Genomic DNA, 279,700 nt, shown 5'->3' on the forward strand with positions numbered 1-279,700 from the left:
TCCGGCCGCAATGATCTGCTTCAATTCTAATTACTGTGAAGGGCACTCCCTTTTTCACCAACATTAACAACCCCTGGCATAACATGAGTAGGAGGACGACGCTCTCACACTCGCCCAGCGCATACCTATTCTGTTAGCCGACTCTTTGGTCAAATGAGTTTCTTGTAGAAGGGCGACATGCACTCCCATAAGGTCCAGACATGCAAACATCATCCTAATCTTTTTTGGCGTGTTAAGGCAGCGTATATTCCAAGTGAGAAATTTAATAACGTTACTCATTAAGTAAAATCAGCATGGGTAGATACCGGACAAGGGATTGTGAACTGAATAAGAACAGGAGATTTCCAGAAACATTCCGCCATCCCCCCCACCACTTCAGCACCCCAACGCCCTACCCAGCCCCCCCGCCCCCACACCCTGAAACAACAAAACAGAGATTTGGGGTACACCTATATGCTTGGAGCAAGGAGAGGCAACCCTTCCAGAGTAGGAGTTGACCGAGCAAAACAATGTTCAAGCAATGCATACAATAACCATTAGTTCATCAGTACACTGGAACAGAACTTACTGTGATCTAGGGGAAACCGACAGTGATAGGTATTGCAATACAAAGGTCCAAGAGTCATACAAAATGGGCAAAAACCTGCATAAAGAGCTCACACAGCTTGCAATATGGCAGCAGATCCAACATAAAAGCAAAGAGGCTGCAGAGCTAGTTAGAAGGCAACAGCTATGCTGAACATTGGCATTCCTCAGGAGAATAGCCATAAGTGTAGGCAGTAAATGGGCATGAGGTCCATGAGACAATGAGGACATAACAGTAAGCAAAAAACCATGTCATTATACATTTGGCAGGTAACATAGTGCACCACTACTCTTCATCCTAAAGTGCAGCTGTAGAGTCATGTTTCCTACGTTTCAGCTGTTTGGCATGTTCCATTACAGGACGTGGGGAGGGGGGGGGGGGGGGGGGCGGGACCGGCCGCGTAGCTAAGGAGTGATGGGCACACTCCACTATGAACATGCTGGACAGTTGCTCTGTGCCAAAGATATCAGAGATAAGGAGCTCAACAAAAGTCTCCATCTTTCCCACATTTGTTGATTCTGGCAGCCCAGTAATACGTAGGTTATTGCACCGGGACTGCGCTTCCAAGTCCTCGTTCTTTGCTTGGATAAGAGCCAAGACTTTTTCCATATTTAAAGTTTAGTCAGAGACCGTGGTCAAGCCATCTTCAGTCGTAGAGACCCTTTGTTCCACCTCCCCCATGCGAGCATTTTGTGTCTCAAGTTGAGATGAAGTGGTCAAGCCGATGGTTAACCGCTGCCATCGCGCCCTCAATAGATTGCGAAGTGCGTTGCATAGCTACCAATGTGAGTTCTAGCGTGGGGGAGGGGGGGCGTCCATGTGAGCATCAGCCTCAGAGTCAAAAGCAGCCTTCTGCGGGGTCTTAAGGGCCCTTCATGACTCGAAGGTAAGACGTGGCTGAGACTGATCAGTCCACCCCATAGTTGTGAATGACGTCACAGTGCAATATATGGGAATGGATGTGGGAAGAACCAAGAGCAAATATGATGCACGAGCTAAACCAAAAGCCCCACAGTAGAGCCAAGTGATTGGTGGCTGTCAGGGGCGCTAGAGGGCGCACGAGCTAATGGCCGCACTTACGTGTGGCTCTGGCTGCCTGGCCAGAAACATCCTAAAATTATCCTTTTAACCTGCGTGTGGACGCCTGAAACCAACAGCGTCTGTGGACTTCTATGCCCTGCAGCTCCGGTCCGATTTTGGGGACGATCCGATGCCTGAACTGGCTGCTTGAGAGCTTCGCCCGGGGAGCATTGCCGCGGAGCGTTGCTGTGGTGACCTGGGAGCCGGGCCACGCGAGGCCGAGGCTTGCCACGAGGGAGATAGGCCTCGGAGTTGCGGAGATCGGCCCGCTGCGTGAGTGGACAGCTGGAGGCTTCACAGGCGGCGGAGGTGAGTCTCTCCCCCTCTATGGCCATTGCGGAGTGTGGAGATACCGTACGTTGATCCTTTGATCTGTTGGGGGAAACGGACGAGACCAGTGGCATCCGCCTGGGCCTAGAGAGGGGTTGGACTTATCCCCGGCCTTGATCCTAGTATTGACGCCGTTGCCCCGGATCCCTCCGTGAGCCTGCTGCATCTGGGGGCGCGAGGCTGAGGAGCGACAAGAGGCCGCCGGAGGACAGTGGCAGTGACCGTGCTGCAGGTATCGCTGCCCGCTGGTGGCGCGTTGGGCCTCCCCTCACCCCGTCACCCGCCACCCCCCGGCGCTCCTTGGGCCCAGGCCTTCCCAGCTCCACACCGGCGCACCGCCGCCCGCCGTCCATCGCGGGCGCTGCCGGCTAGCTTCCGTCACTGAGGCCGGAGCGCGGAGTGGCATGGGGATCACTTTGACGCTGCTGGCCTGTTCCTCGCGTGGACGGAGCCGCCTCAGGAGTGACCACTGCTCGGGGGCTGCTGATGCGAGTGGAATTATCTGGGTGCAGGGAGCGCAGCACCACTTGCCACTCACCGAGCGCCTCAGGAGCCCACAGGCAGAGCACAATGGGCAAGAACGATAACAAACAGCCCAAGCTGTCTTTTGAACCTGCGGCCACAAAGAAAATTGCGTACTGCGACCAGAGCTGGCGGTGCCCCAGGACCGTCGAGCACTGAGCCCCCCACTACACCAATGGCTCCAGAGCTAAGAGTGCTGATGGAGGAGATGCGGCAGGGCTTCGCCACGATAGTGGATAAGGTGGATCGCTTGTCCTCCAGGATGGATGGTGTCGTGCAGAAATTGGAGGTCCACGAGGAACGCTTGACGGAGGCGGAGCGACGCATCTCCACATCGGAGGGCATGTCAACAACCCACGAAGCGCGCCTAACCAGAATGGACAATATCCTGAGAGTAATAGCGGCAAAGAATGAGGAGTTGGAGGCGAGAAGTAGACGCAATAACATTCGCGTCACGGGTGTTCCGGAGTCCACCAACACTGGCCGTATGGAGGACTATGTAGAGCGAATACTTCTCACTGCAGTGGGTAAGGAGGCCTTCTCTAGTCAATTTATTGTCGAAAGGGCACACCGCTCTCTGGGTCCGGTTCCCAAGCCGGGGGCGCAGCCGCGGCCTATCATCGCCCGGTTGCTTAACTACCGAGACCGCGACGCGGCGCTGCGAGCAGCCCGAACTAATCGGAACCTGGCTTGTGATGGAGTGCAGTTTTCCTTGTACCCGGATTTTACACCCATGGTGCAAGACCAGTGGAGAAAATTCTTGGAGGTGAAGAGGAAACAGAGACATGCAGGTGGATTACGCACTTCTGTACCCGGCCCGACTCAGGGTGATCCATCAGGGCAAACAACATTTTTTTACGAATCCGCAGCAAGCTGAGGACTATGTTAAGAAGCTCCGCACTGCCAGGAGGGGTAGGCGAAACGAGGAGGATGGTGAGGCAGGCGAGGACCCAGCCGAGCAGGACGAGTCCTGAATGTGCCTTTTTTTTGGATACTTGTTTGCTGACTCCCTGTAGTTGTACTGATGCTGAGTTCGGATTCTGATGCCAACTCCCGCCGTGGCAGCGCTGTCTTGCCTTTGGAGACATGGATGACTGCGTCATCGCTTTGTAGACTTGCTGTGGAGTGGCGTGTGCACTCAAACGCCTTGCCTCGCTGATGGGATAGTTATTGGACTGAGCAGGCTGGTGGCAGTACAGGAGACGGCGTGGGCAGCGGCTGATACATGGCCGATTCACTTGGAATAATTGGTAGCCTCTCCGAATGGGGGGATGGCAGCGAGAGACGCTGGTTTGGTGTACGGGCTTAAGCCTGCAGGGGTAATGTACGCCAGGCACCACCCCCTCCTTCTCTGTCTGACCCCGTATGATAAGTGCGGGGCGGGAGGGGAGAGATGGGGTGTATTGGTGCGTACCTCTGTTGCCCCCAGGAGGGGATTCCCCACATGGTTTTTCTATGGTTTTTTTGTATTGGGTCTGGGGCGGGGGAGGGGTCACGGTACTGGCAAGTTTGGGTTGCTTCAGTGGGTGGGAGGGGGGGGGGACTTGTTGTGTGGGGGTTGGGTTGCTGTGCATGGGGGGAGGGGGGGTGTTTGAATGTTGGGGTATGCGTTGCTGCAAATAGAGGTATTCTGGCAAGAGACGTTCATGGCATGTATGCGGTGACTGAAGTTAGTGTGAGTATACGCATGGATGGTCGGGTGAGACGACTGTTCCGGACAGCTGAGAGACTGGTACTTGGTGCGTTCCGACTGAGGGCTGGAACATGGGCCATGGGCCTATTTCAGGAATGTGGTGTTAAGCATGGGTGATACCGCTTTGGCTAACGTTTCCATAATGTCCTGGAATGTCCGAGGCCTTAATGACCCCCGGAAATGCAGAAATGTACTTGCATATTTAGATAGGCATCATGTGCAGATAGCGATGCTCCAGGAAACCCACCTAAACCCACGTAGTGTTCCTAAGTTTGCTAGCAGGTGGGCGACTGAGGGAGTTTTCCTCCTATTCCACTTACTCGAGGGGGACGGTTATTTTGATCAATAAAGTGCTGCCGTTCCAAAAGTTGGGAGTGAGGTTGGACAATGAAGGGAGGTATGTGATCCTTTGGGGCAGGTTGGGCACTGATGTGATCATGCTGGTAAATTGTTATGCACCTAATATTGACACACCCGGTTTTTTCTTGACATTATGGGGCCATGTATTGGAGACCGACGCCACGCACATAATCTGGGGGGGGGGGGGGGGGACTTCAACTACATCCTGGGGCGGATAGATCAGATGGTAGTGGACAATACAACACGAAAGCTCGCGATACGCTCCAGGGCATACTGGCGGAGGCAGGCCTATTGGATAGCTGGAGACACTCACACCCGGTGGCTAGGGAAGGCACACATTTCACGGCACACGCGCGCTCATGGGCAAGGATGGACTACTCCTTTATCTCACGGGGCCTAGCTGGAGGTGTCGTTCAGGTGAAACATCTATCTGGTACTTACTCGGACCACTGCCCTGTACTGGCCGTGCTAGAGATGACTGGATATGCTAGAGTGCGTCCGCCATGGCGGCTATTCCCCTCTGCCCTGCTGGACCCTGTCTTTAAACATGAACTTGGTGAGGAGATAGAAGCCTTCTTCCCTAGAAACAAAGGGTCAGTTGAAAAGGTGGAAACAATTTAGGAAGCTTTCAAAGTGACTGTGAGGGGGGTCACGATTTCTAAGAGCTGTGGTATACTCAGGGAAATAGTGCGCAAGTTGACTAAACTTGAATCGGAGCTTAAGGCGCTAGAGGCAGAGATGGTCAGGAATCCTTGCCCTGACCTTGCTGTGGAATTCAGGGCCAAACTATCGTCCTATGAGGAGGAAGCTGCCAGAGAGGTGAAATTCCAGGGCAAATACTGGACGGCTAGGCGCTATTGTGAGGGGGATCGGCCGGGTAAGGTGCTAGCGGCGCTCACGAGGCACCAGCGCTTCACCGCCCATGTCTTAGAAATCTCCGATGGCGCAGGCGGGACCTACCAGGATACTAAAAGAATCCAGGAGACCTTTCTGCAGCACTACAAATGGTTATATACCACACAGCAGTAAGGCGAGGTGGACTTTGGGAACTTCCTAGATGATATTGCACTATGCTGGCTCAGTGATGGCGACAGGGCGTTCCTGGGTTGCCCTTTCGAGCTGGATGAGATTAGGGAAGCAATCATGTCCCTCAGCAACGGCAAAGCTGCAGGGTTGGACGGCCTGCCAGCCGAATTCTATAAGTGCTACATTGACATCATGGCACCGGTGCTGAAGGAGGTCTTTGAGGAGTCGCTAGAGGTGGGGGTGCTGCCGGGCTCCATGAGGGAGGTGGCGATCACTTCCCTTCTGAAGCCAGGGAAAAACCCAGTGGATACCGATGCCTATAGGCCCCTCTCGCTGCTAAATTGCGATGCGAAGATTCTTGCCAAAGTGCTCGCGACTAGGCTGTCCCTGCTTATGAACACCCTGGTGCTGCCGGATCAATCTGGATTTGTCCCAGGGAGAGCCACGTCCCATAACCTCCGTACGCTGTTCTCCCTTATCCCTACCATTGCACCTGACCTGCCTGTCGCTGCTGTGTTCCTGGACACCACCAAAGCGTTCGATTCTGTAGAGTGGGGTTATCTGATGGCTATCTTGAGCAGAATGGGGTTCCCCCGGATATTTATCGCTTGGGTGACACTGCTCTACACTTCTCCAGTCGCTAGGGTCATCGTTAATGGTGTGCTCTCGGCACAGATGCCGATCACGAGAGGGACCAGGCAAGGATGCCCCCTGTCGCACCTGCTGTTCGCCCTGGCGATCGAACCACTGGCTTGCAGGATCCGGCAATTGCATAAGGCCAGCGCCTTTAACTGTAATCAAAGGCAGATTGGGATTTCCCTTTATGCGGACGACGTCACACTATGTGCAGAACCCACAAGACCACCTCAACCCGCTTCTGAGAGAATTTATAGTTTTTGGCGGCATATCCGGAGTGCACATCAACTGGAAGAAGTCGCAATTCTTCCCCCTCACGGCCTCGGTTACCCATTTTCCACTAGACTACCCCTTGGAATGGTGCAGCTCTGATTTGAGATACTTGGGCATTGCAGTGTCGCTCAATAAGGACGACACTATCCGGCTGAATCATGGAGTGGCTATCTCGCGATTGACTGACAACGTGACCCGCTGGCTGGCCCTCCCACTTTCGATGGCAGGCAGTGCCTCCCTGATAAAAATGGTCATCCTCCCACGTTTCTTATATCTATTCCAAAACATACCCTACTACCCGGGTGCCTATTTTTTCTAAAAGACTTCGAACTGAGTTGCTTCGCCTCTTTTGGGGCGGTAAGCAACCGCGCCTTAGCTGGAATGTTTTGACGCAACCATATGACAGGGGCGGATTTGATGTACCCGATCTGGAAGTATATTACCTCAGTGCTCAGGCTCAGCACGCCTATCACTGGGTTAGTCCCGCTCCCTTTATGCCGCAGGTTGCTGCTGAGGATTGGATCGTGCATCCACTCCCACTCAGGGGCATGCTGATGGGACAGGTTGGAGATGTCGAGACGCCTGCTACCACTGTTACCTGTACTATTGACTCTTGGAGGAGATTGACTAAACTGCTAGGAGCCCCCATGCTGTATTCGCCGGCAATGCCCCTTGCGTACCACCCGAAATTATCGCTTCTACCGGAGAATGGATTTCGATCCATGTGCAAACGCGTACATCTTAATACATGGGGTGACTTGTTTCAGGATGGGTTGTTCCGTACCAAAGATCAGATATTTCGGACTGCTCCCCCGACACCGATGGAGGTGTTTTATTATATTAGACTCCGTCAGGGTATGCGGGACATACTCCCTAGCTTTCCGGAGGAACCGGGGACAGTACTGCCCTTGCATGTCATGCTCGTGTCGGATGGTAGGCACTTGGTGTCAAAGCTGTATGCTGCCGTTCGTGAGCACCGACCACCGGTTCTGTCTAAAGCGCAAATTGATTGGAGCTCTGAACTAAATGCTGAACTCACTGATGAGCAGTGGAGGTATTGCTGCTCGGCCACGGCTAACGACTCTTCCAGCTGTCGATTGAAAATCATCCACTACAAGTTCGTACAGAGATATTATTACACTCCAGTCAGGAAGCTGCGCTTTCGCCTCTCGGAGGATGATAGATGCGCTCGTTGCCGTGCGGAAGGCGTGGGTTTCCTACATTTGGCCTGGGAGTGCGGAGCGATACAGGCATACTGGGAGCAGGTGCATGCTGCGCTCCAGGTCATGATTGCTGGTCCTCTTCCTCTGGATCCGGTGGTGATGCTGCTGGGATATACCAAGGATGTACCCAAGTCAGACCGTAGATTTGTCGATATCGCGTTGCTGCTCGCTAAGAGGAGGATTACTTGCAGATGGGGGAGGGGTAGGGCACCAAAATTTAAGGAATGGCTGGATGACCTCACATACTGCCAGGACCAGCATTGGGTTTATGCGGAACTGCTACCCACCGCTGTAAACCCAGTGACTTTTGGTCCCCCTTACAGGTCTACTGGATGTCTCAGGCGACTCACAGTGACTCCTCTGGAGATGACGAGCCGTTGCCAGGCCCATGAGCGTATAGGTGCTCTACACCACACTCGCCATATTACATTTCACACGAGGGGTGGGATCTTAGCCCGCCTCCATTGGGTGGGGTGTAAGTTCCCTGAGGGAGTGATGTTGAGGGGTCTGGGGTACTCGTGGAGAGTGTGATACTTGTAGGTCATGTGCTGTCACTTCTGGGACGGGTCTTCCTGATCCTCCCGATATTCTGACACAATGGGCCAGTAGGGGCAGACATATACACTAGATCCTGCGAATGCACGTCGGTGGAGATGGCATTTGCATTACTGAGCACTATGCACCGCTTTAAGCTGCACTGCATACTGATTGCCCTTACACTGAACATACGCTGAAGTGACGGGCTGTGCCATGCTCTTCTGACACACATATGACATATTACTGCATGCGGTGACACCTCTGGCTGACTGGTGGGGACTGAGACAGACGTAGGTCGGGGGGTTCTGAGATACCTTTCCTCCGCGCTATGCACTACACCTGTGTGCGAAGGTATGTTGGTCGCCCCACCCCTTGCTCCCCTGGCTATGCAGGGGGAGTATTCCCGATTAGTTGTCCTCCTATTACATGAAATTGAGAAATCTGTGATTCTAGGCCGGCCTACATGCAATGTACTAGCCCTCGTGAAATTGATGCTTCTCCACTGAATGTACCAAAAGTATTGCTCTTCTGAATTGTCGATGCTGTTACTGTCATGAATCTCTGTTGAATGCAACTAATAAAGGTTTTAAAAAAAAAAAGTTATTGGTGGCTGTCAACCCAATAGGCCTCAGGAGGTGTGGATGTGAGGCCTCAATCAGTTCTAAAGGTTTCCTGCCAGTGGAGTCCCCAGCTACGCAATCACCACTCTGTGAAATCAAGCAAACAGGCTATTTATAATATAGAATAGCGTGGCAGGGTAGAGCCGGATATATACTGTTCAGGGGGCCTAATAGGGCAGGATTAACTGCAAGGCATTCTGTTGCTAAGGACCAATGTTCACTCAAATCTAGGCCAGGGATTTGCAGCCGGTCACCAATGCGACATTAAGGAGACCCGGGAGCTGTAATGCACACGTGGCAATAAAGACTTCACCGCCAGGATTTAATGCTTGTGACTCCAGTCAGTTCTCGTTAAGCAGGCACCTCAGTGATATCCCCGCCGGGCAGTGCACCGTTGTAAGGCCCGCACCAGTCGCGGCTCGCAGGGCGCGACCCAACACAAGGTCCGATCCCGCCGCCGCAGCTTAGGCCTCCGACGGGCCCCGACCCCACTTACGCCACCGGCTCCGAAAGGGCGCACAGAGACTCCGGCAGTCGGTACGCTTCCTCCCAGGTGTGTCACCCCAATTTCTGAGGTCCGCCGTCCTTTCTCCTCCCGGGCACCACCGCCTGCCGCCTCACCGTAGCAGGTCTGCCCTCGTCCGACACACATACATGGGCCGTTCTCAAGTTGCACCAGTGTCGGGGATAGTCTCTGCAACAAGGAGCACACCAGTCGCCGCAGGTCTCAGCTCTCCGATGGGCAATGGGAGCACAGCAGGGAGCAGTGTGCGGAGGCCTCACACATCAGAGAGGCCTACCATAGTCTGACGGCCGCCATCTTCCGCGGCCAGCAGCCGAATGAACCAGGCACGTTCAGCCGGCAAGAGGGGTCCTGCAAATCTACAAACTGCAGGATCGAAGGAAGGAAGCAAGAAGAAGGTCACTTCGTCCGCCAGTGAGCGACAGGTACCCTGGATGTGGCAGATATTAGGCGGATAGTGGCTCGGTCAGGCAGCGCCTCACAGCGGTGCGGCCTTCTTGCCGTGTGCCCTCCACCAAATAAAGTTTAAGTGGACCTGTAAAGATTTTTTTACTCATCACCCTGATCACTCTTTCAATGCACTCTGCCCCTCACTCGCGTCTTTCCACCGCATATCTCTGAGAAAACACCTCAGCTCCTCCCCTTTGGGGAGTCGTAGCCCAATACCTTGTATTATTTCAGTCTAGGTGCGAAGAGAGAACCCATATGATGAAGCAGGTCACATAACTGTGAGTGAGGGTTCTTGTCCTGAACGGATTTCTCCCTCCCCCTTCTCTGTTGTGATAAGCCTTCATCTGCTTTTCCTATGGTCACGTGTACAAGGTTTGATATTGCCATTTTCGGGGGGGGGGGGGGGTATCAGTACACTTCTGGCTTCATATATCTCTTTAGGTCCTGTTTGTGAATATTATTGTAGAACTGCCTGGCCCACGGCTGCATGAGCACGCCGTCGACTCCAGGCAGTAGCGCTGCATGAACGTATGTGTCGTTTTCTAGGTCACAGCTCTGCAAATTTTTTCCAGTGGAACCCAAGCAAACAGGGCACCCGATTAGAGACTGCTCTTGTGTAGGGCGCTTTCACCGTTCTTGCCAAAGGTTTGCCTGCAAAACTGAATTGTGGCTGCTATCCATCTTGCGATGGTAGCTTTAGAAACCGCAGTGCCCGGACGAGCTTGTCCATAGGCGATGAACAATTATGTCTTGCAGATAGAGTCTTTTGCAGGTATAATTTATGACCCCTCTTGATGTCTAGACTGTATAATGTTCGTTCCGCAGGTGTAGAAGGATCCGGAAAGAAAGTCTTGAGAATTACAGGTTCATGTAGGTGAAACGGCAAAGGAACCTTCGGGATGAATTTGGGATTCGTCCTGAGGATAACCATTTCATCTGTTAAACGAAGGAAAGGATGTTTTATGGTGAAAGCTTGCATTTCGCTATCCCTTGTAGTTGATGTTTGGGCAAGCAAGAGAGCTACTTTCCTCGTTAGGTACTTGATATCCGCACTATGGATGGGCTCAAAGGGTTGCTGCATCAATTGTGAGAAGACTACCGTTAAGTGCCACGCAGGTGGTGGGGCTTGAACAGGTGGATAAGTACTAAATAGGCCTTTCATGAATTGTTCTTCAACTCTCAGAGCAGAGAGAGACATTTGGGAAGGGTCTATATCACGGGTACTCGTAGTACGGGCCGGCAGCGGCCCGGCAAGCCTTACGTGGCAGCCCGCGGACCATATGACATAGTACCTGTGTTTACAAAGACTGTCTGCAAACATTCTGCTGCTCAGTGGGGGCCGGGCAATTTATTTCGGCAAAGCCAGAGTAGAGCTGCAGGGCGCCAAGAGGGTGTGAAATACAGCAATGGCCCATTCACATGCAAATGGTCTTTCTGAAGACCTGTGAAATGCTCGGGTGGGGCTGTGTGTCTGTGCGCGCTGGGGAAGCGGTCTCAGCCCGGGTGACACAGGCAGGGTGGGGTGACAGAGGGAGGTAGAGGGACAGAGACAGCGGGAGGCACAGTGAGGGAAGGGGAGTGAGAGTGAGGGAAGGGGAGTGAGGGAGTGAGGGAAGGGGAGTGAGGGAAGGGGAGTGAGGGAAGGGGAGTGAGGGAGTGAGGGAAGGGGAGTGAGGGAAGGGGAGTGAGGGAGGGAAGGGGAGTGAGGGAAGGAGTGAGGGAAGGGGAGTGAGGGAAGGAGTGAGGGAAGGAGTGAGGGAAGGAGTGAGGGAAGGAGTGAGGGAAGGAGTGAGGGAAGGAGTGAGGGAAGGAGTGAGGGAAGGAGTGAGGGAAGGAGTGAGGGAAGGAGTGAGGGAAGGAGTGAGGGAAGGAGTGAGGGAAGGAGTGAGGGAAGGAGTGAGGGAAGGAGTGAGGGAAGGAGAGCGATATATATCGGGTCTGGTAGCTCAGTGGACGAAGGAGTCTGCTACAGGGACCTGTGTTCAACCTCATGGTCACAATTTTTTTTGTTGCTCTACCCCCCCCCCCGACCAAACCACACTGTAAATTTGGCCGATGAGAGAAAGTTTGTGAGTACCCATGGTCTATATCAAGAGGTAGCTGCAAGGTGAACCTTAATTGAGGAGTATATCAATGCAGTTTGAGCCAAAGCCAGTAAGCATGGTCGGATTTGCTCTGGAGCAGAGAGGTACGGATGTACTTTGCAGACACCAAAGGCAGAACCATTTCCATTTCAATCTTTACAGCTTGTTGGTGCTATCCGCATGAGATCTGGCAATAAGGACTCTTGCGCAATTGTCAAATCGTTAAATTCAAAGAATTCAGGAGACACATGCAATCGAAGAGATGCTGGTTAAGGGTGACACATCTGACCTTGGTTCCTGGTCAACAGGTTTGGTGTCAGTTGCAGACGGATGGACTGGGCTCCCGAGAGAAGGAGATGCTCTGTGAACCAGTGCTGCCTGGGCCATCTGGGGGCTATCAGAAGAAGGCAGCAGTGTTCCATTTTTCAGGACCATGAATATCTGTGGAATGGGAGGAAAGGCGCAAGCATATTTTCCTGACCAACACATTGAAAGGCATTCCCTCAAGAGTTTGGGAGAAGAAATCTTCTGGCGAAGAACTGCGATTTGGAGTTTGTGTGCGTCGCAAACGGGTCCAGTGCTGGTTTACCCCAATGAGAACAAAACCTGTTCAGTTGGTCTTGTTCGAGCTCCCACTCGTGACAGTTTTCTTTGGTTCTGCTGAGGGTGTCGGCAAGAATATGCTGAGGCCCTAGAACATGCTCCTCTTTTAGGGATATCCTGTGAAATGAAAGCCAGCTCCATAGTTGCTGGGTGTCCCGAGAGTCAGAGATTTGGTTCCTCTTGGTCTGTTGATATAAAATATGCTTGTGGTGTTGTCCGTACGGACCAACACAAAAGAACCTTTTAACAGAGGGAGGAAAGCTTGCAGGGAGAGGAAAATGGCCTTCAACTTGAGCCTGTTGATATGCATTTGACGCTGGGACGAGGACCATTTTCCACGAATCTGAAGGTCTTGGAGATGACCTGCCCAACCTTCCATGGTCGCATCGTGGTTATTTTGAATTTTGAGATCAAAGGTAGAAAGGAGAGTCCCTGTGAAATGTGACTTCAAAGCCCACCATCTGAAAGCCTCTCACTTGCTTGGAGTGATAGTTATCACACAGTCAAAGGATCCCGTAGTTTGAATCCATTGACATTGTAGCTCCGCTTGCAAAGACCTCATGTAAAGACAAGCCAATGGCACTAGATTGATTGCTGAGGAGAGCATGCCCAGTAGTGATTTGTATGTCCTCACAGAGGTGCACTTTCTTTTTGATAGTCAGATAGCCAAGGTTTGCAACCGTTCCTGCCTTTCTTGCGAAATGAAATCTTTGTTCTGATTGGTCTCCAAGTCAGCCCCTCTAGGAACGTCATTGTCGGACTTGGAAAAACCGATGATTTCTGTTGGTTTATGGAAAGGTCTAATTACCAGAACCGATCTATGCAAACTTTTGTAGCTGCAGCTGCTAGACAAGCCGATGAAGCTTTGAGGAGCCAATCATCCAAATATGGAAATACTTGGTGACCCTGGTTTCGCTAAGCGGCTGCTACTGGGGCCAGAAACGTGGTGAAGATTCGCAGAGCTGATTTGAGGCCGAAAGGTAGGACTCTGAACTGATAGTGGGTACCAGGCACTGTGAATCGGAGAAACTTTGTGTTTAGGGAGTATAGGAACATGGAAATAAGCATCTTCTAAATCCAGCGCTGTTGGGGCACCGAAGGATGTCGGAAGTGTGACCATTTCAAAGGCCAGATTTTTGTGGAATTTATTCAGTCTTCGGAGGTCTAAAATAGGTCTCGACTCCGTTTCTTGTGTATCAGGAAGAAGCGGGAATAAAAGCCTTCTCTTTATGCTATTGGAACCCTCTCTATTACCCCTTTCAGTAGCATAAGCTTTGCTTCATGTTTGAGTAAGTGAAGACGAGGGGGCGCGATCCCCTGGGTGGAGTGTTTGGTGGGCGCTGGATGAATTCTAGAGTGTCTATAAGATAGGAGATTCAATACTCATCTGTCCATTGTAATATTGCGCCATTGATGGATATGACTGGAAACATTCGCATTGGTTGGGCGAAGGGAAGTAGTAAGTGGTGATGTGGTCACATGCTGATGTTGGTTTCCTACATGAGCCTTGCCTGGATAAACAAGCGGTCATTGGCTGTTGGTCGGATTGCTGTGGGCCACCATGATATTGCGGCTGAAAGGATTGATAGTTTTGGATATGCTTTAAAGTAGTTCTATAGCTTGCTGATCCACATCCTCGTGCATCCTGTAAGGGCACTTTGCGATACTGTAGGGTACCTAAGGTTGTGGCTGTGTCTATCAGTTTTGATGGCTAGTAGAGCTTTGTCTAGGTTTTCCAAATAGACTGTCGCCATTGTATGCCATGTCTAATATTTTTGATTGCACTTCTGGATGGAAGGACGTTGCCCTAAGCCATCCTTGGCGTCTTAACACAGTCGCACCAGCTAGTTGACGAACACCTGTTGAGGCTATATCCATGGCATTCTATAATTTCAGCAGCTATGCGCTCTCCCTCAGCCAGGACCTTACAAAATTCTTGTTTATTTTCCTCTGGTATAATCCCCAGCATAGCTCCAATATCAGACCACATTTGCTGGTCGTAGCAGCCCAGAACGGCTAGTGTTTTAGCAGCCCTGACAGACTGCAGATATGGATGAGAATCTCTTCCCAATGGAATCCAAACTGCGTCCTTCATAGTCCGGTGGAGACGTGATGGGGGTGGAAGGGTTTTTTGATCTTCTCTGAGCCGCTTGGGAAATCACAGAGTCCGGTTTAGGATGTCCCATAAGGAATGCGGGGGAATCCTCGGGCACCCTATATTGTTTTATCTAGTCTTGGCAATATCGGCACTACAGTGGCCGGTGAACTCATTACTTTTAAGTCTTTCCTGCCAGATATAGTCTATAATGGGTCTAGATTTTACCGATTTTCTTGATTGTTCTTTAAAGTCAAAGGAAACAATCTGTTTGCTTGACTATAGTGGGCAGATGAAAAAGTGGACGTAACCCTGTCCATTAAATTATGAAAATCTCCAATGTCCTCTGGAGGAGAGTCTGAAGGACGACAAGGAGGAGGAGATGGTGTAGGTATAATATAGTTATCCCATTCAGCTGTGGGTAGAGGAGGATCGTGAATTTCAGGGCTGTTTTTACCTGCTGGCAAGGGTAGAAGTATTGCAGCGGCCATCTTAGGTAGGGCGAGCCTTCCTTAGGGGCGAGAGTCACCGCTATAAAGAGGAAAGAAGGACTTTGGCTTACCATTACTGCTAATTTCGCCTGAGGCTTGAGCCGGGCGGTCATTCTTTCTCTCTTGCTATCTTTTTAAAATACATTTGTTCATTGCATTTTACTTGCCCTTTGTGTCCTCTCCCCCCTGCACCAGCGCGCTGAATTAGCGCGACGCTGTGGTGTTTCGGCCGATTTTCGGGCAGAAACATTATTTTAAAACTCTGACCTTCTAAATTGATTGGGTGCACTCTTCCTGCAGAGCGCTGCCTCCCCCAGACACTTCAGCCGATTTCAGGGCTGTTTTTACCTGCTGGCAAGGGTAGAAGTATTGCAGCGGCCATCTTAGGTAGGGCGAGCCTTCCTTAGGGGCGAGAGTCACCGCTATAAAGAGGAAAGAAGGACTTTGGCTTACCATTACTGCTAATTTCGCCTGAGGCTTGAGCCGGGCGGTCATTCTTTCTCTCTTGCTATCTTTTTAAAATACATTTGTTCATTGCATTTTACTTGCCCTTTGTGTCCTCTCCCCCCTGCACCAGCGCGCTGAATTAGCGCGACGCTGTGGTGTTTCGGCCGATTTTCGGGCAGAAACATTATTTTAAAACTCTGACCTTCTAAATTGATTGGGTGCACTCTTCCTGCAGAGCGCTGCCTCCCCCAGACACTTCAGCCGATTTCAGGGCTGTTTTTACCTGCTGGCAAGGGTAGAAGTATTGCGGCGGCCATCTTAGGTAGGGCGAGCCTTCCTTAGGGGCGAGAGTCACCGCTATAAAAATAGACAGCCATGACTTCGCGCAGCGGACGCGCCGGACTCGCGCCGGAGTCAAGCCAGAGTCCTGCCCGTCTGCGCCCGTCCGCGCACGGGCCGGGCACAGGGCTAAGGACTCTGCTGGGATCAGTAAAGACACCTACAGCAGGCAACAACTATTAACCCTACAACCAGACCACGACTGTGACTACCACAACCTAGACCCTTCGGACTGGATAGGTCCGGTGAGCTGCCATAAATGCCATTTCGCATTATCATGGTCTCAGGTATCCGCCCTTACAACACATACCCCCCCCACCCATTCCTTAAAAGCGGGCTTAATAAACGCTAGATCTTTACCAAGACACGCCCAGCACATATATGACCTCCTCATAGACGACAACCTAGATTGTCTTTTTATTACAGAGACTTGGCTCAAACCCTGGTGCACTCCTGATCTGGTACATGCCCTACCTTTAGGGTATGGTATCCAGAGGGTTGACAGAGGCAACGAGCAACGGGGAGGGGGAGTGGCTATCATACACAGAGATATCTTTGGGTGTGTCATGACGGAACTCCATGATTTAAAAGGGGCGGAAGGGATGGCCTTTAGTATTAAAATTCACGACAACTTCTCTTTCTCTGGGGCATTAATTTATCGCCCTCCCGGTACTAGCACTGACTTTTTAGGAAGTGTGGGAGAAGCGCTAAGCCCACTGATACTCAGATATTCAAACTTCACCTTGTTGGGGGATGTGAATATTCATCTTGAGTCTATAATTGAGGCACCTACTGCCTCCTTCAGAGAAACCTTGGAAGTATTGGGTCTTAAAATACGTGATACTCCAGCCACTCACGAGGCGGGACACACGATTGATTGTATTGCTACCAACTTAGACACCTTAACAATAGACCAGCTGAAACCCCAAATATGGACTGATCATGTATTAATGCCTTTTTCGATTACACCAGAGACTAATGCCAACAAAAAGAATACTTGCAAAAGCAACCAGGCCAGACACGAGGATTGGAAGGCCACTATGAAGCATCCAGAATTAATACCAATAGCCAGAGAGTGTAGAACTAAGGTACCCGGACCCCCAAACCTAAATACCTTTAGGGAATGGATGACAGAACTAAAAAATATGACCGGACAGGGAAGACGCAAGCTCAAACCCGGGAATAAGAAGAGATCTGCCCCTTGGTTTGACCTAGAGCTCAAAAATAAACAGGGGGAACTAAGACGGGCTGAACGTAGATGGCGTAAGAACTACCTCAGCACAGAACGCAGCAAATACAAAAAGACCAAGAAAGCGTATCATGCCTTAATCAAACAGGCCAAAACAAAGTATTTCACGTCAGCCATAGCAACAGCCAATTGTAAACAGAAGGCGATTTTTAATATTGTTAAAGATTTTAGTAAACCCAAATGTCTAACACAGGACATCCCCCCCTCTCAAATGCTTTGCAACTCCATCGCAGACTTTTTTGAGGAAAAGGTTAAGGGTCTGACGAAAGACTTTGAGGCTCCCAGCTTTGATCAAATATGTGAGGACGAAACTACTAGGCAGGAAGTCACCCAGCTTACAGTTTTCCGCACAATCAGCCTGGAAGAGACAAAAAAGGCCATCCTGGCAACCAAATCAGGATCACCATTTGATCCATGTCCCATAGCACTCCTACATCTTATTGCGGATATTGTCAACCCAGACATAAATGTTATCGTTAACAACTCTCTGTCCACCGCCTATGTCCCCCCCGAGTGGAAACTGGCAGCTGTAAAACCCTTACAAAAAAAACAACTTCCTGACCCCTCCACACTATCCAATCTACGTCCGATTTCATTACTTCCAGCTCTGTGTAAAATCACTGAGTCCACAGTTAACAAACAGCTGACACTTTTCTTGGAAAATAATGAAGTATGGCACCCCAATCAGGCTGGCTTCAGAACTCAGCATTCCACCGAATCGGCTCTCCTGTTCACTACGGAAACTATCCGCTCAGCTCTAGATCAAGGCAAGAAGGCCGTCCTGATATTATTAGATCTGTCGGCGGCCTTCGACACGGTCTCACATGCTATCTTAATAGACCGGCTAATAACATCTGGCATTAAAGGTATTGCCTTAGAGTGGATAAAAAACTTTCTTAGTGACAGGAGACAAGTGGTGACTCTGGGGGAATTCCGTTCCAGCGAGAAGCCACTGTCAACGGGAGTACCTCAGGGCTCCAGTCTGAGTCCGACATTGTTTAATGTTTACACTGCACCCCTGATTCAGCTGATATCGTCCTACGGCATAGATGTAATAGCATATGCCGACGATACCCAACTAATCCTGGTCATGGACAAAGACAACCAGGCCTGGGAGGAAAAGCTTAAGTGCTGCTTAACGGCCACCTTTGAGTGGATGCGGAAAAACCACCTAAAATGTAACACAGGAAAGACCGAGATCATGCCCATAGGCTCAAATAATGATTTCATCCCCAGACTGTGGTGGCCTGAGAAGGCAGAAATTCCACCCCACACTACCTCCTCGGCTCGCAACCTTGGGGTACAGTTTGACGCCGATCTATCCTTCAAACATCAAGCGTCAAAAGTGGCAGGCACTTGTTTCGGGGTAATAAAAATGCTTAGAAAGTTCTTCGACTTGCTGCCCCTCGAAGCAAGGAAAACTGTTACGATTGCATTAGTCACCTCCCGCATTGACTATTGCAATAGCCTGTACGCTGGCACCAATAAGATGGTTACTCATAAACTCCAGATGGTGCAGCATGCAGCTGCAAGGCTGGTTCTGAAATGGCCAAGAAGATCCTCAGCAACCAAAGCCCTCAATGCACTACACTGGCTGCCTATAACAAAAAGGGTCCTCCACAAAGTTTTAACTATTACCTTTCGCGCTGTACATAATTCAGGCCCCACTTACCTAAGAAATAAATTTGTAAAATACTGTCCAAATCGCGCACTAAGATCCTCCAATGCCAATCTTTTGACCATCCCTAGATTCAGACTCAAAACCCGCGGGGGCAAATCCCTAGCGGTGTTGGGTGCCAAAGCATGGAATGCCCTACCCCCTCTATTAAGAGCACTGGACAAGGAGTCTGAGTTCCGCAAGCAATTGAAAACCTGGATTTACAATCTTCCAGACCCAATGGCCAGAGCGCTAGTGTGATCCCGGTTATGGTCTCCTTAGCAGTAAGGCAACCTTTTCATCTGGTTGTCCTCATATTGGCGCCGAGATGCTCCTTGGAGCGATTGCTAGCGCGTTACAAATGGACTCTACATCTACATCTACAATTTCTCCCTCTTTAGGCTCTTCTTCAGAAGAGGAGGATGGATCCTCTCTAGGAGGAACAGGGTTGATAAGTCGTGGCGTCCTCCTAGAAATAGCAGGAGCAGGCAGTACTGGTGTAAGGGGTGCTACAAGTGGTGCTGATAGAGGCGGCGGCAGTCAAGTGTTCCTCTTGGGGCTGGAACCTTTTTCTGTAGTCCGTGAGCATGGCCTGTAAGTCTTGTATTAAAGAAGAGGGTCATTGAGCAGGTTCTTGCCTTGGTGGACCAACAGAATATCTAAAATACTGATATTGTGTAGAAGGAACTGGATAGTGTTGGTATTACTGTTCCTAGTCATAATAATCCTCATCCTCCTCTTGGCACTTGACATTAAGTTCAGAAGGACTATGAGCAGCCCCAAATGGACCATCATAATCCGTTTCCTCTGTGTCTAGAAAGTGAGTTGGAAGTAAAGGCAAAATCTTGGCGATTGAAATCCATGCCGTAGCGAAGTTCTAGACAATCCGGATGGTGTGGACTGCATTTGAAGTGACTTCGTTAATGGGAGAATAGTCGACGGAAGGAACTGTTGGCGACCCTGATTTTCTTGTCAACTGCAAAATAGTCGATATTGTTGACGCAGCAATTGCCAGTGTGCTCGTTGACGGCGGAGCCGTTGTCAAAGGTAGAGTAGTCATTAACTGTAGAGCCGTTGTTGATGGTAGTGGTGCCATCGCCGCCGGTTTGCGATGATCGCAACTTCGTCGCTGAGGTCTTAGTCAACGATCAGGATAGTGTCGACGATATTGGGATGTTAATGCTTGCCGTCGCAGTCATAGGCAACAAGAGAGTAGTCTGTGTTGCTGAAGAGACGGGCATCGACGGTGAAAAAGACGCAGGCTGTGGCTGGATTTATGCCTGGAAGGTCCTGTAGATTCTAATGTTGCCTTAGAAGTTCCAGAATGATGCGGCAGGACTAGCTCTGAGGAGACTTCAAATTCTTTCTACTTTTTTTGAGCTTCTTTGGTCAGATGAGAGGTTTTAGTGCGTTTCTTGACCTCCTCAGGTGATCTGGGCCTCTTATGAGATTTAAAGGCAGTGTCACGCTCCTCCTCAGAAGACGCTCATTGTGTCTTCTTTAACCACAACAAAAGTTTGCCCTATCTTTAAGAGTCTTAGTTGAAAAGGTGCAGTAGATTTTACATTGCTTTGTCTCATCGTGGGGATAGAGGCAATAGATGCAATTCTTATGGGCATCATCAATATGAACCCTTTTTTCCCCACAGGATTTACAAGGGCGAAATAGTCCTTTCCTGTCCGACATTGTCCAGAAAGAAAAATAGGACTTATCTGAGAGAAATGTTGAAGAACCGAGCAGAGCTCAGTGAGCCTCCCTTCACACATGACATGGTGAAAATCTGAGGCACTCAGCCTTTCTTTGAGAAGGTTCTAGAGGTGCTGGTTACTGATTGGTTGTATTTAAGTTTGGTCGTTTTTTAGAAAAGGAGGTAGATAGGCTATTAAATGTATGGTTGTCTTCATGATAGCCTATGAAAGATCTTGAATTAATGCTTTATTTATGCTACCATGGGACTCAGACGATGGGTAATGAATCAAGCATGTGAATCTATGAAAGATATCCCAATACAGGATAAATGACCTTCCTCTGATCTTTCTCCTTCTTCCTTTTTGCATTTATTAGGCTTTTAGTTTCTTGCTTTCCTAGCAACAGGCCTCTCCAGCTGGAACAGATGTAGCGCTCTACAAATCACATCATTTATTCATCAAACCCCTAAAGTAGGCTCCACTTGCTTTGGTGTTTTGAGATGGTTAAGAAAAATTATCTGGGGACTACTCACCTCATCTCAAAGAAATGTAAAACTGACAATGATCATTACTAGGTTGGATTATGCTAACATTCTTTATCTGAACCCCCTCCACCACTCCCCCAGCCTCACTTAAGCTGCTCCATGTAGTCCAGAATGCAGCTGGCAGACTATCATTCTACCTTGCCAAGCATGCTTCTACTTCCACTGTACTGTAAGATCTTCATTAGCTTCCGATTGAAAGGCATGACTTCAGCAAAACATATCATATGTATGTGTAAATATAAAAATACATGTTCTAAACCACTATAGGAGCCAAACCACACTACAGTGAACAGGTACACCCCCTCCACCTAAGCAGACTTGAATCCTAATGAAGATCTTACAAATTACCAGAACCAAGGATTGAAATGCATGCACTGTCAATGAGGGAAATCAACAAATACTACCCTGAGAAGGCTTATTCTACTCGAACACTTGAAAAACCGTTTCATTCAACAGTGTAGGGTAGCGTACTTCCCTTCAATTGGTGTTATCTGTCCATGCTGACATAATGGAGCACAGTACAACAATAGGAGTGTGCCATCTCTTATGTAATGGACTTGAGACAATATTGCATACTTGTTTTGGAATTTCACTTATTTGGGCACTTTTGATGGTGATGGAAATTGCATACAACTAAGAACATCACTTACCTGATTTAAAAATGGTCTGTCCACTCGACACTCGAGCTCGGGGGGGGGGGGGGGGGGGGGGGAATTATTTACAATAATCTTATATAAAACAATTTTTCACATCAAATGCTCACAGTATAATAAAATTTTTCAAGGTAACGGTCTAGAGAGTTTTGAGAATTGAACCGTTTTAGGTGACTTTTACTAGACATGTACGCTCACAAGAGTTCAGAGTCTGTTGAGAATTTGAGTGGGGGCTCTATTATTAACTGTGTAAATGTGCCAGCTCACCCACACCAGTTTGTAAAGGGCTCCACCCAGCCTTACTTAAGCAGTGTGTCATGCAGAACACGATCAGCCGGTGCCTGCTTTTCTGTCAACAGTATAAGGTTGTCTGGGACGTATAGCTTTTATTTCAACACAGTAAAAACGTAAAAATCCCAGCACAGGGAAAAGGATAAGCGTACCTGCAGGGGTCACATGCCAGCAGGCCCAACAGTAGGAGACGATGGTCCGTGAAAAATGTGAGAGGTCTTACAAAATACACACAAAGAACACACAGGGTAAAAAATGAAGTTCATCAGCAATCCCCTTTAATAACCTGACATTAAACAGCAGTACAGCAAATTATCTAAAGTGGCTTTCTTTTTATGAAAAAGGGAACTTATCAGAGAAATTAAGATCTGGCTCAGGTTCTGTTTGGGATTCTTGCCTAAGTGCACAGAACTTAAAAACAAAGAAAATAAATGTACTACAAAGGTCTCACAATTTCAGTTCACTTCGATTTATTTTTTAATAATTAGTTTTTGTTTTAAAACCAAACAAATAAATGTAATCTAAAACTGGGGGTGGGGAGGAGGAGGCTCCCCCAGTGAGATTGCGATGGGTTTCCATATTAGCCATGTGGCGTACAGGTGCCAAGAGGGGGGAAAGAAGAGGGCTGCTGACTGGCATAACCACCAGCAGAAGGCAGGCTACCCCCTTCACTGTAGGGAATAAACAACACGAGTACTATCGCCACATCAACTGCTCGAAGCACAGAAACGTTGAGAAATGGTTCGGCAGAGCCACCCATTTATCCTAGTGTTCTTTTCAAGCACCTGACACACCTGACTGAACCCAGTCAAAAGAAAATAACAGTTTTGTTACGTCATGATCCCTCAATAAGAGTGACTAATTGACTGCAATGGGTCGAAATGTAGAAATGCATACTCAATTACATGAATGCACCTAGGAGTCTCAAATTCCATGACACAATTCAAGTTGAGCCGTCTGAAAATTGAATGGTGATATCATTTAACCATACTGAACTCCAAAATGTTTACAAGGAATTACAAATATGTGCAGCTTCTTTCAAGTAGGAGCTTTGCCTGTGCCCGTTTCAAAACAAGGTTAAACCATAAGAACTGCAATTGAAGCCTTACTTGTTACATGCAGTGGTGGTACTAAACAAAAGGGTGTGGCGTGGCTGGGGGTTTCATCTGAGGATCAAGTGCTTGAAAAACTAACACCACCTCTCTTGTTATCCACTGTAAATGTGGTGCATCGAGTATCTCAAAAGCAATCCCAACATTTTATCCAAACTACTGCCATGACTGTTTTGTCTTGCCAAATGTTACAGCTGGAAAAGGTTTTTACTCATCTTAGGACATCTACTATGAGACAAAGCTCAGTTTACTTATCAACTGAAACATTCTATTTTGGATGGCACTCTGTGGGCAACAGAGGCTGAATAATCAAGGCATTACAGATTGAGAGTTTATACAGGATGAAGACACTTTTATCAAAGTGCCAATATTTCCACAAAAGTATCCAGAGCCACACATTTTGCTTCACTATCAAACAAATGATGAAACTGAATTTTATGCACATAGAAAATGCTTAGCACCATCTGAGCAGTTTTAGTAAATATTTAGCATCAGAGGAGCTATATGTGCACGTTCTTTGAATGGTTCCAAGCAGCTCCTTTTGTGCAAAAATCAGTTTTAAGCAGGCATTGGTTCTGCACTACAGAATCAACCTTTCAAGTTTCTCTTTTATAAATGAAAAGGGGTTGCTTGCAGGCCCAGCACCTAGACAGGAGTAACAGCATCTCTTCCCCTTCTCCTAAGGCTTTGGCTGGGGTCAGGCTCAGAGATGGCTCGCTGAAGGTAATCCATGGCTGATGACGAATTAGGGTCGGCCAGTTAAGGTTTTGCTAGGCTGATCCAGCCACGGATTGGCTTAGGTTTCCGTTCCTGCCTTTGGCAAAGCTGAATGTTACATGGTTTGCATACAAAAAAGGGGACGGGAGAGAAAAAGTTACCCCAACCCTCCCCCACAACAAAATAGCAAAATAAAAATCCAACAGTTTAAACAGCAGGAGCTTGTGCCCACTCTTAAGAAAGGTGACCTATGAAGAGACGCCTCAGTTGGGGAAATCCCGGCATGCGTAGGAGCTCGATGGCTGACAAAAAGCCCCATCCCCACTGACTGCGAGCTGGTGAATGGCATCCTGCGAAGAGCTGTGGAGCCACCCTGCCAAGGCAGCCCTGGGCGCTCATCTCTGGCAGTCAAAATGGTATCAGTCTGGTCGAGGGTCTAAGGATCTGGAGTGGGAGGAGGTGGGCTGGCGGATGGGCTTTGCACTGTGATGGGGTCAGTTCTATTTCAGGCAGCGTTCAAAGTAAGTGGATCCGATATAACCTCCACGCATGGAGCGCTGCACGTTTTGCTCAAAGAGGCGTCTGTTATTCTGAAGGACTTCAGCAGCCTCTTTATTCAATGGGTCTTCTGGATTAGGCTCCTGAAAGAAAGAAATAAGACAATCATGAGCTTTAAATACTATAGGAGGAGCCCAGAAGAAAAAACACTTAATAAAAAGACCCTTCTTACCGAACTATTGATCTCTCCCCTGTACTTAGTCACTCCCCTTTGCTTTTTTACTTAAGTCAAAGATATCAGTTTTTTCACGTACCGCAAGTCATAGTGAGCAGTGGAGTACTGAGGAGCATTATGTTTTGCAACATGTCCATATGAAAATTGTGAATAACAGCATAAACAGCTTTGTTACAGACAATGGGCCAGAACTTCTGCCAGGTAATGTGAAGGGCTGAAACCGTTTTATGATGCATATATATATATATATATATATATATATATATATATATATATATATATATATATATATATATATATATATATATATATATATATATATATATTTTCCCCCAACACTTGGTCACCATTCACCCTGGACCAATTCAAACAGAGAGCACTCCAAGCCATATTACGTAGTCCATAAAGCCGTATTTATTTTTCGTGCTGCAGTTTCAAGTTTAAAGTTAACAAACGCGTTTCGGCGATGGCTCCTTGGTCATTGTTAACGTGATACTGATGTACGTGAGTTTAAATAAAGTGCTCTGCAAACAATGTGTGCATAGAAAGTGACGATGTGTTTCGTGAACATAAACGGAATCAAAATACCCTACATTGTGGCGGCCATCTTAGCACAGTTAAATCAACCATCACAAACTATACTATTTTCTCATGAACATTTACACATGTCTTGTTTCATTAGAATTATCTGTAAGTTAATTCACTACGGTATTAATTCTTAAATAACATCGTTATCTAGGTTATCTTGATATTTACAATATTTTTTCTATTTTTCAATTCTTCGATGGCCCCCAGTGTATGATTCCAATATACATCAAATTAATCTATTTATCTTGCCCTGAATGGGCGTATGTTTAAACAGATATCCTATACATTTGTATGTAATTTTAAAATCTGACCTGGGAGAGAAAGATAAATGAATAGGAATGAGAGAGAATATGAAAGATACAGTTTTAAGGGAGACCATTATGGAAAGGAAGGGGGAACTCTTTATGTCTCATTGATAGTAAAGGATCATCATTGGCTTTGGTTATCTTATTGTGGTGTTCAGCCTACATGAACCCACATCTCTTCCTCATTATTCAGCCCTCTCGGGGTTTTAGTTTGGAGCTCGATGATATACTTGGATTCTAACGTGCGGAGCCTTTTGACCCAATCTCCTCCTCTTTCAGATTTAACAACCTGATCCAGGATGAAAAATCTGATTAAGTTGCTGTTCTTTTTCAAAGTGGCGAGCCACCGGATAGGTATGATCTTTATTGTTGATGGCTCTCAAATGCTCCAAAATTCTATTTTTAGTTGGCTTAATTAATTGTGCTCCCCACATATTGTTTTTCGCACGGGCACACCAAACAGTAGACTGTGTAGTCAGAATTACAATTGAGTAATTTTGAGATGGGGCTTTTGGTCTTTTTTCCAGGTATGGAATACTCTTTCACTTTGTGGCTGTTTTTGCAAGCTTTGCATTTCATACAGGGATAAAATCCCAGAATGGGAGCCACTTTTTTTCTGTTTGGACTCATAAGGACCATTCACTAGATGATCCTTTAATGAGTTTCCCTTCCTATATGTTACCAAGGGGTTTTCTGATAGGAGTTTCCCAACTACAGTATCAGCTTTGAGAATGTTCCATTTCTTTTCAGAATTTGAAAAACTTCTGAGGACTTTTCTGTATAGTTGGTTATCAATCTTATTTTATGATCTTGGATCTTAGGTTTATCTAGTAGAAGTTGATTTCTTGTAATGGTATTACATTGGATTTGTCCGCAAGATTGTTTAAATTGTAGGAAAGGATCTTGAATCGAGAATGCCTGCAGCTCACCCACCCTCCTTACAGAGGGGAGCACAAGAAGGAGAGCTGTCTTCCAAGAAAAGTATTTCAGGTCAGCCTTGTGCACTGGCTCAAAGGGATGTTTCATGAGTTGATTAAGGAGTATATTTAGGTGCCAGGTAGGTAGCAACATTTTCACCGGAGGGAAGGTCCTGTACAATCCTTTTAAAAACTGTTTGATTAGTCTATGAGACCAGGACCCGCTGAAGATCTCTTGAAGCAGGATATTGCAGCCAAGTGGACCCTGATGGAGGAGTGAGCAAAGCCCGACTTTGCCAAGTGTAAAAGATAAGGTAAAATCTGCTCTGGAGAGGGAGAAAGGGTGTATTCCTCGATCTCTACACCATATACAAAACCTCTTCCATTTCAGAGAGTATGTTTTGTTGGTGCTATCCGCTCGAGCTAGGATTGCTCTATAGTCAGCTGAAATATTCAAATTTTGAAGCTCTTGGACCTCAGGAGCCAGGCGGCTAACCTGAGAGATGGTAGATTCTGATGTTGGACTTGTCGGTTGCTCATTGTAGAGACGGACACTGTTTCAACCGGATCTGTGGCTCCAGAGATAGGCGGTGGAGTTCTGTGAACCAATGCCGCCGTGGCAAAATTAGGGCTATTAAAATGTCGACGTAGATACTGTTGTCGATGTAGAGACACAAGAAGCTGTAAACACGGTCTTCCTCGACGATGAAGGAGTCGTCGACGATGTTAAAACTGGCTTCTTGAAGATGTGAACTTCCTTCCCAGAAGTTGATTTAGCCAGAACCTCTGAAGACTTCTTAGCTGTCTTCTTCTGAAGAGGAGCCATTGGGCTAGGAGAGGCCACCCTTGGTATCTTCAGAGATAATTTTGAGGAGACTGAAGAACCTTCACTCTCCTCAGAGGAATCCAGGTTCTCTGTCCTTCAGCCTCTGGAGCCAAATTAAGAGGCGTCCCTCACGGTCTTTAAGGGTTTTAGTCAAAAAAGTACGACATACCTTGTAGTCTTTCGCTGAATGATCTGGATACAGGCAATACAGGCAGTCCTTATGCTGATCATCAATGTGCAGCCTTTTCTTTCCACAAAAACCACAAGACCTAAAGAGACTCTTTTTAGGTGCGTCAGCCATAATACACCCTAATCAGGTTCTAGAGGGAGGTGACAGCTGATTGGCTCTCTTCTAGAGTTTGGTCCTTTTTACAAAAGGACATGGATATGTTACTAATGTAAGGCCTGTAGGACTATTTCTCTATAGGTCTATAGGACATTATATTTATGTACCTGGGACTCCCGTCCCGACTACGGGGAATGATTAAGACATGTGAATCTATGAAAGACACCTATAATACTGGATAACACTGACCTTTTGAGCATCAAAACGCTCAACAAACATCCCAGAGACTCAGCGCCACACTACAAAGTTTGATCTGTCTTTTTCTCACCATTATAAAAGGTCCATTGTGTGACTAACACTCAATACCCACATGACCTGCTTCAGGAGAAACTCTACATGGAGCATATACATGAAAGTGCCATCTTTATACCATTTAAACAGACATTGAATTAAAAAATCTGTTAGCTCAAATGAATCTTTATTATGAGACTCATTTCCAATTAGGGATGTGTTGCAACTGGTAAATTAGTTCTCTAAATACAACCAGGTCCAATTACAGACAGTTTGTGCTTTCTTTCTCACAATTTTTATTTAAATTTGCATTTTTTATATATGAAGCTCCTTAACGAAGTTTAGAAGTTAAGACTGAAAACTCCTATCAGTCCTTTTAACCATTCAGCGCCATCTTGTGGAAATCAGATGATCAGAATGCATAAAAAATACAATATTTTCAATAGTTCAGCGAAAGAAATATTCCCTTTGGGCAAAGTATCAGTTCTCTTTCCACTTGTTGAATATTTTCAGAAATATGTTAAACTTCGGGGATTATGTTACTAGCTGGTAAGGATCTGTTGGTCGTATGCACTGCTGTAGATTCACATGCACTTCCATCTAGTGTAGGGCTCAGACCTTTGCAACAGCCCCCACCCCCTTTATTGCAAATGTAAGTAGCAGCAAATTATGTCCTGTACCGTAGTTGTGGAAGAGGATAAACAGTTTGGGGTACAGTAGTGAAAAACATTTTCAATTTAGCATCATAGCAGATGCGTGTGATAGGCCTACAGGCTTCGTTTAGTGTATCCATGCACTCTTAAGTTGTATTTTGAGCTACCCATAATCTGGGATCTCAGGAGCAAAATTGCTAGACTGAGCTGCTGTGATTCTGTGAGAGAAGGTCCAGCCAGTTGGGGGAGCCCCATCATTTCCACTGTGGGGCAATAGACATTTCTAGAAGGGATGAGAATCATGGCTGCCTGGCCCACATGGGAGCCACTAGAATGAGGGAAAGGGACGTTTATAGCAATGTCCTCACCATTTACAGTAGAGGTGGGAGAGGAGGAAAAGAGTATGCAAAAATACCGGACCATTTTATCCACAAAGCACTCCGCATGGACTGGGGATGTGAAATCATGAAGGCCAAGTTTGGGCATTTTGCTTTTTCACAAGTAGCGAAAAGGGTGTTGTCAGGGGCACCCCACTTGTGGATTTGTTACTGTGTCTGCAAAGTTGTTGTCCACTGGTAGAAGATGTGCTTGATGGATCGTCCAATGCCAAATTAGCTGCACTAGTACTGACAATCCAGGATTGTGTGTTCTGTCTTGCTTTTGTGGGTAAAATTTGGCGGTCATATAGGCAGACCGCACCACGATGGCCTTGCAACTCATGTATGAGAACATCTTTCAGGGCTAGATGTATGACTAAAAGTTCCAGATGACTCATTTGGGGACCCCGCTGATGAAGTGGCCACAGACCTTGGACTGTTAAGTCATTGAGATGGGGTCTTAGAGCACCACTCCCTACTCTCAGACTTTCTCATCTTCTGGCTCAGAGGAATCCGATGATCTTGGGCCTGGGTTGATGGACCGGCATGCCAGGGGTACTCTCAAAACTCTAAACAATCGAAACAGGTGGTGGACCCACAACAGTCTGTCTCTCCACTACCGAAGAGTCTATTTGCTCCTGAAGGCCAAACAGGACTTGCAGCAGGTGTCATCATACTCTAGGAAGAGGCACAGGTTACCTACAGTGTGGAGATCGCCACAGGGGCATTTTGAGTGGCACTGATGGTATCCTTACCATCACCTTGTGGTTGTTTTCATTTTCCGACGTCAACAGGGAAGATGTGGGGTCTCGAAGGTTGGGGGCGGATAGAGAGGAGAGTAGATGAAGGACTGGCGTAAAGACTATTCTCTATAACAGGAAGGGAAGAGAACAGAAAAGCGTTTAGGTTCGATACTAGGATCAGCTTTGATAAACGTCCGAACCAGAGGGTGGAGAAAAGGATAATGTTATTTACCCAGTAAACATCTGTTCTTGGCATGTACAGCTGTAGATTCACATGCTTTGCATACTCCTGTTGGGTCCGTATGTTTGCAAGTTGTTTTTCTTAGAAGAAGTCTATTCCAGGCACGAGATAGGAGACTCCTCTTTTCGTTGATCGTACACATGGGCATCAGCTTCGCTGTTAGATTGTTTTCCCGCAGAGGGTGAGAATGGAGTAAGTAAAGAATAGAAATGTCCATGCGTATGTATGTAGAATAAGATAGAGAACTGCAACAGTTACAGGTACCTGGGTGGGCACATGTGAATCTACAGCTGAACATGCCAAGAATAGATGTTTACTGGGTAAGTAACATCATCTGTTAGAGGCATGTGAGCTGTAGATCACATGCTTTGCATAGATGTTACGTAGTTCTATTCAAACAAGGGAACCTTCTAGGTGGTTAAGGACCTGGGGTAGTAATTTATAAAACAACAAAGGTCCTTAACGTATTTGTTGACCAATTTGTAATGAAATATAGACCACAATGTGTACTATATAGCAAAAAAAGTGTCCAGCCAGACAAATTTTTAATCAAACAATATAAATGGATTTCCGTTGTGCGGCAATAGAGTATCGAGCGGATACATTCATTCCTGTTCACGCTATTGTGCCTGGCAGTTGTAGAGCATCCACCTTCTATCATCACAGCATCGCCCCCCTTTTGACCGAAACCGACGTGGATTATTTTTCCCACGGTCCCGTTTTACAAACCCTCCCCCCCCCCCCCGACGGCATCCACCGGAAAGGTTCTCTGTCGCACAGAGGATTAGTAAACAGTCTGCCTTTATCCAAAACCGCAGTATCAGCTCGATACTCTATTGCTGCACAACGGAAATCGGCACCTCCCTAAGGCCTCTGGCGTACCGCACACCTTATCTGAGGCTTGCATTGAATATTCAGGCATACATACTTTAGTCCTGATGATGATCCCATTAATTGTTTGTTAGGGATCGAAACGCCGTCGACCGGTAACTTAGTAACACACATACTTTCCAATGTGTCACATCCATGTGTTAACTATGTATGGATAGCTCAGTTATGTTGTACCACTGATTACTAGCATCCTCTCTTTTTTGCTTTTGCTTAAAATACTAACCTCGTTTTTATGTTCACTTCCATTTGTAATTGTCCATGAAGTATTGGATACAGGAGTGTATCCCACTGTATTTTTGTGCTTACATAATCCATTTATATTGTTTATTGATTAAAATGTGTGTTCGGCTGGACACTTTCTTTGCTATATAGTACACATTGTGGTCTATATTTCATTACAAATTGGTTAACAAATACGTTAAGGACCATTGTTGTTTTATAAATTGCATAGATTATACAGCAGTATTCACCCAAGGCAGTGGCTAACCTTCAACTGTTGGAGTTGTCTAAAACAGTGCTGTAAGTACTGCCTGCCCACATTAGCTTTTTGTCTCTCACACATCGACACAATAGTGCTTGGTAAATGTGGGCGATGTAGAGCATGTTGCAGCTTTACAAAATGTTAATTAAGGGGATGTTTCCTAAGAAAGCCATAGTAGCCCCTATTTTACGAATAGAATGCACACTAGGGGGTATAATTAAAGTTTTTTGCTTTTGCATAACAAGTTTGAATGCATTTATCAATCCACCTGGCAATACCGGACTGCCCTTATGTGGTGGTACAAAAGCAACAAAAAGTTGATTGGTTTTACGAAATGATTTTGTCATTTCAATGTAATATAAAAAGGCTCTTCTGACATCCAAGGTGTGTAGAGCTCGTTCTGCCACTGAATCAGGTTGAGGAAAGAATACTGGTAATTCAACCAACTGATTGATATGAAAGGCAGAAATTACCTTAGGTAGAAATTTGAGGTTAGAACGAAGAACCACTTTTTCTATGAAGTTTTAAAAAAAGGTTCTTTTATGGTTAGTGCCTGTACTTGACCCACTCTCCTCAGTGTAGTGATTGAAATAAGGAAAGCAGTCTTCCAGGAGAGAAACTGTGGCTCAAATTTATGCATGGGTTCAAAAGGTGGACCCATTAATCTCGTGAGGACTATGATAAGATTCCACACCTGGGCAGGTGGAAATCTTGGTGGTATAACTCTTTTAAATCCTTCCATTAAAGCTTTGATTACTGGCACTCTGAAAAGCGATAAAAGTTGCCTATTTTGTAAATACGCAGCTATAGCAACGAGATGTAGTCGGATAGAAGTGTAAGCTAATCCAGACTGCTGCAAGTGTAACAGATAACAAATGAAATTTTGCATTGAAGCATCAAGAGGATTAACGTGTTATTGCAATAGAGAACAAAACGTTTCCATTTAGCTGCATAACAGGCTCTTGTAGTAGGCCTTCTGGCCTCTCTAATTATGTTCATACAGTCTGATTGGAGATTTAGATAACCAAACTATGATTTCAGGAGCCAGATCGCGAATTTCAGTTGTTTGGGATCCGAGTGTTTGATTTCTCCATGGGGCTGTGTGAGGAGACTCGATGTGAGGTGTAGCTTTTGATGTGGAACTAGGGACAGCTCCTACAGGGTCGTGAACCAAGGTTGACGGGCCCTTGTGTGAGCTACTAGGATCAGTGTGAGATGTTTGAGTTCCTGAACCACTAATGAGATGAGTGGGAAAGGCGGAAAAGCGTAGGCAAATATCCCTAACCAGTTCATCCATAGTACATTGCCTTTGGAGAGCGAGTGTGGGTACCTGGAGGCGATGTTCTGGCATTTTGGGTTTTGGTGTGTGGCAAAAAGATCTATTTTAGGGACTCTCCAACTTTGAAAGTATGGGAGGAGATCTTGAGGGTGAAGTTTCCCCTCGTGTTTTTGCTGTCTCCGTCTGCTGAGAAGATCGGCAATCTTATTGTTCACTCCTAAGAGGTGTTCCGCTAGGAGACAGATTTTGCGGTGAATGGTCCACTTCCAAATGTCTAGGGCCAAGTGCGACAGTTGGAGAGTGTGTGTGTGTGTGTATATCCCTCCCCTCCCCCCTGTTTTTGTATGCAATTCATAGCTTTCATGTTGTCTGTACGCACTAGGACAGCTTTGCCGGCCAGATGCGTCTGAAATGCTTTGAGCGCTAGAAAGACTGCTAGCAGCTCTAGATGGTTATTGTGGAGAGTTTTTTTGCTGTTGACTCCACAGGTCTTGCACTGTGTGCTGTTGAAGATGAGCCTCCCCCAACCAGCGAGGGACGCGTCTGCTGTTCGCATTCTCTGTGGAACTGGGTCTATTCTTTTGATAAATTTTGTGTGTTCCACCACTGCATAGAGCGAGGAGTATAGCCGCTTACGAACACTAGATTGTTTAACAGACCCTGCAATTGGTTCCACTGACTTGGTAAGCATTCCTGTAAGGGGCGCATGTGGCGCCTTGCATGCGGAACGATCATGATGAAAAATGACATCATTCACAGTAGTTGTGTAATGTTAGAGCTGGAAGCGAGTGATTGGACTAAACCTGGAGAACTAGAGCCTGAATGTATCGAATTCTGGCTGCAGTGGGAAAGGCTAGAGCCTTTTGAGTATTTAAAGTGGCTCCTAGGTAATTTTGAGTGTTGGAAGGTTGTAGATGCGATTTCAACACATTGACTGTGAATCTAAGTTGGTGCAGTAACTGTAGTGTCATGTGAGCATGTTGGAGACACTTTGGATACGTACTGGCTTAGATGAGCCAGTCCTCCAAGGAGAGGAAGACTTGAATGTGTGGTCTTCTCAGATGAGCAGCGACCAATGCCAGACACTGTAAAAACTCGGAGTGTAGTGGTGACTCTGAAGGGGAGTACTTTGAACTGATAATGTTGGCCCGCTATCACAAATCTGAGAACTTTGCGATGAGCGGGTTGTATTGGAAATGGAATTAGGCGTCCTTTAAGTCTAGAGTAGACAGAAAGTCACACTGTTGCAGGAGTGGGAGCACTAGTTGAAGTGTTACCATGTGAAAATGGTCAGATTATGTAAAGTTTTAATTCTCTGAGGTCCAAGATTGGCCTGAGAGAACAGTCCTTTTTGGGTATGAGAAAATAAAAAGGAGAACGGGCTCTTTAGCTCCTTTTAAAAGGAGAGACTGAATCTCTTGTTTGAGGAGGTGTAAGTGATCCGGTGACAATTTGTGTGAACGGGGAGGAATGTTTGGAGGATTGTTAATAAACTCCAGGCAATAACCAGGACGGATAATTTCTAGTACCCATTTGTCTGTAGTTCTAGACTGCCAGACCGGATGGAAATGTGAAAGCCCCCCCTGAAAGGCATTAAATGGTTAGGGGGTGGGGGCGGGAGTGTAGGCAAGTCCCTGTTTGCTACTGGAGGGGTAGGTGCGTGTGTTGGAACCTCTACCCTTGCCATTGTTGCCTCTGTAACCCACTCTGAAGAAACACCTAGAGGGTGAGGGTTGATTGTTGCCTTTATAGGTGGTAGAGGCAGTGTCTAATTAGGTATTTTTGGACCATCCGCGATAGGAGACACGAAAGGAACCACGTCCTGCAGTTAATCGGAGGGCTCCCATAGATTTAGCAACCTCTGTGTACTTCATTTTTTCTAATGATGAATCTACCACAGTGCCAAAAAGGTGTTCCTTATCAAATGGTGTGTTCAGGATAGAAGTTTGAACCTCTGGTTTAAAAACTGACATGCGTAACCTGGCATGCCTTCTTAAAAGAAAGCTGGTGTTGACAGCTCTGGCTGCTGTGTCACCAGCATCTAGGGCGCACCGGATTGAATGATTGATGTGAGCTGTCCCTCCAGCACTAGGACTTGAACTTTGGACTTGTGCTAATCTGGTAGAAACTGGAGCAACTGCTCCATTCCATCCCAATGTGCCCTGTCGTACCTAGCTAAAAGTGCTTGGGTATTGGAGAGGCACCCAAAGTTTGCAGCCTGGGAGATTACTCTTTTCCCCGAAGCGTCTAGTAACTCAGATTCTTTGTCTGGGGGTGGGGCAACTCCTGTGGTTTGGGAATTGGCCCTTTTACGTGCGTTGGAAACTACCAATGAATCCAATAGTAACTGCCCCCTTATGTATGCTGGATCTGATGGTGGCTGTGTATATTTCTTGTCTCCACTAAGTGTGAGAATACATGCTCTGACCGGATCATTAAAAAGGTAATCCACGTGTCTAATCATACCCTTGAACAAGGGGAGTGTCTGTGTGAGGATTTTTGGGTACTACTGAGTGTTTCGAAAAAAAAAAAATCTTCTAGGAATTCTGTATGGACCTGAACCCCATGGTGGGTAGCACCTCTACCCAACTGTTCTATGTATCCTACACTGTTGTCCGTTGGAGAAGGCTTGGTAGGGTACATATCAGGATCATTCCCTGTGGGCGAATTGGTGTTGTAATCTGTCCAGGGGTGTGTAGGTGTTAGCCCATTGTCCCCCATTACCATCATCCTGATCATCAGGTGTATGTGGTGGTGAGGTCTTGGGTGAAATTAGTAAGGGTTGAAACTGAGAAGGAGGTAATGGAAGAGGGGGAGAAGGGTTAGTACCCACATTTTTCTTTTTTAAAGGAATGTGGTAGGCCTCTTCAGTCTCAGGTTCGCGTTTTATTGTTAACTTGGTGGCAATATTTCCAGTTGTTGGATGCATAAAGAGCTCACGTTGTTTAGGATCCGGTTTGGAGGGCGGAACATCTAAATGGTGCTCTTTTGGTGGAATCAGCACATCAGTTTGTTTCGGTGCAGAAGGCTTGGGTGCCAGTGTTTTGGGTGCAGGGGTTTTGGATGCGGAGGATTTCGGATCCAAAGGAGTTTTTGGCTTCGAAAGGGGTTAGGCAAAGCCTGCCTGACTGCCACCCCGAAGGTTTCGGCTCCGTGTCCGTTTTAAAATTTCTCTGTTCGGAGCCGGAAGGGTTTGGGGTATGTTTCGGTGCCGAGTCGGAAGCTGGGGTGTCGGAACCATGGTCTCGGTGCTTACCGTGGCAAGAGGCAGGGATTGGACTGGAGCCTTCTTGGGCTGAGGTGGACTTTGGGGCAAGCGAGGATCTGCACTCACGGTACGCTGTACTTGCCCCTTTGTCCCTGTTGGAACCGTAGTCCGAGATGGAGATCTGGTCTTGTTCTTCCTCTGCTCCCATAGCGTCTCCGGTCTCTTGTTTTGAATCTTCTCCGAGAGCTCCCGAATAGTACCAGTGTGTTGGCTATGCATGTCGCAATGTCGAGCCTGACAGTCGCAAAGTGTTTTTTTCGATCGGAAAGCCATAAATGCGTCACCGTCCTGTACTCCGGAGACAAGCACAGGTTGCACACTTCGTGTGAGTCGGTGCGCTGAAACTTCACGTGGCACCGATGGCAGAATTTAAATGGAGTACGTTCAATCTACTGTGAGGCGGACCAACACAGGTAGGCCCGAAGTCCTTCCACGAGCTACCCAACCGAAAGAGGGATTTTTCAGTAAATATGATTCGCGGAGAATGGAATTACACAATCGAAAACAATACCTTCGAGGATGAGTGTATTGGGCACCGAGGGGAACCAGAGAAACTGTCAGACCGGAGGGCAGCAATTTGCGTCCAAACCCGATGGCGGAAAAGATCAATCTAACAATGGAGCTGATGCCCATGTGCACGATCAACAAAAGGAGTCACCTACCCCGTGACTGGAAAAGACTTCTTCGAAGAAAAACAACTTGCAAAAATCAGGACCCAACACTACTTGGAAGGAGTTTGCAAAGCATGTGATCTACAGCTCATATGCCTCAAACACAATGTAACAATGGAGTAAGTGTCCATGTGTGTTCACTACCAGGGGCGGAGTCAACAACACCTTGTGACTTGAAAGACTACTTCAAAGAAAATGAAAGTTGCAATAGGCTGAGCACAACAACAGAAGGAAAGATTATGTTGAGCAAGTGTTTCAACATGCTACTAACACTTCATTCCATTTAGAGCTCCTTTATATTTCAGACATTTTTTCACTAAAGCATCAAGATTGAGCAAAACAAAATCGGAATGTCCTAGCTGTAATGTGCAAATGGTAACTATTTGCTGAAACCCAATTTTACAAATCATCATTGGGTCATGGGGCGGAGCTTAAAGCCCGTTGGTGGCTCCTGAGACAGCTCCGCCGGACGGGAGACTGCTGTGACTGATAGCGGGCTGCCAATGACCCTAAAACGGACGGACTTTGCTACATAGGTCGTCGGAACATGTCGGGACCTCCCGGCGGGTGTTTCCGAGGTCTGGAACTGCCTGAATAAGCAAAAACGGAGGTGGACGGAGCGGACCTCGGACGACCTCCCAAAATGGCGGTGACCGCGTTATGAAGTAACGGACCAAACGAGCACCCCATGGGCAATATCTGCGCCCTCTGGTCATCAGGGAGGATACAAGAGGTGTCCGCCAATAATGTGGCGCGGAAAATCGTGTGCAGACCTAACCAGACAACGGACCGTGAGTAAATTGCGATATGCGTTCCACGGAGCGCAAGATGGCGGCCAGCGTGAAACGCACAAAAGTAAAGAGCTCCATGGCAATGTACGGACATTAAATGTGTGGCTCTCTTGCACTAAACTAGCGACAACGATGATCTGCAACTGCCGGCAAGCCCAGCACCCGGGTCAAACCTTTCTCTGGGGCGCCTGCGACTATCAACTGTGTTTGCCCACAAGGAACCACGGAGTACGGCGGCGGCTTACTCAGGCACGCATGCTAGAGACACAAGAGACATTGCGGTGCTGCTGTGGAGCGAACTGAGGGTTAGCAGCCATTAGGGACGTGATCGAGCAGTGTCAGTGTGGCGATGTTGGACAATGCGCGGGGAAGGTCGGGACGACAGTAACATCGGTCGTATCCCCCTGTGCGTGGTAGCAATATGCGACCGTGGGCTGCCATAGGAGGTGAACCAATATTGGCATAGCAACCAACGCGCATCCAGCGGGCTGCCCACGCCATCCAACAGGGTTCTGTATGTACGGCGAAAACCATGCTCGGTGGAAGTTAGCATAGAGCCTCTGCAAACAGGCAAAGCAATATTCTGGGAGACAGCCCCTACTTCTCCCCAGCCTCCTGCCTATCCTGCGGCCCTCTCTCAGGCTGTCGGGCCTGCCTCCCGTCCGGCTGCCGCTTTGGGGGCCTCTGCCACTTCCGTTTTGCCCTGTGGTCCTGCAACATGCCGGATCTCCTGGATCACCAGCTGCCGTGTGTTGTGTGTAGCCCCCGATCGGCAACAATCGCCCGACTCCAATATGGCGTCCATTGTTGAAAACTGCCGACGGAGCCGATCCTGGATATCTGGGGGTGTACAGCACCATCGGGACAGAGGTGAGCAACGGACCACGCGCTTCCAGGGACAAACCTAAAGGGATTTTCTCTCTCTGCAGCAAGGACATAATTAACACAAGAGGGTAATCACCCAACCGTTGCTTTGGACTGCCTTTCTCCCCCCGGACTTGCAGCACTCTTCCTGGACTTTCAGACTTGGACCTCTGTGTTCCCCGCCATTTTCTCTCTATGACTCACTTCTTCTTCTACCTTTCTACTCCGCCTTTTTAGCGATCTCTCACCTCCCCCTCTCTGTCCTAGTGACCTCTCTATTGTCTCTCCTGATGCCTACTTGTGACTATCTGCTTCCCTCTCTGGTTTGTCTCACTTTCCTGCCATTCTCTGTCCCTCCCTTGGTGATGTGACTTTAAAACCAGTCTTATCCCCTCCCTATGTATATAGAGATAACTCTAATCACTAGTATATACAGTAGATGTGACTTTTAGAGTATATCCATGTGTATCCGTCATGACTTCAAACAAATTAGTTGTAAAGGGGCAGCTGAAATTCCAGGAGCCTAGTCCCGACAGCTCGACGACTTCGGAGGGCTGGAAGTGGTCCCCCGCTACACGGCGGAGGAGGGCACTGGACATCGAATGCTGTCTTATGTAAAGCGCTTTGATAACCTAATCGGTTCAAGATCCTGAAATGTGCAACGTAACTGATTCTATGTAAACTGCTGTGATAACATGTAACGGAACTGGTGCTATGTAAAGCGCTCTGATAACCTAATCGGTTCAAGTTCGCGCTATAGAAAACTCTAAAAATAAATAAATAAATCATTTGATTCATCAGTAAATCTGCATGCTGGTGGGAACGTTCATGGCCATTTCAATGGAAAATGTCAGTTTGTAAATGACAGTGTGCTACCACATCATGCATTAGTAATACATTTATTAAAGCAGAATTTGAAATCTGAACTGAGAAACATTCCTGCCCCCACCCCGGTTCACATTTCTATTAGTGAACTAAGAGGCAAGTCAATGTCATGTGTACCCTATATGTGGGCTAGATTTTAATACATGGAGCAAATGTTAATTAAAAAATAAAGTTTTTTTGTGCTGCAGACATGCTGAACTCACATATTTGATGGTGCGCTCAAATGTGATAATATAGAAAAAAACGAGTAGTTGAAACAATATATGCCTAGGATCACACACCTTTAGAGGAGTTTATCGGTCACACACATTAGTTATGTTGATTAAAATATTAAAGTAATTAGACCTGCAGGTGTGGTAACACTTCTTTTTTTTCTAAGGCCCAATTAGACAAGAGCAAGAAATTTACAGAGCATATGAAGAAAGTAGAAAAGGGATGCAGTGATTGCAATTTGTTTCTCATAACAATCAGTCTACAAGCTTTTTCGCATATTCTGCAAGAATAGGAGCTATTCCCAATACCTACAGCAATAACTAAGTTCCTCCATGTGATAACTGCATGCTACATGTAAGAAAATGTTTCCCGGCTGCAGCATGTGTTACCAAAGATCACATGCTGTGCACGGACTAAAAAGCAAGACTATGTATTCTTAAAACTGACGCTTGAACGAAAAATGAAATTAGTAGAAAAAAATTGTAAAACCGTTTTATCCACACAGTGTTATGTTAGAGATTACACCCACATTAACTTTACACTGCGAAAATAGTCTCACTCCTCTGGCACTTCTCAGCATACCCCTCCAAGATTAAACCAAGCATTCCATCCATCACTTTTGTAAACTTTAGTATGTTGCCCTAAGTCGGACGGGTATGCCCAGACTTGGGTCGTGTGCACACAGTGTCACAAGAAACAAGCTATATCTGGCTGATGAGCCCATATCAAGGGCAACTGTGGGCCTGAACTGCTTGTGGGCTATGATAGAGGTGTTTACTATCCACTATAACATCGATAAGTCAGTTAAGAGTTGGTACAGATGGTATAGCGGGGCTAAAAATCTTTTTTCAAAGTATTCCACAAAAATTATAAACATTCCCACAAATGTGGGGATGGTAAATATTCCTACCCATATAAATAAAGGAAGATTTAATGCGAGATAATACAGTGGCAAAAGAAAGCAGGCTTGAGAGGAAAACACAACAAAACATGTACAGTGAATGCAAATTAGACTACTCTGCTTTAGGCTGGTAAAACATACATGATGGAGTACAGCATTTTTCATCTGCTTTTTCCATCCTTGACCCAGCCCTCTCTCTGATCCAGTTCTACCCTTGCAGTGTCACCAGAAGATTTAACATTGGTGATATGCCCCACATGTCTGTGTCTTAGGATGACAGACCCCTCCACAGACCCTAGAGCCTTTGGAATGAATGAATGAATTGTGCTTTATTGTCCAATAAAAATTGGAATCATGGAAACAATAAAAACGAATATCACACAAAGTCGAAAAACACTCACCAAGAACAGATACTGCAAACCATAAATAATAGAGTTTATCGTTAGTACAGGTTTCCAGTCCTCTCTGTGGAGCAAAACAGGAAGAAGAAAGGTTAGACGACAAAAGGAGAGCACCATTCCATGCTTCTATAGTTTTTACGAACACACCTATGAAAAGTTACCTTCTTCACCCTTAAGCAGTTGGTGTCATAGTTAACAGTTGGATTCCTCAAATCCCAGTTCAATAGTGTGAGAAGTTGGCCCGATATGCAACGTTCGCTATTCTAGCGACCGCTATGTATCGTTCCAACGACCCTTATGGTGTTTGGTTGTAAGTCAACCTATAGACCAGCTATCCTAGTAGCGTGGATACGAGCAGTCTAAGGCTAAAGACTCGAGAGGGCGCGTTAAGCCAGCTGTTTACCACACATGTACCCCTTGAACACCCAGTGAAAGGACACCACACAAGTGTTATGAAAATAAACAGTATATTTATTAAGAATCACAACAGCCCTGTACTCTTTATGAGGACAGGGTACTAAGCACAAACCAAATCTCTTTAGTAAATACTTCAAGTGCACAGTTTAAAACAAGTGTCCGGGGACACGGAAAGGTTCAGGCAAGTCGGAAGCGAGGGACTCGGGACCCTAGAGTAAGGAGGCTATGCAGGCACTGAAATGCCGAGTTACCTAGCCACGAGGGCTGCGGCTGCAAGTCTTACAGGCGTCGGGGTCTTCGCTGACGAGCCAGGAGCCGGAAGAAAAGGAGTTGCTGGCCGGCGACCAGTGATGAATAGTTCGTAGGGATCCAAGCCTGGATCGGAGATTGATGAAAACCTGAAAGCAGAGGGGACCAAGTTCGTACTACTAGCCAGTAGTCAGAGGGTACCAGGAAGGCACCAGTTGGCCGTCACCTCGACCAGGTGAGTGGGCGACGCTAGGCTCTGCAGTCTCACGGACCAGGAGGCGTTGTCGGCGACCACGGTGGAGGTGCGAGCTGTCCCACGACGGATGTCGCTGTCGGCGTCTTGAGTGGACCAGGAGGGTCCGGAGTGCTTCTCGAAAAGATGGAAGCAAGGGCCAGTCTGGAGCAACCAGACCGGCAGTGTTGATTTTCGGATGTCGTCACAGAAGGACACGAGCCAGCGGCTAGTGACCAGACAACGTGCTGAGCAGCGAGCAGAAGGGCCCCACGCAGATCGTGGAGATGCTGGGAGACTGTACTTCGGTGCTGGAGCGGCTCAGGGTCGGGGCTTCTCGGACCCCAGAGCACTCACCAGAGAGTTACCTCGATGGTCGTGCTGGTTTTTAAGAGCGTGCAGGTTCTGATGATGGCCGGTCCCTCGAGGTCTCGTCGCACCCACAGATCACAGCTGAGCTGATGACGTGGGTAGAGGTCAGAGGTGCCAGGGAAGCCGGTTCTCGTCGAGCTGGGCCGTCGGATTCCTTGAGGAAGGACTTACAGCAAACCGCAGAGTTCTTAGATGGTGCCCGCTGATGCAGGGTGACTACTCCTTAGCCACAAGGGAGAAATCTTGAGAAGAGTCTTGAAGTCCTTTCGTAGAAAGTATTCTTGATTCAAAGATGATCTAATTTGGAAGGGTCCCCGCTCCGGCCTTTATCCTAAAGAAAGGGGTGGGTACATGACTAGGTCCTGCCCTAAGGGTGGGACCAGGAAGGGGGGTAGTTACGCCCCTCTCCCCTGCCGGACTTTCCCCAGGCCAGGGCTGTCGCCCCTGGAACTGGTTCTAACCGGCAGATGCGTAGTGAGCACCGGGGTGCCACTCCGCAGTCACCTTCTCGCAAAAGCCCTACCTACCCAGAATACACAAACCCTGTCTGGGACGGTGCGAACACCGCCCTTGACAGGAAACCCTTTGTCCAAGCGCTCCTCGCTGGAAGGACTCCCAGCAGCAGGAGGTCAGACTCGTGTCTGTGGTGGCAGCATCCATTTTGTGGAGCTGAGGCTTTCGTTAACTTTAACCGGGGTTCACAGTTACGTACATGTCGTGTCCCTCTAGAAGGGCGGAATGCTAACCTCGTCGCCAGAGTTGGTGAGAGGGCAGCATCCCGATTCGTATGACACCTTACTAGACATGTCTTGATAACGCGACACCGAAGTTACCGATGTGGCACGCGTTATCATGGAACAGCCATTGGGTCTTTTCTCCGCAAGCTGCAACCGGCTCGGCTCGGGCCAGAACACAGTTCACACGAGCCCATGCACTCTGCCTTCAGGATTGTCAATGCCTGCCATAGGAGTGACTGATAGGGACTCGGGTGTCCATTGGAGGGTTAGATATAGAGCTACTATATCTAAAGCAAAGGGTGATTACACGACTTCGCCCCAGCTGTCATGCAGCCAGTTGTGTCAAATTTAGGAGGCCAGCCAGGGGTGGCACAATACATGCTGCAGCCCCTGGTGGCCCTGGGTACACCTATGCCCTGCGTTACGGGGTCTGATAAGGTGGCCCAGTACCAATTGGTAAATGCACCTAGGGTACATCTCGTAGTTTAGAAAGAGAACAGCCAGGCTGTGGGTCTGATTGGCAGGCCCACAGCCAGAGAAAGTCGTAAACCAGTGAAACAAAAGCAAAAAATCTGGGTGATCATGGGATTGCAGACCCTACTCTCCTACAAATAGCAACTTAAGATCATAATGTGAACATTCCCTTACAATAATCAATACCAATATGAGGTAGATACCAGATGCATGTGAGAATACCAGGGTTCACACAGCTCAAAGCTACAACTTGAGTAAAGGCAGGTAAGCGCCACACAAAACACACACAAGGGCTACCATCCTCCAACTGACACATCCAGTGCCCTCAGAAGCGACCTGAATACATACATTAAACACTTAAATATCACCACTCCAATTTACCCATTCATACTGGATACCACACACTGCTCCGTCTTTAATATCAGAAAACTGAAATATTGAAGTTACATAAGCCCTAACTTTTCTTTACCCTACCTGCCTGAGGAGTTTGCTGCCGTTCCTGCGCAGCCAGGACCAGAGAACCGGGAGAAGCGGGAGCCTGACACCGAGTCCCCCCCGCCGCCGCCTTCCTACACCAGAGCGGCCGCTGAGCGGGGGGACAACAACCCCCAAGAGCCATAGCGGGGGCGCTCCCTGTGACGTCTGCAAAGGCGCCCGGAGGCGCTTAAAACATCAACGCCCCCTCCGCGTAGCGGGACCAAGCGCGGGGCTAAGCCCGGGCACAGGGCGGGCCCTCTGTGGCCCTCAGAGGCCTGAGGAGCCTGGCCTGGGCCACTCACGCTGCCAGTTGGTCAGTTGGTCATCAGCCCCCGGGCCCACGGGCCTCTAAACAACTAAGTCTGCCAATTGTTAATGTTTCTATTTTATACGGGACTGACATATCAGATTGACTTTTGTGCTCGACCAGCGTAATTGCTGAAACCTACCACTGCTATATCATCAGGGTCTGTTATGAACTGCCGAGAGACCAGAAGTATGGTAGCTGCAGGAGCAAAAAAACTGACTGGTACCCTTGATGATTTTATTGTTCGGACTCATGCTTTAATAGATGAAGGGATTATTTTAATGGATAGAAGGGTGTCCCAAGACTTGGCTATGGCCAAGCGATCCTCCTTAGGCCTTATAGCTCAAGCTTGTACCCCACATGCTGCAACAGGTCCAAACACTCTTGCTATCGTACATAATGAGGGGGGTTATGATGTCTTAAGCTCTCAAGATGGTTTGGAGGCTACCCCTAATCTCACTTTGTTAGTAGACAGAGGTCCAGTTGAAAATGAGTCTGAAAATTTCCCCATGGCTAACGCACTACACCAAAGGGGCATGAAAGAGGGGGCAATTCCAAAACAAAAGACATGGGGGAGTGCACCAAGCCAATGTTGGCCTACCCCTAAGCCTACCAGATGATACTGTTGTAGACAGCAGTCTAGAGGAAATCCTGGAATTAAGTGGGGCGGTAGACAATCATGTCAGAAGCAGCGAGGATAGAAGTAGCCTAAGTATGGTAAATAATAACATCTTTGAAATGTTAAAAATTCTCCTGGAACCCATCGAAGTTAGGCTACGCTGCCTAGAAACAAGTCTAAAAAAACATTCATAAAGACATAAGTGCCCCTAGCTTTAATTTGAACAATAAGGTACCACACGCAAAAACTGCAATGAATAAGCCATCTTTAGTTGATAAAAGTGTCCCCAACACCAAAAAAAATGTGCCCAGCAATACTGGTAACACCATCAATCCAGGAGGCACTACCTTAAAGACCCCTGACCCAAAACAAACTCTGAACCCAGCTAAACCCAAGGTTATCCCTCAAGTCAAATTTAAAGACCCCACAACCTCGACCCCTAAACTGGACCAGGCCCCAAAAGACAAGAGAGAGTCTCAGATAAATATCCATCTTCCCCCGGATGCATGTTCTTATGTTGTGATCCTGACCGGGGTTACTGAACTTGCACCAACTGAAGTAGAATCTTACCAGGCTCTAAAAAATAAAGTATGTCATTGGTTGTCTAAAAACCACCCATTACCACCCGGCATGCCTAGTAACATCTTAATGGTGGAGAGAACTCCTTGGGTTGGCGGTAATAGGAAAAATCTACAAGGTGACTGCATTGTGGTTACCTTTGAGAACCCACAGGTGGCAAATTACATCTGTGCCGGCACTCCGCGCTATCAGGCAAGCACGGTTACTGCCAGGCCTCTCTACTTCTACGCACAGGGGAATCAACTAGACAAAAGATGGAGCTGGTTAAGGGGCCCACAGGATCATAAAAACAGACAGAGGTTCAACCCCCCATGGGAGGCGCATCCCCGTGGCTGGGAGGAGGGTGGCGAGGATGGATGGAACCTGGTCAGGAGAAGAAGGGCTAGACCTTTCCAGGGAGGGTTTGCTGCAGGGCCCCAAAATAGCTACCCGCATTATGACCACCACTTTGTGAACGGGCAAGAAAACTACTTTAACGTTCCAACGTTTAATCATTACGAGTGCCCGTCATTTATGGAGTGGGTAGATTGACAAAAACTGGGCTCACCCACCAAACAGTTGCAAAACACCCCTTCCATCTCCCCACAGGGCAGTCAGCCCGCACAAGAGTCAAACACTGAGATAAATACTGACCCTGTGTCAACCATAGGTCAGGGTACTGAGGGAGGGACAGCATTTTGTGCGAAAGACGAAAATGAAAAGGGCAGGCGGGGGATTACATTGGCCACATGGAACATTGCGGGCCTTAGGAGTAAAATTGATGACCCCTATTGGAGAGACCTTATAGGCACCACGGACATAATAGCCATGCAGGAAACATGGGCCACCGACAACATACTCACAGTGGATGGCTTTACTACTTTTTTTCTCCCAGCAGTAAATTCAAAGCGAGGGCGGGCCAGAGGCGGTCTGGTTACATTGATATCCGCCAAAATTCCGGGCATTTATAAAGAAATTCCTACTGGTAGCCCTTACTGCCTCGCAGTCTTAATTACACACAGGGGCTCTAACACAGTACTGTTGGTGAACTTTTACAACTCCTTTGACAGGGAACATCAAGTTGACAATTTGCTGAGGTTAAACTCTTTCTTAGTTAACTTCAAGGAGTCTATAGAGACTGAATGTATTGTTATTTTACTGGGAGATTTTAATGTCCATGGTTGCCAGGATAAATGTCCCCCCAATGTTTTATTTGGCCCCCCGGAAGAAGAGAACATCCACTTCGAACATTCAGAACAGGGAACTTTTTTAGAATCCATGTTGGCTGAAAATGGGTTAATGTTGCCAACTGGGGGGGAAGAGGACATTCCCACCTTTACGGGTCACGGCAGTGGGTCCACAATTGACTATATTTTTTTGAGCAGTAGTCACGAGAGTCAAATCATTAGTTACTTTGTTGTAAGGTCCCATTACAGTGACCATAATCTGGTTGTATTAAAAGTCAAGAATGTATTTGATATCAAGGAAAGTAGCTTGAGTTTAGCGGATAAATGTGACATACGACCAACTGACCAGGCACGCAGAATTAAGTGGTGTAAGATAATTCCTGAGGACTTTTTTTGTAATCTGTGTATCAGTAGTCAGGAAGCCATAAAACTGTATGGATGATCAGGTGGAGGACAATGAGGTAATAGAGGCGTATAAAAGGGTCTGCGCCGATATTCTGTCCAACCTGACGCGACAGGGTAACAGGAAAACCCAAGGAAAGGAAGGCTGGTTTGACAACAAATGTTCTGCTGCTAATCATAAGTTAAAAGTAGCACTTAAATCTAAACCAGTAGATAGAACGCTTGTGGCCACCCTTAGGAAAGAATACAAGTCCACCATTGAAAAAAGGCGACGTGAGATCAGAGAGGACACTTGGGCCGACCTGACCTCAACTGATGTTTTGAAAAGTAGCGCCAAATTCTGGGTCGTGGTCAACCAACCCTTCTTCTCGGATTCAAGCAATAACGACCTGGATTGTGGTATTCAAGAAGACGAATAGCACTTGCACTTTAAATCTGTTTACGAACAGGAAGCCCCTGGGGTTGAAGACACGACCAGCTTTTTCCAACTCCCTTATAGCCTAACGGTAGATGAAGAAGAGGTGGCCGTGGCCATTGGGAAAATGACTAGCAATAAAGCTCCCGGGCCAGATGGGGTTCCCGCTGATCTTTTTAAAGTTGACATTTTATTCTGGTCTAAAATTTTAGCTAGAGTTTTCAACAGAATTTTTAAAGCAGGTATCCCAGAATCATGGACCCAATCAGTGATTGTCCCTATCTATAAAAAAGGGGACAGGGGGGATCCCGGAAATTATCGCCCTATATCCCTTATAGATTCTGCGGTCAAGGTCCTAGGGAGAGTGGTCCTAAGCAAACTTACTGAATGGTTAGAGGAGACTAACACCCTCTCCCCCCCTTCAGTATGGTTCTAGAAAAGGGCGTAGTACCATCGATCAAAGCCTAAACCTACAACTGATCATAGGGAAATACACACAAGTAATGCAAGGATCCCTGTATATTGCCTTCATGGATCTGTCCTCGGCTTTCGACCGAGTTAACAGATCCAAGTTGTGGGGACAGCTTCTTAGTACTGGAATTGACCCAAATGTTGTGTATTTTCTAGCAGACCTCCATAGGGACCTTACCGCCACGGTCCGTTACGACAGAAAAGGGAACTGTACAGGGAAAATCAGTATTACCAATGGTGTAAGGCAGGGTTGCATTCTTGCTCCCCTGCTCTTTACACTATATATCAATGATTTGGGTGGAATATTGAGTATAGCTTGTAAGGATATACCTAGGGCGGGGAAATACCTACTGCCCGCATTATTGTATGCGGACGATGCTGCTCTTATAGCTAGAACCACAGTGGGTTTACAAAGTCTGTTGAACTCTTTTTATATTTTTATGACAAAACTGGATTTAAGTATCAATTTTGGCAAATCCCACGTTATGGTGGTAGGCCACAATGCAAAGGCCAAAAAAAATGTTATGACACTGCACTGTAACGGCCACAAGCTATCAAGAGTTTCTAGATTCCCTTATCTGGGTGTTGTGTTTGATGACCGTTCTACATGGCACCCCCAAATGTTGGAGAAAAAAAAAAAAGGTTTTGGCACAATCCATATCTGCGGTCTGGGTTTTTCACGTAAACTAGGGGTGAAGCCCATAGAGGCAGTTTTAAAAGTGTATGCTGCTAAATGTATTGCCATCGCTATGTATGGTGCAGACCTGTGGGGCTTTAGGCCTATTAAATTTCTTCAAGTGATTGAAGATAATTTTTTAAAATCAATTCTTTCCTTGCCAAGATCCACTGCCAGCTTCATAGTCCATCAGGAATGCGGGGTGGATTTCTTGGAAGACCGAGTTTCTATGGCCCCCCTTTTAAAATGGATATCGGTGTGGCTCAACTCAGAGCTAGAAGTTCATCATGAAATCCTGAAGGACTGCTTAAAGCTAGATCGTTGGAACAAGATTCCCTGGCTGAAATATGTTGAACAGACGTGTGCAAAGCTGGGACGGCCTGAACTGTTTCACAATCCATCCGCCCTTGTGAAAGCTGATTTGAAGTGGGCAAAGAACACTTTTTTGAAGTACAGTGGAATGGACAGAGAAAGCAGGGAGCTGCTAAAGCCCTCTGTTAGGACCCACCAATTGATTGTTTCTTCAGACCATGATCTGGAACTCTTATCTGAAGGTTGTTAACAACTCAAACCACAGGTATCTTCTCACCAAGTTCCGATTGAACAAAGTCCATTTGTTAATCTCTGGCCGTCACGGCTGGACCAGGGATTTGGATTTGAATTTATGTAACTGTGATGGTTACTCAATCATGGACACTGCCCATTACTTATTTTTCTGTGCCCACTTTAAAGATATCAGGAAAAAATTCATTATACCCCTATTAAAGGGGAGAGGGTTCAGGCAGGTCAAACCAGCTTTATTGTATCTTCAACTGTTAACAGATATTTGGGAAATGTATAATGTGGCTAAATTTTTAACCATTGCAGTGAGATTGGGCAAAAAGATTAACTGGACATAGAACATCCACCACAAATATTGCCTACTGCAACTTAATTCAAGTTTTTTATCCTGTAAATTTTTAATTGTTGCACGTCTTCTTTTTAACTGTAGAATGATACTCTTTTTAAATGCTGTATTGGGATTCTTGGACCATTTTTTATGTGTGTCTTGTATTTTTATGGTTTTTGAAAATTGAACCGAATAAAGTATTTCTTGACCTTGAAGTTACATAAAAACCTGTCCATCATAGCCTCCTCAGTAATGCTACTCGCTACGGTTATTCGTGCCTCCATCCCCTACCCCTAACTTGGTGTACAGTAGTTTCCATCTGCCTGTTTCAAGGTGTTTTCATCCATACAACTGTCTCTTACCATTTTCCACACATGTAGCCCTTTGAATAGAGACTTAAGCCATGATTTCACACACATTTAAACCCTACTGATAAATACTTTTTGGATCTATGGACAAACTACCTTATTCAACCAGCCACATTCACTTTGATGGTACCGGTACATTTATTTGTATCCCACACATTTCTGTAAGATTTACTTTGGGCCTCTTCTCACACAATGGTCATCTTTCTCCTAGGTAAGGCTCTCAACATTAACTGTGGGCATCTCAAATTCTCCTTTCGTTACATCTTGAGCCTTTCCTTCCAGTCCAGGGGTGGATGACTGGATGAAATGGTATGATTTACAAAGTGTGTAAATAGGACATGGGTAAATTCTTAGGATTTTTAAGTACCAGAAGGAAAGCAGCTTCATTAATATAACTGGGCTATGAATCAGACAACATAATGGTGAACTACCAAGAATTACCAGGAATTAACAGTTGAAAAACTAGTGTTTTTGCATGGTAAGGCTTATTTAGGCCATCAAGAAATCACTAATTACAGCCTCTACTCATGTACATATAGTTTTCGGAAGAGCTGGGGACCTGTTCTAAATGGAGAAATTAGTGAATAGGAATGGAAGACATACACAGGAATGTCTTGATGACAACAAATCTGAGAAGTTAAGTAAACAATAAGGTCCTATATATATGTGGGTTGGCCCGGATATGGAGAGAATATGCAACACACCACTAAATTCTTACAGTGTGGGAAGATAAAGAATTTAACCTGGTGGCGTTACCTCAAATTGATACTATAATGCAATAGATTAAGATAACTTTTCCAGGAAACCACAGGAACAGATGTTCCAGATGATCTATATATTGTGCTGTTTGTAGGAACTGGTAAAAGGAAAATCTTACTTACCCAGTATGCATCTTATCTAGGAATATAGAGCTGTAGAGTCATATGCTGTGCGTAGATCGCCATCTAGCGTGGAGTCCCGATGTTTGCACTTTGTTTTTCTTCGAAGAAGTCTTTCCAATCACAAGGTAGATGACTCCTCCTTTCGGTGATAGTCTGCATGGGCATCGACTCCATTGTTAGATTGTTTTCCCGCAGAGGGTGATAATGGAGTTAGTAAGCGTAGTAAAAGGAGATGTCCATGAATGCATGTATTTAAGTAAGAGGTTACTGCAATAGGTATGGGTACCTCGGGTGGGCGCATGACTCATGATACAGCTCTATATGCCAAGAACAGATGCATACTGGGTAAGAAGCATTTTCCATTTGAGGCATATAAGCTGTAGATCATATGCTGTGCATAGACTATATAGCAGTTTCTCTCAAAGCGGTGGCTAACCTGTATCTGTTGCAGTGGTCTGAAATAGTGTACGTAAAACTGCCTGGCCCACTAGCTTGTTGTGTTGCGAACACATCTACACAATAGTGTTTTGTGAATGTGTGAGGTGTAGACCATGTTGCAGCTTTGCATAGGTCATCAATGGGTAGATTTCCAAAGAATTAAATAAAAGCCCCCAGTTTGCGTGTAGTGTGCTCTAGGGAGAACTGTTAACGTTTGTTTTGCTTTTGCATAGCGTATTTGAATGCACTTGACTATCCACCTTGCAATACCGGATTTTGATATGGGATTGCCTTTGTGTGGTGGAGCAAAGTTGATTTGTATTGCGGAAAGGTTTTGTCCTTTCTATGTAATAAAGCAATGCTCTCTTCATATCTAATGTGTGTAGTGCACGTTCTGCCACTGAATCTGGTTGAGGGAAGAACACGGGTAACAACTGATTGATTGATATGAAAAGCAGAAATGACTTTAGGAAGGAATTTATAATTAGTCTGAAGACCACTTTATTTTGGTGAATTTGTAAGACGGGTTCTTCTATAGTTAATGCCTAAAGCTAACCCACTCTTCTGAGTGATGTGATAGCAACGAGGAAAGCCGCTCTCCATGTGAGAAATTGCAGTTCACATTTGTGCAATGGCTTAAAGGGTGAACCCATTAGTCTGGTGAGAACAATGTTCAGTTTCCATACAGGAGCAGGTGGACGTCTCAGGGGAATTACTTTTGAGTCCCTCCATAAAGGTTTTGATAACAGGCTCAATTAAAAAGATAGATGTGGTCTATTCTGGAGGTATGCAGCTATTGCAGCCAGATGTAAGCGTATGGAAGTGTACGCTAAATTGGAACGTTGTAGATGTAACAAATAACAATGTTTTGTACAAAAGCATCAAGCGGGATGATGTGGTTATTAGAGTATACCAAAAACCGATTCCACTTTGCTGCATAGCAGGCTCTTTTGGTAGGAAGTCTAGCCTCTTTGATAATATTCATGCAGTCTGGCCGTAGATTAAGATAGACAAACTCTAAGACTTCAGGAGCCAGATCGCCGGATTGAGTTAACTGGGGGACTGGATGTCTTATGTCTCCATGGCTCTGTGTGAGAAGATTGGGTGTAAGATGTAGTTTTTGATGAGGAACTACTGAGAGTTCCAATAGGGTTGTGAACTAAGGTTGACGTGCCCGTATGGGAGCAAACAGGATTAGTGTCAGGGACGCTTGGTTGAGTTTCCGAACCACTAATGGAATGAGTGGGAGAGGCAGAAAAGTGTAAGCAAATATCCCGGACCAATTTATCCGTGGCCCGTTGTCTTTGGACAAAGGGTGTGGATACCTGGACGCGAAGTTTGGGAATTTTGCGTTTTAGTATATGGCGAACAGGTCTATGTGAGCGACTCCCCAAAGTTGAAAGTATAGAAGGAGGACCTGAGGGTGGAGTTCCCATTCGTGCATTTGCTTTTTCTGCCTGAGGAGATATGCAATCTGCTTGTCGACTCCTAGGAGGTGTTCCGCTAGGAGATTAAGTTTGTGGTAAATGGCCCACCTCCAGATGTCTTAAGCTAAATGGGAGAGTTGGAGAGAGTGCCCCCCACCCCCCCCCCCCCTCGCCCCAGTTTTTGTATGCAATACATGGCAGTCATGTTGTCTGTACGAATTAGGACAGCTTTGCCCTGTAGGTGAGTTTGTAACGCCTCGAGTGCTAGAAGTATTGCGAGCAGCTCTAGGTAGTTGATATGGAGCAACTTTTGTTGTTGGCTCCACAAGCCTTGCACTGTGTGCTGTTGTCAATGAGCTCCCCAGCCAGTGAGGGGCGCATCTGAGCAATGAGTACGGCCGCTTACCAACACTAGATCGTTCAACAGACCTTGTGACTGGTTCCCCTGGCTGACTAAGCATTCTTGAAGTCGAATCATGTGCAGTCCGGCATGGGGAACCATCATGATGCAGGATGATATAATTCCCAGTAGCTGCATCTAAGTTTGAGCTGGAATCCAATGGTTGGATTGAAACTAAAGCCTGAAGATTTCGAATTCTGGCTGCGCTGGGAAAAGTGAGAGTTTGAGTATCTATTGTGGCTCTTAGGGAGTCCTTTGTATTGGTTGTTTAGAGATGTGACCTTGGTACATTGATTGTGATACCTGGTTGATTAAGTAACCAAATTGTGCTAAAAGTGTGCTGCAGACATTGTTGGTACCTGTTGGCTTTGATGAGCCAGACGTCTAAGTGCGGGAAGACGTGGATGCTTTGTCTCCTTAGGTGAGCAGCTACTACGGCCAGACACTTTGTGAAGACTCTGGGGGTAGTAGTGACACCGAATAGGAGTACTCTGAACTGATAGTGCTGACCCGCTACCACAAACCTCAGGAATTTGCGATGAGCAGGGTGAATTGGTATATGAAAGTAGGCGTCTTTTTGATCAAGAGTAGATAGAAAGTTGCCTTTCTGTAGCAGAGGAAGTAACAGCTGAAGTGTCACCATGTGGAAATGGTATGACTGAATGTACCGGTTGAGTTCTCGAACATCTAAAATTGGTCTGAGAGAACCATCTTTTTGGGGAATTAGTCAATAAAAGGAGTATATACCCGACCCATGATGCTGGGGTGCGACATGCTCTATAGCCCCTTTTAGAGTTTGAGGAGGTATAGATGGTCTGGTGATAGTCTGTGGGGCTTTGGTGGAATATTTGGAGGAGTGTTGATAAATTCCAGGGAGTAACCAGAACGGATAATTTGGAGTACTCAATTGTCTGTTATTGATTGCCAGATTGTTAGACAATCTGACAGTCTTCCCCCGACAGGTGTTGAGTGGTCGGGGGGAAGTGAAGGCAAGTCACTGCTTTGTGTTGGCAGGGGAGTTGCATGTGTTTGAACCCAGGGCCCTGCCCTAACAATTGTTACCCCTGTAACCTCCCCTGTAAATAACCCCTAGATGGAGAGGGTTAGTTTTTGCCCTTATAGGTGGAGGTGGCTTCTGATGAGGGATTTTTGGAACCACCTCTAAAAAGAGCGTCAAAAGGAAGCACAACCATGTTTGGACTGAAGGGCTCCCATAGAGTTGGCTACTTCAGTATCTTTCTTAATTTTCTCAAGTGAAGAATCTACCACTGGGCCAAAGAGATGTTCCTTATCGAACAGGGTATTTAAAAAGGAGCTTTGAACTTCAGGTTTAAAACCAGATATACAGAGCCCCGCATGCCTTCTCAAAAGGACACTAGTATCTGTAGCTCTAGCAGCAGTGTCTGCAGCATCTAGAGAGCATCTTATTTGATTGTTAGCAATAAGTTGCCCTTCATGAACCAGACCTTGTGCTTTTGATTTGTGTTACGGGGGTAAATATTGGATCACAGTTGTTCCATTTCATCCCAGTGCGCACGGTCGTATCGCGCTAACAGTTCCTGAGTGTTGGAGACACGCCAGGAATTGGCTGCTTGAGAAGCTACCCTTTTCCCAGAGGGGTCAATAAGTTTTGATTCCTTATCAGGAGGTAGAGCCTATCCTGTTTTCTGGGAGTTGGCTCTTTTTCTTGCAATGGACACAACCAGGGAGTCTAGAGGCAATTGTCCCCTTATATATACACACTAGGTCTGATGGTGCTGGCTTGTACTTTTGGTCCACTCTATGGGTAAGAATACGAGCTCTGACTGGGTCATTAAAAATGTACATCTACATCCCTGACCATCCCTTTAAGCATGGGTAGTGTATGTGATGACTTCTGTGTGGGACTGAGGGTTTAATGGAGGAAATCATCTTCTTATGACTCCTTATGTAGCTGCACCCCATGCTAGCTGGCAGCTCTACCCATTAACAATGTAGCCTACACGATCATCTAATTGAGAGGGTTTGGTAGGGTACAGGTCGGGATCATTGCCCGTGGGCGAATTGGTGTTCTAATCATCCCATGTGTCTTGTAATGGCTGATCATCATCCCTATCCCGATCATCATCCCAATCATCCTGTTTGTCTGGTGTATGTGGTGGTGAATGTTCAGGTGAAATTGGTTAAAGTTGAGGGGGAAGGTGGTGATGAAGGAAGTATAGGTGGAGGAAGAGGAGGAGAAGGGTTAGTTCCAACAGATCTCTTCTTTAAAGCGATGTGATATTCTTCTTCTGCATCAGTCTTTCTTTTTAAAGTCACTTTAGTCTGTGGATGGATATACAAAAGCTTTTTTTTCCGACCCGGTTTGTCACTTGGGGCATCGAAACTGGGCTTTGTAGTTGTTTTCTGCACTTCTGTTTGTTTCGGCGCCAAAAGTTTCAGTGCCAGAGTTGAAACCGTGATGTCTTCGATCAGACGATTTCTTCGGGGCCAAATGGTGGGAGTCGGTGGCGGACTTGTGTATCCACCCCAAATGTCTGGGCTCCGAACTCTGTTTGGAGGGAGTCTTAAGGAGCCGAAAGGCTTTTTGGTAGGCTTCAGTACTGAGCAAGAGGTCAGGACGTCAGAAGCGTGATATCGGTGCCGACCGGAGCCTGAGGGCGCGGGTTGGACCGGAGCCTTCTTTTTGATTGTAATTGTTTCTTGGGATGACGGGGGAGGTGTACTCAAGGTATGTTGACCATGTGGGATGTCCTCCTCTTGGTCGGATTCCAATTCTGAGATATGACCGGCTCCTGCTCCTGCTGTTCCATGGCCTCACCGGCCTCTACGTCCGAAGATGTCCGGAATGGAGCTTGTATGCTGGCTCTGCATGGCGAGACGTTGAGCCAGACAGTCGGGAAGTGTTTTCTTGGAGCGGAAAGCCTGGCAAGCGTCGCTGTCTTGTTCTCGGTGTTCGGGGGACAAACACAGATTACACACTTAATGTGAGTTGGTGCGCGGGTATTTCGGGTGGTACAGAGGGCAGAATTTGAAGGGAGTTGGTTCCATCAACTGCAGGTCGACCCGACGCAGGTAGGCCCGACGGACATCCACAAACTTTGTTCGAAAGTGAGTAATTTGCGACTTGCTATGTTCTCCCCATCTGAATGCACCATCCCTTTAATTTGCCTCACCTTTTGAACATCTATATTGAAACTAGAACTCGTCTATTGGTCATACACTCAATAACACAGAACACCTTTAACCCTTTCGCTGCGGCGGCTATTCTGCCTCAGCGCTAACGGTCGCGGGGGGGGGGGGGGGGACGAGGCCGCGCGGGTGACAGAACCGTTCCGTCACGGCTCGCGGGTGAGATGTGCTCATGACGGAACGGTTCCGTCGCGGCCCCGCCCGCTCCATTAAAATGCCCCGCTCAGGCACGAAATCAGCACAGCGCAGGCGCGGCGGCCGGGCCGTGACAGAACCGTTCCGTCATGAGCACAGCTCACCCGGGAGCCGTGACGGAACGGTTCCGTCAATAGCCTCGAAGAGGTTTAATGGGATAAAAATAAAAGGTCCCTAATTGTTTAGTTTGCCAGATATCTGGGCATATGTGCAGGAACTCTGAATACTTTACAAGAGAAAATGTACCCATAGGTACGCTCATAAAAAAAAAGGAGCATTAATAGTTTCAAGCAGTTATATCTGGCTTTGCTGAGAGATAGTGCTTGTTGAGAAATAGATGAGTAGTGTGGGCTTATATGGATGGACAAGTCAGATTGGAGGAAGGGTTGAGTAGGTGGATAAATTGGAGCTTGTGAATGCATGCAAGTGATTCTGTTAATGCAAATTGGGTGGGCAATGTAAGATGAAATGCTTTAAGCACATGGCTAAATATAAGTGGGCATGTGGGTGAAGATAGGTGGAGAAAGATTGAAAGTGAGTGGGTGACTGAAGCACTTGTATGAATAAAGCTTGCTGTGCATGCTTAGCGTAAAGGTGTACACTTGTTTGTGCTTCTTATTCTGCAGACTAAATGCAGTATGGGTCACAAGTAAATCTTCAAACACTTACTGCCCAATTAAATACAATAGAACCCATTTTGTAATAAGTGAAGTGGAAGTTCCACTACGCAAATCTAGCAGGAGCAAGGACTTTTTTTGAGGTACAGGAAAGGCAAGTTCTTACATATAAACAATCTAAAGCACAAGTTAGTCAGCCAGACAGCCTAAGACCCCTTAAAACACTTACAAAATTGAAAAAGGTAACATTGTACTAGTGTAGGTTTTATTGGGATTCGGAGGGTTGAAAGCTTTTATTTTCCAATATGGAAAGAATATTGTTTCTAGCGTCCAATGGCTGAATATGTGACTCCAACTTCCCCCTAAAAATCGGTTTTATTTTTCTACATAAGCTCTGGTAGACTGGAAAAGATACCTTTAAGCCAGAACTAAACAGCTAAATAGACAGTCACTTTCATTGTTTAAGATTATCAGGAGGATATTAAAAAGTGAATTCTTAGCCCGCTCTAGTTTCTAGAGGACTGAGATCGTCAATTCAATTAAGATTCCAAATAAGGATCTTTCCTTCTCTATCTTGACATTCATGAATAGAGAGTACATCTCTAAGCTCATCCAAAATAGTTTGAGCTGGGAAAGCAGAACAGCCCTAGGTAACCGTTTGAAGTGATACCAATGTTTTTTGGTAAATATTAATTACGTCCTACTAGATATGATTCTGTAGGCTATAGATTATTAGGAAAACTCCCATAATTAATAGGCAACTGCTGAGAATCGTGCCTAAAATCAATCCCCACTGGAATTACGCAATTCTGCTGCTGTGGTGTTTTTCACCTTATTATGGATTTGCCACAATCCCCCATCTAATGCATAATCTGCAGAATTTAAAAATAACTTTTTCATTTCTATCTCAAACGGATCAAAAGTTACTAAGTTTGCGGTTACCTGTTTAGCCACCCAGAGGAAAGCCATTTGTAAAGGTGACAGGTCATCTTTCAGTTGCTTATTATTGTATTTGTATGTTAAACTGGTACTATTTAGTTGAAACCTTTGACAGGCAGTGTTTACATGAGACAGAATGACAAAATTATGAAGTAATACTACCACAAAATGTGCTGCATTAAGCAGCATAATTTGCCTTTTCTTGCAGTACAATTTGGACCTTCCTTGGCACATAATTCCGGTGGCCCTGCCCAAAACCTGCGGGCCCTCTTTAAACAAAGCTGTGAAGAGAACTTTACGCTGGAGAAAGATGGCTTGAAAAACGAAGTAGATAGTGTGCCACATAAATCAAAGTGTATTGCCAACACTTTAACAAGCATTGGCATAGCTAATGGGTCTCGCACTGAGGGCCGCAAAGCATCTATACAAAGAAACCATCGGGAACAAACTTCTAACTGCAGGTAAACACCCTAACAGCTGGGACTTCTGGGGCATCATAAATGAGCTTAACCAAGGGGCAAAACTCGAACAAGAAGCCAGGGTTGATGCAGAAACCTGGACCAGACACGGGCAAACTTTATACAGCAGCACAGTGACAGGCCACGTCAACGGCTCAGGGGCAGTCAAGGATAACAGAGGAACTGAAATGTGTGAACTACAAGGAATACGGGGAATCAGAGTGGGAAAAACTCCAGAAGGGGCCAACAGACCCAGATGACCTAACCACCAAAAATGAACTTATGACGATAATTTTAAGATTAAAGTTAGAGGGCGCAGCAGGACCAAATTGGCTGCCAAACGCGATTTTTAAGCATGACCCTGACTTGTAGTCAGAGACCCTAACGCCCATGTTCAACCGAATATACAAACAAGCAGAGTTACCCGCCTCCTGGAAAGGCAGCATTATCCATCCCATATTAAAGCATGGCGATCACCGCAACCCCACAAATATCAGACTGATATCCTTAATCAACGTAGAGGCCAAATTCTACGCCTCCTGCATTTTAAGGGAATTACAAGCCTGGATATTAGAAACAAAGATCATGCCAAAATTTCAAACTGGATTCAGGCAAGGAATGGGAACAATAACAAAGCTCACTTGCCTGTCCATCCTAACGGACATAGCGGTAGCAAAGGGCATCCGCTTATATGCCTGTTTTATAGAGATCAAGTCTGCCTTTGATCGGGTGAATAGAGAGCGTTTGTGGAGAAAACTAGAGAGTTGGGGGTTGCCACATCAACTCTTAACAGATATCAAAGCCCTACACCACCACACCTGGGCAAGAGTGAAACTGGGAAATGGAGGCAATACAACCAAGAACATCCAAACGCACCAAGGCCTAAAACAAGGCTGCGTATTAGCCCCCACCCTCTTTAATCTTTTCGTCTGACCTCACAAGCGCGATCGAATCAGCAGATAGCCACTCTCCATTTTTGGCAAATAACCCAATACACTAGCTACAATACGCCGACGATATTGTACTGTTGAGTAAAACACCAATCGGACTACAAAGAGCCATCAACAAATTAACATCGTACTTCGAAAGGGAAAGCCTGGAATTAAACAAAGAAAAAACTAAAGTGGTCCGTCTAGTAGACCCGCAAAAGTTAAAGTACAAACGGATGGCCCAAGGGACAACAGTGAAAGAACAAGAGTACTATAAGTACTTGGGAATAACAATATCGAAAGGTGCAAACTACAAGGATCACAAAACAGCACTAAAAGCAAAAGCACAATCTTTCATTTTTGCGCACCGATCGTTAAAAGAAAAAATGGATTGACCTAACCAAAACCATCTATTAAAAGTAATGGCAGCGCAGATTATGCCCACTCCATCTTAAGGCCTAGCTACATGGTGTGGCAAGGAGGCCGACCTCTTAAACGAGCTACAAATTAGAATCTACAAAGCGGTCTTCAACTTGCCAAAATCCGCCTCTGCCTCACAAGTCAGGCTGGAATTTGGTCTGCAAAATCAGAAGTTCTGTGGCATGAGCGGCTTCGTGAAACTCTGCAATAAACTTCGCTCTGCAGACCCTGATACATTGGACTGGCTATGCTGGGAGGAAATTAAAAAACGGGGGGAATCAGACACCCCTAACATCTGGGGAAAGTATCTTAAACTCTGTGTGGAAAAGTTGGAGCTGGAATCAGTCTGGAAATCTGGGACAGACAAAGCAAGTCTAAGCAAACTAGCCAACTCAGCAGCAAAAGGTAAATCCTTTTTGGAGGATAAAGAGTCATTGGCAAAACGTCGGCATGGCTGGACTGTTAAGAACTCGTTTACAACTCCAAAACCACTTGCATATTTAGTAGCCCACTTAAGTGACCATCTCAAAAAATCCTTTATAGCCTATCTGATGGGGATGTACGTCTCTAAGGACCTCTCACCGTCCTGGAAACCGTCCCACCAGACGAAAGAATGTCGCCTCTGTGGGTACAAAAATGAAACCCTCGCCCACCTTTTCTGTATATGTCCGGCCCTGATAATTCAGAGACAACTCATATTGAAACCCATTCTTAACGCATTAAACATCCGTTCTTGCAGACATGCAGTTACAAGCTGGCTCGGAGGCTCCTCCATAATTCTGGCTTGCCGCAGAGTTAAATTTATGGCAGAAGCAAGAAAACGCCTGGAACTAACTGAACAGGAGGTCCACCCGTTGGTGGACTATTAGGGACACCCTAACTTTTAGATCTTCATGCATCTGTCCCCAACAAAACCGCGGCTGAGAGACAATAGTTTTAGTATTTTAATACATTTTGAACTTATTTTATTAGGAGAATTTTGTAACAATTTTAATTAATTATGCAAATAAAACTCCTTGACTTTGGGTCTCGCTTTTGGGACCTTATAAGTATTTAGTTATGCAGCACAATATCCTTGGTGAAACAACATCAACGGTTGCGTGGCTAAACACTTATAAGGTCCCAAAAGTGAGACATATTGCCTATGCCAGTGCTTGTTTACATAGTAACTGTTGAGTATCAGCTACATCCTACTCCCAAATAGACAGCTAGTATGTCAACCGACCAGAGCGAGAGAAAGATTGAGAGAGAGAGAGATTTAGATAGAGAGAGATTTAGAGAGATTTAAAGAGTGAGATTTAAAGAGTGAAATTTAGAGAGATTGAGAGATTCAGCGAGATATTTTGAGAGAGATTTAGAGAGATTGAAAGAGAATTAGAGAGATTTATATAGAGAAAAAGATTTAGAGAGAGAGAGGGATTGAGAGACTTCGAGAGAGAGTGAGAGAGATTCAGAGAGAAAGATTTAGAGAGAGAGAGACCTTGTGTAACCGACAGTGGCTGGTGTAAAAAAAAGTTTATATTACGACACAACCAGGCTACATTGTGGTGTACTAGTGTGCACAATGTAGCCTGGTTGTGTCGTAATATAAACAAAAGGTATCGTGATGTACCAGTAAACACAATTAACCCAAATTGGGGTATAAAATAAGAGTACTGTGATGCACTAGTGAGCACAATGCATCTGGATTTTGGTATATTTCGTACAAAGGAGATTTGATCTACTGGTGAGTTAAAGGTACCTTGTCTATATTGTTATGTAAACAAGGGCCTAATGATACAGCATGCAAAATACATCCTGTGTGTGGGTTATAATGAACAAAGGACCTGCGAGCGTACTTTTGTGCACAGTTTGAAGTCAAAGTCCTCTCTGTGCATATATCAAGTAATTGGTACCAATAGGCATACCTTTGTGCAAGACCCAGGCACACCGGTCTGCAAAACCCATTGTTACCATAATTAATATTAATCATGCCAACAATATGTTCTGCAGACAGCTCTGCTATCGAGCCAGACCTCAAAACATACTGCTCGCCTAAATATCCCACCTGACAGGTATCACACTTTTCGGATATTACTAAGCAAGTGTGATATTAGTGTGAATACCCTGATTAACCACTTTCATTGAGCAGTAATAAATTGTACTTCTGTAGTGGTCACTGCTAAATATTGGATGTTAGTAGTTCAAATAAAAATATGCCAACAGACAAATATGGGGCTAGAAGAGTTAAAGTCCGAGTCAGCAATGTTGGATGCACAACACATGAACTAGCATCAACATGCAACTTGGTACAATTGGTAGCAAGGTGCTGGGAACCTGATGGTATTTGCTACTTTACAGTATTAGGATACCTTACTTATAAGTGCTGCTCTGCACCAATCCGAAATGTGGAATAAAGGTGGGAGAATATAGAAGAAGAAAAATGAAGAAATGAAAGAAATACAAAGAGATGCATACTGAGAGGTAGAACAAAAAACACAGGGGTCAAGAAAGGGAGCAAGGGAAAGAGACAGACTAAAGAATAAACAAAAGAAAGACTGATTGGACATGAATAATGGAATGAGAAAGACGGTGAGTCTGTTCTTTGGTTTAGAAGAATATAGAAAGGGAGAGAGTTAGAAATAGACAGAGCTGATGAAATAGAACGTTTTTTTTGTCAAATACAAATTGAGAAAATTAAAAAGAAGCCAAGTGAAGAGATAGGGATATAGAAAATTAAGTGAATAACGAAAGAAAAACAAAATTAGGAGCAATAAATAGAACGAGGGTGGATGGCCGAGAGATAGAGGAAGGGAAGGCAGCAAGGGGGAATATTGAGAGAAATATTTAGAGCGAGAAACAGAGGGCGAAGGGGAGTGCGCACGCCAAAGTGCCATCTATTGCTGCACAGAGATGGTTCCTTGGATTGCTGCTCAGGAGCCGACGGATCCCAGGATGGAAGGGGCTGCTAGACAGAAGCTTTGGGCATGGCTGGAAGGGGCTGCTGCCTGCACCGAGCTGCTGCTGGAAGGGGCGGTGTAAGGCGCTACTGCTGGCAGCAGCACTGGTGGACACGACTGCTGGAGGCACCAGGAGGCGCTGGGCCTCACCTGCCTGAGATGCGAGGCCCTCGTCATCCATGCTGAGAGCGTGGAGAGATGGCCGGGGCTGGGCAGGAGCAGAGCCAGAGGCGGCAGGCCAGGGGTCCCGGGTTCTATATTGGCGGAGATGACACAGATGTACATATCTTTACAAGGGAGTGAACAATGTAATTCAAGCTTCTGGATATACTGAGTCAAAACAAACACAAAGAAATGCACTGAAATAAGCTCTATGGTGAGCAGAGGAAGTACAGGCAAACAGAGGAGAAAAAAGCACAGGGACAGCCATGGCAAATGAGTGGGGCTTCCAAGAAAGCAGGCATAGAGGGCATATAAAAAATTGGCGGCAAAGGGAAAAGTGAGGGAAGAAGTGGTAACAAAGCACCTCCGTGCAGTGCGAGCATATTACTTGAACTGTTCAAACTAGGGAACAAGGGCGCACAGAACAGCATCAGCACAGAGAACAATAGCACTGCACAAGGCAATGAAAACATTGTCACAGTAAGGTAAGCAGAAGAGATGGTCAAGTACTTGGGTGTGTCATAGAATAAAGCACTGCAAGCCTTGGGTTGCAGGGTCACCAGAGCCGAAGACAGGTCTTGGGACCAAGGCAGTTGTCTTCTGGCTTCTTCTGCAGGGTATCTTCTCTCTTCTTCGATCCTGGCAGAACTGAGGGCCAGCTCTAGGGGAGCCTCAAACTAGCAGTCCAATCCCTTGTTCTTTCTTGCATCGACTATGGCAATGCCATTCTCACCGGAATTCCCAAGATCCACCTAGCACCTCTTAAATCTGTGCTTTACCTTGCAGCTAGGCTTACCTCAGACTGCAAGCGATTCGAAAACATCTGCCCTGCCCTTAAAACCCTTAAATGGCTCCCCATTGAAGGTAGGTCCATTTACAAAACAGCCTGCATTACTCACAAAATTCTATGGCAGGACCGGAGGCTTCGGATTATGCCTTACTTTCTTCACTTTATTTCTCACAGCAGCAAGAACAACATGTAAAAAACTACTTTTCCCATGAACATCAGGGAAAAAACAGGAAACTGAACAGTAAGTCCTTTCTCAGTCTCTATGCACCGGCAGCAACCATCATGCCTTGCAACTACTTCCTCTTCCTCCGCTGCTCAGCAGCAAGTTAAGTGGTTTTTTCTCTCTTCTCCTGGGTTTTTGTGGGATTCTGTGGGCAACGCGTTGTTTGTGGTTGGCGCTGGTTTTTTGTGACCCCTACAGGTCCCCTTTGGCATCGCGGGACGCTCCTGCGCTCCTTACGCGATTTGCAGCCCCAGCAGAGTGCGGTGCGCTAGGAACGCCGCTAGGGGGCAGTGCTTTCTCTGCGTCAGGCGCGCTTGGTTCGCGTTTTTCTGCAGCTTTGGCGCTGTCCCTTGCTATCCAGTGTTGACACCCTCCGGGGTCGAAATTAGGTTTCCCTTCAACTCCGACGCCCCGAGTGGGTTGTATTTGGTTTATTGAACACCCTCACCGGGTTGTAATTGGCGCTGGTGCGCGGCGCTTGGGAACGCTTGCTGGGTAGCACCCTAGGAAGCAGAGGGCTGTGCGTTCCCTGGGCTAGTCCCGTAATTTGTGCCTTTGGGCCGCCACATCCTCTGGGTTGCCCAGATCCATATTGTGCCCTTAGGGGTCTTGTTATTGGCTGCGCTGTACCTCTCTCCTGTGGAGCCTAATTTAACTCATGCAGGGAGAGTCAGGCCGGTACCAGGAGGAAGACCCTCTCCCTTATGCCGCCTGGGATGAGGATTTCTACCAGGCGGTGGACGATTCCATTTATAAAGCGGTGGATCAGGCTATGGAACCGCTAGAGCAACGCCTGACGGCGTGTTTAGACGAGGCGTAAGCAAAGATTGCGGCCCTCATTCCGGCGCCGAATCCGAGCTCGGATCCCTCCCCGTCAACACTCCTCTCTTCTCCCCCTCCCCACCCCCCCCCACCGCCTAAAAAGGCTTGCGTTGAGGGGATCGATCCTGTCGCATTTGACAAGGTCCGGCACGCCTTCAAGGCGCTTGAGGAACCGCTACCTGTTCCCGCTCAGCCGGCGATTGTCGCTCCGGTTACTCCCCGTACCATGTCCCCAGAGCCAAGGCAGGATGACGACTCTCCGGATTCGGAGGAGGAGGAGGCCTGTTCCTCTAGATCGTGGCTGCCTTCCCAGCAGCCTTCTTCGTCCGCGGCCCCTTCAGACATGTTGGACCCGGACGAAATCGTTCACCCGCGCTCCTCCGAATGGGTGCCGGGTGACAAGGTGGCTGCGTATGTAGCGAACCGTCTCCGTAAGCCGGTGGACAAGGACGCTCGCAGCCGTCTTAGGGCGGAGTGTCCCAGACCTTCCCTAGAGGAGAAAGTGGCCATGACCCCAGATATAGACCCCAAGATGGCCACTTTTCTGGCGAAATTTGTAAAAGACCCCCGAAAGGGCATCGACCGGTCCTGGCGCACGTGCCAGGACAAGCTGCTTGACGCAGTGGGCCCCTTGACTAAAATTCTCGACATGGCGGAGGAGGCTAAGGTGTCGGGGGACGCCATTTCCCCAGAGGTGCTCTCAAACTGGGCGCAGCGGGCCATCGTGTTCCTCGGAAATGCTAACTGCGCACTCTCTACCGAGAGGAGGAGGTCGCTGCTAATCAAAATCGACCCCAAACTGGGTGACCTCGCTTCTTCGGAGGCGGGCGCCGTGGCGCAGGGCGGTTTATTCGGCGATCCTTTTATTAAGGAATTGGGCAAGTTCGTTGCGACGTTTACGTCTTTGGACCGGGCCCAGTCCAACATAAAGAAGGTGTTTGCCCCTCGGGTTTTCGAAGGGGCCGGACGAGGCAGGGGCCGCTCGTTCGGCCGGGGTGCTCCCTCCGACAGAGGCCAAGGCTCCGGACGTGGACATGGACAGGACCGTGGCTCCAAGTTCGATAACTTTTACCCCACCAGGGGTCAGAAGTTCAGAGGACGTGGTGTCTATCGAGGCCACCAGCAAGGTGGACGAGGTGAGTGTTCTGCCTTCTGCGATTTTACGGGTGGGAGGCCGCCTGGCGCAGTTCTTTCCTGCATGGCTTTCCCTTACCAAGGACGCCTGGGTACTACAGACTGTTCAGGGCTTTCAGCTGGAATTCCATGGCCGTCCCCAGCAGCCCCAGCGTCCGCGCCCCATTACCTTTTCGCAGCGCGATGCGGCTTTGGTGAGAGACGAGGTTTCCGCCCTCCTTCACAAAGGGGCGATTTGCCGCGCATGCGAACACCCGGACGGCTTCCTCAGCAATCTCTTCTCAGTCGACAAAGTAGATGGAGGCCGCCGTCCGGTTATCAATCTAAAAGAGTTCAACGAGTGGCTAATTTACCGCCATTTCAAGATGGAGGGAATCCACCTCCTGCGGGACGTGCTGCGGTCGCTTTGCGACGTGCTTTGCGGCAGTCCAATCCCTTGTTCTTTCTTGCATCGACTATGGCAATGCCATTCCCACCGGAATTCCCAAGATCCACCTAGCACCTCTTAAATCTGTGCTTTACCTTGCAGCTAGGCTTACCTCAGACTGCAAGCGATGCGAAAACATCTGCCCTGCCCTTAAAACCCTTAAATGGCTCCCCATTGAAGGTAGGTCCATTTACAAAACAGCCTGCATTACTCACAAAATTCTCCATCAGAACACACCGACCTACCTCGCTAACTAACTCACTAAAGCCGGTTGCTCCCATTCCCTGAGAAGTACTAACACCCTTCCTTCTTATCCCCCCCCCCCTTCTAAAAAAAAACACCCAGTCACGATCCTTTTCCGGCAACGCGCCTTGCATTTGGAATGCCCTTCCAACTGACCTTTGCTGCAACCCTTCCTACTCTAGCTTCAAAAAAGAACTCAAACTACATCTCCTCAATAAATACTGGGGAACCTAATCCCCATCTGTTCTCTCCCACTGGCCACATCTGTCCCCGACTCACCCTTCCTACTCGTCACGCCCCCCTCTCTGTTTACCACCTTCACTGCTCCTTACACCCCCCTCCCCCTGTCCACACTCAGCCCTCATCCGCTCCTCCACCCCCCACTTCTGCCACTCCCGCTCTCTTCCGGTCCAACTTAACGGACCACTAACCTCCCTATCCTGACACTGCAATTTTTCGGCTCTTTTCAATTTGTGCCTTATGATATTTTTGATTATCGTGTTTTCCACATTTTCGTGTGCTTATTTCCCATATTTATTATTGTGAAATGTCAGGCGGTGACTTTTTATGTTGTTTATATACATTGATGCTATGTATGTCCCCTGTATTATTGACCTTCCTGTCTCAAAAATGTAAAGCGCTCCGATACCCCTGGGTCCAGCCAGCGCTATATAATACCTCTAAAATAAATAAATGATCACCTTACCTGGGGTGATTACACCCTCTGTTATGCCACCCTCCTGTGGGAGGGGACATAAGCCTAGCCCTTATTGGATGTCCCCCCCCACCCCACCCCCATCTTCAAGATGGTGAGGACTGAAAGTTGTGCTACACCTCGCTTACCCAACCCTACAGGTGGGGTTGACAGAGGTGGGCACACCTATCTTATTTTTCTGCCCAAAGGACCAGGGTGCTGCCGTCTGCTGCTATAAGCAGAGACTTGGGGTCACATTACCAAGGTGGAAAGCCTTTGAAGCTTCTTTTTGATCACTGGCCCATCCTGGGGGTGGAATCATGATGCCTCTGCCCAGGGTGTGCATTATTTCTGGGACCAGAGGCTCTCTACCCAGGGATCCTGGTGATGGCTGGCTGCCCACAGCCGTTCAGACCACACCAGGGTTGGTAGGGATTCAGGGGGCACCTATGAGTTGTTGTCAGGGTACATGGTACAATAAATCCGCACTGACATCAGTATGGATTTATTGTAAGGAGTAGTTTGGTACCGAACACTGGTATATTCAGTAAAGCCATCATGGTGCTTTGGAACGAATAGTTTCTTACCTGTCGGTGTAGTTTTGCAGCTTGAAGATCTTTCTGGATTCACTATGCTGTGCATATTCCGCGGTCTTGTGGTTGGGTCCGGATTCGTAGTCTTTTCTTTGGTTTTTTTTTTTGTAGCCCTTGTGGGCGTCGGCGTCACACCTCCTCGGGTGCATTTCCGGTGACGTCGGCATGCTTCCTGCGGAAGCTCCCACTCTTGGGCGCCATCTTCAGATTCTTTTTTCCGCGGTCGGGTCTGGATCGTTCCTGTTGGGCTCCAGGCATTTTTGGAGAAAGTACTGAAAAGGTTTGAAGTTGGAGATGATATTGGAAGAAGAAGAAGACTAAAGAAGACTTCGCAGACCATTGACGAAGAGAAAAGAAGGAGAAAACCTCGAGAACTTCGACGATAGTAGACGTCCACGCAGTCAGGGAGGCCTGAACGCTCTAGGATGGACAACACGCCGTTCAAGTTCTGCCCGAACTGCAGACACAAGTACGCGCAGAAAGACCAGCATCCGGTTTGCAACCTTTGCCTACCGGTAGACCACAGAAGCGAGGATTGCAACGCCTGCTCCGTCTTCGCCCCGAAGACCCTTCGTGTGAGGAAGAGCCAGAGGGTAGCACACGCCACCCTCTAAGGAAAAGCCCCGACGCCATCGCTGTACGAGCTGGGGATGTCCTCGGAGGAAGAGGACAACGCTGCCGCCGAAGACGACAGCTACACGGTCGTAGAGACCGATTACAAGAAGACACCTGATAAGGTAGGAGACTCTACGTCCCACAAGAACACGAGAGACTATGAGTCTCGAAAGAACGAGGGCAAGACCCCGAAGGCGCAGACGCAGCGACATCTGCCGTCCGCGACCACACACAGGCCCAGCGGATCCTCGGAGAAGGAGTCCCTGGCACAGAGAGCTGTTGAACAGCAGAAGGCGTCGAAGATAGTCACCGAAAGGGACCGATCGACGTCGAGGGAGAAAGACCCTAAAGCCTCGACGCCGTCCAGGGACCCGAAACCCAGTTAGACGTCCAAATCATCGCCGCCGAGAATCTCGCCGCCGAGCCAGGCGACGAAGAGAAGGGCCGAACGTTCCGAAGCCGAAAACGCGGCCGAGATGGAAAGGAAAAAACGGCGGCTAGAAGCCGAAATGGCAAGCATCTTGCAGCGGAGGAAAGATTTAGACGCCGAGATGAGTGCCTTCACGATTCCACACAAGACCAAGCACGTCGTGCTAGATCTGGTCGAAGAGGAAGAAGAACACATCGACAGACATGGGCCTAGCGCCGAGATGGTCGACGACCAGGAAGGTGAAGAGAATCCCTACGAGGATTACAGCTATGAGGAGGAAGAGGGCAGTAGGTTGGACGCCGAGTCGGCCACCTCTGACCCACACGAGGAGGATTACCTAGATGTCGACACCGAGAGCCCGGAGGAGGCGGTCGACACATACCCCTCGAGGCCCTCGCCGCCGGACGACATCGGGGCATACAACTCGGCGATACAATCTGCCGCAGCTGCATTCAAGCTAAAGCTCGACGAAGAAAAGCAGAAAGCAGACTTCCTGCTAGAGGCTTTGCTCCCAACACAAACAAGGAGTCAGTTCCTTCCAATGCTCGACAGCGTCTTGGCTCAGGGAAAGGAAGCATTCAAAGAGCCCGCAACATGCAAGGCGGTAACTCCCAGAATAGAGAAAAAGTACAAACACTCCTCAAAGGACCCGGCCTACATTCGAGGCGAGGTCTCCGCAGACTCCATTATCACGGCCACAGCTAGGAAGAGGGCGAGCGTATCCACTACCTCTGGCCCACCACCAGATAAGGAGAGCAAGAGGATGGATCTGGTGGGCAGAAGGATCGAACGGAATGCCGCGACCCACTGGCGCATGGCTAATTCCAACGCCCTGATAAACAGGCACATGTACCAGATCATGGAGGGGCTGGGGCAGTTGGTGAAGGACCTACCCCAGGATGCCAGGCAGAAGGCCGAAAAATTGGTCGAAGAAGGGAAAAACGCGGCAAATTCTTGCCTTAAGACGGCCCTGGACGGAGCAGACACCGCCAGCAGGCTCATGATGATGGGTGTCACGGAAAGGAGACACGCCTGGCTCAGGATCTCAGGGTTCAAACCCGAGGTGCAACACAGTATCCTGAACACACCGTTCAACGGCGACACGCTTTTCGGAGCAACAGTTGACGAGAAACTCTGCCAACTCAAAAAAGATAACTAGACGGCAAGATCCATGGGGGCATTGCAGTTCAGAGGCAACAAAAGAGGCACCCCGTCACGGAGGCCCGGCGGGAGAGGTGGAAACCAGCCAGGTACATCGCACCAGGCTTTCCAGCAAACGCACCAGGCAGACTCACAGGCTCAGCAAGGTCAGCAGAAGCAGTCCTGGCAGTACCAACGAAGAGGTCAGTCCTTTCGAGGGAGAAATGGACGTGGCCAGAATAGAAGAGGGGGACAGCAGCCCACCTCGAAGTGACTTCAAAAACCTCCGGGTGCCCGACCACAGAAAAGATCCCAGGGGGGTGTGTTACCGCTACAACGCATCTTTTACAACGTAATGCTGTTACAACGCAGCTATTACATCGCAAATACCATTACAACGCATGGCATTACATAGCAGATGGTATTACAACGCATACCATTACATCGTAAGTATTGGTAAGTATTTAATTTTTTATTTTATTTTATTTAATATGTTATTATTGATTTAATTATTATTAATTATAAAAAAATATTTATTTCGTTTTTAAATATTATAAATTAAATATATTAATTTAAGTATTTTTTAAAATAAGTATGAGTATAGGAGTATATGTTTTGGGGTACTGATGTATATGTTTTGGGGTGTTTGGGTATTTTTAGGTTTTAGGGCAGTGTTTGGGTTTTGGGGTACAGGGGTGTTTTTAGGTTTTAGGGCAGTGTTTGGGTTTTGGGGTACAGGGGTGTTTTTAGGTTTTAGGGCAGGGTTTGGGTTTTGGGGTACAGGGGTGTTTTTAGGTTTTAGGGCAGGGTTTGGGTTTTGGGGTACAGGGGTGTTTTTAGGTTTTAGGGCAGTGTTTGGGTTTTGGGGTACAGGGGTGTTTTTAGGTTTTAGGGCAGGGTTTGGGTTTTGGGGTACATGGGTGTTTTTAGGTTTTAGGGCAGTGTTTGGGTTTTGGGGTACAGGGGTGTTTTTAGGTTTTAGGGCAGGGTTTGGGTTTTGGGGTACAGGGGTGTTTTTAGGTTTTAGGGCAGTGTTTGGGTTTTGGGGTACAGGGGTGTTTTTAGGTTTTAGGGCAGGGTTTGGGTTTTGGGGTACAGGGGTGTTTTTAGGTTTTAGGGTAGGGTTTGGGTTTTGGGGTACAGGGGTGTTTTTAGGTTTGAGGGTAGGGTTTGTGTTTTGGGGTACAGGGGTGTTTTTAGGTTTTAGGGCAGGGTTTGGGTTTTGGGGTACAGGGGTGTTTTTAGGTTTTAGGGCAGTGTTTGGGTTTTGGGGTACAGGGGTGTTTTTAGGTTTTAGGGCAGGGTTTGGGTTTTGGGGTACAGGGGTATTACGACTTTATATAAATTAAATTAATTAAATTAATTTTATTTAATTTAATTAAATTAATAACAATATTTACAATTATTAATTTAATTGTATTAATAAACGATTACAATTAAATTATATTATTTAAAAATTTTTAATTAATTAAATTCTTTTAATTTTATTAAATATAATTATATTATGTATTATTTATATCTTAATTAAATTATAATTATATTTATTGTAATTAATTGCATTATATTATTTTCTAATTATAAATTTTTTATATATCATTAATTATATTATTTTAAATTACTATAATTAAATTAATTACTGTTTTAAAAATGTTATATTATTTTTATTATTTTAAATTAATTTAATTAACTTTATTACATTTTTTAAAAAAAAGATATACTTACCAATACTTACGATGTAATGGTATGCGTTGTAATACCATCTGCTATGTAATGCCATGCGTTGTAATGGCATGCATTGTAATGGTATTTGCGATGTAAAACTCGCGTTGTAACGGAACGCGTTGTAAAACATCGCGTTGTACTGACACCAATCCCAGAAAAGATTCCCAGGGGGCACCACGTACAAAGGGGTCAGGACAATCTAAACACCTACGACCACATGACACCAGATGGAGGAAGATTAAAGTTTTACCTCCAAGAATGGAGAGAAATCACATCAGACAAATGGATCCTAAACATTATCCAATTGGGATACTGCTTGGAGTTGGAGAAAAAACCAACAAGCAGAAAACCAAGGGGAAAGCCACCAGCAAAAGAACAGGAAGAAGCAAAAGAACTTCTACAAAAACAAGCCATAGAAAGGGTTCCCTTCAAGGAAAGAAACAAGGGAATATGCTCAACGTACTTCCTAGTACCAAAGGTAGACGACAAAATGAGACCCATCCTAGACCCGAGGTTCCTGAACAAATTCATAAGAACACAGAAATGAATATGCTACTTACCAGTATGCATCTGTTCTTGGCATGTAGGGCTGCTAACATTCACATCTAGTGCATAGATCGCCGCCTAGTGTTGGGTCCGGATGATTGCACCTTGTTGTCCTGGAAGAGTCTTCGAAGTATCACGAGATAGGTGGCTCCTCCCCTGGACTACAGTGCGCATGGGCATCGACTCCATCCCCAGATTGTTTTTAGCCATTGTGTCAGAGATGGAGTGAAATAGCGTAAAGGATGTCCATGCTAATGAATGAATGCAAGAATGGTCTGCAGCCGCTACGGGTGCCGGGGAGGAGGGCGGGCGATATGAATGTTAGCAGCCCTACATGCCAAGAACAGATGCATACTGGTAAGTAGCATATTCAGTTCGAGGCATGTGGGCTGCTAAATTCACATCTAGTGCATAGAATACATAGCAGTTCCTCCATTAACGGCGGCCGCCCGTGCCGGCTGCAGAAGTTTGAAAAAGAGATTTAAGAACAGCCTGTCCTACAGCTGCCTGCTGTTTAGAATGCACATCCACGCAATAATGTTTAGTAAACGTGTGTGGTGTAATCCATGTGGCTGCTCTACAAATATCCTCCAAAGGAATATTACCCAGGAAAGCCATGGAGGCCCCCAACTTGCGTGTCGAGTGGGCCCTGGGGGGGAACCGTTAAGGTGCGCTTAGCCTTGTGGTAACAAATCTGGATACACTTAACGATCCACCTGGCTATTCCAGCTTTAGAAATGGGGTTGCCTTTGTGCTGGGCTGAAAAGGCAACAAACAATTGTTGTGTTTTCCTAAAGTGACTGGTCCTGTCAATGTAGTACATCAACGCTCGTTTGACATCAAGCGTGTGAAGCATCTTCTCTGCCACTGTTTCGGGGTTCTGAAAGTATGTGGGCAGTTCAATGGTCTGGTTAACATGAAACCGGGACACCACTTTAGGGAGAAACTTAGGATTAGTGCGCAGCACTACCCTATTAGGATGAATCTGAATGAATGGCTCTTGTATTGTGAGCGCCTGCAGCTCACTGACGCGCCTTAGAGACGTGATGGCAATGAGAAAGGCTACTTTCCATGTGAGGAATTGAATCTCACAGGAATGTAGGGGCTCAAACGGTGGTCCCATCAATCTGGTGAGGACCACATTGAGGTTCCACACAGGAGCTGGTGGGGTCCTGGGGGGGATGACTCGTTTCAGCCCTTCAAGGAAAGCTTTAATGGCAGGCACCCTAAAAACAGAGAGGTGCTGCCTGTTCTGGAGATAAGCCGCTATGGCGGATAAGTGTATCCGAATGGAAGCATACGCCAGATTACATTTGTAAAGATGTAACAAATAGCAGATGATATTAGGAATGGATGCATCTAGCGGGTTGACATAGCGGTCTGTACAGTAAATGACAAACCTCTTCCATTTTGCTGCATAGCAAGCTCTGGTAGTGGGCCTTCTTGCCTCCCGGATAATGTCCATGCATTCCGGGGGCAAATCAAGGTAGCCAAACTCTAGGACTTCAGGAGCCAGATCGCCAGGTTGAGCTGTTGCGGATCCGGGTGCTGAATGTCGCCATGGTTCTGCGTCAAGAGCCTGGGTGTGAGGCGCAGTCTCTGATGCGGTACCACGGAGAGCTCCAGGAATGTGGTGTACCATGGTTGGCGTGCCCACGTTGGAGCAACCAGGATGAGTGTCATCGAGTGTTGCAGCAGCTTCCTCGCCACCAGCGGTATGAGAGGTGCTGGGGGAAAAGCGTACGCAAATTTGCCTGACCAGTTCATCCATATCGCATTGCCCTGCGACTGAGGGTGTGGGAACCTGGCGGCGAAGCTTGGGCATTTTGCGTTCTCTCTTGTGGCAAACAGGTCTATGTCTGGATGACCCCACTGCTGGAAGTACGGGTGGAGTACTGATGGATGTATCTCCCACGCGTGCAGTTGGTGGCTGTACCTGCTGAGCAGATCCGCCATCTGATTGTCCTTGCCTGGGAGGTGTTCCGCCATGAGGAAGATGTTCCTCTGAATGGCCCACTTTCACATGCTCTGAGCCAGATGAGACAGCTGTGGAGAGTGTGTTCCTCCCTGCTTCTGGATATAGTACATTGCCGTCATGTTGTCCATCCGGATCAACACGACCTTGTTGCACAGATGTACTTTGAATGACTTCAGTGCCATGAAGATCGCCATCAGCTCCAAGTAGTTGATGTGCATCCTCTTCTGTTGTGTAGACCATAGTCCCTGCACTGTGTAATGGAGTACATGCGCTCCCCATCCCTGGAGAGACGCGTCCGTCGTCAGGATAATCTGTGGCACAGGCTCTTGGAACGGTCGGCCCTTGCAAAGGTTGTGTGGAGTCCACCAATGCAGAGAGTTGTATGCCCGACCGGTCACCAACACTAGGTCTTCCAACTGTCCTTGAGCCTGAGTCCACTGGTGTGCCAAGCACTCCTGGAGAGGACGCATATGTAACCTCACGTGCGGGACTATGAAGATGCAGGAGGCCATCATGCCTATCAACTGCATAAACACTCTCGCTGGGAGTGAGTGTTGCGGCCTGAACTTTTGAATGAGCGACTGGATACTGGCGATCCACGCTGGATTCGGCTGAGCTGTAGCAGTCAGAGTATTGATTGTCGCGCCCAAGTACTGCCTCACATGGGCAGGTTGAAGGTGCGACTTCGGATAGATGAGCGAAAACCCCAGACTGTGAAGAATGTGAATAGTGCTGGACATGTCCGCGGCGCACTGGCGTGCTGACTTGGCCTGAACCAGCCAGTCGTCTAGATAGGGGTAGACATGTATGTTCTGTCTCCTGAGGTGCGCCGCCACGGTCGCCAGACACTTCGTGAACACTCTAGGGGCAGTGGTCACTCCGAAGGGTAGTACCTTGAACTGGTAATGCCAGTTTTGAATGGTGAACCTGAGGTACTTTCTGTGGGATGGATGGAGTGGTATGTGAAAGTAAGCGTCCTTGAGATCCAAGGTTGCGAGGAAGTACAGGGAATAAACCCCTGTGCTCTGTTCTTCTACTGGCACGAGCTCTATGGCGCCTTTTTGCAGCATTGTAAGAACTTCCTGCTGCAATAAGTGCAAGTGCTCTGCTGACATAGGACGGTGTCTTGGGGGAATGGTGGGCGGAGTGGACGTTAGCTCCAGACAATAACCGAACTGGATAAGTTTCCTTACCCACCTGTCCGTGGTGATGGATTTCCAGACAGGCAGGAACCGTTGGAGTCTCCCCCCCGACAGGTGTTAGATGGTCGGGGGCAGTGACAGGGAGTCACTGTTTGTTAGCGGCAGAGGAGCGGGAATTGTTGTTGCCTCTGCCCTTGGCGTGGTTTCCTCTGTAACCACCCCTACTCTGTTTAGTGTATGAGGATTGCGCACCACCCTAAGTAAATTGCGCCTGCTGTGCCACGTGTCCTCTGGTAACACCTCGATTGCCTGAGCGACGAAAAGTGCTTCCCCTTAACTGCTGAGACTGAAGAGCACCCATCGATTTCGCAGTCTCAGTGTCCTTCTTAATCTTTTCAAGTGTGGTGTCCACCTCTGGGCCAAATAGTCTGTCTGGATTAACAGGCTGATTGAGAATAGTGGTTTGTATCTCTGGCTTAAACCCCGAGATGCGCAGCCATGCTTGGCGTCTTAGCATCACACTAGTGTTGATGGATCTTGCTGCTGTATCCGCAACGTCCAGCGCACACTTAATAGCAGCGTTGGAGATGAGCTTGCCCTCTTGGATGAGCATCTCCGCACCCTCTTTAAACTCATCAGGGGGGTGTTGTAGAAGCTGCTCTAATGTATCGTAGAGTGCCCTGTCGTATCTGGCCAACAGAGCTTGTGTGTTTGAGATGCGCCATATGTTGGCTGCCTGCGCTGCCACCCTTTTCCCTGCCGCCTCCAGCACTTTAGACTCTTTGTCCGGGGGAGGAGCTTCACCCGTCGTCTGAGAGTTCGCCCTTTTGCGTGCATTAGAGACCACCAAAGAGTCCAGAGGCAACTGGCCCCGAATGAAAGTTGGGTCCCCAGATGCCGGCCTGTACTTCTTCTCGATTCTAGGGTTCACCACTCGCGCCCTAGTAGTGTCTTTGAAAATGTCAGTGGCATGTTTCATCATTCCTTTAAGCATAGGAAGTGTTTTTACAGTCTTTTCGGCAGTAGAGAAAGTGTCGAATAGAAAGTCCACCTCTACCGGGTCAGCATGCATCTCTACATTGTGGTTCGCAGCTGCCCTTTCGATTAAGGCATCGAATGCTGTAGAATTTTCCATTGGAGAAGTTTTAGGCCCATAGGCTTGTGGGTCAGAGATGGGCTGGCGGTCCCCCTGATCCCCTGAGGGCAACCATGAGTCCTGTTGTTCATCAGGGTCAGTGTTCTCAGGGAAGGTATACTGTTCCTCCAGGTCGCCCTCTCCACCATCTGAACAAGTGGGTGAAGGTGTTGGACTTCTGGTTGGTTGGTAAATAGGCTCCACCAGTTGAGGGGACCCCGGGAGTGGCTGCTTCTTCTTTAGAGGGATTACGAACGGCTCCAGAGGCTGTGAAGTAATCTTTCTCTTCTTGAGGGTCAGTTTTCCAGTGTCAGCATCGATAAAGTGTTCCGACTCATCATCCAACAAGGGCTGACGACCATAACCGCCACTTAGTTGAGTATGCCCCCCTCCGACCGAGTCCTTGGGCATCGACCGAGGCGCAAAAGCCTTCGGCACCACCTTTGGTGGCAAGGTAAAGTGAAGCGGCATCGAGGTTTGCTTCTTCGGTACAACCGGAGTAGTCTCCGAGGGCGTCTTCGGTCCCGAAGTGGATTCTTTGTCCCGAATCCGTTTGAGGGAGTCTTGTACCTGCTTCGTAAAAGAAGCGGACGGCTTCGTCGACCTGACTGTAGACTTAGATCCACCCCCTGGGGAAGACTGGAGCGTGGATGACACCTTTTTTGCCTTTGGAGCTGCCGATGCGCCGTCGGCCGAGCTCTTGCCACCGTCTACGGCTCCATGCGTCGATGTCGATGTCTTTGGATCGACCGACTTTTCTTTTGGCGCCGGGACCCCCGGCTTTGGTACGGCGCCCCTCTTGGCATCGCCGACCGGTTTGTCTGCCGACGCGGTGGGCTTGACTTTAGGCGGCACCGAGGCCTTCTTGGAGCTTGGCTGCTCAACCACTTTTGGTACCTTAGCCGCATCAGTCTTATTCGGCTTTGAGGTATCCGAAGAAGACGGCGTCTATGATGTAGCAGACGTCCTCGGTGTCGATGGAGTGGCGTTCATCTTGGTTTTGGTCGAACCCGAAGGTTTCACTTTCGGTTTAGTTTTCGGTAATGGCGGCTCCGCAGAGGTGTCCATAGCCGGGCCGATAGGCGGGGCGGAGGATCGATCGGCGTATGGTCGTGGGTAAGGCCTCGTGGCGATCCCGTGACCTGAGCCGTTGTAAAAGTTGGGACGGGGCATAGCTCATCCTCCGAGCTATCTTCCATGGCCCCAAAAGGTTCTCCGTCGTCCCCTACCTCCTCGATGTCTTCCTCGAGGTCGTGGTCCTCGACCGCTTCTCCGTAGTCGGTCTCGACCTCCCCCGATGCCGGCGAAATCTGCAGGTGAAGCTCCTGCTCATCTGCCGCGGGGTCGCCGAAGATGTCCGCTGGCGCCGGAGCCGATCGCTGGGCCTCAAGGCGCGCCACGCGCCGAAGCTTGGTCTTCTTCGATCGGAATCTCGAACAGGCCATACAGTTGGCCTCGTCATGGTCCGGCAACAGGCACTTGTTGCACACTGGGTGCACATCGATGTGTGGGTACTTAGAACCACACGGGGCAGTACTTGAACGGACTCCGTTCCATCTTATCAACGTCGGGGTCTTGCTGCGTCGACAGGGCCTCGATGATCGAAGAGTCACCGACTCACACGAAATCCCACTCGAAGAGTAGGAATGAACACGAGACCGAACGCGAACAATACCGACGAGTGAGTAAAGCCTTTTGGCCTTAATAAAGTTGATTTATCGATTCCGAACAAGAGACGTCGAAATCACATCCGAACCCAATGGCGGAAAAAAACAATCTGGGGATGGAGTCGATGCCCATGCGCACTGTAGTCCAGGGGAGGAGCCACCTATCTCGTGATACTTCGAAGACTCTTCCAGGACAACAAGGTGCAATCATCCGGACCCAACACTAGGCGGCGATCTATGCACTAGATGTGAATTTAGCAGCCCACATGCCTCGAACTTCAAAATGACCTCCCTGCAGGAGGTGCTACCGCAATTGCAGGTCGGAGACTTCATGGTCACGATAGACCTCAAGGACGCCTACTTGAACATACCGATGAACGAGAAGCACAAGCATATGCTCAGGTTCACAATTGGAGGAGGCCACTACCAGTTCACAACGCTAGCCTTCGGACTAAAATCAGCACCGAGGGTATTCACAAAGTGCCTCGCGGCAGTCGCAGCGCACTTATGAAGACAGGGGATACACGTATACCCTTACCTGGACGACTGGCTGGTGAAAGCAAACTCGTACCAGAAGTGCAAGCAAAATGCACATACAGTGACGAAAACACTCAAACCTGGGGTTCTCCGTCCATTGGAAGAAATAGTCAATGGAGCCGGAGCAAGTGAAGTTCTTCCTGGGGGCAGAGATCAACACCTTACAGGGCAAAGTGTTCCCCAGCGAGAAGAGAGCGAGGGCACTGGTCAAGGAAACTCGCCTCTACCGGAAGGGACAAGCTCGGACAGTGAGGACTGCGAGCAAGATCATGGGGATGATGGCATCATGCATCCACCTGGTGCCGAATGTGCGGCTCCACATGAGACCCATGCAAGAATGGCTCCAGGAACAATGGTCACAGGCTTCTGGCAGTTGGGAGGATCTTGTGGTGGTGACGCACGCAGTGCAGAAGGAGATGACATGGTGGACCATGGAGAACTTAAAAAGGGAAAAACGCCTAACACCCCCAACTCCGACAGTGACCATCACCACAGACGCATCCCTGAAGAGATGGGGCGCTCACATGGAGTAACTCAAAGTGAGGGGTCTTTGGACGCCAACAGATGCGACAAAGCACATCAATTCCCTCGAATTGAAGACAATCTTCCTTGCACTGAAAGCCTTCCAGACAAGACTGTACAAGCAAAGGGTGTTGCTGCAGACAGACAACACCACGGCGATGTTCTACATCAACAAGCAGGGTGGAACACAGTCAACAACGCTTTCAACGCTGGCACAGGAGATATGGAGATGGGCCATCCCTCTCCAGATAGACCTGCTAGCCATACACCTACCAGGGAAGGAGAACATTCAGGCAGACTGGCTGAGCAGACAGACATCGGCATCCCACGAGTGGGAGCTCAATGCTAAGGAGACAAGGTGGTTGTTCAACAGGTGGGGAACGCCATCAGTGGACCTGTTTGCAACACGCCAGAATGTGGGAGCTTCCGCAGGAAGCATGTCGACGTCACAGGAAATGCACCCGAGGAGGTGTGACGCCGACGCCCACAAGGGCTACAAAAAAAAAAAAAAACATCAAAGAAAAGACTACAAATCCGGACCCAACCACAAGACCACGAATATGCACAGCATAGTGAATCCATCAAGATTCACGCTGCAAAACTCTACTTGTTTTGTTCCCAGCCCATATGGTTTAACTGGCACTTACAATATTGGGAAATGGGGCCCAATATTGTATGGTCTCATCTGCTCATGCAGATATGCCCTGACCTGGAGAATAGTGAACCCTGACTCAGGGCTGAGAGGCCTGCTAGAGGGGTGTTTACCTATACTGTCAGGCAGTGCTAGCTGGAATGGCACCCAGGCAGAGGGGCATGTCAACTGTCGTTTTTACCCTCACAGGGCAGTGGCATTGTCCCAGTGAGCGGGCCCAAAGGGACCCTCTTCAGCTTCCAGGCCATAGGTACCGTACCCAGGGTACCATTTGATAGGGGCTTATATGAGGCAGAAGTAACCAGTTGGGAGGTTTGTTTTTAGGGAAGGAGCACTGGCATAAGGGATCTGGATGGCAGGGACCCTGTGCACCACATTTTGAAACCACAACAAAATCAGGCAGATTTGCTGTTCTTTAACTGAAGCTAGAGGTCGATTTAAAGTTAGATGCCAGTAAAGCCTTTGACTCCCCAGAATGACCACATTTAATATGGAAGCCAAGCTTAGAATGTTATAGGATTAGCCTCTTATAGTGCGGTTTAAGTTTAAGAACTTCCTATCTGAGTCTTTACTAATTGGCAGCACCATGAAACAGGGATTCCTACACCCCCTTGCTCTTTTTAACAGATATTAAATGGAGGATGGACTACAGATTTTTATGTAGGCAGGCGATATTCTGCTTTCTTAAACACCAAGTTTACTCTAGCCACGATCATTTGAGAAATAATCTGACATAGTCAAAACTCTTTTTTCACAATCTATGGTGTAGGTTCAAGTATTCCTTTTGCTACCCCAGGCTTAGCACTGTTAGTATCAGCCTACACCATTAAACCACTTACCTTACATTCACAAGATCCAAAAAGGGAACTGCCTGTGAAAGCTATATTTTTTGTTGGGAATCAGGCTTTAGACCCATAAACTTCAGCTATGAGGAAGAGTACAGAGAACTACCACGTAAATAGCAGTAAGTAATAAAAAAAAAATAATCTACATCACTTGTATAGCAATAAATCAGGTCTTCTGTCTTAGGGGAGCTTGGGGAGGTTTAAAAGGGTCTTGGAGTAAATCATCCACAAAGATGAATACATACTTCAAGAATTAATCACCTCTTCCCACGTGGAATTTCATAGTAGATGTAGTACCAATTTTCTCACATTGCACCTGCCTTCTGACCCTTTTCATAAAGAAGTATTCCAGAGTGCAGATACTGCTTACTGCAGACATGGTCATCAATTCAGCCTGAGGATCCATGACAAGAAGGAAGAGTAACGTTCTCCGGTCGGCTAGACTTCAGAGAACCGACAGTTTTGCTGTGACGGGTTAAGGAATATTTCCACTGTTGACTCGGTTAAGCCTAGTGGGGCCTAGTGGGGCATCCAGAAATGCATTAATATCAGTCACTGATCAACGCCTGGATGGAGATAACGTTAGAGAAGCAGGAGGGCTGGGAGGGAATATAACCTGTAAGTGTGAAATTGTCTCATGGAAATGTTGGTGGTACCGGCGCGGGGTAGGTGGAGGGAAATAGACAGCTAGTTCTTACACGATACTGAACATTGATGACGTGCTTCTGCATTCCTATAGTGCCTCAACATCAACAAACACTACTCAGGCGGTTCTAAGTGGCGGTTTTGGAGCAAAAAGTTAGTAGATCAAAACTCTACTTTGAATAGTAAGAACATGGTAGGGAATGTGCAATCCTAAATGGTAGTACCAAAGTGGAGATTACAGGTCCTCCGGGGTCAGGGGAAGAGAGCTAAATTTCCTACAAGGCTTCCCCACTTTTCTCGCTCATTATGCAACAGCAGCAACTGCTATGCAAACATAGTAGATGGCAGGAAATACAAAGTTTGGTTCTTTACTGCAGTGTGCACACCCTTACTATGGCACAAAGAGTGGCCTTTTATTTCCTGCTATCTTGAAGATAGACTTGCTTTTCATGTTCTCATTGCATGTACAAATGTAAAAGTGCACGAGAATGGATGCCGCTCAAGCAGCTACATTGCAGACTGGTATGTGTGCCCTCCAGTGGAACCTCTAAAATGGGTCAGTGAGGATAAATGAGCAACAATCTGCCTATACATGGAAAGTTGTGCCATTAGCGGTGCACTACATGGGCCCAATGGCATAATCAAAAAGCGAACAATGGTATAGAACAAGTTACTTACCTTTGGTAACGATGTATCTAAAAAACATGTTCGTTATAGATTACTTACCTTTAGAATTACTCTGCGTCAGTATCGGAGTTGTGGTTGCCGGTATGATGTCGCAGTGCCTACTTAGACCCCTCCCATGAGCGCCAACGTCAGTTCTGACACGACTTTCCACCCTAGAAGTGCACAGCCATGAAATACACAGACCACTGGTGAGCCTATGTCTCTTATAGATGCATCTTTACCGAAGGTAAGGAACTTGTTCATCTGAAAGAGACAGTTCGTTATAGATTCCTTACCTTTAGAATAGAAATCCTAGAAATACCAACGGAGGAGGAACTCCGAACGAAGTTCACTCCGAAATGTCCTGGAGGTCAGAACGGGCAAAGTAGCCATCCCTCCGGACTTGACTATCGAGGCAGTAATGTCTGGTGAACGTGTGCATCGAATCCCGCGTGGCAGCCCGGCAGATGTGAACAAGTGAGACTCCATGTGACAAAGCAGTAGTTGCTGCCGTAGCTCTAGTGTAATGAGCTTGCAGCCCGACTTGAGGTTTCTTTTTAGCTAAAGCAAACAAATCTTTATACAAAGGACAACCCATCGAGTGACGGTACACTTTTGCACAGCCTGACCTTTCTTGGCACCCACATAGCCATGAGAGCTGATCGTCCACCCGGAATTTCTTCATGCGGTCAAGGTAGAAGGACAACAATCTTTTTGGACCCCCAGACAGTGGTGTCTCTCCTCCTATTTGGAAGGGTGCGGAGGTGGGAAAAAGGTGGGCAGAGTGATAGTATGTCCTATGTGAAAAGGTGTGACAACTTAAGGCAGGAACCAGGGTCTAGTTTGAAGCATTACTTTGTCCAGATGCACAAGAAGAAAGGGGGCATCGAAGAAAGAGCCTGAAGCTCATTCACTCTGCGAGCAGAGGTGATGGCAACAAGAAAGGCAGTCTTTACAGTAAGAAGCCTAAGAGGACAGTTGTGAAGAGGCTCATAGGGACCGCACATCAGGTAAGTCAAAACAAGGTTAAAGTCCCACTGAGGCATTATGTAAGGAGATGGAAGAAAGAGGTGAATGATTCTTTTAAAGAACCTACTTACAATAAGGGACTGGAACAAAGAGGGCTGATCTGGTAGCTGAAGAAAAGCAGAAATGGCTGCCAGATAGCATTTGAGTGAGCCCAGAGCCGAATCCTGCTGAGCCAAAGAGAGAAGGAACAAAATAATCTCAAAAAGAGGGGCAAAGAGGGGTCCACGGCCTTTGCTGTGTACCATGCCACAAACTTGTTCCATAGACAGGCGTATACAGTCTTAATGGAGGGACGCCTGGCTGCCAAGATGCCATTAAAAACTTCGGGTGTAAGGTCAAAAGCTGTCAACTGTCGCCGCTTAATCTCCATGCAAGGAGGTGGAGGGTGGACAGGTTCGGGAGGAGAATCGTCCCCTGCTGCTGTGACAGAAGATCCTCCCGAAGGGGCGGTGTGATAAGAGGATCGATAGCCATGCTCAGGAGCTCGGGGTACCAGATTCTTCGTGCACAGTCCGGTGCCACAAGAATGACTTGGGCCCTCTTCAGCACTCGGGCAGAAGTGGTACAGGCGGAAAGGCGTACAGGAGGCCACAATTCCACTCTCAATTAAAAATGTTGCAGAGCAAGTGCTGCTTTGGAAATTTAAAAGCACAGAACTACTGACATTGAGCGTGCTCTTCGGTGGCAAACAAAGGCTCTACCCACTGCTAAAAGCGACCTTGGACCACCTCAGAGTGAAGACGCCATTCGTGATCCACCAGGCACTGACGACTGAGTTGGTCTTCCCTGGAGTTCAGAGAGCCTGCCAAGTGTTGAAACACAAGGGTTATACCCAGATGTTCCAGCCAGGTCCAAAGGCGAAGACGGGTCCACGACCCCATCCTGCCCTGTTTGTTGCAGTACCACTTGGCGGTGTTGTGCATGAACACCTGCACCACCATCCCCTTCAGGGAGGGATGGAATGTCTTCAGTGCCAGGCAAATTGTCCGGACCTCCAACAGGTTGATATGGTTCATGGACTCCACCGGAGACCAGACTTCTCTGATCTCTGCCTCTCCCAGGTGACCGCCCCATACCAGAAGTGATGCATTGGTCACCACCGTGAGGTCTGGTTAGGGAAGAGAGAGGGATCATGTTTTTAACCCCCACTGCCCTTGTTGCGCAGGTCCCTCTGAGATCTGGACGTAGTCGGGAAGATTCCCCTGATGCTGCGTACACTGGAATTTCAAGTCCCACTGCAGAGTCCGCATATGCCATCTGGCATGATCCACCAGCAGGATGCAGGAAGCCATGAGACCCAGCAGCCTCAGGGTCATTCTCACCGAAATCCGGTATAGAGGCTGAAACATCGGTATCATAGCCCAAATATCCTAGACTTTGCTGTTCAGGTGGATAGGCCCGAAACCGCACTGTGTCCAGAACAGCCCCATGAAAAGGAGCAACTGAGAGGGAGTCAAGTGTGACTTCAGCACGTCAATAGTGAAACCGCAGTGAATACGGGAGTTCCGCTGTAGTCTGGAGGTGGGAAACGACAGCCTGGGGCCAGCACGCCTTCTACAGCCAGTCGTCGAGATAGGGGGAAGATTGAAACCCCTGATCTGCGCAGATGAGCTGCGACCATCACTTTTGTGAACACCAGAGGGGCACTGGTAAGGCCAAAGAGGAGCACAGTGAACTGAAAATACTCGTGGCCTACTGTGAACCGTAGGTAGCATCTGTGGGCTGGCAGGACGGGGATTTGGAAATGGGCATCCTGCAAGTCAAACGTCACCATCCAGTCTCCAGGGTCAAGAAGACAGGACCTGAGCCGACATGAGCATTTTGAACTTCTTCCGCAGGAAGCGGTGAAGGCCCTGAGGTCTAGGATAGGACGCAGGCCCTTAACCTTCTTGGGCACCAGAAAGTAACGGGAATGTCAACCACAACCTACTTTTGGCGCAGGAACCCTTTTGATAGCTCCCTTGCCAAAAGAGCTAAATCTTTCTGGCGGAGAAGCGCCAAATGATCCTCAGACATGCGGTCAAGAGACAGTGGTATAGAGGGAGGCATAGTCTCAAAGGGGAAGGAGTAGCTCCTTCGGATTATCTGCAAAACCCACCTGTCTGACGTGATGGATTCCCAGTGGGGGAGGTGATGGCGAATCCTGCCACCCACTGGCAGCTGATGGGCCTCGTAGGTCAGACTAGGAGGGTTTGGCGGCTGCTGCGGGGGGTAGACTGGCCCGCCCGCTGGCTCCCAGAACAGAGTCGCTGGATTCCACATATGCTGGCACGCAGAAGCTGGGTAGCGTGCGTGGACCCGTGGCTAGACTGGGCTGGGCGTGGTGAGGGTTTCCCTTCCGTATACATGAATCGGGCGAAAGCGAGGCTGTGGTGGACGGGAGGATGCCGAGAGGTCTAAGGATCTGGCCCTGCTCGAGAATTCTTAAAGCGCACCAGCGCAGAGTCTGCCTCGTCACCAAAAAGGTGACAATCTAAGGGCATGTCCAGCTGCTTGAACACCCTCCAAAACGCCAGAAGTATTTAACCTGGCGTAGTGCTCAAGGGCTACAGATGTGGCATTTGTTCTGCCCAGTGAGTCAGTGGTATCCAGTCCACAGCAAATCGTGACTTTTGCAGGGACTCTCCCATCTGCCACGGCTTGGGAGAACAGCCACGGCCTCCTCCAGGCACTGAGGCAGCACTGCGCAACCATATCCCAGATTGTATGGGAGTATCGGCCCAAGAGGCTCGCGTTACTCAAGGACCACAGTGCCAACCTGGAGAAAGAGAACAAGCGCTTCGCAAGATGATCCAGTTTCTTTGATTCCCCCTCTGGATGAGCAGAAGGAAATGCACCCTTGGAAGAAGAAGCTTGGACCACCAAGCTCTCAGACGAGGAAAATGGGATCGCCCGGAGCTGGGCGGTGGCGGCGGGCAATCGTCTGTTCCACAGGAGCCCCTGTGCTGGGCATGGACCAAGTGCCCAGAAGGACGTACGCGAGGGCTTCATTGAAGGTCAATAGGGGTTCTGAGGAAGTTGTCGCAGGTTGAAGCACCTCTGTCAGGAGATTAGTCCTCACTGCCACAGTAAGGAGCCCTAGGCTCAAGGCCCCGGCTGCCAAAGGCACCACCACAGCATAGGACGCTCCCTCCTCTGCAGCCATGGTAGGGGGAGAAAGCATCACAAGGTCTGGTGAAGTGTCCAGACCACTGGTGTCATCCAATACCTCACTCCAGTCTGGTTATTCCAGCCAGTCTAGCAAAGGGCGCCAAGGAAGGTCAAGTAGGGTAGACTGGCGGCAATTCAGGCCTGGATCCACAGGGGCCTTCCAGCGCCGGAGCTGCTGGCATCAATGACCCAAGGCCCCAGACCGACTCTGCAGGGCCCGAAGGCGCACCAGTAGAGTCCGGTTGCCCAAAGATGCGGTGGAAGGCTTTGTAGAACGTACAAAGCTGTGAAGGGTACGCCTGGAAACGGCGGGAGGCATGGAGCCATCCCTAAATCAGGCACTGGAGATGGAGCCATAGAACGACGACGCTACAGTTCCTGCGTCACGTCAGCCGACTGACGGGGAGGAGGTGAAGAGAGACGGTGCCTCTACGCCTTCTTCTTGTGCTTCGACTTACCCGAGGAGTGCAAAGGCATGGACGAGGTGTAGTGGCGCCGCTAACAGTCTAGAGAACTTCCCCTCAAGTGAGACTGAACAAAACGGAGCAGACTGCCAGGCCTCCAAGAGCTTTCAGGACCGCTCCAGCAAAGACTGCGGATTCATGGCCCGGCAGTCAGAGCACGACTTTGGGTCGTGGTCGGTCTCCAGATACCAGAGACACACGAGGTGAGGGTCCGTCATAGACATACGCTTGTGACAGATCTCACTGGGCTTGAAACCGGTCCAACAATGGGACATCCCTTGCGCACCAGGAGTCTATGACTTCAAAAAAAGACTTCGACAAAAGTTTATAGTCAAAAAGTGACTTAGGGGCAAGATCTGCCCGGATCAGCGCTAGGCTGGCGCGGGGAAAGAACGGGCGTCGGCGAGTTGGGGCGGCATTAAGTAGGCACTGCAACGTCATCTCGGCGACCACGGCGACGAACCGACTAGCGCCACCTACTGAGGCGCAGGGGTAATTCTAAGGAAAAAATGTGCCAATACAGTGACGCCTGGGGGTAATTCTAAAGGTAGGGAATCTGTAACTAATTGTCTCTTTCAGATAAACCCCATATGAATACTTCGCTCTACTCAATTTGGCAATAACCATATTTAAAGAAAGTGAAACCAGCCATCCATAAAGATTTCTACTGAAGCAAAATGGATACATTTGCTTCCAACCATGTTGTTTGGATGAAATAGCAGCAAATACCACATTTTATTTCTAAACATCCACCATGAAGAAACATTAAGGCCAGAAGAAGGAAGTGTTACCTTGGAGGGCTGCCACAGAAGATTCTCATCAAATTCGATAATATTGGGTGCTGGCAGGTTCTGGCAACAGCAAACGAGACACACAGATGAACACACACAATATCAGTCATCCAAATCTAGCTTAAAAATCAGATAAGCCATGCATTCGCCCACTGTGCATTGTATGCACATTACCTCTCAGACCTACCTTCCGCTACTTTCACATATGCATACCATAGATCACACTTTTGCCTCTGCAGAATAAGTGTCATGTTTCGATCGACAAAAAAAGGTGCCCTCAAGGTAGTATCACACACTATAAACTTCTTTTGGTGCATTTGTCTGATACCAACAAAAATACCTCATTATCTGACATACAGCTCTCATCACAATGAGGTGCAACAATGCCAGCATACAGAAAAAGTAAAGATATCAACCAAGTACAAAACTAACAATTAAGGTGTCCTGGTAAGCTAAAAAGCAGGAACACCTGGTTTAAAAAAGTCATGTTTCCGATATCCCGTTACCCAGCACTTTCCAATATTTCCCAGACCTGAGAATGTTCAGGCAGACGTTTCCTTCTAGGTCTATATTTGGGTGGTACACCATCGTTTCACACTTCACCTTTGGAGGGTCGTGAGGATAGCCCTGTCCTACCTGCAAGCAAAAAATTGACATGTGAATTTAGACAGTTTATAGGGGACAAAGATTTTTTTTTTTGTTTTAACTCAGGGGCTCTGCATGGCTGGAACATTAAGGTATGCAACTCACACAGAGGACTAAGAAAATATTATCTGTAGGCTATGAGTCCACTCTGCAAAAAAGAAAAAAAAAAAGGCAGTAGTGCAGGATACCTCGATAACATAGGCAGATGAACGGATCTGCAGTGAATGTTGGATTTGCAATTTGTACATAAAATCTTGCCACAGACAAGTTAGTCCATATTTCAAGGTCTCTGAAACACTGAACGAGGATTCAGCTTTGGGCTTCCCGGTCTGTATTTTATCAGTAATAGTAGTAGTAATAAAGACAATGGGAATGGCTTGTTTATTCCCCACTGCTGATGTGACTGAGGGCAAGCAAATGAAAATAGGATATGATTTGTGAAAGTCAATTCTTGATCTAGGGTCTGTTTAACGCAACACAATTATTAGAGTAGAGCTGTAAATTGGACAGCTTTAAGAGGAACACTGTACAACATTGGCTTGAGTTGCGCAATCTACCATGACACTATAGCAAAGTTAATCTTGACAAAAATGTTTGTATGAAACAATTAATGATGAGGAGAAAAAATGTGGAGAGAAAAATTACTCAACTGTTCGTCACTAGGTTGTAAGGAACTGCATGTTATCCATGAGGAAAAGTTCCAATTTGTGGGACATTAGAACAGACAGTGAACATATCCAGTTTCCATGTATAAGGGGTTATCACTGCTTAAGTGTTATCCATCCATGCAGCCCAAGTTAATCTAGTGATAAGCAGTATATAACGATAAAAAGCATCAATTTGTCGATAACAAGGAAACTGCTATGAATCTCACCTTAAAACTAAAAACAAACTTCCCTCCTTTGTAGAAGCCCTGCAAGATATAAATACAAGCTAGATGAGTGGGTATGCAAAAATGAAGTGCTTGTTCAAATCACTGTTACAGTACAAAGGAGTTAAACACAATGTCTGATTAAAGAGAATCATAAAGAACATCCATATGTTTTCCAGGTAAGACTTCTCACTTCGACACATGAAAACAATAACAATGTGCTGCTTTTACAAAGCAGCCCAGGGTATTTCCTTTTGCAAGGGAGGACCAAAAACACACAAAGTGTGAAGAGGAGGAAAATGTATCGATAGCTCATGTGCATTCAACAACCTACTTAATTGTGAACTATGCTGGGAGAACAATAAACTACTGGGTGCGTCCAATACTACAATAGAAGACAAAAAATAATAAAAACCATTAAGGCTTATTTTTACCTTCTCACTCTTCTTCAATTATTTAGCATTAACATCTGCTTTAAAAAGAAAAAGAAATCTTTCTACATTACTTGCGTCTGAAAAAACATTTCAGCGAGAAAATATCCATAGTGCAAATTATAAACCAATACAGCACCAAGATTTTTATTAAGTCTTCAGTGATGGAAATAATCACGCTCTGTTCTTAACAAAAACGTGGATATTCATTAGAGACTTGCAAAAAACACGTTCTTGGGCCGACTTCTCGGGTTTACCACAAGCATTGGCAAAGCCAAATCGAGCTCACATTTTGGAACCATTATTAGTTTTGCTAATGCAGCTAGCAGGTGTTGATAAAAATAAAAATAAATAACACACGGCAAGATGATGGGGGTCCAAGCCACTTTATAGGTGTGCGTCTCCACAACCAATAATTGAGGCCCCTTTTCTGATTTACCGATTCTAGGTATAGGAGTTTTTAGTATTTTCCCTAGGTTTAAGGCTCCAACGCCCAGTGTGAGATGTGGAATCTTGTCTCTGTTCATATTCTGTATTTCTATTAGAACCTTAAGCTACGTTGTCAGCTGCTGGTGGCTTTCGTGTCAACACGCTGCTGCGCAGTACCTGCTTGTTATAAATAAACTCTTTTCTTCAACACATAGAAGATTGTGTCCACTTACTACAAGTTTGTTGGCAACGATCGTCAGGTACTGCAAAACCCACAAAGCACCCTCGTTACTTAAGACTATCAGAGACTGTGTTACAGGAGCAGAGAAGAATTTACGATTCATTGTGCTGCCGTACTGTGTCCAAAATATTCGGTGAGGAGACGCTGAAGGCGGTGTTTAGCTGCGGTGAAGTGCTGTTTATGACTGAATACTTTTGCGTAGGTAAAGCAATCAGTTATTTTCAAAATCTACGATGCATGCGCAACAGAAGAAACACTAGCGGTGTTCAACGTACTAGTCTTTGCGCATCACCATTGGAAGGCATTTCAGGTACACAGCCTACATGAGGTTGGAGTCGACCATTTTGGACGTTGGTTGCCACCTAAAATTGTGGTTGGCAGTTTTGCACAGTCTACGTAATCTACGTGTCGGCCATTTTAGAGCATGGCTGGAAAAGCAGACTGTATAGAGTATTGGCATTGCCAGTGGTTGGCATTTGTCCACGAGTCGTGCCGTACTTCATTGCAAATAAAAAAAAAATATATTCACTGTAGTTGACAGCACAGTGATATGCACACCTTTGATGTGACTAATATCTGTGCATTCCTGAGTAAATATTTAACAGTGCCATCAGTCGTGCTGTGCATCATCGTTAAAGCATTCACGAAAGTTGACAGCGCGGTGACGGGTACACCATTGATGTGACTAACATTGGTGCATAATATTTCACGGTGATACACACCTCTAAGAAAAAAATTTTTTGCAGCTGTGTGCGGTGATTCTTACGCACAGTGACGTGCATACCTTGTAGGATATCTATAGTCTTATCAATTTTCACGTTGAAAATTGTAAGGAAAATTTGAATTAAAAAAGTTAAACTTTATAGTCAGTATCTCAGCATGCAATCTGTTGCTGCTCCACCGTCTTTCCTGGAGACACCAGGTAATCCACCTATTGAGTGGAAAAAATAGTATGATGCTTTTGTTACTTATTTGGGAGCAATAGGTGCATCAGGATACCACCCAGAAAGGAAGAAATGTTTGTTACATCATCTTGGCTTTGAGGGAAGGACAATCTTCAAACATTTACCACCTCTAGTGAGAGTTCAAGGAAGAGAAGAACTCAATGAATATCTTGAAACTGTAAAAAAACAAAAAACGAACTACATTTCAATGTTCAGCCAAGCCTACCAGTTATTAGTCACACATGTTTAAAGAGGGAACAAATGTCAGAAGAAGATGTGGACACTTCTTTCGGCGCTCAGACAATTAAGCGCAGACTGTCAGTTTGAGGGTTTTACAGGTCGGCCATAGAGATCAGTACATCTGCAAGTGCTCTGACAATATGATTCAACAGAAATTATTATCTATGGGGAATTCTTTGCTAGAAGAAACTGTTCGTACAGCAAAGAGCATTGAACTGTCTTAAGTGTCCGTAAAGGAGTTGGAATAGAAGGCGGTGAGACAGTTGGGGTTGTCAAGGTCAGAGATTTTAAGTCAACGCAAATACCACGTACAGAAAATAAATTATTTAATAAACAACCTGACTTGTACTTTAGGTGTGGGAATGGGTCCCACTCAAAAGGAAACAGGTTTTGCCCGGCCAAAAATGTAATGTGCAGAAATTGTGGCAAATTTGGACATTTTGAAAAAATATGTCAAAGTGGTAAACATGCTGGTGGTGGGCAAGCAAACCGATCTGAGCAGTACAGTTGGGGTTGCAAATGTAACAGAATATATACATAATGATTCTGAGAAAATACAGGACGATTTAAGAGATATGGTTATGGTGGTGAACGATGGCCAAGTTATTGTTGGCGATACCGCTACATGTATTGATCCTTATGTTGAAATTGGTGTGGGAGATACACAACTGAACTTGTTGGTGGATTCTGGCGCAAGAATTACTATGATTACTCAAGTTATTTTTAGAAACTTGGAGTGATTGCAGTTTCGAACCCCCACCCCCCCCTCGACAGAGCACTTGTTTCCTATGAAGGGTGCAAAATCGAGTTGGCTGGTTATTTTGAAGACATTCTAGAATTCAAAGGAAGGAAAATTCTGGGTAAAGTCTATGTGTTATCTAAGGGCTATCTATCTTAGGGTGGTTCCACCAAGGATTGTTTCAAATTGTCCTCAGACCTGGTACTAAGGAACAAGTTAGTGTGGTTAATTCCATGGTTTACACTGAATGCATTATTAGAGAGTACCCTACTGTTTTTGGTGGGGGTCTAGGCAAAATTATAGGATTCACATATGAAATTAGAGTATAGGATGGTGCCATCCCTGTGAAACTCAAATTAAGGAGTGTGCCTCTTAGTGTTCGAGACAGTTCAATGAGCTATGCGCTAAGGGGATTATAGAGCCCATAGAGTCTACACTATGGCTTTCACCTTTGGTTGTTGTGAGGAAGCAAACTGGCGATTTACGTGTTTGTGTTGATCTTCGCAGTCTGAAGAACATCTGGGTTGATTCGCATTCCCTTCCAAGAATAAATGAATTGTTGGCAATGACTAAATAGTCCAGATGGTTCACTAAATTAGATGTTGTGTCAGCCTATCACCAGGTGGTGTTGGATCCATCTTCAAGGCATTTAACAGCATTTGTGTCACCCATTGGTTCATACCAATACTGTAGGATGCCGTTTGGCCTAGCATCAGCTGTTTTACAAAGAATAATGAGTCAGATGTTGAATGGTGTTACTGGAGTTGCAGTCTTTCAGGACAATGTATTGATTTTTGGTGAGACTAGAGTACCCGCTTGTTATAAATAACCTCTTTTTTCAACATATACAACATTGTGCCCACTTACTGCAGAGTTGGGGGACAAGAGATCAACAAAAGCCCTTGAGCCTGGGCCGCAGGACGCCCAACAAATAAAGAAGCTAGGGAAGGATGAGGGAGGAACAAGGACTGAGCACAGGCAGACTCTGGGAAGATGATTCAGCCAGCATTTGAGGGCTCAATGTGAGCAGTGGAAGGATACAAGTCCTTCTATAAAAGGATCTATTCTTTGCTCTAGGAAATGGATAAGCTGAAGAAGGGCAAGAACAAACATAAAATGGACAAGGAAAGCCATCATTAAACCACAAAGCAAATAAGAGTGACTAAGGAAACCAATGTAAAGCAATGGGTTGGGCTAAAGCTCATTGTAGGTTTTGGTATAGTACACAACAGGCTTTCACCTACCAAACATCTATCAGTTATATAATTGGCAAGAACAAAAACAGGCACTAATAATACGAACAGCTTCACCAGCACCAAGACATCTAAATTATGTGCACTCCTCAAATGTATTAATAGTACTGCCAATTCTGCCCAGAAGACCACAAACAGCAAGGAACTGCTCCAATGCATCATGCTCAACACCTGCTCCCTCTGCACACACCACTGATATCTGGTACACCATCACCACCCTCTCTCCTGATTTGGCCCTCATCACCCAAACGTAGCTCAACCCCTACTCGAACACAGACATCGCTACCACCACTCCTGATGTCTACAAGATGATACACCAAGACAGCACCAACAAATACGGCAGAGGAATTGCCATCATCTTTAAGTAAACGATGCACCGTCATCAACGAAGACCCAACGCCTCTCATGGAACACTTCAACTTGCGACCAATGCAAAGACCACGATAAGAAGCACCCTTGCTTACTGACCCCCCGGGACACTAACCAGCTTTCTACGTCACCGTCTCCAACCTCACTGCCCCCCTAACCACCCACTCCCACCACTACTTCCTACTCCGCGATCATAATTTCCACATCGAAGATCCTGACGATGCCAACTCTGCCATTTTCCTAGGAGAACCTGAACCATGGCCTCGCACAACTAGTCACCGAACTCACTCGCAAGTCAGACACACTCGACACCATTTTCACCTCCAGCGAAAGCATCAAATTCACCCATGTCACAGAACTCGCCTGGACTGACCACGCCATTCTTCACTCACCATCTTAGACGCCCAGCATACCATCGCCAAGCACCACAGCACCACCCACCGCAGCTAGGGGAAGGTAATCGAGACCCAATTGACACAGGTCCTCAGCTCCACACAACCCGAAAATTCAGCAGACCTTGACAACGTCGTCCAGTACCTTTCCGCCTGGATCACCAAATGTGCTGACAGTCGCCCCACTTAAACCAGCAAACGCCAACAAAATCTGAAAACAAGGCAGCTGGTACACTCCAGTGCTCAAAACCACCAAGCGCAACTGCCTCGATAAGTGATGGAGCAAGAGTACGGACCCTTCTGAAAGAGCCGCTCACTAAGCAGCTTTTAGCAAATACTACTTGCATATTAAGGAAGCCAAGAGAGCAGGCATCAGTGCCTGCATTGACACTGCAGCCAACCACATGAAGGAACTCTTCAAAATAGTCAAGGAATTCTCCAAGCAGAGCCTCAGAGAAAAAAATCCACCCCTTCCAAGAACTGTGCAACACCCTCTTGGACCACTTCCACAGCAAGACTGCCACCATCTACAACACATTTGGCCACCAACTCACAGTCTCAACAAACCAGTGAACACCAGCTAAACAATCACTACCTGGTCTCTGCTCACGACTCTGTCCACCACAGCCATCATGTTCTCCATCCACTCCTGGGTACTCATGATCCAATCCCCCACCACTTCTTCAACCTCGGAAACAACGCCAAATAGCACAGAACTTACCAGCATCCGCAACACCTCCATTCACACAGCAACCTTCCCTGACAGACAAAAATGCAGAGGTCAGACCCCTCCTAAAGAAACCCTCTGTCGACCCCAGCTACCTTAAAAATTACCGACTGATCTCCATCCTCCCCTACCCAGACAAAGTTCTTGAGAAAGCGCTCAACCAACAGCCCACAGAACACCTGGAATAGAACCACCAACTATGCCTCACAATCAGGATTCCAGGCCAACCGCAGCACTGAGACTGTGCTGATTGTGGCCACAGATTACATCAGAACTCTTCGACCGTGGAGAAACTGTGGCACTGATCCTCCTCGACCTCTTTGCTACGTCTGAAACCTTCTCCCACCACACCCTCAGACAGACTCTACAACATCGGCATACAACAAAGTGGATTGCCTCTTTGCTGACAGGATGCACACAAAGCATCCAACTGCCTCCCTTCACCTCTGCACCCAAGGAAATAATTTGCAGTGTACCTCGAGGATCATTTCCCAGCCTCTCCCTGTTCAAAAATCTACATGAACCCCGCACTTCTTGCAGAAGTTATCCGATCACATGGACTCAGCAATCTGCTATACAGACAACATAAAACAAATCCTCTCACTCACCAAGGATTCCCTCTAACAACTTCTGCAACACCATGACCAATGTAGCCAAATGGATTAGAGACAACTGGCTCAGACCCAACTCTGAAAAAACAGAAGCACTGATCTTCGTGAAGAATGCCTCCGTATGGCACTGTAGCTGAACTTGTTCCAGCACCAACACAGACAGGACATGCACAGAACCTGGGCATCATCCTCAACAGCTAACTGACATTAAAATGACATGTCAACGCAGTTGCAGTCTCCTGCAACCACACCCTTTGCATGCTCTACAGAATCTTTAGATAGGTCCCAATTAACACCAGGAAGACCGTCATACAGACGCTCACCACTAGCCGCCTCAACTTCGGTGAAGCCCTCTACACCAGAATTTCCATCCAGCTCCTCCAAAGATTCAGACCATTCAGAACACTGCGGCCCAACTCATCCTGGACCTCCCCAAACAGACCCACATCACCCCCACCTCAGAAACCTCCACTGACTCCCCATCAGAAGAGATGCCAGCTCAAGATCCTCATGCATGCATAGAAAGCCCTACACTATCAAGGACCATCCTACATTAACCATCAACTGAACTATCGGCCCGCAAGACACCTGCAAGAAACACTGCGACACTACTTTTGAAAGAAGGGCAAATCGGGAGAACTAGGTTATGTCTATAAACATCATAAAGGGCTCAAATGTACAAAGGGTTTGAAGCTCTGTTATGTGCCCATGCAATTCTATGGCTACTATGAAAGGCATCTCAAACAACATTTTAAGCCACACTAGATGGGTAGGCTTGTGCACAAGTCTCACTAAAACTCAAAGGGTCAGTGGAAGGTTGTACCAGAGGAAATAAGTGCATCAAACAAGTGATGTGCCTCTTGATGGCCTTGTTAGCTGTTGGCAAATACTCTCAGGACTGTACTCGTAGGCTCCAATGGTTATTAAGTAACTCTTAAGGGTCTCCTTTGCCAGATGGTGCAAAAAGGGTACCGCACAATCCACTGAGCTTTTCAATGCGTTGATTTTCTTTACTGAAGCCCAATGACAGAACCACTGCAATTTACTTTCCATATTGGATTTTAGTTGAGGAATAATTGGCTGCAGTGAGAACACACAGTTTCTAGGTAAAAACCTAGGTGCTAGAAAATAATCCCAAACTGCTAAAGCTGTAGGTTTCTCTCCATCCATGGAAAGAATGCCTGTCCACACAAAGTAAAGTAGATCAGAGTACAAAACATCAAGGAGGTCTGGCTTGTGGTTCTAGCAAGTACAGACAAACCTCAGGAAACATTAGATTATGTTTCAACTTCTAGAGAACTTTCGGAATCAGAGGGGGAGAGTGAATGTTGTACAAAAACATTCGCCTACTATCTAATCCAGCGTTTCCTTTACTGTGGATCGGGATTCACTGGTAGGTCGAAAGCTGATTTTTGGTGAGTCACACAAGCCCTAATCTAGAAGTAATACTTCAAATGAAAAAGCCTTGTGAGAAAGTGCCTCTTTTTGCAAGGTTAGGCCCCACTGTGTCAGGTTTTCAATGTGGTTTGAATTGTAGAGCACAGGGTAATCATGCCTCTTTTCTCATGGTTAGCCCAGGTTCCTGCCAACCAGGTCACCTGTGCCAGTGCTTCTTCCCCAAAAACATATCCACAATTGGTACTTCTGTCCTTTGTACCCTGGGCACCTAGGGCCTGGGAGCTGAAGAGGGTCCCCTGGGAATCCCCTCACTGGGATCATGCCACTGCCCTTGCAGCTTGCATGCTCCAGTGAGGGAGAAGTCGACATGGCACCCTGACAGCAATCATTACCTGAAGGGATAGGTAGGTCACCCATATAGCAGGCCTCTCAGCCCTAAAGCAGAGTGCACTATACCACAGGTGACTGCATATCTGCATGAGAACATATACCCATACAAAATTGGGATCCATTCCTTAATATTTGCCAGTGCCAGTGAATCCATAGAGTACATGGACTGGAAACTTGACAACTCTAGTTCCACAGCAGCATGATGGCTTGACTGAACACAGGAGCGTTTGGTACCAAAACACTCCTTTCAATAAATCCAAACCGATGCCAGTGTGAGATGTATTGTACTATGGACTCCGAGGATACCTCAGAGGTGCCCCCTGAAATCCTACCAACCCTGGTGTGGTTTCTGGCCAGCTGTAGGCAGGCAGCCACCACAAGACATGTTTCTGGACCTCTGGGTAGAGAGCCCCTGCTCTCTGGGACCAGATACGATGTACATCCTGGGCAGAGGTATCGCACCATCCCCAGGATAGATCAGTGCTCGAAGGGGAAGCTTCAAAGGCCTGCCGCCTTTGTGGTGTGACCCCTGCCCAGCTTCTGCTGCTAGCAGATGACAGCCCCCAGTTTACACCCCCACTTTTGGTGGGAAAACCTAGGAGAATAGGAGGCATACCCACATCTGCTAACAAAGTGAGTTGAGGCGAAGTACATCTTTCCATCCCAGCCACCTTAAAGATGAGGAGACCCCGCCAATCAGGGTTAGGTATATGCCCTCTCCTACAAAAGGATGGCATAATAGAGGGTTTAGACACCCAAGTTAAGGTGCCCCAATTTGCCTACCCGCTACCCCCCTAAAGCACCCGTAAATTTTGTATTTAGGTGGCTCACAGACCTAGAACCTAGATCTGTGATAACCTAAGAAAGAAAGAAGACATCCCTGCAGAGAAGACTGAAGACTACGATTGCCTTGGCCCAAGCCCTACTGGCCTGTCTCCAGCTTCTACAAACCTGTGACCGGTCTTGCAGCCAGCGACCTCTGAAACCCTAGGAGGACTGCTACCTTCGAAAAAGAATTCCTTTGGACAGCGGATCTGTCCAGAAGAAACCAACTCCAACGGCTCCGGAACCAGCTGGAACCGGGATCCATGCCCATTCTGCACCAGACGCCCATGGCCTGAGTCTGAGTTGCCCACCTGTACAGTGAAGTCTCCCCAGCGATCCTGGCCTCATGTCCAGCGTCGGCTGACCTCTCCTGATCTCCACGGCGGTTCCTGCAGTGTGAATGCAGAGAGGCTCCCCCTGACTGTTTCTGGTAAGAGACAGTCAGAGGGAGTCGGAAACAAGCATCCTGGGACCGGTTTCAGGGCATCAGACAGGCTAGCTTGAATCCAGTGGTGTAGTGAGCAACACCGGTCCCAGGATGCTTGTTTCCAGTCCAGGGAGGACCTGGCTTGGCAGTTCGGGCTGGATTGTTCCCACAAGGAACAGGGTCAAGACTGATTTGCATATGGCTGGGTCTAAAATGGGGTGGTGTGGTGAGAAAAAGAATGATGGATTTCACCTAGATCCTTGTGATTGGGGGTGAATGTTTGCATTGTCCAGCATTCCGTCCATCAATTGTTTCTTTTGCTTTTTTTCTTTTGAACTTCACAAAGCCATTCCAACAGAGAATATGCTCACAGTACCCAATCGTGCACAACCACACTACTTGTGTAGGATTTTCCCATACAAGTAGTCAAATGTGGATGTGGTATAATGGCCAGAACTGCTGACTTTGGATCCAGGGAACCAGGTTTGGGTCCCGGCGCTGACTCATCATCCTTTGATTCTTGGCAAAACATGCAATCTCCCATGTTTAAAATAAAATTAATCTGACCTTGTGTAATGTAATCTGGTACTAATGTAAAGCTGTGTTTGCAATCTATAACAAGCATTTACAAAGTTTTAAGCCATTGACATTGTAAATGGCAATGCCTTTTATTTATCTGTTTTCAAAATCAACACATAGATAAAAGGTTTGTTATTTACAATGCCGTAGCTCAATACCATTGCAGGAGAGAGACACAGAGCTCCGCCACTGCGCCTCGATCTTACCCTATATTCCTGTATTGGAACGAGCGCCTAAGTCCACTGTTGCACCACTCCTACAATTCCAGTAATGAAACAAGAACACCGTACTATCCTAGTGCTGACGACCCACTGGGTGCTCTGCCAGTGCCCCTCAATGCTGAGCCTTGCTATTGTACTTCTGAGGCTAATTCACAGCTCTGCCAGTTTGACTGAATCCTGATCTGCGCCATCGCGGCCATGCCACAAAGACCCACATGCAGCTCTCCCGGTGCATCTCAATCCTGGACTGCAGCCCCCCCCCCCCCCCATCTGATTCCAGCTCTGACACCACACACTGTTCTTCTAATACACCTCCTTCCAAAACATACACCCCTGCCGTTCCATTATATACAGCTCCCCACGTGTACCTGCAGCTGTGAACTCATACACTGATCGGAAACACACACAGAACACAATTAAACCTGTGGTGGTCACTTCAGGTGCACCCCGGAATCATACAGGGTGGTTCCCCATACTGCTCTGGCCGCATCCTTGCTGACTAGTGGTGCTATCGTGCTGTTAAGACCCACGTTGGTTTATACTAACGCAACCATAAATAACTTTGAGAACAAGCTTTTCTTTGTACCTCCTCGGCCACAGCTCTAAAGAGGCAGGAACCATCCTTTGCACCTTTCTTCCGGTAGAGCCCATGGGAAGCCAGGTACTGGTCCATCAGTGCCTCCCCCTGTCAGCTGCTCCTTTCCCCCTCCAATGATCTCCCGGCTAGCCCTGCCGGTCACCTCAATCTGCGCCCTGGGCTTCACAGACTGCCGCTGGCATCAACGGACGGAGGTGCACGCACCATTAGACCTGCATACAGCCTCCCATGGTCGACCGGTGCTAGCGCGCCGTTCTCCCCGCCTCGCACCGTCTGCGCACTGTGATTAGTTACATGAGTGCCCCGGTGGTAACGAGGCTGTCCAGCCCTGAGCCGCTCCTTGCCTCATATCCCGAAGTACTGTCAGGAACCAGGATTTATGAACCCACAGAAGCGCAGACACTGCCCGCAGCTGCCTAGAACGAGGAGAGGCCGGAGGTTGGGAGGAGACACGCGCCGATCAGGGAAACACAAACAGAAAAGTTTATTTTCACCTTCACAGACAGGTAGATGGCATTATGGGAACTGTAGTCCAGAGGAAAGGGAAATTCTGCGCTTACGCACCGAGGTAGGACTTACCTGATGCCTAAACCCTCTTGTGTGATTTGCCTAGAAATGTGACAAACTTAAGACAAGCTGGCTAGGTGACGTTACATAATATCATCTGGTACCATTATATGCAATTGAGTTATTTCATTGTACCTCTTCCTTACTGGAGGATTCAGGGTTTGTTGAAGACTGATCACAGTAACGCTTTTGGCAAATATTAATTTATAGTTTTGTTGACGTTAGTCTTGCGTCTGAAGATCGAAACTCCCTTACCTCACAACTTTGAGACGCTACTTCTCCAATATGTTTTAGCAAGAGTGGCAAAATGTGCAAGATGTCCTTCTGATTTGCATTGGACAAACAGCGGTCTAGTTACAGAATAGAGATAGTCTAAGGACTTAGAATATGGACATGACTATCAAACATTCATCTCTATTTGATGCGATGTTTCTATTGCGAAGAGTACCTTAATCTGTGATAAGTTAGGCATAGGCATGTTACTTTAAATATAAACAAAAGAAAAATAATGATAACTGACGGGGTAAATATCTGCTTCTTTTAGTTTATTTATGCCAAGTAAGTACACTGTCTTATTTTAAGACCACAGTTTAATTTACAGGTATTTAGGTTTTTGTTTGAACCAAAATAAATTACATGAATATCAAAAGGTTCACTAAGTTTCCTGCCCTATTTGACTTCAAGTAAACAGGTAATGGTATTATGCAAACATGGCCACCACGTTTAACTGTTCGACAGTGATACGTTTGCCCCTTTTCTCTTTCGATACCCTTTTCCGGAGAATGCCGGTAGAGGTGGATAGGCTCATAGTGTGTGAGAAATTGGTATTGTATGTACTACTCCCAGATCTCCTCCAGGGAGCGGCCCAGGTGCAGGTGGGTAGTGGGGGCCAGTGGGCTTACTAGGGGGATGGTCCGGCCGCTGCTGCAGCTGCCGCCGCTGCTCATTTCGTGCTGCCCACCCCGCGCCAGGAGTGATGCCGCTTTCTGGTCACGCAATCTCGCTCACAGTGGATGCTAGCGCGTGTTCACGCGCGCGTTGGCGGGGGGAGCGAAAGTAACGCTGCATGATCTCGTTCACAGTTGATGCTAGCGAGTGTTCACGCACGTGTCCACATTTCCAGGCAGTCTTGCGCCTGCCCATCCTTTGCCTCGCATGAGAGGCAACTCAGTAACAATAGTTCTCGCAGGCGACAGCGCTTCGTGCTGCGTCGCCAGGCGAGACCTAAAAAATGAAATGTATATGGAGTCCAAAATGCACCCCTTTGCCTCGTTTCAAAACAAAAATGGATACGAGGTCTTAACCTACACTGCTGCAGAAGGGGGTTTATTACATTTCCCAAAAACACTAGTATCAACACCAGGATTTTTCGTATGTCTAGTGATTTTAATGAATGGGTGCCATGGGCAAGCACCTCACCCTGTAAAGTGATCCAACTTCAGACTCCAGTGCAGTTCACTGTATGCCACTTTTATAGGCAGATCAATGTCTTGGCCACAATCATATTGAAGGGCGTAGTCAATGTTGAGATGTTATCAATTTCTATTACATAAAAAAAATGCCCCACCTTACGTCCATTAAAGCAAGGTGGGCAGAGAAAGTATGTTGTTCTAAAAATTAGGTAATGGTTCTAAACCGACAACTAGGGCCTCACACATGCAAGAAGCTAACTACTCGCATTTCGTGTTAGATAGGGCAAAGATATCTAAGAGACTGATCCTGACCCTCGAAAATGGTCTTAAGGACTTCCTGAAGGATCTGCAGCTACAGCACACTTACCCAATAAAATGGTTGGGAGCCACTATGCAGCCGTTCAATGCATTTCATATAGCTTTCTAGGTCAGTCTATTCTGAAAGTCTGGCAGGAGCCATGTTCTGCACTTTACAACAAAGGGAATATATATGGTTTTGCTAGAACTCGGACAACCAGAAAGATCATGTCAACTACCTGTCTGATAACTAACAGATGCTGAACTCCCTCTTAGAATGGGCTGAAAAACAAACAAAGGAAGGTGTTAATCTCCTTCCCCTTTGCCAGCGAGGGCCATTTAATGTCCCTTCTTTTTCATTTATTTCTCATCATCCTCACATTGCCATTGCCCCAAAAAAATAATACTTGTGGTCAGGTAGAGAATTTCAAAAAAGAAATTAATTTTTTTTTTACAGTGCTTATATCTCCAATTGTTCTCCTCGGACACTAAGGCGGGGCACTCGTAGAAGGGCAGTAGTGATGTATGTGCTCCTTCCCTTTTAGTCCACGGAGCCATACTAGGAAAGGCAGAGTGCTACACTACTGACCCACCAGATTCCTGGTCTAACATGCAGGTGGTAAACAGTGGTTTATTCAGTAGATGGGCACAGCCAGGACATTGCCCTATAGGAAGACCAACATTATGAGAACTGTTCACAGAAATGGGCTTCCTTAGATGTTCTTACTTTCTTACCTACTACCGATTGTCACCAACTTCCAGATCCTGTATATTATTTCAGGGTGTGAAATAAAATAAAACCTCTACTTGTCCATGGGATAGGATGCTTTCTAGATCCACTTGTCCAGTAATAAAATCCACTTGGTTACATAGTGAGGCAACAAATAATGGCAGCAATCTCACTGTACGAGAGCTCTGACAAATAGCTTCCTAAACGTCGCTCATTGCTGCGAGCCCTTGTGGAGAGAGCACTCTCTGCTTCTTCTGTTGCTGGAATCCTTTGTTTGCCTGACCGCCCGCCTCCCGCCGCCAGACCCCAGTACCATCACCGGGTCCGGCCGCTGTGTGGAGCGCGGTGTGTGGTCATAAACTACACGACCCAGAATCCCTGGAGACGCAGTCCGCGTCATTCACGCGCCAGGCGGCGCTTAAAGCTGAGGCCACCCCGGTCGAAGGGGGGAACTTCCTAAACGTCGCTCATTGCTGCGAGCCCTTGTGGAGAGAGCACTCTCTGCTTCTTCTGTTGCTGGAATCCTTTGTTTGCCTGACCGCCCGCCTCCCGCCGCCAGACCCCAGTACCATCACCGGGTCCGGCCGCTGTGTGGAGCGCGGTGTGTGGTCATAAACTACACGACCCAGAATCCCTGGAGACGCAGTCCGCGTCATTCACGCGCCAGGCGGCGCTTAAAGCTGAGGCCACCCCGGTCGAAGGGGGGAACTTCCTAAACGTCGCTCATTGCTGCGAGCCCTTGTGGAGAGAGCACTCTCTGCTTCTTCTGTTGCTGGAATCCTTTGTTTGCCTGACCGCCCGCCTCCCGCCGCCAGACCCCAGTACCATCACCGGGTCCGGCCGCTGTGTGGAGCGCGGTGTGTGGTCATAAACTACACGACCCAGAATCCCTGGAGACGCAGTCCGCGTCATTCACGCGCCAGGCGGCGCTTAAAGCTGAGGCCACCCCCGTCTCGCGGGACGCGAGCGGGTCGCCGGGCGAAGCCCGGGCCAAGGGCGGGCCCGTTTCAGCCCGTTACAGACTGTGCAGGACTGGACTGGGCCACGGTATTTCCATTTATTGTCATATATTACTTCGCCTTAGTACTATACTGTTGAACATTACTTCTGTATTAGCCCCATATACATCTGAAGTTCCGTAGCACTTGATTCCATTCAACAATGAATAAACGGACCAGAAGTAAAAAGACCTCTAGCCTAACTGACATCACCGGCCCATTAGACTTATTTATCACTAAGACTCATGAGGTCATAGATAATAGTATACAGATACTACAACGCAGGGTATCCCATGAACTGGAGGTTGCAAGAAGGTCGTCCATGGGGCCCCTGGCCTCTGCACAAACCCCTCAAAAGGGTCCAACCGCCTCCCTGCTTAAGCAGGTTGACAATATGAATGTACAAATTCATACAGTACCAAATAGTGTTGACTTATCCGCTACCCAACTTTCTCTGGGGTCCAATTCCTCTGAGGATCTGGAAACGACACCGGACCTACAATTCTCCCAAAATGCACAGGATATCGAAGATATTGTAGATCTTGACCCCACAGGTAACGGGGAGGGGGCTATAGCAAAGAAGCCAACCATAAATATGGATAATGCCCCACATGAGGCAGCATTAGCTGTGCAAAACACCAAGACCTCTCTTAAATCTACCACTAACATCATCGCGCCTGGCCAACCAACTTCTATTATTAATGGCGCTAACCGCACAGCAACACCCCATGACTCTTGCCCTAGAGAGCCTCTAGGAACACAAACACTGGGTGCTGACATACAGAAACCATGCTCTGCTTGTATAACATTACACAACTTTATTACAAGCAGTCTGGGGCGATTGCTAAAACATCACCTGCAACCCCTAGAGAAGAGCATTATGATTATAGAGAAACAACTAGCTAAATTAAATGCTCCAGCATTTAAGCAAAACACATTAGGCACGCTTGTTAAGGGTCCTGGAATTGTAAATAACACAAATTCGAAGGCCCAACGCCCAACTTCAACAGGCATTCAGCCTAAGCCTCAACCGCCCAAAAAAGCTGTAAATCCAGAAGCCCAAAAATCTGACAACCATAATATACAATCTACCTCACATCCTGTGACAACAGAAGGGCCGGGAAAACAAAAAGGCCCCATCGAGAACTCCCAAAAAACTCCGGCTCTGGCGGAGTCTACTATCCAAACAGCGAAACAAAAGGACACCATACCAATATCTCAAAAAACCCAACCACCCCAGCCACAAGCAAATGAGAGGAAGGCCCCAAGGTATAGACGCCCGATACATCTCCCGCCTGAAGCTACCCCGTATACTGTTATACTCACAGGGGTCACAGAGCTGGCTGATGGTACGGATGAACCCCCCTGGTCCCTGCGAAACAAGGTACTACAGTGGTTAAGCCAAAACAGACCCCTCCACCCATACAATCATGGCAGAATCGTTTCCATGAGGAGAGTGTTCTGGATTGGTGAAACCAAAAAATCTTTAAAGGGTGATTGCATTGTACTCAATTGTGAGGACCCCGATACAGCTGATTACATCTCCTCATGGCCAGCTTTAGAAAAAAGGGGGGGCGTTGACGTACAACGTCTTTCCTTTTTTTACCCCCCTCTAAATATCCCTAATTATGGTGATCCAGACAGTTGGGAGGAACCACAGGACTGGACCTGGACGCAGGTGGGGCACTATAATGGGAATAGAAATAGGTTCAGGAACAATAAAAACAACTGGAATGGAGGGTGGGACAATCATCCCTGGCCATTGAGAAGAGAGAATGCACACCCTGATTACTGGAGGGGGATTCCCATGAGGAACAGGTATGATTGCTTGGATATGGTCGATTGACCAATAATGACAACAAATCCCAAATCTATAAATCTAGGCACTCCTGTAGAAACCCTAATTAGTGAAGAGCAGACCGTCATTGTTAATAGACCATCAGTAGGGTACACGCCTGATCCTCCTCCACAGAATACACTTTGTACCCCCACAACCCCACAGATTGCCATTCAAACACATAGGGAGCAAGGATCAAATTTGGAGGGTATAGAGAGCCCAATCCCTCAGGTAGCGGCAATAGAACCCACCAGACACAAACTAAATTTGAAAATTACATCCTGGAATATAGCAGGGCTGAGTAATAAAGTAGGGGCCCACCCGTTCTTATCATTCATGGCAAAACAGGATATAATATGTTTGCAGGAATGCTGGGACCGGGAGGAAACTTATATTGAGGGCTTCAGCACTCATTACATCCCGGCGACACAGGGTAATCGAGGCAGAGGGTCGGGGGGCCTTTGCATCTTTACTTCCAATCTGCGTAACATAAAACTATCCACATATCTGTCAAGTGGTTCCAATGTAGAGGTAGCTAGATCCCTGCAAGGACTTGTAGTCAAAGCAAGGGGGTGGTCCCTCTTTCTGGTGAATATATATATAAACGTGCCCAAAGCCGAGCCCAAAGCCTTAATAGCGGAGCTTAATGCAATGCTCGTGATGGGTGATCAGAACGCAGACTGCATTATGATAGCAGGAGATTTTAACTGCCACCTGTGCCCCTATAGTGCTACAAAAAATTGCGGAATTTACAATTTAAGAGGGGATCCCACCACACACTTCGAACATTCGATTATTGGGAATATGCTTAATCAATTAATGCATGACTGGGACATGGGGTTCGCTAATGAACTCTGCGAGCCTTATGTAGCTTTCCAGACAACATTCTTTGGGCGGGGGCCAGGCACCACAATTGACTACATCCTAGTGACCAACAAGAATCAGGGTTGCCTGGTGGGCTTCAACATGGAAGATTTGGCATTAAGTGACCATTTTCCAATTAGCACTACAATCTCGATTGACAAAGATGAGTCCTCTGAGCTAAGCATACCAAGCATCCTTCATGGCCACTCGGTCTCGCTGGCAAGAAAGAATGGCTATGCTATAAAGTGGGGGAAAATCGATGGTACAACTTTTCTAAAAGACCTAGTGCAGAAAGAAATGAACCAATTCATGGTCTGCCTAGAATCTAATACCACTCCCCAACAAATTATAGCGGCATATGGGAATATTGTCGCCACTATAAACGATAAACTTACAAAAAAATTAAAAAGAGGTATAGCAAAGAGAGAACATGGCTGGTTTAATTCCGCCTGTTCTAAAGCTCACAAAGACCTATTACAGGCTCTAAAGACACTTCCCAAGGATAATAATGTGATTAGGCAAGCCAGACGTGTCTATAAGCACACGTTACGTGAAAGACAAGATGAACTTAAAAACCAGGCCTGGGAAGCTTTAGTAAAGGCAAGCTCCACAAGGGACAATGTCTCTTTCTGGAAGGAAATTAATGCTCCTTTCTTCTCCCAGGACAACAGGACAGATTCGATGGAAGTAGCTATAACGGAAGATTCCTGGGTTGACTATTTTACCTCTTTATATAAAAAAGAGGCATTAAATATGACCCAAGAATATAACATCCATAATAGCAACCAAGATAGCTTCCCTTTAAACACTGTTTTTTCCCCTGCCGAGGTTGAATTAGCAATCTCGCAAAGCGCAAATTTAAAAGCCCCAGGCCCAGATGGAGTCCCCATTGACTTATTCAAAGTCAATGCAGAAATGTGGGCTCCATTACTAGCAAATGTACTAAATGCGTATAGCATATTGGGATTCCCTGATTCATGGCATGAGGCCATAATCATCCCAATATTCAAAATGGGGAATAGACAGGACCCAAAATGCTACCGCCCTATTTCCCTGCTGGATACATTAATGAAGGTGGCAGGTAGAATTTTACTAACTAAACTACAAACTTGGTCCAAGGATAAAGGGATTCTCTCTAAATTGCAGTACGGCTTCAAAACTGGAGTTGGTACTGTAGAGCAGGGTCTCAATTTGAATTTAATAATAAACAAGTATGTTAGTAAGAAGCAAGGGAACCTCTACCTCACTTTTGTCGATTTATCCTCGGCATTTGATTGCCTCGACCATGCTGTGCTGTGGAAAACCTTGGCAAAGCTGGGAATAGATAAAAACATCTTACATTTTATACAGGAATTATACAGGGATGCGGGCGCAGCGGTTAGGTATGGCAAAAATGGAGAGCGAACAAAAAAATTCCCTATAGCAAAGGGTGTTCATCAGGGTTGCATCCTTGCGCCTTTTCTTTTTAACTTATATATCAACGAGATAGCAAATGTTTTAAATGATCTTAGAGTCGACTATCCCAAAATAAATGGTACCCCAGTATCTTTATTATTGTATGCTGACGATGCTGTGATCATGGCTCGCACACAGCTAGGCCTCCAGAAAGCCATAACAGGTTTCTCATCTTTTATGTCCACAAGAGGCCTAAAAATAAATGAAGGAAAAACATTTACAATGTCATGCTCCTTGCGAAAAAACACACCAAATTGCAAAATCTTTATAAACAGCAGCAAGATAGCACTGACTAAAACCTTCTCCTATTTAGGAATTATATTCAATAACAAGGGAACATGGGCACCAGCCATAACCTCCAGGAATTTAGCTTTTGCCCGCACAATAGGCGCCCTTAAACACTTTGCTAAGAGATTGGGCAGGAAACCTGTGAATATATTACTTAAGATATATGCTGCTAAATGTGTGTCCACCGCCGTATATGGGGCAGGCATATGGGGCATAGCAGATAGCACACAGATCCAAACAGTGGAAAACGCCTTCCTTAGATATTTACTCTCAGTTCCTCGCTCCACGTCTACCACTGTGTGCCATAACGAACTGGATAGAATCCATATCATAGACCTGATAAAAGTAGCACCAGTAATGCTGTGGTTCAAGATTTGGACATGTGAGGACACAGGGTTCAATAGGGAAGTAATTACTGATTGTTTAAACTATTCGGCATCCACCAAACAACCATGGCTAGCTTATGTGAAAAAGTTCCTTTTTTCCATCGGCAAACCAGATCTTTACACAAACCCCATAACATGCATACAAATATCAAAAAAATCCTTAAAAACGGCGTGTTTAGATTTACTGGCGGAACGAAGATGGTATTTGGATGGGCACAAATCCACCATAGTAGCTCACCGTAATATCTTACATGGCCCGGGAATCCATGCCTACTTAGCACCAATTTATTCGTGTTTCCATAGAATGCTCCTGACCCGAATGAGGACGGAGTCGTTCTATAGGCTTGTATCTTTTCCCATCACAAACATTTGGTCGGCAAATATGGAAAAGTGTCCGTGTGATGATATATCCAGACAGTCAAACTTACACTGTATATTTTTTTGTAAGCATTATGAATGGGGGAGAAAAAGATACTTGATACCACTGCTAAAGTCATGGGGGGTGAGAACCTGCAAGACTGCACTGTTTAGACTGTATATGCTGCAAGATGAAATTACTATAGTGACAGTGATAAAATTCCTTACGTTTATCGTAAAATGCAGGGGGTCTATGGGAAATGTATAGGACTTCGCGGATAATGTATAAAACTGAAAAATTCGTATTATAATGTTCCTTATAAACACCGCATAATACGTATACAGCAGCAGACTGTATGAATACCAAGAGTCCTGTAAATGAATTTTAAATGAACTTGTTGTATTTTATTCATTTTACTCAGATGATGTTTTATCACACGAAATTTTTTATATGAGAAAGAGATGTATAGATTATTTGTGCTTTTGTATGTCATGCTTTTATGGTTTTTTGTCAAAACACCGAATAAAGCTATCTTGAACTTGAAGCTTCTCTCATTAGGCCACAAAGTATGGTTTGAATACTAGCAAATCCCTTATTTTGCAAGCTTTCCGCAGATCTGTAGGTAGCAGTAAGCAAGAATTCCAGGTTTGGAATGACCTTTTGATTCTGTGCAAATCTACTAACGTGCTTCTATAAACTTTTCACATACTAAGCAATGATGGAAATGTATGCCCGACAAGGGCAGAAGTAAAACTTAAAGGGTTGGGTGGAAAAAAGTGGTTGGATAGAAAGTGAACTTGTAAATTCTCCGCAGATTTTCACATAAGCTAATATACACATGCATATTTGCTCATGCTAAAATGCAGTTCTAAAGAATTTTTAGAAGTATCCCACAAAATCTACCTCCTAAAAAATGTGTGAAGTCATGAAAGCCGTTGATATTCACTAATGCAAGGACATATGCCATGGGTGCACTTATGTGACTTCTTTTAAGAACTGGTTCCCTAATTTGGTCTGGCGTTAACCAAGATCTTTTGTTTTTACTAAAATGCTCACTCTCACACACTCCTACTCTCACACTCTCTCATTCTATCTCGCTCTCTCATTCTACCTCTCTCATTCTCTCGCTGCTTAATTAAGAGTGAGCGTATTCTGCTCTTTCACTAAGAGCATATCAGCACATCAAGTCGTTTTGTTCAGTGCCAGGAACTACTGTGACAATGTGTGCTTTTGGAGACCCTAATATGTTTTTGCAATTGTTTGCAATAATGGTGAGGGCCCACCAGCTCCAACAAAGTTTCAAAAAACCATGTCAAAATAACACATGCACTGACAAAAACAAAAGGATGACCACCAAAGTCAGACTGATTAGCTTTGCCAACGCTTATTTATCTTCATATTTCCGACATTTCACTAAATGATGCTTCAGAGAAATGGTACCTAAACTTTAACAGTACTTTAGCAAAACGTTTTTTTCCTAGTTTAGTTTTTGTGAGCATTTTATTTTAAAAGCAAAGAATCATCAATCTCGCTTGAAGGTTTCTGCAAATATCTGCATCAAATCAGAGCACATTCTTGAAGCATTATACACAGCTTCTTATTGCTCAACTTTGCAAACATAGAACCAATGTCAGTAGGGCAGTCCAAGCTTACAACATATCCTTCGAGCACTCAACCCAATAATAAAGGCTTTGCATTAATGAACCATAAATAAAAGTTAAATAAGCAATAAAATATGCTCACAAATATTACCTTAATTGCAGACAATGTTCTTCCCGAGACCATAGTGTTGTACAGTAAACTTGCAGTCAAAGGGATTGTGTAAATGTAATGTAAATGTATTGCGATTTATATAGCGCCCGTTTCACCCGAAGGCATCAAGGCGCTTGCCTTGGGAACCCGTCCTGGTATTCCCCTGCGAGATAACCCGAGCAGGGTATCCACAAGGTGAAAGCCACGCATCCCGCCGCAAGGGGCCGTAGTGGAGATTAAGCAAGCTATTGCCCAGAGTCGCAGAGTGTGAACCCGTGAGTTGAGTAGGCACCGGAACGAGAATTATCGAGTCCATGGAATTTTTGAGCCCAAGACCCACCGAGGCGGGGAATTGAACCTTGGTCCAGGACCGATCTCAGCTTCCGGGTCTGCCGCCTCTAACCCCTGAGCCACACTTCTCCACTACTCCATTGTGCTGCAGGGAGTGGGCCTACTTGTCCCAGAGACACAATAAACATGAAAATGTATTGTCCTTACCCCCAAAGCAGATATCCTGGGTACCTGGCAATAGAATTCCACACCCTGATGCTGCTTTATGGAAAGTTTGAAACATCAAAACCCATGCCGCAATGTATACATCGCATCGGCCATAGCATAATCAGAGACAATTATCAAAGTTCTGATATAATGAGAATGCTGCAGTAAGTTGTCACCCACAGTGTATGGCACCAAAAGAGAAAAATTATTTTTTTGTTGTTGGTTGTTTTATAGAGCAAGTAGATTTCTAAAGTATTGAAACCCTTGGACGAGTAGATATTTTGTAAAATTTCACAACCCTATAACAACTTTCATTTGGGTATTTTTGTTGGGGACCTAAATAGAAAACCTATGTTAATGCAACATAGTAAATCATTAAATACACATGATGTATATAGCAACTTTAGACTAACTAATAATGTCCTGATTACATGTTCACACTTCCCCATCCAATTCTAGTTTTTTATAATCCGGTTTTTGCCCCCACGACCACCCACATTAACACACCACACTGTCCAATGTGAAGTAAATCTGGACTACGAAGCCCCCATTATGGATAAACTCTGTAACGAGCATTGGCAATACAAACAGGTCTGGCTTTAAAAGACTTGTGTGCAGCACCTGCGCGCCTTTGTATGGTACTATACCTGGAGATATTTGGCAGCCATGCAGCAACCCCAGAAGATGGCCTAATCCCTGCTGACGAGGGGTAAATACCCCGAACACGTGTCCAGGGATGGCGAAGATGAAGATATTTGAAATTTTGATAGAAGATACGGCGTCGAGAAAAGGTAACTACAATTACCATGATCCTTAGGGGCGATCCCGCTGATGTGCGAGCGGTGTGCGACCCCACTTGTGAATATAAACACACCACACTGTCCAATGTGAAGTAAATCTGGACTACGAAGCCCCCATTATGGATAAACTCTGTAACGAGCATTGGCAATACAAACAGGTCTGGCTCTAAAAGAATGTTGTGTGCAGCACTGGCCTTTCATTAAGAGAAGACACCTCCACCTTTTTCTGGTGCACAAAGAGCGTCTGTCAGCTGAGCAAAGGCAGTCTGACACATTCTTTATGTTCGGGTCAGGCATCCAGGCACTGTACATGTGCTAAATTTGCAGGCACCTGGCTGTCGGAGTCGAGATTTTCCAGGCTGAAGATTTCATAGCCGAGGGGGGGGGGGTGACCTTTTTAGTCCAGCAAACTCTCATGACTAAGGCAAAGTGTCATTGATGGACTCAACCTGAGCACTTCAGTTTTAAGCCCTGAAGTACCCACAGCAGAACACCCAGCCACGTTACCTCGTCACAAAAGTGGGTGGGGGTCAGCAGTCTCACTGAGCCCACCCCACTCTGAAGAGTAAGGAACTGCCACCTCTACTCATTGGCTGAAAGTGATCTTTCAAGAACCCCTGAGGCTTCATGTCTGCCACCCGAGATGCAGCCCGATAAGGGTTTTGATTTGTAATGTTGGCCACGGATGTGTGTATGTAAAAATATGTGTACATGCATGCTGTAGATAGGGGTGTGTGTTTGTATGTGTAACGGGGTCGGGGTGGGAGGCCTTGAGAACTGGTGGACCCCTGTCCCTAACTCCCCTCCTTCCCCACAGACTGAATCTCCGAGGGCAGATTGGAAAAGCCTATCGGAACGGGACGGTGAAAATGACCCTGGCGCCTTTAATTGGGCCTATGACGATCAGGAGGAGACTCCGCCCCCTTCTGACGTCGGAGGCTCCAGACTGGACAAAGGGCAGGAAGTCCTGTATGGGAGGTGTGTCATCACCCCGGAGGTCGGAGAAGGAAGCGGAGAAGCGGAGACGAAGAAAGGAGAAAACTGAGAGGGCGAGAGAAACTAGAGCGGAGGAGAGCCAGGAGGCCAGCGACCCAGTGTTCCGCCGTGCCACACTCCCGAGGGAAGAGTGTGGCTTTCTCAGGTACGGCGGCGTTGGGCAGCCTGGGGGGGGAAAAAAGAGCACCCCTTTGTAAATATGGTAGTTATCCCAGTGTGTGCCTTTCCTGTGTCTGTTCCCATACCCGTCCCCCCTCCTTACCCCTCCCGCATTCCTCACACTCTTCCTCCCTGAGCACGAGCACATTCATCCTGTACAAAGCACGGGTGCTCCCTCACTATCACTCGGTCCCAATTCGGGTAAGCCGGTATCAGGCCATTAACTAACGGCTTCCCTCTGTTGGTCTCTTTTTCCCTGGTGGTCCGGAGACTGCGTACAGGAGTAGAAGTTGCAGACATCCGATAGGAGATACCTCACCCAGAAGACTCCGCCACCACGGACACCTGGAGTTTGCAAGAGAGAGACTCACCTTTCGAACCCGGCGCACCCTGAAAATAAAACCCAGTTTAAAGAGATACTCTGGTTCTCAGCCTCTTACTGTTTCCGAGCCCATTGCCACCTCCCCTCCCACGCTCACAGTATGTATGTATGTGCTGAGTATAAAATAACTAATATTGGTGTAGGTTATAAGGTCAGGTGAGTTTCACGGTCAAGCTAGACCTAAAAATCCATGCCCTCCTCCAATCTGTGCTACTGCCAGAGAAAAACACTGTAAATTATCTATTTAATAGCACTATGGAGTGTGTGTGCGCTCCTGAAAGTTCAAACTCAGGCAGCCCGTTAAATAAACAAAAATGATCATAGCTATGTGGTGGGCAAGCACTTTTTTGTGTGAAGGCACTCAACTTCTACGCAACCGAAATATGTGCTCCGGGCTCCAATCGTGTGGGCGGAGCCAAAGCCCTTCACCTAGTAATTCTCACATAATTGTCTGGAGATCGACCAAACCGTAAACGGCACCAACAAATGCTGCTTTGCGGAGATTGGGGCCAGGTTAATTAAAAATCCTAAAATAATCAACTAATACATTTTTTCTGTGATCAGTGTAGGTTCCTTTAAATGAAGACTCTTCAGAGTCCAACCCCAGTTTTCTGAAAAAAGATTACTTAATCAATTTGATTTAAAAACTTAATTTCGGTCATACACCATAAGCGTCACAACTCAATAGAATAGATTACTTAATCAAAACCATGAATTAATGTCAGATAAAACAGAACAAATGTCTTTAACATACTTCAGTAAGTAAGTGTGGCAAGGCAACAATCCGCTCCAAATATTCAAGGAATAAGAGCACAATTCGATTCTTGACAGAGCAGACCATCCTACACACTTCCTACAATGTAATGTGGGCGACGAGCATGGACAGTTGAGGAGAAAATGTGAAGGGTACTCTCTTCAAGTCATAGTCAAGAGTCTTCCAGCCCAAACGTGCCCGCAGAACTTGCAACAACTATCTTGCTAGTCGCTGCAGTGGTGTACGGCTATGCAGATGACAGTATTTAGAAACCTCAAAACCGATTGCTAACCTAGGTGGACTTTTAAAATCTGAACACACAACTAAGTTTGTTAGCTTTTGGTGTACCTGAAAAGGAGGGAAAACTAACCGTAAAAATCAAATGCATTTCAGAAAACATAATGTTAATATGTATGTGTAACATATATGCCTTTGTACCACTGAGAACAGATTGGTCTAGCTGTATGGCTGTAAGAATCTTCTCCACTTTTTCCTAATGAATAGAATGCCAAATCTGGTCTCAAGAGTACAAAAGCAAAGGCAAACAGCAAAACACAACTGGGTAATATAATATGAATATACGTTCATAAAACTGCAAAAGTGACAAAAAAAATTATTTACTGATTATTCTACATAGTATGCTACACCGTAAGTGTTTTGCAAACGATTTCCAGCATCAGCAAAGCAAAAGTGTAATATTCACCAAAGTGGATAATATGTAAGCAATCTTTCATGGAAGAAAAGCATGCATTTCTGTAGAAATACGTTATCCCTAAATTGTTCAAATCAAATATCGTGGTGTACCGATTAATTACTATTTTTGCTATCTAGTGGTTTATTTTAGTATACATTTCTCTGATCAGAAATAAACACCATTTTCCTTTATGATCTTAATCATTCTCATTGAATTTTGTTGTACTCATGTCACAATAGTAACCTTAAACCCACCTTTTTTCACAGTAGTAATAAAAGGAAAGCCTTGGTGACAGACATTTCAAATTCAGTTTGGGCTGTGCAGATGATAGAAAAAAAAATCTGTGTTACGTAGCCAAGCTATGCTTGAACAAACACTTTAAATTAAGTGTCAAGAAATGCATGTCTGTGGTTCTATGGCTCTGACTGGCTGACTTTTTTTGAGTGGTCTAGACTCTTACCTCATCAGGGCAGATGACTAGCTTAAAGTTGAGGAGGTCATCGTGGTCGGAGAAGTCTATTTCACATGTTTTCGGCAAATTCAATTCGTTGATATCTGTGAAGGGGACACAAAGGAGCAGCTTAAGAGACACAGGGGGAAACAAAGGAAGTAGGTAAGGCAGTGGAAAGAAAAACCACGAGTGGGGGAGAAAGTGTAGAAAGGAGCATTAACTACAAAGGGGAACTAGCAATGGGAGCTCTCCATAGAATGTAACGATGGCATGTTGGAAGTGGAGTTACTGGAAACTGTTTTGGGTACGAGAATAAGGCTTACATTGAAGAATGTAGATGGCGCTTAGCGAAAGGCTCTCTTAAAGTCACTCCAGTTCAGTAAACCCGTAGAGCTTGACAATATGGTTGCCACACTCTGCCACCCCACTCACCTTGTCCAAGACCAAACCATCAGGGTCTCACAAGGCTGGTGCAGGACAGCGTGGCACAATCCAGATGGGTAAACATGCACAGATGGATAACAGACATCCTTCGGACTGTTAGCTTGCTTTCCTTCTTATGACCAGACCCCCTTTTTTTTGGTGTGAGACTTTCTTTTAGGACAATTATGCAAAACATACAAAAAGTGTAGCAGAGGAACAGGTCGGCCAGAGGAGGAGAGTTAAGAATCACAAAGTGGAAGCAAAGAGGTAGAGGTGCTGGTGGCAGAGTAGCACAAGATTTAGGGTTCAGAGAAACGGGCAGTGGTGAGCAGTGATCATTACACTTTGCTGTTCTACGAAGAATGGGTCACCATCTGTTGTGATGGCATTTAAACTTCGTGTCCAAAGATGATGAGAAGATGAATAAAGCACTCGCTTTGACAGTGTGGTGCATCTTTTCGGCTAGTGTAGAGTTAGGATTACCTCCCCTAGTCAAGGGCTCAGGCCTTTTCAGCTCCACCTCAAGCCAGCAGCCAAGGGATGATAAATTTATCAGCAGTCTCAAAAAGACAGACTTCAATTAACATTCCACATTGGGCACAAAGAGAACAATTTAAAGTTCCGATGAGCAAGAAAGGTGTGACTATATTTTGATAAAAATAAATACACCATAAGCCAAATATTATGCCAAACTGGACGAACAGCTTAATCTAACCAACTATCAATAAAAAGAAAAACTAAAATGAACTTTTAACTTAGCATCAATAATAAACAAGGCCACACCATAGAGCTTAGCAATGGTTCTAAAATAAATTCAAGGGAAGATAGCTTTCCGTACTCTGTAGTAGCCGCTTAACTGCAGAATTCCTGTACGACTACCTCGTCTGGACCGATCTATTCCTTTCCCGTCTGCGAACTGCTTTCTGTAGCGTTGGATGAATGGTGTACCTGGCACCACGGCCAACCACCCACTCCTCCTTTTCTCTCCTCCCACCTTCGAGAGGATAAAAGTAACTTCACTGCTTCTGTCTGTCCACATAGGCCCCCATCCTCTTCTCCTGCAGATCAAACACATTCTTTCCATAGAAAGACCAATGGACACCTCAGGTACCATGTTTCAAATGTAACCTTACCAGTGCACCAGGCTCTCATCCTTTCCAGAAGGGCCCAACAAAGACGGTTGCTGTTGGTGTCTGGGGTACATGGGTAACCCTACTTGGTGGACTCCACAGACCTATCCTTTGTTAGGGTCTGGTTTTACTTAAGCTACATTTTCCTTGCTTCAGGGTGAACCTCAAAGACCAACATACAGGCGATGCCTGTGATTTACTCGGTATGTGGTTCTGGGAGGACTCCACAGACCAATCTCCTAATGGTATCCATGATGTAATTGTCTTATTTTAGATCGATCCTCAATGGCCCAAAAATTACAGTGTCTGCAGTAATTAGGTTGCGCTTTTCCAATGCAAGAGTAGGGTTTACCCATTCAGTGGTAGGGGTAGGGGTGGTGGTGGTGGTGGTGGTAGTGTGGGGATATGGTTCTCGTTCTTGGTTGGTTTATGCGTTTTTCATGGCTGGGTCTATTAAGGGAGACTAGATCTTCTTAATACGAGATTATTTAGCCCCTGAAAAGTGTAAACTTGGTACAATGTGGCAGATACAAGCACTAGAGCATCTAATCTCCCACACATTTTCACTACACACCATAATTGAGAAAAGCTATAAGATTTAAAAAGAAAGGATTTTAAGAACGTTCTGAAGAAAGTCATATCAGGAGCCACCTGAAATATAAAGAGTGTTTTCTCTTTCTTTTTTAAGCTTAAGTTTGTTTTTATTGTTGCACAAGCTGATAAAGAAGCAAAGACATTCAATAGAGCTGTGAAATCTCAAAGATTAAACTTCACTTTGACAATTAGGGAAAGTTTAATTATACTCCCCTCAACCTCTCTGCCCCCCCCCCCCCCCCCCAACACCCCCTGACCCCAACACCACCTACCGGGTGACCATCGAGCCGCAAACTATAAATGAGATCATGTTGTATCGGAGGTATACATGGACTGGGCATCAGGGTAGCTCATTCTGCCGGGCTAGTGAGTCGGAGCAACCTTATATCTGAGACAGGCTAGCTTCATAAAGTTATGGGAAAGGAGCTAAATGAATTGTTGCCAGATATCCCAGTAAGAGTCCCCTTGCTGCGTAAGTTTTAAAGAAAACCTCTCCATCCCCAGGAGATGCCAAATACGGTGTACCCCATTCTGCTGGGACGGAACCTTGTCTGTTCCCCAATAGGCCGAGATTGACTGGTGTGCCCAGAGCCATATATAAATCGGTGCTTCCGGGATTTAGGTGGATATATGAGTGGGTTGGACAGTCCTAATATGAGAAGTCAAAAACAATTCCCCTTTGGGTTGTTGTGAAGCACACGGTCTTTAACTCATATCCCATCCATACACAAGCAAACCAATATCACCAGCGATTGTCACAGAGTACCAAAGCTGATATATAAATGTTTTATTAAATGTATCTAAAAACACTTTAGAAATACATTAAAAAAAACAAATTAATTATTGTGCACTGAATCAATTACCAACTCTGGTAAATCACACACACAACAAATTGCTCATAAAGTTCTATACGGGAGAATGTAATAGACAACAATTTTTTTGTAATTTAAAGCACTAATCCAACAGTAGTTTCATGATAAACATCACTGTGTACAGTTCTTGTTTTTCCGACCAAAACCAGTTCGGTTTCGGAGGTATACATGGACTGGGCATCAGGGCAGCAAGGAGTTTACAACACCCTTAAATTGTGAAGACTATATGGCTCAGATCCTGCTGAGTCAGGACACTTTGGGGACTTGAGAAACATCGCATGCTGTTCCCTTTAAGTGTCCCATGAGCACCTGGCAGTGGTTAGTTTCAAGTTTAGATGGATGGGTCTCTAGCACACGTTTGTTGAGTTAGATGTGTAAAATGATTAGGTTGGACACAGTAGTTTTGAGTACTAATTGTGCTCCTTTCTTTATACTATAGAGCGGGGCCTCATGCTCCCGAGCGGTCGCCGGGTGAGATGAGGTCTTCACCCACACAAAGCTGGGTGAGTATCACTGGGAGGAAATGCCTCCGTGTGATATAGCTAATATGCTTCATTTTATAATGCAGAATGCAAATCATTCATGCAGTTGTCTTTTCATGTGTTTTTCTGTGTATCCATGTGATGGTGTCTGTGTAACTTAGTGCTGTTGTAAAGCAACTTGTTTCTGTTTTTTTGTTAGGAAGAAGACATGCTTCTTTCCTTCCAGTGGACTCATAATAACTCAAGTTCCTGGTAGATATGTAACTTTTTTCAGTGCATCCTGTCATTTCTTACTGTATACAATCTTTTAAGTTGCAGTGGTTATTGTCTATATCCAAGGTCCTGAAGAAAGCATGGGTAATCCCCTAATGGGCTGAAACATGTCATCCGTCCAACATAGCGCCAGTGGGCAGTTTTCCCACTTCAGCGTTTTTTAAATCTTTGTCACATAGACTTTGATTGGGACTTATGTCCATGTCTGAGTAGTCAATTTTAATCCTCACTAATTCTCACTATTACGGTAGCATAGCACTGTATTCAGATTACCTTAAGATGAATTCCATAGCTATAGAACTGACATTCATCCCTATACCGGCACGACTAAGTAGGAAAGGGCTTTGATTGTTCAGCTACAACCCCCACATGACGCAAACTCCAGCAAATGGCTGGTCTGATGGGTTTTGTTTATAGCCTATGTATTTCAGCAGTATCTGTTTACACATGCGCCTACCGGATTCACAGTTGTTCCCATGGTCAGACACCACCCCAAGACCTGGTCTGCTCTGTTATGTATTTCGTATGTTGTCAGCAGGGGAAGGAGCAGACAGGTCGTTTAAACTTTCCACTGGACCCTCCACACACCCTTTTGTTTATGAGCAGCATTGGGGGCATACAGAAATCCTATTATCAATGAGTGTCGTCCCAGATGGATGCGATTAAACCAGGAGGCTGCCTCTAATTTCTGCTATTTTGGACCCCACTTTTCCTTGAAAAGAGCAAGATAATAAAATTTCCACACCTGCTTCCTTACGCGCGGAGGGTGAAAAATACTTCTAGGGAATGAGCCTATGTCAGTCACTAGTAGGTGAGTCTCCTGTAACAAGCCGATGTCAGCGTGTGTATGTTCCAAGTAAGAGGGAATAACTACCTCATAACTTTAGGTTCTTAAGCCCTTTAACATGGAGTCTGAACCCTCAATCCGTTTATTGAAGATGGTATCCTGTGATACTCTCATTTGGGAGATCTACCTCCCAGCCCAGATAATGGGAGCTCAGCCAGTCAGGATGCAGGTCTTGCCAAATGAAGCCCAGGAGCACAGCCACCAGTGTCGTCCAACACCGCAGAGGCTGCACCCTCTCTCCAGGCAAAAATCGCCGTAGGTGGCCCTCGCTATCCGACAATGTGGGGATTGCCACAGTTCTTCCGGATCTCCAGCAGGTAACTAAAGAGGGAACCAGCCCGGACCTCCAGCGGCTGACCGTCACAGCAGGCCACAGCCCCAGCAGGCGAGAAGGCGTGGCCGATCCTATTGTTTATTTCATTGTGCACAGAATTATCTTATTTATGCTTATTCCGTGTTTTTTAACTCTGAGCACCGGATTTTTTTCACACTGTCTATTCTTTACTCTGTCTCTTTTTCTTCTATATTTCGTCAGCCCGGTTGTTTACTGGTCCGGAGGTCTCTTTTTACAGTTTAGTGATAGGACTAGAGGGAATCAGTTGTTACGACCGTTCCTAAATGGCGTCACCGATCGATTTTGTTAAGTCCGTCCTCACTGTTGTGAGCCGAGTACTGAGTTTGACGCTTTTAACCCGGAAGGTCCGGTGTTTACATTGAATCGGCAGGAAGCAGATGGAGGAGTTGGTGATCAGCCTCGTGGTAGGTAGTGGCGTTTTAGGAGTTATCATTTTGGATTTGTAAACTAGAAAGACTAAGCTAAGGACGGTTTTTCATTATATTTATAGGTGGTAAACTTTTACAGAAACGGAAACGCGGTGGTTTCCACTTTAGAGAATCGAGGTAAGAGAATGCTTCGTTTTGCGTTTTTCATGGTCTCAGGAAGCCGGTACACGAGTGTAAGCAGTTGTTTACAGCTAGGTACTTTGTGTTCACAGGAACGTTGAATTCTTGGTTCTGTTGTGAGTATATTACATTGGTCTATATTTCACTTTCGAGGTGTGGTGGTGGAGTTTTTTGTGTTCTATCAGTGCATGATCTGGTCATTATTTTTCTCTGATGAAACGTAAATTGATTTATTGTTGCTTTGTTCATCCCCATGTTTTTCTAATTTGAATCTGATATCAAATATTGATATTTCAAAGTTGCTGATATGAAATGTTCATATTTACAGGCCCCTGAGGAAGAGTCCATAAAGGACTCGAAATGCATCGGGCTACATCGACTATATACAGTCAAGAAAGATTATGTTGATGTAGTGAAATGTTATGATTTTTCAAAATATGTTGAGATTCACTTAAAATGAACTGATGATTAAAAATCATATTCCTGAATAAGAATGGTGAAATGTTATATGTGAATATTTAGTTTGTTGAAATCAGGATTAAAATTCATAATGATGATGTATCTGGTGTGATCATTCCACCAGTAGCAACAGTGCGCAGGGGTTGAGTGGTTCATTCACTCAAGTTAGGTGGCCGATCCTAGGCCTACAGGGAGGGCCATCTCCATAGGCTCAGTAACGACCAGTTCCGGCCGCACCACCACGGCTTGCCTCCTCGGCTCTAAACGGGGATCGCGGAAGGCCCGCCACCGGCTCCGACGATCCACCTCGACTCCCTAGGCAGATCCTACTCAGGTCGGCTCGCTGCATTTCCAAGCGGGACCCACCACCGCTCGCAGCCCTCACAGGGAGAGGGGAGGGGGGTGGGGGGGGGGGGGGGGTGGTGGTTGAGATCAGCCAGCGGGAGGACTGCAATCTCCACTAGCCACAACAGCGAGTCAATGCGCCCATAGGTGGTGTAGCAGCCTCACCACTTCAAACTCTGCCCCGGCAGGCCTGGCCACCTCTTGGCTAGGCAGCGCTGTCTCAGCCAGAGACTACAGCTCCGCATGGGGGGGGCGGGGCACCGCCATTCATCGCAGCAGCTCAACACCCTTGGCTCTCCGTAGCCGACAGATTGGAGGGTAAGTGGGAAGACCGGGCAGCAGAAAGGACGGCGGGCCGAGAAACACGTCCTATTTGTGCGCCATCTTGGCCAGGCCCCTCTCTTTCTTTTTTACAGCACTAGAGACATTACTTAGTTCCACTGCATGAAATATAAAAATTAAGAGAATAAAAATCATACATGAATAAACTCCAGTTTGAAGTCTATTCTGGCAAAGGCCATTGCGTGTGAGGACTTCATTCTTTTTGGCCTCCTGTAAAACATTTGATTAGCTAAGGAGCGTTAGCAAAGCCGATCTCTCTGAGACCCTGAAGAGCAGTGCCGGTTTTTGTTTTGCCATAGTGTAAGGCAAAAACCATTGTATAAAGGTCGACAGTGCGTGAGCACGGCCGCCATCATGAATTTTTTTAATGAAGCATATAAAATCATTCCAAGATGGCCAAATTACCTGCACAAATGAAAACATGAGGCTACACAGGAATGTTTGAAAATCATGCCATGTATTAGCAGCAACTGGCCAATGGGGTGGAGGGGGGTGAATCTAGCAGATGCTGTGGTAGAGCTACAAGATAAATAGAATGGATGGTTTCGAAAGGGAGGAGCACCAAGCGAGGAAGAAAAAAATAACCCACCAAAATTCAGCAGCAAAAAAGGCTACAACTCATTCAATAAAAAAACCAGACAAAAATGCTTCTTTGGACGGCACATCAGGGACCATCTATGTGCCATTGATCTTGATGGACAAAGTAGGACTCTGGATTAAACTGCCCCCATTGATGGATAGGGTGGGAAAAAAGATCTGCTGTTTTGAGAAAAACAATGCAGGAATAAACCTAGCAATAGGTGATGTCAAGTAGCCTCCTTGAAGAGCAGACTAACATGGTACTTTCCCGAGCCTGCATCCCAGCAATCATGCTGATCAACACAGAGTATGACGGGCTGAATTCAAATCACTCAGACACCAGATATGGATGGCCCGGAGGGAAAAGTTGCCCGACTGCCCAGATATAGGGTAATTAATGGCAGATATATGAGGCTTGAGAGCATGAAGCCTGGAGAAACCTTGACCGACTTTCTAGACAATGAGAAAACGAGGAGGACATGGACCGAAACAAGCCCTCAAGTTGCATTCTTCTACAGCACCCTCAAACAAGGACTACCCACCGAAATACAGGGTGGACTGGACAGCGTAGTAGAATTAAAAAGCAGACCTAGGCGGGAAATACAGGCCCACATATTATATTGTCACAGAAAGAAGCAAGAAAAGGATGGGGAAAAACAGGAGTGCGCCCAAAGAGACACCGCTAAGCTGGTACAACAAAAATGGAAAAAGACAACCCTCCACAGGGTAGTGTTGGCCGCGAGTGTGCATATAACACCAGTCTTGAAGGTAGCTCTGCTTTCAAGCACCAGAGGGTTTCTACCCAGGATTAACTGCAGATTTCAGGGACACTGGAAGCAGCCAGACGTCAGAGAGAGTGCTACTATGGTGACAGAATGGGCAACATGGCCGACCGATGCGACCTAAAGGCGTATCATGGCCAAAGATCGAAGAGCCTGGGCCATGCCCCACAAAATCTCCATTCGCAAAACCAAGCCCAGATCAACCCAAATGCACTGCACATTAAGCTGTAGGGAAATCAGTCAGCAACCACACCACTGCAACACATGGCAGCAGCAGATCAGGAAACTAGCCACGCTAGGACCGGGGCCACAACCAAGGCAGGGAGGGTGACTGTTTGGGGAGGCAATGCCTCTACCCAAATCCAAATACACCATGAGTCCAACCCCCTATTACAACACATCCACTTCAGAAAATTCATCAAAGCAACAAAGACTAGTGAGCCACTAGGAAGAGAAAACTCAAGCCTTTACTTGCATTCGGGAAGAACTCAGGGCTGTGCAGGTTCTGTCGACAGGGAATTCACACGAGAGTCCGCAATTCGGGTGCCTGCAGGGGCCTAGGCCCCATTCTGCTGCTGGTATTCCGGGACAAGGTTGGCTGGCCACACTCTGGGGAGAGGGCAGTCTGACGAGGGGCTGGGGCGACCCCAGACCAGTGCATAAAACAGGCACCAAAGACCCCTCATCCAAGTCCAATTGGGACGGGTTCCTATCACTAGATCAAAATGACCTCATTTAGGCTTCCCGCTCATGGAGGAGCCCTTTTAGTTCGAAACCGAGGTGACGTTCCAGCAGCAGAAGCCAGGTTTTCCGCACACTTAGTATGAAGATATCCCCATAAAAACTCCACATTCCACACACAGGCAAGAAATAACTTGGCACCATGTCTGTAGGGAAAATTCAACGCAACAATCAGCAGTCCCAGTTTATTATCCGTATCTCGACTAGTCATAGTCTTACACCATTGTAAGCAAAAGATTGCCTCCTCCTCTCCACAACGGCTTCTAAATTTCCAAAGTATGATGGTCAGATCATGCTCCACCAAAACAGAGAGGGTAGCATGTCGTCGAGTAGAAGTCCCAGGTCCTAGTCCGGGGCGGCAGACCTGAAACATCCTGGATACGAGGGAGAGAGAGAGGCACCAGGAGTTATAGGGGTTTCTTTAGATGACCATAGAAGTTCCTAAGCAACGTGACCGGGATACGCTCACCACCGAAACAGATCACAAAAAAGTCTGACAAACATCTTTCAAGTAAGCAATAGCCCCAATCCCAGTAATTTCTGCATCAGAATCACACAAGGGCCACAGAGCAAGCTCTTCAGCCCCCTCCGGTATGCCACAATAGAGACAACATTGTATGAGAATCTAGGAGGGGGCGTTAACTAAATGATGTTTTTTCTAAGATAACCTACAACCCACAGCTTTTAGCCAAAAGGTCTGCGATCAAGCCACAATTGTACCACCTTTACAGTGGATCGTCGCCTGTTCAGAGCCTCATTGAGGCTCAAGTGTTCAAGCCAAAGACCACGAGCTGTTTTTTTCATACATTTCTTCAACAAATTTGTTTCGCACTGTGTTAAAGCAAAGGCATCCCCAAATGCCAGAAGACTGTAGATGTCTCCTCCGGAAACCATTCCAAGACCTGTAAGGTAACAAAAGTGATGTATATTTGCACCATTGTATGCCATCTGTTTAGTCTGGGTGTGGCCGCATCCATCCATAGCCAGAAGTGTACCTAGTCATATGGAGCCCACCTCAACATTTTTACAGCACTTAAGTAGGGACCTTTCCTACCTCACAATTACACTGAACCTAATGATAGTATCCCACACGCACTACACAGCGCACACTAACACAACACACAATATCAGCACATGACCGCTGTGGGCACCCAAACATCAGCCTGGTCGTTTTAGGTCTGCTAGCTGATACCAAAAGACATACACGCAGACGCCCTTTGTTTATCCCAAAAGATAGCCCCCGAAAAGGAAAAATGTCTCATCCACCAATACCAGTGTAGGATTAGGGGCAAGATACAACCGAATAAAGTAGAAACTCAGAGAAGTAGTAAACGTCACCCAGTATATGAACAAAACCACAACACTGTACCTTTTCACTGAGCCTAGCGATAGACAAATTGAGATAGAAAGGATGCGCCGGCGTGGCACTCTAGGGCTAGGGGAGGACACTGTGTGGCCCAGAGTTTTTCCAGAAAAAAGGGTCCCCATCCGTCTCCATCTGTGGTGCCGTTGGGGCTCTTAGGGTATCTGGGGCAATCTTCTTTAATAACAAATAGACAACAAACATGGAGTTCCAGTGCAAAATCATTGACATCGATGATACTCCTTTTACCTTGTATCGTAGGCAAGGGTTGAATACAGCAAAGATAACTCACTTCAGGAAATCTGGGATGCTGAAATAGATAGGTACACATAGCTAGAGGGAAAGGGGCAACCCCTAATTGTACGAAAACTTGCACTGTATTCCTTGTGTTTCAGAGGCAAAGGAACGAAACCCCCCTCTTGGAACGAACGGGAATTGTGGAGCAATACGGCACGCACCAGACATGTAATGGGGCACCTTGAAGCTGATGGAGATATACTGGTAATAGGGGGAAATTTGCCTACGCTCACTTCGCCCCCGGATTGCAGGGGCTCTGCATCATAACCATACACACCCTGATCCTGTTCATCCTTGACCAGACCTGTCCAAGTTGTTCCAACATCAGCTACAGAAGAAAACTATTTAATCAGCATTTTTTAGGTTTCGCCTGGGGCACGGAGCTCCTAGCTCCACCCCCAGGAGAAATCTTATGTCTCTACAGTGTACTGCTTAGTCCCGCCCTCTGTTCCATTGGCTAGCTCCATAAATGGAGGCTAGCCATTGGAACAGAGATCTGTCCGTCATGGCCGGACCAGACTCGTGGGCATTCCCCAAAATTTTTTCCATCTCCACCCTTTTCGCATCGTCATCAAGACCGTGGGCGGGGTTTATTTTATTTTTTTAGTCCGTTTCGTTTGGTCATTGTGCGGCCGAACTCCGCCAGAGGAAGTCCAGGTCCAGGTGAGTGCTGGTCGTTCCAGTCCTCTCCCGCGTGCCCGTCCCCCCTCCTGCTCTCCGTGTGCCCGTCCCTCTTCCCGCTGTCCGTGTGCCCGTCCCTCTTCCCGCTGTCCGTGTGCCCGTCCCCCCCTCCCGCTCTCCGTGTGCATACAGGCCAGTCCTCTGGATAGGCAGTCCCGTCCCTGCCGGTGCAGCCCTGTGAAACTCTCCGTCTCCTCCCGGGAACAGAAGGCGCTGGCTACAGTCCTCACGGCCTCACAGCCGCCTTCTTCGCAGCATGTTAATCATGCAGAGAGCAGGCCCGCCGGTGATTGAAATTCAGGAGCTAAAGGGGCTTTCGATGTGACGCTCCCGGCACCGCAGAGGCCCTGAGATGTGCTGTGGGAAGTGATGCATGTTACAGGGAAAGCCGGCTCCAGGGAGCGCTCAGCGCACACTTAATAAAGGAGGCCCCGGGGCATACTGCTCTACACACTGCGAGAGCGGCTTCTGTCGCACACGGTGAGGGCCGCCTCCCCGCCACACGCACGCTGCCCACCACACCACGAATTCTGCATGCCTGAAACGGCCTGCATGTCACACAGGGAGATCCGTGTCTAGCGCACAGGGAGTGCTGCCTGCTTGTGAGGGCCTCTCTGTCACATACTGCGACTGACGCCTGCCTAAAGAGCTGTCCATCACAAGCAGCGAGCTCCAGCTGCCACTGAGGGGCTCCGTCACGAACCGCGAGTCAAGTCTGCGTGAGGCTGCCCATCAAACACTTGCTGCAATACGTGGCACTCCAGAGAGTGAAGGTCGCAGAGACTGTTCAAGAAAGACCGAGCTCTGGCTAAGGGGCTGTCCGTCTCACGCACAAAATGCTGCTCGAGGGAATCTTTCACATACTGCGAGCTCAGTCTCAAGCCGTCACACCCAGCCAGTGCGGCTTGAAAGAAGCTGTCCTTCACACAGAGGCCGTCACCTGCTTTAACTAGGCTAGCCGGCACACGAGAGTGGTAAGAGGCTGCCAGCAACAGTGTGCTGTTTTAGACAGTCTACTGCACTCACAGTGAGTGAGTGTTGAATGCCTCAGACAGGCAGTCACATAATGTAAGTGCTGGCTGAGAGCCTCAGTCGGATATTGCGAGGGCTGACTGACATACTGTAAGTGCTGACTGACAGCTGCTATTCTTCCCACGGGGGCTACTTCCTGTTTTAGAATGGCTGGGCGTCACATATCGCGAGTGTTGCATGAGAGGCTGTCTGCGACACGGGGCGCTGCGTGCGAGAGGCTGGCCTTCGCACAGCAGGTGCCGCGTACGTGATGTTATATATTTTTGCATGGCTGCCCCAACACCGTGGCATCCCAGCGCTGGCGGTCGGAAAGTCAGGGAAGGAGAAGCTGGTATAATCAGTTTCTTAATGCCCAGGGGACATGTGTGCACCATGCCTTCACACCATGGAGCTAGATGGACGCAAACAACTATATTTTGATCTGTTTTTTTGAATGCCCAGTGGTCTTGTGTGCTACGAATGGCAAGAGGAATGAAGTTCTATAGGGTGGGGGCCAAAGCCCTAAATGAGCACCCCCCATACCCCCTGCTCCCATGCACCCGAGTAGTGCAAGCCAGGTACAGATCTGCGGAGCGTAGCGCTCGTGCTGGGACATAAAATGTGTCTCTGGCCATGTAGGATCTTATGGGTGCTACAGAGTTTTAAACTGAATTCACCGTTCAATAGGCAACCAGTGAAGACGGCGCAAGAGATGAGAGGCGTGACAGTCCTTAGGGAGGCCAGGGCAAAAAGTATGCTAGCAGCCGCATTCTCCGACATGTTGTCCATCACATTCTGAACACTTCACGAGGCTCCCCGTTACCCACACGGACTGCCGCCTCCTTGATAAACGCCACACCGAGCGAGTGAGGCCTGAAAGTCTGTGCGTGACACACAGCAAGGGCTGCCTGTCTATCAGAGCAAGCGCTAAGTGTGAGGCTGTCTCCCAAGCACAGCAAATGCTGCCAGCAAACACAGTGACGGCGGAGGGAGACTGTCAAACGCAGTAAGCATTGCTCGAGAGCGGATGCCGTTTACTCTCAGACGGAGTGACGCCGTCCATCACACACGTCACGGCTCTGCAGAGGATGCCAATCACTGGCACATATTCACGTCTACCACAACAACCAACTGCGACAGGCCCACACATATAAATCATCATATACAGTTACAACACGCAAGCAGTGACTGCCTCAGACCCATACTGCCAAAGTGTGAGTGTAACATTTGTGCATGCACTACACGGTTGTATGACAAAGGCACGCATGGTTGAACCACGCGGGCCTCTACAACGCTGTCCTAACCACAAAAGCGTCTAAACCACTTTCAATTTCGTGGTAAAGGCACGATTGGTAAATGTATATGGTTGGTAAAGATGACTACTGCCCCAACCCCCTCTTCCTGCCCTAAACCCTAACATCATATCCCCGTACCTCGCCACCCCCCCCCGCCCTGAGGCCTAAAACCTGCTGTGTGTACAAAACTTGAATTTGGAACATTTTGTTGATTTGTATTGCTTTCCATGGGCACATTATAGCATATATTAGAGCTAACACTGGTATGCGAGCTAGCACTACATTATAGCACCTTTTCTATAGAACATCTTACATGAGCCACATTGCTGTGGGGTGGAGCGGATATCTGGCAGTAGTTTTCTGCCGCTGGCCATAGTAAGTTCTGAAGTTCAGGCCTTCCCTCTGCTCTTCTACAGATAAGAGACCCTCAAGAACAGCTAAAGAGTGAGTGTGGACGATGCTGCCACAATGCACCACAGCTAAATTCTAGTGCATATAGTTAAATGAGCAAATGTATGCATGCACCTGCACGAATAGCCTTCCTCTCCTTTCTGCCTCTTTTCCTTCCTGCCCTCCCCCTCTCCTGTCCTCTTCATTTAGACCTCTCTTCCTTCTTCCTTCTTACTCCTGCTCTCCTTAACTTATCTATCACTTCTTCTCTTGCACTCAGTCTCCATCTCTCTCCCTCTTGCCCTCTCTCTTTATCCTACACTCTCTCCTTCTTGCCCTCTCTCTCCTGTCTTCTCTCACACCCCTGGCTTCACTAACATGCTTTATGAAATAACGTGTATTCTAATTCACTGTGCATCTGCAACTAATTTCATTATAAATGCAATCCATATTTCTGTGTAAAGTAAAACACATCAACGTTTTACATATAATTCAAAGAAGTTAGAAAAGACCATTTGTCAAAAGCAATACCAAAAGCTCAAACTTTAACAAAGGCGAAACCATTGCATTGTAAATGCTTGTTTTTATCTTGAGTCTGATGCCTTTGGCTGGGTTCAGTACTAGGACATTTCAACACTCATGGAAATGTTGGAATGTCCATACCCTTCTTCACCCGGCAAACAAAGGCGGACGCCCACTGGTTCCAGGTAGGAACTGCTGAAGATGATCAAAGATTCTGAGCTCGGCCTAAATGCTATCATGAAAGAACTAAGAACCATCCGCCTTGTAGTGATGTGACATTGGTATGGGTTGAACTTGACGACCTCAATGGAGGGTAGAGTGTGTGCTAAGATCAGTGCATCCTGCTGTACTTTTATCCCCAGTAACGACCAAGACAACGGGACTCTAGCGATTGCCCTCCAAGCACTGAATTGCCTTCAAGCAGACAAGGATTTGCAATGCAATAGGTTTCGCATTATTAAAGTTGGAGCTATTGGTGTTGCATTATTTAGCAATGCCAATAGCTCAAACTTTAATAATGCGAGACCTATTGCTTTGCAAATACTGGTTTGCATTTGTCACCGCGAGTGGGACAGGTATGCCTAGACAGGGGTCCTGTGCTTACCATGCCACAGGCGTCAAGCTAGCCTGGCTAATGAGGGGCGATACCCTGAATACAGTCCCAGGATGCTTGTTTCCGGTCCATGGAGGACCAGGCCTGGCATTTCGGGCTGGACTGCTCCCATGGGGAGCAGGGTCAAGACTTATTTGCATAAGTCTTGGTGCAAAGTGGAATGACGTGGTGAGCAACAAAACAATGGATTTAAGCCCAGATCTCGGTACTGGGGGTGAATGTTTGACATTGTTAAGCATTCTGTCCATCTATTGTTCTTTTTGCAGTAATCTAGAGATGGTATTAAAAGTCAGTAGAAATCTCCTAAAAGATATATAACCATTATAGTTCCATATTAGCCAGTTTCATTTCTATTTATATGCTGGGGTTCGGTTCGCAGTGCGAAACCTAAAGACAACTACTGCCCTGTGTTCAGCAAGCCGAGCGGGCAGTGAAACAGGTCTATGCATGTCACACACACAAAAAAAAAAAAAAAAAAAAAGAAGAAGACATTGTGAATAAAATGAGCTTCAAAAAATCCTGGAAACTGAAACAACCACTATTGTACAAAATGTAATATTAAACTAATTAAATGGGAACTGGTTCTCATACATCACGTCAAAAACTTCAAATGAACTCCCAGCACATCAGAGCCGCCTCCTCCTCACCTCTTGATTTCCGCCAGAAGCTGAAGACTTGGCTATTCGAGTAACAATTCGGGACTACATATCTGCTCAAGCATGTGGATACCCTCACGGGTGGTTAGCGCGTTCTGCAAATCAGCATAACATAACTTGTCCGACTTGTCTCGCCTATAAAGATATTGTACTGCATGGATTCCCCCTTTCTTCAAAAGGCTCATACTATAGAGAAACATGCAGTTCGACCACACCCTCTACTCTGACCAACAAAAATGCAGATAAGTGATTCAGCCTGAGAAAGATCGCCAACTTAAACCAGCCTGAAACAGTACTAAGCTAAATAAGACTAGCACTAATCCATCTTCAAAATAAAAGGTTAAACACAACACGAAACTCGCCAGCGCAAACAAAATACCACAGAAACCACTCAAGATCATCCATAAGGTTAGAAACTCTAGAGTTTCGCACTCTTATTGGCCCTTGCTCATCTACTTCTGACGTAACCAATCACAGTGGCTGAGGAGACTATGTCCTTCCTGTCAGACTGCGCTCAGATGAAGCGTCTCTACATTACCTACTCCACCCCCACCGCAAGTACTGATGGTGACTACTACCCCCCTCGGCAGTGAATGTGCAAGACAGATATCATGCGAGGAGATAGTCGTCAAACTATTGTCCGAAATATTGTTTGTAAAATTATCGCACAATGGGAGTTAACAATAAGAGCCTGCACCCAATGGGGTGATACTGTTTTAGATGATATTTAGGGCACAATGTTGAGATGACATTTTAGACACCGATTTTCTAGCATGCATCCAGAATAACAATGCATTCAATCTGAGCGTCAACAACCACAGAAACTAGTTCAAGCGCAGAGAAACCTTCCTGCCTGCTGCTGAATCACCGACTGGCATGAGCCTCTTGAAACATGCTCCAGGAAAACCTGTGCACTGGGATGGAAAAGCCACACCGACCACCCCACTGCCACGTGTCATCTTGGCCAGTTGTTACGCTCCGCACACAAGGCGCCTGAAGATCAACCTCAACCCAAGAAGAGACGCTGGATGCCCATGTCAGATAGGAGTCAGTACATCAACACTCTGCCAACTCGGAGGCATACTTCACTTTATCCTCTCAGAAGAGTAGCAGTAAGACTGCCACTCAAAGGACACCTTATCCACTTTCGCCTTTCGTCAACATGCCAAAACACAAAATACAGCACTGCCTCCCCGGGCAATCCCCGTGCTCCTCCAACCAAGCCTACTGACGTCACTAGCACACACTGCAACTCTGAAGGAGGCAGATTCTGGCAAGTTCAAGGACAAAAAGGCAATACGTGCAGTTTTATTAAAAATTAAATAAAGTGAAAGCACTATACCTCTAACAGTATTAGGATTACTAACTTGGTGTCGTTCTGTTCCCCAACTAGGTTTGCACTATAAAAATCCCATCACAAACATTCACAGATTGTTTACCAGATTTCAACTATAAATGTTCAACAATTCAGCAACCATATACTCATCCATCCACTAGCACATGCATCTATCGATCCACCCATTCATCCATCCATCCATCAGCACACCCATCGTATTACACCCATGAGGAAATCTGTCCACTTGCCATCAATTGCATATTTATGAATTGGAAAATGAATTCCCCAACACATACATCCGCACATGGCTCTTCATACTCCTTACAAGGTGCCAAAGCTTATTTGCAGTTAGGTAGCATGCTACTCTGCGGGAGCGCTTGAATGGAACAGTGTGTATTTCTGCTGAGGAATGTTCAAATGTCATGTGTAGTGACCAGTTGTGTTTGGACTATTTTTGTTGTACTGCACTGTGTCTATAGTGATGTGAAATGAGACAGATCGGAAACTTATGATTATAAGCCACTTGAAGGTCTGCGTGTGGGGGGTGTGGAAGGCAAGTGTTTTTGTGTTGTATTTGTGCTGCAGGGACTGTTCTTACTTTGTTGATGGGAACATGAGCAGAGCTTATGCATGGATTCCAGCGTAGGACAGAGGGATGTGGAACCATCCAACCAGTCACTCGTTCATCCCTACATTCATCCACACATCTGCATTTCCATCCACCCACCCACCGATGCCTTCATCCATCCGCCGCCCAATCACCCCCTTACAGAAAATTGCAGTCAGAGTCCAGGATTCCCTTACAGCCGGTGCCGCTAACACATCGACATCACATGTTTTACTTGCACAAGAGGCTCACTATGGGCAAGAGAAGTACTCTATTCGCTTACTACACCAGACATTTAAGCACAGACTTCCTCACACACGGCAGATACAGTACAGTATAGGCAGCAGTAATGCAAGGTTCCATCGCACCCAGGGAAAACAGGCAGAAGCAGTGCAAGCTTATCTGGCACATGAGGAGAAAAGTACCGCACAGGAAGCAGCGAAACCTCTCCTGACAGACCGATGTTAACGAATGTGTGCAGTATTGTATGTACGTCTCTCTCGGATTAAAAACAATGACGTACCCATGGCTACCTCCCACATCCGGGTACCGGGGGCGGGAAGCCGGCTGGAGCGTTTCCGGGTCAGCAGAGGCGGCTGCTACAGGCAAGGGGTGCGCTGGGGACGCTGCGTCCGCTTCCACTCGGGAGTCGCAACAAAAGAGCCAGGTGAGTCGGGGGTGTGTGTGTGTATGCGCGGTGGGGTGGGGGGGGGGGGGGGGGGGGGAGGAGGGGGGGACTGGTTCTCCATGTGTGTGCGTGTGTATGCGCAGTGGCGGGGGGTTCTCCGAGTGTGTGTGTGTGTGCGCGAGTGTGTGTATGCGCGGCGGGGGGGGTGTGTGTGTGTGCGCGCGCGCGCTTCCAAGGAGCCATGGGAGACAGGAAGCGCGCGTGACCTGATCCGTTTATGCGCGCACATCACTTGTCTCCTGCCTCCCTTGACTCCTTGAAAGCAGAAACGATTGCAATAGAGTTTCACAGCGACGATCGCTTCGCGATCGGTTCGCAGTGCGAAACCTAATAAATAATAATAAGACATCCAACATTCCATGAGGAGGAGCGGCGGCGAACGGAGACCATATCACAGGTACCGCCGTGTTACAACGTAAACCTCGACCCCACTGAAGCCGGTTATTTCACCGAGCTAACTGACCCGCCCTCCGCCCTGGAGCCCCCCCCTAAGGGGTCCGGAATCTATACCCTTCTTGACTCTCCATAGTGACATTGACCAGCCAATCCGGGGGACTCAAATCACCATTCCACTTGGAATTGAGTGTAAAGCACTTTTCAGGAACACACTGTGATCTACTGTGATCGTCCTTTAACCCGATTTCCTAAGAGAAACTACACCGAGAATCACCACACGGACTTGACTGTCTAGTATATGCCCTGATGAAATTCCCAAGGCACGAATGGGAATGAAACGCGTTGGCTGTGCCGTTGTACGTGAAAATAAAGAATACCTTTAAAAAAAGAACAGAAGATCTACATGTTTCATGGACTCTCTTGTATCACTGACTCCATTGTGTGCGCCTCTCCACTCTTATTTACTATTGATCTGATATACATCCTTGGCAGCGGATGGTGAGAGTAGCCGCACCACCAAATATTTCTGAAACAGACAAAGTGGATGTGCAAAACCCTGGTCAGCTGCTGTGTGCTTTTGTTCATTATCGAAACCTAATAAAGGAGGGAGGGAGGGGGCCCTGACAAGGGCTGGTCAATATATTAGCTTTCCTGGGTCACCCAATGGGTAGCCAAGCTGCGCACATCATTGCTTCCTATTGTAATTTTTGTACTATTTTTGTGTCGTATCCTATCATTCAGGATTTCCTGCAGTAAAAACGCAGTCCTCACATCTATACTACTATTATAAAGAGCGAACTTGCACCTTTAGGCAAGGTAAACTCGGGAACTACAGCGCCAATCTACACACCCGATACACCGTTGAAATCGGCAGGGTGTGTAGATGGTCATAGGCCTTAAAAAAATTTTAAATAAACGTTATATAAAAAGTTACATTTTTACAAAAAGTAGTTCCCCCAAAGTAGCGCCGGCCGCGACTGTGCGTCGTCACGTCAGGAGAAGGGGAGGAGCGGCGGACATGGCGCGCAGGGGAGGAGCAGTGAAGTGAGGCCAGCGGCGGAGCAGAGAGGCGGATATGGCACAGGGAGGAGCGGCGCCAGACAGGTGGTGAGTGGCAGAGCGGCGGAGCGGAGAAATATGGACCGGAGGTGTGAGCAGCAGAGGCAAGGTAAGAATCCGGGGCAGCCAGGGTCGGGGCGGGCGGGGCACGGGCTGCTGGGGAATGTCAGGGCAGGCGGGGGTAGGGGAAGCCAGCATTTCAGGTTTGCGTGCTCTCCCGCCCCGGCCCCCGCCAGCCACAACATTGTCCGGGACACAGACAATGTCGTGGCGGGCGGGGGCCTGGGCGGGAGAGCATGCAAACCTGAAATGCAGCCCCCAGCCCCCTTCTACCTCAGGCAACGCTGGGGCGGGCTGCTAGTTAGGTATAATTCAAGTAACAAGGGAAGTAGTAAGAGACACAACAGCAACAAACCGAACCTCGAATAATGGGACTGTTATGATATATGTATGCATAGCATCAAACTCACATAGTAGTTGTTGAATCTACCAAACATGACCTCTCCATCAACCCAGAGTCATAAATAAGTTGTCAGGCAGGCCCTACGACTTAGGCCTGAAGTAGCTGATTTGACAGACCACAGGTGGGGTGACATGTAGCCTGCTGACAAATGCAAAGTAAAACCCAGATCGATCCCACAGATAGGCAGCTAAACCAAAGAGATTGGCCCCAATAAAAACACATTTTGCCGGAGGGATGCAGGTTCCCTAAACACCATAAAGTTAGATGCCACATGAAGTTAGGAACATTTAGCCAATCAGGACACAGCATGTACACTACACGCAGTGATCACACGCTCCCCATGTCAGACATCAGGTCATGTACCTATTGGCTCGCATTGTGCCCACCCAAGATCGAGACCCATACCAGGTGGTCAGATTTAGGACTCCATGACTAGGGCCAGTATTCTTGCTATAAAAGAAAGCACGATTAGTTTTATGACACTTCGTGAAATCTATATAATGACGCCCAAAAACCAATGTACTTTGAGACAGTCTTCAGACCCCAACTCTTCTCCAGGCCGCAGCGTTTCATTAAACCAACTGTTCCTGTTGGCCAAACGTCTGGTCTTATTTTTTGAAGGTAAATTCACATTTCAGCAACAAAATAATGCGGCAGAAACAGTATTTCTCATTCCTAAAACAAGAGTACTTGTAAGCAAATAATTTTTAACAAATATTTTAACCATGTGTATTTTTTGTAACCTACGCTATTTTGTGCACCTGGAAATTATGTAAATAAGATTTTATCCCACCTTCCAGTACACTTCAGATGAAGCAGGAAATTAGACTACTTTCTTCTGGTTCATCTTGCTGTGTAGGTATATAGAACTCTGTGCATTTATGACAAACAACTTTCTTAATTTATAATGTGGATCAATTAGAGGGAGTAGTATAGTTATACATGCCACTTACGTGGTGGGCTTACAGTATCACAAATACAAAACATTACAGAATAAGCTTACTTTGCTACAAGTTTAAAGTCTATCTACATATTTGAAAGTAGGACAAACGCATACTACTTCTTGATCCCACATAATCTATACACAGCATAGCATAAAATAAAAATATCAATACTACCTTAAAGGTGCTGTAGCATACCACCATCCACATTGAAGGGTAAGGGCCCAAGAGATTGAGCTCAGCTTCAATTGGATTAATTATTCCTTCTATGGCCCATAACTAATCATTAATCGAGGCTCACAACTGGTCCCTCAAGCGGAATAACTTATGCATGGTACGTGTGTGATGACAAGTTATTTTTGACTGTCGTCAAATTACGCATTTGTGTTTTTACTTTGTTGTGTGTAGATGACTTAATTCCCTTTCTACGCTCCTTATTAAAATCTAATTCGAAAAAACAAAATCTAGTTGGCAAACAAACAACACTTGGTTGACTTGCTAGGAACTATTGTACTGACCTTTTGCTCCCATTTTAGAATGTAAAACAAATAAAAACGAACAAGTAAGCAATTTCTAGGAGGCACCTGGAACAAGTAAACAAATGGAATGGGTGGCAATAAGGATTTTATGAATATGACCTCGCAGCAAAACAGCAGGCAGTTCACATCACACCAACACTGCAGAAACCAGTTATAAAGCTACCTAGCTCGCTGACAGCTGAAAGCAGCAGGTACTGGTTCATTCAAGTCCTATACCATTACTAGCCCTCTCCTTTGCAATCAGGTAGCGGGCTCAAACTTTGACAGATTTTAGTACTAAAGTTTACAGCTCCATTAACAGTACTTCTTTAGCTCTTCCAAGTACAAATATTTAGAAAACAGCACAAATTAGAGTTTACCCAAACTCGTGGTACTAATTTACCTCGAAATCATTTAGAGGGAAAGCAACGTAAAACACAGGTTTAGTGGATGAAAACCTGTAGAAACAAGCATTAGAAATGCAATAGGTCTCGCAGCATTAGAGTTAGTGCTTTTAGAATTGTTTATGGGTTTTTTTTGTAAATCTTTAGCATGAGGTTGAGGGTGAGTGAGGGTGAGTGAGGGTGAGGGGTTGAGGGTGAGGGTGAGTGAGGGTGAGGGTGAGTGAGGGTGAGGGGTTGAGGGTGAGGGTGAGTGAGGGTGAGGGGTTGAGGGTGAGGGGTTGAGGGTGAGGGTGAGTGAGGGTGAGGGGTTGAGGGTGAGGGGTTGAGGGTGAGGGTGAGTGAGGGTGAGGGGTTGAGGGTGAGGGGTTGAGGGTGAGGGTGAGTGAGGGTGAGTGAGGGTGAGGGGTTGAGGGTGAGGGTGAGTGAGGGTGAGTGAGGGTGAGGGGTTGAGGGTGAGGGGTTGAGGGTGAGGGTGAGTGAGGGTGAGTGAGGGGTTGAGGGTGAGTGAGGGGTTGAGGGTGAGTGAGGGGTTGAGGGTGAGTGAGGGGTTGAGGGTGAGGGTGAGTGAGGGTGAGTGAGGGGTTGAGGGTGAGGGTGAGTGAGGGTGAGTGAGGGGTTGAGGGTGAGTGAGGGTGAGTGAGGGTGAGTGAGGGTGAGTGAGGGTGAGTGAGGGTGAGTGAGGGTGAGTGAGGGTGAGTGAGGGTGAGTGAGGGTGAGTGAGGGTGAGTGAGGGTGAGTGAGGGTGAGTGAGGGTGAGTGAGGGTGAGTGAGGGTGAGTGAGGGTGAGTGAGGGTGAGTGAGGGTGAGTGAGGGTGAGTGAGGGTGAGTGAGGGTGAGTGAGGGTGAGTGAGGGTGAGTGAGGGTGAGTGAGGGTGAGTGAGGGTGAGTGAGGGTGAGTGAGGGTGAGTGAGGGTGAGGGGTTGAGGGTGAGTGAGGGTGAGGCTGAGGGGTTGAGGGTGAGGGTGAGTGAGGGTGGGTGAGGGGTTGAGGGTGAGGGGTTGAGGGTGAGGGGTTGAGGGTGGGTGAGGGGTTGAGGGTGAGTGAGGGGTTGAGGGTGAGTGAGGGTGAGGGGTTGAGAGTGAGGGTGAGTGAGGGTGAGTGAGGGTGAGGGTGAGTGAGGGTGGGTGAGTGTGAGTGAGGGTGAGTGAGGGTGGGTGAGTGAGTGAGGGATTGAGGGTGAGGGGTTGAGGGTGAGGGGTTGAGGGTGAGTGAGGGTGAGGGGTTGAGGGTGAGGGGTTGAGGGTGAGTGGGGGTGAGTGAGGGTGAGGGGTTGAGGGTGAGTGAGGGTGAAGGTGAGTGAGGGTGAGTGAGGGTGGGTGAGAGTGAGTGAGGGTGAGTGAGAGTGAGGGTGAGTGAGAGTGAGTGACTTACCAGACATCCTTACCAGTTAACGTTCAAAGTTTACGAAATCAAAATGCTTTTTAGTAATCCAAAACAATGTACTGCTGCGGCTTACTATACAATAAGTATCATACGGTGCAGAAGTTGGGTCGTGAGCACACATACTGAATCAATAGGGGGTTTAAACTGTCCATGTAAACGTCCATTATTTCATAGAGCATCCTATTGTTAAGTCCCATTAATCCGTGCAAACAAAAGTACAGAAGCACAGGGAGAGAGAGTTTGTTATCAGGATCCACCATTCCGTGATCTTGAGAAGTCGAGTTTACAGCTTGGGCCTGCCTGTTTCACACCAGATCATTAGCCCAGGAAGCACCCTGTCTTCCCATTATCCGTGGAGATGGCCTCGTCGGTGATATTCAGCGATCTTACACAGCAAGCAGTGGCCATGCATGTTTTCAAGAGAGAAGTGGGCAATGTAATGATTTCCGCAGCCCACTATAAATATAACAATTTTAGTTTGGGCCCTGATACTTAGTACTGTTCTGTAGTCATTCTATGGAAATGACGACTGCTCGACAAGCAGAGCAGAAGATGCGAGTTAGTAGTCATTAAAATTCGGCAGTTTCCTGAGCCTGGCCCATGTGATGTCTTTGTTAGCATGCGAGTTACACAACGAGTCGACAAGCAGAGCAGAAGATGCGAGTTAGTAGTCATTAAAATTCGGCAGTTTCCTGAGCCTGGCCCATGTGATGTCTTTGTTAGCATGCGAGTTACACAACGAGTTCACATGCGGGCAGGGAATCCAGAGCAGCTGCTTACGCAACTGGGCTGCTGACCTAGTTTCACCTTTCACTGAAAAGTTATCACTGCGAGCTCCTATTGTCCCTCTCGGTTATCACATCTATTTTTAGAGCCACCGTCGTTACCTGACACACGACCACACATCACCTAGGCTCTGGAAGTACTGTGCCGAGCATGGAGCATCCCTGGACACGGACACTCGACCCTGGGATCTGACCTGACAGCAGGCGCAGGGCAGCTTCACACAGAAAGCACCCTTTATGAGTCCACGTTTATGCTTACCATGTTCTTGAAGTCAGTACTTTTTGGGGACGCACAAACATCTCTAGGTGTACGGACTTAAATGCAAGAAAAGCGTCAGTCTTGCTGTAGGCTGCGACACGGCGGGAAGGGGAGGGGGCGGAGCGGGTGAGCTGCGCGAGGGACGCAAACCGCGTGGAGTCTTACCGGGGGAGGGGGGGGGTGGGCTTGGAGGACGGAGGGTTAGCCTTAGTGTTAGGAAAGACGAGTGATGTGACCGTTGCGGCGATGTTACACGGAAGGAAGTTAGACGGAAGGAAGAGAGGGGAGGGGGAGGAGAAATGCGACACGGCGGGAGGGGGCGGAGCGGGTAAACAAAGACGGACGTGCACGCGCTTTTAAGGTCAATGCGCATGCGCATAAGCTCAATGCGCATGCGCATTGACCTTAAAAGTCACGGGCACTGCAAGGAATCGCCACGATTCCTTGCAGTGTAGATAAAGAGTGGATAACTCGCAATAGTCTCGCTTGCTCGATGCGCATGCGCATCGACAGGCGAGACCTAAAAATTAACTTAATAGGTAAAAAAATAATAATGTTAGCTAAGCTACGATCTCATCATCTAAGTATGGTGTTGTGTGGTTGAAAAAGTAATAAATATGGTAGAATGTAGCAATATGGGGTCTAAATGTCACAGTTTCTAACTGATTTGGCTAAAATCTAGGTTTAAACGCATAGAAACACTTTGTCAAAGTCACAGTAAATAAACCAGAAGACCGAATACCGAGCTTTCGTCAGTGGTGCAGCAAGGATGCAATTTGCCTTCAGGCAAGCAATGAATGATTTCCTGGCTGAGAAGTAAAAAAAGCAGAACTGTGATGTAATGTGTCCCAGTACCACTGAACCTGCTGCACAGATAGCCTCAAGGAAAAGGAAAAAACCCTGGGGAATTTCAGAGAAAACACAACCAGCACACCAGAAGAGAGGAACAGGTACGAGTTGGCACAGAGGAAAATTTGCACATGCAAGCGGACAGCGATGGTGGCAAACAGTTCCATACAATAGGTCACTGAAACGAGCAGACCCTCCAAGAATATGGACATTCAGTAGTTAAGTAATCTTTTATCTTATGATTGATGGAGGACTGTGGAGATACCACAGCTGGTATTCACATATTTTTTTAAAGGAGATGGAGGACTGGGCCGATGTGACAGCAGGTGAGTACATTTATAAATAAGAATGCGCTGGGGAAATGTTAGTTCTACAATCGTCAGTCAGGAACAACGTTCCAAAGACAGGTTTTTGTAAACAATAAAAGCAACATGCGGGGAAAACAACGTCCAAGAGAAAACAACACTTATCTTAAAAGCTGTAGCTCTATTTTTCTTTTTCCCATTGAAGCAGCGCAGTTATTTTGGTTTCTCAATGACTGTGCCAAAAGTTAGTAAATTTATCCTGCAAGTATTTTTACACACTTTTTTGGGCACCTTATCTCGTACTGTGTAATACAATTTTAAAATAATGGTTTACATATTTACAGTCTGTCACATGCTTGGACCGCGTAGCACTATAAATATATTACTACTCCCCATGCGCCGAATCGGGTTCAATTTTGTGACTCTCCGGTTACACACAGGCATCTGCAGGGATTGTTTTAACCAACTGAGGTTACATAAGGTAAAAGAATGACTTTCCCACCGAGTAGTTGAACTTGCAATTATATTTTTTTTAATTTAAGATGCGCTTTATTTTCTATGCACCTACATGAAGGTGAAATACCAACAAAATAGCTGGATAATATTTTTGCTCTTTGACTGCACCATCACACTCGCTGACCTCATCCCATTGCACTCAGGATCCCAACTACCATACTTTTTTAATGCACTTCCACCACTGATTGGAAGCACCTCTGTTGGCCTCTAACTACGCTTTAATTCCTATTTGTTTACCTGGAGTGAAGTTGAAGACTCCAACTAGAATAGCACACAGCATAGAGGTGATACAGCAAACGTTATTGCATAAAAACTTTATGAGCCTTCGGCTCAGGCCTTTAATGTAATAGCAGGCCTTTAATGTGATAGCAGGCCTTTAATAGCAGGTATAGCCCGTAACGGTGGGCTATAAGGCTGTAGTAGAAACTCCAGCCACTGGTCTCAGATAACTGCCTTTACACAGCCTCAACTATAGACATTCTACTCAGAACTCTAAAGGTGATGAGTTCAGCATGGAAACTGTTGTGTTCCATGGAAACATTCAAGTCGGTCAAAACATAACTTAAGCGAATATTTACACATTACCACATATTTTTCTCCTATAATTAAGAACAACCTACAAGGAGGAGCTTCGCGGGCAACCAAGATGGCCGCGTAAGCTCGGAGCTCCGAAGACCCTCCGATCCTCCGTATCGATCCTGTTAACTATCCTGTCCCACGACGGTGGGAATCAGTTGCGGTGCTGATGCGGCGCCCGTTCTCGGATTGAAAATCCGAGCTTCCTGTACTGAGTTACACCGTCGGGAAGCCTGGTGACGACGATGCCATAACAGCCTGGCTTTGTTGGGACGGCGGCGGCGCCCCTGTGCGGTGGCATTTCGAGTGGGGACGAACCGCCTTGCTAAGGTCCGGTGACCGTACTGCTCTTACTGGAGGCTCGACGTCCCCTGGGCACGGTGGAGGTGATTGTTGATTTCGTCCGTCTGGTGGTGGTCTTGTTGGCTTGACCCCTTCTCGGATCGCACGTTCCCCGTCGCCCAACATGGCGGGCAGAGGGACCAAGACAAGGGGAAGCCTCCGAGGGTTAGCAGGAAACCCTCCCTTTCGCAACCCACCATTCCTGAACGATTCTCTCTCTCCAAAGGTTCGCCGGGTGCATCGGGCCGTACCAAAGACTCGCTTCGGGATGTGTCCCCGGAAGGTACGGAACCCACCCTCCGGGACGTGATGGGAGCCATTGCGGGCGTGAAGGCCGAAATGCACAAACAACATGAAGTGATGTCCCACAAGGTTGATACCCTCACGATCAAGCTCAACCTCATCAGAGCCGACCTCGGGAAGACGAATGACAGGGTCAAGTCGCTCGACATCAAGACGTCGAGTCTGACTACTGATATGTCTGATGTGCAGACCGAGGTCCGGGACTTGAAGGCCGCTAATTTGATGCTTGCCCGCCGGCTTGATGATTTTGAAGGACGGACACGACGCCAGAACGTCTGCATTACAGGTGTGCCGGAGGGTGCGGAGGAAGACGCTGCCGATTTATTTGTGGAGGAACTGGTGGTGAAGCACTTGGCGCCCGGAGGCCTGAGTAAATTCTTCTCGGTGGAGAGAGCTCATAGACTGCCTGGTGGCCAGCCGAAGTCGGGTGCGTCCCCGCGCCCTATCATTGCCAGACTTTTTAACTACAGAGACCGAGACGCGATCCTACAAGCGTCGAGAAGTGGCGGTCCGCTGAAATTTCAGAATGCGGACGTGAATTTCTTCCCCGACTTCACCCAGGCTGTACAGAAGCGCCGACAAAGTTTCCTGGGAGTCAAACGGAGACTGAGAGAGATGGGGCTGAGATACTCCATGCTTTACCCAGCGAAACTTCGAATAGAGCATGGAGCTCGGACGCTGTTCTTTGACTTGCCGGATGCTGCTGGGGACTGGCTGGACACTTTGCCTCAGCGTCGGACTACTCCTGAAGATCTGTCGGAAGAGGCGTCGGGCGGTCCAGGTTCCCAGGAATAAACTTTATCGCGTTGGTCTTCTTTCTGCGGAGGGCTCTGCGGATGCCATCATTCACTGACCTTTGTTTTCTTTTTCTATTTCTCCTGTTTTCTCAATTTTGGAGGGTGACGGGGGTGATAGGATGTCTCCTTTCTCCTCTGGGGGCTTTTTGTAGGTTAGTTTATACGGGGCGACAGGCACACTGCTAGTTGGGGGGGGGGCTTTTAGTCTAATGCAGGGGTGCAGGGTGGGGGGTGGGTGGTTGGTGTGTTCTTCTTTTGCTTTTCCTCTCTTTTCTTTCTCATGGCGAGGGTATTATTGTTTTGATTACAATGCCGCGGTGGCTGTTTTCGGGGGGGGGGGGGTGGGGGGGGGGGGGGGGTTGGGACGGGGCATCTGTGACGATGGGGGGTAAGACTCTAAATGTGCCTAGTTGGAACGTGAATGGGTTGGGGGATCGTATTAAACGTGGTGTTGTGTTACAAATGTTTAAACGTTGTGTGCCCGATGTTATCCTCCTGCAAGAAACTCATCTCGTCGGCAATACTTGCCAGGCCCTGAACAGAAAGGGGTTCAAAATGGTGGCCCACTCCGGGTTCTCTTCGGGATCCCGGGGGGTTGGGATAATGGTGCGCATGTCTCTTCCCCTGGAGGTGGAGTCCAGAGTTGTTGATGATAGGGGCCGCTATGTTGCTGTGGTGAGCAGATGGGAGGGACGCACCCTGGTTTTGGTTTCGGTTTATGTCCCCCCGGGCTTGCAGACGACTACCTTTCAAGATCTCGGAGGCGCCATTTTGGGCCTCCCGGAGGGTTTGCTAATACTGGGTGGGGATTTTAACTCTGTGGTTTCGGGTACCCTTGACCGTTTTCCGTCCAGAGATCTGCGCTGTGCACAATCATGGCTCCCGGACTTCATGAGCACTATGGGTCTTATCGACTGTTGGCGGCTTTTCCACCCTGCTCAGCGGCAGTACACTTTTCACTCGGGTGCACACGGCAGCCTTTCTAGAATTGATTACATTTTGACTCCGGCGGTTCAGGCATCGACCGTCTCTGGGGCTCGCCTTATGGCCAGAGGTATATCGGATCACTCTCCAGTTTGGGTATCCTTTGACTTTGGTATTGCGGCGGAGACAAGGGTGGCGCCGGTCAATCCTTGGTACTTCCGCAACCCCAGGACCCGAGACCTCCTTGCTAAAGCTATCGACCTGTACTTCACTGAGAACACAGGTACGGTAACGTCGGCCCTTTCCCTCTGGGAGGCCTTTAAGACTGTCCTGAGAGGAGAGGCCTTCTCCTTGATAGCCGAGGTGCGCAGGCGAAGGGATGAAGACATGGTGCGGTTGGAGTCGGATATTTCAGATTTGAACTCCCAGTTGGCGCTGGGACCGACAACCGAACTGTTACACGCTCTCTCCCTGAAGCAGTCGGAGTATAGAGCCACTGCCACTGATGCTGCCAAGGCGATGGGCAGGGAACCGCAAGGGCGGATTTACGATGCCGGGGACAAGGCGGGCAAGCTCCTTGCCTGGTTAGATAAGAAAGAGTTGGCTTCCCGTGTGGTACCTGAGATTTTGGGCGACGACGGCCTGGTTGTTACTGACCCTAACGCTATTGCCTCAGCCTTTACCGACTACTTTGAGACGGTTTACACCTCAGTCTCCGCCCTGACTGAATCGGACTCGGCCTCTTTTTTTGGCGAGGGTTGAGCTTCCTTGCCTGTCAGATACCGAGCATGACGACATGGACCGGGGGATTACGGCGGATAAGGTGGCGATAGCAATACGGTCCCTGCGCTCCGGTAAAGCCCCGGTCCCAATGGTCTCCCGGTGGAGCTATATAAGATCAAAGCGGATACCATCGCAGTGCCCCTGAGGAGTATGTTCTTGGAAGCCCGGGAAGTTGGTGAACTTCCATTGGACCAACGCCTGGCCACCATCGTGGTCATTCATAAGGAGGGGAAGCCTAGAGACCTTTGTAGATCATATCGCCCCATTTCTTTGCTGAATGCCGAGCCCAAGATCCTGGCTAAGTTGCTGGCCAATCGGCTCGTAGGGGTGATTGCAGACTTGGTCCATCCGGACCAATCGGGCTTCATACCTCACCGCAATACTGCCCTTAATCTTAGAAGGCTTCACGCTGTCATGGCGCGGGCGCACATGCTCCGCGAGCCAACTGTCCTGGCTTCACTGGACGCGACGATGGCGTTTGACTCTTGAATGGAACTACCTCTGGGCGGTGCTGTCTAAGTTTGGGTTTGGCCCTGACTTCGTCATTTAGGTCCGGATTCTCTACTCCTGCCCGCTGTCCAACATAACGGTCAATGGCAGCATGTCTGCTTCCTTTGCCTTGCGCAGGGGTACTAGACAGGGCTGTCCATTGTCACCGCTCCTCTTTGCCCTTGCGCTTCAGCCGCTTGCTGCCTGGATCCGTACTCACCCTGATATTTGTGGGATCAGGTGGTCGCCGGGATTTGAAGACCGCGTTTCGCTGTACGCGGACGATATTCTGCTTTACCTTACCTCCCCCTGTCGGTCATTGATTGTTGTGTTCGACGCACTGGGTACCTTTGGTGGATACTCGGGCCTGGTTATTAATTGGTCCAAGTCCTACCTATATGTGCTTCGCGGAGACACTCCACGTCTCCCTAGGGGCTGCGCGATACAGGTCTCGCAGCAGGGCTTCAAGTACCTGGGTATCTATATTTCAACGGATGCCCGGGCACGTTACGCTAACAACTTGCTCCCTCCTCTAGCGCGCCTTCGGTGTGACGTGGAGGGTTGGAAAAGATTGCCGCTGTCCCTGCTGGGACGAGCGGCATTGTTTAAAATGATGTCCCTGCCGAGATTCTTGTATGCGCTTCAAAACACGCAGGACCCAGTCCCTTCCACATACTTCAGGGAGATTGAAGGCTTGCAGCGTAACCTTTTGTGGGACGGTAGGCCGCGTATTGCCGTAGTTAAGTTGACCATTCCGTGGTACGATGGCGTTATTGCCCTGCCTGACGTCCACCGGTGGTGTTCCATTTTTTATAACCAAGTATTTGATACCACCCGTATTACGGTGGTGCATGCCCTTAAAAGGGGCATGAGCCTTTTTGACAATTTTATATTGATATGGGCAGACAATTTCAATATACAGTCATGGCCCTTTCTTGTGAAGCAGATATGTGGTTATTCTAGCCTCGATTGGGATGGTATTACCATATAGCTTTTAACTCACTCCGCAAAAATTATAATCCTGTATTAGCTGCCAGGAAAAAGGTGCTGCAGGAAGAGGCATGGCCAAATTGACCCAAGCTGTTGAAACGAAGGCTAATAAGATATTTTGGTAAACAGTTTCATGCCCTTTTTAAAAACGATTTAATTCCAGCCATTAATTTCTTTGGCTCCTGTTAAGCATGGGTAGCCCATTGTTCTGCTATTTTTAAACTGAATCCGGAGGATTATTGCTAAACTGTGTGTGAGGGAGAACCAAATTGGTGCTCTCTTCCTCAAAATATTACTCTGGAGAGACTCTCCTCGCTTTACATCATAGTGCAGGCAGAAAGGCCGCCAGTTCTGATGGGATACCAGTTGATGCTTTTAAAGCAGCTTGGGCTCTATGGGGACCCATTTCGACACAGTTGTTTGCATAAAGTTGTAGAGAGTAAGACACCTCTCTCCTGGGTTGTCTTAATAAATGTACCAATTTGTAACAAGCATTGGCATGGCCAATAGGTCTCACCTCTGGGAGCTTATAAGTACTTAGTTATGCACAATATCCTTGGTGCAACAACATTAACCGTAGCATGGATAAACACTTATAAGTTCCCAAAGGCGAGGTCTATTGGCTATGCAAATGCTTGTTTCAATCTAGCTGGGTGACCAACAGGAAGCCATGGTAGAATAATACCACACAAGGATACTAAATAAATATACAATATAAGCCTGTCACAAATTTGTAGCAACGTTTCCGAGCTACACTAGTAGACTGTACCACTCAAGTCCACTTCGTATTAAAATACACACAGCTCATGCAGATGAGTCAAAATGGATTTCCGAAACTATTGTGTGCCCCTATAATTCCTTCACTAAACATGTTGAGCTATACACGATTCTTCATCCTTTTTAATATGAATTGCACTTTCCTACTTCTTCAAGCGCTTTCACTGTTCAGGAAGGTGAAAAGAAATACACTTCCACAAATGGAGACAAAGATGAAATAGTACTCCTCAACCAACTTCTACTTTTCCTTGTACAGAAAAAGTCAGGGTAGACTATTCCGCTAAGAGAAACAGCAGTTCGTCAATCATGCTCTTTATGGTTGTTCAGCAGGCAAGTGACAAGAGACCCTCACAATGTACTGCAGGACTAAGTAGTCTGATGTGTAAATATATTTTTACGGCCGCAAAGCGGCAGATTCACGAAGTCAAGGGTACTGCGACCACAAAATACCCTTTCACTATTTAAAAATGTACTTTAAATCCTTTCAAAATCACATAGCAGGGGACATGAAAAATTAACCCCCCTCCTATTTGTGATTCGAAAAGGATTTATCAGCCTCATCAATCGGATACCAACACGTCAAAAAAGTTTGTATGTGATTCGCAAAGAGGAAGTTTTTCCCAATCGCGATTGAGAATCTGGACCAGTGCAGGAAAAATCTATTGTCTGCCGAAATGAGAAGTTTTTTAATATATTCCCCATGTTAGAGGGCAAATGCGGAAACGTAGGATCTGCTGGCCCTGAGAAGCCTCGAATGAAGAATGTGTGATAATACCAATTAGTATAAAGTCTGCATCGCAAATTACAGTTTACCCGAGTGCGCGCATCTATTAGCCTTCTGATAAAATATTTCTGGAACTTTTTCTTTTTAATTACGTTTGAATATAGTCAGCTATGACTATATTAGGTTTAATACACAAGAGCGTGTACTTTACCAAATTAAACTATCAAAAACCTAGAACCAAGTAAAACGTGTTAAATAAGGATACTCTGAACAGTGTCATACAAACGCATTCATATTACAAAGTGCTATGTCGTATTGGTAGGGTTGGGCCGCCATGAAGGCAAAGACTAAAACTAGGAGAACCCCAAACGAGGTTTGTAGTGTCAATACTAGGGGCGAGATTACAAGTTGGGGAACTGTCTATTCGGTGATGAGGTATATCTTCTGGAGAGGGACTGTTTATTAAAAGGGTTCTGCTCTAGGTGATGGTGGGGATTGTTTTAGCAGCAGTCGTGATCTTGAGAGGGTCCCCGTTAGGGGTGACTTGGGCCTAAGGTCTATGGGAGTCGAGAGAATAATTGGCTTTATTTGTTTAATTGTATTTACTTTAGACCGAATTGGGGAATGTGTGCTTTATGAAGGTGAGTGCGGTATAGATCTCGTACAAGAGAGGGAGGTAACATGTCAGGGTTCAAGCTGAGTCAGCAATGTATTAGAGGGGGCTCGGTGCTGGACGGCTTAGCTCTTTTTTGACGGTATCATGGGACAAGCAGACTGTGTAGAGGGGGCTCACCTTTCTGAATACGAAGCTGGGCGGCGGATGCCTTCTTGCTGCTCCCCTTGGTGCCCCCCGCAGATTCTTCCTCCTTCTTTTGCTGTTTGAGGGAGAAGAGTTTTATCATCTTGTCGCTAAGGTGCCCGGAGACCGGGCTAAAGAGGGGGTTTGGGGGCCTGGCGGCCCAGGAAACTGGGAACCTGAGGTACTGTTGGTATCCCACGCACCGGGCTTCCTCTTAAAATCCTCCCGTAGGTTCCGGCCTGCTCCTGCTCTAAAGCCGCGGGCTCGCGTGTGTTTTAACTAGAGCTACTCTATAGGACTCAGACAAGGGTAGCTCACTGCTTCCAAGACTGAACAAATGCCGCGAGACCAGAAGGCGCTGCGTGAGACCGGAACTCAAGAAACGTTGGCGGGGCTTAAAGGCCCTAACAACGATCAGGGCCACTCGGGTGGTTCCGGAAACTATCAGTCAAACATCGAACAACTCTTACAACATTAGGAAACACCAGTGCCAAGCCTGGGTTGCACCCTCGAAACACCGGGATTCGTAGAAATAAAACTCAGTTACATCATTGTCCGGGATTTCTCGGGAACGTTAGTGACACATCAATAGACATTGCAATAGAAAGAAGACTCTCGCTGCCAGCCCTTTCGAACTACAACTCACAGATATAGTTAAAACAGAAGACAGACAAAGAAGCTAAAACTCCCGCTTGTTAAAGGACAAAGTGAGCAGCCATCTTGGAAAGGCGTTAATCGCCCAAACTGTTGTCTGAGTACTGTATAGCATGCCTACCTTCCAACTCACATTGTGGCACACGATATTGGCTCCCTTCACACGGTCACCCGGCGAGGAGCCGATATCACATAGTGGCGGAAAAATACGGTAAACAGTGGGTTTCCAGCTCGTTTTCGGAGGATTTGAACTCTCGGCGTGCAAACACCCCTGGACATCGCTACCAGCATCAGGAAGCTTTTTCTCTGGTTTTGGAGGAGGGTCATTGGTGGAATGGCGGAGGCAAAATTACCTCTCAGGTGCTTGGGGTCACGAGGCCACGCCCCCAATGGTCGCCGCTCTCCTCACAAGGGGAAAATTCTGTCTTAGTTGGTAGGTAGGGTATAGTATTGAGTTTAAAGTTTGGAACGTTATCCATGAATTAAAGTACCTAGGGGACTTGTTTACCCAAAATGATCGGTTTCATTGAAAGTACCATAAAATTGACCACACTAGGCAATTAGCCTAACAGTTTTTTCGAACTAAGAAGCAGCAAATATAAATATAGTAGCATAACAAGCATTTGCCACGCAATAGGTCTTTGTAGTATATGACTTTAAGTTAAGCGGTATATCATCATATTAGAATCTGTATTACAGTCTAGAATGGTGGAATTATTTGTGCAATGACATTCCTTTCCATATCGTTATACTGAAGAAGCTTTTCATGCTGGATATGCTGTTCTCCTGAGCGGGGGTTTGCAATAAAAAATCCAACGTCATTGATTACTTTCAGGTGGATTTATTTTGGATTACTTCACAGATTTGGCGACGAGGATGGTCAACCCCCTGCCATCGAATTAAGATTAAGAAATTCATTGGAGATTTTTTTTATCTGTTGTTCCACACCGTTAAAAGTGTTGAGTCAGGGGGCGTGGCTGGCGGCCGAACATGGCGGCAGCATAGAGGACTAGCTCCGGCAGGGAAGCGGCCTCTCCATCTATCCGCACGATAATCCGTGACTAATTCTTACCTCCAACGGCGGCACCGAACGCCCGAGACCGGGCGGAACTGGCGGCACGTTCCCGGACGAAAATCGTGAATTGGACGACGGAGTTATCGTCGAGTGCTGATCTGACCGGAGCACAGGCCCACCTCCGGGCACTCTAGTGGCAACTGAGGCCGACCGGAAGTGCAGCCCGCTCGGCAACTGCAGACAGGAAGTGGTCGGTGTTAGAGGACCACACCCAGTGACGGCCCTGCCCAGTAACACACTGCTCGCTATACCCAGCGGAGGTTCATAGGAAGGGTGGCCGTAGTTTATCAAGACGACCATCTGAACTTTGTCCGACAGTCTGCCCTGCGGGGACCATCGGGGCGTCTCCCTCATTGCAACGGACGCCCTCTTCACATTGAACTGAGGACCGCATCGTGACAGTGATTTCTCTTGATATCCCACCGGACCGACGAACTGTATTCTCTCCGCAACCGAACAATGGCCGGAAAAGGTGTGAAAGGCGGTACAACCCAGACTCGTATTGACCGCTTCACAAACGATAGAACCGCTTCCCCTCCGGCGGATGGAAAGAATCCTCCCGCAAAACCAGGCGAGCCTGTGGGGACGAAGAAGGCGACGCTGGAGGACGTTATGAAGGCGCTCTCGCAGGTCCAAACGACGGTGGGCTCTATCTCGACCGAAATCACCCTTATCCGAGCGGACTTCCACAAGATGGCCGAAAAAGTAGGCTCGCTAGAGCTTGTCACGAAATCGCTGGTGGAGGATGTCTCGGAACTGCAGACGGCCATGGAAGCGGTCATGGCGGAAAACAAGCTCCTTAAAGACAAACTCGACGATCAGGAGGGCCGTTCCAGGCGGAACAATGTGCGCATTCTTGGCGTTCCGGAGACTCAAGGTGTGAGGGCGATGGATTTGTACGTGGAGGATCTCATCAAAACTCATCTTCAACCTAAAGGCCTGTCGGCCTTCTTTTCCGTGGAGCGGGCCCACAAGGTCCCGGGGGGTCAGCCGAAACCAGGGGCCTCGCCTAGGCGGATCCTAGCAAGACTGTTTAACTACCGCGACCGGGACGTCATCCTCCAGGCGGCATGTGTCTCGCCTCCGGTGAAAATCCTCAACTCAACGGTGGCATTTTTCCCGGACTACACGGCGGAGGTGGCCAGGCGGCGAAAAACATTCTTGGATGTTAAAAAGGAACTTAGGAAACGTGAACTCCCTTACTCCATGATCTTCCCGGCCAGGCTCCGGGTGGTGGCGGAGAACAGAACCTGGTTTTTTGACGACCCTGGAACTGCACGAGACTGGCTGGACGGCTGGCGTCCTGCCGCCCACTCTCGCCGCCCTGGACGGACTAAGAACGGCTCGCATCAATCTGACCGTAACGATGTTGGAGACGCTGTGTCAGGGCTCCAAGCATTACCTGATATGCAATCGTCTTTCTGCACTTGAAAATACAATCTACGTCACTGTGAATATCTTCAGTTTGGCCAAACACTGGTTATTCGACACTTAGCTTTCCGTTGCTGACTGACTCTCTTCAACGTTGGAACTCTTCTTCTCCACAGGAAATCACCATTATTCGCTATACTCTTCGTCGACCCTTCGAAGGTTCTCTTCACTGCTGGGAAACTTGGACTTGGAAAAGGGAAGGTTATTACGCGTTTGAATTAATACGCCGTAACAACGTTTCCTCGACACTCGCGCTAAACGCAAATGGAGTACTACAACCAGGATACTTAGAACTAAGGATTCAAGGAATTCACCAGAATACGCACACAGGTTCGTCTTCGTCAACGGTTCAGGTGAAGTGCGTAGTTTCTAGAACTTGCGCCCCGCTCGTACTCTCCGCACCGAAACGAGGCTAAACGACTAGAGCGTCAACCTCACAGCACCACGGCACTGTGGCAGCCATTTTGTCTCTCCAGAATCGGACCCTCTCCCACCATGATGAATATGCGTACCTTCGGGCTTCACCTTGGGTCGAGGTTGAACCACATATCTGCGAGTCCAAATGACGGGTTCTGACAGTACCCCCCAACAAGGCAGGCTCCTTCCCTCTGGGCTTGGACGGGTAGCGTTGATGGAAGGAATGAACCAATCTGGGAGCGTGAACATCTTCCAGTTCCCACGATCGCTCTTCCGGCCCATAACCTTTCCAATCGATGAGGTAGTACAGTTTCCCTTTGGAGATCTTAGAATCCAGAATTTCTTTTACTTCAAACTCTGTTCCCGTCTCCAGGTGAATTGGCTTAGGGGGTGATTGCATTCTCAGTTCTGCAGAAGTTCTCTTAAGCAAGGAAACATGGAAGACAGGATGAATCTTCATCTTAGGAGGGAGTGTCAATTGATAGGTGACTGGATTAATTTGCTTCTCCACAGGGTAAGGACCAATAAAGCGGGGTTGAAATTTTCGATTTCCTTTTAGTCTCAGATGCTTTGTGTTCAACCACACCTTATCTCCTACGGACAGTGGAGGACTAGCATGTCTCTTCTTGTCTGCATAAGTCTTATATCTCTCCTTAGCCTTTTGCAGATTGTCTGCTGCCTTTTGCTGGATTTGGCTCATCTGGGATACCAGGTCCTCGACAGCTGGGACTGCAATTTCCATTTGTCGAATTGATGCATTCGGGTGTCGTCCATAATTCAAGAAGAAGGGGGAGAACCCAGTGGAACTGTTTCTCGCATTGTTATGGGCGAATTCTGCCGACCACAAGTAATCGGCCCACTGAATTTCCTCCTTCAGGAGGAATAGTCGAAGATATTGTTCCAGCTCTTGATTCACCCTTTCTGGTTGCCCATCAGTCTCTGGGTGATAGCTCGTGGAAAACCTAACTTCAGTACCTAGACCTTTCATGAATGCCCTCCAAAAATGAGATACAAACTGGGTACCCCTATCCGAAATGACCACCTTGGGTATGCCATGGATCCTGACTATTTGAGAGCTAAAATGATCTGCTACTTGTTTGGCTGACGGAGTTCCTTTTAACGCTATGAAGTGGGCCATTTTAGAGAAGGCATCTACTACCACTAGAATGGTGTCATAACCTCTGCTCAAGGGTAAATCAGTGATGAGATCAAGAGTCACTGTGTGCCAGGGATAAGGAGGGGTGGGTAGGGGTTGCAGGAGCCCTTTTGGGGCTTGTCGTTCAGATTTTCCCTGAGCGCAGACCTCACAAGCCTTAACATATCTCTCAATATCTGTTGACATTCCAGGCCACCAATAGTGTCTCTTTACCAACTCTTCGGTTTTGTTTTCTCCCTTGTGTCCGGCCAGCTTATCATCATGACATTCACGCATCACTTGTTGCTGCAATTCCGTTGTAGGCACATACAAGGCCTCCCCATGATATGGCAACTGACGAATAATTGTCCTGCTAGGATCTTCCTTAACCCAATCCTGCTTAGCCTCCGAACTCATGCTTTCTGCTATGGCCTCTTGGATATCGATCGAGACTGTGGCCCCAATAAACTTGTTCTCAGGGATGATCGGTTGAACCTCTATGGCCGCTCTCTGAGGGTCGGTGTCCAATCTGGAAAGCGCATCGGCCTTCCCATTTTGTGCTCCTGGACGAAAGGTAATTACAAAGTCGTAATCTGCAAAGTACAAGGACCATCTAAGTTGCCTTGGCGTGAGTGTTCTGGCGGATTTCAAGAACTTCAGGTTTCGATGATCCGTGAATACTGTGACTTGATGCTGTGTTCCCATCAGATAATGCCGCCACTCCTTGAAGGCATCCTTGATAGCCAGTAGTTCCTTCTCGGTGATAGTGTAGTTGATTTCTGCCGGGGTCAGCTTCCTAGATCTGTAAGCTACTGGATGCAGTTGACCTGTGCTCTTGTGACGCTGCGACAGGACCCCCTCCCAGCGCCTGGTCTGACGCATCGGTCTCTACATAAAACGGTTCCGATGGATCAGCATGAAGCAGTACCGGTGCTGTAGTAAAGGCTTCTTTTAAGGCTTGGAAGGCCTCTACGGATTCTTTCGACCACTCGAACTTCGTTCCTTTCCTCAATAGTCTGGTAAGGGGTAAAATCTTTCCGGAAAACTAACTAATGAATCGTCTGTAGAAGTTGGCAAACCCAATGAAGCTTTGGACCTCTTTCACGCTCGTTGGAGATTTCCAGGTGGTCACCGCCTCTACCTTCCTCGGATCCATTAAGATGCCAGACGGGGAAAGGACAAATCCCAAGAATTCGACCTGAGAGACATCGAAGGCACATTTCTCCAGTTTTACGAACAGCTTGTTCTCTTGCAATTTTCTCAAGACTCCTTTCACCTGCTCATGGTGTCTCGTCACATCGGAGGAGTAAATCAAGATGTCATCAATGTACACAATGGCACACTGATCGATGAACTCCTTCAAGACATCATTAATAAAATGCTGGAAGGCAGCTGGGGCATTACATAGCCCATAGGGCATCACTTGGTACTCGAACAGCCCGAATCTAGTCCGAAAGGCCGTCTTCCATTCATCTCCTTCTCGCATTCTGACTAGATGGTAGGCCCCTCGCAGATCTAATTTTGTATAGATTTGGGCTCCTTTGACTTGATCCAATAATTCCGATATCAAGGGCAGAGGGTATCTGTTCTTTTTTGTTATCCTATTGATTGCTCTGTAATCGATGCATGTTCTTAATTCCCCTTCCTTCTTTGGCACAAAAAATAGGGGCGATGAGACAGGTGACTGTGATGGTCGGATGAAACCATTTGCCAAATACTTGTCCAGGTATTCTTTCAGATGTTGGTGTTCTTTCTCGGTTAATGCGTACACTCGACTGCATGGCAAATTGGCTCCAGGTTCTAGGTCTATCTTGCAGTCGTAGGCTCTATGTGGAGGTAAAAGCTCTGCTTCCACTTCGTTGAACACGCTTTCGAACTCCTTATACACCTCCGGGATCTGGTGTGTGTCAATGGCACACACAGAATGCTCCACAAGACTCAAGGCATGAGCTGGGTTTATTCCTTCTCCGCTATTCCTTGGAACAAAACAGTTCTCACAACAGTAGTTTGAGTCCATAAGAACGGTCCTGGAGTTCCAGTCGATCGTAGGGTTATGCTCCGTGAGCCACGGCAATCCAAGAATTAACTGAAACTGTGGAGCGTCGATCAAATTGAACTGGATCTGTTCACGATGGCCATCTACGGTAATCAGTTCCATCACCTCTGTGTGGCTCACGATGGGCCCCGATGATAAATTAGTTCCATCTACGGCGCGGACTGGCTCGCTCTTCTCTTTCTTTATTGCTTGGATTCCCACCTTGTCCGCAAAACGCAAGTCACAGAAATTTCCCGTTGCTCCAGAGTCTATCATTACTGAGACTTCGGTCAGGACCGTCGATCGGAACATCACTCTCATAGACAGAATCAAATGTGGAGCCGCCGCTTGTAGGGTATTCGCCACATGGTGTTCCGTTGTAGTCTCTTCTGTAATCGCACCCACCCGTTCAACTCCAGCCACGGGTGGTGCCGCTAGTTTTCCTTCGGCTTGAATGTTCCTTTGGGCTTCTTCGGACAGTTTCGGACAAAATGCCCACTCGAACCACAATATATGCACAGGTTATTCGTCCTTCTCCTCTCTCTTTCTTCCTTCGTTAGGGGTCCTCTGATGGTTCCGATTTGCATTGGTTCAATTCCTGAGGTTCCTTCTGAGGTTCTTGTTCCTTCTGGACGCGCCCTGTCAAATCTAGGAACGACCGCTCGGAAATCCTTTTTCTTTTCCCTTCTTCGCTCCCCTTGACGAAAATCTATTTCTAGAACTAAATCGATGAGGGCCGATATCTCCGTTGGGCGATTTGGAATTTGGGCTAACGCGTCCTTCAGCTCATCTCTTAACCCACGATAAAAAACTGCTGCTCGCTTGCTCTCCGGCCAATCCGTCTCCACCACCAACTTGTTGAACTGCGCCAGATATGCTATTAAGTCTCGATTACCTTGTCGTAAATCAAGTAATTCGTTGTCCACAACCTGGGAGATCCTCCTGCGATCAAAGATTCGAAGAAATTCTTGTTTGAAATTTTCGAAGTTCCTCAGCAGCGGGTCTTCTCTGGTGACTAGAGGCATGGACCAGGCCGCTGCATCCCCGCTCAAATACGAGAGAATGAAGGCTACTTTGGACTGCGCGTCAGGGAAAATGGATGGGCGGCAAAGGAAATGCAAGGAGCATTGTGAGAGGAATATCTGTGCCTTCTGTGGATCCCCGCTAAACCTTTCAGGGGCGGCTAGAGGAATAACTGGAGACAATGAGTGAATGACTTGTGTTGTTGACCTGTTTGTCGCTTCTAACACTGGGTTCATGGCCTCTCGCTCTAAACTACTAGTTCTGTGTAATCTCAGGGCTAACTCGGCTGTCTCCTTTCGGGCGTTAACTACTTCTTGTTTTAAATTCTGGTTCTCCTCCCTTACTGCCCCCAGTTCCTTGTGGATTGCGTCTAGGATTGTCCCTAACGATTGAACATCTATTCCTTCGGCCATCTCTGCTCAGGCGCAAAAAATACTTGGGCACTCCCCTCTGTCAGGGCTCCAAGCATTACCTGATATGCAATCGTCTTTCTGCACTTGAAAATACAATCTACGTCACTGTGAATATCTTCAGTTTGGCCAAACACTGGTTATTCGACACTTAGCTTTCCGTTGCTGACTGACTCTCTTCAACTTTGGAACTCTTCTTCTCCACAGGAAATCACCATTATTCGCTATACTCTTCGTCGACCCTTCGAAGGTTCTCTTCACTGCTGGGAAACTTGGACTTGGAAAAGGGAAGGTTATTACGCGTTTGAATTAATACGCCGTAACAACGTTTCCTCGACACTCGCGCTAAACGCAAATGGAGTACTACAACCAGGATACTTAGAACTAAGGATTCAAGGAATTCACCAGAATACGTACACAGGTTCGTCTTCGTCAACGGTTCAGGTGAAGTGCGTAGTTTCTAGAACTTGCGCCCCGCTCGTACTCTCCGCACCGAAACGAGGCTAAACGACTAGAGCGTCAACCTCACAGCACCACGGCACTGTGGCAGCCATTTTGTCTCTCCAGAATCGGACCCTCGCCGACCATGATGAATATGCGTACCTTCGGGCTTCACCTTGGGTCGAGGTTGAACCACATATCTGCGAGTCCAAATGACGGGTTCTGACACGCTGGTACGAAAAGTGGCAGAAGCTCACCGGTACGAGACGAGGCTGACCTAAGTCAGGAGGTGGACCCTGGAACACATGTACGTGACATTGATGTTTGGGACTGCGGCTGGAACCGCCAAGGACACTGGGCCGAGGGCCTCCGTGGAGGGTACGAGGGGTCGCTAATTCCGGAGTGCTCCTCACCCCCAACGAGCAAGTAACTGTGTGTTTTCTTTGGGATGGGTTTAAGCACTCTGCTACATTGGGGTGGCGGGCAGTTTGGAGTCCGTGTAGCAGGGAAGCAGGGTGGGTGGGGATGTTGGGAACGGGGGGGTTAGGTTGGTTTGCTTGTTTGAATTGTTCGGCTCTATTCATTATTTTTAAAATGCTAGTGGTCACATATGACCGTATTCCTGGCACCGGGTATGTCGCCTCTGATCCTCAGACACTGATATGGAACAAACGTGTGAATAATTGCACAGGGATGGGAAATTCTTTAGTCAATGTGGGTCCATCCTACCCTCTGGGACACCAACTTGCACGCACGATTACAAAATGGCGGATCTCTCACGACCTACTATCGTAACGCCTGACACTAGGGTGGGGGCTGTGCCACCGCTACAGGTAATGTCATGGAATGTTCGGGGGTTAGGAGATAAAGTGAAGAGGGGGCTGGTCATACAATGTATTAAGAGACTGAATTGTGATATCGCCCTCCTTCAGGAAACGCACTTAGTGGGGGCGGCCACCAAAGCTCTGGATAGGAGAGGATATCGCATGGTAATACATTCGGACTTCACTTCAGGGTCCCGGGGGGCGGGTGTCTGGGTGAAAAGAACGTCACGCTTCATACATCACTCCACGAAAGCGGACAAGCATGGCCGGTTTGCGGCGGTGTGTGGGCAGTGGGAGGGCGTGCCCATTAATGTGGTGTCTGCGTACATCCCACCAGCGCTACATTCATCGGCACTCCCGGACCTGGGTACATTTCTTTTGGAACTCCCGGAAGGGGACCTGCTGGTGGGCGGAGATTTCAATGCACTGGCTAACACTGACATGGACAGGTTTCGGGCTCGCTCCCTCCCCACTGGCCCAACGAAATTCAGGGACTTCTTGGAGGCACAGGGTCTGGTCGACATTTGGAGACAGCTTCACCCTACTGATCGCCACTATTCATACTATTCCTCCACCCATGACTGCCTGTCTCGCATTGACTATTTTCTTACACTGGGGGGTGGCAGACTCACTTTTGCCGATGTACAGATTGCGCCACGGGGTATATCAGACCACTCCCCCTTGATCGCTACACTGTCCTGCTCAGCCACGGCTCGCAAACGACTCTATCCCATTTACCCCGGTTATCTTAAAATCCCTCCGATCCGAAAATCCCTCAAAACCGCCACTAAGCATTACTTCCAGGAGAACTCCGGATCGGTGTCCTCACCGACGATACTCTGGGAGGCATACAAGACAGTATTGAGGGGCCAGGCAATTGCGACCATAACTGATCATAAACGTAAACAAAAACAAGAACTGGTAGAACTGGAACTGCCGTTGGAACAGGCTAATGTGACTCATATGACCACACCGTCAGAAGACACTCGACACGCGCTGACCCTCTGTCAGCAAAGACATAACGACCTTCTCCGTCGACGGGTATTAGAGCATATAGAGTCGACTGCATGCAGAGTTTATGATGTGGGCGACAAAGCCAACAAATTGCTGGCCTGGTTGGACATGAAACGGGATGGAGGTAGGCACATTCTGCAGTTGCGGGACCAGGAAGGGACGTGTCACACGCACCCTCCTAAAATCGTCGACCTCTTGGCAGACCATTTCCAAGGGGTATACACCCCAGAGGTGGTGGTCACGGCAGTGACGGCAGAATTAGCACTCCAAGATGTAGAATTAGAGATATTAACACCGGAGGCGCGGACCGAGTTGGAAGCGGACCTCACGGTAGAGGAACTCCGTATGGCGATGGGTGCACTGCACACAGGCAGAGCATTGGGCCCCAATGGGATACCAATCGAATGGTTTCAAACGATGTCGGACACACTGGGCCCGCCACTGCTGGCCATGTTTGAGAACTGCCGTGAGACCGGAACACTGCCTTTAGACCAGCGCTTGGCGACGATAGTAGCTATCCCAAAACCTGGCAGACCTCCAGAGCACTGTACGTCTTATCGCCCAATCTCGCTCATCAATGCAGAGGCGAAGATCCTAGCGAAGTTGATTGCTAATAGGCTGACTCCATATCTCTCCCAGCTGATCCACCCCGACCAATCCGGCTTTATGCCACACAGGAGTACAGCGTTAAATCTCCGTAGGGTGCACGGCGCACTGGCACGAGCACATTCCCTGAAAGAACCGGCGGCCATTTTGTCACTGGACGCCAGGATGGCTTTTGACATGGTAGAGTGGCAATACCTGTTCGCAGTTCTGAATCGGATGGGCTTCGGACCGAAGCTTCTATCATGGGTCCGACTACTCTACACAGGCCCGGTAGCCCACGTGACGGCCAATGGCCACATCTCACGAGCGATTTCTCTAGCGCGTGGGACTCGCCAGGGCTGCCCTCTATCCCCGTTACTATTCGCACTGGTCCTTGAACCTCTCGCGATTGTTATCAGAAAGACACCACTACTGAAGGGTATTAGATGGACGGAGACCTGGGAAGATAGAGTATCATTGTATGCCGATGATATGTTGGTCTACTTGTCTGTCCCCGAATCGAGTGTTCCGATTCTACTGGCACTCTGCGATAAACATGGCTCGGCCTCTGGCTATACAATCAACTGGACGAAATCGGTCCTTTACGTTCTGAAGGGCCCCTGGCCAGTCCTCCCTGAACACTGTCCTCTGGTGTTGACCGATGTCTCCTTCAAGTATTTGGGCATTCATGTCACCAGCGATACGGCTGTATTCTACGACCGGAACTTGGCACCCCCCCTCCTCCGTCTGAAGGCAGACGTGCGACACTGGTCATCCCTGCCGCTCACGCTCCTGGGCCGCGCTGCCCTGTTTAAAATGATGGCGCTTCCGCGCCTCCTGTACATTTTGGAAAATACCCCAGATGTAATCCCGCCCTCCTACTTTCAAAGAATCACCGCAGTTGTCACCACCTTGCTATGGGGTGAGCGTCCTCCGAGAATAGCTCACCTCAAACTTAACCGCGGTTGGTACGAAGGAGGGATAGCACTACCGAATGTGCAGCTATACTACTGGGCATCTCAACTCAAGGTACTCAACCAGTGGATCCAAGCATCGCACAATGACCCGGCATATCTGGCTGACAGGGCCCAACTGGGAACGCAAAGTCTGTTGCCCCCCCTATATAACCCAAGCCTCCTCAAGGACCTGGTTGGCCCCACTAAACATACAGTCACCTTATGGTACAAGGCGCTCACCAGGCTACAATGGAAGGGAATCATCACGAAACTTACCCCGCTTTGGGATAGCAAGAAACTGGGCTGCCTCAGGACCAGTAAGGGGTTCACCCAGTGGGATAATATAGGCATCTCTACGGTGGGGGATCTCTGGTCGTTCACAGGGGTGATTCCATTCGAGCAACTTCAACAGCAATATGCCCTAGGCCCCACTGAAACATACAGATACATCCAAATCAGACACGATCTCCTGGCGGTGTTGGAACCAGGAACTACGGTCCCTGAGTCCTCACCCCTGGAAGACCGGCTTCTCACGGATTTTTTGCAATCACGGGCCACCTCGCTCACATACCTCAAACTGATGAATAATCTTCCAGACCCCCTACAGAAACTGCGAGAAAAGTGGGAGGATGAGTTGGGTGCGATGGATGAGACGGATTGGAATGCTGCTATGGCGTCTCCGAGAGAGGCTGGGGTATCGGCCAGGTTCAGGCTCATACAGTTAAAAGTGCTGCACAGAGTATACTATACAAGGACCACCTTACACAAAATGCACAGGGCTGATTCCCCTCACTGTCTCAGGGGATGTGGGGAGGACGGCACATTGTTACACACGCTGTGGGATTGCCCTCTCATCGCCGGATATTGGCAACAGGTCATGCGCACAATCTCACAGGCCCTTGATACCTCCCTCACACCAGAGCCACGCCTTTGTCTCCTGAATATATGGGAGGGCACTGATCTTAACCTCCGACAACAGCAGTGGGTTACAATTGGCACAATGGTGGCAAAGCGCGATGTGGCGCAGAGATGGGGGGTGGCGGAGTTACCTACTTTGGCGTTGTGGTGCAAGACCACGGACAAATTGATGCTAACTGAAAGAACTGTATATAAACTCAGAGCGAACCCAAAGAAATGGAATAAGGTGTGGGAGGCATGGAATAGATACAGAGGGGACCTGTGTGACCCGCTGCAGGAGGATGAAGACGAAGACTCAGATGATGAGGAGGAAATGATTGATTAACCTGTAAGAAGCCACGGGGTGGGATTGGAAATGTAGTCATGTCGTTGAGAATTCGGCTCCGCTGTGCTTGGGGGTGAAGGGGGATGGCCTGGGGTTGGGGGTCGGCGTGTTCTACTAGCAACTCTTTTTCCATATTGCTTTATGTCTATTCACTACAAATGAGCCACTACGTTTGGTTTGGTTTTTATTTTCATAAAAAGGAACAAAACAAAAATGAACTTTAAAAGTAAAACTTCATGGCTCCGACAACTGCATCCTGAAGATTTGCCATATCGTCCTCATCTTGTGCTGCCGGACCGGAGGGTTGTCGGCTGAATAGCTGTGTCAAAGTACGTGATGTTCTCTTGTCTTACACCATGCTTACTGTATAATGTACTGCTGTTAATTGGATGATGACTGTCAATAAAAGTTTTACACCAAAAAAAAAAGTGTTGAGTCAAAATCCGCAGGGAGACTCTGTTGGACTATTTCGTGAGAGTAAGTGTTGAAATATTTTCCCCTTTTCTACGCTGCGAAAGCCCTGCTGATCTTTGAGCCGTGAAAGCTCAGCTGACCTTTGAATTGGCTCCAACGGTTATTACCAAAGAGGAGAGACTGCGACGACCAACTCCATCGTTTGTGCGTTTAGTGCTTTATTTCTCCTCGTGTTTAAATAACCAGATTGACTTATTTAGTGGGCTAACGGCTGATGTACGAGTGCGAGCGCTATTTACCTTTAATTCAGCTGTTGCTGTCTGCCCGCGAGCATTCTCCTTGACGCGAGAGCGTTGTTTACATTCAACTCAGCTGCTGCCGCTCTGAGAACATTCTATCCAACCCGTGGCTGTAAATTGATGACGTTGTTGCTTGCATTCCACTGACTCAATGTGCTGATCTCGTAGCGCAGACTCTACAAGGTCACGCAACGTAACCCCACGGGCCATCTTAAATCACAAATCCTTCATATATATTTTTTTCTCGACTCAAGCACATCAATATAGATCTCTGCCATTCAGTTGAACACTACAATCCTTCATTCCGGGAGTAAGATTTTTTTTTTTTTAACCTTTATTTTTTGATTTTGCAACATGGAAGAAAACAATCCCCCCTAAACTTGGCATCGTTCATCAAGCAGGTGTATACAATACGGCAACCTCATTATGGCACTAAATGGTACAGTGAGTACAGTACAGGCTGTATTTGTAAGCATCATGATAACCACAGCAATAACGTGAGATAAAGTCGAGGAACTGGCAATGTACCTATATTGGCGTGGGTCCAACCTCCCCATTCCCTCCCCCCTCCCTCCCTCCCTCCCTCTCAGACCCCGAGTCCCCTGAAGAAAAAAGTTCAGCACTCGTGCCATCCGAATCGCTGTGAGACATCTCCGAGGCACACATAACTCTCTATGCAAGGAGATCGTCCTGCAACTTCACATCCCTGCGGGACCTCTGCATATGCGTCTCCTCAGCCAGTGACCATTCCCTTACATCTCTACGCCATGCTGACAACTCCGGCGCTCTTTGCCCCATCCAGGTGAATGCCACTCTACGCCTCGCCAGCACCAACATTAATTGCAAAAGTTTGTAGGAAAGGTTCCTCTTTTTGGGTTTAGGGACCAGGGCTAGTAGGCAGTGAAGCGGGCTCAGATCAATCCGAAGGCCGGTTACGGCCCGGATACGAACTACCACCCCCCTCCAGAAGCTACCAACCAAGGGGCAGTCCCAGGCCAAGTGCAGAAATCCTGCCCCCTCCATCCCACACCTGGGGCAGTTGTCCTCCCTATCTCCTGAAATACGCCTTAAGGACAGCGGGGTCAAGTAGGTGCGGTGCATGAAGTTAAAGTGTGTCAATTTGAATCTCGCATTGCAGGACACTCTGCGGGTAAGACTCCCTATGCTCTTGCGCTGTCCCGGGGTCAGGGCGATACCCAGGTCCACCTCCCAGGCATCCTAGGAAGGCGGAACTGGTGGGGTCGAATTCTGCCTCATGGCCGAATATAGCAGAGAGATCAACCTACGCGCTCTCCCGCAAGAGAGGAGGATGTTCAGGGTTTGGGACAGCGGGGGCGCCTCCGGAAATTGGGGCCACGTGTCTCTCACTACCTCCTGAAGGCCCCTGTAGTGCAAATATTGTCCTTCCCCCAGGCCAAAGGTTTCCATGGCCTGCTCAAAGGACAAGAAGGACTCATTGGGGTACAGGTCCGCCAGAGTCTCACAGCCTCCCATTCTCCAAGCCCAAAAGGACATGTGTTTCACCATATCCACTACCGGGGCTTGGATCCACACCGGCAACTCCCTATGAAAGGGGGCTCGCCGCAGTAGTTTTCCACAAACCGCTGCCAAACCGCAGCCGCGTGGCGTACCACGTATGGTAGGTCCGCATCAGCTCCCCGTCCTCGCATCAGCACCACCCGCAATACCTGCTCGTTAGCCCTGCCGGCCAACAGACTCAACTCCCAGCTGTCCCCATCTGCAAACCACCGAGCCGCCGGCAACAACTGCGCCACATAGTAGTATAAGTAAAATCTAGGTGTCTCCAGCCCCCTCTCCTCCCATGTTCGTACCACGCTGTGGAGGGCGACTCGGCTGCGCCATTCCGCCCACAGCAATGACGTGAGCAGCGTGTTAAGTGTGCGAAAGACTCGCGAAGGGAGTGGACACAGGGAATTCTGGAGGACATAGAGCGTCCTGGGGAGCATCACCATCTTTGCAACGGCCAATCTCCCCATAAGAGATAATGGCAAGGAGTTCCAGAAAGTGACCGATTGCTGCAAGGACCGAATAACTCGGTCAATATTGCGGGCCAACTCCTGTGCATCCGTAGGTGTTACCTGGATGCCGAGATACCGGAACGCCTCTTGTTCCCATCTCGACCCGAGATCCGGCAGGTCCGTCAGCGGCCCGCCGCCGTAGCCCGCCAAAGGGAAAATCAGGGACTTCCCACAGTTGATTCTCAGTCCCGAGACCGCGCAAAATCGATCCAAGTGCTGTAGGAGGACCGGCACCGACTCCAGCGGGGACATTAAATAGAAGAGGGCGTCATCCGCATATAAAGGGATGGTGAACTATTGTGGCCGGTTTATACCACACCTGCCTACGTTTTCGGAACCGCTGAGGGCGCTCACCAAGAAAGAAGTGAAGTGGCAGTGGACAAGTGAGGCTGCGAAAGAGTTTCAGAACGTCAAAGGAGCACTACAGCGGGGGCGACTGTCGCATACTTCAAACCAGGTCACTCCACGGAACTGATGGTATCTGCTAGCCCGGTTGGCCTGGGGCAGTACTCCTTCAGCAAGGTGTCTGGGAAGAGTGGATGCCCATTGCATACGCCAGCAGGCCGTGAACGGCAGTGGAGACTCGCTATGCACAGATCGAGATAGAGGCATTGGCGATACAGTGGGCATGTCAGCACTTCAACATATATCTGTGCGGGCACAAGTTCAGAATTGTGACTGACCACAAGCAGTTGGTTCCAATATTCACCGAGACTGCAAGAAGTGGGCTCCCGCGGATCGAGAGGTAGGCCGTACCAATCAACACTACAACTTTGAAGTGGTATACTGCCCAGGAGCTAACAACCCGGCGGATTATCTGTCACACCACCCCCATAGCCTCCAACCCGAGCCTGCCATAAGAAGTGGACCAGGGAGCAGAGTCGTTCATTAACCATATCACAGGTGCGTCATGTACCGCGTACTGTCTTTAGAAGAAATCCGGGTGGCCACCAACAAAAACGAGTGTCTAGAGCAGAGTCCTTCAATCTGAGGGGGGCGCGACACCGTCTCAGGGGGCACGCACTCCACCATAAAATCTCACCTTTGTCCTCTACTGTCCCACATCGTCGCAATTCTACTTCACCAGCAGGCAAATGCGCACCTAGATTCAAATTTCGGGGGGATGTGGGAGGGGGGCTGATTATTCAAGCAGACGGCAGAGTGGAGCTGCAGGGGCCCTAAGAAGGGGTGAAAACCATCAAAGCCTCATTAACAAGCAAAAGGTCTCGGCCTGGAAGCGGTGTCATCCCAGGCTGCCACACAGGCGGGGGGGGTGCGGGGGGGAAGTTAACCAGGTTAATTCCTACAGCTGAAATGCTTTAGCTGCAGTGGGAGGCAAGGAGCCCCCTTTGCTAAAACTGAAAGCGACGATTTCATAGCAGAGGAGACTCCTTGCCTCACACTGCAGATGAAATGAATGTCTGTTACTTGCTTTCAGTTTTAGCAGGGAAGGCTTCCTGCCTCCCACTGCAGCGGAAGCATTTCAGCTCTCGGAATTTAACCCGTCCAGGGAGGGTTAGCTCTTCCCAGAAAGGCGACAATGTTGTTTTTTAAATTAGACTGGCGGTGGAGGGAGTTGGGGGGTGAGGGAGGGGAGGGGGGCAGTTATCTCAACAGTTTGTTATTTTTAGCCGCCTACGGGCCGCTGTCCGTTGTTCTCATTGGCAGCTGTGATTCCCCAGTTGTTTCCGCAGTTGACAAGCAGATCACAGATCAGTGGAGAAGTGTGGCTCAATGGTTAGAGCAGCAGACCCTGATGCAGAGGTCTAGCCCGGGACCAGGGTTCAATTCACCGCCTCGGCGGGTCTTGGGCTCAAAAATTCCACGGACCAGATAATTCTCGCCTCGGTGCCTATTCCAATCATGGAGTCCCACTCTGCAACTCTGGGCAATAGCTTGCTTAATCTCCACAACGGCCCCCACAACGCTAAGGATGCCTGGCCTCCACCTTGGGGGTGCCCAGGAGTTGACTCCTCACAGGGAAAGCCAGGATGGGTTCCACAGCGGTATTCGTACAAGCGCCTTGAGACCCTTGTGGGTGAGTAGTGCGCTATACAAGTATCAATTTACATTTTACATTTACATTTTATCACCACTCCCCATGCCCTTTTCCCTAGGCCCGGGTGGGTGCCCCCCCGGGCTGGAACGGCCCCACGTCTGCATCATCCCCTCCACACACCATTCCTCTAGATGACCTACACCCTCAATAGACTTATCCACATCTTCTCCTGGAATGTCAATGGCCTCCTTGACCGAATCAAGCGCACGTCTGTCCTCCGCGCTGCTCACCGCCACACGCCGAACATCCTGTTTCTCCAAGAGACGCACCTCCTGGGTACACAATGCAACTTCCTAGCCCGATATAGATTTGACAGGGTCTGGTATTCTGGCTTTGCACGGGGTTCCCTTGGGGTGGCTATCTTACTCAGAAAGGGGCTTCCCTTTACCCTGCTAAAACCGAAACTGATGCACAGGGCCGATAGATATGTGGCCATCTCGAGAACGATTGAGGGGTGCCCTATGAACCACCTATGCACTTACATTCCCTCTGCACTCATGCCCTCCACCCTTCGACACCTCACGCTGGTATTCTCCTCCTTTACACAGGACCTCATGGTGGTCGGTGGGGATATCAACGCCGTCCTTCAACCCCTGTGTGTGGAGCGACGGGGACCCAATCGGAGAGCCGTCTCGCCTCCGTGAGGGCCCTCTCGAGTTGATCTTCGGCCCTGGGCCTTTGTGACGTGTGGAGGGTCTGAAACCCCCGCAAAGGACAATACACCCACACGTTGGCGGCCCATCATACTCACTCCCTTATAGACCTCCTCCTGATGCCTGCCACAGACTGCCATCTGGTATCTGGGGCCACGATATTGCCCAGGGGGATCTCGGATCACTCCCCCGTCTCCCTTCATCTTGGGACCTCCTCTACGGGTCCACTGGCGACTTGGCGGCTGAACGCCTGGTTCCTGCAGGACTCTACGCTAGTGGAATCACTCGGTGTGAGGAAATAACCCACGAGAACGATGAGGACTCACCCTTTTCGGCAGTGTTCTACTCGAATGCGGATGCAGGACACCAACAGTTAATCCAGGACCCTACTTCCTTCCCAAAGGAAACCAAGGTGAAGGAAAAGGAGGTCGGCCAATGGGGAAAGCGGCACTCACCGGATAAGGCAGGACCACAGTCATTAGGGGAGTGGACGAGTGAGAAAGGCGCGCTCAGCAAGGAGAATCCGGAAGACGCCCAGGAGCTGAGCCCGACGGAGCCACGAGAGGAGAAGGAACCAGAGGAGACGCCGAGGGACAGCGCAGAGATGAGCGGAGAGGACACGGACTGCTGGACCGAGGACTGGTGGATGCCCCCGGAGGATGCTGACAAGCCGCCGTAACTCTGGAGAGTTGCGGCAGATGCGGTGAGTGGGGCTACAGGGACAGGAAGGGAGGTGGGAGGTCTACGAGGGTAGAACGTCAGGCGGGCACCATTTGTTTCCCTTTTTGAGGTGGCACTCTGCACGTTTGAGAATCCTGTCACACCCTTCCAGCACACTATCCTCACTGTTATTCACGCAAACATCGGTAACATTTAAGTTTATGTGGTGCATAAGAGGACATCCTGCTGTAGTGAGAAGGGGATAGGAACCCCGAATGCATCACATTTAGCACCTGAAAGCAATCTAAATCCCCCATATTCTCCTAGGAAAAGGAGAACTGAACGCCAAAATTTGTTCCTATACCTATTTTCCACTTCCTTTTGGAAGACACTGGGTGTGGTGACAGTGACTGAAAACTTGATATATATAGATACAGTCCACTGACCGCTCTTTTCCTTTTATTTGAGCCTCCGGGGTGGCAGCCCTAGACCAAGCGGAGAGGAAGAAGTGAACAACGGCTGGGCGAGGAGCCTCCTAACCTGCTGACCATTCTGACCTACCATCATCTTTATCATCCCTGGACTATTTAGATTGTCATTCCTCATTTTCTAATTTCCAAATCTCCCTTGTATCATTCTGCAATAAAACCTCATCATTCTACCCACACTTCGGCCTCCTAGATTCCATTTCCGCCCATTCCTCCGACAGTCGGACAAGAACTGCGTCAATACTATTCCACTAATACGGGCTCGGTTCCCTCACCGGGGATGCTGTGGAAGGCTGTTGTCCGGGAGGTGGCCAGGGGAATGCTACAGGCGAAACGGGTGGAGCAAACAGCCCAACTTGTGCAGCTGGAATCTCAGGCAGCGCAGCTGGAAAGCACCCAGCTAACTAACGGTCGCAGAGACTGCTCTCGGCAATTGGCAGTGGTCCGCGAGGAGATTCGATGGATCTCGTTGGAATCCGCTAAAATGCTCTGGCGTTCATCGGTGGCACGTATTTATGGGTGGGGTGATAAAAATGGCAAGCTTCTCCACGACCTAGTGACCTATCCCAAAGTCAACTGCATTATTTACGAGATCCGCTCGGATACCGGGGTCCACCAGGTGTCGTCTTCAGCCATAGCAAAACTTTTGCTGATTACTACGCAACCTTATATGCCCCTCGCCCTCCTGGTACTCCACTGGCGGACTTGCTGGAGAGGACCGGTACTCGGCTGCTGTGTCTCCCCCGGGAGACCGCGGAGGCTCTGGACCTCCATTTCACCGCGGAGGAAATCTACGAGGAGATTTCACTATTACACCCTGGTAAAACGCCTAGTCCTGATGGCTACCCCCAGGAGTACTAAGTGGCCTTTCGCGATATTCTGGTTCCCCATTTAGTGGAACTGTTTAATCATGTGGCCGAGGCAGGATCCTTCCCACCTGAATCTGACATGGCCACTATAGTGGTCATTCCAAAGACGCAACCGCCCTCCCTGGACTGTGCGGACTATCGCCCGATCTCGCTGATTAACAAGGAGATCAAGATCTTCGCTACCGTGATAGCCCAGAGACTCGGACCCCTTCTGTGGGACTTGGTCCACCCCGACCAATGCGGGTTCATGCCTGACAGGGGCACTCGTCACTGCATTCGTCGCCTCCACCTGGCTATGGCCCACTGTAGTCACCCAACACCATATTTGGCATTGCTTTTCATCGACTTTGAAAAGGCCTTTGATACGGTTGACTGGAGATAACTTGAGGATGTGCTGGAGAGGATGGGCTTTGGTCTTCTCTTCCGCCACCTGATCAGAGTCCTTTATACTAACCCCAGAGCCCGTGTTCTCGTTAACGGCGAGCTTTCCGAGACATTCCCAATCCGGAGGGGTACGCGTCAGGGGTGCCCGCTCTTACCACTCTTATTCGCGCTGGCGATGGAACCCCTGGCGGCGCTCATCCGGCAGGTCCCGCTCATCCGGGGATGGGCCTGGGACCTGAGTCAGGTTGATAAGATAGCCCTCTACGCGGACGACGTCCTGCTTTATCTGGCGGACCCGCACAGTTCCGGCCCCAGATTCCTGGAGGTCCTCTCCGCTTTTGAGTGTTTTTCTGGACTCCGACACAACCCGGCAAAATCAACTTTGGTCCCTTTACATCCCTCCCGGGCTTGCTTTGCCTGGCAGACGAATATCCCCCTTCGAAGGCAATAGTTCAAATATCTAGGCATCTGGGTTACCCTTCTGCCAGAGCTCGAATGGGCTTTGAATGTCGCGCCTTTGGTCTCCAGGATGAAGTCAGACCTCAAGAAATGGCAGACCCTCCCCCTTAACCCCCTTGGCAGAAGCGGGCTCTTTAAAATGATGATCCTCCCTCGTTTTCTTTACATTTTGCAAAACATCACCATCCACCTCCCGGGTAGTTGGTTTCGGGAACTAGACGGCATTCTTACCAGTTTCTCTGGGGAAGAGGGAGGCCGCGTTTATCCCTGGCGCACTGTCGTATCCCCCCCTTCGATGGAGGCATGTGAGTGACTACTACTTGGCCACGAGACTTATCGTGATCCACGATTGGTTTGCGGGCGGCTGGTCCGACCCAGCATACCGAGTGGAACTCCACACAACGGACTTCACGCAGATCCAGGCGTTTTTATATGGCAGAAAAAGAACGTTAAAGTGGGGTCCTAGGGCTATTTTAACGACCCAACGGACACATGCCCTACTGACACTATATAACTAGAAAAAGTGTCCGGGGGTATGGAAAGAAACTACGAATCTTACTATAGAGCCATCAAAAAAAAATGTTATGTGGTAGTTAAAGTGATGTGACTATGTGTCATGCTGCACGCAAATTCCCATATTTGGAAAAAGTGCCCATCAGTTCCCGCCTGGTTCCGCCCTACATCATTTGGGCTCTCCTTACCCAGGAGAAAGTGCAGTATGTCTATCAGTGTAGTATTGATAGATCAACTTCAGAAGATATCCAAAGTTGTGCTGGTAGGACTGCTAAATTGTCTACTGCGGGTAACTGAATTATAGTGCCAAATTAAATGTGAAAAAATAGTGCAATGTTAAAATTAGGTAGTTATTGAGTGGATACAAAAATATTTTATTAGATTCCCTCAAAACTCCCAATATTAAAATATGAAAACGCAAACAGATTTAACATAATATCTGTTAATCAGTAGGGTCAACATGTTTCAGCAAAAGTGACTCTAAATATGTCACTGCTTTCTTCAGGACCTAAATGTGTATGACTACTGTATAAAGAAAATGAAAAATATCACCTGTATATTTTTCTCAAGTTCATTCAATCTTCTCCACTAAATTTTGGGCCCCCCCAGATTGCCCAGAGGGATGCTCGGTGTACCGACGGGAAGAGCGGTGCTCCTCTTACCTGAGCAGCAGCCAGGTGCGGTGATGCTATTCCTCCTACAAAATTTAGTGGAGAAGATTAAATGAACTTGAGAAAAATATACAGGTGATATTTTTCCTTTTCTTTATACAGTAGCCATACACATTTAGTTCCTCAAGAAAGCAGTGACATATTTAGAGTCACTTTTGTTGAAACATGTTGACCCTACTGATTAACAGCTATTATGTTAAATCTGTTTGCTTTTTCACATTTTAATATTGGGAGTTTTGAGGGAATCTAATAAAATATTTTTGTATCCACTCAATAACTACCTAATTTTAACATTGCACTATTTTTTCACATTTAATTTGGCACTGTAATTCAGTTACCCGCAGTAGACAATTTAGCAGTCCTACCAGCACAACTTTGGATATCTTCTGAAGTTGATCTATCAATACTACACTGATAGACATACTGCACTTTCTCCTGGGTAAGGAGAGCCCAAATGATGTAGGGCGGATCCAGGCGAGAACTGATGGGCACTTTTTCCAAATATGGGAATTTGCGTGCATCATGACACATAGTCACATCACTTTACCACATAACATTTCTTTTTTGATGTCTCTATAGTAAGATTCGTAGTTTCTTTCCAGACCCCCGGACACTTTTTCTAGTTATATAGTTTTTATATGGCAGCCTGGTGCCGCAGGCTCTACCCCCTGTCACTAGGACGGTGCTCATGGCCTGGCGCACAGCCCTACGCCATGTGCAGTGGGACCGGAAGCTCACTCGACAAAGACCGCTCTGGCATGGGGCCTGGTTAAAAGAGGTCTCGTCCCTGCAAGGGTTCCGCCGCTGGGAGCTCGTTGGGATCCCGTTGCTTTGAGACGTATGGGTGGGAGACCACATTCGATCCTTCGCTGACCTGCAGCAACGCCACGCCCTTCTTCATTCCCAATTCTATAAATATCTACAACTCATGCACTCCCTCCATACACACATTTCATCCCCTAACTCTTTTCCGGTGTTCAGCCGCTGGAGGCTAAGGTGATGATGGGGAACCTGGGGAGGGGGGCGGGGGGAGTGTCCCGCATATACCAGTCACTGGTGAACAATGGTCCTGCAACCCTGGACCGGCTCAGGGCTCGATGGGAGGGATGGTTGGGCCCCCTAGTGGAGGCGGACTGGCGAGATGCCCTTATGGCACCCAAAACCCTGACCACATCCTCCAAGTTGTGCCCTGTCCAACTTTACTACCTTTATACAGCTTACCTCACTCCGGTGCGCCTATTCCGGGCCCAAATGAGATCTTCCCCAGCATGCACGCGCTGTGACTCTGCCCCAGCCGATTTCTATCACATGGTATGGTAATGTCCGGCTTTAGCGCCGTTCTGGAGAGAGGTTGCACTCAAACTCACGCAGGCCCTGGGATGGGAGGTCCTCCATGATCCGAGACGCTTGCTGCTGGGGGTGTTCGACGGCCTGGGTGGCTCTAGGGCAGACAAGCGCTTTCTGGGGACAACTGGGGCGGTGGCAAAAAGAGATATAGCTGCGCTTTGGTCCCAGGATAAGGCGCCAACTGTACAGAAATGGAAAAGAGGAGTGGATTGGTGTGGAGTGCAGGAGGAGTCTCTCTTTGAAGCCCGGGGATGCCCCGACTTATTCGGTAAAGTGTGGGGTAAATGGTTTAATCTACTACCACTGTGATGATCTGTCTAACTGTATATAACTGTAATGATTATCTGAACTGCCGTACCCAGCCCAGTTAGGCCGCCCTTGCCTTGTCGACTATGTACAATGTCATGTTTCTTCCAATGATAAGTAATCTGCTGCCAATGAATTTTTGTGTTATTAAAAAACCAATGAAGTTGATTATCGAAATAATTACACTGGCCTGGTCGCAATGATCACAGGGCTAAAAGGGTTTTAAGTTGCCAAAAGACAAATCCCAGTCAGGTGTTCAAACAGCCTGCATATTGCTTCTCTTGACACTAAATATGGGTTATAAATAAAGAAGTATGTATTTATTTATGATGTGACTTTTCTGTCTTTGTTCCTGTGAGAAAGTGGCTCTATATATACTGGACAATAATAAAGTACAGTGTGTATAGAGTCCACAAGGTATAACAGAGGTTAAAGTCAGAACTGACCTTCCTCTCAAAAGTGGTAGCTTGGTCGAGCAGTAAGGCAGTACCAGAGGGCAGTGCAAAGCATTTGTGGTACACACTCAGTCAGCAAAGGATTTCACACACTCAAAGACTGAACTCCAGGCCAATGGTTGTTATATCCAAAGATATAGTTGTTTTATTGTTAGAACCAACAGGCATAAAAATATACTTTGCTAGATATGAGAACTCTCATGTAATTACTTTGCAAGGAAGCAATGAAGCTGATGAACACAATAGGTACAGGAGTTGCTGAAGGCAACTCAAGTCTAGACACACTTTAGCATTGAGCTCAATGAATTGTTACCATAAAAGTATAGTTGATTACAGTACGGATTACTTAGTAGTTCCAGGACCAGATCTTAGATTCAGTCCTGGGGTCTAAGCTGAAACCAAGTTAGCAAAAACGTTTTAGTTACTGTGGTGAATTTTCATGATTATAAAGCTGTTTTAAAAGTTCACACTTAGAAACTTTCCAATGTCAATCTGGCAATGTTATTCAATGGGAGAAAATTCAGGTTGCAGGTAAAGTATGATCGCGTTACTTTTGTAATCCAGTACTGGGCTTCTAGGGCCAACACTGGGATCTGAACTTAAAGCAGGTAGGTAATTGCGTTTCAGTATTTCGTATGATTTTTAAAGAATATTTCAAGTTTTCAAAAGTAGGCACTTAAAAGAAACTTCATAGAAAAACAGACAATGGGTTCCTATGGAGAAAATACAGATTGCTAGTAAACCCGGTAAGGATTACTTTTACTGTTCAGTACTGGGCTGCAAGGTACAGTACTGAAATTCGGGCTTCGGCTGATTTTATATGAATATTTGCAGTTTTCAAAACTTCACACTTGTAAGTGAGTTACCGGTTTCCAGATGAGTACTTTGCTGGTGTAGTCAAGGTTCCGGGTGTAGACTCAGGGGTCCCCCAGGGTAAGGTAAGTATAGTCGGTTCCTCCCCAGCAGTGCAGGGCCGGCCGGGTGCAGAGGTAGATAGGCCCAAGGATATCCAATGAGGGATAGGGGGCCTTCGGTTGGTGGCTGCTGGCTAGCAGGCCACGCGGCTGTGGGAGCTGAGGTCCTGGTCACTTGCTCAGGGCAAGTAGGATAGGTCAAAGGTGGCACAGCCAGCGGCACTCGGGCGGCTGGGTGCAGGGTGCTCTTGAGCCGCCGGGCACTCAATGTTATCCAATGGGAAAGGTCAAAAAGGAACAAAGGCTTCCGGCTCGGGGACGGAGACTCTCCAGGGGCGACCAGCACTTCGAGAGGTAAGTTGGGATCTTGGAGCACAGGTAGGTACCCCAAAGGGAGGCACAGGGGGTTGTAGGGCGCTGGGTGCAGGGGTGTCTTTGGGTGTCGGAAAAGCTTACCCTCGGCTGGTCGCGGTTGGGGTGGCCCCTGGTTATGAGTCTGCAGGCATCGGCTGGTTCGTCAAGAAGGGTCCTTGGGCACTGGACTTCGGGTCCCAGTCGCCGGGGGGGCGCCCTCGTTGTCTTGGTTCGGTTGGGCCCGGCCCGGGCTCAGCGGGTGCAGAGTGGGCTGGTCCGGAGCGTCGGTTGGCACCAGGTGGACTGTTGCAGCAGAGCCTCTGCTGATGGGAGTCCCAGTCTTTAAGAGGGTCAAGGCAGGCAGGTCCTCCGGGTGTCCCAAGGTTGCTGTCTGCAGGAGTCGCCGGGATCAGGCAGGAGCAGGTTCCAGGATCGACAGGCCGGTAGGGCTGGGGCCAAGTCAGTTCTTGTCGTCCTGTTGTTAGCAGCTGCACGGCGGGTCTTTTTCTTCTTGATCTTCTTCCTTCTTTTGGTATCAGGATCTGAGGAAGGAAGGTTCAGGGAGACCCTAAATACTGAATTTAGGGGCGTTACAGGTAGGGCAAGTACAGGGACTAATGGGTCCCTGTCCTGGGGTGAGTACACCCCCTAGTCTGCTCCTCTCCTGTGGAAGGGGGGGCAGGAGCCTAGCTGGGACTGGGCAGGGCTCCCCATCTACAAGATGGCCGGAGCCCGGAGTCGTGCTTCACCTCGTCTCCCCCACCTGAAGGGTGGGGTTGGCACAGGCTGGCACACCCCCCTTTCCTGATGTAGTTTTTCCCGCCAGTCTTCCCTCCAGAGTGAGGTTAGAACTAGTGGGGGACATGTTGCTGGGTACAGCAAATGGTCTGGAGAAGCTCACAGAGGCGGCATGCCTTTGAAGCTTCCCCCTGCCCATCCTGGGGGAGGAGACCTAGCACCTCGCCCAGGATGTGCATTGTTGCAGGCCAAGGAGAGCGGGGGGTCTCCACCCAGGGGTCCAGCAACATGTCTGCCTCTCAGCCCAGATGTGGATTGTAGGTTAGGATTTCAGAGGGCATCTCTAAGATGCCCTCTGGTGCATTTTACATTAAATCCCACACTGGCATCAGTGCGGGTTTAATGTGCTGAGAAGTTTGGTACCACACTTGTCAGTCTTCAGTGTAGCCATTGTGGTGCTGTGGAGTTCGTAATGACAACCTCCCAGCACCATATACTCTTAATGGCATCACTGCACTTACAGTGCCCAGGAATGGCCCTGGGTACTGTAGGGGCACAGGGTTCATGCACCTGTGCCCACACCTCTGGCATAGGGCACCCAGCTAGAGGGGTGACTGAAGTATGCTAGGGCAGTGGGTTCTGTGCGCATGGCACACCGGGATGTGTGCCATGTTGACTCTTGGTTTAGTTCTGTACTTAGGCACTCAGCCTGCAAAGGCAGTGTGTGGTTGCCAAGGTACAGGGCCCCTGAGGGTGGCACAATAAGTACTGCAGCCCTCAGGGGTCTTTTCTGGTCACCATGCCAAGGGTACATAGGGTACCATTTACTAGGGGCTGACAGGTGGCCAGAGACGCCAATTGGGTTTTTAGTTTCAGCACAGTTTTAGGGAAGGAACACAGGCCCTGGGTACCTGGTTGGCAGGAACCCAGGGCACACTCAGTCAAAGCACATCAGCAGTTCAGAAAAAAGTGGGGGCACACCAAGGCAAGAAAGATGGCACTTTCTCACACAACCCCTCCCCCACCTAAACAAATGGTGATGAGACTAACCTTGCCCTAGGGAGTCTCCATTGTCTAAGTGGAAGAACCTGGAAAGTCCATCTGCATTGGCATGGGCAGTCCCTGGTCGGTGTTCCACTTTAAAGTCCATACCCTGTAGGGAGATGGACCATCTCAGTAGTTTTGGATTTTCCCTTTCATCTGCATTAGCCATCTGAGAGGTCTGTGGTCAGTTTGAACCAGGAAGTTAGTTCCAAACAAGTAGGGCCTCAACTTCCTCAGGGACCAAACCACAGCAAAGCACTCCCTCTCAATGGCACTCCAATGCTGCTCTCTGGGGAGTAGCCTCCTGCTTATAAACAGAAACAGGTTGGTCTTGGCCTTCCTCATTGATCTGGGAGAGGACCGCTCCTATCCCCAGCTCCGAGGCATCAGTCTGTACTATGAACTGCTTGGAGTAGTCTGGTGCTTTTAGAATGGGTGCTGAGCACATTGCTTCTTTCAGGGTGTCAAAAGCCTTTTGGCAGCTAACAGTCCCGTTCACTTTCTTGGGCATTTTATTGGATGTGAGTTCTGTGAGGGGAGTCACAATGGACCCATATCCCTTCACAAACTTTCTGTAGTACCCAGTCAAGCCAAGGAATGCCCTGACTTGGGTCTGGGTGGTTGGAGCGGCCCAGTCCTGGATAGTCTGGATCTTGGGCTGTAAGGGTTGGACCTGGCCTCCACCAACAAGGTGGCCCAAGTACACCACAGTGCCCTGCCCTATCTGGCATTTGGATGCCTTGATAGGCAGTCCTGCAAATTGCTGGGCTTGTAGCACCTTTCCAAGGTGGATCAGGTGATCCTGCCAGGTTGAGCTAAGGACTGCAATATCATCAAGTTAAGCTGCACTAAAGGACTCCAATCCAGTCAGGACGTGGTTCACCAACCTCTGGAAGGTGGCAGGAGCATTCTTTTATCCGAAAAGGCATTACAGTGAACTGATATTGCCCATCAGGGGTGGAGAATGCTGTCTTTTCTTTGGCTCCTGGGGCCATGCCAATCTGCCAGTACCCTGCAGTTAAGTCAAAAGTGCTGAGGAATTTGGCTGCCCCTAGCTTGTCTTTCAACTCATCTGCTCTTGGAATGGGGTGAGCATCTGTCTTGGTGACAGAGTTGAGCCCTCTATAGTCCACACAGAACCTCATCTCTCTCTTTTCACCCTGTTGATGAGGTTTGGGGACCAGAACGACTTGGCCAGCCCAGGGGCTCTCAGAGGGTTCAATCATCCCTAGTTCCAGCATCCTGCTGACTTCAGCTTTGATGCTTTCCTTGACTTGGTCTGATTGTCGATAGATTTTGTTTTTGACAGGGTTACTGTCACAAGTGTCCACATCATGGGTACACCAGCTGGTCAGACCAGAGGTCAAGGAAAAGATGCTAGCAAACTGTTGCAAGACTTGCTTGCAGTCAGTCTGCTGTTGGGGAGAGAGGGTGTCTGAAAAGACGACTCCAACCACTGGCCCATCTGTTGGGCTGGAAGAGATGAGATCAGGGAGAGGTTCCCTCTCTGCCTCCTGTTCCTCTTCAGTCACCATCAGCATGGTGAGGTCAGCCCTGTCATTGTAGAGTTTTAGGCGGTTCACATGGATAACCCTTTTGGGTGTCCTGCTAGTGCCCAGGTCCACTAAGTAAGTGACCTCACTCTTTTTCTCCAGGATAGGGTAAAGGCCACTCCATCTGTCTTGGGGAGCCCTTGGGGCCACTGGCTCCAAAACCCAATCCTGTTGTCCAGGTTGAAATTCAACCATGGCAGCTTTTTGGTCATACCAGTGCTTCTGCAGCTCCTGGCTGGCCTCAAGATTCTTGGATGCCTTGTCCAAGTACTCAGCCATTCTGGACCTTAGGCCAAGCACATAATCCACAATGTCTTGTTTGGGTTCTTGGAGAGGCCTCTCCCAACCCTCTTTCACCAGACAAAGTGGTCCCCTTACAGGATGACCAAACAGAAGTTCGAAGGGTGAAAACCCCACTCCCTTCTGTGGTACTTCCCTATAAGTGAAAAGCAGGCATGGCAACAGGACATCCCATCTCCTTTTGAGTTTTTCAGGGAGCCCCATGATCATACCTTTCAATGTCTTGTTGAACCTCCCCACAAGACCATTGGTTTGTGGGTGGTATGGGGTAGTAAACTTGTACTGCACCCCACACTCCTTCCACGTGTGTTTCAGGTAAGCAGACATGAAGTTGGTACCTCTGTCTGAAACCACTTCCTTAGGAAACCCTACACCGGTGAAGACACCCAGCAGGGCCTTGGCTACGGCAGGAGCTGTAGTTACCCTAAGGGGAATTGCTTCAGGGTACCTAGTAGCATGATCCACTACTACTAGAATGAATTTGTTCCCTGAGGCTGTGGGAGGCTCAAGTGGACCCACAATGTCCACACCTACCCTTTCAAAGGGGATATATGTTGTTAGCACGCATACTATTACCACGCATACCATTAGCACACAATTTTTACAACGCAGGACCCCTTACAACGCATACCTTTACAACGCATGACATTACATCGCAGATACTATTACAACGCATACCTTTACAACGTAAGTATAGGTAAGTATATAATTTTTTTAAATAATGTAATTAATAATTTTTTAAGTAATTTAATTATTTAAATTAAATTTTATTAAAGAATTTGTAAATATATATGTAAAAAATACCCCTGTACCCCAAAACCCAAACCCAGCCCTTAACCCTAAAAATACCCCTGTACCCCAAAACCCAAACCCAGCCCTGAACCCTAAAAATACCCCTGTACCCCAAAACCCAAACCCAGCCCTTAACCCTAAAAATACCCCTGTACCCCATAACCCAAACCCAGCCCTGAACCCTAAAAATACCCCTGTACCCCAAAACCCAAACCCAGCCCTGAACCCTAAAAATACCCCTGTACCCCATAACCCAAACCCAGCCCTGAACCCTAAAAATACCCCTTTACCCCAAAACTCAAACCCAGCCCTGAACCCTAAAAATACCCCTGTACCCCATAACCCAAACCCAGCCCTGAACCCTAAAAATACCCCTGTACCCCATAACCCAAACCCAGCCCTGAGCCTTAAAAATACCCCTGTACCCCATAACCCAAACCCAGCCCTGAACCCTAAAAATACCCCTGTACCCCATAACCCAAACCCAGCCCTGAACCCTAAAAATACCCCTGTACCCCCAAACCCAGCCCTGAACCCTAAAAATACCCCTGTACCCCATAACCCAATACCCCTAATAAATGTATTAAAAAAAGATAAACTTACCTATACTTACGTTGTAATGGTATGCGTTGTAATAGTAGCTGCGTTGTAGTGTAATGCGTTGTAAATACATGCGTTGTAAATACCCTTGCGTTGTAATGGTTTCGTTGTAACAGTACTTCGTGGTAAAAGATGCGTGGTAATGGTTGTATACCTTCAAAGGATACCCCCACCACTGGCAGTGGTATCAGGGGGGCGTTTGGTTTGCCACCTGTCTTGCCACTGGCCTGACAGGTAACACAGGAGCTCACAAACTCCTTCACCTTGTGGTTCATCTGAGGCCAGTAGAAGTGGCTAACTAGCTTTTCCCAAGTTTTGGTTTGCCCCAGGTATCCAGCTAGGGGGATGTCATGAGCTAAAGTTATAAGGAACTCCCTGTACTTCTGAGGCACTACCACCCTCCTGGTAGCTCCAGGATTGGGGTTTCTTGCCTCAGCATACAGTAATCCCTTTTCCCAATAAGCTCTGTGGGTACCACTGACATCTCCATTTGCTTCTGCAGCAGCTTGCTGCTTCAGGCTTTCAAGAGTGGGGCACAGCTCTTCCCTAGTGGGTCGCCCAGGAGTCCAGCCGGGTAAGGTTCAAGCTCCATGGGCTCAGTTCCCTCTAGGGTTTCCAAGTCCTCTCCCTGAGGAGAGGGGTCCTGAGAGGCTGGCTGTGTAGAAGCTGGTTCCCCAGTCTCCATATTTTTTCTATTGGTTGGTTGGGCCATACTTTCAGGCTCCAAACCTACTTGTTCACCCTTCTTTTTGCTCTGTGCTCTGGTTTGCACACACACCAGTCTAGGGATACCCAGGCCAGTAACCTCCCCCCATCCTAATGTCACCATAGCCAGAGGGCGTTGGGTGGTAAGGCTGTCAGCATTGGTGACTGGGTAAGTTTTCCCAACCAGGTATTGCTCTGGGGATACCAGCTTTTCCTTTACCATAGTGATTCTGTCACCTGTATCCCTCGAGGCTTCTACTCTAGTTCCATTAATGGAGGGGTATTGCAGATACTTGTTACAGTTGGGTGGCCAACCAGCTACATTGGCAACCTCCATTTCCCCCAAGGAGACGAGACTAGCTTGAATGTATTCCCAGATTTGCTCTGTGCACGCCTCTGATCCCATCTGTAGATTTACTGTCCCTGGAGTAGCTGTATTCGGTGCCTTAGGGGCTTTATTGTAGGGGCAGTTTCTGTCTACAGTTAAATGTCCCAACTTTTTACAGTTGTTACAATAGGCCTTGTTAGGATCAACGTTTCTTCCCCTATAGGGCTGAGGCACATAGGGAGTAGTTTGGGACCCACCCACCTGTACAGGTTTTTGGGGCCCTTTGGAAGACTCAGACTTTTTATCTTGGGGACTCTCACCACCTTTCCCCTGGGGAGGTTTTGTGACCACCTTCTTCTGGTCACCCCCAGTGGCGGTCCTTGTCACCCTAGTCTTGACCCAGTGGTCTGCCTTCTTTCCCAATTCTTGGGGAGAAATTAGACCTAGGTATACCAAATGCTGATACAACTTTTCCTTTGTGCAATTACTCAAAATGTGTTCCTTCATAAACAAATGATATAGTCCAGTAAAACCATGCTCATTGTGTCCAGTTAACCAACCATCCAGTGTCTTTACTGAGTAGTGTACAAAATCTGTCCAGGATTGGGTCTGGGTTTTGTGAGCCCCCTGAACTTAATTCTGTACTCCTCAGTAGTGAGTCCAAATCCCTCAATCAGAGTTTTCTTCATGAGGTCATAAGGCCCTGCATTAGGCCCAGAGAGGGTCAGAAGCCTGTCTCTGCAGTTACCAGAGAACAGTTCCCACAGGAGTGCCCCCTAGCGAGGTTTCTTTAATCTTCTGATATCACAAGCCCTCTCAAAGGCTGTGAACCACTTGGTGATATCACGCAAAGCGTTTGTTGCACACACTCAGACAGCAAAGGATTTCACACACTCAAAGACTGAACTCCAGGCCAATGGTCGTTATATCCAAAGATATAGTTGTTTTATTGTTAGAACCATCAGGCATAAAAATATACTTTGCTAGATATGAGAACTCTCATGTAATTACTTTGCAAGGAAGCAATGAAGTTGGTGAACATAATAGGTACAGGAGTTGCTGAAGGCAACTCAAGTCTAGACACACGTTAGCATTGAGCTCAATGAATTGTTACCATAAAAGTACAGTTGGTTACAGTACAGATTACTTTAGTTGTTCCAGGACTAGATCCTAGATTCAGTCCTGGGGTCTAAGCTGAAACCAAGTTAGCAAAAACGTTTTAGTTACTGTGGGGAATTTTCATGAATATAAAGCTGTTTTAAAAGTTCACACTAAGACACTTTTCAATGACAATCTGGCAATGTTATTCAATGGGAGAAAATTCAGGTTGCAGGTAAAGTATGATCGTGTTACTTTTGTAATCCGGTACTGGGCTTCTACGGCCAACACTGGGGTCTGAACTTAAAACAGGTGGGTAATTGCGTTTCAGTATTTCGTATTATTTTTAAAGAATATTTCAAGTTTTCAAAAGTAGGCACGTAGAAGAAATTTCATAGAAAAACAGGCAATGGGTTCCTATGGAGAAAATACAGATTACTAGTAAATCCGGTAAGGATTACTTCTGCGGTACTGGGCTGCCAGTACTGTACAAGGTACAGTACTGGCTTCTCGCCTGCTTGCAGGTGAGCACTTCGGAATTCGGGCTTTGGCTGATTTTATATGAATATTTGCAGTTTTTAAAACTTCACACTTAGAACATTTTCGAGTCAAAATGGGTCAATGTTATCAAATGGCAGGTAAGTGAGTTACCGGTTTCCAGGTGAGTACTTGGCTGGTGAAGTTAAGGTTCCTGGTGTAGACTCAGGGGTCCAATAAGTAAGGAAAGGGGACCCCCTCTGGGAATTGCTTTCAGGTCAGGGAGTAGAGGGGAAGGCAATAACAAGAACAAGAAAAGAACTCCCTCTTGACCTATAACTACTTAAACTATAGGAGTAACCTCTCAAACATAGGGCATATACCAACAATGTCTACACAAGATGAAAAGTTTTTTTCATTTTATTTCATTTTAGCAGTTTAAAAAGTCATTTTTTTCTCCTCTTTTTTTTATTACTCCTTTTTTATATCATATTTTTCAAAATTCATCAGTTATAAAAAATATCTACATTTTACACAATAGCTACAAAAAAACATTTTACAACACAATCAAATTGTCCTTATTTCTTCAAATTTATACAAAACATGAAATCAATTAAATAAGCACACCAGGTAAAGAGCCACGCACACACCACAGACATCCTCCTAAACATCCATTCCATCACAAAGACAGCAGAAAAGGAGATTTCCTATAACATTGAGACTGTAGTCCAGTAAATGACCAAAGTCATTTAGATTTCAACAGGAGAAGAAAGGTCGACGCGTTTCGGTGGAAATGCCGCATAAGGGACCACCTTCATCAGGACCAAACAGACAGTATGGTATAGGATCTCTCAACCTGGGGTGCAGATCTGGAACGATATGCACAAGAAAGAAGTAATTTACTAATATGCCCTACAATACATAGTCTGTTTTAAATCACATTTGAGACAACAGAATGGACCATTGTACATACTTAAAAGTTCATCCAACTTGACACTAACAAACGTAACCTTATAACCCATAAGCCACAGTGTGATATCCAATAACACAAGCGAAAGAGCAATTTATTTTTATTTTTATTTTTATAATGCAGTTGATATACATATCATCTAGCACAAAGAAGGAACCTCTTCAGTATGTACCTTTCTAGGACACGTACAGGCATTTAGGGGTGTTTCTACTCGTTTCCAAACACTTAAGCCCGATCTAATGCAGGGAAAGCATGGAAATTATTTTAATCTTTCAGCTTGTATACAGAACCTTACATTTTACTGTATACTATACAAGCATGGACACTCATAATTACCTGGAGATACGTAGATGTTCACCAGGCCAGATTTATATTCCTTTTTTATTAATGGATAAGGCAGCTGTTTTTTTAGGAACCTATAACAATAACGAAAGTTGCTGTTCAACCCTGATAACATCCTAGCACATATTAAACTATATGCCTACCAAAGAAAAAACCTTTTTACCTGAACTGTATACAAGGGGACAGAACCCGGCAGAGGAGGGCTTATAACTGTCTCTAAGGTCGACTTATTTTTCGTTGGTGGTGTGGAGGGGACGCCACATCTAAAATAAAATAATTGTAGATACATGACATATATCCTTTCAAAGTGAGAATCGCTGTTTTAAAGTGCATATAATGCTACTTACTTTTAAATAATTTTCCTAGTTGTATAATCCTCATAAAATGGTATGTCTTTAATCATGTAGATACCTACAACAAGAACATATGTAAAATATGTAAGAGGAAACTGATTCTCTTCTACATTAAGAAAATGCAAGACTTGCATCCAACCATGTGTGCTCTGCCAAGGCCAAAATTAAGTGCACATACATTTGAGTTAGAGCATACCATCTCTTTTTGGCAGGGTCGATATTAGAGAAACACAAATTTCTAGTAAGAGTATTCCATCCCCTTTTGGTACAATAGGTTGGTCAAGGTCTCCTACAGGAAACAGACATCTGTTCTAGAAACCAATCATTCTGGGACCAACGTTCCATTGTTGCACCCAGCGTGTGTGCTCTGCCAAAGCCGAAATTAAATGCACACACATTTGGGTTCAAGTATACCATCCCGTTTTGGCAGACTCGAAACTCGAGACGCACATGTTTTAATTAGAGTATACCATCCCCTTTTAGTTTAAACAAAGCGGTCAGTACCTCCCACAAAATTCTGATACATATTCTAACAATTATTCGATCTGGATCCCGCCGTTTACTTACATTTTGCAAGATCCAAAGATCCTGGTCCCCAATGCAAGCCGCCTCTGCCGTCGTCCGTAGTTTACTCCGCGATTATAGGTAGTAACCTCCCTCTTAAATAGCCCGCCAGAGTCCAGCAATACGCTACAGCTGCGGGGACTGCCCGTGATCTATTGCTCTGAATCAAGACGCGAAGACATAAAAAACGGACCATACGCTACCGCCATCTTAGAGTAGTGTTTAGCGAACTTTGAAGAAACGCTTACAATATGTTACTAGGAACTCCATTCACCGAAGCAGCAACTGCCTACATGTATAAATTGGGTAGAAAAAAGCAAATACCTAACTAATATTCAATATCTCGACTTCGATACGTTGACAACTCAGGGGTCCCCCAGGGTCAGGTAAGTATAGTCAGTTCGGCCCCAGCATCGCAGGGCCGGCCGCAGAGGTAGGTATGCCCAATGATATCCAATGAGGGATAGGGGGCCTTCGGTTCGTGGCTGCTGGCTAGCAGGCCACGCAGCTGTGGGAGCTGAGCTCCTGCTCACTTGCTCAGAGCAAGGGGGAAGTAGGATAGGACAAAGGTGGCACTGCCAGCGGCACTCCGGCGGCTGGGTGCAGGGTGCTCTTGAGCCATTGGGCGCTCAATGTTATCCAACGGGAAAGGTCAAAAAGGAACGAAGGCTGCCGGCTCGGGGACCGAGACTCTCCAGGGGCGACCAGCACTTCGAGAGGTAAATTGGGATCTTGGAGCACAGGTAGGTACCCCAAAGGGAAGCACAGGGGGCTGTAGGGCGCCGGGTGCAGGGGTGTCTTTGGGTGTCGGAAAAGCTTACCCTTGGCTGGTCGCGGTTGGGGTGGCCCCTGGTTGTGAGTCTGCAGGCGTCGGATGATTCGTCGCGGAGGGTCTTTGGGCACTGGACTTCGGGTCCCAGTCGCGGGGACGACGATCGCATGGTCTTGGTTTGGTTGGGCACGGCCCGGGCTCAGGGGGTGCAGAGTGGGCTGGTCCGGAGCTTCCTGGTTGGCACCAGGTGGGTTGTTATAGCAGAGCCTCTGCTGATGGGAGTCCCAGTCATTAAGAGGGTCAAGGCAGGTAGGTCCTCCATGTGTCCCAAGGTTGCTGTCCGCAGGAGTCGCCAGGATCAGGCAGGAGCAGGTTCCAGGATCAACAGGCCGGTAGGGCTGGGGCCAAGTCAGTTGTTGTCGTCCTGTTGTTAGCAGCTGCACTACTGGTCCTCTTCTTCTTGATCTTCTTCCTTCTTTTCGTATCGGGATCTGAGGAAGGAAGGTTCAGGGAGCCCCTAAATACTGAATTTAGGGGTGTTACAGGTAGGGCAAGGACAGGGACCAATTGGTCCCTGTCCTGGGGTGAGTACACCCCGAGTCTGCTCCTCTCCTGTGGGAGGGGGGCAGGGCTCCCCATCTACAAGATTACTGGAGCCCGGTGTCGTGCTTCACCTCGTCTCCTCCACCTGAGGGGTGGGGTTGGCACAGGCTGGCGCACCCCCCTTCCTGACGTAGTTTTTCCCGCCAGTCTTCCCGCCAGAGTGGGGGTTAGAACTGGTGGGGGCCAGTTGCTGGATACAGCAAATGGTCTGGAGAAGCTCACAGAAGCGGCATGCCTTTGAAGCTTCCCCTGCTCATCCTGGGGGAGGAGACCTATCACCTCGCCCAGGATGTGCATTGTTGCAGGCTCAGGAGAGCGGGGGGCTCACCACCCAGGGGTCCAGTAACATGTCTGCAGTGTGGCAGCCTCTGCAGCCACTCAGCCCAGACGTGGATTGTAGGTTAGGATTTCAGAGGGCATCTCTAACATGCCCTCTGCTGCATTTTACATTAAATCCCACACTGGCATCAGTGCGGGTTTAATGTGCTGAGAAGTTTGGTACCAAACTTGTCAGTCTTCAGTGTAGCCATTGTGGTGCTGTGGTGTTCGTAATGACAACCTTCCAGCACCATATACTCTTAATGGCATCACTGCACTTACAGTGCCCAGGAATGGCCCTGGGTACTGTAGGGGCACAGGGCTCATGCACCTGTGCCCACACCTCTGCATAGGGCACCCAGCTAGAGGGGTGACTGACGTATGCTAGGGCAGTCGTTTCTGTGGGCATGGCACACAGGGATGTGTGCCATGTCGACTCTTGGTTTAGTTCTGTACATAGGCACTCAGCCTGCAAAGGCAGTATGTGGGTGCCAGGGTACAGGGCCACTGAGGGTGGCACAATAAGTCCTGCAGCCCTCAGGGGTCTTCTCTGGTCACCATGCCCTGGGTACCTAGGGTAACATTTACTAGGGGCTGACAGGTGGCCAGAGATGCCAATTGGGTTTTTAGTTTCAGCACAGTTTTAGGAAAGGCACACAGGTCCTGGGTACCTGACTGGCAGGAACCCAGGGCAAACTGCAGTTCAGAAAAAAAGTGGGGGCATACCAAGGCAAGAAAGATGGCACTTTCTCACAGTTCCTTTTTGTTATCTGTCATATCATTCAGGCAGCCCTAAACACAATTTAAAGTGCTTTCTATTTATATTTGCTGTTCAGAGTATGCACAGATAAGTGCTGAAAATAGAGCTTCAGGTGACTGCTTATTTTTGTACCACCTGGGACATCAAAATATTGAGCTGGCAACCCTAATCATAAAACTGGAAGTTTGTTGCAAGATCAGCCCAGTATTTATTTCCTCCACCCTCAATCCCTGGTTAATGCCATAATAGCAATAGCACTAGTTTAACATATCTGAAACCCTGCGCTGCCGTCAATAGCATGCTGATTTACTGCAAGTGTCTGGGAATGCACCCTGCATTCAGACAACTTGCTCCTCATTCTCGCACTTCACCCTGCAATCACAGCGATCACAATTCCCTCACACTGACCCCGATGCACTCAAACCATTTACCCTGCACTCAGTGATCACTCTGCTCTCACAATGCACTTGCACGGTTTTCCCTGTACCTCAACCTGCAGCCACACAAGCACACTACCCACCCTGCACTCATGTGACACTTCACTCACCTGTCCCCCTCACTGCTCAATCTGCAATCTCACTTAAACAAGCCAATCACTAACCATGCATTCATTAGGCCCACTCTGCACTAACATGCTCACCCAACTTTATATGGTCACCTCACTCACCCTGCAGTCACTCCACTTACCCTCCTCTCACACTGTTGCATACCTCACTGTGCACTCCTGCCACCGTCACAGCACAGAGGGTTAATGTGCCTGCTACAAAGAAGGTGTACCATGCAGATCAAAGAAATGAGGGACATACGTTCAAGGAAGTTGCGGAGTGAGGTGTAAGCAGTCATGGGTTAAGGCCTCTCTCCGCCACTTCAGAAAAGGAAGGCTGCACCATATTTACAACAATATTGTGCAGCCTTGCATTTCCCCTGCGCTGCTGCTACACTTAGCAGTGTAGCGCCAACGCAGCCACCCTTGCACCATAGTGTAAGGGTGTCTGCGTGCAGGGGAAAGATTGTTTATGTTCAGGAGGGGGACCTTCCTGTACATAAACAATCTTTAAATGCCATGTGTCCCACTACACAGAAATCACAACATTGATTTTTTTAAAGATTACAAATACAAGGCATTTTGCTTTTTCCATGTGTGCTGCACAAGGTAGCACACATGGATGAAGCAAAAATGAGGAGAAATAATGCATTTCTCCTAGTTTCGCCAGCTTAAGACCAGGTTTTCCCTGTTCTTAATTTTAATGCTGCCTCCCTTTTACGCTGCCCTTGTAAATAGCAATTGTAAAAACAGTGGCTCTTGGGCAATACTCATACACACCGCAATTGAATACCCATAAAGGTATATCAGACATACAAGAAAAATTGAAGAAAAGAAACAGATAAAGAGAGGCCTGAAAGCAACATGAAATCAAAAAAAGCCACGTACAATGTATAAATAAATTTAATTATAAACAAAACACATTAAAACAATTACACTCCTACACAATGTCAAACACAAAACATGTAAAAAAATCAAAAAACACACAATGGCAGAGGAAAATACTTCTACAACAATCAACACAGAATACAATCAAAGCACTAATGTCCTCAGTGATTTAGGCCATGTTGGAAGCATCAACGGCGTTTCAATCCCAGGTGGTTTATAGGGTCATCATCAGGACTAGAAGCTACAGGAGTGGAAAGCAGCCACTTAACACAAATTCTAGACATATAAAAACATGTACATGGTATTGATAAAGGATAATACAAAACTGACCTAGTCAGAACTCAAGAACCTCCAAAGATATGTGCTTGAAAATAGTAGAATTGGTGAACTAATCAGAGAAGATTAAAAATAGATTAGAAAGAAAAGAAAAGGCCATCATCCAGACAATGAGACCGAGTGTGACTAATGACATGAAAAATTGAATTATCTAAAAAACATAGAGAACAAAAAGGAAAATCTTTAAAAAGCTGTTCAGCATGGGACTCCTTGTATCCAGCAAGAAAAAAGTATTTTTAATTAGCAAGAGGGTCCAAGAGATAAGAAGAAATACAAAAAATATATATAGATTGAAAGAGACTGTTAATCAATCCAACAATTAGGAAAAGTACAAGGTAGACAAGAAGACTCATACCTGTAACTTCGAGTCTCATACAGTAAATATCAAGTCGTCAATTAGGGACATCAAAGACAGAGGCCAGCGGAGTGGAATTCAAACATAGGGAAGGCTAAATGCAACATCCGAGTTTACCATAAAAAATTTACTGAAAATAAAAGAAAACAAAAATAAATGAGAACACAATTCCTACAGATAAGCTTGAATGGCAGGGAAAGAGTCCTTAATATATCAAGAAAAACATATATGCAATTAACGTTAAAAGAATCAGTCCCAGAGAGATTCCTTAAACGTGAGATCACATAAGAAAAAGAATTGGAAATAACATTTCCATAAAAAAAGGGGAACAAATCTCACACGCGCAAGAAATTACAATTTGTGTAAGCTAAATGGAAAAACGAAGTTGAAAAACATATATTAATATTTAACTGTAACAGGGAAAACATTTTGTTTCAGAGACAGGAAATAACTCATAACATTATGAACGACCCGAAGCTAATGCTGTAGCAAAAGTGAGGAGACACAGATATCTGGCCAAAATCGAAAATTACAGAAATCCCAGGTGGCTCGAAGAACCATCAAACAAAATAATGTTGACAAGCGGTTGGGATAACCCGCCTCATTGATAGGCTAAAGACGAATTAAGAAGGGCACTGATCGAAAGAATCAGTCAAGGATACACTCGTGCCAGAGAAATGCCAGGGATATCAAAAGCTAAAAAGCTAACAAACCTCAAAGCGGACCCCAACTTACTTGAGTGCAACTCGGCGTGCAGTCTGCATCCGACATCAAACCAGCAGAAATCCCACAAGAACCGTAACAACTAGCTCACGCCTTTTAAAGTGTGCGATCATCAACGTAGAAAGAGGACCGATCGCCGCACAGAACCGCAGTGTGAAAATCTTACAAAACTAAATGTAAAAAAGACCCAATGTCCATGGAATAGGGGCCAAATCATAATTATAAAATACGGAAAGTCTTTCCAAGCAAAGAATACATTAATACAAAAACCATCAAACACTGAAGAAAGCTTGGTGCGGTCAAAAGGAGCTATGGCGCCATATTAGAACAGTTTCAAGAATAGAAGCTAGTAGAGAACCCATCACCGAATACAACAATTTAAACAGTAAATCATTCCATATTTCAACATTTCGAACATATATTCAGTATTACTCATATAACAAATAGAGTAAAGCGCAACTTGTGTTCATTACAGAGGATCGGTAGGCAATAAAGAATCAATTGAAATCTAAAGACTGCTGATTTTCAACATTTCGAACATGTGATCATTTCAATTCGTATAGCAAATTGAGTGAAATGCAACTTATTTTCGTTACTGTTGAACAGTTGTCAGCATACACTCATTTTAACACTAAAGACTACAGATTTGAAAATGTCCGCTTTGTGGACAGAAAATTACATCATTAAGACCCACGATATAGGTCCACTAGGGGCACACAGTATTTCAAATGTACACCCACAATAGAAAACAAAATGTATAAACAATAGTTAAAAAAAAATTCAAAATGGTGTACAGGACATTTCAAATTACAATTCACATTAGAAGTTACTAAAGCATTACATTACCAAAATTACAAAAATAAAACAGAAGACCCTATCCAATACATCATTCTATATAGTCATAACAGAAGAGTTTTGATATCTTTTAAATCGCTCCAAAGATAAATCAACAGAAAAAAACTATCCAATGCATCATTCAATACAGTCATAGCAAAAAGGGTGTTATATCATTTAAATCGCTAGACAGCAACAAATGGAGAAAGACCCCATTAGCAGACTTAGAACATTATTTAAGGATTGACCGAACTTCAGGTAGGAAATGTCACGTCATTTCCCAAAGGAGAACACATGTCGAGGACAGTGCCACTAAGATGGAATAATCAAAAAGTGACAGCATATATAAAGAATGGGAAACAAGATATTCTGAAACAACCCTTAACTGAAGAGTACCGCCGTACATTCTTCAAGACTGTTAAGTACCTTGTTAATGCTATCACAGCGGAACATCCACCGACATTCTGCTTGATCAAGTCTTCGAGCGATGTCACTGCCTCGGGGGGGACTTTTTATCAATTCAATAACCTGCCAACGCTATTCAGACGGAGTATTGCCATACTCTTAAAAATGTGTCACTAAAGCAGCATGTTCATTCTGACATCGAATTTGACTTTTATGTTGAGATAGTGACTTTTATGTTGAGATAGTCGCGCCTTGATACGTTGTGTGGTCTGCCCAACATAGACCAGGCCACATGGGCACTAAATAGCGTAGACAACATTTTGTGAATTGCAATTTGTGTGGTCACGTAAATCATATTTAACATTGCCATGGATAAATTGTATGGTGTTAACGGTTAACTCACACATTAGACAATTTCCACAGCGAAAATGGCCAATGATTTTGTTAAGACCCCATAACGTTGTTAGATCAGGAGATACCTTGGTGGGTAAAGCAGCTCGAACTAGATGGTCACATATGTTTTTACCTCTCTTAAAAGAGAAGCGAGGTAACTCATTGGAAATACCCACAGCCTGTATCAGAGGCCAGTGTTGTTTCACTATTTTGGTAATTTGATTGCTTTTTGTACCAAAAGTAGTGACACATGGTATTCGTGTGGATGTTTTGGGGGCACGGGGAGTAAGAAAGAATTCCCAATGATTATACTATGCCCTTTTTAGAGAACATTTTACAAGTCGCCTCGGGTAGCCTCGATGTTCGAGCTTTTTAGCCAGTATTTCAGCCTCTCGGAAATAGTCATCCCTAAATTGGCAGTTCCTGCGAAGACCAAAGGGGAGTCTGTCCTTCATACCTCGTGGATGGTGACTGGTATATTCCAAGAGTATATTTCTGGCCGTTGGTTTGGTAAAGAGCTTAGTGGCCAGTCTCCCCTCATAGGAGAAGATGGTTAAATCCAAAAACTCAACACTTTGATTACTAGCGTTAGAAGTAAATTTCAAATCAGGCGAGCAGGTATTAAGCCACACCAAAAAATCTTGTAAGATAGAAATGTCCCTGGACCAAACAAAAAAAATATTGTCAATATATTGATGCCAATGGCGCATGTTATTGACATATGTATTCATGTTTGGGTTATAGATGTATGTCTGTTCTAAATTATCTACAAAAAGAATAGCAAAATTGGGGGCATAAGAAGCCCCCATGGAAGTAAATAAAAAACCCCATCAAATTCAAAATAATTTTCTGTGAGTGAAATAGTCAGTAGTTGAATGATGAAATCAGTAGGGACAGTAACAGGACCTAAGCGGTTATCCAAGGCTTGTCTGATGACTTCCATCCCTTCCCTCTCAGGTATGTTCGTATATAAGGATTCGATATCCAAACACACAAGTAACTCAGTCAGAGGGTCGAAGTGCATTTGGGCCAATTGGCAGATGATGTCACCACTGTCGCACACATAGCTACGAGTTGCAGGTGCTAAATCATTAATAAAAACTTCTATATATTTTCACAATGGTTCGAGGACCGACCCACAGCCAGAGACTATGGGTCGGCAGGGTGGCTTAAGAACATCTTTGTGAACCTTTGGCAAAGTATATAGCACCGGTGTACGGGGTACTTTTGTGTTCAAAAAATCGAATTCTTTAGCACTGGGAAAACTAGCCAGCTTTCCCTCAGAAGTAACAAGCCGAATCTGTTTTTGTAAATCAGAGAGGGGATTCTTCCAGAGGATGGGTAATGATCAGTATTCGCCAAATGGCGATGGATTTCTGATTTGTACATCTCCAGTGGTTGTATCACAATCCCACCGCTGTTATCGGCAGGTTTTATAATTAATTCTTGGTTCATTTTCAAATAATTAAGGGCCTGCCTCTCTTGGAGACTGATGTTATAAGGTATGTACTCGGATCCGGTATTCAGAGCAGTCACATCCCGCATTACCATAGATTCAAAAGCCAGCAATTCTGCTGGCATATGCACAGTGGGGGAATAAATGTTGATGGAAGAAGTAAATTTGAAGGATTAATAGTCACATTGTCAGTTTTGTCCATAAAGAAATACTTTAACCTTAATCTCTGAAAGAACTGTAATAGTTCAATTTGAGTGTCAAACAGGTAGGTTTTCTCAGTCAACACAAAACTTAAACCCCTACTCAACAAAGAGGTTTCAACAGAAGATAGCATATGTTCGGAAAGGTTAAAAATTGGTATTGTATTCAACGAATGAGTCTCATCCGCGGTGTCAACTATTGCGCAGGACCCCACTGATAAAATTTGTGGCGGGTTTGTCATTCTCCCGCTTGGAAGTTCCAATGTTGAGATGGTGGAGGATTGGTTTTCCCCCATCCTCACCCCCTGCCCTGTCCCCGCTGTCCTAAAAAAACATTGTAGGCGGGAGTGGAAGACCCTGTGCTGAACCGGTACTGTTCTCATTTTCATCGCCAGAGGAAGCAGAGGACTCAGAAAAAGTAATGGCCGTGTTCCGCCGAAAACGACCCCAGTTCTCTGTTTGATTGAAATATGTTTGTCTGGGCTGAGTAAAATAATCAGCAAGCAAATAGGGATGTGATTTTGTCTGATCAAAAGTAGCAATATCTTTCTGAATCTTATTTGTTTTTTTGGCGCGTTCAATAGATTCAAATTCAGCAATGGTCTTGTTGACTTTATCTATTGCAACTTTAGCATCAGCAACAACATTCCCTTCATTAAGCCTTTTTTCCAAGTCAGCAATAATTTCTAATTCGCGTTTGCTATGCTCCATGGCTGTATCAATTCCATGTACCAGCCAATGCCGGGAGCAAGTAACCCCAATGTGACTGAAACCTTTCATGAACTTAAGATCATTAGTAAAAATAACCAGTACAATTCGCACCTGTAATCCCATTGGTATAACATCTTTTTTACGGTATTCCGTCATCATTAGTGCATGTAAATTAGTTTGAACATGTTTCTTTCGACATTGTTCTAACTCGTCCAGTAACGCTTGAGCTTCCGTTACAATAGGAGTAGACTGTGATGGTCCCAGTAAAGATGGACCACTAGCAATTCTAGAGATGTACTCCTCAGAGTACAAAGGAAATTGACATTGGCCATTCTAAATATTGGTCAATGCCAAGGCAATGACGCCCTCACAGCTAAGCAGCTGTACTATAATCGTTTTCAAAACACAGGGGCAACCCTAAAGCAAGAGCCAGGGGCTATAATAGCAATTGTCCAAACAGTGGCTCTTGGGCAATACTCATACACACCGTAATTGAATACCCATAAAGGTACATCAGACATACAAGAAAAATTAAAGAAAAGAAACAGATAAAGAGAGGCCTGAAAGGAACATGATATCAAAGGAAGCCATGTACAATGCATAAATAAATATGATCATGAACAAAACACACTAAAACAATTACATTCCTACACAATGTAAAACACAAAACATGTATAAAATCAAAAAACACATGATGGCGGAGGAAAATACTTCTACAACAATCAACACAGAATACAATCAAAGCACTAATGTCCTCAGTGATTTAGGCCATGTTGGAAGTGTCGACTGCGTTTCAACCCCAGGTGGTTTATAGGGTCATCATTAGGACTAGAAACTTCAGGAGTAGGAAGCAGCCACTTAACACAATTTCTAGACAGATAAACACATGTATATGGTATTGATAAAGGATAATACAAAACTGACCTAGTCAGACTTTAAGAAACACCAAAGATATGTGGTTGAAAATAGTAGAATTGGTGAACTAATCAGAGAAGATTAAAAATAGATTAGAAAGAAAAGAAAAGGCCATCATCCAGACAATGAGACCGAGTGTGACTAATGACATGAAAAAGTAAATTATCAAAAAAACCTAGAGAACAAAAAGGAAAACCTTTAAAAAGCTGTTCAGCATGGGACTCCTCCTTGTGTCAAGCGAGAACAAATTATTTTTAATTAACAAGAGGGTCCAAGAGCTAAGAAGGAATAGAAAAAATATATATAGATTTAAATGGACTGTTAATCAATCCAACAATTAGGAAAGTACAAGGTAGACAAGAAGACTCATACCTGTAACTTCAAGTCTCATACACTAAATATCAAGTCGACAATTAGGGACATCAAAGACAGAGGCCAGCGGAGCGGAATTCAAACATAGGGAAGAGTCAATGCAACATCCGAGTATACCATAATAAATTTCCTGAAAACAAAAGAAAACAAAAATAAATGAGAACACAATTCCTACAGATAAGCTTGAATGGCAGGGAGAGAGTCCTTAATGTATCAAGAAAAACATATATGCAATTAACGTGAAAAGTATCAGTTCCAGAGAGATTCCTTAAACGTGAAGTCACATAAGAAAAAAAATTGGAAATAACATTTCCATAAATAAAGGGGAACAAATCTCACACGCGCAAGGCATTACAATTCGTGTAAGCGAAATCGAAAAACGAAGTTGAAAAAACATATATTAATGTTTAACAGTAACAGGGAAAACATTTTGTTTCCGCAACAGGACATAACTCATAACTTTATGAACGACCCGAAGCTAATGCTGTAGCAAACGTGAGGAGACACAGATATCTGGCCAAAATCGAAAATTACAGAAATCCCAGTTGGCTCGAAGAACCATCAAACAAAATAATGTTGACAAGCGGTTGGGAGAACCCGCCTCATTGATAGGCTAAAGATGAATTAAGAGGGGCACTGATCGAAAGAATCAGTCAAGGATACACTTATGCCAGAGAAATGCCAGGGACATCAAAAGCTAAAAAGCTAACAAACCTCAAAGCGGACCCCAACTTACTTGAGTGCAACTCGGCGTGCAGTCTGCATCCAACATCAAACCGGCAGAAATCCCGCAAGAACCGTAACAACTAGCTCACGCGTTTTAAAGTGTGCGATCATCAACGTAGAAAGAGGACCGATCGCGCACAGACCCGCAGTGTGAAAATCTTACAAAACTAAATGTAAAAAAGACCCAATGTCGATGGAATAGGGGCCAAATCACAATCATAAAATACGGAAAGCCTTTCCAAGCGAAGAATAAATTAATACAAAAACCAACAAACACAGAAGAAATCTTGGTGCGGCCATATTAGAACAGTTTCAAGAATAGAGGCTAGTAGAGAACCCATCACCGAATACAACAATTTAAACAGTGTATCATTCCATATTTCAACATTTCGAACATATATTCATTATTATTCTTATAAAAAATATAGTAAAGCGCAACTTGTGTTCTTTACAGAGTATCGGTAGGCAATAAAGAATCAATTGAACGTTAAAGACTGCTGATTTTCAACATTTCGAACATGTAATCATTTCAATTCGTATAGCAAATAGAGTGAAATGCAACTTATTTTCGTTACTGTTGAACAGTTGTCAGCATACACTCATTTTAACACTAAACACTACAGATTTGGAAGTGTCCGCTTGGTGGACAGAAAATTACGTCATTAAGACACACGATATAGGCCCACTAGGGGCACACAGTATTTCAAATGTACACCCACATTAGAAAACAATATGTATAAACAATAGTTCAAAAATGTTTTTCAAAATGGTGTACAGGACATTTCAAATTAAAATTCACAATAGAAGTTACTAAGGCGTCACATTACCAAAATTACAAAAATAAAACAGAAGACCCTATCAAATACATCATTCTATATAGTCATAACAGAAGAGTTGATATATCTTTTAAATCGCTCCAAAGATAAATCAACTGAAAAAAACTATCCAATGCATCATTCAATACAGTCATAGCAAAAAGGGTGTTATATCATTTAAATCGCTAGACAGCAAACAAATGGAGAAAGACCCCATTAGCAGACGTAGAACATTATTTAAGGATTGGCCGAACTTCAGGAAGGAAATGTCAAGTCATTTCCCAAAGGAGAACACATGTCGAGGCCAGTGCCACTAAGATGGAATAATCAAAAAGTGACAGCATATATAAAGAATGGGAAACAAGATATTCCGAAACAACCCTTGACTGAAGAGTACCGCCTTACATTCTTCAAGACTGTTAAGTCCCTTGTTAATGCTATCACAGTGGAACATCCACCGACATTCTGCTTGATCAAGTCTTCGAGCAATGTCACTGCCTCGGGGGGGGGGGGCTTTTTATCAATTCAATAACCTGCCAACGCAAATTAGATGAAAATGTGTCACTAAAGGAGCGTGTTCATTCTGACATCGAATTCGACTTTTATGTTGAGATAGTCGCACCTTGATACGTTGTGTGGTCTAACCAACATAGATCAGGCCACACGGGCACCAAATAGTGTAGACAACATTTTGTGAATTGCAATTTGTGTAGTCACGTAAATCATATTTAACATTGCCATGGATAAATTGTTTGGTGTTAACGGTTGACTCACACATTAGACAATTTCCACAGCGAAAATGTCCAATGATTTTGTTAAGACCCCATAACGTTCTTAGATCAGGAGATACCTTGGTGGGTAAAGCAGCTCGAACTAGATGGTCACATATGTTTTTACCTCTCTTAAAAGAAAAGAGAGGTAACTCATTGGAAATACCCACAGCCTGTATCAGAGGCCAGTGTTGTTTCACTATTTTGGTAATTTGATTGCTTTTTGTACCAAAAGTAATGACACATGGTATTCGTGTGGATATTTTGGGGGCACGGGGAGTAAGAAGGAATTCCCGATGATTATACCATGCCCCTTTTAGAGAACGTTTTACAAGTCGCCTCGGGTAGTCTCGAGGTTCAAGCTTTTTAGCCAGTATTTCAGCCTCTCGGAAGTAGTAATCCCTAAATTGGCAGTTCCTGCGGCATTGTGTCTTTTTTACATTTAGCTTTGCAAGATTTTCACAGTGCCGTTCTGTGCGGCGATCGGTCCTCTTTCTATGTTGATGATCACACGCTTTACAAGGCGTGAGCTAGTTGTTACGGTTCTTGCGGGATTTCTGCCAGTTTGAAGTCGGATGCAGACTGCACGCCGAGTTGCACTCAAGTAAGTTGGGGTCCGCTTTGAGGTTTGTTAGCTTTTTAGCTTTTGACGTACCTGGCATTTCTCTGGCACAAGTGTATACTTGACTGATTCTTTCGATCAGTGCCCCTCCTATTTAATCTTTAGCCTATCAATGAGGTAGGTTCTCCCAACCGCTTGTCAACATTATTTTGTTTGATGGTTCTTCGAGCCAACTGGAATTTCTGTAATTTTCGATTATGGCCCGAAATCTGTGTCTCCTCACTTGTGCTATAGCATTAGCTTCGGGTTGTTCATAATGTTATGAGTTATGTCCTGTCGCAGAAAGAAAATGTTTTCCCTGTTACTGTTAAACATTAATATATGTTTTTCAACTTCGTTTTTCGATTTCACTTACACGAATTGTAATTCCTTGGGCGTGTGAGATTTGTTCCCCTTTATTTATGGAAATGTTATTTCCAATTATTTTTCTTTTATGACTTCACGCTTAAGGAATCTCTCTGGAACGGATACTTTTCACGTTAATTGCATATATGTTTTTCTTGATATATTAAGGACTCTCTTCCTGCCATTCGAGCTTAGAAAGCGCAGAAACTCTCCTTCTGAAACAACAGAGATTCCACAAGAAAAAAACATACAAACGCTCCTTCTCAGGGATGGCTCCCAGGATCTGGAATGCCCTCCCTCCAGAAACAAGACTGATCTCATCTACTGCATCCTTCAAAAAGGAAGTCAAATCGATCCTCTTGGCTAAATTCACATGAACATATACTGTGGAAATACTGCTGACTGTTTATCTCTCTCTTATACTTTTTATCTGAATCGACCACCCACTCACATTTTGTTTACCTTGCACTGTTCGATATTTGCACAAACTGCCTTGTTAAGTTCTCCTAATTTCTGATTTATGTAAAGCGCTCTGATATCTGTAATGGTTTTGTTTGCGCTATATAAAACTTTGAAAATAAAATAAATAAAATAAATAAATCTGTAGGAATTGTGTTCTCATTTATATTTGTTTTCTTTTGTTTTCAGTAAATTTATTATGGTAAACTCGGATGTTGCATTGAGCCTTCCCTATGTTTGAATTCTGCTCCGCTGGCCTCTGTCTTTGATGTCCCTATTGACGACTTGATATTAAGTGTATGAGACTTGAAGTTACAGGTATGAGTCTTCCTGCCTACCTTGTACTTTTCCTAATTGTTGGATTGATTAATAGTCCATTTCAATCTATATATATTTTTCCTATTTCTTCTTAGCTCTTGGACCCTCTTGTTAATTAAAAATATTTTTTTCACGCTGGATGCAAGGAGGAGTCCCATGCTGAACAGCATTTTAAAGGTTTTCTTTTTTGTTCTCTAGGTTTTTTTGATAATTCACTTTTTCATGTCATTAGTCACGCTCGGTCTCATTGTCTGAATAATGGCCTTTTCTTTTCTTTCTAATCTATTTTTAATCTTCTCTGATTAGTTCACCAATTCCACTATTTTCTAGCACATATCTTTGGTGTTTCTTGAGGTCTGACTAGGTCAGTTTTGTGTTATCCTTTATCAATACCATGTACATGTTTTTATCTGTCTAGAATTTATGTTAAGTGGCTGCTTCCCACTCCTGAAGCTTCTAGTCCTGATGATGACCCTATAAACCACCTGGGGTTGAAACGCCGTCGACGCTTCCAACATGGCCTAAATCATTGAGGACATTAGTGCTTTGATTGTATTCTGTGTTGATTGTTGTTGAAGTATTTTTCCTCTGACATCGTGTGTTTTTTGATTTTTTACATGTTTTGTGTTTTACATTGTGTAGGAGTGTAATTGTTTTAATGTGTTTTTTTATATATATGTATTTATACATTGTACATGGCTTTCTTTGCTATCATGTTCCTTTCAGGCCCCTCTTTATCTGTATCTTTTCTTGAATTTTTCTTGTATGTCTGATGTACCTTTATGGGTATTCAATTACCATGTGTATGAGCATTGCCCAAGAGCCACTGTTTGGACAATTGCTATTATAGCCCCTGGCTCTTGCTCTAGGGTTGCCCCTGTGTTTTGAAAACGCCCTTGTAAATAGGGCGCAGCATCAAAATCAGTGCCTGTTGCAGTGGAACGCCCACTGCAACACCCACTGCCCACCCTTTCACGGTAAGCATAGCATGAAAGGGGGCCTTATTTACAAGACAGCGTTAAGCCAAGTTAAGTGGCTTAAATCTGCTTTGTAAATACGGCAATACCCCTATCGCCACCACAGTGTCGTAAAAAGTGATGGTGTGGTTTCTATAGGGGCTTGTACATATGCCCCCGAGTATGATGAAACTATGAGTAGCACTATAAAAAAAATTATATGTTTGCCAGAAAGGTGCTATAGAGAGGTGAGGTGCATTGTTGGGGAGTGGAAGTGAGGGAATTCATGAAAAGGAGGAAATACTCATTGTTTTGAACATTATTTGCCGGATATGGCCCGGGATGTGCGGGTGGATTATGTAGTGTACCAGATTCCAGAAATTTCTGTCAGGTGGTGGGGGGGGGCCCGTCATTTAAAAGAATTCAGCTGGGGGGTCTCAACATTCAAAAGTTTGAAGATCTCTGGTCTAGTGGCAGAGAAGGAAACGCTGCAAAGTCACTCATGAAGGAACTTTTTGGATGTAGTGAGCAGGCGGACAGAAGAAGAGAGAGAAGCACGGATGGGAGTATGGAGGTGCTGAGAAGAACTCAGCAAGATCAGTAAGGGAGTGATTCTCCAAGGCACGAAAAATTGTAATGCCGACAAACTGTGGAAGAGGACGATCGAGCTGCCTCACCAAGGGATCGAAAAAACCAAAACCCGCCTGCGTCCCAAAGTGTTGTTCCCTGGAATCGATTGCATGGTGTAGGAGAAAGTGTGAAGTTGTCACGACTCTCAGATTACCGGAAGTGATGCACCAGCTCCCCCAATAGTCACAGAGCAACCGTCAACAAAACCCTGGGCCACCATAAGAATAGATTTCAGAAGCTTCCTGGACAGGAGATCAACCCTGGTCATGCTGGACAGTTATTCCAAATTTCCCATTGTAGAGGTAGTACCATCGACCATTTTTGAAAACGGCAAGCCAGCAATGGAGAAAACATTTGCATTGTTGGGGACGCCGGAAGAAATACGAATGGACAATGGGCCACCCTTCCATGGGCAAGAATTCAGGGAATACCTGGAGCACACAATATCCATCACCGGAAAATAACTCTGCAATAGCCCCAAGCTAACGGCGAGGAGGAGCTGTCAGGCTAGTAACCAAGTTTCCACGGGAGCGAAGAAGGATCTCTACACCTCCAGGACACAGGAGCAAGAATGCGAATAGACACACACTCCTGTCTACTGTCTCCAAAAAGTATGAGGGAATTTACCCTAGGAGTGTCCACCACTCCCCTCATACGAGGGGGTATGCAGGGTACAGCAGGAGTCGTAGATGGATGTCCAGGCTAGAAAACAAAATGAGCAATACACATAATATATCCTTACTTCACTAACCTGTATGCAGGAGACTTTGACATGCGTGATTCTACAGGTGTGCTTACCCCAACTGTAGATTGGGCAGGCTTTATCGAAGAGTTCAAAAAAGGTAGGCTAAATAATCAGTATCGGGGTAGGAGGAGTAGAACTCTCGAGGGGCATTCATACCAGACAAACGAAAACAAAGTATGAGGGATGTGAGGAGCACCGGCCGGCTGTTGTGGGCGGAAACAGCGGAGCAGTACACACACACACAAGGAGAGACACCCGGCCCTCAAAGGAGACAAGGGCGGAGCGCTCACTCTCACAGGAGGGATAAGAGAACAAAAGAACTCGCCAGGTATTTCTCAATCACACAACAGAAGCAAGTTAAAAGAATCGAGCGAACTAACGCCCGCTAAATGCGTGACAGAAGTAAGGGCAAACGCGATAAACTTCTCGCGTTAGAAATCAAGAAATGCCGAAGCTCGGCAAAGATACGCTCACACAGAAAACGAGCATCCAACTGAGGCAGGGTCAGGGAATGAAGGCAACAAAGCGGGAAGGGTCCAAGGAGACTCGGGGCAATCCGCAGAACGCCACGGAGACCTCGAGGCAGGAACCAGGAAGTGAAGAGGGGGCGTGGTACCGGAACAGTAAGCCAAGCAAAGGCTACGTTCTGCCGCGCCTCTTTTCTAAAGTAAGGGAGCATCTAAAAATTAACTAGCAGTTTGGTTTTAGGGACCTGGGAAAAAGACCACAACTCAGCAATCTCGCATGTCAAGGTGATTAATTCCTAACAGGAGCGGGAAATGAGGACGATCAACAATGCCCTGAGAATTGGAGTAGATCAACGAGAAGATCGGGAGAGGTGCCTGTATCATTTTTTTAGAGTATATCGGCAAACACCACATAGCACCACAGAGTGTTCTGCTAGTGATCTAATCATGAAGAAAGCTGTGAGGGATGTTGTTCAGTTGAGCGAAGATTGGGAGCATGGGAACAGTGGACCGAGCAGCAGCTCAAGCTAAGAGAACAACCAACAACAACCAGGCCAGTAGAAGGAGAAGTGCTCGGACCGTCGAATTTCAGAGGGGAGACATGGTGATTGTAGAGGACAGACACCCAGGATGGAAATTCAGAACCCCCTTTGAATCCGAGCCCTGGGAAGTTGTTGAGGTGCAAGGTACAATGGTGACAGCGCAAAGAAGGGAGAGACGGATAGCAAGAAACGTGTTGTGGTTTAAAAAGCTAGTGCTGCCCACCCAGGGAGGGCACAAGGACATGGAGCAGGAACGATAGGAGAGTGGGCAGAATGATGTTGCAGATGGAGAACAAACATTCATGAGAGCCCAGGCAGGAGAGAGAGAGATATGGAGACAGATGTATCATGACAGGGGTGGAGATCACATCGAGGCCTGTGGACAGTGTTTCCCAGAGAGGGGGCCCGTATCAGCTGTGAAACAACCCCCGACCAAGCCAAAAGCTGGGAGACTTTCTGTGCTGAGGGATCCTGAACACAACAAAGAATATAGAGACTATTGGCTGCCCATGTTTCATAGTTTTAATTTATTTTGTTGGTTTGTTAATTTGTTTGTTGTTAGAACAAAGATGGCTAAGGAGGGATGTAGTGAGCCACCTGTCCTGTCCCATACACTGTAACGCATTCACCCTCCTGGGCCGGGCGCGGACAATTAGGTATAAAATAAAGGTGACGTCAGCGCTCGTGGCTGACGGCACGGTCCGTGAAAAGTGTGTGTGGTCTTCCCGTTATTTCCTGTAGCTCCCATTAGGCCTTTGTACGCCCTCATATCCCCTCCACTACAGTATACAAATGAGTTTACTTATGTGGTGTGCTGTTGAATTTTGTGACATGACGTGGAATGTTGTGTGGATTATGTGGTGTGGAATGGAAATTTGTTGAGTTGAATTATGTGGTGTGGAATGGAAATGTGTAGAGTTGAATTGTGTGGCGTTGAAGTGTGTGGTGTTGAGTGAAAATGATGTGGAGTGGTATGTGGCATGGTGTGGAATGTATTTATGTGGAGAAATGCTACGTGGCATAGACTGAATGTATGTGGAGTGTATTTATGTAGTAAGGAGTAGAGAGTAATTATGTGGAGGTGAATTATGTGGTGTTGAGTGATATTATGTGGTGATTATGTTGTGTGGCGAATTGTGTGGGGAGAATTGTGGAACTGTGCTGTTGTGTGTAATAATGTGCCATGGTGTGGTGTATATTTGTGCAGAGTGGAATTATGAGGCATTTTGTGGAGTCAGCGATAGTGTTGTGTTTTCAATATTTTAACACAGCAGCAGCTCAATAATATTGCTGCAAATAATCTCTGTGACACTCTCCCATTTCTCATATGTCAGGTCCTATTTTGATGCAAAAAACGTTGTTTATGGATGTTGCATGAAACATAAACACAACATTTGACGCTATTCCTCGTTTTTTGGCCTTCAGTGGCACCCTCAGGTTAGTAGCTACCAGGATGACGCTGAGATGTTAAATTATGACCTTTCATGCCCATTTACAATATTTGTGGAATGTTTAACTGTCCTAAATATTCCAGGATTGCAATTAGAATAGGAATTGCCAAGACAACTTGGGAGAAAGCTGTAACTTTATCTACAGAACATCTGCTGCTTTGAGGGACAGTTGAGGGCGAAAAACTCAAAATTGACTCTGCTTAAAAAAATGAAAAATGCTGGTCATATCTGTCTGCTTCAGAACAATTTATTACGAGAAAACATTATTTTACAACTATTTAACAACAAAGGAGGGGCTTGGCAAATGAAGCTACATGGAGCCAAGTAAACAGAACAATTAAGGAGCAGAGGCACTCCGACAAAAAGAAAATAGTCATAGCTCTCTAAATAACCCTGCTGAGTAAGATACACGTAACAGGGGCTGTCCTCATGGGAGGTAACAATAAAAGAAAGGGAGGTACTAAACGGGAAGAAGGAGGGACCACTAACAAAATAAATCAAGGAAATAAAAATAATTCTGAAATACACTGCAAGGAGCCAATTAAATGTATGGGCGACACATAGGCGGAGCTTCATGCCCATATCCTGAATATTTGGGCACAGGATACCCATGTACAAACTGTTTCATTTAAGTATAACATTTATTACCCAAGTTAAATAATCAAAAACAATCATCAGACAATAATGACGCTCGTGGGTTTACACAAACAATATAGGAAGTTCAAATAAAACAATGCCTATTCAAAGTGGCTGAGGAGCAATATACAAGGATGGGGTTCAGAAAAAAACAGACACAGCACAAAGCAAAAATGCGTCCTCTTCATTTAGGGCCACATTAGGGCGTCAACGGCATTTCGTCCAAAAATGAACTTTGAAGGTCATCATCAGGACAAGACAATAAACTTAGGAGCGTCAAAGGAATTTTCAATAAAACACCTGAATCAAGAATCTCCAACAGAGATGGTTGAAACCTAATACACAGCAAGTATCGAACTTTACTTCACAAAATGATTAATCTGGAATCTAGTACAGATGAAAAATCACGTGGAGAGACAAGGCTCCATATGGTTACAAATTAGACCATTTCGTCACAAAAATAATAAGCTTCATAGATTCATGACAATTCACGGGGCCAGAAATAATCAGAGGGACTTCAAAGGGTATTCAAGGAGACAGGGACAGTTAGACAATTCTCCAATTGCCTAAAATTATGGATATTGCATGTGAAGAATTAAACAACCAGGCTGGTGTGTGAAATCACGGTCGATGGGCTCACCCAGATGCCCCGCTTCGATTCGCCGGCCCCACCAGCATAACGGGCAAAAGCTTCCCTGGACAAAAAAGTCCCACAAAAAGTTTTTCTGAACCCCACCCTTGTATATTGCCCCTCAGCCACTTTGTATGATTACACATTGTATTTTTTATATTGTTTGTGTAAACCCACGAGCGCCATTATTGTCTGATGATTGCTTTTGATTGTTTAACTTGGGTTTACATTTTCTACTTAAATGAAACAGTTTGTACATGGGTATCCTGTGCCCAAATAGTATTGGGCTTTTTCTTCTCTTCTTTTTTTATTTTTATGTTTCCTTTTTTGGGAGTTTTAATTTTTTGAGTGCTCTACTTGAACCCTTGTTTGGATTCCAGTGTTACTTTGCCCCTGGTTCAGGTCTTAGGGTTGCCCCGGTTGTATGTAACTAACATATCCTGAATACAGCACAAGCATTGCCTAGGTGAGACCTGAAAAGGGCTACTAGAGTGGTGCGACAAGGGAGGACCAAATTATGTCGCCAGGTTTACTAAATTATACAGCAAAAAAATTCTAATTACACTGCACAATTTGTAATAGTATAGGTTCATTATTTTGTCACTTTTACACATTAACACTGTCTGGAGAAAAGTTTCACTTCATTAGTTCTAGTTTAACCCCCAAATACAGTAACTGGAAGGTAAAGAGTTAACCTTTGTGAAGTGCCTTCCGCAGCACAGAAACATGCATCTCAGCATTTTGAGTAACTGTTGATCTGTTTAAGCTAGAAACAAATGTTATTTTGTTAAAATCTGCAAACTATGCATCAAATGATGGATTATGAGTCAAATCCATAGTTATGAAGAAAACGCAGTAGGCGTGAATCGCATAATTCCTGTTGCCCTTCCTATAATGACATGTTCACAATGAATGTACATCAAGCCATAAGTGAGGTTGGTAGACCCGACATCCTTGCCTTGACATTCCCCTTAACCTTTTGCCTTCCCTCCTCCTGTTTTTCTGAATTTATTTTTGTTGACATTAAGGATTCTGTGCACTTTACCAGTTCTAAAGTGCTTGTACTCTATCCCCAAAACATGGTAATATTGGTCTATACCTGAGTGGCACATTTACTTTACTTATGGGTCCGTAGTATATTGTACTACATGTACCCAGGGCCTGTAAATTAAATGTTGCTAGTGAGCTTGCAGCACTCATTGTGCCACCCAATAAAGTAGCAGTTTAAAACGTGTCTTAGACCTGCCATTGCAGCCTATAGTGCAATTTTAAACTGCCATTTCAACATGGCAAAACAAAACATTTTCCAGGCCTAACCTTAAGCACAAGGCTCCAGGAGGAAAGATGGGTCCCCTGGAGGCAGTTTTTGCCCAAAGTGTGTCTGTCTATGCCTCATTAAAAGGGAGTAATGGTTCTTAGGAGTTGCAGTACATCCGTGAGTTCATTGGTTGTTTTCTCCTCCAATGAGGGAAATTGGAGGTCAATAACTTCTGCCACCCTTCTAATCACCATTGCAAATTAATCAGATTGCTTTGTAGAGGGGCATGGTGAAGAGGTAAGGCCAGTGTCATGAGAAGAATAAAAGTATTTTCCGAAATATAGTTGGATTCAGGTGCTTTCAGTCAGGTGTGGTGAGGTGTCTGTCGGATTTCACCAGGAACGTTTACATACATGCAGACAAAAACGGACATACCCTCTCTCCCTCTCTGTTTTGAAATTTCTCATAAATATTTGCTATATTTCAAAATATTGTGTTGGCTCTCTTAGTACTCCTACCAATCCACCTTCCTCTCCCTTTCCACTGCTGTGGCGGTGAGCCTCAGCAAGGCCTACCAGTGCAAGGGATTCGCCCTTCTATGCACAGAGTCCTTAGACTAATAGGAAGAAGTTGGCACAGAAATTGGAATAGAAAAGACAGTGTTTATTAAACCTCATGAGATGGAACTACATTCACACAGCACCCTTCGGTAATGCATGAAGTAGCACACTGACTGGAAGGAGCTTGGTCCTTTTACACCCACACAGGGGCCCAAATGAGGGCGGTACAAGTACAGAATGCTGGTTTCAAATACATACAAGGCCATACAGAGAGTGTGCTGACAACAAGTGGGAGGGGCTGACAGTTAGCTAATTCTGGTGGACACATCCTGACAGTTACAAGTTGAGGACAGCTGTAAGCTTAACTGAGCATGTGCAAAGCAGAAGAGGCTAAATATATCTCGTCTCTAGGCAGATTTCAAGAGCAGTTGACAAGAAGGTAGGACAGAGCACATGGTGAGCACATGGCAAACAAAATGGCTGCCAGAAATACAAAATGGATTCCACACAACGGACAAGATAGTTTCTAAATACAAGATGTCTTCTGCTAATGCTTAACTTACTCTCTGCAAAATTACAACAGACAACCCTTTCAGCATTAGCTGAAGACATTTGTCTATCTGGGGTAATCTAAATAGGCATCCTGTACATTGACCCTCATCATCTCAGCTATCCCTTTATTCAACATTTGCTGTGCTTTTATATCTGCAATATTTCTTTTGACAGGTGTACAAGCAGTGATGCACATGGAGCAAAGCATAGGACCACATTGTATACAAGTACAGCATGTAAATAGTATCACCAGTAGTATACATAGAATAGTCAGTAGTTTCTAGCCCCAAGTAACAAAGATTGTCCATATCCAGTTCGAAAGTGTCCATGTACCAGTCTCTGGGTGAATTTCTGCAGCAATCTTATACAGTTTAGAGATTGCATTATAAACTGAAGGTGAGTGATCAGGTATAAAAACACAGCACCTGCTACCGATGATGCGACATGCACCACCTCGATCAGCCAAAACCACGCCAAGTACCATCCTATTCTGGAGTGCTACAATTCTTGCAATTTGCAGTTTTTCTGTAATGTTCCCAAGTGCCATGGCTGTCTGATTGGTGACAGCTTCCACAACACAAGTCAATGGTCCGATATTTCTGCTATTCAATGCAGCACCCACAAAGAAGAACAAACCCAAATTGAAATCAACATATTGTTGTAAAATGGTATCGGTCTGGTCGACTTCATCTGTACTTATTGTTAGTTTGTATCTATTCTTAGAAATATCATTGTACAACTTTAGGCCAAGGTGATATGATGCGGGTGCTAAAAACACAGGGGGTAACAAAAATGATATGCAGCATACCCCGGACCACCCAACAGGCAATTGATAATATCCTTTATTACCACACACGAAGTATGTATTGTGCGACAATGTAAAACTACTGTTATTAGCACCTTCAATAGTTAATGTAGAAATACATTCACTCCGTCCTACAGAAATTCTTCCAACACTGCCAATACAGAAATCTGCTTTAGCTCTAGTTACAGAAATCACAAAGGGTCCAGTGTTTTTCATGTTCCTTATATTTGTAAAGACATACAGTGTTGAAATATTGTCCAGTTGGTACTCTTCCCATTCCCATTTAGTCCCTTTAGCTTGAGGATAACCATCTTCATCTTGGTAGCATTCATTATTCAACTGAAAAATGATTCCACCTACTGAGGGATTTCCGAAAGCAAACAAAAGAGCATACCAAGATTGACATGAACCATTATGGGAAAAGGGTAGAGGAATGAAAGACGTTCCTCCTTTCTTTTGGTGTGCAGGTATCATCCCACACACCCAACAATTGGTAGTATTCGTGGCATTGTGTGTATGATGCAACATCTGGATGAATGTGTTATTCAGGTAGGATTGTCGATGCTTCTGCTCATGATAGGGAAGAGTATAATAATGGTGTTCCACTAGAGCTGTAGTAGTGGCAACAAAAAGCTGTCGAGCAGGAGCCACTTTCTCAACAAACCAGGTGATTATTGCCATAACCACCAGGGCAACAACAAACCCTACAGCACAAATGATTCTTTTGTTATTCATTTCAGCAACAGTGATGATTGATCTTTCTAAAAACTTGTTGAAAACAATCGTTGGAGCTCTCTTCCCTTGGGCAGCCGCTGATTTCTTCACCGAAAGATCAAGACGGGTGTCACTACACTATGCAGGGCTAATCCCCCCCTTGTCACATCGGCATTCCGTTTCACTAACCCAGGGCGGTAGCTCAACCAGTCTTTTTCAACACTGCAGATTCTTTCCTCGGTCTCAAGTGGTATCGCGGGACTCCAGAAATCGTGTGGTCCGGGAACGCTTCCGCAGATTTGTCAGGTGAGATAGCTTGACCTTTCTCCATCTCCAGAATCTCTCGATGGTCGGTCAGTGCAGCAGGTTCCACCAAGGCAGGCGACACTCTCTTGCAATGCGTGCTGTGGACCCAGTTCTTTTTGTTCGTCACTCGAACTGCTGTCCTTGTAGCCCAAAAGCACCTGCTCCGGACCTCACTACCTCGGTTCCAAGCTGTTTGATCTGTCGAAGACCTTGACCGTCACATAGTCGCCGGGACGGGGTTCATGGGCCTCACCTGTAGATCTGTCAAGAAGAGCTTCTCGAACCTGTTGATGAATAGAGATCAAACTGTCAGTTAACTGTGCCAAATAATCATTCATCAGAACACAAGGAACATCATTTATGGGGCGTGGCTTAGGAACTCCCCAAATATTCATCGGTCTCCCAAAGACCACTTCATAGGGGGTGAGACCTGATCGTGAATGTGGTATCGATCTTATGAACAACAATGCCAAAGGGAGTGCATCTGGCCACTTCAAAGATTTGGAAGCCAGTATTTTCGTCAACTTTAGTTTCAAAGTAGCATTGTACCTCTCCACTAATCCTGCTGATTGTGGGTGGAAGACTGTATGGAATTTCTGTTTGATCCCTAACCCTTTCAGGACATGCTCAACAACTTGCCCAATAAAATGAGGTCCGTTGTCACTCCACAAAAGTTTACTAACGCCATATCTAGGGAAATACTCCTTCAGAAGCACCTTTGCTGTAGTAAGAGCAGTATTTTCCTTCAAAGGGTATGCCTCTATCCATTTACTAAAAGCACATACCACCACTAGGATATATTTCAGATTATTGCAACGTTCAAGTTGGATGTAATCCATCTGCAAAACTTAAAAAGGTGCGGTTGGTGTAGCAAACCCTCCTGTAGGAGTCGTGTCCCTTTTCCAGGATTATACTGCCAACAGATCAAACAGGACTGTACCACTCTTTTAGCTGTACTGGCAATTTCAGGATGCTCCCAAACTTGTGTAAACAATTTAGTTATTGCTAGAGCTTCAACATGTGCCAGCCCATGTGCCATTTGAACCATAGGTTGTAAATAGGCTGCAGGCAATTTCCATTTATTAATTTCTTTGTTACGCCAACAACCCTCATCGTCTAACATTCCTTCTTTAGACCATTGCTCAAGCTCTTCCACAGAGGCAGATCTCTGTATATCCAAAACTTCCTCTCTAGAGTCATGCCAATGCTCAGCTTGTGATTTCACTACGTACATAGATGTAGTGCTTCGTTGCATCGCAGTTTCACGAGCTACGCGATCTGCAAAGGCATTCCCTTGTCTTATTTTGTCAATGATTTTCTTGTGTGTGCTACATTTCATAATAGCAACTTTATTGGGTGTATGTAAGTGCAGTCAAGAGATTATGTACTAATTCTCCGTGCATTATCTGCATCCCTTGGGATGTAAGAAAGCCTCTTTCCTTCCAGAGTAGGCCAAAATCATGGACCACTCCAAAAGCATAGCGGCTATCCGTGTAAATGTTCATACAAAAGTCAGTGCTAAGTTCACACGCTCGTGTCAAAGCTATTCGTTCAGCTGCTTGAGCTGAATTCTGAGGTATGCGAGCTGTTTCCACTACTGTCTCAAGTGAAATGAAATGAAAAAGATATTTAATAAAGCGCACTGCGGCCAAGCGGCTTCCTGGCGCTGGGGACCTGGTCAGGGCTCACAGAGGGGATCTGGGGAACCTAAGAAGGAAAAGCCTGGGTGAAAAGAAAGGTTTTGAGGGCCTTTCGGAAATGGGTGTAAATGGGGATGGAGCGAATGTGAAGTGGAAGGCTGTTCCAGAACTGGGGGGCCAAAACAGAGAGACGAGTGCCGCCAGTTCTGGATTTGCGGAAACAGGGGATGTGCAAAAGAGAGAGAGAAGAAGAGCGAAGGGTACGACTGGGGGCGTGAGATGAGATTAGGGAGGAGATGTAGACAGGGGCAGAGCGGGAGTGAGCTCGAAAGGCAAAGCAGGCTAATTTGAAGAGAGATCTGAAGCGGATAGGGAGCCAGTGAAGGGATTTAAGAACAGGAGTAATGTGAGAGGATTTGGGGAGGGAAAGGAGGAGACGAGCAGCTTGATTTTGAATCAATGGGGTGATTGCATAAGCAGCTGAAGTTGTGCCATCTGGTAACTTCAGAAAGGACCCATCAACCCACAGTTCCCCATCTACACCTGGAAGGGCCGTATCTTGCAAATCGACGCCACCCTTTGTCTGTTCCTCAGTAAGGAATATACAATTGTGAGGTTCCTTTGACTGGGACTGAGTCGCAGGATATGGCAACAAAGTGGCTGGGTTCAGTGTTGCGCACCTCTTCAAGGTAATATGAGGTGCTAACAGTGTCAATTCGTATCCTGTCAAACGAGCACTAGTTAAGTGTTGTGTCTTAGTCTGATTCAAAAGGGCATCTACTGCATGGGGTACTAGCACTAACAGTTTGTATGACAAAACTATCCCTTCACTCTGACGTATGGACACAGCTGTTGCTGCAATTGAACCGAAGCATTCAGGCAACGGACGAGCAATAGGTTCAAGAACTGCAGAAAGATATGCACAGGGACGCTGCTTATCACCATGTGTCTGTACTAAAACTGACAATGCACATCCATCTTTCTCGTGTACATAGAGTGTAAAAGCCTTAGTGTAATCTGGTGTGCCTAACACTGGTGCAGAGCAGAGATCTTGTCTTAACTGACGAAAAGCGTTTTGGCATTCATCTGTCCATGGAAGGGCGATCGGAGTGTTTTTAGTCAGAAGCGCTAGCAGGGTTTAACAATGTGTGAAAAGCCCAATATCCATTGCCTACAAAATGAAGTCAAATCAATGAATGCCCTGACATCTTTCTTTGTGGAAGGTACTGAGGTGTCTAAAATTGCTTGAATGCGATCTGGTGTAAGTGCACGGCCCTCCTTAGACAGAAGGTGTCCTAAATAGGTCACCTTCGGTCTACAATATTGCAATTTCTTCTGTGATACTTTATGGTGGTGTGTAGCAAGAAAAGAAAGCAAAGACAAAGTACAATCTTCACATAGTTCAGGTATATCGGCTGCCAACAAGATGTCATCGACATATTGTATGAGAGCCACCCCTTCAGGCAAGGTAAGGGAATCAAGCTGTCTCTTCAATGCTTGACTGTAAATACTAGGACTCTCAGTATAGCCTTGAAGAACTCTACAAAATCTATACGATTGATTATTCAAAGTGAACCCGAACAAATATCGGCTATCAGGATGAATAGGGATCGAAAAGAAAGCGTTCTTTAAATTTATAACAGATAATGTAGTTGCTGTCGGAGGAACCAAAGTAAGTAGTGTCATTATGTCAGAAACCACAGGGTACTGCGGTACTACAATCTTGTTGACTTCTCTCAAATCGATGATAAATCTATAAATCCTAGTGTCAGTATCTTTTTTCAAAATGGGAAGAATCAGACTATTGCAAACATTGTAAGGAACTTCTTCCACAACCCCCACCTTAATAAAATCTTGTACAATACATGTGAGTGCTTCTTCTCCTTCTCGAGAAATTTTATACTGAGGCAGTCTTGGCAATGAAGCACCCTCCTTGACACTAATATGCACTGGCGGAATAACCATTTGCCCTACATCGGTGTCTGAAGTAGCCCACAAAGTACTAGGGAATGAGGCTAGTGCAATGTCATCTTTAACAATACAAGATCTCTCAATCACAGGGTAGTTGTCATTCAAAATAACCCGTACTCCTTCCGGAGAACATCGTATCGTAGCCAGTCAGAAAGCCAATGTCCAAATTTCTTGCAGTACGCACACTGATCAACAGATACATTCGAACGAGTATAAGGAGGAAAAGACGAACAATAAGATCCATGTCCGCCTCTATCATTACCTCTAGAAGGTGGGCCATAAGCGTGAGTTAACATAACCTTTGTTTTCAACTCTTGAGACTTTTTATCATTATTTTTAGCTTCTACTTCTTGTCGCTCATAATACTGAGCCAAAGTTAAGAGAGAAACCGGAGAAGAGGTAGTCCATGAACTCTCATTGGCTTTTAGGCGATTAGCTATTCCTGGCAAAAGGTTTGCGACATATATATAGACAAACAGATGCCTACCTGTGTCATCTATCAATGACTGGCCACTAAAATCGTGGAATGCCTCTTCAAAGCGTGTAAACAAATCTGAAACCGATTCATCTGCCTTTTGCTTACACAACACTAATACAGTCCAATCTATCTTTTTAGGGGGAATAATCGTCTTTAGCTTAACTAATATAGCTGCCGGAAGATCTAAAATTAATTGACACGGTTTCTGTGCAGGTTCTCTATCTTCATCTATCTGCTCTAAATCTTTCCATAATGCTTCAAATGTCACACCGTCGTCAATTTTACGCACAGTTCTCCACATATCAGACGGTAAATTAGTCCAAAAAACAAATCAATATCAGGCAAAGTCAAAGTACAAGAGCTAATTGCACCCTCGACTTCCTCATAAAAGGCTATGCATTTTTAAGGGCCATAACATCTGCTCTATTCCAAGGAGTGTAAACCCAATTATAAATAAAATACCCTTTGCATCTACAGAAGTCTTATCATCACTTGTACCCGTTCCTTTAGGAGGAACATATAAAGGCGCGGCTTCCCGCATGGGTTTCACATTAATTACAACATTTTTATCTGTTTCAAGAGTAGAAGTTTGTTCCATGCTGATCTGAGATGTTGGTGCAGCTGCGTCTGCTGCCTTTTTCTCCTCTCGCAAACGGGCTGCTTCAACACGCAGTTTAACCAAGCGTCTGATCGTGTCAGCCACCTGGGAGAAGACAAAAGACCATCACGTAATTGTTTACAATCAGCTGCTACATCATCGGGCTCCATGTCTACCGAATGTTTCCTAAATCGTTCAATAACCTTTGCAGCAAATACCTCAGTAAAATATATCTGCTCCCTTTCCTGCCAACTTTTTATACTATCTAGAAGTTCAGAAGCAGTAGTAGTACTATGAACGGCTTTACGCGCGGCAGATCTAATCTGAGACGCACGTTCAGCAGATAGCATTGAGCGAGTTTCTCTAGCTTTGTCCTGGTCTGTAGAAGAGTCTTCATCTGACTCATAAGGAGCAGAAGGAAGAGTATATGGAGGTGGACAATGATCTAATAAGAGAGAGTAATCTTGGGGTTTATTAAGAATAGGATAAAGAGATCTACGAACAGCGTATTGGCCATTTACCTGTAAATGACGCTCCCTATCTTCCCTCTCTTTAATTTCCCTATTTTTCATTTCCAATGCTTTTGCATGGATACTCTTTCGCTGTTCTTTTTCAATCAAGGCTTGCTCATGCTTCATTCAGTCATGCACTTCTTTCTCCCACATACGCACACAGTCAAACATATCTTGCCTAGCCTTTTGCTTAAACATCCGTTGCTCCACATACTGAATCTTTTGCAAATCAAATGACCCATGCATAAGCCAACACAACTCAGGATCTTTACTAGTATATTTATTCCATAACGTGCTGTACATTATGGAAGAAATACCATATTTAACATACATGTCCCTATTAGGCGTCCCCTCTGGGGGGGCCGGTTGTCCTTCGTCAAGTCTCAAATTGGTACCACTACAAAAACAACACATCCTACGAAGTGTGCTGGAAACAGGCATACCAAAAATAGTGCAGAATATGCAGTATTATGATCAAAGTAGCGCTTAAAGTACTCTTCCTACGTTGCGCCGTTCAAACAAATTAAAAATAGAGAAAAATCTCCTCATTACCTGCCTATATGTATTGCAAGAAGCGGTACAAAAGGGGTGCAACACATATATATATGTATATATTTATCAAACAAAATTCAATATTGGCCAATCATAAAAACAATGCCGCAGTAAGTGTTACTAAACTACCTTACCAATCAAAGGCGTCAAACCAACAGCAAGTGCCGCAGAACGGCTCTTACCAATCAAATGGTGTCCAGGTTCCAACTGCCAAGTTCTCAAATCGACCAAATGGTCACTGCAGGGCAAATCAACAGAAGAGATCTCAGTTGAGGACCAGCGCCACCTGGATGGTCAGATCAGAAAGAAAGGAAAAACGCTGTGGGTGCCAAGACTTGGGTCTGCTCAGGCAGCGATCGCGTCCAAAGCGAGATTCCAATCCTTCGTCTTGACCAGTCCTTCGGGCATCCGAGTCGCTGATGAGCCCCGCGTTGGAAGCGCCAATTTGTGGTGGTGAGCCTCAGCAAGGCCTACCAGTGCAATGGATTCGCCCTTCTCTGCACAGAGTCCTCAGACCAATAGGAAGAAGTTGGCACAGAAACTGGAATAGAAAAGACAGAGTTTATTAAACCTCATGAGGTGCAACTACATTCACACAGCACCCTTCGGTAATGCATGAAGTGTGCCATAAAAGACCATTATACTTGTTTCCCCGATGAAACGGAAACACTCAAGTCACTACAGTTATTGCTAGTAGCCCCAACTAAGAAGAAGTTGATCACCAAATTATATAAGGTGGTGCAGGTGGAAACAATCCATAGGCCAGATAGAAGCCTGGGACGTTGGAATGATGGAGTCACTCCCCCGATCACTCAGAAGGAATGGGAACAGGTTTGCGCACTGACGGCCGCCTGACTTTGAATGGCAATATGCTAATTATTCATTTCAAATTCTTACATCAAGTGTACTATACTCCTGTTAAATTACATAGAATGGGTCTTAGGGAATTGGACAACTGCAGGCGGTGTGGCCAGAGCAGTGCTGACTTCCTCCATCTTGCATGGCATCATAGCCCGTATACGCACTGACAGGACAGGTACTGCAATGCACGCCACTGGAGTGCCTCATCGGGCATGTCCCCCATATAAAGGCCGCTATGGGAATGTTTGTGAGAGTGGCCCTCTTACTCGCAAAGAGGCATATTTTATTTACGTGGGAGAGTAAACTCGCTCCAAAAGCTGATGACTGGGTTAAAGATTTGCAATTCTATCGTGAACAGCTAGACGTTTATGCTGAAGAATTACCAACAATATCTAGACCCACGGATATCTGGACTCCTTTGAGAGAATATCTGTTGACTCAATATGTTGCTGACTCTGAGTAATTCTAACTGCAAACTGCACTTAACAAGATACCGCAATACCCGAACTGTTCAAACTTGATGCAAATGCAGAGTACTCCATATGCATATGTGACATCATCTGATCACGGGAATGTACCTATTTTTATTTCTCGTTTGTGTTGTTTTATTGTATTGAAGATTATCGCTACATTGTCTTCTTGGTATGTGTATATCCTATATGCTAATGCAAAAACTTCAATAAAAAAACAACAGCATTATATGCCAGCCTGACTGTCGGAAAATCTGAAGCTTACTACTCCCAATGCTACTGACCTAGCTTCACCCCTGTGCTCGATGATGTCACGTTTGACCTTCTGGTTCCAAATGGCTATTGGGTTCATCCAAGTGTATTTGTCCCACAACATTGAGTCATGCGAAGAGCCCAGACACTAGAGAAAGACCTCGTAAGGGTCCATCATTGACATCTGTTTGTGGCAATCCTTGTAGGGTTTGAAACCTGTCATTTTAGGGGGGGCAAGTCCTTTGCACAATGGTGATATTTTGAAAAAGAACTCTGTCAGATAACAGAAATTGAGGGAGAGAGCTCAGGATCCACGTTGGAAGGTGCAGAAATAAAGGAATTGATGGCACGCAGGGGCAGCGGTTATATTGTGACCCCGATATCACTTTTGGGGTGGACGGGCCTGATGCAGTGCCGCATGATGCCATCCACTGGCGCATGAGGGAAATGCTGAGAAAAATCTCCAGATTCAGTATGTCACCTTGTGGTATTTGCATGGATAGGAATCTGTGGTTAGAAGTATCCATCAGAATTATACTGTGTGTTCTTGTACTGTTCAAGGATTATAGAGCACACAACCAAGGCTGTTCCTGCAGGACAAATGCAAAAACCACAGTTGATGGACAGAATGCAGAACAATGTCATACATTCACCCCAGTACAGAGATCTGGGCCTACATCCATCGTTTTTTTGCACTCCACACCAGCCCCCAGTTCAGACATGGCCATATGCAAATCAGTCTGACCCTGTGCTTCATGGGAACAGTCCAGCCCGAACTGCCAAGCCATGCCTTCCCTGGACCGGAAACAAGCTTCCGAAGACCGGTTTCTGGCATTCCAGCCGTCTTCAGCCCGGCTTGCTTGAATCCAGTGGTGTGGAGAGCATGGGACTCACGTCTGAGCATACCCATCCCACTCGGGGTGACAAATGCAAAAACCACAGTTTATGGACAGAATGGAGAACAATGTCATACATTCACCCCAGTACAGAGATCTGGGCCTAAATCCATCGCTTTTTTGCACTCCCCACCACCCCAGTTTAGACATGGCCATATGCAAATCAGTCTGACCCTGTGCCTCATGGGAACAGTCCAGCCCGAACTGCCAAGCCATGCCTTCCCTGGACCGGAAACAAGCTTCCGAGGATCGGTTTCTAGCATTCCAGCCGTCTTCAGCCCGGCTTGCTTGAATCCAGTGGTGTTAGAACTTTGTTTTGAAAAATGACGGTCGAATTCAAAGTCTCTCACAACACAGTGTGCTAAATCAAAAGTCAGTGTTAGTGTTTGGAGAAAAGATCAAGGGCCCGATGTAGGTAGGCAAATACCGGTCGGTAACGGCTGAAATTCGGTAATTTCAGCCGTTACCGACCGGTATTTTGATTTTGGGATGTAGGGGCATGTTAAAATACAGATTCGGTAATTTTACCGATTCTGTAAAATACAGACTGTAAAATTACCGAATCTGTATTTTGACATGTAGGTAGCACTTAAATCAGTGCTACAGGGGTTTAAGAAGTCGTTATTTACCACCAACTAGAAGTTGGTGGTAAATAATGAAAACCCTTTCAAAAGCATTTTTTTTGCTTTTAAAACAGTGCCATGTTTCAGACATACATGCCCTAAGGGCATGTATGTCTGCAACATGTGCACCCATGCACAATTGAGGGGTGCAACAGGGTGTCAAAGTGACACCCTGCCACTCTTCTATGTTTCCCCCAATTACCGAATCGGTATTTACTGATTCGGTAATTGACATTCATTCCTATGGGCCTACAGGCCCATAGGAATGACTGGCAATTACCGAATCGGTAAATACCGATTCGGTAATTACCGAATCATACCGATTCGGTAATTAATTCAGTAATATTACCTACATCCCGATTGCCAGTTCTTAAATACCGAATCGGTATGATTCGGTATTTAAGAATCGGTAATCTGGGATTACCTACATCGGGCCCCAAATCTTCTAAATTTGTAAAAAAAGTCGTCTACCATTGTAGGTGAAAGTTGGATTACCTCGTTTAGAAGATTAACCACACATAGATGTGAAGCATCGCCATCAGCACTGGTCGCATTAGCAATGTCGTAGTGGAAGGTACCTGTGTGCCTATTTCCTCTCGTACCTCACTGTCAGCATTTTGCGTCTGAGATCTCAATGAATGCCGTCATCAGAATTGGTAGCCGATGGGGACAACACTGCGCATGGGCCGTTACCGTTTCAAGCAAAGTATCAACATCCGTTGGCATGACTGATGGGAGTGTGAGACATGAGACTAACATGCATTCTTCTCCGCATAGCAGGCAGTGTAGAACAGGTAAGATGCAATCTTGCCAAATTGGTCTGAATGAAAGAAACCATGTGGTATTTCATTCTCGTAGACGAGGTAGTCACAAAATTTGGACGATGTGCTCACGTCACTTCATCGTCAGTAGAGTTGTCTCCATGGAGAACTGGGTGTCGCTAGTGGATTGGCTTGCCATATCGCAGTAGCAGGAGCAAAAATAGTATCCCTGCTGCAAGTCCCAAAATGAGAGGCAGTCCACCAAACACAGGGTGCACGAAGTTTGGAAATATTCCTAGGACTGCTTCAAAAGGTGCTAACAGTCCAGAAAATACGGTCTTAAATACATGTACAATACCGCTCGTATCAGACATGTTTAAGATACGACTTAACATTTCTGAGAAAAGTACAGGGCAGTTTGTAGTTAAGAGGGCATTTATCTTGGCAGAAGTCCTTGCAGATCATAGGTCTCTTTGGCCGAGGTCAGTGGCACCGTTTTTTGCAAAAGAATGGCTTTCATTCTGCTTAAAGAATCAAGTCTTATAGAAGAGATGTTCAGTGAAGGCCATAACGGTGACTCCCTGTCTGTCTTAGTCTTTGGAAACAATAATTGCATACAACAAGTGACCCTGGCTGACACAGTTATTAGATAGGGTAAACCTGGCAACATGCCACAGCAGCTGTGGTCGTTCAACATGAGATAACTTCCATTGGAAAGTTGTCCAAAAATGGGATCAATCACTGCAGCTGGTGAGTCTTGCAAGTGGCAGGATAAGTTGGTAGAGGAACCATCGCAGGCCCCGTTTAAGTTGAAACCCTGACAAAGGAGAGAACCTCTTAGTGCTTTTTCACATATTTTACCACTAAGAAACACTTCCCTTCCCCCACTCTAACATCTGTGTGAGTATGGTAATTCCCAGGAAGTCTTGATGTACTCTTTACCCAACCTTTCATATGTGCCTGCTGGTATGTGTTTTAGGCAATATTAAAAATGGAAAATTGTAACAGGCCGAGTGATTGTTCCATGTATTATTCATTCAGTGGCTGGCTTTTCAGCGACTGTAAATGGCAATCTTTCCAGTTTTTCAATGCTCAGCACCGTATAGTCTGCCCTCCTCGGTGCCAATTTGATCTGTATATCAGTGAGATTAAATACAGAAAACAGTGACGTAGCATTGATTAAACGCCAAGGCACATAGCCTGAACGCAGGTTTTGCAGCGTCTAGCCTAATAGCATGATAGAATGTAATTGCGACTGACCATGTTGCAACATGACCATGACCTGTTCCATGATGTCTATGGCAGAAGATACTCTGCTGTCCAAAGAATATATCCTGGACGACAGTCGTTAACCCGTTGTCAACCACAGAGAGAGTTTTCTCTAAATTAATACAATACATTTTCTCGTATTTGTACTGCATTCTCTGCTTGCGTAATCTTCCAAGCTTCATTATATGCAGCATAGATACCGGCATATATAAAATGTTTATGGTGCGGTTTTCTTGGTCCTAGCAAAAAGTTCCTAAGATCAGTGCCATCTTTAAGTAAAGATAAGTGTTGTTTTACATCCTTGAGTGTAGCTCTATGTAACCATTCAAGGCATAGTTTCCCTACACTGTATGTTGTTACTATTCCTGGATGCTGACTTTGAACATATCTTGGATCCGGGCTAGTGAACATGAAACCTTGTGTTTTGTTTTCAGGAATCTATCTTGACAGTTGTTTGTGTCTGTGGGCCAGATTAACAATTTTTTCCAATCAGGATCTGTTTTGTTGTTATGCAAAATAGTATGTACTGTTATGTGGGAATCTAGGACCCTAGTGTAACTTCTCCAGATTCATGCCCATATATAGGTATAAACCATCCAGTCTTTATACAGGCATAAATAATCATTGCCTTATTTAGTTATAGCCGGCGCAGCCCTAATACGGCATGGCTACTTCCACTAAACTCAGAGAATCCACATTGATTTCCTGGTAAAACCAGTGCTCAGCAGTCAGGAACCTCCCCCTGCTTGAATACTGATTTATCCAAGAAATCCGGGAGTTTTTAAGGAACTAAGGCACTAGTGACGATATTATGTCCAATCTTAGACTCAGCACCTTCAGGAGTATAAATATGCCCATTCAAACACACAGTGGTTCCGGAGCAGATCGACTAACTTCTTGCCCGATGCCCTGCAGATGCAAGTGCTGAAGGAAGCCAACCCTCCAACTGACGCACTGAAAAGACGCTGTCTTTTCTCCTGCCGAGAAAACCAGCTCCAGTGTTTCCAGGCTACCCTTGCGGGTTGCTGGGAGATCGAGTCCCGAGAGAGAGATACAAGACCTCTATCATACTAAAACCAAGGTATGGAGCTGATTAGACCCCTAGAGAATTCTTGAACAGATTCTTGGCAGAGAAATACTAAAACTTAAACTACTCCTCACTTACTCCTCCCTCGTACTAGGCTTAGGTTGGGTACCCTGGGGTAGGCGTATGTTAGAAGCACCAGTTGAGTACTTTTAGCCATCATTTTTATCACTGTATGTATTTTATGCATTTTATGTATTCTATGTTTATGGCTTTGAAACCATATCTTGCTTTTACAGTACTATTTTATAATACTATTCGTATTATATGCCACGTACTTCTTAACTAGCATTTCAACTGTAGCAGTGCATTTCTTATGCTTGAGAAATAAGACTGTTCAATAAATACTTTTATTGAAAACGCCCGTCTCTATATTTCTAAAAGAAATTCTGGTGAAACTAAGCATGCACGATTGACTCAGTGAAATAGCCATCTATTGTTTCCGAGACTCTAGAGACACGTTTCATTCTGGGGAAACAAAGTTGTCACGTTATATGGTTGTCAGAGACTAATCCCTTCTTGTACTTTCGAGAAAGGTTCTAGTGACCTCTGAGCTAGCTGGCACACACAATTAAGTCTAATATATTCGGTATAGACCTAGTCGACCTCAGTCCTACGTCTAAACTACAGTGTATATATTATTCCAATGCGCAGAGCCTGTTGGGAATATAGGAACTACACTACATGGCGCCTAACGTTTGGTAAGGCGATAATTTAACGCTAGATACTAGAGTAACTCAGTCGTGCTTTTCACACAGACCCCTTTTTCCCGTAAAACACTCCAATAGACGTCTGGAGTGGGTAAAAGGTTAATATCCGCCAGAACTGAGTAGGACGAAAATCCTATGTATTCGTTTTTGGTTTATTCAACGTTGAAGAATACAGTGTTCCAAAATATTGTGCACCTAATCTTTGTTTCCTTGAAACTTGTTCTGCAAACTTTCCTTAAACAATGCCGGAAAACGGCGGCGACAACGCAACCGGTGGAGCTGCAGTAAATGCGAACCAACCGGGTTTAGACGTTACAGGTTTTAATGAAGATGACGCGGATGTAGTAATCATCCCGCCAAATATAAGGAAAACCATAACTATAAAACGTATAGAAAATGGGATATCATCAAGAGGTGGTAGAGTAATCTATGTTATAGCGGCACATGAGTATCGGCAGACAGAGGTATTCTATTCATGGATTCTATTTCCTGCAGCAAATGCAGTAACACGAGTTCCACTACTACAAAGCAGAGGAACCTCCAGCGGAATACACTCCTTTAGAGGACGTCGAAATTCCACTAACTTACCAAGCGCATCAACTCTGGTTTAATGGCGCCCTACAACATCAAAATCACATTACAAGGCTCGGTCCACTAGGTAGACCAAGAGCTACATGGCTGGTACTAGACAGCTATATACCACATCCTGACATTGAAAGGATGTCAGATGTAGAATTATTAGCTCAGCTAAAACAAATAATTAAAATACGTAGACAATTGGTTCAATATGTCATGCGGACATTAACTGTCCAAGCAGCTGTAAGAATTCCACAGCATACCCCAGGGGAACACAAATAAAATCACACCACAGACTATACAGTCATTCATTGGTAAACTACCAGCGAAACGAGAACAGATTCTGTTCTGGTTAGCACAAAAAATTACTCAAATAGAGGCAGTATTTCCTGATAGTACACCTCATGAAAAACACAGGATTTTGATAATCTGTTTACCCATGGGGATTGCACCACACGTAGAGGATTGTGACACTTAGGGTACAGTCATTGCTTCAATCTACACAAAAACACATGGTGTTCCGTCCATGGCGGTAATAACAGACGTCCTAAGACAGATTCAAAATTAATACGGTCCAGAACCGGCCTTAAATCTAGGTATGAAATTACTGAAAGATTTCAAACAGGTCTCGGCTATACTATTAGCCAACATCAGAGGAGAAGCAGCATCAGTGGCAATCCGCCAGAAATGAAAAGAAACAGACATTTCTGAGCAACCTTATGAGCTTGCCGGAATAATTGAAAAATCCTATGAAGAACTAGGTAGAGATAGTTTGGGTGGGAAACCTGTAAAACATGAATTAACAGAAAATCCTGAAAAAGTGTTTATTAAAAATAATCTCACTACTCCTAAAAAGAAGTGGGAGAACACTAAACAGACTCTTCCTAGAGAGAACATTTTTCAGTCCAGAGGAAGGTCTCCCAAAAGGAGAGTTAGGTCTCCTGAACAGGGAGGTAGGTCTCCCAGACGGGAACCCTTTGAAAAAAGATACAACCTTAGAAACAGGGAAACTTTAAGAAAACCTGATAGATATCAAGATAATGACACACGACCCTCTCGATCTTTTCAGACTTCCTCACAGAAATCGGAAAGAAGAGAATGATCAGAACACAAAGAAGAATGCGTCAAGTCCAAAGACAAAGAACCCATTCACCAAAGTAAAAAGGCTCAATTTTCAAAAAAGAAGGTAGCAAGCATAAAGTTCAGACATGCCGAGGATTCTGAGGACACAACTCAAGAACGGGGAATGGGCTCAGACAATGCTAGACAGCGCAGCAGAAGTAACCATAGTTCGCAGGATCCTGAAGGATCATCTGGAGACAGTGGACTTGAATGAAAACATTCAGGTTGAAATTGCAGATACCAGGGTTAGTGTACCCCACAAGTTATATGAAGTAAGACTCTGGATGGAGGGGACATAACTAGAAAATATAAGCTCTCTTCTGGGACAAGCTTTCCAAGGGTTATTAAATACTTCTAGCAGAAAAAGACTGGCCACCTGCAGTTGTAAGGGAGTGCCCACACGGCGAAGAGATAATTATGCCAGCCTTCTCAAATCAAATTATAATTCATAAAAAATATACATATGCCAGGAAATGGGCAATGGCCCAAGCTCCAGCATTATATAAGAATCATGTAGGATGGGATGAGGAATCTCCTCATCACAAGATCCAGTTAAAAAATCAACCTACTGCTCAAAGGCAGTATCCAGTAAATGAAGAAGTTAAAAAACAAGTCAGGGAGATCTTAGATCAACTTGAATATCAAGGGGTGATTGAAACATGCACCTCATCTATGAACAATCCTTTGTTTCCTGTCCCCAAACCAGACAATACATATCGTCTAGTTTTGGATTACAGACACCTGAACTCTTGTTGCAAAGCTTTAGCAGTACAAAATTCACATAGTACAGCATTGATGAATAACATTGTGCGCAAAAAATATAAAACCACATTAGATATTTCAAATGGGTTTTTCTGTCAAAACATTGCTCCAGAAAGCAGGCATTTGACAGCTTTCTCAATATTGGGGTCACAGCGCCAACTTTGCCGTCTCCCCCAAGGATTCAAGAATAGTCCAGGGTTATTTTCAGCCAGGGTAACAGAGTTACTACAAACGTACGATGATGAGGCATTATCATATGTCGATGACATCTATCTTACAGATGACGACTTGGACAGGCACTTGAAAAGAGTGAATACCATAATACTTGGTTTCGCTTCTGAAGGGTATAAATTCAATTTTAAGAAATCACGAATTGCCCACCTCAACGTCCTATTTCTAGGATACGAGTTATCAAGTGAAGGCAAAAGCCTGGCAGCAAACTTCTTAGAGAAATGTGCGCTGCTCCAACCTCCAAAAACGCTGAAAAACTTACAGTCAATTCTAGGTTTCCTGAATATTGGAAGAACTTATGTTCTAAACTACGCAGAGAGGGTTAAACCTCTCTACGAACTAATCAAACCTGATTTCAAACCGACTAATTGGACTCAAACACATACAGAAATTTTACGTTCAGTCCAAACAGACATGTTAGCTAAAAAACTGTTAGAGACACGTGAAAACGTGCGCAATCTCGTGATCCGAGTCATCCCAGGGAGATGCGGATTCACGTTCCTGACCTTTAATGAGGGAGAAACGGTACCTATAGCATACAAATCACACTTGTATACACAAGCTGAAAGCTGAAATGAAGTTCACTTCTACTGAGAAAATTCTGACAGCGGTTCAAACTGCAGTAGCAAAAGAGAGAGCTCTCGCGCAGGGTAAACGCATAATGATCGTTACACCTGTACCTGCCTTAGAGGCAGTTACAAAGGCAAGCATCCCAAATGCTAAGGCTTTACATCTGAGATGGATACAATGGGTTAACTCTCTTGCTGCAACAGACGTTGAATACGTTTTTGGCCCCAGCTTGAAAACACAAGAATTTCTCCAATACGAACATGAATGTCCTCTGCTGACCGAAATTCTGCCTCTAGAACATTACAGAAGTATAATATATACAGACGGGTCAGCACAGCCCGCAATTGGGGGTAAACAAGCCTATAGTGCTGCGTGCGCGATTGTTAAAGGTCGCTGGCGCGAAGGCAAATTCAGACCTATGGTAACTAAAACTCAATCACTCGGAGACTGTACCGCTCAGCGAGCTGAACTACAGGCTTTCAAGATGGCGCTTGAAAATACCGTTTGCGAATTCCCCACACTAATAGTGTGCGATTCATATTTCTGCGTTGAATCTTACAACGAAAATTTGCAGAACTGGGTCAGAAACGGGTTCAAAAACGCGAAAGGTGGCACAATCAAGCATAAAATGCTTTGGGAACAAGTAGTTCTTTTACAGAAAGAACTACAAAAGAATCACGTGATACATACGTGATGGCGTTCACGTTGCAGGGAATTCCTTGGCTGATGAAGCCGCAAAGGCAGCTGTGCAAACGGCTTCCATAGCTACAATCAAACGCTCAAAAAAAGTAATAGATAGTGAAACGCTAGTAGCAGTAAAAGCCTCAATGGAAGGAAATTATGCAGCGTTATCTCTAAACTATCTACTCGGTAATTCATACATAATTTATGCAAACTCCGTTCCTTTTGCTCGAATCCCTGGAGTGGGGGACAGAGTGTAGGAAGGTGGATATCTGACTATGGTTGCCCCCAACTATTTGCCTAGTGTTTAGCTGGTTTTTGACTTAGTTGGCCTGGAATCCTGCTATTCAGGGCCCCAGGCTATCTGCTCTCTCCTTAAAATGGACTCCAATGCACTCAAGGTGCATTACCAATTGGAACTGGTTCACCTTATGAGTCCCTGTACCAGTGTACCCTAGGTACCCAGGGCATAGGTGCAACCCAGGCCTACCAGGGGCTGCAGCATGTATTGTGCCACCCCTGGCCTGGCCTAGCTATTTGACACAACTGGCTGTTCACCCAGCTGGGGTAAGTCTGGTGGCTCTAGACTGGCCCTTGCTCCTGTAAAAAGGAGCAGCCCCTCTGACCTTGCTGGTCAGAGTAAGAAGCTTGCATTGTTTCCTGTGTGGCTTGCATTAGCCAAGGCCTGTTTGCTCCAATCAAGAAGCCAACACCGCTATCAGCTAGAGCCTTCGTGGGACAGCTTGTGATCGACTCCTGGCCATCGCTGACCTCTTCGTGTCCACGTGGCTGCAGAGACAATCTTTACTTCTTCACCTGTTGGCACCCGACATCGCCTGGTTCTCTCCTGGTTCCACGGTAGTCACTGGCTAGTGACTTTGAACACTGTCCCCTCTGCTTTCAGGTCTTCCCTTCTTCAGATCCACCCTTGGATCCACCGGAACTCTTCTCGACTGGCCGCCTGCAGCATCATCATCTTCAGGCTCCATTGAACTGCACGACGAAACCCGACCCACTTCCACACCTATGCACCCGCTTCCTGTGGGTGAGGTAACGCTGGCACTCCGGTGTTCCTGTGTAGAGTAACATCTCTAGCATCTAGGTTTCAAGTTGTTAGGTTCTGGTCCTTCCGGAAGACTCCCTTTGCAGTAACTTTGTAACTTTTACGCACCCATTAAAAGTCTATGGGCGCCCGCGTGTAACTTCTAACACTGCACACTGCACACGCACTCCGTGGGCCTCCTGGTCACTAACTCTTGTTAGCTCCTTGTAGTCCCAGCGATTCTGAAGGCCCTAGGCCTTACCACTGTTCGTATAGCGGTTCTTATACCACTATTTTAGTATATGGTTTGAGTGGCCACCAGGGCCTATCCATATTGTGCAACTTTTGTATATTTAAACACTGTTTTGTTTTAATGCATTTGCTTCTGTGCTCATAAAGAGTATAGGGGATACTTGTAGTAAATAAATATATATATATATATTTTCAATATATATCTGTGTGGTGTCCTTTCATTTGGTATTCAAGGAGAGTGTATATGGTAAAACAGCTTGCTTCACATGCCTTTACAGAGTTTAGCCTAAGACTGCTTTGTCCACGCTACCCCTAGGATAGCTGGTTTATAAGGTTGACTTACAACCAATCATCATAAGAGTTGTTTGAACTGATACAAGGTGGTCACTAGAACTAGTGAATATCATATATCAGGCCAACTTCTCACATTGGTGAGCGGCGGTTGGGATTTGAGCTTGATGTTGTTTTACCATTGCAATCTTTGAAAATATCATTTGAAAGATCATACAGGTACCTTTAGGTACATATAAAACAAGACTAGTATACTTAAGTTCTACTGAACTTAGTTGTTGTAGAGCAAAGGGATTAGCACACCCTGACTACAACTAACCAGAGAAGGTTTAGTAGGTAAACACCAGTGTAGGTTGATTGCAACACATCCACCCACACTAGAGCAATGTCTGGAGCAGAGGGGTCGACAATCCTGGAGGCAGAGTGCTTGGTTTCATGTGAGATGGTGCTCTGGCATGAGCTGAGCCTGTCTGCAGCTTTTGGAACAACGTCCTTTAGCTGTTTAATGATATTGCCATGCCATATACTCTTAAGTGCATTATGAACCTTGTGGTTAAATGCTATCTTTGGCTTGGCTTTATCAAAACATGTCGAGTAAGGTGTCATACGACTTGGAATACTACCCCCTCGCCAGTTCTGGTGACCGGGGGTAGCATTCCACCCTTCTAGAGGGAGACGACATGTACCTAACCTGAACCCCAGGTAAATTTAAACATGAGCCTCAGCCTCACAAAATGGATTCTGCCACCACAGACACAAGTCTGACCTCCTGCTGCTGGGAGTCCTTCCAGCTTGGGAGGCCTGGACAAGGGTTTCCTGTCAGGGGAGGTGCTTGCACCACCCCAGACAGGATTTTGTGTAGTGGGTTAGTGAGACATGCCTGGGGCACACAAGGTGTCCCTGTGCATATGCCAGTTCAAACCAGAGCTGGGGCTTTCCATCCCCAGTCCTGGCGCGAAACTGGACAAAGGAAAGCGGGTGTAACCACCCCCTTCCTGGTCCCACCCAGAGGAGCGACCTAGCAGGTGATCCAGCCCCTAGATTTGGTTTAAGAGTAGGAGCTGTGTCCTAAGACTTCAGATCATCCTGAACTCGACTTGAAATAAGAAGATAAACTGGACTTCGACGTTCTGCTGCACAGAAGACTGAAGAGAATCCAAGGAGTGACCACCCTGTGAATACAGGCACCATCCAGTAACTCAATGACTGCTTTGCCGCCGCCTCCCACCGGAGCCCGAGCCCAGAGCCCAACAAGACCTGGATTCCCAGACATCTCAGAGCTCGATCCACAGTCCCTGAAAAGAAGAGACCCGTGTAGGCATCGAGAGACGTGGGACCGGCCATCTTGGAAGATCCACAAGCAGCTGACTGCGCAGCCCCTGTGGCATCATCAATGCTGTGCTTTGGGGTTTGAGAAGCCACACCACCAAGCAGCATCTGCACCGAAGATCAGCCCCCGAGCATCCACGAGATCTGCGTGGGGCCCTTTTGCATTTTGCCACTCAACGCATCATCCCGGTCACTGGTCCGTTGGCTAGTGGCCATCTTGGCGACGAAATCTGAAATCTACATGCTGGTCTGGTGGCTCCAGACTGGCCCTTGCTCATGTAAAAAGGAGCAGCCCCTCTGACCTTGCTGGTCAGAGTAAGAAGCTTGCATCATTTCCTGCATGGCTTGCATTGGCCAAGGCCTGTTTGCTCCAATCAAGAAGCCGACACCGCCATCAGCTAGAGCCTTCGTGGGACAGCTTGTGATCGACTCCTGGACGTCACTGACCTCTTCGTGTCCACGTTGCTACAGAGACAATCTTCACTTCTTCACCTGTTGGCACCCGACATCGCCTGGTTCCCTCCTGGTTCTACGGTAGTCACTGGCTAGGGACTTTGAACACTGTCCCCTCTGCTTTCAGGTCAACTTTTGTATATTTAAACACTGTTTTGTTTTAACGCATTTGCGTCTGTGCTCATAAAGAGTATAGGGGATACTTGTAGTAAATAAATATATATATTTTCAATATATATCTGTGTGGTGTCCTTTCATTTGGTATTCTGAGGTTCCGTGACGATTTGAACCCGTGTTTTCAACATTGTCGTAAACTTATGATAATGGTATCAGTGAACCGCAAATGATCCATTTAGCATATCCTGGTGTTTTCGCTACACTACAAGCAAGATCACTCCTGTTATAAACACATTTCTGATCTACCCATGGCATCCATCTTAGATTGCGGCAGCCATTTTGTATTCTTGCCCTCACATAGTCAATGGACACACAACGACCTCTGATCAACCCATCTTACTTAAGGACACGTAAGCTTTAGCCGGCGATTCACCTTGCTAGTGACACGTGCACCTTAGGACAGAAACGCTGTGGCCGCATGACTCGGCAGAAGCTGCCTCCTCTGCCCGAGGCCAGTCCTGCTATACTGGTTCTCGTGTTCGTTGGCCTGATCATGATTAGGCGGCCGAAGCTGGTAGCCTTGCCCATTTACGACCCACAAACATCTCTTATCCTGCTTTTCTATCTTCTACACCTGGCTCTGCTCCTTTCCTTCTGGGCCTTTATTAGGGGGAGGTAACGAAATTTACGATGAGGCGGTCCGGCTCTTGAATGAAAAGTTGACATGGGATCATGATGGAACAGTGGGAACCCCTTGTTCGTAATGTTTTGACATCAGATATTGTTGACGATTCCTGTGTAACGCCAAATATTTATTGTTTAGGACATGAAGGTTTAGAAATGTACTAGCATGTGAAGAATGTTGCCCCAAGCTGAAAATTTAGTATTTAAGGAGCAACCCACTTTGTACAATTTGAACAGTCTCCTAGATTCTGCCCGTGTGTAGTTTCTGTGACTTCTGTGTCCCTGCAGTAATAAACCTTTGGTCTTTGACGCCACCATCGAGAAGCCCGTGTTTCTGTTTATTTGTGCACCGAGACAGGTAGAACTCAGGGGTCTTCGGGTGTTGTCCCTGACACCTCTGGACGGTACCAAAAAGTCCAGAACTCCAATTGGCGCCCGTCATTCGGTACCGGTCCAAAAGCCTGAAGAGTTCGAGAAGCTTCGTGTGAAGATTCCGGAGGGAGGCGCCCCACTTCATTGATCCCGGCATATCGCAAAAGTGGCCCAACGTTCTCTTCCACGAGGGTTCCCGTTCGGACGGCTGCAGTGGTCCGTTGCCTTGACCGTCGCCCTGTCTTGGACCCGAGGTGCAGACCTTAGTACGGCGAGACGAGACGGGTTTCTCCTTGGTGACGTCTTCAGCGCCTCAGTTAAGTATTAAGTGGCTGCTAGTTGTTTGGTTACTTCGTAAGGGTTTACTCCTGTTTGGATAATCCTTTTAGTTCTTGGTTTGGTTTGGTTTCGTAAGATTATCACTGGTTGTTCTAGTTACGATAATCATTTGGTTTAGTTTGGGTATCGATACATTTGTTCGCTTTGGTAGGCCTAAGTTCTTAGTTCGAGCGCGCACCTTTGTTTGTGTGGTTCTGTGTTCCGGATTATAAAATGGTAAGTCGGAAAAATTGTATGTTGTCGTGTTTTGGTTGCAACGGGGATTCCCGGTTGGAGGACTCATGTCTGGTTCCTCCGATTGGAACTCCTCTTTATGATCTTTATTGTAAGTTTGGTGTAGGCCCTATATCTTATAATGAGGTGTGGGTCCGATATACAGAGAAAGATGGTGTCCTTAGTTGGCCACTGCATGGTAGTTTTGAACCCGAAATTCTTGATAATTTAGAAAGAAAATTATTTAAGAAGAAAGCCCGGCCAGCAATGTTTGATTCCTTCCGTTATTGGCGAAAAGAATCCAAACAGAGAGAAACTAAAAAGTTAAAGAAAGAACAGAAAGAGCAAGAGTTGACTTTAGAGCAGTCTGCCAAGCAGCTGCAACTCAACGAATCTGAGAAAGCGATAGAGGTGGCCAATAGAGAGCGTAATCTAGCGATAGACAAGTGCTACCCTGCCTTGCCATCGAGTACAGCTAAGATACTAGAGGACCCCGAAAAGGATCCCCTGTTGTCTTACTTGTTGAGGTCACCCCCACCGTATGCACAGGGTGCTACGGCTCCACCTTTACCGAATGTTCAATTACCGGTTGCTGGACAGCCTGGTATACCTGCTCCTGCTCCTCCGAATCAAGCTCCTGTACTTCCTGTGGTCAATATTAATGTTCCTCCGGCACCCCTTCTTCCAGGATTGCCCGCTCCTTTGCCTATGCCTGTACCGCTCATACCCGTTGTTTCACAAGCTACTTTGCTTGCTACCCCTACTGTCGCTGTTTCTTCTGTCCCGACTACTACTCTTCTTCAAACTTCTGCAAGCTATATGACTCCGCTTTCTGTTCGTCGGAGAATCACTGATTCTGTCACTAATATTCTATCTCCCTTTTACAAAACTTTGATTAGGAGTCCTGTCTCTGACTCCGTTCAGAGACGTAGTCAGCTTCCTAGTAGTGAAGAACGTGGAATATTAGACTCCACTGCCCTTAGGTGGATTTCGAAAGTTGGAACATATAGTGTGCGAGATGTATTAGATACATTCATGCAATGGAAGGAACCGACACAGCGCTATGTGTTTGATATCATGTGTTCCCTTTTACGTGAAGAATGGGAAGAGAGCGAATCTGAACAGGTACCGGATGAATTAATCCAAGTTCAACAAAAATTTGCTGCAGGTATGATAGTTTGTCAGGAGATAAAAGAAGCGATGGAATTAATTTTAGATTTTAGATTCGATCCTTCCCTTCGTTCACCAAGAGAGTTAGAGAAACGCAGTACGAAACAGAATCGACAATATCCTATGAGGGAGGTTCCTCCAATTTGGCGTGAAGCTGTGCAAGCTGATGCGCACCGTGGTATTGCAGCCGCTCCGGCCCAATTCCAGAGAGTGTGGATACACATGCCGTGGAAGCGAGCCGAAGTGTTAGCAGTGAAACAGGCCTTGCCAGATCCACGTAAAAATCCAGCCGGATACTACAAAGAGTTAGCGCAGACAGTTGAAGCTTGCGTAATGAATTTAGCGGACATTGACATGTTATTTGGCAATGTAGTACCACAACCAATTTGGGCTAAAATTCGTAAAGAAAATCATCCAGTTGCCCTAGGTGGTGATTGGGCAGCTATAATAGCGGCAGATGGTCAACAAATAGGTGGTTCTAAACCCGAACCTCTAATTGCTGATTTGCCCGGTAGAATAATCGATTTAATGAAGACTCTGATGCCAGCATTGCGCGTGAACTGGGACAAGTTGTCCGCATGCAGGCAGAAGAAGGACGAAAGTGTCTCCGACTTCTTCACAAGGTTTGAAGAAACTTTCGTAGATCACAGTGGTCAGGATATGAGCACGGAAGGAGGACAGAGACTATTTGTTGATAAATTTGTGCACAATTTGTTACCAGAGCTCAGTAATAAATTAAAAGATTCTGAAAGTGCGTGGGCTGTCTCTACGACTGCGCAAATACTTGCAACTGCCCAGTACTATGAAAATAGGGATAAAGAAGAAAAGGAAAAATCAGATAAAAAGACGAAAGATTTAAAAACTAAAGTTCTTTTGCAGCAAGCATATCCGCCTCGCACGAATCAGACTAACACACAGCAAGGGCCATATCAGAGGACAGATTATGGTTCTCAGAGACCACAATACCAATGGAATCAGTGTGCTTACTGCAAGAAGGAAGGTCATTATAAGAATGAGTGTCCAGTATTAGCACAAAATAATGCTGCAGCAGCTCAGAGAGGTCGTGGTGGTTCTATGCAAAATTCTAGAGGTCGAGGACGAGGTGCTATGCCTCCACAAACGAATGATCGCCCTTCTAATTATTTTGATCAGCGAAATGGACAGACTGCACAACCGACTAGATCTCAACAGTATCATGTTGAAGATTACAATGAAGTTAGTGAGGAATTCCAGCAAAATGAGTACTAGGACAGCCATGGACAAAGAGAGGGAGTAGTATCAGTTCCAGTAGATCAGAGTGGGCCTTATGTCGCAGTAGCAACATCAGGTGTAGTCGAACCGTTTCTGTTGGATACTGGTGCAGCAAAAAGTTCTATCATACATGCGAAACTCCCTGGCGCACCTTTGTCTGGCTTAACAAATGTTTCAGTAGGTTTTTCAGGCGCCCCTGTTCACAACCCCGTTTCTGGTCCTTTGTCTATTTCTGTTGGGCCTCGTCAATTGAAAGCTCCCTTGATTTTGACGACTGGTTGTAATGAAAATCTGCTTGGTTTAGACTTGTTAAAACGCCTGTACGCGACTCTGTATTGTTCTCCGGCAGGAGTACAGCTTACATTGGGCAAGAGAATCATCTCTCCGATGTACTTGTCAATGGATGCGCTCCCACCAGAGCTGCGTTCTCTCCCTGATACTCTTTGGGCGACTGGTCCTAACGACGTTGGTCTTTTGGAAATTCCACCCTATGTAGTAACTTTGAAAGCAAATGTCAAATTTCCACGAATCCCACAATACAAGATCTCTAGTGAAGGTGAACGTGCGCTCTTATTGATCGTGCAAGATTTGATCAAGAAAGACGTAATAGAGGAAACTAGAGGAAATGTCTGTAACAGTCCTGTACTGCCAATTCTGAAACGAACTGATCCTGTAGTTCCAGACATTACTGCATTGTTCAAATTAAAAGATGCAATGTATTGAATCCAGCAACGTTGTTGCCGACTAGTCAGGAGTCGAGTGATTCGGAACCACATGACTGTTGTTTCAGAACTGAGGAAGAAACAAAAGGACGAATTGATCTTAAAGACACTCCGTTACCAGATCCAGATGGCACGTTGTATGTTGATGGGTCTTGTTTTAAGTTGGAGAATGGTGATGTGACAGCTGCTTACGCAGTAACGACTTTGAGTACGATTGTGGAGACTGCAAGAGTGAGTCAGAATTCTGCCCAAGCTGCAGAATTGATCGCGTTGACTAGAGCAAGTGTTTTAGCTAAGGGAAAGAGAGTGAATGTGTTCACAGATAGTCAGTACGCGTTCGGCGTAGCCCATAGTTTTGGCCGTTTGTGGAAAGAGAGAGGTTTCATTACGTCCCATGGGACTAAGATGCAGCATGGTCAGCTAGTCAATGACTTGTTGGAATCCCTAACCTTGCCGACTGAAGTTGCGATTGTGAAGTGCAGTGCTCATCGAGCAATTACGGATGATGTTGGTCGTGGAAATGCCTTTGCTGATGAGACCGCTAAACAGACAGCTAGGAATACGATGAGTAGAATGTATGTTGCAACGTCTGCAAGATGGATTACTGACTGGGGAATGTGTGAGGACACAGTGGAAAGTGTGAAAGCAATTCAGGAAGAAGCGACTGAGGAGGAAAAGCTTGCATGGAAAGAGAATACGGGTAAATTGGACTCGAATGGATGTTGGATTGATTTGTCGGAACAGCAGCGTTGGATGTTGACTGATGCGTATGTGCTTGCGGTAGTAACGATGGCGCATGGAGCAGCGCACATCAGTTCTAAAGGGATTTGTAAGATGTTGGCTCCAGTCTGGAAGAATGATGGAATTAGTAAGTGTGCAGAAAGAGTGGTGAGAAATTGCATGATATGCCTGATGCATAATCCTGGCAAGGGAATCCCCACACCCGCTGGTCACTTCGCTCCTCCTTCTTGCCCCTTCGAAGTGATCCAGTTAGACTTCATCCACATGGATCGTTGCAATAATCTTAAGTACGTCCTAGTGGTAGTCTGTGCTTTTTCAAGGTGGATCGAAGCCTATCCACTAAAGGACAATACTGCCTTGTCCACTGCCAAAATCCTTCTCAAGGAATACTTCCCCAGGTTCGGCATGCCACGGATTGTATGGTCAGATAATGGAAGTGAATTCGTAGGGAAAGTTATGCAGAATGTGTGTGCAGGCTTAGGGATAAAGCAAAAGTTCCACAGTGCGAATCACCCCCAGTCTGCAGGTTTAGTTGAGGGTTACAATGGCACCCTCAAGCTGAAACTGGCCAAGATACAGGCCTCCACGGGCTTGTCCTGGCCAGACGCCTTACCTTTGGCCCTGTTATCCACAAGAGCGACTGTACATTCTCGAGTAGGGCTTAGCCCTTATGAGATTGTATTCGGTCGACCTGCGAATATTTGGGGGGTACCTAGACCGAAAGAATTTAGGCAGCTGGAATATCCAATGCTAATTGATTACCTTTTTGACTTGACTGCTAAATTGAGTCTCATTCACCAACAGGTTTTTGATGCTTTACCAAAGCCACCGGAGAGTCCAGGTCATCAGCTGAAACCCGGTGATCAAGTCGTCATAAGGAACTTTGGACGGACCAGAAATCTCCAACCCAAATTCGTCGGACCATTCCAGGTCCTGTTGATGACGAGGACTGCTATACGTGTGGCCGGCAGAAAGAACTGGATCCATGCGACGCACGCAAAACGTGTACCCCTTCCACTTCCTTATGACAACTGAGTGAAAAAAGGAATCGGTGCCTCTGAAACTGAACCAGTACCTAGATACATTCCTTTCAGCGATGCAGAACTGATTATTGATTCACCAAACCCTGAATCCCCTTCTGAAACTGCTCCTTTGAACACTGAACATTTGCCATCTGCGAACTCGACCATTGCCACCCCTGCTGAAAATAGACTATTTCCGGATCAAACAGTTCCAGGAAAATTGAGATACAACTTACGTTCTCACTCAAAGGACAAATAAAGCAGGAAACTGCCTATTTTACGTATTTGAATTTTGATACATTGCCTCCAGCCAGCCAGGAAGTTTGCTAATGTTTTGTATTTTTCTATGTATGTTATGTTGTTTTAATTACCTTGCCGTCTGGGTAGCCGTAGGGTCGTGGCTGTGTGCCTAGTTGAATCTGCGGGGGTCAGACACAAGGTCGGTCTTTCTGTTAGTTCTGGGAACTCCCAGGGCTGATAGAGGCATTTTCAACTACGTACACATCATCAGTGGTCGCGAGCGGTTGTAGAAGATGGAGCTTCCTGGGCTGTACCGAGAGAATGTAAGTTATGTTCGCAGAAATAGACTTTACAAGATTCTTCATAGCAAATATTTTCTGATGCAATGTGCAATTACGTTTTTGATTGTTTTGGTAACGTTGGTGGGTGGAATCGTCTTTGGTGTGCATTTAATTTTGTCACCGATAACAGCTACAGTACCTCCCCTTAATCCTGTTTCTTCTACTATTGCTTCTTACCATTCCTTTCATCCATTCCCTGAACATGAGCAAGCTCGACACTCAGAATTCATAAATAACACTTTTGTACAACTCTTGCACCAACACCAACTGGTAGTTAACACAACAGACTGCTGGGTATGTGGGTTGATACCACACACCATGGATAAAGGCATTCCTTACCTGGTCTTGCCTTTTAGCTATAATGGATCATGTCGGGCCTTCCAAACTGTATTCGTCTATGCTCTCGAAACCTATCCCCCGCGCCCTCCACGCTCCGCTAAGTATACATCTGTCAATAAAGCCTTAATAAAGGGAATAACTGACATGGTTAGAGACGTCAACAACTCACCATCTGTCCCTAAAGATGAACTACGAGTTTATCTGAGTTGGAATGCTACGGAGTATAGTATTAGTTTGGGTGAAAGCAAGCGTAAGAGCTCCACTCCAGTCTGGGTCGTACCTCACCGAGGTCAATTCTGTTTGCAAGGAAATGGGAGAAATCCGAGAGCTCAGCTAGGGAAGAGTGAGTGCGTTGAGACCTACGTGTATCCGTCTAACTCTTCCCCTGCCTTTCTTACTGCTAGGGGTACCTACTTCATCTGTCAGGATAGAGCATATACATGGCTGCCTGCTGACTTTTCAGGTTCATGCTATATTGCTCGACTATTGCCTCCAACATACACTGCCTCTCCAGATTATCACAAGACCAGAGTAGCAAGAGGTGTTTTCAGCAAAGAAGATACCGCTGGTCAGGAAGCCGGAGACTTCTTCAAAGGTTTCCTTCCGTTCTGGGGGCCTATGGCCAATAGTAGAAACCTACGTCAGCTAACACGGGTAGTTGAATCTACTATTACAGAAACTGCTGGTGCCCTTAGTAATTTGACAGCTGAGCTTCAGGCGGATCGTCTCATGACATTACAGAATCGTATGGTTCTTGACGTAATACTTGCAGATCGAGGTGGGGTATGCAGAATGATCCAATCGAGCTGCTGTGTTTTCATCCCCAATAATGCTCCGACTGTATACGAAGCGATCTCTAAGCTACACAAGATTTCCGACTCTATTCATGTAGACAAGGGAAACTGGTCCTTAATGGAGTGGCTTTGGACTCTGCTATCAGCGTGGGGATGGAAGGTTCTGATGGTCGTTGGTATTATCCTAGTATTCCTGTTCTCGTGCTGCCTTATTCTCCAATGTGGTCCCGCTCTGTGTAGCCTCTGTGCTGCAACCTGTCTTAGAAAACCACCTGTGTTTGGAGACAAGGTACGAGAAAGGATGATGACGCAACAGCATATCACTGACCTGATGAACATCGAGATAGACTCTGACATAGACTGAGTAATTGCCTATGTAAGGGCAAAAGGAGGGTCTGAGGTTCCGTGACGATTTGAACCTGTGTTTTCAACATTGTCGTAAACTTATGATAATGGTATCAGTGAACCGCAAATGATCCATTTAGCATATCCTGGTGTTTTCGCTACGCTACAAGCAAGAGCACTCCTGTTATAAACACATTTCTGATCTACCCATGGCATCCATCTTAGATTGCGGCAGCTATTTTGTATTCTTGCCCTCACATAGTCAATGGACACACAACGACCTCTGATCAACCCATCTTACTTGAGGACACGTAAGCTTTAGCCGGCGATTCACCTTGCTAGTGACACGTGCACCTTAGGACAGAAACGCTGTGGCCGCATGACTCGGCAGAAGCTGCCTCCTCTGCCCGAGGCCAGTCCTGCTATACTGGTTCTCGTGTTCGTTGGCCTGATCATGATTAGGCGGCCGAAGCTGGTAGCCTTGCCCATTTACGACCCACAAACATCTCTTATCCTGCTTTTCTATCTTCTACACCTGGCTCTGCTCCTTTCCTTCTGGGCCTTTATTAGGGGGAGGTAACGAAATTTACGATGAGGCGGTCCGGCTCTTGAATGAAAAGTTGACATGGGATCATGATGGAAAAGTGGGACCCCCTCGTTCGTAATGTTTTGACATCAGATATTGTTGACGATTCCTGTGTAACGCCAAATATTTATTGTTTAGGACATGAAGGTTTAGAAATGTACTAGCATGTGAAGAATGTTGCCCCAAGCTGAAAATGTAGTATTTAAGGAGCAACCCACTTTGTACAATTTGAACAGTCTCCTAGATTCTGCCCGTGTGTAGTTTCTGTGACTTCTGTGTCCCTGCAGTAATAAACCTTTGGTCTTTGACGCCACCATCGAGAAGCCCGTGTTTCTGTTTATTTGTGCACTGAGACAGGTAGAACTCAGGGGTCTTCGGGTGTTGTCCCGGACACCTCTGGACGGTACCAAAAAGTCCAGAACTCCAATTCAAGGAGAGTGTATATGGTAAAACAGCTTGCTTCACATGCCTTTACAGAGTTTAGCCTAAGACTGCTTTGTCCACGCTACCCCTAGGATAGCTGGTCTATAAGGTTGACTTACAACTAATCATCATAAGGGTTGTTTGGACTGATACAAGGTGGTCACTAGAACTAGTGAACATCATATATCAGGCCAACTTCTCACACAGAGTAATTCCAAACAGGAAGTGGAGAGCTTACTTGGTTCAAGAAGCACATATGGGAGAGGGTCTGAGACATCAAGGGATCTTGAAATCTCTAATAGAATTAGAAAAGATGTACTGGTGGCTGGGAACAGGAGTTGACATGTACAATTTTGCAATTTATTGCCCTAACTGCATCAGAGATCGCAGCAGCGAAAGCCACCAGATACCTGACTACAATATAGCCAGCCCAGTTCACATACCATTGCTAGACAGCATTAGACTATCTACCTGCAAACGTCAGAATGGACTAATGCAGCCCCACATCTACTAGGACAAGATTTATTTGGTTATGGCCCAAGCGCTCGGCTGACGGCAGAACTGTGATAAAGGATTTGCGTGTCTTTATCGGCAAATACACAATTGACACACTACATTCTGACCAGGGTCCTGCGTTTAGCTCTCGAGCTTACAAGGAGGCCATGGTTGGCTTGGGTGTTGCATTGCGGTATTCTAGTCACTTCCATCCTGAGGGTAATGCAGTAGTGGAAAGAAAAAAAACGTGACATAAAGCATAGTGGAGAAGTGTGGCTCACTGGTTAGAGCAGGCAGACCCTGAAGCAGAGGTCCGACCCGGGACCAGGGTTCAATTCCCGACGCGGCTGGGTCTTGAGCTCAATTGTCCATGGACTCGATAATTCTCACTTCGGTGCCTGACCTAATCATGGGTTCACACTCTGCAACTCTGGGCATTAAGCTTGCTTAATCTCCACAACGGCCCCCTGCGGCGGGATGCCTGGCTTTCACCTTGGGGATCTATCTCACAGGGAAAAGCCAGGACGGGTTCCCAAGGCAAGCGCGGAGATACCCCTTCGGGGGTCGATTCAGGCGCTATATAAGAAACATAATAATAATAATAATAATCCATAACAGCTAAGGTATCAGGTTCAGGTGATGGGTGGGTCAAACATCTAACAAGTGTCCAACGTAGTCTTAATAATCTGCCAAGAATTTCTCTGGGTGGAGTGACTCTGTATGAATTAATGTTTGGTACTAGAATGATAATTGAAGACCTCGATAGTCAGACTTCAGTTGTGAAACAAAAACCCTTTGATGTCAAAGATCGTTTGACTGTTTTACAGGACTTAAAAGAAACAAGAAGAAGTCTGAGTAATATCAAACAGAAGCAAGCGCCCACTGAAGAAAAACCACCTGTCCCAGCAAGACCTGTCTGGATTCCCAAAATTGGGGATCTGGTCAGGGAAAAAATTGCGGTGAAGAAGGAATTTGGGCCTTCTTACAGAAAAGCAGTACGGGTCTTGGCCGTCCAAGGAACAAGATCAGTAGTACTACCGCCCCCTGCTGGTAAAAGGGAGAAGAGAGTTGTATCTATCGACTTGGTCAAACCACAATCATGTGGCCAATATTAAGTAGTAGGCCCAGTGGTCTACCGAAAAGTAGCAGACAACCAAACCTTGCTACAATCCAAGAGGTTCAAACTGAAAGACTTATCACCTTTGATAATCCAACGGTGAAAAAAGAAGGACTATGCAACAAAGCGATGGAACTTGTACCTTTGGAAACCCAAATAACAGTTTGTCAAGAAACACCGGTCTATAATAATGTACCGTCTGAGTATACAAATATGACAAGGAAAGAGACAGCTCCGGTGACTTCAAGTAATCCTGATGCAATCCCAACAATTGACAGAACTGCTTCTGGCTACTTTATCAACTTCAATAACTTTTCTGAGGATCCCAGTGAACCTGAAGATGAGCCAGCATCAAAACTATCAAAGAAAAAGTAACAGAACTCCTTCATCCACTAGAAAAAAAATATCTGGTTTCACCATGGGTGGATTTTTGGATTGGATTGGGTGTACTTTTCCTCCTGCTCTGGCTCATACTGGTATTGAGCTGGGAAGGATGATTGATGGAAAATACAGTATTATGGACACAGCAAGTAAGAAAATCAACTTGGTCCTGAAACCTTACAAATCATCTCATCGTGAAAAAAGAGGACTGTCAGCAGTAAACATCACAGCTGTTCCTATACCTGGTGGTATAGCATGGGACAGAACTGATTATGACATCTATGGTCCGATTGAGCTTCTGAAGCTTCCACACCAATTTAAGGTTTCTTTGAATGACTTTGTCGCACCCAGTGAATTTTCTGATGATTGGGACTTTGAGACTATTATTAACATGATGAAAAATGTGGAAATATGAGCTAAATTTACAGAACATGACTATTTAGAAGGGTCATCTCATTATGAAAAAAATTATTGTTTTAATCATTATGGTCATCATTATTTGCATAGATCTGCAAGCCCTAGAGATGTTTTATATTACAATCAAAAGGAAGTTCGAGAAAATTCTTGGAAAAATGTCCGTGTTTCTCAGGTTTTAATGTTACAAATCCAGAAATGTTTTATTTTAAAAATATAAATAACACAGGTGTAAAGACAATGTTGACCAATACCAAACACATTTATTCTGCAAACTTTTATGCTCAGCTGTCTACATTAGGTTTTGACTTTTGGGAAGACAACATAGAGACAAAAACCGTCTGGGGCACAAAAGATTGGCAGGTACAAAGTTTAGAAGCACTATTCAGAGCCCGCACTATACCAGAACAAATTTTGTTTTTGAATGACACTGTTCAACAAACCTCTTGTCTTGGCTTAGCTAAAATAAAAGATTTCAACAAACCGTCTTTACCAAAACCTGAACCTGACAGTAATAACGATTCGGATGAGGAGGTAGACGTAACTTATATATTAAAACAGAACGGAACTGCTCCTAACTGGAAAAAGTGGGTAATCTGGCAAACAGACACTAATGGAGAAGTGTGGCTCAGGGGTTAGAGGCGGCAGACCCGGAAGCTGAGATCGGCCCTGGACCAGGGTTCAATTCCCCGCCTCGACGGGGCTTGGGCTCAATAATTCCACGGACTCGATAATTCTCGCTCCGGTGCCTACTCGACTCACGGGTTCACACTCTGCGACTCTGGGCAATAGCTTGCTTAATCTCCACAACGGCCCCTCGCGGCGGGATGCCTGGCTTTCACCTTGTGGATACCCTGCTGGGGTTATCTCACAGGGGAATACCAGGACGGGTTCCCTAAGCAAGTGCTTAGATGCCTGCGATGTGGGTGGTTTGCACTATATAAATACCTGTACATTTACATTTACATACCTGTCATGAAAGATTCCTGAACAAATCACAAGGATTCAAATGGAATAGGCCAGATCCAAGATATTCCCAGAGACAACATCCTGGGATGGTAACTACTTACAGTGTAGGGAAGCTTTGCCTTGAATGGCTTCAGAAATCTGCACTTCCAGAAATAAAACAACACTTGTCTTTACTTAAAGAAAGCAATGATTTGCGAGATTTCTTAATGGGACCTCGCATGTCAAGGCAGAAATGTTTCATATACGCCGGTATATATGCGGCTTACAATGAAGCTTGGAAAGTGACGCAAATAGAAACTGTTGAAAAAATACGGGAAATTGATCGTATTAATTTGGAGAAAGCACTTTCTGTAGTGGACAATGGGTTAACGACTCTGTCCTCCAGAATATATTCCATGGACAGCATTGTGTCTGTCATCTGCTATACACAGAAAGAGAGAGTTCTCCCAGTTAATTTTAGGTCCAGAGGGGGGAGACAAAGACAAGCAAAAAATACGAAATACCTCTATAGGGACCTATATTACTTTAACATTGAATAAATCCAAGCTATTTTTATAACAGGATGCCAAAGAGGAAAGTGGAAACTTCAAAGTATTATCAAAACATGTACATTTTATTTTTCTTTTTTCCTTTTTTCAGATAAATATATTTTGAGACATTTGTGCAGCTGTACATATCATTTCATCATATATCATGCTCAACAAATTCATGACTGTTACACAAGTATTTTCAAAAAAATCTATAAAGTGCAAATGCAAAACAGTAAAGCATAAGAACAAATGTGCCCTCTAATAACATGTAATCCTAACATTCATACATACATGCTCGCATACCAATCATACCTTTTCTTTTCTTAAAAAACATACCTAACAACATAAACACATAGACTAGATCTCACAAGACATAGAAAAATGACAACCCGAAGGTGTACTTGATGGAATACAGTAAGAACTAAGATGGAACAGTTCTGTCAATTAACTTTTTGGTCTAGATGGGGTTGACCAGTTCATATCCAAACAGTAGATGTTGGGCCGACGTACGTTTCGGTGAATGTCACCTTCCTCAGGGCCAAGGACAACATGTAAGAAGATATATATATAACATAGATACAAATTCTCTACTTATTTTTAAAAGAGCCCTCGCTCTTTTAAAAATAAGTAGAGAATTTCGTATTTTTTGCTTGTCTGTCATCTGCTATAGACATCATAGAACAAGACTTACTAAAGTTACAACAGGGTTAGTCTCAATTACATTCTATCATGCTGTTAGGCTGGACGTTGCAAAATCTGCGTTATGGCTATGTGCCATGGCATCTAATCAATACAACGTCATTGTTTGCTGTATTTAACCTTACAGATAAACAAATCTCCTTGGCACAAAGAGGAACAGACTATTCGGTGCTGAGCATTGAAAAACTCGAAAGATTACAATTGACAGTTTCTGAGAAACCTGTGATTGAGTGGATTATTCATGGCTCCATTTCAATTCCAGTCACGACATTCCAGTTTCAGTATTGTCTAGAGCATGTACCAGCAGGCCTGTATGAAAGGTTGGGTAAAGAATACATTAAATCGACCTGGGTTCTACCATATACACACAAGTGTTGGAATGGGGGACATGAAGTTTTCCTTAGTGGCAATAATTGCAAAAAGTCACTAAGTTGTACACTTCTGTGCAATGAAGTTAATTTACACGCGGCCTGTGACGGTTCTGCAAATATGCTTTTTATGCCACCTGCACGCCTCACCCTCTCCTACGATAATACCGATTTTCAGGCAGCTATCCAATGGCAGTTATGTTATGCTGAATGATCACAGCTGTTGTGGCATGTTGCCAGGAAAAAGTTATCTCGTAACTGTGTCATCCACGGTCACTTGTTGCATGCAAGTATTGTATCCAAAAACAGAGACAGAAAGGCAGACGGCTATATGGCCTTCACTGAATATCTCTTCTATACGAATTGATACTTTAAGCAGAATGAAAACCATTCTTTTACAAATAAATGTGCCACTGACCTTGTCTAGAGAAACATATGATCTGCAAGTAGCAAGGTCTTCTGCAGAGATACATGCATTATTATCAACAAATTGCCCAGTGCATTTCGCAGAAATGTTAAGCCAAATCTTAAACATGTCTGTTACCAACGGCATCGCACATGTATTTAAGACAGTTTTTTTGGGACTTTTAACACCATTCGAAGCAGTCCACAGCATATTTCCTAATTTCGTGCACTCTGTGTTCGGCGGCCTGCTTCTCATCTTGGGACTAGTAGCAGGAATCCTATTTTTATTCTTTCTGCTCCAATATGGCAAGTCCGGTCACCAACAACACCGAAACTACCATGGAACAATGCCTCCTTGCAATGAGATATCGTGAAAGGATTTCACAGATTCTTGGCTTGGCTCGTTTAAGAGATCTAAATACAACGTGGTTTCTTTCGTTCAGACTAATCTGGCAAGATTGCATCTTACCTGTTCTTCGATGCCTGCTTTGCCGACAGGAATGCGTGTTGGACATTTGTCTTACACTTCCATCAGTACTGCCATCGGATGTTGACGCTTTGCTAAGTCCAGTAACGGCTCATGCATCGTGTTGCCCCCAACAGCTGCCAATTCTGATGACTGCATTTATTGAGGTCTCACGTGCAAGTCTAACTGAGGGTGAGATACGAGAAACTACAGGCATACAGGTGCCATCTACTACGGACATTGCTAATGCATCAAACTTCTGCACTTTTGATCTGCTAACTGAAGTAGTTTCACTTTCCCCTACCACAGTAGACGGTTTCTATGCGAGCCTGGGTGATCTGATGTTTTCTCCTGACACTCCTGAGAATAACTTTTGATTATGTCACACAGCGTTCCCTGAACTCTGTAATTCGGCCTTAATTTTTTCAAAACAAATCCATTTAATTTGAACTTTTTCAAAATAGAACTTTTTGGCACAGAGTAATCAGATTAAAGTAGAACTATTCTTAGAGAACAATATTTCAAGCTTGTACTTCCTAATTGACAATATTTGACTTCAACTTCAATTACAAAGATAGATAGACAATTATGCTATGGGATTGATCTCAGGTATCGATTAATGACTTTACTTTCATTTTATATAATGTGAAGATATATGCTCATAGATCATATTTGATTTCATGATGCCTAAGATTTTTACATGATGTATACTCTCTTCATGCAAACAAACCTATTTGCAAATGCATTTTTTATATTTTGGGGTAGGATTGTAAACACTTTGCTTTGACATATGTTCAGTGCTTATGTATTATTGAACTTAACATTCGTGGAGTGGGTGTTATATGGGAATCTAGGACCCTAGTGTAACTTTTCCCGATTCATGCCCATATATAGGTATAAACCATCCAGTCCTTATACAGGCATGAAGAATCATTGCCTTATTTAGTTATAGCCGGCGCAGCCCTAATACGGCATGGGTACTTCCACTAAACTCCGAGAATCCACATTGATTTCCTGGTAAAACCAGCCCTCAGTAGTCAGGAACCTCCCCCTGCTTGAATACTGATTCATCCAAGAAATCCGGGAGTTTTCAAGGAACTAAGGCACTAGTGACGATATTATGTCCAATCTTACGTCAGACTCTGTACCTTCAGGGGTATAAATATGCCTACATTTGCCCAGTCAAACACCAGGTGGTTACGGAGCAGATCAACTAACTTCTTGCCCGATGCCCTGCTGATGCAAGTGCTGAAGGAAGCCGACCCTCCAACTGACGCATTGAAAAGACGCTGTCTTTTCTCCTGCCGAGAAATCCAGCTCCAGTGTTTCCAGGCTACCCATGCGGGTTGCTGGGAGATCGAGTCCCGAGAGAGAGATACAAGACCTCTATCATACTAAAACCAAGGTACGGAGCTGATGAGACCCCTAGAGAATTCTTGAACAGATTCTTGGCAGAGAAATACTAAAACGTAAACTACTCTTCACTTACTCCTCCTTAGTACTAGGCTTAGGTTAGGTACACTGGGGTAGGCGTACGTTAGAAGCACCAGTTGAGTACTTTTAGCCATCATTTTTATCACTGTATGTATTTTATGCATTTTATGTATTCTATGTTTATAGCTTAAAAACCATATCACGCTTTTACAGTACTATTTTATAATACTATTCGTATTATATGCCACGTACTTCTTAACTAACATTTCAATTGTAGCAGTGCATTTCTTATGCTTAAGAAATAAGACTGTTCAATAAATACTTTTATTGAAAACGCCCGTCTCTATATTTCTAAAAGCAATTCTGGTGAAACTAAGCATGCACAATTGACTGGGGTGAAATAGCCATCTATTGTTTCTGCGACTCTAGAGACACGTTTCATTCTGGGGAAACAAAGTTGTCATGTTATATGGTTGTCAGAGACTAATCCCTTCTTGTACTTTCGAGAAAGTTTCTAGTGACCTCTGAGCTAGCTGGCACACACAATTAAGTCTAATATATTTGGTAGAGACCTAGTCGACCTCAGTCCTACGTCTAAACTACAGTATATATTATTCCAATGCGCAGAGCCTATTGGGAATATAGGAACTACACTACAGTACGTTGACCTCCCCCTCTGAAGTGTTACTGCTATCAGGTGTAGGTATGGACGGATTGTTCAGGTCTTTTATCTTGGCTAACCCAAGACAAGACGTCTGTTGGACAGTGTCATTCAAAAACATAATTTACTCAGGTATGATACAGGCTCTAAACATAGCTTCTTTACACAGGACCTGCCAATCTTTTGTGCCCCAGACCGTTTTCGTGTCAATGTTGTCTTTCCAAAAGTCAAAACCTAGTTTAGACATTTCAGCATAATAGGCTGCAGAATAAATCTGTTTGGTTTTGTCAACATACTTTTAATTCCTGTTTTGTTTACATTTTTAAAGTAAAAAGATTCAGCATCGGATACATTGAACCCTGAAAAGTACTGGAATTTTCCTGTAAATGTTTTTGAGCTACCCTTTGGTGGCGTAGGACAATATTCCCATTGGTTATACATTAATACATTTCTAGGATTTGCAGATTTATGCAAGAAATGAAGACCATAGTGATTATAACAATACATTTGTTCATTGTCTGATAAACCTTCTTAATATTCATGATTTGTGAATACTGCAGACATTTCTAAGTCTGACATCATATTATTAACAGTCTCGAAGTCCCAATCATCAGAAAAGGTACTAGATGAAACAAAGTCACTTAATGAAATCTAAAATTGGTATGGAATCTTCAACAGCTCCGACGGGCCAAAAATGTCATAATCAGTTCTGTCGCAAGCTATACCACCAGGTATAGGAACAGCTGTGATGTTCACTGAAGACAAGTCTCTTTGTTCACGATGGGATGATTTGTGTGGCTTGAGGAGTAAGTTGATGTTCTTACTTGCTGTGTCCATTTTAACATATCTTCCATTTATCAGCATTCCCAAAGTTATTACCAGAGTGTCGGGTGCCAAAGCCCCCAAGCTCAAGATTGGAGACACTTCCACATAGTGCTCGCTTTTCTACCCTACAGCCACCGAGTTCTGTGGACAGTGAGGAACCGGTGCAAGCCTACAGCTGGCCCTTTAAGGAATCGCCGGAGGTTTCGGGACACGCCCCCTGGAGGCCAGGCGAGCTCTACGACGAGAGCGATATCTGCCGAGAGGATGCAGGAGGGAGTCTCAAATACCGGAATGGAGAAGACGCTTCCAGGCATGCCCGAAGACGCCGAAGGACCCCTGGCTGATTGAAGGAGCAAGATGGAGGACGGTTGCCTACCGAAGAGGACCAACATTTGTGAGGAGGAGGACGCAGCGCCCTGCCACGGCCCAGGAGGGTTGTGGCTTCAACAGGTGAGTGAACGCTTGTGGGAACCCAGGTGTGGGGTGGGTGCACGGACATCAGCGGTAGTCGGGGTACATCGCACCACGCCGCGTCTGTGAAATCTTTAGACCGGCTAGGCGCCTACTCCGCTAATTTCCTTCCCCCCCCCCTTGTGACGGATTGCCCCATTCCACACTGTATTCCAAAGGCGGTGTATTGTCCCTCACACCTTTCCCCATTTGATTACGGACCGCGAGTATTGCACTAACAGTAGTGCTTGTTTTTCTTTGTTTGAGCTACCCGGAGACGGTTCACGGCAGGAGCGGACTGAGGGAAGGCAGCAACCGAAGAATATCTTCCAAAAACCCACATTCCACCCCAATTATCTTTTGTTGTTTAAGAAATAAATCCTGATTTGAAGCATTCAACCACATGCTCTTTTGGAGTCTCATTTGGCAAACGCCAACAAGTGGTGTTTCTGCCCGGTCTCCAGAATTCCATTTGGAGCCGAAAATGGAAAATTTAATACAACACATGGTCGAGGGCCAGAAGAAACTCGAGTGGGTTGTACAAAGACAACTCACCTCGGCCCAGGCAGATCGGAAAATGTTCAAAGACCTCATGAAGGGACAGATGGACGCTATATTACGTGTCGGGGAGGAAGCAGCCCATTCTGCTACTGGACAGAAAACAAGCAGATCAATGGCCTCTGTTCCCACGGTTGCACTACAGAAATATGTAGCAGGAGAAGACCCTGACTCCTTTTTATTGAATTTTGAAAGGGCGGAGAGGGCTTGGAGTTGGCCTGTGGCCAAATGGCTTTTTTTCCTTTCACCCTTATTAACAGGCGACGCCCAGGCCGCCTACCAGGTTGCTAATCCAGCCGGCGTTACCCCTTATGAAGAGGTTAAAGCAATACTCCTTGACCATTTTGGTCTAGATGCCGAGACCAATAGGATGAGATTCCGTAAAGAGAAGGGAGCTCCCGGGGATACTGCAAAAACCTTGTACTTCAAACTGAAAATAGCGGCAGACAAGTGATTGAAACCTGAAGTAAATACCAAGGAACAGGTTATGCACACTATATATCTAGAACAACTTATTGAAGCCTTACCCTATCCCACCCAACGTTGGCTTCAGCAGCGTACTAACTTAACTCCGGAACAAGCTGTTGAAGTGGCTGACTCCTTTTCACAAGCCCAGAACAGAGGTCCCTCCTTGGAGCCTGAGAAATCTTTTAGGTCCTTTCCCACTCCAAGGAAACCCCTGTGACCCATAAAATAGCCAGAAAGATCCAGATACCCCAGACCAAAAGTACCCGAGGTCCTCAGTGTTTCGAGTGTGGCGAATGGGGGTACATTTCCCACACTTGTCCTCGAAAGCGAACAGAAGAACCCAAGGATGTGAGCTATGCACCCCGTTCTCTGCTATACACGAAGAGATGGAGGCATGCTTCTCTGGAGAAGGCGTCCTCCCAAGTTAAAAATCTTGGGGTAGTGTTCGATGATGACCTTTCTTTTCGACCCCATGTATTGGGGCTATCAGGGAAATGTTTCGGCATCCTTAAGATGCTCAGAAAATTTATTCCACTGCTTTCCCTGCAGTATCGAAAGACTGTCGTCCAGGCGTTAGTAGGGTCTCGATTAGACTATGCTAATGCGCTTTATGCAGGTCTGCCCAAGTATCTACTGGCTAGACTGCAAATTGTTCAAAACTCGGTGGCTAGAGCCATATTTGGCCTGCCAAGGAGAGCCAGTGCCTCATTGCTTCTAAATAGGTTGCATTGGCTACCTATTGCTAGAAGAATTATGTTTAAAATCCTTACGCTGGCTTTCAAAGCCCTTCATGCTACTAGTCCTAATTACATCAGAAAGCGTATCGCTTTCTATGTGCCGCGGAGGATGTTGCGGTCAGCCGATTTGGCTAAAATGGAGGTGCCGTCTATTAGACGTGTTCGGATGGGAGGACGGTCTTTCCAATATGTGGCGGAATAAAGCCAACAGCCTCCTAGCCTTCAGGAAGGAGCTTAAGACCACGCTCTTTTCTGTGCAATCTTGAGATCGTAGCGTTTTTGCAGCCTTTGTGTTTTTGGGTTTTCAGGCCTCTTTGTCAAAGTGCCGGGACACCCCTGGGGTAGCCGTGCGCTCTAAAAGATTGGCGTAACATAACATAAGTCTTCGCTTAAATAATGTTCCCGTTAATGCTCTCTTTCACTCAGGGTGTAGGCAATCAGTAGTTCGAAGGGATTTGGTACAGCCAGGACAGTTACTCCATGGGAAGAAAATCCACATAAGGTGTGTTCATGGGGATATTAAGGCCTATCCCACTGCCCTTTTACCACTTGAATGCCCAGGGGGAACAGTCAACCAGGTAACATTTGGAGTTCTTTCCTCTCTTCCTGAAGAGCTCATATTAGGCATAGTTAACCCCCAGTTTCGTTCTTTGTTTTTGGCCAGAATAAAAGAGTACCCACCAGAGCAGCACAAGGGGGTAGAAAAAACTTCCAGAGCCCTCTTGACCCAAGAACCCTGGCGAGGCGACAGGGTTCCTATGGGCCCAAGTCAATGACCCCACTCTGACCCAGGCTTGGCAACAAGCCCAACTGCCCCAGGATCCTAATAGAACTATCTATCCCCATTTTCAAATAACCAATGGGCTATTGTATCGAATAGGAGGCCCTCAAGAGGAACCCCAAGAATTGGTATCTAGGGAATTCCGGGAACAAATCTGCTTCTTTGGACATTCCCACCTCCTGGCAGGCCATGTAGGAGCCCTTAAAACCGCCCAGACATTACTAAGGTACTTTTACTCTACTGGAATATATGCCCACATATAGACTTAATGCCAGAAATGCCCTATATGTCAAAGGAAAAAATCCTTACAAACCCCCTGGTGTTCCCCTACAACCCATGCCAATTGTAGGAAAGCCTTTTGAGCGGGAAGGCATGAACTTAATTGGTCCCTTGCCTAAGTCCAGCAAGGGATATCAGTACGTCTTGGTTCTGGTTAACTATCATACTCGGTTCCCAGAAGCTTTTCCCTTAAATTCTCCTACCACAGCCAGTATTTCTGACAAACTAGTGGAGTATTTCTCACGCGTAGGGTTTCCCCGACAGATACTAACCGATCAGGGGACCCCTTTTGTCTTGAGATTAATGACCCAGGTCTGTAGGATGTTGGACGTACGCCATTTACGCACATCTGTCTATCATCCTCAGACCGATGGCCTGGTCGAGAGATACAATGGGACCTTAAAACTAACCTTGAAAAAGATGTTGTTAGATGAGGGGAAACACTGGGATCGGCTCTTACCCTTGGCTCTTTTTGTCATTCGGCGACAGGTTCAAAGTAGCCTGGGGTGTTCCTCCTTTGAGATGTTGTATGGAAAACAACCCAGGACACTGTTGGAAATGACAAGGGAGACCTGGGAAAAGGAGACAAATGATACCAGTGAACTCCTTGAGTATGTCCAACATCTCAAAATAAGGTTGAGCAAATATGACCAGACTGTAATGGCAACCAAATCAGGAGCATACTCTGATCCATGCCCCCGAGAATATTTCACCTGTTCCCAGAGCTGTACAGTGAGCAAATGATCAGCCTTCTGGAACTCATACTGAACTCCGGCACATATCCAGCCATCTGGAAATCTACATCAGTCCTGCCCCTCCTGAAAAACCCCAATCTAGATCAAGAAGAACCTGGTAACTACAGGCCAATAGCGAGAATTCCTTTTGGTGCTAAGGTAGCGGATAAACTGTTAAACAAACAACTTGCCCAATTTATTACCGAGGCGAACATTTTAGAGCCCTCACAGTACGGTTTCTGTGAAGGTCACGGCACCGAAACAGCTTTGCTAATGGCAGTGGAAGAGCTCAGGAGCGTGTTGGACGCCGGGGGGAAGGCCGCTTTGATATTATTAGATCTATCAGCGGCCTTCGATACGGTGAACCATGACACGCTCCTGGACCGACTAACATCAGTAGGAGTCCATCAAGAGGCTAGAAAGCTGTTGGCATCATTCCTGGACAATAGAACTTTTACAGTGGAACTGGGCGAAAAAAAATCAAAATCCTTCAAATCCCCATGTGGGGTCCCGCAGGGGTCCTCGTTAAGCCCAACGCTTTTTAACCTTTACGTAACACCACTAGCCAAAATCATCAGAGCTTGAGGCTTTCTGCCAGTGTCTAACGCCGACGACACGCAAATCGTAGTCTCCATAAAAAATGACACCTCAGCCACGGCAAAGAACTTCAACAATTGCATGAAATTAGTAAGCCGGTGGATGGAGCAAAACTGCCTGAAATTAAATAGGGATAAGAGTGAAGTCATGTTACTAGGAACAAATACAGAAATCTGGTCCCCAGAATGGTGGCCGGCAGATCTCGGCAACTGCCCTTCACCGGTGGCCAAAGTAAAAAATCTGGGCATCCTGCTAGACAACAAATTTACCTTTGAGGCCCAAACCAATAAACTAGTATCTACGATGTGGTTCATCCTAAAAATGATCAAAAAACTGCTGCCATACATTCCCATAGACTCCCGAAAGACAGTGGTGACCACATTAGCCTTATCTAGACTAGACTATGGCAATGCATTATATGCTGGGATGCAAGCCCAATACCTGACCAAACTACAACGCTTGAAAAACTCAGCAGCACAACTGTTACTAAACATACCAAGATCAGAGCACATCTCGTACCATCTAGACACACTTCATTGGCTCCCCTTGGCAAACCGAATTAGATTCAAATCACTGTGTCTAACATACAAAGAACTACAAGGATCGGGACCTCAGTTCCTGAGAACACACCTCAAGTTATACGTCCCCATAAGAGACCTTCGGTCTAACCAGGCAAAATTGCTACAAGTACCCAGGTTCAAACAAACGAGGTGGGGAGGAAGAAGCTTCCTGTTACATGCTGCGAAAGACTGGAATCAACTTCCTCTCGCAATCAAAAACAGTACCTCCTTAATGTCATTTAGAAAAGCGGTTAAAACATGGCTATTCAAAGTCCTATAAACCAATGTCACCAGTTTAGGACTACACGTCTTCTCTACAGCGCCAAGACGCCCACGGGCATACGAGCGCTATACAAAACCACAAATCAAATCAAATCAAATCAAATTGAGAGAACTAGCCACAACGAACCTAGAAAGGGCCCAACACCAGCAAAAACAACAATATGACAAAGGAAAAAAATGGAGATCCCTAAAGATTGGTGACTGGGCCCTAGTGTTATTACCAACAGCTATCAGAAAGGCCAAAAACGAGTGGAAGGGACCCTACCGGGTGGTAGAGACCATAGGAAACACCTCCTACCGGCTACAGGTCCCCCCAAAACGCACCCAAACCCATCACATAAATCTTTTTAAAAAGTGGATAGGTCCTCCCCCCACCTCTAACCACCTGACTCTACCCGAAAACCCGAAACCATCCACCTTAGAGCATTTGGTGGTAAATGAGTCCCTGACAACGGAACAACAAGATTCCCTGTTAACCATTTTAGAACATTTTGCGCCACTCTTTTCAGATCTCCCAGGACGCACCTCTTTAGTCGAACACTGCATAGAGATCCTCCCTGGTCGCACAATATCGTTAAGACCCTACTGAATACCCGCAGGGCGAAGAGAAGCTGTCTCCACAGAAATAAAGAACATGTTGGAAATGGGAGTAATCCGACCTTCCCACAGTAATTGGTCCTCCCCATAGTACTCGTGCCAAAACCCGATGGTAGTATAAGATTTTGTATCGACTTTCGACAGGTCAACTCTATCTCTAAGCTGAATGCTTACCCCCTATTACGGGTAGACAAACTTATAGAACGGTTGGGAGATGCCCAGTACATATCTACTCTCGACCTAACAAAAGGATATTGGCAGGTGCCCTTACGCCAATGTGACCAGGAGAAAACAGCCTTCACTACCCCGGAAGGTCTTTTTAAATTTACTGTCTTACCTTTTGGGCTTCATGGCGCCCCAGCCACCTTCCAACGTTTAATGAACAAAGTTCTACAACCCATCAAAGCCTTTTCTTCGGCCTATTTAGATGGTATTGTCACCTTTAGCTCTTCCTGGGAGGAACATTTATTCCATTGTCAACAAGTCTTCTTGGCGTTAGAGCAAGCAGGTCTACATATCAACTCCTGTAAGTCCAGGATGGGGTTCTCAAAAGTCAGGTATCTGTGTTATTTGTTAGGCAATGGCTGTATCGAACCTCAACAAGAAAAGGTCAAAGCCATCACTCTGATCCCTTTTCCCACCATCAAAAAAGAAGTTAGGGCCTTCTTGGGTCTCCTAGGCTACTGTAGGAGGTTCGTTCCCCACTATGCGGAAATAGCCACCCCCCTCACCAATTTGCTCAAAAAGGGAACCCCCAGCCACTTGCTTTGTCACCCCACGGTACCTGTTTTGATGGAGTTTCGCCGGTTGAAAGAGGCTATCACCCAAGGACCTGTACTAGTTTCCCCTGATCATAGTCGTCCTTTTATTCTCCAAACCGACGCTTCAAACGTTGGTATCGGAACTATCTTGTCCCAGCTCGCAGCTACGGCCTCGAATGTCCCATTCTTTTTATCAGCGGAAAGCTCTTCCCTCGGGAAGAACACTACCCAATCATCGAAAAGGATTGTCTCGCCATCAAATGGGCCATTGAGAAATTAAGATACTATTTGGAGGGTCGCCGTTTCACCCTCTATACAGACCATGCTCCCCTTGTGTGGATGTGTAGGAACAAGGGCAACAATCCCCGTGTCATGAGATGGTTCCTCTCCTTCCAGCCTTTTACATTTGACATCTTCCACCAAAAGGGTTCCCTGAATGCCAATGCTGACTTTCTGTCTAGATGTCCCCTCATCCCCGAACGGGAAGACTCTGGGGGGGATGTGTCGGGTGCCAGCGCCCCCAAGCTCAAGATTGGAAACACTTCCACCGAGTGCTCTCTTTTCTCCCCTACAGCCACGAGTTCTGTTGACAGTGAGGAGCCTGTGCAAGCCTACAGCTGGCCCGTTAAGGAATCGCCGAAGGTTTCAGGACACGCCCCCTGGAGGCAGGGCAGCTCTACGACAAGAGCGATATCTGCCGGGAGGACGCAGGAGGGAGTGTCCAGTACTGGAAGGGAGAAGACGCTTCCAAGCAAGCCCGTGAAGATGCTGAAGAACCACTGGCTGATCGAAGGAGCAAGACGGAGGACGGTTGCCTACCAAAGAGGGCCTACGTTTGTTAGGAGGAGGAAGCAGTGCCCAGCCACGGCCCAGGAGGGTTGTGGCTTCAACAGGTGCGTGAACGCTTGTGGGGACCCGGGTGTGGGGTGGGTGCACCGACATCAGCGGTAGCTGGGGTACATCACACCACGCCGTATCCGTGAAATCTTTGGACCCGCTGGGTGCCTACTCCGCTAATTTCCTTTCCTCCCTCCCTGGTGACTGATTGCCCCATTCCACACTGTATTCCAAAGGCGGTGTATTGTCCCTCACACCTTTCCCCATTTGATTACGGACCGCGAGTATTGCACTAACAGTAGTGCTTGTTTTTCTTTGTTTGAGCTGCCTGGAGACGGTACACAGCAGGAGCGGACTGAGGGAAGGCAGCAACCGAAGAATACCTTCCATAAACCCGGATTCCACCCCGATTATCTTTTGTTGTTTAAGAAATAAATTCTGATTTGAAGCATTCAACCACGTGCTCTTTTGGGTCTCATTTGGTTAATGCCGACACAGAGTCAACCAAATTAGAAGCAAAAGCACACCCAACACAATCCAAAGTTCAATCCATGGTGAAACCAGATAACTCTTTTCCAGGTGTTGAAAAAGGTTTGTTGCTTGTTCTTTTCAAAGTTCTTTTTACTGGCTTCGTTTCAGGCTTGCTGGGATCCTCAGAAAACGTATCAAAGTTAAGGAAATAGCCGGGATTGCATCACGATTCATTGAACTCGCTGGAACCACTTGATCACTTGTTACATTTGTGTAGTCAGTTGCTACTTCATTGTAGACAGGCGTTTCTTGACGAATTGTTATTTGGGTTTCAAGAGGTAAAAGTTCCATAGCTTTGTTGCATAGTCCTTCATTTTGTACTACATATTCTTCAAAGGTGATGAGTCTCTCAGTTTGAACCTCTTGGATAGTAGCTAGTTTAGGGCGTCTGCTACATTGGCGGAGTCCACTTGGCCTACTGCTTAGTATCGGCCAAATGATGACCAGGTCGATGGACACAAACCTGTTCTCCTTTTTACCAGCAAGGGGCGGCAGTCATACTGTTCTTGATTTATGGATTGCTAGGACAGGTACTGGTTGTCTGTAAGAAGTCCCAAATTCCTTCTTGTCCGTGATCTTCTCTCTGACTAGATCCCCAAGCTTAGGAATCCAGACAGGCCTTGCTGGGACGGTCAGTTTCTCTTCAGTGGTGGTTAGCTTCAGGATCACGTTACTTTTTTACGTTCTTATTTCATTTAAGCCCTGTAAAACAGCCAAACAGTCTTTGATATCAAAAGGTTTTTGGTCTACCACTGAAGTCTGACAATCGAGGGCCGCTACTAACATTCTGGTCCCAATTGTTAAGGGTCATCTGCTGGACCCGGTTTTTAGCAACTGCATCGGCCTTACAACAGGATCACCCATCCACTTGCCTTGGACCGATCATTTTTTGATCCCTATCAGCTGGTCTGCACTGAAACCCTCTAAATTGACACCGACCACAAGACTCACTAGAGCTTGGTCTAACCTCGCAATTGACAAATGGACTAATTTACTTGCTGAGAATCCCCCCCTAATCAAAGATAACCCTAACCTTGCTAATCTGGCTTATTCTAATTGGATCACTCAGTCTCTAGACGTAGCTCTCCCCCAAAAAAAAATCACACTAAAACGACTTCAAAAAAGTGCCCCATGGTATACTGAAGATCTCAGAGCCAAGAAACGCTGCTGTAGGCAGTCGGAAAGAAGCTGGCGAGTTGATTATTCCTTAGAAAAAAAAAATCTCTATCATGAAGCCATCAGGGAATACAAAAGGTCGATAAAATCGACTCAAGCCGCTTACTTTTCGGAGAAAATCTCCCTTGCTAAATCCAAACCTAAGGAAATTTTTAAGATCATAAAAAAACTGACTAAACAGTCCCCCTGTGATCAGGCAGATAAGTCCACTACCCATTGTAACGACGTCGCTGAATTCTTTCATCAGAAAATAAATACCATCTACTCTGCTTTCCCACCGAACAACCTCACCCTCTCAATTCCTACTTGTCCTTCCATGACTCCCTCTCTTCACTCGCCTACATTAACACATTTCCCCCCACTAGAGCTAGCTACTCTTGAGCCCCTAGCACGGAGTGTTAAATCTGGTTCCCCCAACGACCCAGCACCTCCAGACATAATAATGGCAGCATCTCAAACTACTCTGCCTATAATTAAGGACATCCTAAACGCCTCCATTTCATCTAGTGTGGTCCCGACTGCCTGGAAGCAGGCTATGGTCAGAGCTCTAGTGAAGAAGCCCAACTTGGACCCTAATGATCTGAGTAATTATCGCCCCATATCCCTGCTCCCATGGATCAGCAAGATTCTGGAAAAATATATCAATAAACAACTAATCACTTTTCTGGAAGATCACCAACTACTGGACCCGACCCAGACGGGCTTCAGACCCAAGCATGGGACAGAGACCGCACTCCTTATGGTCACTGAGGAAGCGAGAAAGATCTTGGATCAAGGAGGATCAGTGGCAGTGATCCTCCTTGATCTCAGCGCGGCCTTTGACACGGTTAGCCATAACACTCTGCTATATCGCATGTCCCAGGTTGGGATTGAAGACAAAGCCTTGTCCTGGTTCAAATCTTTCCTCCAAGACAGATCCTTCTGCGTGTTTGAAGACGACTCTGTCTCTGCCAGTAGACCTTTGAAATGTGGAGTCCCTCAGGGATCATCTCTAAGCCCTGCACTTTTTAACTTGTACATGAGGCCACTGGCTGACGTCGTCCGTCCGTATGGAATTAAGATCATTTCCTACGCGGACGATACGCAGCTGGTGGTCTCCATGACTCAGGAAGCCATTCCATCGGCTCCAGGCGGGCTTAGAGAGTGCCTTGAGGAAGTGAAGACCTGGATGTCCCTTTCTTCGTTAAAACTGAATGGGGACAAAACGGAGCTGATGCTCCTGGGCTCCCCAGACCCCAGCATTCCCCCCTCTTTATGGCCACCCAGTCTGGGCCCCCCTCCTACTCCCAAAAACAGCATTAAAAGCCTTGGAGTGTGGCTGGACAGATCCCTGTCCTTTAATACGCAGTCCACAAAACTTTCGGCCACCTGCTTTGGCATCATGAAAATGCTGAAAAGAATCCTCCCCCTCCTTCCCTGGGATGCCAAACAAACTGCCATACAAGGCTTAATTCAATCGCGACTCGACTTCAACAACATACTTTATCTTGGTGCCCCCGAATCCACCCTCAGAAGGCTCCAGATAGTTCAAAACTGCGCAGCACGCGTTCTACTAGACCTTCCCCGCAGACAGTCAGTGAGAGCAGGTCTGACTACCCTCCACTGGCTACCGGTGCGACAGAGGGTCCTGTTTAAAGCCATGTGCACTGCGCACCAGGCCTTCTGGAACACTGGCCCTAAAATTACCCAAGACTTAATTACCCATTATGTGCCCAACAGAAGCCTCCGCTCCAGTCAAACATTTCTTGCAAAAACCCCCAAAATAAAAAGATCCAGATCCGGAGGCAGGACCTTCTCCTTCAATGGTGCTAGAGCCTGGAACGCCCTCCCACTGCACCTTAGAGCTAATTCTAACCTCTCAACCTTCCGCAGACAACTAAAGACTCATTTATTTCACTCAATCTAGCTAATCTCATCCCTAAACTCTCCTTCTAAGCCTGCTGTAGGTACTCGGTTCTCCTAGCGCTTGGACGCCTCCGGGCAGCAATTCGCGCTATACAAATGTACATCCTATCCTATCCTATCCTACTTTATATGGAGTAATTCCCCCTAGAGAACTTTTTGGCAGATTGTTAAGACTACGTTGGACACTTATTAGATGTTTGACCCACCCGTCACCCGAACCTAAAACCCTAGCTGGTATAGATTGCTTTACGTCCCATTTTTTTCTCTCCACAACCGAATTTCCCTCGGGATGCAATGGACTAGAATACCGCAAAGCAACGCCTAGTTTAGCCATGGTCTCTGTAGGAGAGTAGGGTCTGCTATCCTATGGTCACTCCAAATTTTTGCTTTTTGCTTCACTGGTTTCTGACTTAATGTGGCTGTGGGCCTGCTAATCAGACCCACAGCCTGCTGTTCTCTCTCTAAATTAATGCCAATGCACTTTAGGTGCATTACGAATCGGAACTGGTTCACCTTATGAGCCCCTGTAATAGTGCACCCTAGGTGCCCAGGGCATAGGTGTATCCAAGGCCTACCAGGGGCTGCAGCACGTATTGTGCCACCCCTGGCCTGGCCTCCATATTTGACACAACTGGCTGATCACTCAGCTGGGGTAAGTCGGTGTAACCACCCCTTACTTAGGTACAGTATGTCTGTGCCTAACCCTAAACTGGACACATATGTTCCTATCAGCCACTCCTATGGAAGGCCTCATCAATCCTGGAGGCAAAGTGCTTGGAAATATGTGAGATGGTGCTCTGGCATGAGCTGAGCCTGTCTGCAGCTGTCGGGAACAACTCCCTAAGCTGTTCCGGGATATTGCCATACCATATACTCTTAAGTGCATTATAATCCTCGCGGTTAAATGCTATCTTTGGTTTGGCTTTATCAAAACATGTCGAGTAAGGTGTCATACGAATTGGAATACTATCCCCTCGCCAATTCTGGCGACGGGGATAGCATTCCACCCTTCTAGAGGGACACGACATGTGTGTAGCCTTAACCCCGGTTAAAGTTAAACAGAGCCTCAGCTTCACAAAATGGACGCTGCCACCACAGACACAAGTCTGGCCTCCTGCTGCTGACCGAAACTCGGCAGATGGTGGCCTGGACAAAGGGTTTCCTGCCTTGGGAGGTGCGAGCACCACCCCAGACAGGATTTTGTGTATTGGGTAGGACAGGGCTGAATAGAATCAGACATGCCCGGGGCACACAAGGTGTCCCCGTGCATAGGCCAGTCCAAACCGGTTCTGGGGCCTTCCAGCCCCAGTCCTGGCGCGGAGCTGGACAAAGGAAAGGGGGTGTAACCGCCCCCCTTCCTGGTTCCTCCCAGAGGAGGGACCTAGTAGGTGATCCACCCCCAGTTTGGGAATAAGAGGGGGAGCAGTGCCATTACACAGCAGATCATCCCGAAATCAACTTTAAACAAGAAGAAGACTGGACTTCGGCATTCTGCTGCACAGAAGACTGAAGAGAATCTCCCTTGTGGCCTAGGAGTGGCCACCCTGTGAACACAGGTACCAACCAGCAACTCGACGTCTGCTTTGCCGCCGCCTCCCGCCGGAGACCGAGCCCAGAGCCCGACAAGAACCAGACTCCCAGACCTCTCAGAGCCCGATCCACAGTCCCTGCGAAGAAGGGACCCGTGGAGGCACCGAGTGACGTGGGACCGGACCTCTTGGAAGACACTCGAAAAGCTGACTGCGCAGCTTCTGAGGTATCCTCGACGTTGTGCTTTGGGGATTGAGAACCCCCACCACCGAGCAGCCCTTGCACCGAAGATCAGCCCTCCAGCATCTCCACGATCTGCGTGGGGCCCTTTTGCATTGTGCCACTTGACGCGCCATCCCGGCCACTAGCCACGTGGTCAGCGGCCATCTTGGCGACGAACCCGAAGATTTAAACAGCAGGTCTGGTTGCTCCAGACCTACCCAAGCTCCTGTGAAAAGGAGCACCCGCTCTGACCTTGCTGGTCCGAGTGAACAGCATCTTTCAACTTCTGCGTGGCTTGCATTTGCCAAAGCCTGTTTGCTCCGATCAGGTCGCCGACACCGCCAACAGCGAGAAGCCTACGTGGGACAGCTCGTGACCGACTCCTGGACGTCCTCGACCCCGGGTATCCACGTGGCTGCAGAAAGAAGCTACCCGACAACGCCTGTTTGCACCCGACATCGCCTGGTTCCAATCTGGTTCCACGGTAGTCACTGGCTAGTGACTTTGAACACTGTCCCCTCTGCTTTCAGGTCTTCACATCTTCCGATCCACCGGAACTCTTCTCATCGAGCCGCCTGCAGCATCTTCAGCTCCAAGCACCATCGACCAGCGTGACGAAACCCGACACAACTTCGACCCTGTGCACCCGCTTCCTGTGGGTGAGGTAACTCAGCTCCGCCGGTGCTCCTGCACTGGTACACATCCCAAGGGCCTGTGTTTTAAGTTTCAGCTCCATAGGTCACTCGGAAGGTTCCTAACTTTCTAACTTTGTGCTTTTTACGCACCATAGACTTTGTATTGAGAAGTGCGTGCACTTTGAACACTGCACCCGAGTCCCGTGGGCCTTTCCCGACTTAGTTAACTCCAGTCTCGAATAGCTCCAGCGATTCCCAAGGCCCTAGGCCTCTTCACTTTCCTCTAGGTATCTCTTATACCACTTTCTTAGTATATGGTTTAGGTGGCCCCTAGGGCTCATCCATATTGTGCAACTTTTGTGTATTTTAAACTGTCTTGTGATTTTACGCTTGTGCTTCTGTGCTCATAAAGAGTCCAGGGGATTTTAATAGTTAATAAATCAATATATATTTTCAATATATATCTGTGTGGTGTCCCTTTCATTTGGTATTCAAGGGGGTTGTGTATGGTATAACAGCTGGCTTCACATGCCTTTCAGAGTTTAGCCTAAGACTGCTTTGTCCACGTTACCACTAGGATAACTGGTCTACAAGGTTGAATTACAACCATCATCATAAGGGTTGCTTGGCATGATACAAAGTGATCACTAAGAATTAGTGAGCATTATATATCAGGCCAACTTCTCACATTGGTGAGCAGCGGATTGGGATCTGAGCTTGCTGTTGTTTTACCATTACAATCTTTGAGATTATCATTTGAAAGATCATACAGGTACCTGCTAGGTACATATAAAACAAGACTAGTATACATAAGTTCTACTGAACTTAGTTGTTGTAGAGCAAAGGGAGTAGCACACCCTAGCTACAACTACTAGATAGGTTTAGTAGGTAAACACCAGTGTAGGTAGATTGCAACACATCCACCCACACTAGAGCAATGTCGGGAACAGAGGGGTCCAGTGGACTTACTCCTGTTGAGAGTGACCCTCCAAGGGCACCATCCCAATTTGCTATTTTTCCCTTTAAGGAATTAAGACAGCTTTGTGTCTTAAGGGGTCTGAAGACAGGGCCTTCCCCTACTACAGACCACCTAAGAGAGCTCTTGGATCAGTCTGAGGCTCTAAAGACCTCTAAAGCAAACCCCACAGGGAATGCTGAGGGAGGCCATCCTTCAGAGGATGACACTGTAGACACCCCTACCCCTATCATCCTAGTAGATGAGGAAGCCTCCACCAGTGGAGCTCCTCAAGTAGATGTAGAGGAAGAGGAAGAAGAAGAGGAGGAGGAGGTGGAAAGCAGTGAGTCAGATGATGACAGAGATAGTCAGGTGCTGGTCAGCAGACTGAACCAGGCTAACTTAAGTCAACTTGGGAATGAATCAGGTAACAACCCATTCAGACCCCCAGGTGGACTTAACCAGGGCCATAGGAGGAGAAGGCATCACTCAGGTGAATCCAATACCTCCCATGTCTCTAGAGGCTCTCATGGTCACTCCAGAAAGGAGATGACTAGCCCTCAGAGAAGGGAACATGAGGCCAAGATGAGAGAGGCTGAGCTTAGGATCCAGAGGCAAGAGTTAGAGGTTGCCCTGGCTAAGGAGAAACTTGCTAGAGCAAGACAGCCTAGAGAGAGTGGGATAATAGAACCCACTGGTGGCAGCAATATCCACAAGGATAAAGACAGGTCTTTTGATAATAGAAACCTGAGTAAGATTGTGCCCCCCTACAAAGCTGGGGATGACATCCATAAATGGATTACTGCAATGGAGAGAGCCTGCAGAGTACAGCAGATCCCTCAGGAGCAGTGGGCAGCAATCTTGTGGCTCTCCTTTGAAGGTAGAGGCCGAGACAGACTCCTCACAGTTAGTGATGGGGATTCTAGAAACTACCTGGTCCAGAAGAGTGCTCTGATTGATGGGTTAGGCTTAACCACTGAACAGTACAGGTTAATGTTCAGAGATACCCAGAAGACACAGACTCAGGACTGGTCTGAATTTGTTGAGTGTGCCACTAAGGCTCTGGAGGGATGGTTGCTGGGAAGCAAGGTTACAGACTATGAAGGATTGTATAATTTGCTGATGAGAGAACAAATTTTAAATAATTGTCAGAACCAGCAGTTGCATCAACATTTGGTTGACTCAGATTTGACCTCTCCCCAAGAATTGGGAAAGAGGGCAGATAAATGGGTAAGAACCAGAGTTAAGCAAAAGAACCAGAACCAGAACCAGGGTGGTGACCAGAAGAAAACAGACCAGAAGGGTGGGGAGCAGAAAGCTAAAGACCAGAAGTCTTCAACAGGGCCCCAAACTGAGACAGAGGGTGGGTCCCAAACTTCCAAGAAGAAGAAGAAAGAAGGTCAGAAGAAACCCTGGTGTAAAACTTGTAAGAACACCTCTCACTGGACAAGTGAGTGTAAAAAGGGTGGAGCCCCCAGCACTGCAGCCCCTAAGGCACCTGCACCCACTAGTACAGTCAGCAGTGTTGGTCCTCAAGCCAAGGGATTAGTGGGAATCACTTTGGGAACTGAAGGAGATTCTGACCTAGTCAGAACTCTTACACAGGCTGTTCTGGTTTGTGAAGGGGACATAGATTTGACCCCTGACATAAGTCCCAGTAACCTGGGCAAATACAGACAGACACCTTTGATTAACAACAAAGTGGCTCAAGCTTACAGGGACACATGTGCCAGTGTCACTATGGTGACACCTAACTTTGTGGACCCTGGACAATACATGCCAGGCGATGATTACCTGGTGACCAATGCCAGCAATGTCACTACTACACATAGTGTGGCACTTGTTAACTTTTCCTGGGGAGGGGTAACTGGCCTAAAGAAAGTTGTGGTTAGTGCTGATCTCCCAGTAGAATGTTTGTTGGGCAATGACCTGGAGAACTCTCTATGGTCAGAAGTTGAGTACAGGACTCATGCAGAGATGTTAGGGATATCATCACATGTCCTTGCTGTGACCAGGTCACAGGCCAAAAAGTGCCTCTCTGAACCTCAGGTCTTGGATCCTGGAACAATGGACCAAGTACCTCCCAAGAAGAAGAACAGGAGGGTTAAGGCTGTGCCTTCCCAACTGCCTACAAGTGAGGATCAGGCTTCACAGGAAACTGATCTTGAGACCTCTGAAGGAACTGTCCCTGAAGAACTTGAACCTGATCAGGTTGAGTTTCTGGGGACAGGGGGACCTTCTAGGGCAGACTTGGGGCAGGCTCAGTTAACCTGTCCTTCTCTTGAACCCCTCAGACAGCAGGCTGCTGCTGAGGCTGCTGGGAATGCTCAAGGTGCCCATAAAGTATATTGGGACGATGGACTCCTTTATTCAGAGGCGAGAGACCCCAAGCCTGGTGCTACCAGGAGGTTGGTTATACCTCTGCAATTTAGGGGCTTCCTACTCACCTTGGCCCATGATATTCCTTTAGCAGGACACCTAGGCCAGAACAAGACTTGGGACAGGCTTGTCCCTCACTTTCACTGGCCTCACATGTCTGAAGACACCAAGGAGTTTTGTCGCTCCTGTGAAACCTGCCAAGCCAGTGGTAAAGCAGGTGGAACAACAAAGGCCCCCCTGATACCACTACCTGTGGTGGGGGTTCCCTTTGAGAGAGTGGGGATTGATATTGTTGGTCCAATGGATCCCCCTACAGCATCTGGGCACAGATTCATACTGGTGGTAGTGGATCATGCCACCAGGTACCCAGAGGCAATTCCCCTTAGGACCACAACAGCTCCTGTTGTGGCCAGGGCCTTACTTGGAGTTTTCTCCAGAGTGGGGTTTCCTAAGGAGGTAATATCCGATAGAGGTACCAACTTCATGTCTGGATATTTGACAGCTATGTGGAAGGAATGTGGTGTAAACTACAAGTTCACCACTCCTTATCACCCACAATGCAATGGGCTTGTTGAGAGATTTAACAAGACCCTAAAGGGCATGATTAAAGGATTACCTGAAAAGCTCAGGCGAAGATGGGACATCCTTCTGCCCTGCCTTTTGTTCGCTTACAGAGAGGTCCCTCAAAAGGGGGTTGGCTTCAGCCCCTTTGAATTGTTGTTTGGGCACCCTGTAAGAGGACCCCTGTGTCTTGTGAAGGAAGGATGGGAGTTACCTCTCAAAAAGCCTAAACAGGACATAGTGGACTATGTACTTGGTCTCCGCTCCAGGATGGCAGAGTACATGGAAAAGGCATCCAAAAACCTTGAGGCTAGCCAAGAATTACAAAAAGCTTGGCATGACCAAAAGGCTGTCCTTGTTGAATTTCAGCCTGGACAGAAGGTATGGGTGTTGGAGCCAGTGGCCCCAGCAGCACTCCAAGACAAATGGTCTGGACCCCATACAATTCTGGAAAAGAAGGGAGAGGTTACCTACTTGGTGGACCTAGGAACTCCCAGGAGCCCCCACAGGGTGCTCCATGTGAACAGATTGAAGGCATATGTCAGCAGGGCAGACATGGGCTTGCTCATGGCTACAGATGAGGGACAGGAGGAAGAGAGTGACCCTCTCCCAGACCTGCTCACTCAGAACCCTGAGGATGGCTCAGTTGATGGTGTGGCCTTAGGTGGCAGCCTCACTGAACATCAGCAACATGACTGCAGACAAGTTCTACAGGCATACGGGCATATGTTCTCATTGACACCCAGTCATACTAACTGGTGTACACATGTGGTGGACACTGGTGACAGTCTTCCTGTAAAGAGCAAAATTTACAGGCAACCTGACCACGTCAGGGACTGTATAAAGACTGAGGTGCAAAAGATGCTGGAATTAGGTGTCATTGAGCCTTCAGAGAGCCCCTGGGCTAGCCCAGTGGTTCTGGTCCCCAAACCTCACACCAAAGATGGCAAGAGAGAGATGAGGTTCTGTGTGGATTACAGAGGACTCAATGCTGTCACCAGGACAGATGCACACCCTATTCCAAGGGCAGATGAGCTCATTGACAAGTTGGCTTCTGCCAAATATTTGAGCACATTTGACTTGACAGCTGGCTACTGGCAAATCAGGTTAGCTGAGGAGTCTAAAGCCAAGACAGCATTTTCTACCCCTAGTGGGCATTATCAGTTTGTGGTGATGCCCTTTGGTTTGAAAAATGCACCTGCCACCTTCCAAAGGTTGGTGAACCAAGTCCTCACTGGGTTGGATGACTTTTGTGCAGCTTATCAGGACGATATTGCTGTCTTTAGCTCCACCTGGGAGGATCACCTGATCCACCTGAAGGAAGTGCTTGAGGCTCTGCAGAAGGCAGGCCTCACTATCAAGGCAACAAAGTGCCAGATAGGGCAGAGCAAGGTTGTATACCTGGGCCACCTTGTAGGTGGAGGCCAAGTTCAACCACTGGAGAGTAAGATCCAGACCATCAAGGACTGGTCCCCTCCAACTACCCAGACTCAGGTCAGAGCTTTCTTGGGCCTGACTGGGTACTACAGGAAGTTTGTTAAGAACTATGGGTCCATTGTGACTCCTCTTAATGATCTGACATCCAAGAAGATGCCCAAAAAGGTTCAGTGGACAGAAATCTGTCAAAAGGCATTTGATGACCTGAAGAAGGCCATGTGCTCTGCACCTATCCTGAAGAGTCCTGACTACTCAAGAGAGTTCATTGTCCAAACAGATGCTTCTGAGTTGGGAGTGGGAGCAGTGCTTTCACAGCTTAATGTAGATGGCCAGGACCAGCCCATTGCTTTCATTAGCAGAAGGCTGACCCCCAGAGAGAAACGTTGGTCAGCTATAGAGAGGGAGGCCTTTGCTGTGGTGTGGGCCCTGAAGAAGTTGAGACCATACTTATTTGGCACTCACTTCAAGATTCAGACCGACCATAAGCCCCTCCTATGGCTTAATCAGATGAAGGGTGAAAACCCCAAACTACTCAGGTGGTCCATTTCCCTACAGGGGATGGACTTTACAGTGGAGCACCGCCCAGGGACTGACCATGGCAACGCAGATGGTCTCTCCAGGTACTTCCACTTAGAACATGAAGACACAACTGGTCAAGGTTAGTCTAATGTCCCTGCGTTTGGGGGGGGGGGTTATGTAGGAGAGTAGGGTCTGCTATCCTATGGTCACCCCAAATTTTTGCTTTTTGCTTCACTGGTTTCTGACTTAATGTGGCTGTGGGCCTGCTAATCAGACCCACAGCCTGCTGTTCTCTCTCTAAATTAATGCCAATGCACTTTAGGTGCATTACGAATCGGAACTGGTTCACCTTATGAGCCCCTGTAATAGTGCACCCTAGGTGCCCAGGGCATAGGTGTATCCAAGGCCTACCAGGGGCTGCAGCACGTATTGTGCCACCCCTGGCCTGGCCTCCATATTTGACACAACTGGCTGATCACTCAGCTGGGGTAAGTCGGTGTAACCACCCCTTACTTAGGTACAGTATGTCTGTGCCTAACCCTAAACTGGACACATATGTTCCTATCAGCCACTCCTATGGAAGGCCTCATCAATCCTGGAGGCAGAGTGCTTGGAAATATGTGAGATGGTGCTCTGGCATGAGCTGAGCCTGTCTGCAGCTGTCGGGAACAACTCCCTAAGCTGTTCCGGGATATTGCCATACCATATACTCTTAAGTGCATTATAATCCTCGCGGTTAAATGCTATCTTTGGTTTGGCTTTATCAAAACATGTCGAGTAAGGTGTCATACGAATTGGAATACTATCCCCTCGCCAATTCTGGCGACGGGGATAGCATTCCACCCTTCTAGAGGGACACGACATGTGTGTAGCCTTAACCCCGGTTAAAGTTAAACAGAGCCTCAGCTTCACAAAATGGACGCTGCCACCACAGACACAAGTCTGGCCTCCTGCTGCTGACCGAAACTCGGCAGATGGTGGCCTGGACAAAGGGTTTCCTGCCTTGGGAGGTGCGAGCACCACCCCAGACAGGATTTTGTGTATTGGGTAGGACAGGGCTGAATAGAATCAGACATGCCCGGGGCACACAAGGTGTCCCCGTGCGTAGGCCAGTCCAAACCGGTTCTGGGGCCTTCCAGCCCCAGTCCTGGCGCGGAGCTGGACAAAGGAAAGGGGGTGTAACCGCCCCCCTTCCTGGTTCCTCCCAGAGGAGGGACCTAGTAGGTGATCCACCCCCAGTTTGGGAATAAGAGGGGGAGCAGTGCCATTACACAGCAGATCATCCCGAAATCAACTTTAAACAAGAAGAAGACTGGACTTCGGCATTCTGCTGCACAGAAGACTGAAGAGAATCTCCCTTGTGGCCTAGGAGTGGCCACCCTGTGAACACAGGTACCAACCAGCAACTCGACGTCTGCTTTGCCGCCGCCTCCCGCCGGAGACCGAGCCCAGAGCCCGACAAGAACCAGACTCCCAGACCTCTCAGAGCCCGATCCACAGTCCCTGCGAAGAAGGGACCCGTGGAGGCACCGAGTGACGTGGGACCGGACCTCTTGGAAGACACTCGAAAAGCTGACTGCGCAGCTTCTGAGGTATCCTCGACGTTGTGCTTTGGGGATTGAGAACCCCCACCACCGAGCAGCCCTTGCACCGAAGATCAGCCCTCCAGCATCTCCACGATCTGCGTGGGGCCCTTTTGCATTGTGCCACTCGACGCGCCATCCCGGCCACTAGCCACGTGGTCAGCGGCCATCTTGGCGACGAACCCGAAGATTTAAACAGCAGGTCTGGTTGCTCCAGACCTACCCAAGCTCCTGTGAAAAGGAGCACCCGCTCTGACCTTGCTGGTCCGAGTGAACAGCATCTTTCAACTTCTGCGTGGCTTGCATTTGCCAAAGCCTGTTTGCTCCGATCAGGTCGCCGACACCGCCAACAGCGAGAAGCCTACGTGGGACAGCTCGTGACCGACTCCTGGATGTCCTCGACCCCGGGTATCCACGTGGCTGCAGAAAGAAGCTACCCGACAACGCCTGTTTGCACCCGACATCGCCTGGTTCCAATCTGGTTCCACGGTAGTCACTGGCTAGTGACTTTGAACACTGTCCCCTCTGCTTTCAGGTCTTCACATCTTCCGATCCACCCTTGGATCCACCGGAACTCTTCTCATCGAGCCGCCTGCAGCATCTTCAGCTCCAAGCACCATCGACCAGCGTGACGAAACCCGACACAACTTCGACCCTGTGCACCCGCTTCCTGTGGGTGAGGTAACTCAGCTCCGCCGGTGCTCCTGCACTGGTACACATCCCAAGGGCCTGTGTTTTAAGTTTCAGCTCCATAGGTCACTCGGAAGGTTCCTAACTTTCTAACTTTGTGCTTTTTACGCACCATAGACTTTGTATTGAGAAGTGCGTGCACTTTGAACACTGCACCCGAGTCCCGTGGGCCTTTCCCGACTTAGTTAACTCCAGTCTCGAATAGCTCCAGCGATTCCCAAGGCCCTAGGCCTCTTCACTTTCCTCTAGGTATCTCTTATACCACTTTCTTAGTATATGGTTTAGGTGGCCCCTAGGGCTCATCCATATTGTGCAACTTTTGTGTATTTTAAACTGTCTTGTGATTTTACGCTTGTGCTTCTGTGCTCATAAAGAGTCCAGGGGATTTTAATAGTTAATAAATCAATATATATTTTCAATATATATCTGTGTGGTGTCCCTTTCATTTGGTATTCAAGGGGGTTGTGTATGGTATAACAGCTGGCTTCACATGCCTTTCAGAGTTTAGCCTAAGACTGCTTTGTCCACGTTACCACTAGGATAACTGGTCTACAAGGTTGAATTACAACCATCATCATAAGGGTTGCTTGGCATGATACAAAGTGATCACTAAGAATTAGTGAGCATTATATATCAGGCCAACTTCTCACAGTCTCCTTGTAAGCTTGAGCGCTAAATGCTAGACCCTGGCCAGAATCTAGCGTGCCGACTGCGTATGTGCCGATAAAGACTCACAAATCTTTTATAACAGTTCAATTGTCAGCCGAGCGCCAAGGCCACATCCAAATTAACCTTTGTCTTAATATTTGTGGGACCACATCTGTCCACAGGGACGTCCGCGTGTAGACAGTCCAATGCTGTCTAACAATGGTGTCTGTACTGGGCTGGCTGTGCTATAGTCCGTAATCTGGCAGCGTTCTGTGCTGCGATCTCTATTGCAGTTTTTGCAGTCAATTACAAATGTGTGAATGTGTGCATTAATTCCTGGCCACCAGTACATCTCTTTCAATTCTAGTATAGTCTTAGAGATCCCCTGATATATCAGACCCTCTCCCAAATGTGCTTCGTATATCAAAGCTACTCTACGTTTCCTGTTTGGATTTACCCTATCCCGACTCCAGGGATTCGAGCAAAAGGAACGGAATTTGCATCAATTATATATGAGTATTTGAGTGGAAACTTATAGGTAACACTGCAACACTGCCTGTGCTTGAAGCATTGACAGCTAGCATTATTTTCGTTTTTGAACGAGTGATTGCAGCTACGGAAGCCGTTTGCACAGCCCTTTCGTGGCTTCGTCAGCCAATGAATTCCTTTCAACGTGAACGCCATCACGTTGATGATTCAGCGTATGTATCACGTGAATGTTTTGTAGTCCTTGTCGTAACTGAACTACTTGTTCCCAAAGCAGTTTATGCTTAATTGTGCCACCTTTTGCATCTTTGTAACCGTTTTGCATCCAGTTTTGCAAGTATTCATTGTAAGATTGAACACAATAATACGACTCGCACACTATGATTGTGGGGAATTTGCGATCTGTATTTTCAAGTGCCATCTTGAATGCTTGTAGTTCGGCTCACTGAGCTGTACGATCTCCTAGAGATTGAGTTTTAGTAACCATTGGTCGGAATTTGCCATCGCGTCAGTGACCTTTAACTATCGCGCACACCCCACTAAAGGCTTTTTTACCCCCTGTAGCAGGTTGAGCTGATCCGTCAGTATCAATTATACATTCATACTGGTCTAGAGGCAGAATTTCAGTAGGCAGAGGACATTATTGTTCATATGGTAGAAATGCTTGTGTTTTCAAATATGGGTCAAAAAAGTATTCAACATCTGTTGCAGCAGGGGAATTAACCCATTGTATCCATCTCAGATGTAAAGCTTTAGCATTTGGAATGCTCGCTTTTGTCACTGCCTCTAAAGCAGGTACCGGAGTAACGACCATAATGCGCCTGCCCTGTGCGAGGGATCTCTCTTTTGCTACTGCAGTACGAACCGCTGTCAGAATTTTTTCTGTTGAATTTCATTTATGCTTGTATGTACAAGTGTGATTTGTAAGCTATTGGTACTTTTTCACCTTCGTTAAAAGTTAAGTACGTGAATCCGCATTGTCCTGGAATGATTCGGATCACTAAGTTCCGTACGTTTACGTGTGTTTGCAAATGTTTAGTTGCTAACATGTCTGTCTGTAATGAACGCAAAATTTCTGTGTTTTTGTGTCCAATTAAATGATTTGAAATCAGGTTTAATGAATTCATAGAGAGGTTTAACCCTTTCTGCGTAATTTAGAATGTATATTCTTCCGAAATTCAGGAAACCTAGAATCGACTAAGTTGCTCGCTTTTGTCACTGCCTCTAAAGTAGGTACCGGAGTAACGACCATAATGCGCCTGCCCTGTGCGAGGGCTCTCTCTTTTGCTACTGCAGTACGAACCGCTGTCAGAATTTTTTCTGTTGAATTTCATTTATGCTTGTATGTACAAGTGTGATTGGTAAGCTATTGGTACTTTTTCACCTTCGTTAAAAGTTAAGTACGTGAATCCGCATTGTCCTGGAATGATTCGGATCACTAAGTTGCGTACGTTTACGTGTGTTTGCAAATGTTTCGTTGCTAACATGTCTGTCTGTAATGAACGCAAAATTTCTGTGTTTTTGTGTCCAATTAAATGATTTGAAATCAGGTTTAATTAATTCATAGAGAGGTTTAACCCTTTCTGCGTAATTTAGAATGTATATTCTTCCGAAATTCAGGAAACCTAGAATCGACTAAGTTTTTCAGTGTTTTTGGAGGTTGGAGCAGCGCACATTTCTCTAGAAAGTTGGCTGCTAGGCTTTTGCCTTCACTTGAAAGTTCATATCCTAGAAAGAGGACGTTTAGATGGGCAATTCTAGATTTTTTAAAATTGAATTTATAACCCTCAGAGGCGAATCCCAATATAATTGTTTTCACCCTATTCAAGTGCCTATCCAAGTCATCGTCTGTCAGATAGATGTCATCGACATATGACGATGCTTCATCATCATAAGTTTGCAGTAACTCTGTTACCATTGCTGAGAATAACCCAGGACTATTCTTGAATCCCTGAGGGAGACAACAGAAGTGACGCTGTGTCCCCTTAATTGTTCATTGACGGGGTGCATGTTTCAATCACCCCCTGATATTCAAGTTGATCCAAGATCTCCCTGACCTGTTTTTTAACTTCTTGCTTAACTGGGTACTACCTTTGTGCAGTTGGTAAATTTTTTAACTGTATCTTATGCTGGTAAGAATCCTCATCCCATCCTACATGATTTTTGTATAATGCAGGAGCCTGGGCAACTGTCGCCGTTTCACCCTCTATACAGACCATGCTCCCCTTGTGTGGATGTGTAGGAACAAGGGCAACAATCCCCGTGTCATGAGATGGTTCCTCTCCCTCCAGCCTTTTAAATTTGACATCTTCCACCAAAAGGGTTCCCTGAACGCTAATGCTGACTTTCTGTCTAGATGTCCCCTCATCCCCGAACGGGAAGACTCTGGGGGGGATGTGTCGGGTGCCAGCGCCCCCAAGCTCAAGATTGGAAACACTTCCACCGAGTGCTCTCTTTTCTCCCCTACAGCCACGAGTTCTGTGGACAGTGAGGAGCCTGTGCAAGCCTACAGCTGGCCCGTTAAGGAATCGCCGAAGGTTTCAGGACACGCCCCCTGGAGGCCGGGCGAGCTCTACGACAAGAGCAATATCTGCCGGGAGGACGCAGGAGGGAGTGTCCAGTACTGGAAGGGAGAAGACGCTTCCAGGCAAGCCCGTGAAGATGCTGAAGAACCACTGGCTGATCGAAGGAGCAAGACGGAGGACGGTTGCCTACCAAAGAGGGCCTACGTTTGTTAGGAGGAGGAAGCAGTGCCCAGCCATGGCTCAGGAGGGTTGTGGCTTCAACAGGTGCGTGAACGCTTGTGGGAACCCGGGTGTGGGGTGGGTGCACCGACATCAGCGGTAGCTGGGGTACATCACACCACGCCGTATCCGTGAAATCTTTGGACCCGCTGGGCGCCTACTCGGCTAATTTCCTTTCCTCCCTCCCTGGTGACTGATTGCCCCATTCCACACTGTATTCCAAAGGCGGTGTATTGTCCCTCACACCTTTCCCCATTTGATTACGGACCGCGAGTATTGCACTAACAGTAGTGCTTGTTTTTCTTTGTTTGAGCTACCCGGAGACGGTTCACGGCAGGAGCGGACTGAGGGAAGGCAGCAACTGAAGAATACCTTCCATAAACCCGGATTCCACCCCGATTATCTTTTGTTGTTTAAGAAATAAATTCTGATTTGAAGCATTCAACCACATGCTCTTTTGGGTCTCATTTGGTAAATGCCGACACAGAGTCAACCAAATTAGAAGCAAAAGCACACCCAACACAATCCAAAGTTCAATCCATGGTGAAACCAGATAACTCTTTTCCAGGTGTTGAAAAAGGTTTGTTGCTTGTTCTTTTCAAAGTTCTTTTTACTGGCTTCGTTTCAGGCTTGCTGAGATCCTCAGAAAACGTATCAAAGTTAAGGAAATAGCCGGGATTGCATCACGATTCATTGAACTCGCTGGAACCACTTGATCACTTGTTACATTTGTGTAGTCAGTTGCTACTTCATTGTAGACAGGCGTTTGACGAATTGTTATTTGGGTTTCAAGAGGTAAAAGTTCCATAGCTTTGTTGCATAGTCCTTCATTTTGTACTACATATTCTTCAAAGGTGATGAGTCTCTCAGCTTGAACCTCTTGGATAGTAGCTAGATTAGGGCGTCTGCTACATTGGCGGAGTCCACTTGGCCTACTGCTTAGTATCGGCCACATGATGACCAGGTCGATGGACACAAACCTGTTCTCCTTTTTACCAGCAAGGGGTGGCAGTCATACCGTTCTTGATTTATGGATTGCTAGGACAGGTACTGGTTGTCTGTAAGAAGTCCCAAATTCCTTTTTGTCCGTGATCTTCTCTCTGACTAGATCCCCAAGCTTAGGAATCCAGACAGGCCTTGCTGGGACGGTCAGTTTCTCTTCAGTGGTGGTTAGCTTCAGGATCACGTTACTTTTTTACGTTCTTATTTCATTTAAGCCCTGTAAAACAGCCAAACAGTCTTTGATATCAAAAGGTTTTTGGTGTACCACTGAAGTCTGACAATCGAGGGCCGCTACTAACATTCTGGTCCCAAAAAGGACTTCATATGGAGTAATTCCCCCTAGAGAACTTTTTGGCAGATTGTTAAGACTACGTTGGACACTTATTAGATGTTTGACCCACCCGTCACCCGAACCTCAAACCCTAGCTGGTATAGATTGCTTTACGTCCCATTTTTTTCTCTCCACAACCGAATTTCCCTCGGGATGCAATGGACTAGAATACCGCAAAGCAACGCCTAGTTTAGCCATGGTCTCCTTGTAAGCTTGAGCGCTAAATGCCAGACCCTGGCCAGAATCTAGCGTGCCAACTGCGTATGTGCCGATAAAGACTCACAAATCTTTTATAACAGTTTAAGCGTCAGCCGAGCGCCAAGGCCACATCCAAATTAACCTTTGTTTTAATATTTGTGGGACCACATCTGTCCACAGGGACGTCCGCGTGTAGACAGTCCAATGCTGTCTAACAATGGTGTCTGTACTGGGCTGGCTGTGCTATAGTCCGTAATCTGGCAGCGTTCTGTGCTGCGATCTCTATTGCAGTTTTTGCAGTCAATTACAAATGTGTGAATGTGTGCATTAATTCCTGGCCACCAGTACATCTCTTTCAATTCTAGTATAGTCTTAGAGATCCCCTGATATATCAGACCCTCTCCCAAATGTGCTTTGTATATCAAAGCTACTCTACGTTTCCTGTTTGGATTTACCCTATCCCGACTCCAGGGATTCGAGCAAAAGGAACGGAATTTGCATCAATTATATATGAGTATTTGAGTGGAAACTTATAGGTAACACTGCAACACTGCCTGTGCTTGAAGCATTGACAGCTAGCATTATTTTCGTTTTTGAATGAGTGATTGCAGCTACGGAAGCCGTTTGCACAGCCCTTTCGTGGCTTCGTCAGCCAATGAATTCCTTTCAACGTGAACGCCATCATGTTGATGATTCAGCGTATGTATCACGTGAATGTTTTGTAGTCCTTGTCGTAACTGAACTACTTGTTCCCAAAGCAGTTTATGCTTAATTGTGCCACCTTTTGCATCTTTGTAACCGTTTTGAATCCAGTTTTGCAAGTATTCATTGTAAGATTGAACACAATAATACTACTCGCACACTATGATTGTGGGGAATTTGCGATCTGTATTTTCAAGTGCCATCTTGAATGCTTGTAGTTCGGCTCACTGAGCTGTACGATCTCCTAGAGATTGAGTTTTAGTAAACATTGGTCGAAATTTGCCATCGCGTCAGTGACCTTTAACTATTGCGCACACCCCACTAAAGGCTTTTTTACCCCCTGTAGCAGGTTGAGCCGATCCGTCAGTATCAATTATACATTCATACTGGTCTAGAGGCAGAATTTCAGTAGGCAGAGGACATTATTGTTCATATGGTAGAAATGCTTGTGTTTTCAAATATGGGTCAAAAAAGTATTCAACATCTGTTGCAGCAGGGGAATTAACCCATTGTATCCATCTCAGATGTAAAGCTTTAGCATTTGGAATGCTCGTTTTGTCACTGCTTCTAAAGCAGGTACCGGAGTAACGACCATAATGCGCCTGCCCTGTGCGAGGGCTCTCTCTTTTGCTACTGCAGTACGAACCGCTGTCAGAATTTTTTCTGTTGAATTTCATTTATGCTTGTATGCAAGTGTGATTTGTAAGCTATTGGTACTTTTTCACCTTCGTTAAAAGTTAAGTACGTGAATCCGCATTGTCCTGGAATGATTCGGATCACTAAGTTCCGTACGTTTACGTGTGTTTGCAAATGTTTAGTTGCTAACATGTCTGTCTGTAATGAACGCAAAATTTCTGTGTTTTTGTGTCCAATTAAATGATCTGAAATCAGGTTTAATGAATTCATAGAGAGGTTTAACCCTTTCTGCGTAATTTAGAATGTATATTCTTCCGAAATTCAGGAAACCTAGAATCGACTAAGTTTTTCAGCGTTTTTGGAGGTTGGAGCAGCGCACATTTCTCTAGAAAGTTGGCTGCTAGGCTTTTGCCTTCACTTGAAAGTTCATATCCTAGAAAGAGGACGTTTAGATGGGCAATTCTAGATTTTTTTAATTGAATTTATAACCTTCAGAGGCGAATCCGAATATAATTGTTTTCACCCTATTCAAGTGCCTATCCAAGTCATCGTCTGTCAGATAGATGTCATCGACATATGACAATGCTTCATCATCATAAGTTTGCAGTAACTCTGTTACCCTTGCTGAGAATAACCCAGGACTATTCTTGAATCCCTGAGGGAGACAACAGAAGTGACGCTGTGTCCCCTTAATTGAGAAACCAGTCAGATACCTACTTTCTGGTGCAATGTTTTGACAGAAGAAACCGTTAGAAATATCAAATGTTGTTTTATATTTTTTATGCACAATGTTATTCATTAGTGCTGCACTGTGTGCATTTTGTACTGCAAATGTTTTGCAACAAGAGTTTAAAAGTCTGTAATCCAAAACTAGACGATATGTATTGTCCAGTTTGGAGTGGGGAAACAAAGGATTGTTCATTGACGGGGTGCATGTTTCAATCACCCCCCGGTATTCAAGTTGATCTAAGATCTCCCTGACCTGTTTTTTAACTTCTTGCTTAACTGGGTACTGCCTTTGTGCAGTTGGTCGATTTTTTAACTGTATCTTATGCTGAGAAGAATCCTCATCCCATCCTACATGATTTTTGTATAATGCAGGAGCCTGGGCAACTGCCCATTTCCTGGCTTAGGTATATTTTAAATGAATTGGAATGTGGTTGGAGAAGGGGATTAACCCATTGTATCCATCTCAGATGTAAAGCTTTAGCATTTGGAATGCTCGCTTTTGTCACTGCCTCTAAAGTAGGTACCGGAGTAACGACCATAATGCGCCTGCCCTGTGCGAGGGCTCTCTCTTTTGCTACTGCAGTACGAACCGCTGTCAGAATTTTTTCTGTTGAATTTCATTTATGCTTGTATGTACAATTGTGATTTTTAAGCTATTGGTACTTTTTCACCTTCGTTAAAAGTTAAGTACGTGAATCCGCATTGTCCTGGAATGATTCGGATCACTAAGTTGCGTACGTTTACGTGTGTTTGCAAATGTTTAGTTGCTAACATGTCTGTCTGTAATGAACGCAAAATTTCTGTGTTTTTGTGTCCAATTAAATGATTTGAAATCAGGTTTAATGAATTCATAGAGAGGTTTAACCCTTTCTGCGTAATTTAGAATGTATATTCTTCCGAAATTCAGGAAACCTAGAATCGACTAAGTTTTTCAGCGTTTTTGGAGGTTGGAGCAGCGCACATTTCTCTAGAAAGTTGGCTGCTAGGCTTTTGCCTTCACTTGAAAGTTCATATCCTAGAAAGAGGACGTTTAGATGGGCAATTCAAAAAAAATTTTAAATTGAATTTATAACCCTCAGAGGCCAATCCCAATATAATTGTTTTCACCCTATTCAAGTGCCTATCCAAGTCATCGTCTGTCAGATAGATGTCATCGACATATGACGATGCTTCATCATCATAAGTTTGCAGTAACTCTGTTACCATTGCTGAGAATAACCCAGGACTATTCTTGAATCCCTGAGGGAGACAACAGAAGTGACGCTGTGTCCCCTTAATTGTTCATTGACGGGGTGCATGTTTCAATCACCCCCTGATATTCAAGTTGATCTAAGATCTCCCTGACCTGTTTTTTAACTTCTTGCTTAACTGGGTACTGCCTTTGTGCAGTTGGTCAATTTTTTAACCGTAACTTATGCTGAGAAGAATCCTCATCCCATCCTACATGATTTTTGTATAATGCAGGAGCCTGGGCAACTGCCCATTTCCTAGCTTAGGTATATTTTAAATAAATTGGAATGTGGTTGGAGAAGGTTGGCATAATGATGTCTTCGCCATGTGGGCAATCCCTGACAAATTGTGGTGGCCAGTCTTGTTCAGTTAGAAGAGTGTCATAGCCCTTAGAAAGTCACTCCCAAAAGAGTTCTCTTATCTTTCTTGGTATGTCTCCCTCCATCCGGAGTGTTATTTCATATAACTTATGTGGAGAACTAATCCGGCTATCTGCAGTTTCAACTTGGATGTATTCATTCAAGTCCACTGTCTCCAGATGATCCTTCAAGTTCAAGCTATAGTGATTTCTGCTGCGCTGTCCAACATTGTCTGAGCCCATTCCCCTTTCTTGAGTTGTGTCCTCAAGATCCTTGGCATGTCTGATTTTTAGACCTGCTACCTTCTTTTTGGTGAGTTGGGTTTTCTTGTTTTTCTGAACATATCAATCGTCTTTGGACTTCACACGTTCTTCCTTGTTTTCTGACCCTCCTTTACTTTCGGATTTTTGTGACAAAGTCTGAAAGGTACGAGAGGAACATGTATCAGTATCTTCAGTATCAAGGGAAGCAGCAGAGAGGGGTGATATGACGGCATTCTGGAGAGTCATTAACGACCCATGTTTTAAAGACCCAAGGGGGCCATATATAGTGAATGCAATTCTCCCCGAACAATGGTACAACCACTATCTTGGCCTTTACAATCATACTGGGATGGCACTGCAAGAGGAAGGCGCAAAAATAGCAGTATCCGTAAGCTTAGATTTTTCATTGGGAGAAGTAAAATCAGCAATCCAAGGGCTCTCAAAAAATAAAGTGCCAGGCCCTGATGGCATCCCCCCTGACCTTTATTTGAGCAATATTGACTTGTGGGCACCCATCCTCACTAGGGTCTTGAACGAGGCAGTAGTGGCAGGACTGCCTCGTTCTTGGTCCTCGGCAATCATTGTCCCAATTCACAAAAAGGGCAGCCGGGATGATCCCCAATGCTACCGTCCTATATCACTAATAGATGTAACGGCTAAAGTTTTGGGACGTGTGATTTTAAATAGTCTACAAATTTGGGCAGAGGACAATCATATTTTAACAGATGTACAATATGGGTTCAGAGAAGGGAGATCCACAACAAATCAATGCTTAAACTTGTATCTCCTCA

General features: G+C 46.4%; 1 protein-coding gene across 2 annotated transcripts; it reads right to left on the bottom strand.

Annotated features, from left to right (window-relative positions):
• Positions 1-22,257: 22,257 nt before the first annotated feature.
• Positions 22,258-149,101, bottom strand: UBE2M (ubiquitin conjugating enzyme E2 M). Of its 2 annotated transcripts, XM_086930504.1 has the most exons (7): positions 148,479-149,068; positions 114,881-114,975; positions 88,383-88,421; positions 87,396-87,499; positions 86,864-86,923; positions 40,436-40,499; positions 22,258-24,471 (listed from the first exon to the last, which is right to left on the bottom strand). In XM_086930504.1, exons 1-7 carry the CDS (start codon positions 148,585-148,587, stop codon positions 24,331-24,333), a joined length of 612 nt encoding a protein of 203 aa, XP_086786630.1. In that variant the 5' UTR covers positions 148,588-149,068; the 3' UTR covers positions 22,258-24,330. The 2 variants fall into 2 exon arrangements, with proteins under 2 accessions (XP_086786630.1, XP_086786631.1); XM_086930505.1 differs by lacking the exon at positions 86,864-86,923 and having other exon boundaries at positions 148,479-149,101.
• Positions 149,102-279,700: the final 130,599 nt, after the last annotated feature.

Source organism: Lissotriton vulgaris, chromosome 7 (genome assembly GCF_964263255.1).
Source record: "Lissotriton vulgaris chromosome 7, aLisVul1.2, whole genome shotgun sequence".
Classification (NCBI taxonomy): domain Eukaryota; kingdom Metazoa; phylum Chordata; class Amphibia; order Caudata; family Salamandridae; genus Lissotriton; species Lissotriton vulgaris.

Coding starts and splice junctions, on each gene's coding strand:
- UBE2M (XM_086930504.1), bottom strand. CDS start 148,587: ATGATAAAACTCTTCTCCCTCAAACAGCAAAAGAAGGAGGAAGAATCT. Junction 114,976..148,478: donor CCAGCTTCGTATTCAGAAAG/GTGAGCCCCCTC, acceptor TCCCCTTCACAG/ATATCAACGAATTGAATTTG. Junction 40,500..86,863: donor TTCTGTGGCAGCCCTCCAAG/GTAACACTTCCT, acceptor TTTGCTCCACAG/AGAGGACTGGAAACCTGTAC.